The sequence below is a fragment of the Gopherus evgoodei genome, chromosome 24, assembly GCF_007399415.2.
Source record: "Gopherus evgoodei ecotype Sinaloan lineage chromosome 24, rGopEvg1_v1.p, whole genome shotgun sequence".
Lineage (NCBI taxonomy): Eukaryota > Metazoa > Chordata > Testudines > Testudinidae > Gopherus > Gopherus evgoodei.
Window position 1 is genome coordinate 3,494,200 of NC_044345.1, and position 231,704 is coordinate 3,725,903.

A 231,704-nucleotide genomic window follows, 5' to 3' on the forward strand; every position below is an offset into this window, starting at 1 on the left:
TGGGGTGAAACGTGGCAGCGGTTTAACAGCCACAGAACAATGCTGCATAGGGAGCACTCTCCCAGCACCGAAATGCAGCTGCCTCTGGGATGGAACGAGGCAGCTATTTATCATCCTCACAGCAATGCTGCACAGGGATCACTCACCCAGCACTGAAATGCAGCCACCTCTGGGGTGGCTCTCAGCAGCTGTTTGACATCCTCACAGCAATGCTGCACTGGGGTTGGCAACTTTCTAATTGCACAAAACCTGAACACCCCCGCCCCGCCCCTTCTCTGAGACCCCCATTCTCACTCCATCCCCCATCCCTCCTTCACTCGCTCTCCCCCGCCCTCACTCACTTTCACTGGGCTGGGACAGGGTGCTGAGGTGGGGCGGGGGGGATGTGGGCTCCAGCTGGGGGTGCAGGCTCTGGGGTGGGGCAGAGGTTTGGGATGCGAGATGGATTTTGGGGTGCGGGGTCTGGTGGCACTTACCGTGGCTCTCAGGAAGTGGCCACCAGGTCCCTGTGGCCCCTAGCACATGGGTGGCCAGGGAGGCTCCATGTGCTGCCCTCGCACCCACAGGTGCCACCCCGCAACTCCCATTGGTTGCGGTTCCTGGCCAATGGGCGCTGCGGAGCTGGCCTCAGGGTGGGGGCGTTGCGCAGAGCCTCCCTGACTGCCCATATGCCTAGGGGCCACAGGGACCTGGCGGCCGCTTCTGGGAGCCACAGAGGCCCTGGACTTCCCGCTGCACCACCGAGCAGACTTTTAACGGCACAGTCGGCAGTGCCGGGAGCTGCCAGGGTCCCTTTTCAACCGGCTTCCTGGCAACCCTACACTGCACAGGGCTCACTCGCCCAGCACTGAAATGCAGCCACCTCTGGGGTGGAGCATGGCAGCTGTTTAACAGCCATGCAGCAATGCCGTGTAACAGTGGAAGACAGGAAGTCCCCTGGGAGTTGTGGGGAGGCGGAGGGCAGCCATAGCTGGGCTCTGACTATGCTCTCACTTGCTCTGCAGGGCTGGCTTTCCCAGACTGGGCCTACAAGGCAGAATCCAGCCCCGGCTCCCGTCAGATCCAGCTCTGGCACTTCATCCTGGAGCTGCTGCAGAAGGAGGAGTTCCGCCATGTCATCGCCTGGCAGCAGGGCGAGTATGGGGAGTTTGTGATCAAGGATCCTGACGAGGTGGCGCGTCTGTGGGGCAGGAGAAAAAGCAAACCACAAATGAACTACGACAAGCTGAGCCGGGCCCTCAGGTGCGGAGAAGGGGCCGCGTGGGGCGGGGAGCAGGGGAACCCGTCTCAACCCAGGGCAGAGACTGGGGAGCTTATGGATCAAAGGAGGGACTGGGTGTTTGGTGGAGAGGCAGGGAGCAGCGCTTTCCAGCACTGCTTTCATCCATGCCAGGAGCCAGGGACACTAGGTAGCGCAGTCCCCGAGCTAGAGGGAACCACAGGGTCTGTCTGTGTCCAGCAGCCTCATTATAGTCCTCGCTGCCCAGTCCTGCCTCTTCCCACCGCCAGGAATCAGGGCAAACTGGTGCCCGCTAGCCATGGACCTGATCTAGGCCGGGATCTGAGTTCCCCCGCTTTTAGGGGAGTTCAGGCCCCAGGCCTAGCACATGGATGAGAGGTGAACTGCGAAATCTGGAGATGGATTTAGAGGAGGAGGGGAAACGTATTTCAGTCTGGCTGTACCATGGATGGACTAAGAGGGACACCCAGATCCATCGCTGACCCTTTGGAGCAGGAAAAGAAAGGGGATGATGGAAAAGAGCGAGTCAGGATACAGAGACCACGAGAGAAGGGGCCTTTAGCTTTTATTTTTCTAGGAGAAGATAGTCCCTCTTCTCTTCTCTTCTCTTCTCTTCTCTTCTCTTCTCTTCTCTTCTCTTCTCTTCTCTTCTCTTCTCTTCTCTTCTCTTCTCTCTGTTGCCCAGCCTCCACCCAGCGGAGAGCAGCCCAGAGGTGAGGCAGACAGACATGGCCAAGTCCGTTGGAAATTTCTGCTGTCTCTCCTAGCGGGCGGGATCAGGCGTTAATGTCCCAGTGCTTGCTGCTGCTCAGGGCGGAGGAGGAGAGTTTAATTATTTTTTTTAAACAAATGGAAAAGATTCCTGGATTGTCTCTCGGCTTCATGGCGCTTGTCTGTTTAGTGACACGTCCGTCCCCCACTGTTCTAACGTGTCAGGCTCTTTCCTCTCCCCCCGCCCCCAGGTATTATTACAACAAGCGCATCCTGCACAAGACCAAGGGCAAGAGGTTCACCTACAAGTTTAACTTCAGCAAACTCATCTTCGTCAATTACCCAATGTGGGACGTGCGCTACCCTTCCCCGCCCCTGCTGATGGGGGCCACCAGCCTGTACCGCCCGTCCGTGCTCTCCGCCGGCATGCAGAGCGAGGTAACTACAGGGCCCGGGGCTGGGATGGGGTCACAGACTGCCCCGTGCACGGGGCTGGGATGGGGTCACGAACTGCCCCATGCACGGTGCTGGGATAGGGTCACAGACTGCCCCATGGGTGGGGGCAGGTGGGCGTCAGTCCCAGGCTGCCCCAGGGACCCCAGGCTAATTGTTAGGACCCTGAATATGGGAGTCCCCACTGCAAAGCTCATTCCCCCTCCAGCTCCTGCAGAACATGATCTTCACCCGCCAGGCTCTGACCGACCAGCTGGCCTTCCACGGAGGCCTCAGGGACCCGCTGGACATGGCGAGCACAGGGAACAAGAAAGCGACTGCCAGTGGGCCCCGTAAGTGCCGTGGGGGTCGGGGGGGACAGCAGCACAGAGCAGGGTCAGAGAGGAGCCAACAGGGAGGGACTCAGAAAGGGCAAAAGCCTCAAAAAGCCCCTCCCCCACCGCTCAACCCCCTCCCTGCCTGTCTCTGGAAATCTTTGGGCAGCCACAGCCGCCTTGCAGGTGTCACCTGCCTGGTTTTCAAAGGGTTAATCCCCAACAGCCTGGACTGCAGACCCCGCCTGGGACGAAGGTGGGACCCAGGTTCAGTGACCCCTGCGGGGCTTTGCAGAGACACAACAGTCTGGATCTGCCCGGCCCAGGCCCCCTGCCCATCCAGGGCCCCTGGCGGAGCACAGGACACAGGGCCACTCTGAACCAGGGGTGTTGCCGCCCCAGAGCCCCCAGGAAGGGGCAGTAGGGCTGTGATGAGTAGGCAGGAGGCTGAGCTCCAGCTTGATCTGTATTATAACAGCACCTAGTGGCCAGATCCGGCCCTCATTGTTCTGGATGCTGCAGACAGGGGGAAACAGTGCTTGCCCCAAAGAGCTCGCAGTCTGAATAAACAAGGGTAGGAGGGGAAACCGAGGCACACACCAGTGGCATGACTTGCCCAAGGTCACCTGGCAGGGCAGTGGCAGAGCCTGGGAAGAATCCAGGTGTCCTGGTTCCCGACCCAGTGCTCAGTGGACTGATTGTCACCCTCCCCAGCCCCTCCACCCCCACCAGCACACACACAGAAGGCCCAGCCATTGAGGTCTCATTTTCCAGGGAGTTGTGGGGCCTAGAGGCTCGGGCACTGGGTGTGGGACTCAGGACTATTGGGTTCCATCTCCGTGACGTGGGGGCTGCCTGGGGATGCGCGGTGCGGGGCAGCTGGCTGGCGTCAGCTTTGGGCCGGTCTCACTTTGCTCCCTGTCTCTGTTCCTGTCCCCAGAGTTCAGCTTGCTCCCCTCTCCCTGCTGCTGTGGGGGAGTGCAGCACAAGTCCTCCCGCCTGGCCGCCTTCCCATCGACGTTCTCGCACTCCGACCTCAGCCCCCCCTCCAGCCGTCAGCTCTGCCCCCCTCCCCAGTACCCCCAGCCCAGCTCCCCCGACTGGTCATGCTTCCCCAGCCACGTCTTCCAGCGCGGCCGGTCGGTGCTGCCCCTGGAGGAGAGGGCCCAGCCCCACAGCCCGTTGGGACTCCCCAGATCAGAAACCCTCCTGATGGGTGTCGACTTCCCACCCATTAGGCTGCAGGGGAGAGCGTTCCCCGGGCTCCCACTGGGTGCCACACGGGGCCCCGGGAGCGCGATGGCGGGAGGGAGGCTGGGGTTCCCACCGGACCTCTCCCAGCCAGAGGAGGGGGAGGAGGACCAGGAGGCCTCCTCTGCAGAGAGCTGCCTTGGTGTGAAACCAGAGCTGGAGCTTGAGGGCTAGCCTAAGGCCAAGGGCGCTGGCAGTCTGGATCCCGGTGGGGGAGGTGAAGGTCTGCATTATCCCCCCGACTTACAAGGCCTCCACCCCCCCAGCATCCCCTGCTTGTCTGGCTTTAAAGCTGGCAGATGGGCAAGGGGTGGGGGGATGTCAGCTCTTCTCCAGCCCTGATTGCACTGTCCCAGGGGACCCTGCCATTCCAGCTAGCTGACCAGAAGATCCCTCAACCAGCCAGCTCTCCGCACCCCGCCACTCCCCCTGACTCAGGGCTGAGGAAGTTGATTTCCAATGAGGTGCTGGCTGAGCCACCAGAAAACCAGCCACCAGGATCTGCCAGTGACTCATCCTCATTCACTCACAAATAACCCCTCCACCCACAACTCCCCAGGGAGGTAGGTGCCCCAGGTGTGCAGAGCCCTCTGTCTTCCTAGCATGGTCCCAGTGCACCATACCGGTAGCCTGAGACACGCTTCATTCACACCCCAAACAACCCCAGCCTCTGTTCTGCTCCACAACGCGACCTGGGTCCCAGTGTGTGATCAGACACACTCTCTCCGGGACGGCCCATCTAGTACCTGCTCCCAGGTCTTCCTTCGCTTTGAACCTCTCGGCGTCTATCGCGGCGGCGATCGGAGCTGATGTGCACAGGTTTGGAATCCTGGGGGGATAAACCCCGAAGGACTCTACGACGTTTTCATTTTCGTTGCCAAGTTTTTCTTCCAAAGATTTAAGTGGAAAAAAACCCCAAACAAACAGATTGTTCAGTGTTTGGCAACTGGAAAATTTCAGCCAAACAATTTTAAATTTTCAGCAAAACCCCACCCAATTTAGCCCAAAACGTTGCCCCCCGTCGCCCGCGGAAATCTCTGCTTTGACTAAAAACCTGGTTTCTGTCGGAAAAAACCTTGAGAAGGAAAAATGTTGCCTGGCTCCCATGATGCTGCTGCTGGATCATCCGCAGGGATCACACATGGGACGTCTGGATCAAATCACGAGTCGCCCCAGTGTCAGCTGAAGAACAAGGCCTGGGAGCTGGGCCGTATCTGTCTCATCAACTTCTTGCATCCAGCGACTTGAGGGGGAAATGCCCTGCACAGGGTCCATATGGGGAGGCTGAAATTGACCCAATATTTCCCATTAAACACTCAGCTGCCCCCATAGGGTCATTCTACCCCTTTTTTCTTCTGGTTCTTCCCAGCCACCGCCCCCCATGCTGGGCACATGTACTGGATGGCTCAGGCCCCAGTTCCCTTTGCCTGGCGACATTCTGGAGACTGGGGGGTGGGGTAGGGGATTCGTCCCTCTTGACTTTCCTCCCTCTTATTCAAACATTTGTGTGGAGTGTTTGCTAGGGATCTTTTTCCTGGACAGACTGCTCCTTCCAGCATCAGAACAGGTGTGTTCTCTTCGGCTGCGCCTGGAGCCTGGAGGTTCACCACCAGCCCAGCCTGATTTGTCTGTCTATACAAGTCCCAGTGACCAGTCACAATGCCATCTTCCCCACTCCACCCGTCCGGCAATGCCCTCACCGCCCCGCGGCACAGTCTGTCAGTGAAACAAGTGTGCACGGCCTGGCTAGTCTCACCCCGTCTGTATAAAAGATGACACCAAACCTGGTGAATAAAGATTGTTTGTAGACAAGAATCTCTCGGTTGTTGCCCCAAATCCCCATCTGCCGGGGAGGGGAAGGGGGGCACTGCTTGTCCAAATTCTTGATGACCATTTTCCTGATGACCAGAACCACTTATTCCTATGTGCCAGTAGATGGCGCTTTTTATATCACATCGGTCCTAGCTCGACTTTAACCTGGAAGCCACATTCATCCAAAATCAGATGTGCTTTGAAAAGATCCACACTAGGTCCATCACGGCAATTGGACATGAAGCGGGAATTAATTCAGGGAAGCCCTATGGCCCGTGTTAGGCAGGAGGTCCGGTCAGCTGGTCACAATGATGGTGATGCTTGTGCGCAGGCGTGATGGCCGTGCCCAGAAATCCTAGTGCGGCGGGAAAGATGATGCAGCGGTGCAAAGGCTTCGCCGTGCTTGGCAACTGAGCTGGGAAAAATTGCACATAGAGAGCAGGCCACTTCTAAAAAAGCTGGCCCATGGTGGTGGTTCTTATTCTTTGTCGCGCAGGAGCAGCTAGACCATCGTCAGCCAAGATCAGGGTCCCTTGGTGCTGTACATACACCTCAGCAAACCGGTCCCTGCTCCCAAAAGCTTGTGATCCAATAGACCAGGCAGGCCTAGAGAGAATTGTCCAGCTGGGCAAAGATGGAGGGACTTGCTCTGGGTCACGTAGGCTGTGTGAAGGGCCAAGGACCGAATGCAGCTCTCCGGCGTCCTATACCAGTTCCCTCCCCACAACACCAGCCTTCCCCGGGCCCCGGCGTGCTAAACAGCTGGTGGGAGCGGGCGTATGAGACGAGCAAGCACGGCTGGCATGGATCTCGGGCTAGGACGTTTCCCATCGCCTCCATTGCTTCGTCTCTGATTGGCATTCTTTGCCATGCGGGAGGGAAGCCCAATCCACCACGACCCCCGCCAAGTGTGCAAGACGGTGGTGAACGTGCAGCCCCAGGGAGGCCTGGCTTGCAAGGGCCCCTGCCAAAGGTGTTTCTTTCCCATTGCTGCCTCTCAAAGCAGCCTGCTAATGACCGACTCAATGGTCTGTAATGCGCTAGTGACCCCTAGTGACCAGCCTGGGCATCGCCAATTCCCCTCCAGATCACCTGGCATTATTACAGTGGGGTTAATAGACAAGCCCCCCCCCCCCCACCGAACGCTTTGGTGACACCAGGCAGAACACTTGGGGCCTAGGCGATGTGACTTTCCCACATGGAAAATGTGAGGTCTACCCACATATCTGCCAGGCAACCTTGGGTATATCACTGCCCTGCTCCGTGCCTCAGTTTCCCCTTCTACCCTTTCTATAATAATCCCTAGCTCTTACCTAGCACATTTTGTCAGTAGATCTCAAAGCACTGTACAAAGGAGGGGGCAGCCCCATTGTACAGATGGGGAAACCAAGGCACAGGGAGGGGAATTGACTTGCTCGAGGTCACCCCAGCAGGTCAGTGGCTGGGCCAGGACTAGAATCCAAGTCGCTTGAGTGATTTCCAGCCCTGCGCTCTGTCCCCTGGGCAACACTGTCCCGTTTGGTCCATTTAGTCTCTTTGGGGCAGGGAGTGTCTCTTGCCATGTGCACGTGCAGCACCCTGCACAACAAGGCCCAAATCTAAGTGCAGGCGGGGCCAGGAATAGAACCCAGGGCCAGTGCTCTAACGACTGGACCATGCTGCAGCTCCCTTTGGGTGAAAAAGGATTTATTTTCCTTTCACGTTCAGAATGTAACAGCTCATGGACAGTGACCATGGACAGATGGACAGCCGGGCGCCGGTCACTGAAAGGAAAACAGTGAGGGTAATTCCAGAGGAAAGGCCCACCCGCCATTTGCCTGTCCCCATGCAGCCTCTAATGCACTAGAACCCCATTCCGGCTGGGAACCTGCCACGACACCAATCACACGAGGGCAGGTCAGTTCAGACACCACCTGCTGAACACCAGAGTGGGTTTGAGAAGGAGTGATGGGGGGCGCTGGTCTTTGGGGGCCCCCTGCTAGCAGCTGCAGCGTCCTAACACAGCAGAGCCTGGGTTTATTGGAAGCTTCTTGACTCTGCTAAGGATGGAAGTGATAACAACATGCCCCTGTGATCTGGGTGTGTGCAGCGCCCAGCCCCGTGGGCTGATTGAGGCCTGTGGGTGTTACTATATTCGCAGTGGTATTCCAGAGCCCGGGCATGATCCATTGGAAGCTCTGTGGAGCAGGGACCAGCTTTCATCGGTGTTTGTTCCATGCCAAGTGCCATGAGGCTCTGGTCCAGGCCCGGGGCCCCCAGGCACTACCGCAATACAAATAAGAACATTCCTGGAGTTGTAGATCTCAAGCTGGGGGGGTCCGTTCTGCTCAGTTCTCTGATCTCCCGCAGCGCACAGGCCGGAGGATTTCACCCAGTGATCCCTGCATCAAGCCCAGAGCTCCAGCCTGAGAGAGAACGTGTCTCAATAGCAGAGGCTGCGGCCGACGTACATATCTGATTAGACCAAACTGCGCCCGTTCATGTTTCAGAAGAACACACGAATCCTCGGACCGATCAGACTCGGGTCAATGTAGTCATGTCTCTGGCAGGGGCCAGCTTCAGAGGAAGGTGCAAGGACACTAGTAGTACACCCTGACCATAGGGCTTTGTGGCTGGGCATGCTGGCCCTTTAAGGGGAAGGTGGGCTCAACCTCACCTATCCCCAGTTAGGGCTGTGGATGGATCAGCTGACCGGCTTCCTTGCTTCCTGTAAGAGGCAGCCTGCTTGGTCAGCTAGAGGTGCTGAGGCCATGTCTACATCTAAAATTTTGCAGCGCTGGTTGTTACAGCTGTATTAGTACAGCTGTATAGGGCCAGCGCTGCAGAGTGGCCACACTTACAGCAACCAGCGCTGCAAGTGGTGTTAGATGTGGCCACACTGCAGCGCTGTTGGGCGGCTTCAAGGGGGGTTCGGGGAACGCGAGAGCAAACCGGGAAAGGAGACCAGCTTCGCTGCGGTTTGCTCTCGCGTTCCCCGAACGACCCTGCAAACCGCAGGGAAGGAGACCTGCTTGCTCGGGGGTTCGGGGAACGAGAGAGCAAACCGGGAAAGGAGACCAGCTTCGCCGCGGTTTGCTCTCGCGTTCCCCGAACGACCCTGCAAACCGCAGGGAAGGAGACCTGCTTGCTCGGGGGTTCGGGGAACGAGAGAGCAAACCGGGAAAGGAGACCAGCTTCGCCGCGGTTTGCTCTCGCGTTCCCCGAACCCCCCTGCAAACCGCAGGGAAGGAGACCTGCTTGCTCGGGGGTTCGGGGAACGAGAGAGCAAACCGGGGAAGGAGACCAGCTTCGCCGCGGTTTGCTCTCGCGTTCCCCGAACCACCCTGCAAACTGCAGGGAAGGAGACCTGCTTGCTCGGGGGTTCGGGGAATGAGAGAGCAAACCGGGAAAGGAGACCAGCTTCGCCGCGGTTTGCTCTCGCGTTCCCCGAACCACCCTGCAAACCGCAGGGAAGGAGACCTGCTTGCTCGGGGGTTCGGGGAACGAGAGAGCAAACCGGGAAAGGAGACCAGCTTCGCCGTGGTTTGCTCTCGCGTTCCCGGAACCACCCAGCAAACCTCAGGGAAGGAGACCTGCTTGCTCGGGGTTCGGGGAACGCGAGAGCAAGCCGGGGAAGGAGACCAGCTTGATTACCAGAGGCTTCCTCAGGTATGCTGGGATACCTGCTTATTCCACGGAGGTCAAGAAAAGCGCTGGTAAGTGTCTATACTTGATTACCAGCGCTGGATCACCAGCGCTGGATCCTCTACACCCGAGACAAAATGGGAGTACGGCCAGCGCTGCAAACAGGGAGTTGCAGCGCTGGTGGTGCCCTGCAGATGTGTACACCTCCTAAGTTGCAGCGCTGTAACTCCCTCACCAGCGCTGCAACTTTGTGATGTAGACAAGCCCTGAGACAGCTGTAGCAGGGATACAGAAAAGAAGCCCAGGGAGCAGGTGCTCTGTGCTTGCCTGAGAGAAGGGTCTGGGCTGCAGCTGTGTGCAGTGAGGGGCAGCAGGAAAACCCTCTTCCAGAGGGAATCAGGAAGTGCTGTGGGAAGGTATTTCTAGAAGGAAGCAGCCTGGCTAGGACAGTGCAGGCAGGGGGGAGTGTGACAAGGAACTGGCACTTGCTCAAGGATCTTGGCTGGGCCTTTTGGGGAGGACAGGGAGCAGCTTCCCCATCTGCAACTTCTTTTGCCCGATGGTGAAAAGGTCAACAGGCTGCTGAGCTGGGGAGGCAGAGAGAGAGGAGCTGAGGGCTGGTGAATGTGAGACCTCCCCAAGGGCATCCCTGACTGAGGTTCTCCTGTTCACACATAACTCCGGGAGCTGGAGCTTTAAGAAAAGACCAAAAGGTCACGAGCCTTGTAAGGATCCACACATCTCTGACTGAAGCTTGCAGACAAAGGGTGGTCAGGTGCGTAAGGTATTGGCCTGCAAATCAGGAGAACTAGATTCAATTCCTGCCTCCTTGGGTGACCCACTTAATCCCTCTGTGCCCCAGCCCCTCCTCTGACACAACCTTCCTTTATCTTCTCCTCTCTTTGCACTGCTGGCTCTTGGGGGCAGGGATTGTCTTGCTCTGGATATGTACAGCCCTGAGCACCGTGGGGCCTTAGGTGCTATAGTGATGCAGCTGGCACTGATCTAACCCTGAGCCTTGGGCTCTGCCCGTTGCCTGCTGAGCAGAAATAGTGTAACAATTTAAATCTTAATATAAAGCCAATGGAAAACGTAAAGGCCTCCGTAGTCCTTACCTTAGCTCTGTCTTAACTTGTACCTGGGCAAGACAATGGGAGCGAGGGAGGTTGCAGAGAAGGCACCAGGGAAGAATCTCTGGCCTTCTAAGCATCTGCAAGCCTGTGCCACCCCATAGGCAGACTCCCCCTTGCTTGGGGGGCTGCCCTCTGCTGGCTGGATGGGGTGCATGCTCTGGGTATGTACAGCCCCGAGCACCATGGACCGCCATGGATGGAGGTTGGTTGGGGCCATGAACTCCTAGAGTGCAGAACAACTGAGTTGCTCAGAAGATCCTGAAGATCTCCCCCATGTCCACTGGAGATCCCTCTTCTCCCTTTCCCCCCGGGCCTGACTGTATCCTGGTTGCTTCTTGCAGAGTTGCTCAGAAAATGGATTTTCCAGCTTGTGAAAAATTGAGATTTTTTTTAAACTTCCACCCCCAAGCCAAAATGCTGAAATTTTTCACAGAAATGAAATCCTCCCCCAAAAAAGTTTTGAAACAATGAGAATTTTTTTCAGTTCTATTTGAAATGCTTCTTTCAGATTTGTACCCTTTTAATTGTTTTCATTTCAAAATTTTCTCTGATTTATATAGGAAAAGCAAAAGTGGTTCTGAAACAAAAAGATTAAATTTTTTTTTTTTTGGTTCCAGTGTTTAACGTTTTCAAAATGTCCTTTGTCCATTTTGTTTTAAATGACTTCATCGGTTGATAAGAACATAAGAATGGCCGTACCGGGTCAGACCAAAGGTCCATCTAGCCCAGTGTCCTGTCTACCGACAGTGGCCAATGCCAGGTGCCCCAGAGGGAGTGAAGCTAACAGGCAATGATCAAGTGATCTCTCTCCTGCCATCCATCTCCACCCTCTGACAAACAGAGGCTAGGGACACTATTCCTTACCCAGCCTGGCTAATAGCCATTTATGGACTTAATCACCATGAATTTATCCAGTTCTCTTTTAAACACGGTTATAGTCTAGTTTGGGACATTTTTAGCTGTGTTGAAATGGCATTTTCTGACAGAAAATGGTTTAGACATTTTTCCAACTGGCTCTAATCTCTACTTCTTTGTGTCCTGGGATCTCAAAGCAACTTAATGCGTGTTATGGGTTAATACAGGGGTAGGTAACCTATGGCGCGGGTGCCGAAGGCAGCACGTGAGCTGATTTTCAGTGGCACTCACACTGCCCAGGTCCAGGCCACTGGTCGGAGGGGGCTCTGCATTTTAATTTAGTTTTAAATGAATCTTAAACATTTTAAAAACTTTATTTACTTTACATACAACAATAGTTTAGTTATATATTTTAGACTTATAGAAAGAGACCTTCTAAAAATGTTTAAATGTATGACTGGCACATAAAACCTTAAATTATAGTGAATAAATGAAGACTTGGCACAGCACTTCCAAAAGGTTGCTGACCCCTGGGTTAATTCTTCCCACCCCCCAGGCAGAGTTGGGGAGTAGGGGAGGTGTCATAGCAAGGGAGGTAGGTGTGAAGGGGGTCAAACACCTCCCAGATGTTGCAATTAAGGTTTTGCACCTTCCAGCAGTGGATCTGGAAGCCAGTCCAAGTGATTAGTTAAACCCAGGGGATAAGGGGAATTGAACCTGGAATGGCGCCTCTTAGTGGACTAGCTAGGAAGTACAGAGATCTGGGGGTTGGGGGGTGCTGCTTACCGAGGCCAGGGAGAAAAGGGGGAGCTAGAATTAACCCGAAGCCTGGGGAATATGGTCCTCCCGTCCCGTGGAGGGGGAAAACTGAGGCACGGATCATACAAGGCTGGGATTTTTGAAAGCAGCCCCAGATTTTGGCTGCCTCCAATGTTTGGGAACCCAGCTGGAGACCAGGCTCTCCTCTGCCCCACGATTGGAGGCGGGGCGCGCTTACGTCCGTGTAACCGGGAGTGAACAGTGCTAGTTGTGCTTCACGCTCTTTGCACTGGTGTAAACGGGGGCGCTTGATCCAGGGTAAGGAAGAGTCCGCCCCGCTCAGGGTTTCATTCTCACAGGCAAAATCCCAGGTGCTCTTCCCCTGAGTTCCGCAAGGGGCGAAACGGGCTCGTGTGTCCCCAGTGTGCCGTGCCCCCACATGCGGTGTGTCTACACGAGGGGAGCCACACCGGAGCTAGTAATGACCCTGGTGCAAAGTGCCCGAGAGAGCCCAAAAATGGATGTGGAGTAAACAGCTGAGCTCCCCGTCCAGCCAAGAGGAGTGACACCCCCAGAGATTGCGGGGGGGGGGGGGGGAAGTTTCCCAGGGAGAATTGTCCAGATGTCACTTTCATTTTCACTCTCTCCTGCCCACCTTCCCAGCGGCAATCCAGGGGGATCAGGTCAGCCCTTCCCAGCACCCCACCCCTGGGGTAACCCCTCACCCTACCAAGGCAATTTCCTGCTCTCCTCCCCAGCGTCCTCATTAGTAACCCGGAGGCAGTGGGGGTGGGGGAGGAGAGGGAGGTGTGTGAATGTGAACCTCTCTCTGATGCCCCCAAGGCAGAGGGATAGGGGAAGTGGGGGGCTGTGAAGGTGGGGAACCCTCTCTGGCACCCCAAGGACAGGCGGGGTAGGGGACCCCTCTAGCACCCCCAGAGGCAGGAGGGTTGGGGAGCCCCAGGAGAAGGGAGGGGCTGTGAGGGTGGGGATGCTCTCGGGGGCAGGAGGGGTGGAGGGCTGTGAGGGTGGCGATCCCTCTGGCACCCCAGGAACAGGAGGGGTAGGGGGGCTGTGAGGGTGGGGAATCCCTCTGGCACCCCGGGGGCAGGAGGGCTGTGAGGGTCCCTCTGGCACCCCGGGTACAGGAGTGGCGGTGGGTTGTGAGGGTGGGGGATCCCTCTGGCACCCTGGGGGCAGGAGGGCTCTGAGGGTCCCTCTGGCACCCCGGGATACAGGAGTGGTGGTGGGTTGTGAGGGTGGGGGATCCCTCTGGCACCCCGGGGGAAGGGACCCCAAGGAAAGGGGGAGCTGTGCCTGCTCAGTAGCAGCAGGAGGAGGGATTAGCTGGGGGGGGCTGTGAGGGTGGGGGTCCCTCTGGCACCCCAGGGGAAGGGACCCCAGGGGAAGGGGGGGTCTGTGTCCGCTCAGTAGCAGGAGGAGGAGGGATTAGCTGGGGGGGCTGTGAGGGTGGGGGTCCCTTTTGCACCCCGGGGGCAGGAGTGGTGGGGTCTGTGAGAGTGGGGGTCCCTCTGGCACCCCAGGGGAAGGGACCCCAGGAGAAGGGGGGGTCTGTGTCCGCTCAGTAGCAGGAGAAGGAGGGATTAGCTGGGGGGGCTGTGAGGGTGGGGGTCCCTCTGACACCCCAGGGGAAGGGGGGGCTGTGCCTGCTCAGTAGCAGGTGGTGGAGGAGGAGGGAGTAGCTGGGGGGGGCTGTGAGGGGGGTCCCTCTGGCACCCCAGGGGAAGGGGGGGGCTGTGCCCGCTCAGGAGGAGGAGGGATTAGCTGGGGGGGCTGTGAGGGGGGGGTCCCTGTGGCACCCCAGGGGAAGGGGGGGCTGTGCCCGCTCAGGAGGAGGAGGGAGTAGCTGGGGGGCTGTGAGGGTGGGGGTTCCTGTGGCACCCCAGGAGAAGGGGGGGCTGTTCCCGCTCAGGAGGAGGAGGGATTAGCTGGGGGGGCTGTGAGGGTGGGGGTCCCTGTGGCACCCCAGGGGAAGGGGGGAGTAGCTGTGGGGGGCTGTGAGGGGGGGTCCCTGTGGCACCCCAGGGGAAGGGGGGAGTAGCTGTGGGGGCTGTGGGGGTCCCTGTGGCACCCCAGGGGAAGGGGGGCTGTGCCCGCTCAGGAGGAGGGAGTAGCTGGGGGGGCTGTGGGGGGGTCCCTGTGGCACCCCAGGGGAAGGGGGGAGTAGCTGTGGGGAGCTGTGGGGGGGTCCCTGTGGCACCCCAGAGGAAGGGGGGGCTGTGCCCGCTCAGGAGGAGGAGGGAGTAGCTGGGGTGTGTGTGTGGGGGGTCCCTGTGGCACCCCAGGGGAAGGGGGGAGTAGCTGGGGGGGCTGTGGGGGGGTCCCTGTGGCACCCCAGAGGAAGGGGGGGCTGTGCCCGCTCAGGAGGAGGAGGGATTAGCTGGGGGGGCTGTGAGGGGGGGTCCCTGTGGCACCCCAGGGGAAGGGGGGGCTGTGCCCGCTCAGGAGGAGGAGGAGGGAGTAGCTGGGGTGTGTGTGTGGGGGGTCCCTGTGGCACCCCAGGGGAAGGGGGGAGTAGCTGTGGGGGGCTGTGGGGGGGGTCCCTCTGGCACCCCAGGGGAAGGGGGGGCTGTGCCCGCCCAGGAGGAGGAGGGATTAGCTGGGGGGGCTGTGAGGGAGGGTCCCTGTGGCACCCCAGAGGAAGGGGGGGCTGTGCCCGCTCAGGAGGAGGAGGGATTAGCTGGGGGGGCTGTGAGGGTGGGGGTTCCTGTGGCACCCCAGGGGAAGGGGGGGCTGTGCCCGCTCAGGAGGAGGGAGTAGCTGGGGGGGCTGTGGGGGGGTCCCTGTGGCACCCCAGGGGAAGGGGGGAGTAGCTGTGGGGGCTGTGAGAGGGGGTTCCTGTGGCACCCCAGGGGAAGGGGGGGGCTGTGCCCGCTCAGGAGGAGGAGGGAGTAGCTGGGGTGTGTGTGAGGGGGGTCCCTGTGGCACCCCAGGGGAAGGGGGGAGTAGCTGGGGTGTGTGTGAGGGGGGTCCCTGTGGCACCCCAGGGGAAGGGGGGCTGTGGGGGGGTCCCTGTGGCACCCCAGGGGAAGGGGGAGCTGTGCCCGCTCATGAGCAGGAGGAGGGAGTAGCTGGGGGTGTGTGAGGGGGGGTCCCTGTGGCACCCCGGGGGAAGGGGGGAGTAGCTGTGGGGGGCTGTGGGGGGGTCCCTGTGGCACCCCAGGGGAAGGGGGGGCTGTGCCCGCTCAGGAGGAGGGAGTAGCTGGGGGGGCTGTGGGGGGGTCCCTGTGGCACCCCAGGGGAAGGGGGGGCTGTGCCCGCTCAGTAGCAGGAGGAGGGAGTAGCTGGAGGTGTGTGAGGGGGGGTCCCTGTGGCACCCCGGGGGAAGGGGGGAGTAGCTGTGGGGGGCTGTGGGGGGGTCCCTGTGGCACCCCAGGGGAAGGGGGGGCTGTGCCCGCTCAGTAGCAGGAGGAGGGAGTAGCTGGGGGTGTGTGAGGGGGGGTCCCTGTGGCACCCCGGGGGAAGTAGCTGTGGGGGCTGTGGGGGGGTCCCTGTGGCACCCCGGGGGAAGGGCGGAATAGCTGGGGGGGCTGGGGGGGGGTCCCTGTGGCACCCCAGGGGAAGGGGGGAGTAGCTGGGGTGTGTGTGAGGGGGGGTCCCTGTGGCACCCCGGGGGAAGGGGGGAGTAGCTGTGGGGGGCTGTGGGGGGTCCCTGTGGCACCCCAGGGGAAGGGGGGAATAGCTGGGGGGGCTGGGGGGTCCCTGTGGCACCCCAGGGGAAGGGGGGAGTAGCTGGGGTGTGTGTGAAGGGGGGTCCCTGTGGCACCCCGGGGGAAGGGGGGAGTAGCTGTGGGGGGCTGTGGGGGGGGTCCCTGTGGCACCCCAGGGGAAGGGGGGGCTGTGCCCGCTCAGGAGGAGGGAGTAGCTGGGGTGTGTGTGAGGGGGGGTCCCTGTGGCACCCCGGGGGAAGGGGGGAGTGGCTGTGGGGGGGTCCCTGTGGCACCCCAGGGGAAGGGGGGGCTGTGCCCGCTCAGTAGCAGGAGGAGGGAGTAGCTGGGGGGGGCAGGGATACCAGGCAGCTCCTCTCCCTCCTCCCGCAGCAGCCTGAGCTGCCCCCCCCCCGGGGTGCCCCCCCCTTTTCCTCTGGGAGAGGGAGGGCGCCGCTGGAGCTGGAGCTGGGAGCCGGGCTGGGAAAGGCCGGGGATCGCGAGCTGCAGCTAGGCCGCTCCCTGGGCAGGTTCCCGGGCTGGGGCAGCCAGGGGCTGGGGGAGCGGAGCGGAGCGGAGCGGGCAGATCCCTTCCCCCAGCTCCCCTCGCTCAGCCAGGCAGGGACAGGCCGGTGCCTTCGTGCAGGGAGAAAGCAGGAGGCGGGACGCGGAGGGAGACAGGGACCTTGCAAAGCAGATTTGCAGCGAGCTAATAAGAAGAATTGGTGCAGTATTTCCCCCTCTTCTTCCCACTGAAGGACTCAGCCAGAGCAGGAGAGAGAGGCAGGGAAGCGGATGGGAAAAGGGAGGAAGAGAAATAAAGAAGGGAAGAATCTCCATTTCGTGCAGGGGGGGTTTGCAGGGACTGGTGCATTTTACGCTGCAAGGAAAAAGATCTTGGGGTTCAGAGGCAGAGTTCAAGAAAGGGGTCATTAGGCCTGCAAAGGTGGAAACTGGGGAGTCTGTTGAGGAGCCGGACAAGAATTGCTATTTATTTGCAGGGAGCTTGTGGATTTTTTGCTTTCGGAAGCTGGGTTTGCATGGGCTGGTATTTTATTTTCAGGGTTAGTTTGGGGGGTTTTTTTAAAGGAAGAAACTGATTTGTGTCAAGTTTAAGAACCTTAAAATGCAGTTTGGGGGGTTAAAAAACTAGGATTTTTTTTATTTAATTTTTTAAGGGTTGAACTGGACTCAGAAACAGTGTATATATTATTGTATGATTTTTATTGGTTATTTATTTTTCAATGATAGCAAGGAAAGGCCAAACTGTTACTCTAAAAGAAGTGCCAATTTGTGGAAGAATTTGAGCTTCTGGTATTTTTTTTTTCTGCTACAGTTTTTCAAGTATTAGGCTAGGGATTTTTTTTTTTTTGGTCTCTGCCCTGCAAACAGAAGAACAGCTGTTAAAACTGGATTATAAGGATGTTTTTTTATCTGTTTTGCAGTTAAGACGTTAATATTTTGAAGGAAAACTGCTTTGTTTCCTTTTACATTTTTTTGACAGCATCTGTAACCTTGAAAAGACTATTTTGGGGCGTAATAAAAAGACAAGTGTGTTTTTTAGTTTTTTTCAGAAGGAAACAGGAGGGGAAAAATTAAAAAAAAGAAAAGGAAAAAAACGACTATGTTCAGACTCCAGCTCAAGATGGACCTGCAGCTTCCAGGATCTTGATCTGTTTTCCTCTTCTGGAATTTTTTTTTTCCGGGAGGGTGCGATTTTAAAATTATAAAGGCAGTCAAGAAAACAGAGGACCCTGGATTTTTGGATCAGTGAAGAAGACAAGAAGAATCATGAGTGTGAGGCCTCCACAGACTGCACTAGACAGGTATGTGTTTGTTGAGTTATTTATTTGTTTGTCCTCTTAATGCTTGTGATTGAATATCAAATTTAGTGATGCTTCTTCGGGATTTTGGTTCATTTTTCTGGGCAGGGCTTGTTTTGAATTGAGCAAACTGGCTACTTTGCTAGTTTGAGTGGGATGCAAATGGGGGGATTGTTGGGGGCTACTAGTGCTGCTTCACAAATTGTGTATAGGGTGTTTTTTGTGCCTGAATGTGTGTGTGTGTGTATGAGAGAGGCTGTGGTATGTGGGCTGTGAGGATTTGCAGGCTGGGGGAATGCCTTGTTTGTTTGTCCACAGCGGGAATTGTGTGTGTGGTTTTTCTACACAAAAATGCTTCTAAATAATTTCACTCTCAGTACACGAGTTGCTCCCTGGCTGGCTCATTCCCCCCCACCCCCACTGATCCTCCAGCTTCCTCTGTTTCCATCTCCTATGCAGACTGCAGTGGGTTGTGGCTGGGCCTAGTTTAGGATGGGCGTTATTCCATGTATGGTACCCAAGTTCCTCTGCAGACTGTGTGGTCACTTGGTAAATTACCTAGATGCTCCCCTGGAAGAGGAAATGCCCTCCCTCTCTCGTGCAACATGTCAGTACCTGATCCTGCAGTCCTCACGCAGGCAAGGCCCCCACTGGAAGTTAATACGAGTCTTTACTGCAGACGTGACCCCTTTAGCATGGTCTCTGGTGCCTGGAGGAAGGTTGCTGCAATCTGCCAAGTGATGTTGGGGGGTGTAGAGAAGCCAGGTGGCAAGTGGGGTGTAGGCAGTGAGGCTGGCTGCTGCAGTGGGGTGGTGGTAATGGATTGGGACAGTGCCATGCTTGCTGGGGGCTGGGGAAGGCCATTGGATTGAAACAGAGGGGAGAGAAGAGCTGGAAGGTTCCCCCCCCCACCTCTTCCCCAAACAAAAGTCCATGCAGAAAACATTGCACCGATTCTTTCCTGGACTGCAATATTCTCCTTTCACTGCTGTCAATGGTTGAATATCCTCCAGTGTGGAAAGAGATGAGATGCAGCAGGTATTTTAGTGCATGCTGCATGCTTGGGTTGTATTTTTATTTAGCTTTTGGTCCCATCCTTTTCTGTGCTGCTCAGAGGATTTCTGTCAACGCACTCTCAGATTTCTCAGGGCCACACAAGCAGGAGCTGAGTCATGGAGTTTAAATCTCTCACACGTTTTCTGAAAGTTGATAATAATGAATAGTATGGTGCATTTTTAAAAATAACACTTTGCATCCTCTGAGGGACCCCACTGTGCCTGGAAGTTACAGGCTAGGCCTGCATGTTCCTCCTAGCAGGTGTAGTGTTTACTACTGGAAGTAGTCCCACTCAGTAGCAATGCCACTCTCCTACTCCAGCTAGTTAAGGTCACGCCTACACTATAGCTGCTGCAGCTAAACTGCTGTAGTGTAGATGCTTCCTACAAGGGGCCAGAAGGGGTTTTCGGTCGATGCAGGTAATCCACCCCCTTGGTCGGTGGTAGCTAGGTGGAAAGAAGAATTCTTCTGTCAACGTAGCCGCGTCCACACTAGGGGTTAGATCAGCGGTCAGGAACATGAATTTTCTGAACCTGTGACGGCCGTAGCTAGGTTGATCTAACTTCTATGTGTAGACCAGACCTCTGGGTTTGGAGTGTTAGCTTCTTGCTGAAATGCATCCACCTCTAGGGTGGAGGATGTTAACAGCCAACGGTTAGAGGCGAAGAACGAACCTGTTATGAAAAGTGCCACAGAATCTTTGCGGCGCCTACAGCACTGTCCCTGCTAGGATTTGAAGTGGCTTGTATTAAGCACGCTGCGGCACTGGTGTCTCTGACACCTGCCTCTGGTAGCAACTGGCTTTGGGCTGGTAGCTTTACTTTTCCCTGAGGAGTGGTGGCTGTGCAAACAGCAATGGTCTTTCTCTGGCCGTTCGAGCTGAGCTACTCCTGTATTAGAACAAATACAGATTTTGATTAGGCAGGTATTAAATCCTGATAAGTTAGGGCCTGGTGATTCATTTACTTACTGATATTTCTCTTGCTCTCATTGCCATAGTAGCCAAGTTCCTGCAGGCAAATGAAATCGTGGCCAGAGGTGGGGTTCCACCCCCAGGGCAGATAATACTGTGGGCAAGCCAGAGGGGCTGGCTGGGGGCGCTACGCTGACAGTTTGAAGCACCTAAACCACCTAGAAATTAAAACCTTTCTTGGCCGTGGAGGGCCCAGAACTCTGTGTCTGCAGGATTTCTGCTGTCATTGGGGCTTCTAGCACTCCCAGTTGTGATGATACAGCCTTGCAGCCCCGACCCCAGGCAGGGCTGTCTGAGTCTGCACGCAGGCTGCCCCCACGCCTCCTCTGATGCCCAGAGCTTTCCGAAGGAGCTGTGTGATTGGCAGGAAAGCGGTAGGGTGGACAGCTGGGATTGGGACCCATTGAGCAGCGGCCGCATCTCCAAAAGTCCTGCTGGCTTCTTGCTGCTGCTGAGGGGTGTGTGGGAGGCTGTGGGCTGCAGGAAAATACCCTGCAGCTGTTGATGGGGCAGAGGACAAAGGACCCCAAAATGGAGTAGAAATAGTGGGAGCCTCCCTCTCCCTCAATCCCCACCGGAGCCAAGATGCCGAGGAAGTGGGGAATGATAGGAGAAAACAGTGGATGCCTTGCAGACGCCATTCCAGTCCTTTTTATGTGTCCCTGATGGCTTCTGTGCCCATATTCCAGATTCACCTGCGGCCCTTTGCCACAGCAAGCTCTGACATTGGGGCATGCGTCAGGGTTCCTTTTTGTTCCCAACAGCAGGGGACCCAATGGCCAGAGGCTTCTGAGAGAGGAGCACAGACAGCACCCTGGTGGGAATCCCAGAACCCTTCCCAGTAGCTGTGGGTAGCAGGTGGTCTGAGGTTTTCACTCCAGGCCACAGGAGGCTATCAGACATTCCTAGCATTTGTATCGGCCCCTGGGAAGGTAGGTTTGTTTGGTTTGTCCCTGCTGATGTAACGTGCGCTGGCCGGCCAGTTACATTCTTCCTCTGATCGAAAGAAGCTCATCCCAAGCCTCTGGGGCCTGCAGCAGTTTGAATCCTGGAAGAGACCCTGCTTATGTGATGGCCGACGCACCGGGGATTGAACTGGGTGTCTCCAGAGCTGTTACAGCTTGAGCCAAAGAGTGAAGGGACTCTAGGCGGGGCTGTACCAGGCTCCTGTCCCTTGTGGATCAGGCACAGGGTTGCTCTCAGGTTGAGCATCATAGTTTACTCTGTAGGACTCTCTAGCCAGGACCATAAAAGCCTCCGTGCTGTCTGCTTCGCAGGGGGTGTTGCAAACCTTGTTAATGTCTCCTCCTCCAGTTGCGTGGCGGCCTGGACACTGCTGGACTTCCGCCCTGTGACCTGCAAACAGCTCCAGTTCCAGTAGTGTGTAGCTGGTGTGAAAAACGCAACATCAGTGTAGCACCAAGGGCGGCACGCCTACTGAAGTGAGCTAGTGGAGATACCCCTCTAGCTCAGCTGGACGGTCACCTGCCTGAGATGCCGTTTTCTAGTCCTTCCTCTGGCGTCTCCTGCCTGCCCCTGGATAGTGGTGCTTTGTACTGCTGTAGTGCTTGGGAGCCCTAGATGTGGACCAGGACTCCAGCACGCTAGGCGCTGTACAAATAGAACATTGAGAGATGCGTGTTCTGCTCAGCTGGGGTGCACGGGGTGCAGTGTGCCTAGGGAGTTAAAGGAGAGTGGTTACAGAGCAGCTGGCTGCCTGTTGCTCGTACTGGGTCAGACCAATGGTCCAGCTAGCCTGTCTTCCAGCTGCGGCCAATGCCAGGTGCTTCAGACGGAGTGAACAGAACATGCAATTATTGAGTGATTTGTCCCCTGTCATCCACTCCCAGCAAACAGAAGCTAGGGACACTCAGAGCCTGGTGTGGCATCCCTGGCTAATGGCCCATCCTTCTTGGTGCCAGTAGGGCACTGGTGGTGAGGGGGGCATGATGCTGTCTGTGCCCTGCCGGTGTGGGCTGGGGCAGGTGGCAAGTGATGCATTGATAGCACAGGTGTCTGGGGTAAGCCTTCTCCCTCAGAGCTGGGGGTGACCGTATCGCATGGTAATTCTGAGTCCTTGCACAGCGTTCCTCGTCTAGGGATCTCAAAGCACTTTCCAAAGGTCGGTTTGGGTTAACAGTCCTTAGGTGGTGGGGATCAGACAAATGAGGAAACCCCTTGGCTCCACGCCTTATAGTGGGGCTCGCGAACAGAACCCAGATAGAAACAGAAACCTTGATCCATAGCCACTAGGTCGCACTCCCTCTTGGAACTGGAAATAGAACCCAGGAGTCCTAACCCAGCCCCCTGTGCAAACCGCTAGGTAAAGCTGCTGCCTTGAGACTGGAGTTTGTATTGTAGAGTTACAAAATATACTGTCCTAAACAGCGATGGCTCCTTCCTTACAGGGAAAAGAAAGTGTGGCCAAAAATAGAAGAGAGAAATAACAAGGTTTGTTCCTCTGCTGTTCAAATACCTTTTGCTTGCCACATAACGAGCTTGTCAGGAACCTTTATGCCCCGATGAGTTTGCAATTTCTTCACGTCTCAGTTGGGGAGGGATAGGGCTGAAATGCAGCTGTATTGCGTGGCCATGATGATGGGCTGTCAGTGGGGGATAAGGAGGAGGGAAGGTTTCCTGCCCTTTTATCCTTTGCAGGTTTCAGTTCCTCGCAGGCTAATGAAAGCAAAATAATCGGCTGTGATGCCCGCAAAGCACTCTGCAATTTTACTAGTTAAATCTCCACAGGAAGCAGCCCACTTCTGCTCCAGCGCCGCAAATCAGATTAACTGTCTGTATCAGACAAGCGTTGGAGGGGGTGGCTCAGCAAACTACGCATCCGTCTCCATGGAATCATGGGTTCAAATCCGTGCCTGGGTCCTCTCAGCTCTTCATCCTTACAAGGTCGAGGAATTCAGCTCTCAGCTGGCTACAGCCTAGGAGACGTTAATAAAACAAGATCTGGACTCTTCCCCCCCACGCCCAGGTGTGAGAGGGATGCAAAGGTGATTCTTTTGTAGGAGAATGGGATTAGTCCTGCCTACTGCCGCTGTCGCACTCTGTACCAGTGAATTGCTGCCCTCCACCCAAGAGCTGGCTGCATTTTGGTACATACAGGTATTGGTGCTATGCTGAGCTGGCAAAACCCTGTGCAGAATCTCATTAAAGACCAGTAAAGAATAATTGCATGGTGTGTGAATTTGATCAGGAATCCCAGCAGAAGGGCTATTGGGGTGGGATGATATTTCAGTTTTGGACAGGTCAGTGGGGCTTTATTGGGCCCAGAGAGGCCTGCTCAGTGGAAGATCAAGGCCCTATTAAGGTTTTTGCTTGCTAATTAACCTTTCTGGTGGCAGGTAGTTCCTTTGTTTGGCCTTTGATTTGGGCCCTCTATTCTGTGCTCCACGGAACCTCTTACCTTTTAAATACATGAAAGTTTCTGTTTCTTCTCCAGGCCACAGTTAGCACTGGGATGATGACGATATTACCCTAGCTCTTATATAGTGCAGTTCATCAGCAGATCTCTAAGCACTTTGCAAAGGTCAGTATCACCATCCTCATTTAACTGCAGGGGAAGCTGAGGCATGGAGAGAGGCTGTGACTTGCCTAAGGTCACCCAACAGGCCACTGGCAGAGTCGAGAACAGACCCAGGTCTCCTGGGTCCCAGGCCAGTGCTCAGTCCCTTCGGCCACGCTGCCGCTCCATCAGCAAAGTTGTATTTCTCCCCTGTAGATCATCTTATTTCTCTCTCCTGATGTGGCCTAGTGATCCCAGTGCTGCTTGGATCAAAACCCACCTCTAACGTGGTGGCCTCGGGCACTTGTGCCTCTCCTTGGTTTTGGGGAGATCAGTGCCTTGCAGCAGGGTCATGGGGACCAGTTGATAAAGGTCCTTGAATGGAAAGTGGCAGAGTTTGATGCCTTGAGTGTGAGAATTGTCTCTTGTAAGATGTTGGTATTGAAACCATGAGAGACAAGGTACCTTCACCCAAGCTACTAAATGAATCCCGCTCTGCAGCCATATTTAGTGCCTCTGAGGTTGAAGCTGTGCATTGATTATTCTTGTGCTTTGGGTCTAATGGCAGAGACATGGGCCGTGAGTCTTGGTGAGCTGTTTTTTAATTTTACCCCTTTTGGCTTTAATGCATTGGGTCAGATAGATCAGAGTTTGTTCCTGCTGCAGCGGATTGGAGTGCCAGCTTCCGCACCCTGGCATGCAGAGTAGGGAGGACCCCGTATTGGCAGCCCGTTAGAATGAGCCTTCTGTCTCGGCACATTGTGCCCGAAAAATGAAATAACTTCTGTGAGTAATTGAGGGACAGAGGCAGATTGTTCATGGCATGGCATGGAGAGACGCTCGGGATATCAGATTGCAGTGAGTAGTTTCCCTGTTCTGCTGGTGCTGGCCTCGCATCACTCGCTGGAATCCCTAGTTAGCCGGTTCTTTATCGTCTGTGTTACAGAATCGCTTCCCACTTCTTGGCGACAGCCACATGGGTGTGACATTGGCACAGCATTGTCTCGTAAGAATGAGCCTGCTTCATTCATACCAGCAAGTTCTGGGCGTGGAAACTCCTCCTTCTCGGTCGGTGGGCCTTGTTCAGAGAACAAGGTTTCCTTTTCCCTCTCCCATGGAAGAAGCTGAGACCAGGTGTTGTAAATATGGCCTTAGAAGACTTGACACTCACAGGAGCAGCTCTTCGTCTTTTTGTTGTTGTGGTTGGATTCTGTGATGTTGCGCCCATTGGGAAGATCTCTGGCAGGCCTGAACTTCCGTCGAGGGCCGAGGGCCCTGATCTGGACACTTCTAATGTGCCCATCACAGTGGAATCTAGGCACCATCAACTTTGCTTCCACTCTTGGCTTTGGGTGGAGGGCCTTGCCTTCATAGCCTAGGAGATTCAGGCAGAAATGGACCAGCAGGGCAGGAGCTGATTATGCTGCTGTTGGAATCTGGCATTTTTCACAGCAGGTGTACAGTTGATACTGGGGAACACACCTCCCAGTGACCCCGATCCAGCAGTCCAAAGGAGATCTCCGGTAAAAAGTGCACACCTCTTTAAGCCCTGCACCATGTACGTCCCTGTCAGAGGTGGGACTAGAACCCAGGAGTCCTATGTTCTATCCAGGTTTGCTGTTGGTGGTTACTGGGCTATGGGGACTTTAACCTCTAGGTGGCTGATTTGACTGTAGCCCAGGTGAGTGGTGAACATCCCTGCTGTGCAGAATGTTCGGTGGGTCTCTTCCTCCTTCCCAGAAGCCACACAAGCCCGTCGGTACGCTGGCAGTGGCTGGGCATCCTTGTTACTGAGCGAGAAAGATTGCATTTCTGCCTCCAGAGCTGTTGTTCTGGGCCCTTTCATCAACCCTAAATTCTCACTTTTCAAAATAAACAAACCAGACAGATGCTGGTTGCGCTCTCCTGATGCAGGGTTCTTGTTTCCCTGCTGAGAGAGTGTGTATGTGTTGTGGGGGGAGAGCAGGTATTTGCTGGGAAAAAACACTTTCTTTATGTAAATTTCTGATAAACCGAAAAAACCATCCAGAAGGCGAACAATAAATAGAGTACGTCTACACAATGGAGACGATAGCCCCGTCTTGCAGAGACAGCCTGTGCTGACGGAAGTTGGTTTTCTGACGGCATAAGAACACCTCCTCCCCAAGCAGAAGTTCTCTTCCTTCAACATCTGTGTCCATGTTGGGAATTTGGTCAGAATGGCTGCATTAGTCGGGAGTGTGTTTTTTCATACCTCTGACTGATGTAGCTGGGCTGATATAAATTTCAAGCATAGACCTAGTCATAGCTTGGGAATCTAGGCTTTGCTCCGTCTAATTAAAACCGTGGTCCCTGCAGCCTCTGTCGGTAGCCAATATATGATGCTTAGGAGTATGAGGCTGTTGGTTAAGGCACCTGACCAATCCAGGCTTGCTGATTTTTCCCTCTATTGCAGTCAGCTCATGCCCTGAAGCATGAGACGTGGTTACTCTTAACTTGTGCTGCATAAATGCAAACACTGGGCTTCACGTTTTTCAGCTCTTTGTTTTTAATTGCCAGATTGTCTTCCTCTGCTGCCTTTATCTAAACTAAGCTCTTGTCTTGTCTACATGATGGAAACTGACTGGCCTATCTATTCCAGAACAACTTCCTGTGTGGACACACTGTTCCAGAGTGAAAGTGGCTTTTATTCCAGAATAAGTGTGTCCACACAGAGAGATGTTCCAGAATAGCTAAATTATACTGGAATTACGCTGGTTTATTTCCCCATGTAGACGAGGCTTGAGGCGCCGATCACCATAGTATCTGTGTCCAGTGTATCTGCACCTCGGTCTCAGCTGGTCTCTCTAAACACGGGCATTGTAGCAGTGTGGTGTGAACCTGCTCCCATTACCACACTGTCCTGTGGAAACTGATACCTAACTGTGTCTTTGCGAAGTGGGGGAGACAGCACATAATTGCACCAGCATCTTCGAGGTGGAGAGTGAATGGGGATGGGGGTTGATGGCTCTTCTGTGTCATTTCCAGAAGGCTACGAAATCGTGCACCTCCTTTAGGGCTTGATCCTGAGGTGTGCTGTTCCTCTAAAGGGTGTTGCTTCCTTATCGAATTAATATTCCCTAGTCATGGAGCATAAGTGATTATGCTTGTGATAAAAGAAGGAGCATTAGTTTAGGGTCGTGGCGTCGGTTTGGAGTCATGGCATCTTATTTTTGAATAGACCTTCCCTATTTTAAATGCAGAGCACATCAGTAATCAGTGAGAGAGGAGCTGGCTGAACTGAATCAACACAGCTTTTTAATAGCGGTGGCCTCTCTCTGCTGAGGCAATCTGAGAAACGTAGGCCTGGAAGGGACCTCGAGATGTCATCTAGTCCATCCACCTGCTCTGAGGAAGGACCAAGGAAACCTAGGCCAGCCTTAAAAGGGATTTGAGTAACCTGCTCTTATAAACCTCCAATGGTGGAGATTCCACAACCTCCCTTGGAAGCCTGCTCCAGAGCTTAACCACCCTTAGAGCTAGGAACATTTTCTTAATATCTGACTTGCTACAGATGAAGCCCTCTACTTCTTGTCCTACCGCTAATGGCCATGGAGAGCCATTGATCACTGTCCTCTCTATGACAGCCCTGAACATATTTGAAGACTATCAGGTCACCCTTCAGTTTTCTTTTCTCAAGGCTAACCGTGCCCCATTTTTTAAAAACCTTTAAAAGGTTTAGAAAACGTGACCTATCGTTTTTGTTGCTCTCCACCAAACTCTCTTCAGTTTGTCTGCATCTTTCCTAAAGTGTGGCACTTAGAACTAGACACAGTGCTCTAACTGACCTGTCTCTGCCAGTCCTTGTCATCCACAAATGTTATCAGCAGTAACTTTCTGCTTACTTCCAGATCACTGATGACAATGTCGAACAGCATCGGGTCTAGAAGACCCCTCTTGGAAACAACCCATTCCCTGACAGGGCTTTCCTTATGACCGTTAGTAGAATAGGACAGTTACTTCCTGGGTCTTGCATACCGCACTCCCGTTAATTAGCCTTTTTGCAACTGCATCACACTGTTGATTCATATTCAGTTTATCTGCTGCAACTACCAGATCCCTTTTAGCACTGCTGCTGTCTGGTCAGATATTCCCCCTTTTGTAGTTGTGCATTTGATTTTTTCCTTCCTAAGTGTAGTACTTTGCACTTATCTTTATTAAATTTCATGTGTGTGGGAGGGGGAATAATACACACTCACTCACTCTCTCTCTCTCCCCCCCACCCAAGGCCTGTTTTGCCACCGCCCTGCACCATGTGCAGTCTTTTCCACCAGGGCAAAGTGGGTGTGAAATAACTCTGTAATTGACCCCACACAATGCAGGCGGATGGAGAGTTAGACCCTACCATTAGAGGTGGCGTAGTGGAATTGGTGTTGATTAACCCATGATTACTATAAACCCTGGGCTTAACATTTCACCATCAGATACAGAAGCTGAGGTGAAACTAGGTGACTTTTCCACTCCACTTTTTGTCAAAGAGCTTATGCTTCCAATTTCGAGGCGGACTTGTCTAGTGGTTAGAACAGAGGGCGAGGAGTTTGGGCTCCTAGCTAGTAGAGCTAAGGACAATACAAAGGAGTTTTTAAAGTATATTATGAACAAAAGAAATCCTAGCAGTAGTGTAGGCCCATTATCAGGTGCAGATGGTAAAATTGTTTGATGATGATGCAGCAAAGGCAGAAACATTCAGGAAATATTCCTGTTTCGTAACTGGAAAGATGCAGGGTGATGAACTTGTATTGCACGAGGGATGACTAAGCTCTTTCCGGTCCATTAGTAACCAGGGGGGATGTTGAACAACATCTACTAGGGATAAACACATCCAAATCAGCAGGCTGGGATTACTTGCACCCAAGAGTCCTTAAAGAGCTGGTTACGGAGATCTCTGCGCTGCTGATGTTAATTTTTAATAAATCGTGGAATGCCAGGGAAATTCCAGAAGACTGGAAAAGTGCTCGTGTTGTGCCAATATTCAAAAAGGCAAGCGAGAGGACCCAGTTAACTGTAGGCCTATTGACATCACGCAGAATATGGAATAGCTGATAAGGGATTTAATTAATAAAGAATTAACTGATAGGAATGTAATCAGTGTCACTTGACATGTCTTTATGGAAGATAGGTCTTGTCAACCAAACATGATTTCATTCTTTTGAGGAGATTACAAGTTTAATAAAGGAACTTGACAGATATAACATACTTTGATTTAGCATTTCATTCTGATTAAATTAGTGCTCTATAGTACCGATAAAGCACAGGTTAGAAGGATTATGAACTGGCTAACTGAAAGATGTCAAAACGTAACCCTTAGGAGGAAAGCCTCCTTAGGGAATGGGTTGTTTCCAAGAGGGGTCTTCTAGACCCGATGCTGTTCGACATTGTCATCAGTGATCTGGAAGTAAGCAGAAAGTTACTGCTGATATCATTTGTGGATGACAAGGACTGGCAGAGCGGTAAACGATCATGATGACAGGGCAGTCACAGAGCGGTCCGGAGTGCTTGGTGAGCTGGCCTCATTCAAATGAAATGCATTTTAATACAGTCAAATGCAAAGTTATACCTCTAGGAGCAAGGAATGCAGGCCGCCCCTACAGAATGAGAGACTGTGTCCTGGAAAGCAGTGACTCAGAAGAGGATTTTAATGCTCGGAGTGAACAAGCAACTCAACATGAGTTCCCGGTGTGACGTTGTGGCCTACAGGGCTAATGCGATCTTTGGATGTATAGACAGGAGTAGCGAGCAGGAGCAGGGAGGTGATTTTTACCTCTCTGCTGGCATTGGTGAAACCGCTACTGGAATAGTGCATCCAATTCTGATGGCCACTTTTTAAACAGGATATTGAAAATTTGTCAAGGGTGCAGAGAAGAGCCCGCCTCCACCAATGATAGGAGGGTTGGAGAAAATGCCGTACAGTGAGAGACTTAAAGAGCTCAATTTGTTTAGCTTATCCAAAAGCAGACTGAGAGGTGACTTGATTAGGGGATGTAAGTACCTTCGCAGGGAGAAAATCTTGGGTACTGACGGATTCTTTAGTCCAGTGGAGAAAGACAGAACAAGAACTAACAGCTGGAAGCTGAGGCCAGACAAATTCCAATTAGAAGTAAGGCACCAATTTTGAACATGGAGGGTTAGTGAGAATTGGAACAAACTAAGGGAAGTGGTGAATTCTTAGTCCCTTGATGTCTTCATATCAAGGCTGGATGCTCTTCTGGAAGAGATGCTTTCGCCAAACACTCGTGGGCTCAAGATACGAGTAACTAAGTAGAGTTTAAGGGCCGGTGATGTATATCAGCTTGGAAGGATTCGATTTTTCAGTAAATGGCGATTTCACCATGCACGCGCACACACAGGCTGATGAAAAGATATTTCCATCCATAATTGAAAGTTACAGCGAGGCACAGTAAGAAAAATGCGGCTTGAGACATGATTAGAATTTAATTTAAGGATATTTGACATGATGTTGAGAATTTGTGTTTTAATGGTTCTAAAGCTTTAATTTTGTGAATCTCAGCATCTACTGTCTTTAAATAGTTCTCTGACCCCTCACAGTTTCCTGCAACTGTGAACATTTAAAATTGATTTAAAAATGCTTTAAAATAACCATCTAGATTATCGATCAAAATGATTTAAAAAAACAACCGAATTCTGCCACGCCGGGATATAGGGAAGACAGGCTAGAGGATGTAACACAAGGGTTCTCGCAACAAATTTTTTGATGGTGTTAAAGTGCTGCCAGCAATTCTGGCTGGTGGCCATGCTGCCTTTTTTTTCCTAAAATATTTAATTAACTTTTGGAAAAACAAATAAATATGCACATATACAAGTCCAAATCATTATAATTTTGTTTATGTAGGGTTTTTTCAGACTCAATAATAAAAATAATTTACAGTTGTCTCTGTTCTTTACTGGACGTAAACAGAATAGAAGCACAAATAAGGCGATTCACATGTTCTTGTCTTTTTGTTATTGTTTCTTGCTAGCTGGATGGGGGGTTGGGCAAGGAGACAGAGGGGCCCAAAGTGGGAGAGAGAGAGAAGATGGGTGGGTGGTGAGCTGAGGTCTGGAGCCTGAACCAGAACCTGCCACTGCATGGTCAGACCCGGTGCCCGAAGCCTGCTTCCTCTACCCCCGGGAAAGTGGGGAATTCACCAGTTGCCTGCACTTCCAGCCTTTCTGTCTCTGGAGGGGAGCAGACCCACTCCTTTTCGCCCCCTGCCCCCATCACAGCCTGGGAGGCTGTGACCGCAAGAAAAGGCCCTGGTGGCCGCGTTTGAGAAATACCGACAGTGTCCCTTCTGGTCTATGAATATAAAACTACTCTCATCCTTGCTACTGCTCATTGTGTGACTTGGGGCAAGTCATGTCAAATCTCCGTGCCTCCATTTCCCCCACCTAGAGATGAAAAATTCCTTTGTACCAACAAGGACATATATGAAACAAGCCACCGTGTGTTTAATAACAACAGCCCCTTAGAGTGGTATTGTCACCTCCTGGCATGGGTGCTGGAACCCGGGGGTGCTGCAGCACTCCCTGGCTGGAAGTGGTTTCCATGATATCCAGGGTTTACAGTTGGTTCAGTGGCTCTCAGCACCCCAGTGTACACATTGTTCCAGCACTGCTTCTTTGCCATAGGCTGCCCTGTCACTGTTGCATTTTCCAGTGCAATTTAAACTGTGAATTCCTTTGAGGTAGAGGCCTTATTGTTCCGCTTGGCCGGTAAAAGCCTCATGCATGCTTATAGCGCTGTATAGATCCTAATTCTTCTCCTGCTTTTTGTAAAATGCTCTGAAATCCTGCTGAAAGGTGGTATCACAGTGGGGATAAATATTGCTGTAAGTTTGTTCATCTCTTTCTCATGCCTAGATGTAGTCTCTCTAAATAAATTGAGGCATCTCTCTCTCTCTTTCTAGCTCCATTTTTAGTTTTCGAACAGTGAGGTATCAGCGATCGGAGTGGAAGGGTTAGATTCCTTCAGACTTCATAGCGCGCTCGTCTGGTATTGATGCTTCATGCTGAAATACGGTGCCGTGCAAGTAACTTAAGTGAAAGCAAGGTGAAGGCAGACCCCTCTGCCCACCCGCAACCCCCTTGACTGCAGTTCTGCCCTCATGGGTCAAGTTCTAGGAGCAGGTGGGGAGGGGTGTAACTGCAGAGTTGGCAGCTGCTGACGCTCAACCTTAACTGTGTCCTCTTGTGCATATCAATGACAAAATGGGCTGGAGCTTGGTGACGGTTGTAGCAGGAATGAAAAGTCCTGCCATTCGCTGAGCTTTGTCCATTGTCACCGGCATACGTCATAGTATCCTCGTGGAGTCTGCCAGGTGCTAGTACAGTGCTTTATGGACAATAAACCTGGCCTGGTGCCTTCATCCCTTAATGGGTCTTGTGGTCATTGGGCGGTTCGCTCGAGGTCTGCTGTGCCAGCTGTCTCTGCAGAGCTGGGGCACACATAGGGGGAACACACATGCAGCCGAACATCTAACCTCAGCTGTAATGCTTCTTAAATAATGCAGCTTGAAGTATGTATGTTGTGTGACTGCAGTGATGCAGAAGATGCTAAGTTGAAATCTGTATAGGCTGAAATCCTTGATCTAGCCCCAGGACAGAAGCTGGCTGGGTAAATACATCATTAGTGGGAGAGCGGTGGGAAGGATCGGTGGGAGGGGAGATAGGGAGTAAGTGATAATCATTTTTATATGCCTGTTGTAGACACAGCCTGAGGCTTGGCCTACATTTAAAAGTTAAGTTGAAATATCTTTGTTGGTCAGGGGTATGAAAAAAACACACCCTTGACCGATGTAGGAGTGCGGACCTAACCCCCAGTGTAGATACAGTTATGTCAACAGAAGTGTGCTTCCGTCAACATAGCGAGCTTTGTTTGAGGAAGCGGTGTTCCTGCACCGATGGAAAATACCTTCAGTTGGTGTAGGCTGCATTTGTGCAACGGGATAATGTCGGCATCGCTGTGCTTGGATCGTCTCCGGAGTGTGGATATACCCTTGATGTTGAACAGAAAAACGTAAGCAAGGGGTTAACCAACTTGAAGTAATAAATTGTGTAAAGGTAATTGTAAGCTTGCTGGGGCTGGGACCTCTTTCTGTCATTTCATAAGCCCCTCTGCATCGCTCTGGGGCTAGATTTCTCCTCTGGAGCTTGTCTACATGCCAAATTGCTCTAGCTTAACGTAAGCCCATGTCTACACACACATGTTGTACCACAGTGTAACTTCACCTGTACTAGGGCTTGTGCCAGTAACACTGTATCAGTAGAAAAATCACCCCCTTCAATGTATAGTTTTATCAGTATAAAAACTGTGGGTAAACAATACCTCAAGGGAACGTTTTAAACAGATTTAGTGAAACTAGTGCATGGATGCGCTTAGGGCTTGTCTGCGTGAACGTTTAGTTTGCAACAAGCTGGGGTGTGAATCTGCCCGGCACGAGCCTGCTGCAGACAAACTATCCGTGTGGTCCCTGCTGATGGAGTTCAGCCAAGTTGCGCTAGGTTTCTAGGCCGCAGTTTCCCTATCTGTGTCAGCTAACATTTACCCATTTTTTTTGTAACGCGTCCTGAGCGTCGTGGCTGGAAAGTGCTTGGTGTTGCAGTTAATCTTACTTGGCTTCCTTTGGAGTAATAATGATATTTAGCATTTAGGAGGCACCTGTCATGTTCAAAGTGCTTTGCAAACTGTATCTAATTATAGCTTAAATACTTTATTTATGCCTTTATCACCTCCTGCCTTGGCTATTGCAGTTCCTTCTGTTCCTCCTGGGTGCCTGCTCTCTAATCTTTCATGACCTCTGGAAAGCAGAGACTATGCAGCTCTTGATCCAGGGAGCCTCAATTCCGAACCTCACCTACGGCTTTCAACCTGCTCCTCCAGTCTTAGGCTGCAGCAACCTTTTGAGAAACTTACCGGACTAGAACCTGCAACGTATGTGACAGGCCTGCTGGGTGATAACAGAGGCTCTGATCAGGGTCTCCGTGGGCTAGGTACTGCCCATAACATCATAACTCAGTTGGCTTCAAGAGGGAACTTTGTGCAAGGATGCTCTTAAATGGATTTTAAGTCTCATTTACATTGGTTTAGCTTGTGAGATTCACAGGGCACACCCCAAACTTTTTAACCAGCTTTTAACCAATCTGTCTGTCCACCCAGCAGCTTTCAGTGTCTGAACTAAATCAGTTTTTAAACAGATTTTTAGTTGAACTGGTGCAAAGTCTGTGTGTGAACAAGCCCTCAGACGGATGGCGGGGGGAAAGAGGGTGTGCGATTGTTAAATTTCAGATGAAATAATTCTGAACTCCAGGGAAGGTATATGAACTAGCTGTTCTCAGCAACAAATCTCTTTTAAAGTTCGTTACATTCTCTGGGCCCAGTCCTGCCACGTGGTCGACACGTTTTCCAAATGGCTGAAGGGGTTATTAAAAAAGACTAGGAATCAAGCATCCATGACCCCTTGGTGGCTTTGTAAACTTCAGCAACAGAAGGAGGTTTTTCATTTTTTGGGATACTTAAAATTACTAAACAGGTGCTATAAAATATCTCTATCTTTGGTCTTGTCGAAACACAAGTGCGGCTTTCATTATAATGGTATTGTTAAACCAGCTCTAGTGTGCACACAGTTTTGTCAGTTATAAAAGTGCCTTATACCGAAATAGCTCATTCTCATATAGGTATAAAGGACCGTAATACTGCGGTCCTACTGAAGCCAGTGCCCTGCCTCGTTCGCTTCCAACTTCTGCAACATCTGAGGCCGGGGTCTTATAGACAACAGCCTCCTTCACTGCCCAACCCTGATTAACCCCCAGAGCTGGGCCATTGTGTGCAATGAATGAACCGGGTTGCATGGAAAAAATAATATGTGATCATGTAATTAAAGATGTCCAGTCGGGTTTGGGAGCCATGGAGCATGCTCAGTGAAGACGGAATATCCAGATATTGTAGCTGCTAAAATCTCCACAAAATGTCTGCTGAGCATGCGAAAATTGCAGTTTTTATGAAGATTTATAACTTAGCCAAATTTGGGATTTTCAAGGGGATTGAAAAGACACATCCCTGACATAAAGATCCTGCCGCTGCTTCAGAGCATTGAGGTGCTCAACCTGTTCAAAGAAAAAGTTGCCAGAATGTTTAGCCCTGGTGAAAGAAGGGATATTTTTCCCTAGCCTTGTTCTTGGAAACTGCTCAACCATTCTCGCTGAAAATCCACCCCCCACCCCCCAAAAGTCAGCCTGAGGCAGACGCGCAGTACGTAAAGCTGCAGCCTGAGTGGTTGAAGTTTGATAAAGTTATAAGCAACTGAAAACAGGATCTTACAAGGGGAAATGTCTGCCTTGTCAATAGGTGGGGCTGGTGTCAACAATGTTAATATTATAGCCCAGGCTCTGATCTGGGTTGGGACAATACATGATGGGAGCAATGACTCCGTTGTAAGGCGCAATCCCAAAATCACAGCTATTTCTTCTTAAACAGTGGCTTTCATTGTTGTTCCTGTGATCAGTCCTGATCAACCTTCCCATAACTTACAGACGAGAACATTTTACAGGCTGACTTGTTCCTGTGTCCACGCCAGGGATTCTACTGCGGATTACGTTGGTTTAAAAACAAAAAAAGTGCAGCTCTAGCAGAAATAGTTATCCTGGTATAAAATCCATGTGTAGACCAGGGCTTAGTCAAAGGTTTGCAAAAGGGCGTGTGGACACTGCGATGTGGTTTAAAACAGGCTTATTTTGGCCCATTTGTAAAATGCTTTCTCTTCCTAGGAGGTGGTTCTCGGGGGCAGGGACCATTTGGAGACTTCGAAAATCCCAGCTTCTCAAAATGCGTGTTTGCCAAGCCCCGGCTGGGGACTGACCCACTTTGAGGATTTGATCCTGTTTCTCTCTTAATCTTTTAATTGCAGCATTTGTTCCGCTCTGGCTCCTGGGACGGACGCATTTTCTTTGCCTTAAGTGTTTTTTTTCCCCTCTCTTGTTTTTTGAAGTCTGCTCTAACACAAGGTTCTGGGCGTGCTCTGGCTTTGCGGTCGGATGTGATGAGAAGAGGCTGCCCTTCTCTAAGGCAGAGAGCTAGGGAGCTGTTCTGGATGGGCCAAAGGGAAAATAAGGAAGGAGGGTGGAGTTGAGGATTTGTGGTACCGGTGAGAAATCTGTCTCTGTTCTTGTTTTGGCCAATACCTTTCAAGGTGCTGTAGGCCCTTCTTTCCTGCTGTCGTCAAATCCTGCTGACCTCTGCACCTTGCAGAATCCGGCCCTGGTATTAGCAACACTCATTCATAATCTGGAGTCTAGACTGCTGGAGGAAGTCAGGTACCATTTGCTGTGACCCCTCTGATGGGTTATTGCAACAGGCTCTTCTTGGAATATCTGCAAAAGCAGCCTGGAAGCTCTGGCTGATCCAGTTGTGGGTGGTGGGATGCCAGCGTGACTTGAATTTGTGTTTGCGTCGCTGCACTGGTTGGTGCAAATTCAAGGGACGGTTTACTGTACGTAAGGCCTGGAGGGCTCTAGAAATGGGCTGTACTAAGGGTCCTCTTGCCATCTCTGACCCATGGATCAGTGCTTAATTTGTAATGAAAGTGGTGCCGGGGCTCAAGCAGAGATTTACTTTCATAACCGATGCAGCAAACCCACAGCTGCTAGGGCTACGAACCGCCAAGTCCAGAGGTGCCGGGGCTCGGTCTTGGCACAAAGTAAGCACTGCCATGGATGGTAGAACACGGAGCCTGATTCTGCACTCACTCACCTGGGGACAATCCACCGACACCAGTGGGTGGACACGTCCATGCGCGCCCACACATTTCCTTCCTTCCAGTAAGCTCTCTTGGGCATCTCTAGGAAGCTTCAGTAGGTGTTTCTTTGCCAAGTCCTTTCCCAACTGATAAAATCTTTGTTTCCCAGCTGCCTAGTAAATCTGAAGGGCAACCTGAATGTCACTCCTTAAAGCCTTGTAACGCGTCCAGATATCACGGTGATGGACAAATCAGTTAAACGTTTGTAGTAATTTGTAATCTGGGTGACAAACTGTTGGTGAAGGATGTTAGAAACCTGTAGTTCCCTCTTGCTGTATGGGCAGAGTGGGCAATATAGAATGCGTTTATAATTCTGAACCTTTATAACTTGTTTTAATTAAGTAGGTTAATTATCCTTATTTCACAGATATGGAAACTGAGGCTCAGAGAGAGAACATGACTAGCCCAAGGTCACAGTGTGAGTCAGTGGCAGAAATGGAACCCAGGAGTCCTGGCTCTCAGTTCCCTGTTCTAGCATCAGATTCTTTGGAGGGCAGGACGTCAGAGGACTCTAAACACTCTTCATATCATTCAAAGCAAATCATTTTCTTTCTTAAGAATCACTGATGAAAAACATCTTTATTTCTGAAAAAAACTGAACTGTAATTTGCCTAAAAATAACTCTCTAAACCCAGGAAAAATAAAAAACCTCAAACAAGAAGCCCTAATTATATAACTAATAAGGGAAGATCGTATGATGCCCAGATGCAAGTATAACACAGAGATGGCTCGGGCGTGTCCATAAGTGACTTCAGATGACGCCAGTTCGCATTAGGCAGTAAGTTCCCCTCTGGAAACTATGGCCTCACACTTGCGTGATCCAGTCGATCTTGAAGGAATCTCAAACCTCTTGGTGCTCCAGAGTTTCATCTAGCCCTGCCTGCGCTAGAAAGGTTTTGCTGGTGTCGGTATACCAGCAAGCCATCCTAGTGCAGATGCTGGCTGTGCTGGCATAAAAATGCTTCACTTATCATGGTTTATGCCACTGCCCCAAAAACACAAGCTGTCATGGCAGAAGCACTTTTATGTCAATAGAAGTGTGCCTGTGTGAGGGCTTTTATCAGCGTAGCCATGTGGGTTAGGTGGGCTTTTTTTTTTTAAACTGATGCAGCTTTGCCAGAATAAGCCCTAATTTAGACACATTTATCCCATCATAAAAAGACTTTTCCCACTACAGCTAATGTCTTTCAGGGAAATGGTGCAAGCAATTTCATGGTGGGAATGTGGTTGCCAGAGCACCGTTGGCCAGAGATTTCTGCTGGGAACACCCCACTACCTCACTGGTGCGGGGGATGGTAGTGGGTTCAACAATGCAATTTATAAGAAGGATGTCAAAGCAAGGCAATACGTTGACTTTTCAGTGGATTCCATCACACACTGGTTTATAAAGGGGTCTGGTGGCTGAAAAGTTAGAAGATCAGAAACTCCAGAAGGAGTGAGAATGGTTGAGGATTCTGATGCCCTGTCAAGGAGTATCTTAACTGAAATAAACTATTGAAAGATAAAAGATCCACTAGTCGATATCAAAGCATCCTGGGAAAATAACATCCATTATCCATGAGACTGCGGACAGGGCAGTCCGAAGGAATGAAAATGAATAGCGACGGGACCGAAATAGAGCAACGCTGCAAGCTGTGTCAGGAGCAGGCCAGGTGTAATTTTTTCGCCCATGCTTTCGAATGTAATAATGGAAGGAAAGTGATGCTCTTCGGCTGGGATACTTTGGATCGAGCCATTTCAGAGGATTCCGTAAGAGTTGCCAAGTCCCCTTTCACCTTCACAGCCCAGTTTGATTATCGGGACAAGACTGCAACAACCATGTAAGCTATGCAGCACTTTTATGCAGGTATCCGCTGCATCTACACTAGGAAGGTTTGCCAGATACCTAGGCCAGCAAACTCGTCTAGTGTAGACAAGGCCGCACATAGCACCTTAAGGCCTGGTCTGCATTGGTGTTGAGGAAAAAGAATAATCTCTCCTCTAACCTGTGATGCCTGTATGAGTGCTAAGTGTAGAGCACACTGCGTTTTACATTGCTTTAATGACACCTGTATAAAGCTGTACCCCCATATCCCTTATTGCGGATGCAGTCATACAGGTTTAAAGATGTGTGTACTGGTATATTAGTCCTATACAGGAAGAGGAATAAGCCAGACTGGTTTACGTTCCTTTTGTGCTGGTTACACTGTGTCCACAGCAGGGGTTGAATGACCATGTCTATATTGGGTTGAAAAAAAAAAATCACAGCCCTAACCAAAATACGGCAGAGTCCTGGTTCAGCCATCTGCAAATCATTCAGGGATGCCTCAGCTTCTAGGAGAGGTTTCGAGCTACCTGCAACTTACTGTAGTGCCAAACCCAAGGACAGCCTGGGGGATGCATCTTGTTTCCTCTGTGGACTAGTGCATGTTTCCTGAGACGAGCTCTAAGGGACCGAGCTTTGAGAGCTCGGCTCCCATCTGCACCAAACTAAGTGGTCAGAGTGCTGCGCACTTGAATATCTGGCTCTGCCCTTTTTTAAAAGGCCTGTGTCCATGAGTTACAACAAGCCAGACCCTCAGCTGCTGGTGACCAGGCAGGATCAGCCCCAGACTCTGGGCCTGAATAATAGGATAGAAAAGTCAGTGTAAGTTTGCTTGTTTTTAAACCAAGTAGACCGTATGACATGAAATATATTAACGATCCCACCTTGACTTTAATGGGACTCTGCCTATTTCTCTCCTAACTCAATTTGTAGCTGATGTTGTAGGTAAATTGTGAACTCTGGGCTCTGTACACCGGTTTCCTAAAAATAATATAGTATGTGGCACTTGCATTGGGGCTTTTTATCCCAAGATCTCCAAGCACTTCACAAAGGCCAGTCAATATCATTATCCCCATGGAGAGGGATGTAAGGTGGGAGCATCCCTCCTGGCCACACAGCGAGTTGGTGGCATAGCTGAAAATAGAAATCCCCAGGCTGATGGCTCCCAGGTCTCAGCTGTTAACCCCGCCTTTCCCAGTGCTGGGGATAGAACCAGGGGGCCTTTCTGATTCTGTTTAGATTCTTATATTGTGCCCATCACCATGGTATCTGAGTGACTGCTTATCTGCAGCATCTGGCAGGCTCATGTTTTTGCCCTTACGGTGACAGATTGGCTTTAAAGGTCTGGGCTGCACTAAAGACATCCTCCTTGAGCCTTGTTCTGACAGGTGCCTGTGCTTTGGGGACCAAGCTGCTGTCTCTCAAAATTCTGCCATTGTGCCTCTGGCTAGCAAGGGAAGGTGAGACCGTAGAGGGAGGAATTGCTTCTCTTCTCCAGCCTGGAGCAGAGTTCTGTTCAGCTCTGGTAACGCTGCCAGGAGTTAGTCACCCGATACTCTTCAGACATCCCTGATTTCAGTTGCTTATAACTTTGCTATACTTTAACTATTCAGGCTGTAATGTTCCTTGGTGGGCGTCACCTTTTCTGGAAAGGTGAAGCAAAAATCTTTCAGCTTTTTCTGAGAAGGAGGTTGGCCAAAACAACTATGACTCCGTCTATTACTAGTTATTAATTACTCCCTCCATTACATTCCTACCGCCGTTTTGCTGAAAGGTTCTAGTCCCTCGGAGCATTGTAACAGGGACTTGAATTTTGGGAGGACGGTCACCCTAAGATCAGGAGCGTGCCTTCTACCTGTGCGCCCTTAATTCGGCCCTCTTGTGTGTATATACCTAATGTTACAGGCTTTAGTTACGCGAGCCCATATACTACCATTTCCACAGGGTTCCTGCCTCTTTCCTGGCACGAGATAGATGGTGCTCACATCAGAGGTGTGTGGCGAGGAGCTGACAGGTGAAGTGAGTTGCCCATCCTCTAGACTTAAGGTGACCAGATGTCCTGATTTTATAGGGACAGTCCTGATTTTTGGGTATTTCTCTTATATAGACTCCTATTACAACCCACCCCATTTTTCACATTTGCTGTCTGGTCACCTTATCTAGACTAGAGCCAGCGCTGGGAACAGACCCCAGGTGTCCTAGAAGAACATTATTGTTTATTTGCATTGTGGTAGCACTTTAAGCATAAAGCAATAGGGATAGTTTGGGGACCAGGACCCCCTGGCGCCAAGCATGGTACAAACACAGAATAAAAAACCCAGTCCCCGCCCCAAGCAGCTTGCAATAGGCATGTATGATTGGCATTTGCACCAAGGGTGCCGTGCACAGCCAGAATTGCGTAACGGTGCTGCTGTGCGACTGAGGATCACTGCCTATGGGTCATTTGCTTTTTGGATCAAGTGATGTCTCTGCTGCTGCATCCCCCCCCCCCTTTTCTGCAAAGCTCGCACCTTTTGCAGTGCGGACATGAGGCCTGAGAGAAGGCCCTGGGATTCCTTTCCTCCCCCTCTGGGCATTGTCAGAGTGGCACAGACTCGTCCAGAGTCCTCACAGGATCAAATTGCTCTGAACGCATGGGGCAGCTTGGAACCGTGGAGGCCTCGACTATCAGCACCCCTCTCTCAGTGGGCAGCTCTGGCTCCTTCCCGCTGACCCCATCTGCCCCAGGGCCTGGTGCCGGGCGGGCTGTCTTCACTGCTCGCACTGCCAGTGCTATAAGGGGAGGGGAGGATGCTAGCCAGCTGCATGTGCTAGGCAGCGGATAAAAGTTTCAATTAGGAGTACTCACTGCACTCTGACTCGGCCACCAAGGGTGGGGGAGGAGGGCATAGAGAGGGGCAGGGGAATGCTGATCCAATGGAATGGGGATGGAATTACCCTCCCTGCATCGAACTCGCCTATAATTATGGTTTCAAGGAGCCATGTCGTCTTGGAAATCTGCTTCAGCAGCAGAGTTTATGCTTCAGTGGACTATGACTTTCCATCCCTCAGGATGGGGTAGGGGTAAAGAGGGGGTGGAATTATTGTTCAGAGGTTATTGCTAATGTACCTGCTGGATTCTACGTGCACTCCTAGTGCTGGGAGTGAGGGGGATTGAGGAGTTTCTTGATTAGCTATGGGTTTGGAGTTTTTTTGTAATTGACAATATGCAAAGGCACAGAGAGGTGAGAATCGGCTGTTCCTGTGGTTTTGCATTTAGTTTGTGGCTGCTTCCTAAGCCAGCGTTGTGGCTCTCCCCTCCCCACCTCCCGTCCTGATAATATGCCCAATTTGGCTTCCTTCTGGACTTCATGTTTTCGTTTATTTTTTTAAATCTGGAATAAAACCCAAACTATCCCTGTTACTTTATGCTTAATAAGGACATTCGTCCCTAGGGCATCCTGGGACTGCTGCCCCAAAGTTAACTGATCCTCACGATCGCCGTGGGAAAGGGGGATGTCGTACTAGCCTCCTCCTGGTATACAAGGGGAGGAAAGTGCGGGGGATTGGACTGAGGCTCAGAGGAAAAGCATCTTGCCCAAGGCCAAATAGCTCATCTGTCAGAGCCCACTTAGGAACCGAGGACACATTTACACTACAGCGCACAGAGCGTTTCCATTGATGGAGCATGTCTTCAGTACACTTGGACCAGGTCCCGCTTGTGTGCCTTTGTAGTTCTCCTGCCGTACCGTCTGTGCTTGGCATGGGTCTGGTTAGAGATCCCACTCTAGGCATCACGCTGTTTTCCAGTGCTCCGGGGCTTGCACTAGCCTTCTTACCTGCAGCGTGTTCTGTAATTCCAGCTGGAACCAGAGTTTCTCAGCTCTGCACGGATGAGGATAGTTTTGGTTCTGTCATTTGTCTCCCGGTTCTGTCAGTTGCTGTTCGCCTCGTTCTGTGATGCTTGGTGCTCTGGTACGCAAGTGCGACCTTGCGTAATACCGTTAGGTGTGGTTGGTGGCAGGAGGTGCTGGTGGTGGCCACGGCTGATGGCCACGTGGTTTTGTTACGTGGCCCATTTAGTGAACCTGCCTCCGTCTCAAATGGTGCTTGAAGGTGGAATAGTTTGTTGCGGGGGGAGATCCATGACTACTCATGTGGATTTAGATTTAGCCCTCTTTGGTGGACCATTTAGGAATGCAAGAATTGCCAGACTGGATGGGACCCATGGTCCATTTTGCTAGGATAGTGTCTCTGACAGTGGCCAGTACCTGCTGCTTCGGGGGAAGGTGGACAGTCATGTAATAACCTGCCCAAAATGTCTTTCAAACCTCCATCAAATTAGGCCTGGGATACACACGGTTTTTGTACCAGTGTAACCGTGCTGTTTGGCAGTGTGGCTTTTTTTTATTGATATAATTACACTAGTACAATTCTTAGTATGAATACAGTTATATTGGTATAAAGATGCCTCATACTGGCATAATTTATTCTCTTTCCCACATGGGAATAGCTGTACTTGTATAAGGATCTTTACACCAGTATAACTGCATCCACATGAAGAGGGTTGTACTGCTGTAGTTAAACCTGTACAACACTTTTGGTGTGTAGACAAGGTCTCAGTAGTCGACTGATTCCCTGAAACAGAAAAACTTTATCTTGCTGCATAAATATGTATCCTGTCCTTTGGGGCAGACCCATGGTATGTCTGTTCCACTGCCTCTACAGTGCTGCTGTACTGACGTAGCGTAGCCCTGATCTACACTGTGGGGGGGATCGATCTAAGTTACGCAACTTCAGCTATGTGAATAACGTACTTAGATTGACTTATTGTGGTGTCTTCACCACGGTGAGTCAACTGCTGCTGCTCCCCTGTCGACCCCGCCTGCGCCTCTCACGGCGGTGGAGTACAGGAGTCAACGGGAGAGTGCTCAGGGGTCGATTTATCGCATCTAGACTAGACACGATAAATCACTCCCTGCTGGATTGATCGCTGCCCCCGATCCGGTGGGTAGTGTAGACATACCCATAGACACTTCCTGTGTTGACAGAAGGGGTTTTTCCATCAATGTAGATAATCCACCTCTCCAAGAGGCGGTAACTAGGTCGACAAAAGAATCCTTCCATTGAGCTAGCACCAGGGGTTAGGGCAACCTAACTATGGTGCTCAGGGAGTGACCTTTTTTAGCTAGGTCGATCTAAGTTTTAGCTGTAGACTAGATCCAGGGCCCATTTAAATCACTGGAAAGGCTCCGATCGACTTACTACTCTTTGGATCGGGACCTGCATGTTCCTTTTCGGCACACAGTTGAGTGCTCAAGCTTCCCTAGCGTGGATACTCTCACACATTGAACTTTTAGCTCTGGTTTTTGCTGGAAATGAATTTTGAATTGTATTAGATTTGTTAACATTTGACAGTCTTGGTGGTTGGTTGCATAAATCATCCAGTCGAGCGACAGGCACAATACCCTATGACTTGGAAAACTAATCAGCATTGTAGGGATTTTAAATACTTTCGGCAAACTCAAAGCTAGATAGGCTTGGCAAGCCAGTCAATTGACCGGTCCAATAATTTCAGATGACTGGTCAATTAACACCCTATTATTTGACCACAGTCAAATATTCCAGCAAGAATGTCCTGATGTAGGCTGGAGCCTGCGTTTTTGATTGCATCGTGGAGCCATCTGTCATCAAGCCTTCTTAAATGTCTTGATAACGCTGCTACATGCTAATGCCACCTGACCGGGGAAAAAAGGTGAACTAATTGAACGTTGAACGTCCCGAGTGGCTGGAATCTTCAACAACAAACGTATATAAATAAATCTCTTTATTTGTGTCCCTGGCCATCAGCCCCCATGGCGGTTTACAAAGTACATTAAACAACTTAAGGACAAGGTCCCTTCCGCAAAGAGCTTACAGTCTAACCGACTAACAGAAGGGAGTGGAGAGGGGGAGGAGGGTTCAGACATTAAATCTCCTCCCCCAACACAGTGAGAAGAGATGCGCAACCAGTAAGCTGCTTGGAGATCTGTTCTGCTGCCTGCCTCACATGAGTGCATTTCAAAATGACTTTGCGTTTCTAGTTGCTCTGTGTTTGTTTCATTTTGCTTTTCTTTTGTAACATGGATAACATTCACTGTTCAATGCAGACTGAACATTGCTAAAAAGGTAGTAATAATAATTATCCTTTTTTTTTTTTTTTAGAACTTCATTTCAAAATTTTGCATTTTTCTGAGTTGAAATAACTCATTTCAACAACATAGAGACCATAAAATCTTACTCCTTTTTTTTTTTAAGCTGTTGTTGCAGTTCTAATAGTGTTTTAAAATATGTAACCATTTTTGACATTATTTGGCCACTGGATTGACCAGTTATTTTTGGATAGGTCAGATGCCCAACCCTTGACCTGCAGTCTGAGCTGTTTCAGGAAGTAATTTACCAGTTTCCAATCATCAATAAACTGGAGAATTTCGCCACTTCTTGGACAGCCAAAAATGGAACAGATCAAATTATTTGCCATGAATTATTTGCTTGTCTTTATTCTCAGTCAGTGAATGGACAATCTACGGAGTAGAACTGGAGGAGATGAGGGCAGCAGTGAAATGGTAAATTAGAACTTCAGTGTCCTAGAATTCGGGAGGTCTTTGCTTAGATCTGGATCTGTGTTTCATTGGGTCTGTTAAATCCATGTGCACAAATGCGTCAGAGGAATCTCTGGGCTGCTCAGGATACTGCAGTGGCATGGGTCAATGAAAAAGCCTCGCTAGTTGGCTTACACAATTTCATAATACATGGGTCTTATGCAGCTTTTCTTGCACAGCTCTCAGTGTGCTTTATCAAGCAGGTCAGTATCGTTACCCCCACTTTACAGATGGAGAAACTGAGGCCTGGCGGTGAAGCAGCTTGCCCAAGGCAAGACAGTGGCAGACAATACCATTGGCATTCTTTGTTCAGGAGGGGGCCAGGCCTGAAGGGAAGGTCCCATGGGGAGCTGGCGAGGAGATGCCCAAGGTTGGAGGGAGATGAGCTGGGGGAGCTAGTATTGGGGGGTAGGAGCTACTCTAGATGAATCAGAGGAAGGAACTTTGGAAGTGACACTTGCATGAGGCTCTCTGTACTGTGCTTGGCTCTCCCCTTGGTCTCTCTTAAAATCAAACTTGGGCATTTAAATAGGAAATGAAAACCAAGTACAGCTTTGCACCTTTATTCCACCTGCCCTTGCACATGGCGGGCCAGGAGCTGCTTGACGTAGCTAACTTGTCTCGGAAAATACAAGTGTCTCTTCTGCTTCCTATTGCTGCTCCAGTCACTTAGCTTCTTCCCTGTTTCCATTCACTCCCTAGCCTCAACCACCTCTCCAGAGAGCTCGAGCCCAGATGCATAGAGGAGGGGGAAGTTGGCCCACCTGGACCTATGCAGATCTTGCTCTTCTCAGATGCAAGTGGTAGCACTTTTGGCAAAGAGGGAGAGGCTTCTGGCAAGGTGTAGGTAGCGCTGGGGCTGCTTTTGGCGTGCAGGAAAGCCCCAAGTGGATTTTCAGGGTTATGCTACTAAGCCACTAGCTGAACAATTCATAAGAAACAGGGAAGTGAAAAACCTGACCCAGAACTCTCATTAGTAGCTAGAGCAGAGGGCTGAGTTTGGGTCCTGGTTCCGTTTCCAGCCTCACTGCTGACACCGCAAATTTCTTAGCAGTTTGTTTGCATTGAATTTCATCTGCCATCCTGTTGCTCGTTTGCCCACTTTGGTTCGATCCCTCTGAAGTTCCTTGCAATCTTCTCTAGTCTTTTTCTAGTTCGGTAGCAAATTCTGTAAAACAACACTAGAATTAATTGAGTTAAATCAAAGGTGATTTAAAACACCAATTTTAATCATGATATAAATCGGCAAATAGGAAACCTTGGTTTAAATAATTGATTTCAGTCAGGTTTTGTCTTTGTACTTTAGTTATTGTCTTAAAGAAAAGATGATTCTCATGGTTTGGTAACCATTAAAAAACATTGATTGGCAACGAAATAAAGACTCTGCACTAAACCTGGTGGTACTTTTTGCTAACTGGGAGTTTATGCTCTATCTAGACACACTTACTTAAGCAAGTATATTGCTTAACTAGCATTTATTTAGATTCTTAAATGTACATTTTTTTCTTACATTGGAAAATGATGAATGATGCATTTCTGATTTTACTAGATTAATTTTTTACTTGTGATTTGTGTCAAGCTCTATTTGGGTAGAAATTCATTTAAAATGCACAAAAATAGCATTTAAAATGTTTTGTGTTAAATAAAACTACTTTAAATGTGCTGGATACACAAGGGAAAAAGGTTTGTCAAAACATGTTTTGCATTTAAAACTAATTGATTTAAGATTGTTTGTTTATTGTCTATGTAGCTAAACTATCTGCAGTTAATGAACTGAACTGGTCACCATGTCCTTCAAGATTTTAGAGCTCATAGATCTCATCATCTCACACCTAGTTTTTATTCATAGATTGGAAGAGGAAAACAAGCTTTCCTGTCTTTTCAACTCCCAACTGGTTTCTTAACTTTGAATGAACTAGTTGTTCAGGGTGGATTGATTTAAATCATCAAGTGGAAAGCCTTGGTTTAAATAATTGATTTTAATCAACTTTTCCATTTTGTACTTCAGTTATTTGTGATACAAAGGTGTGTTCTCACTGGTTGATATAACCATTAAAACATATTGATTTACGATGAAATCGAGCTTTTCCACTTGATTTGGTACATTGTTTTGCTACCTAAGAGGGCACATTATAACTGTGCATTTATTAAAGCAATTATATGGCTTAATGCTTTAGGTTCTTATTAATTTAATTGTATATTTTTAGTATCTTAGAACATGGTGAATGCTCTATTGCTTATTCACTAGATAATTAATGTTTTGTTCATGGTTTGTGTCAAGCCTGCATTAGGATGGTAACCTGAATTTAATTATACACACAGAACAGCATATAACATTTATTCTTATTATACCAATGAAGCCCTTAGTACAGTATTTGATGCACTGTGCCATAAAGCTTGACGTCAAAAGTTAGATGTTACCCCCCTTAATTTTTTCTTTATATAGAAAAGCAGCCTTTAAATTAAAGTTTTGGATAGAGATTCAGGGATCCATCATATTTATATTTTTACTTAAATGCTTTAAGAGATTCTGAAAAGTTAAGGCCTTAACATATTCGGTATTCTATTCAGATTTTATTTTAAACAGGTTTATTTTTAAAAAGAAAAAACTTCTTATAATTTAAATAACATCAAAAATGCAATTTTAATTTTCAAAAATCTGTTTGTTTTAAAATCCATTTTTATCCTCCCGTAGGCGTTGAACTGAACTAGTTGAATAAACTGAAGTGAAGACAAGCAGAAGTAGCTCCTAGGAGCCCTGACTCTAGTCTACTGGACGTGAAGCCATTCTCATCAGATGGTTGTTTCATTGGTTAAACTGACTGAAGTTCATGTGCATTAGGGTTTGCACCAGTTTAGCTAGATCAGACAGCTTATGGAACCCAGCTGTGCATTGTATGTACCCAGCCCCTGCACCCATGAATTTACAGTCTCAGCCCATGAGACGGACAGAGAGTGGGAGGGGAACCTGAGGCCCAGAGAGAGGAAGTGACTTGCCCAAGGTCACGCAGCAGGTCAGTGGCAGAGCTGGGGTTAGAACCCAGGTCTCTTAGGTCAGTGGTTAGGGCCTCTTGTTTAGTAACTTCTCCAGCGTACACCAGGCCTGTGTGTGTACCGCTTCTTGTGCTGTCTGTGCGTTCTGGATGCACAGCCGACATTGCTTGAGCTGTCAGACCAGCAGCTTTGACCGACCCAGGCACCCTCGCCCCACAGTGTTTCTCTGTACTTGTGCTTTGATCAGTGGGCCCTTCACCTTGACATTCCTGGGAATGTGCCATCTACTCATGCAGGAATGTGGCCGGGTGGCTTTGCTTTCTTATCACTGCCCTGACTCCTCTTAGGCGACGCCAGGTGTAACTTCACATTTGGGAGGTGCAAGCATGTACGGTTTAGATCTACCCCAGTGTTACGCACCATGGGAACAGGCGCCATGGAAATACCGGAGATTGATCTCCGTCCCTTCATCTGTAAGCAGAGGACACTTCTTCCCACTTACTCCATAGCAGTAGGTCACTTTCTCCTCCTCCTTCCCGGTATGAACCTCTCTGTAGTTCTCCTCCCTTTTTCCCCCCATGGAACGTTTTACTGCCTGCAACTGCTGCTGAAGCAGAAATAGTTTTCCCCCAGCATACTTGGTGCCTTCTGCATGCAGTTAGCACGGTCTGCGGACAGCAGCCGGATTCCATCTGCAGCTGATCATGAGCAGAAGTTTAAAGGCTGGGCCTTTGTGTTTTGTCTGGGCCAAAAAAAAAACAAAACGCGTGAGACCTTGCCAAATTGGAAATGGAGTGCAGTGCGAACAGGCTGCAGGGGGATGGATCCTGGGGGTTTACTCCACCAATCTGGCGCAGAACTTGGCAGTGGCTGCTTGTTTTCGTGTATATAAGCACACGTCCCAAAGAGCTAATGCCGGTCCTTGCTTTGGACTTGCAGAGTTCAGAGCCCAAGAGTCAGATCTCCTTGTGTGTGTATTAAAATAGAGAGATGGTGGGCCTGACTTTCAGTTACGTACAGGGGCTTTCAAGTGGGCAGAACTGGCTCCCTGAGAATCCTCCACGTGCAAGGCCCCTGCACAGCTTATGTGGAGCTGGCATAAGAGCTCTGCTCTGGACCTGTGCCTGGTCCCTGGGGGGCCGATCAGGGATGTGGCCAGAGCATGCTGCCCTACCTCTCTCCTCAGCTTCCCAGGGACTGTACTAGAAGTAAAGAGCAAGTTTGCATGGTCCTGAGGCTGCTTTTCATGTTGTGCTCGGCCGCACAGCACCGAGCACAACACGAGCCAGGCAGACCCCTGCATGGTTCCAGAATCCAGGGAGAGCAAAGATGGTTTACAGGCATCTGCATGCCCCTCTCTGCCACTGGCCAAGCACAGGAATTGAGCACCTGAGCATCAGGCCCTGTTGGCTTTACCTAGAAGGTGTTTTTCCTTGGGAGGAGTTGAGAACTCTGCAGCAGCATCCAGACCCACAGACTTTCATTAAGTATCAGAGGGTAGCCGTGTTAGTCTGGATCTGTAAAAGCAGCAAAGAATCCTGTGGCACCTTATAGACTAACAGACGTTTTGGAGCATGAGCTTTCGTGGGTGAATACCCACTTCCTCAGATGCATGCATCTGAGGAAGTGGGTATTCACCCACGAAAGCTCATGCTCCAAAACGTCTGTTAGTCTATAAGGTGCCACAGGATTCTTTGCTGCTTTTACAGACTTTCATTAGTTCTTCCCCAGCTCTCCCCCCTTTTCTGGCTTTCATTTTTAAGTGTGGATTTAGCCTGGCGAGGAAGGAAGGAATTTGCTGTCTGCCTCAGTGAGATGGTTGCCGTCTGACTCATGCGTGATTGTTGATGGTGGTGGTATTGCTTTTTCAAGAAAGAAACGGGCTCGATCCTGCCTCGTGGAGGGCATGCGTGTGGGTGCGTATGCGCCCATCAGTGTGCCGGGCAACGCACGGAGGCGGTGCGGATTTTTAGAAGTGCACCCAAAGGATTTAGGCGCTTAGGGAGGAGAGTCTCAAAAGCATCTAAAACCATTAGTGAGGTGCAGGGGGAAAGCCAGGGCGTGTCCTGATGGGAGCGCTGCAGCCATTCTGTTACCCCTGCTAAGCGGCAGGTGGGCAGCTGGATCGGCAGGGTTAGGCCCTTGTGTTTGCAGGGGTTTAGACTGTAAGCTCTTTGGTGCTCATTGTATGTCCATACAGCACCTAGTGCCATGTCACCTGCTGTTGGGTGCTGACCCAGTAGCAACACCATGACGCTGCCCTCCTGTCCCGTCTTTCTGAGCCAGAGCAGACTGACGTCAGTGGGAGCCTCTCTGTGGGCTTTGGATCATGCCCCAAAGGAGCAGGTGCGCAGGTGGCTCAGTGCCACTTGGAGAGGAGGGATCCACGTAGTGCTGCAGCTTGCGTCTCTGCTCTTGCTCGCACTGGAGGGCAGTCTCTGCCAGCCGTGCCGGCTCTTGGCAGCTGGATCAAGACTGGGGCCATGTGCGTAGCGCTTGGGGAAACCGCCCAAGTTCAGACTGAACCTGTCGTTTGCCTCCTACCCCCGCTGTGCAAACGGGCACTTGTGGAACCTATCACCTCGCCTCCCTGAGGGTGTGTGCTCATGGGACCCATGGTGTCCTCTCCTGCACCATCACCCCGCTATCCCCACCCCACTGCACGGATGTTCTCCCGATGCAGGGTCCGGTTCCAGGGTCACATGTGTTTTCTCATACAGTCCAGTCACATATCGCACCCAAAGAGGAAAGTATTTTGTCCCAGTGAGGACAGCCTGCATTTCCTGCTCCTCCGTGCACAAAGCAGTTGAAGGAATCTGCTCCAGACTTTCTGGTTCTGTTCACACTGAGCCAGACCCCGAGGCTGGAAAACTCCAGCCCAAAGGCAAGGGTCGTAATGGAGACCACACAGCGCCCTTTGCTGGAGCTGTCGCTGCCTGCGTCCACCATAACAGTCTTGCTCCTTTTAAAATGGTCCTGCCCTGGAGTGGACTAGATGCGTTGGGCAAGGGGTGGGAGAAGGGAAGGGGTGTCGCTCTTGGGGCCTGAGAAGGAAGGATCAGCTGCTGGGAAGGTGGTCAGTGCACAGTTGCGTGGGGAAGGGGTCAGAGGGAATTTGGCTCCAATCCTGCAAAGACACAAGCACCTACTTCACTTTCTGCAAGCGATTCTAATGTATAAAATTTAAGCACTTATGTGAGTCTTTGTGGGATGGGGGCCTGGGGGAGGCTCTGAAGGCAGCTGTACTCATCTGGCTGTTGAGTGCCCTGTGGGAAACGATTTTGGTGGGACTTGGTCCCTAGTGGATGCCTGTTGGCATCCCCTTGCCACTGTCCGCCTGAACACAGAGGTCAAGCGCTGAATTGGCTACAGAGGGGGAGCCCCCCTTGCGCTCCTCGAAGGAGCCCTGTTGGGTCACTGAGGGTATGTCTGCAGCCCCTCGTGGCCCGGCTTGGCAAACTGGCTGGTGGGTAGAAAGCGCTTTGAAGCTGCAGCTCTGGCTCTGACGCCGAGGGCTAGCAGCGCATCTCCCCCTTGCTGTCTGTGCGTCCCCTCTCCTGAATGTTGAGTGTGTTTACAGCTGTGTCATCCATTACACATCTGTCTCTTTTATCTATTTGTCTCCTCTTCCCCCTGTTCCCCCTGCACTCCCAATGCTGTCCTCTGGACCATGCGCCATCTTTACCACCGTCCTTGTCTTTGGTGTCAATTTCTGTCTTCCCTCCTGGGCAACAGGCCAGCCAGTAAAAAGCACTCTCACTTGCCCAGGTAAGACGGGGCTGGGGGCGGGCTGACAGAATCACATTCGCACTCGCTTTCTCGAAGCCGCTGTGTTCAAAGTGAAGGTGGATTTGGTGTCAATCAGCTTTCATGTAAACATCCTCTGGGCCTTTCTTCTGCCATTTTATATTGTCCACAAAAAAACCAACAACCCCCCCAACCTGGCCGGCTCAAGGGGGACCAGGGAAGGTCTTTCACCTCTAGGGTCCTGGTACTAATGTGGCATCAGATCGGGAGAACTGGCTGGCCCGGGGATATTGGGGAATGGAATATGGGGCCTTCCCCCTTAGGGTTCTGTAGGGTGCTGTCTCCAGTATGCCACCAGGTTGGAGGGAGTGGCTGGCTCTAGAAGATCGGGGAATCCGATATGGGGCCTTTCCCCTATAGGGTCCTGATTCCAATTTGGCACCAGATCTGGGGGGACTGGCTGGCTTGGGAGGTGGGATATGGGGCCTTTCTCTTATAGGATCCTGGCTCCAGTCTGGCCCCAGGCTGGGGGCAGTAGGTAATAAGGTCTTGTCTTCACTGCAGTTAATTCAGGTGTTGCCCCAGTCTTGAATCCTGTCCACACTCACAACTCCCTCACTCGAGTACTGTGGTGCTATTAATTCAAATTGGCTGGGATGGGTAGGAGGGGCAGGCTACACTCGAGATAGCGCTGCTCCCTGCAGCCTGCCCGTTTTCCGGTGTGGCTGCTCTCCCTCAAGCCTGTTTCGTGAGAGAGGCATCAGCGCCAGGGTAGATAACTCGAGTGAACTCTACCCTTCGCCACGAGTCACGGCTGCAGGTCGCCCCTGTGTGCTGGCTGCCCGGAGGCTTGCGGGGAGAGTTTTTAGGGACTCCAGTTCCGGCTGGTAGGTGTGACCACAGTTTGCCGACCCACCCCAGCAATAGGCATTAGGCAGAGAGAGCTGGCCAGGACTGAGCGGGCTATGGAGTTGGAGCCCCCTTCTCACCCCACGGTCAGCCGGTCCCTCCAGGGCAGGAGAGTTCTGGGAAGCTTGCAAAGCCAGTGCCGCTGTTGTACCTAGGGTGACCATATGTCCCGATTTTATAGGCACAGTCCTGAATTTTGGGTATTTTTCTTATATAGGTTCCTATTACCCCCTGCCCCGTCCTGATTTTTCACACTTGCTGTCTGGTCACCCTGGTTGTACCTCTTCCCGCCTTGGCCCGCAGGACTCTCAATCCAGCCCCCTCCCCCATCACAGAACTGCCGGGAAGAGCAAGAGCACCAAAAATAAAAATAACAAAAGAAAGTAACTGTCCATTGTCTCTCTCATTCATTCCTCACTGCTTCATGTTCTCTTCTTCCATCAGCCCCATTGCAGCCTGGTAAGCTCTGACGCTGACCTCCTGTGCAGTGCGTGTGGTTTGCATGAGCGCATCTCTCTGTTGTTCGTCATGTTCTGTGGAAACCAACCCCTCCCCATCCCTCCGGGGTTAACAGACGCGCGGTTACATGGTGTAGCGTCCTCCCTGGGGCTCTGGCTCTCTCTGCTGGAGGCCGCTTTTGGCGGTGGGGAGAAGGATCCTGCAGCTCCAATTCTGGCCCAGCACCCTGGGGGAAACAGACAGCGATCGCTCGCCGTGAGAGCTGCCCTGGCTACGCTGGGGCTTGCTGCGTCCTGAGAGGGAGGCTTCTTGTAAGTGGAAGGATGAGTCTTGTTCCTCCATGATTGTTTCCATCTCATTCCCTTCAGGTTAAGCAGCCTGTCTTCACTGGGCGATTCGACTACAGGACGCAGGTCTCCCGGGCACCGCCGCCAGCCGTCTGACTGCACTGAAACGACAGGTAGCCTTTACTTCTCTCCTCCCCACTCTGTGCTGCTATGACAGCAGACTTGGGGTTGTACCATCTGGCTGTCGTGGCTACGTCTGCCCCCCACCCCATTGACGTTATCTCTCGGCACCTCCCAGTTGTGACGGTCTTGATCCCCCCGGGAGGTGGGGCAGGACTCCTCTGCCTACTGGGCGCATGAGGAATTCTGAGGCCCACAGACGGGAAGTCACTTGCCCAAGGTCACGGCAGCAGAGCAGGGAACAGAACCAAGGTCGCCCACGTCCCAGGTGAGCGCCCTGGCCACGGGAGCATCGGGCACACAGGTGAAGCTGTGATGATGCAGGTGGCCGGAGGCTTTGGCATGTGTGTCTCTGCACAGCATGAAGTTCCTCTTATCAGACTCAGGGTATGTCTACATCTACAATTTTGCAGCGCTGGTTGTTACAGCTGTATTAGTACAGCTGTATAGGGCCAGCGCTGCAGAGTGGCCACACTTACAGCAACCAGCGCTGCAAGTGGTGTTAGATGTGGCCACACTGCAGCGCTGTTGGGCGGCTTCAAGGGGGGTTCGGGGAACGCGAGAGCAAACCGCAGGGAAGGAGACCTGCTTGCACGGGGGTTCGGGGAACGCGAGAGCAAACCGGGGAAGGAGACCTGCTTGCACGGGGGTTCGGGGAACGCGAGAGCAAACTGGGGAAGGAGACCTGCTTGATTACCAGAGAGGCTTCCTCAGGTATGCTGCGATACCTGCTTATTCCACGGAGGTCAAGAAAAGCGCTGGTAAGTGTCTACACTTGATTACCAGCGCTGGATCACCAGCGCTGGATCCTCTACACCCGAGACAAAACGGGAGTACGGCCAGCGCTGCAAACAGGGAGTTGCAGCGCTGGTGATGCCCTGCAGATGTGTACATCTCCTAAGTTGCAGCGCTGTAACCCCCTCACCAGCGCTGCAACTTTGTGATGTAGACAAGCCCTCAGAGATTATAAGGCCAGAAGGAACATCTGGTCGGGCCTCTTGCAGCACCCATGCCGGACAGTTTCACCTGGTGATTCCTGGATTGAACCTGTAATGGCTGATTGAGCCACAGGGTGTCATTTTCTAGAAAGAGATGTTAGATCCCGAGTAAGCTCTGGAGTTGGGGAAGGGCATGCTGGGAATGACATTGTGGGGTAGGGGCGTCCTCATGAGCCATCAGCTCTTCTGGTCTTTGTGGGTTTGAACGGCTCATCTGCCCTTTACCCTGATTGGGGAAGTCATGGGGGATAAAATGATGTTTTCCAGGCCTGTGATAATTACTCCTCCCATCTAGGCCTTCCTATGGGGCTACTTACACCTTTCGTCTAGGGTAGAATTTGGAACTGAGAGTTGGGACCCCAGGAATCTATTATCTCTGCCACTGATTGCCTGCCAAGTTGCTGTCCTCCCTGTGCCTCAGTTTCCCCATCAGTAAAATGGGGATAAAGACACTCCCCTTCCTTGTGAAGCATTTTGAGATCTGTGGATGAAAAGTGCTAGGTTAGAGCTAACTGAGATGACAGTGATGGTTCCATTTACGATTCCAGTTGCCCAAGCAGTGAAGAGAGAAGAGTGGCCTTGTGGTTAGGTGTGAACGTGGAAAGGGTGTTGCAGCGCCCTCCCTGCTTTGGCATGTGCCACCCCAGTTCCCACTGGAGGGGCAGTCCCCCTCCTGCACTGTGAGTTGCAGTCTAGCCCTCCCTCCTGCTGCATCAAGTTGATCCCTGTACCCTAAAAAGGGGAGAGGAAAATCCTTAGAACAAAGCTGTGCATATGAGAGCAGCAGTGACACGGGGCCAGGCCCTTGCCCTGAAATGCTTCTACAGCGCTGGAGCAAAGCTCACAGGCCGTGATCCTGGATTAGCCCCAGAGCTGGGGTGTAACTGCAGAATGGGCTGCAGAGCATGCCAACATAAAGGCGCGAGGTGATGCAGGACTGTCTGGTGCCAGCGCCAGTTACTGATCTTGGAAAGGGAATGGCTGTCTGCCTAGAGCAGTGGTTCTCAACCGGGGGTGCATGTACCCCTGGGGGTACGCAGAGTTCTTCCAGGGGGTGCATCAGCTCATCTAGATATTTGCCTAGTTTTACAACAGTCTGCAGAAAAAGCCCTCGCGAAGTCAGTTCCAACTAAAATTTCATACAATGACTTGTTTAGACTGCTCTGTGTGCTATGCGCTGAAATGTAAGCACAATATTTATATTCCAGTTGATGTATTCTATAATTAGATGGTAAAAATGAGAGAGCCAGCAATTTGTCCCTAACAATGAGCTGGGACACTGCTGTATTTTTATGGCTAATTTTGTAAGCAAGTCGTTTTTAAGTGAGGTGAAACCTGGGAGTACGCAAGATAAATCAGCCTCCTGAAAGGGGGACAGTCGTCTGGAAAGGTTTAGAGCCACCGGCCTAGAGGAAGGATCACTTGGTGGCTGAGGCGCTGGACTGGGTTTTAGGACTTTAAAATCGGCATTCTCTTTCGGTGCGACTCCAGGCAAGTCACTCAAGCCGCCTCAGTTTCCCTGATCTATTAAATGGCTCTGATGCGTTCCTCTCTAACAGAGTATTAGGGGGCTAAACGCCCAGGAGGCGTTCGGATCCTATAGCAGTTCGGGGGAGGGGATATAATAATCTACCATTGATGAGTGAGGCTCCAAAAGGCTGGATTAATTGAAGGGAACAAAAAGGAGTGTGGTAAAGGGGGGAGAATGTGGGAACAGCGGCTCATTTAATACAGGAACCAAAAGAAAGTGTAGCCAGATGCACTGACCATTCTCTTCATGGGAGACCTATTGTTTGAGTCTGTCACCCTAAGGTCCCTGTCCACCATGCTGGCAGTATAAAGGACCTTAAGGTGAGCGCAGATGAGTTACTCTTTTTACACTGGTTTCCTTTACACTGCCAGAGTCCTGTAAAAAAGGCCTTATAGTGAGAATGAGAATTGGGGGTGTGACTGGGGGGGAATGATGAACATGGCAGGCAGAAATTCCTGTTTGTGGGCTCAACGGCAATGATACTTCTCTGCCATATCAGATTAGGTAAATAGGGCCCGATCCTGCCTCCTTGTTGAACCCCGTGGGTGTCGGATCGAGCCTGTAGTATTGCAGAAAGTGAGTTTATTCACATGCCTCACGTTGGTGTGTTTGCCACTTTGAGACTGCACGTTTGGAAGTTACTGCCCAAAGAGCACCATGAGTACAGATGCTAGGAACTGACAGTATTTACATGCATGCCCACGCGCGTGCACAACACACACATGTGCCCCTTACTTCGTGGTGTGTCTGTCCCTTGTGCAAAACCGGGTCCAATTTCTTACTTCCCCACCCCTCACCTTTGTGTCATTAGTTGCATTTGTGCAAAATTGGGCCTGATTTGTCCCAGGCCCCGACCTCATATTGTCACTTCACCTGTGCAGAGTGAATAACACACTCACTGGTGTGATGTGAGTGGAGAATCCGGAGTCTTTTGTACACTCGCATTGCACAGGCAAAGACACGATGGAAAGGAGAATCAGGCCCTGTTTCTTTTTCTGAACCAGACCTCAGACACTCGAATGATGTCAGCGTTCCATGCGCTGCGATGAACAACAGAAGCTGGGTCACTTGATAGCCACTAACACCATCTGCATTCCTACCAGCGACAATGAGCATAATTGCATCTCTGGCTTTCAGGGCGATGGAAAGGAACTAGAGAAGCCAGAGATAGAAAAGATCCGTTAGGTCCTGGATAGACTGTCTATCCAGGTGTCGTATATACCAGCAGCCAGCATGGTATCTTGGGGCTAAAAGGCAGCTGATATCAGAGCATGGGATTCGAACAAACACCTCCGGGGACACTGCAGCCTTAAAAGGGAATGGAGCCGCTGAAATCTAGAACCCAGGCATCCTGGTGTATTGTGCTTTGCTTTATTATCTGTCTTACTGCCCTTTCCTGGGCTCTCTGCACGGCAAGAACATCTCTGCTTGTCTTCTCCAGCATTGCGTTCAAAAATCTTTTCTCAAGCCCTGCCCCAATCATGAGCTTGACACAAAAAGTCATGGGATTTTGTTAACAAAGAATTAATTTCAGAAGTGCGGGTTTTTTTTGTTTGTTTGCCTTCTGTTTCCTGGGCCTTAGTCTTCCCCTGGCCTTAGGGAACAAACAGTAGCCATGGGCCATCTGGAACTTGCAGCCATAACTAGTCTAGAGCATGGATTTAAACTCTAGCCTCGCATGCCTCGTTTGTTTGTTTCCCCGCCCTGCTGTAGGTTTGGTCCAACGCTGCGTCATCATCCAGAAGGATCAAGATGGCTTTGGCTTCACTGTCAGCGGGGACCGGATCGTCCTGGTGCAGTCTGTCCGGCCAGGTGAGCGGCTCTGTCCCCCCTTCTTGGGGGTCCACGGATGGTGGTGTATGAATGGGAGTCCCCTAGTTCACTTGGCCCCCTGCTCCGCTCTGGCCCCAGGATGGGTTGGGCGAGAGGAAAAGGGGGATCCTTCTTCGCAAAGCCTGTTGGATCAAGGGAGGGCAATTCTGGAGGATGAAGAGGAGCTAAGCTGGGTGAGGGCATGGTTGGAATGGCGGTTGGGGGACCTGGGGTATGTATGTGCCTAGATCGGAGTCTTGATTCTGATCAGCTTGGCCACCCAGAGGTGGGAATTAACCCCAAATTGGCTCCCGAGAGCAACAGCCAGGTTCCCATGTTGCGCCATCTCTGCTGTCCAGGCAGTGCCAGGTTAACCACGTGCTCTACCTGGTTGTTACATAATTGCAGCTGGTGGCTTAGGAGGGGTGCAGGGAATTCCCCTTGTAGCCCTCAGCAAACACAGTCAGCAACTTTCACGCTGGGCTCTAGCTTTTTGCTGTCTGATGGTGTTGAGGGGAGGTAGGGCTTGAATCAGACTAACACTCAGGCTAGGAAAAATTCAGATAGATAAGGGAGGAAAAGTCTTACAGATTTAAAGGGACAGAATCAGATAAAAATCAACCCCCTTATCCTGCAATGGGATCTCATGGGGAGACCCCTGCATCGACCCCAGTGACTTCACCAGGACTTTGGGCCGGCATAGATTCCATTTGCATGAATCCATTGGCAAGTCCCAAATATTTTAATAAAGAACAGTCAATGTGCCTGATTCCCCACTGCCCCGTTCCTCGTGCGGTCCCTTACACTCGTGCAAAGTGAGCCGGATTCTCTAGTGCCCTGTCTCTGGCAGTCGCCCTCTTTGTGCTGGGGTAAAAGACCACCCTGGGTGCAGTGCTGCAGGGAGACATGCCCCTTCCTTCTGGCTTGCGTTGCCTGTAATGAGAGCTCATTAAAGCTGAAAAGACTCTTAATTTACTTTCCTTCTTGGCCTTTTTTTTTTTATTTGCTAGTCTCTCAGTTTGGAATTGAACCTCATGGAAACGTTTCCTCTTCGGCCTGGCTTTAGCAACAGAGAATTTTTCAGTGTATTTAAACTTTTAACAGTTGCATTAAAGAAGGGGAGACTGGCAGGGGAAGAGCTTAAATAATAAAGCTACTTTTACCGATGCTTAGGCCCCAATCCTACAGTTGGATCCGTGTGGACAGACCCTCTTGCCTAGACAGAAGCCCTAAAGGAGAACAACCGCGTGGCAGATGATAGTCCTGTTGCTTAACGCACTGCTGGAAGGAACTTGGATATTAGTGATGAGGTCGATATAAGAACCTACATGGAATAGAATAAAACAGAGCTCCACACAGGAGGAGGGGAAACCTAGATTTTGGACCCTAACGTCTCCATATGCTGGTGCCTTGTGCTAGGTGTGGATGTTTTCATGTTGCTGGGGCTCTGCTGTTCTTTGCTGTAACTGCCTTCCTCTGCCTGTTTCATTGCAGGAGGAGCGGCCATGAAAGCCGGGGTGCAAGAGGGTGACCGGATCGTCAAGGTGAGCGGCAAACCCCGAGCCGAGGCGTCCCCGGGGCATTCCCTAGTGCTGCGCTCTGTGGGCCAGCACTGGGGCTGTGTGTCTGAGGCTGGCTTTCTCTTGCAGGTGAACGGCACAATGGTGACAAACAGCTCCCATCTCGAAGTGGTGAAACTCATCAAATGTGAGTAGGTAGAAGGGGTGAATGGGGCCTTTTCCTGCTTGGTCGCTGGTTGGAGGCCAGCCCCGCAGCGGAGCGTTTTGAGATGGCGTATTGTGGAAAGCGTAAGGGGCCCTGAGGCTAAGAGCGGAGCGGAGAGGCCAGGCGCGCTGAGCTCTCTTCTCCACCCGAGAGGCAGGGGATTCTCCAGGCATGCTGGTGTGAGTAGCTTGCTCTGTCACAGCTGTGCCTGCCCCATGCATAAATAGGGGCGTCTGGTCTCCCGGGTGGAGAACACCAGCAATCCCATGTTTCAGAAATGCTGAATGTGTGAAATGTCCTGCTTGGGGAGCCTCGTTGACTGACGCCACTGGGAAGGGGAGTCATTTGCAAGCTGGAGCGGCCAGATCTCTGCGGCTTCCCGTTCTGGTTGTTACAGGAGGAGCCGTTTGGGAGAACGTCACTTCCCATCCCTTTCCTGAAGCAGTTTCCAAGAGCAGCCTAACCCTTCCCTTGCCGATTTGGTCATTCCGCTTCCCACCCTGCGTTACAATGTTCTGTATCCATCCATCTGTCTGCATCAGGCTGTCACCATAGCGTCTGGGCAAATAGCCAATAGTGAAGTCTCCAGTGGACTTCATGGGATGTCTGGCTCTTCTCCTGTAGGGAGGTAAACGACCTGCCTGGGATGGACTTATGGTCACCAGACAGCAAGTGTGAAAAATAGGGACACGGGGGGGGGTGGGGGTGGGTAATAGGAGCCTATATAAGAAGAAAACCCCAAAATCGGGACTGTTCCTATAAAATTGGGATATCTGGTCACCCTAGGTGGGCTTTTGGTTTTGTTGGCTGGTTTGTTTCAGGTTTTGTGGGTAGAGGGGAGGGCATGGTGGTGTCATTCCCTCTATGGTGAAGAGGAAGGTTTTACAGTGTCTCCTAAAGGCGATCCGACTCTGGATTTGCCCCATCTCCTCTGGTTGCCCATTTCATAGCAAAGTCTCCTTCCCTGGGAATGCTTTGACCCTCGGTCTCATGTCCATCGTCTTGCGTTTTGTGATCTGCATCGTCCCAGAGGAGCACCATTGTCACCGCAGATCATAAAGTGAAGTTCAGTCTTGTAATGTAGATGGGGCTCGACCCAGTTATTGGTTTGACGATTAGGACTGAGGCCTTAAACTGGCATGGAAGCAGCCTGAGGGCCAGTGGAGGGATTGGATCTTGGGTCTGATGTGTTCACAGTGGCTTAAGCCAGAGGGAAGGTGGGCAGCCTTGGGCAAGTCACTTCCCCACTCTGTGCCTCAGTTTCCCCATCTGTCAAATGGCGATAAATGATACTGACCTCCTTTGTACAGCTCTTTGAGGTGTATGGATGAAGAGCATGAGATAAAATCTAGGGATTAGTATGTGTCTTGGCTGATGCAGCCTCTCCTGGGTACGCTTTACAAAGGTTCCTGAGGCCTTACTAACGACTCCTGCTCTGTAGGTGCAGTGAGCTAGCATCTGTGAACTGAATTAAACCCTAATGCTGAGTGTAGTTGGTCTACACTGAAAACCTACATCGGCATAACTGTGTCTCTCAGAGGTGTGGAACCCCCCCCCCCCCCCGAGAGACATAGCCACATTGACCTAACCCCCAGTGTGGACAGCACTAGGTTGATGGAAGAATTCTTCCGGCCCCCTTCGCCTCTGGGAGGGGGGGATTACCTACGCCGAGGGGAGAACCCCTCTTATCGCCGTCGTGAGTGTCTACACTGAAGCGCTACAGCAGTGCAATTGTTGCATTTTCAGTGTAGACGTACCCTTAAGATCAGCTTCGGTTGCAGCTCCATCCATCTCAGACTCCTGCTTCATGGATTTGGGGTTGGGGAGGCAATGATCCGTTCTCTTCTAGATGCTGTGATTCCTCGGGTTTAAATCCTCATCAACTGGCTAGTTATAAAGTGGGTCTCTCTCCACCCGTGCTCCTTTTCTTCTCCAGCCGGCGCCTACGTCGCGCTGACCCTCCTGGGGTCTCCTCCTCCCTCAGTGGTTCTCTCCAGCCCTCAGCAAGACGTGAGCGTATCGGGGGCACCTGGGATTGCACCCCTGTGCCCCCCGCCACCTCCCCCGCCTCCGTTGCCTCCGCCACAACGCATCACAGGACCCAAACCATTGCAGGTAACCGGGCGGCGCGGCGCTCCCATGGGTGGTATGTCCTGGATCTCCCAGGGAGATGGGAAAGTGGCGATCGTCACTCTCCTGCACTGCTCCACTTCCGGGGGGTGAGGGTGAAAGATGGGGAAATGAAAGCAAAGCTCTGTCCGTCCCCTCACTCTGCCCACGTCTGTTCCAAATCGCAGGATCCAGAAGTTCAGAAGCACGCAACTCAGATCCTCCGCAACATGCTGAGACAGGAGGAGGCCGAGTTACAGGTACACTGCATCGCCTGCCTCCTCCCTGTGGTGAGCGACCCTGGAGCAGACCTTTGCCCTGTCTAGCACACTGCTAGGCATCTTTGCTTACAGTGGAGTGGGCTATTGCTCCTTCTAGGCCAATCTTTCCTCCCTACATGATGGATCAGACCAGTGGGCCATCTCCTCTGATATCTTGCCTGTAGCAGAGAAGACAATTGTTCCACCTAATCTCATGGTTCTGCTTCCTGCGCTGCAGATCAGACCTCCCTCCATTCCATGTAATCCAGGCTCCTGCCTCTGTCCGTGACACAACTGGTGTTTCCAAGGAAGAGGAACCCTCTCCACCCCACAGTAAAGTGTGAGGCCCGTTGTACAATGTTTGGGGGAAGAGAGGTGTATTTCCTTCCTCCTCTCCCTGGCCAGCAGCTGATGCCCTGCAGCAGCAGGTGCGGTCACACCGAAGCTGCAGCAGGGTATTGATCAGAGCCATCCATCCCTCACTGCTTTGTCTTTTCTCGTAGCCCCCACTCCGCGCTCTGCACCCCATGCCTGTTCCCCTCCCTGCGTGGCTGGCTGTAACCTCCTTCCCCTTCTTGTCTCCCCGTTCAGCGATTCTGCGAGGTGTACAGCCGGAACCCCGCCACCACACTGGAGGAACGGATCGAGGGGGCGCGCAGAAGGGTCAGCCAGCTGCAGCTCAAGATCCAACAGGAGACGGGCAGCTCAGTGGTACGCAAGAGGAGCCCTTACTTTCTGGTTCTAAATGTCATGTGACTCTCCCCCACGCCCCAGACACTCCACCCTCCTCAGACGTTGGTGCCAGGGGAAGCCTGAAGTGGATTTAGTCCCACTGTGGAGATGGACAAGCTGAGGCGTGCCCCCGTGCAGTGTGAAATCTCCCCGAATGCACTGCCTCCGGGGGCTGAGCCATGAACTGTGGGGATAGGTACCCAAAGGGCACTGAGGCTGAAATGGGTTAGGTGAAGGCTAGTGTGGACACAAAACAAGACTGAAACCAGTTCAGCAGGGCTAGTGAGGATGCGCGGCATTCTTTGTGTATGAACTGTTTGAAACCTCCCTCCCTCGCCCGCCCCCTCCCCCATGTGACCTATTCTGGGGTTCCCTTTCCAGCTCTGCCACAGACTTCATATCCCCAGAGGTGCTGAGAGCCCCTCTTGAAATGGAAGGGTGCTGGTCCTCCCCCTTTATAGATCAGGCTCTTTCTGTGCCTCAGTTTCCCCACCTGTAAAGCAGGGATAACGACACCACCCTCTCTGTATCCATCAATTGCAGGATCTGGGGCGGCCGTGCTGCAATTCCAGCTCAGCCAGTCTCCGGGGGACAGAAGGTGAGTCGTGCTGTCGCTCCCAGGCAGCTGCACATACCCATTGCTACCGTCCACCCGCCCTCACAACCGATGTTTGGTCTGGGCGACTTCAGCTTCTGGCGCTTGTGCAGCTCCTTGTCTCCGGACGCTGTAACCGTCCCAGGCATCTGACGAGCTTTGCTTGCACCAGGTGCGCTGAGGGCTTCAGCTCGAGTCTGGGTCGATCCTTATCGGCTGTGATAGCCTCTCTCCAGTGCAGATGGGAAGCTACAAATACTCTAGCTCTCCCCATTCAGGAGTCCCTCGCATTGGGAAATTGTTCCCAGCCATCACACACTGTGTGCTATAGGACAGGGACTCCAGGTCTCCCAGAATGCACCAGTGCAGGGACACTTTACTTCTGTCCAACAGCATTGCTATATGGGATATGCTGTAAAGAGACATGAGTGTTTGCAGCCAGCATCCCTGTGACCACCACTGGGCTCGGCGTACATAAACGCTGCACATATCTGCTCTCCTCCACCCCAGAGTTACCCCTCCGCTAGGGTCCCTTGTAGAGCCGGGCAGGAAGTTTGCAACGAAACATATTTTCACTGGAAAATGTTTATTTGCTGAAACTGTAACAGTTTGCGGGAAAGGATTGGTTTCAACTGGTTTCCTGTTTTTGGCGGGGGTGTGGGGGGATTCAAAATGAAAGGTTCCTTTCCTGACATTTTCTTTTGATACTTCAGTTAATTTGTCATAAAAGAATTTTTTAGGAGGTTGAAATTGAAATGAGACGTCTCAGAATTATTGAAAGAGAAGGTGTCGACTGACCCGAGCTGAGTTTTATTTTAGTTTTGTTTTGCGGAAATGTTAGAGATTTCAACTTTTTGGCCCCATTTGGAAAGGGCCTTTTTTTTTTTTTATGGCAAATTTTTGCGCGATGGGAAAAGCATCTCCTGCCTTGTTCTAGTCTGCTGCTCTGTGCCTTTTCACGTTCAACACATCCCGTGTGGCTCCTGCTCTTTCTCCTCCTTCGCCGCCCAGGGTTGCTTTCCCATCTTGTGCCAAGCAGAGCTCCGGTCTCGAAGCCTGTAGGACGAGCCGTGTTTGCGTGTGGCTTTCTGGTTTCCTTTGCCTCTGCCCCTTGCCTGGGATTCTAACGAGCCTTAGCCCCCAGTAAAGACCAGAGCTCCTCTTTCCTCGTCAGAGGCCAGAATTGGGGTTGCACAAACCCTCCTTAAACATTCTCAGTTTGATTCTCTTGTGGGGTCTCGGCCAGCCCACAGATCCACCCCTCCTGTCATCAGAGGAGAGGAGATGGCAAAGGAAATGTGGGAGGTGGATCCACAGTCTAGACAGAGGGTGCTTACTGAGGGCTGCTGAGTCCTGCTCTGCCCCATCGCTCGGTTCTCCTTTGCCATGGTTCCTCCTGGAGGGTTTAATTTCACCTCCATCTGCGTGTCTCCTCTGTTTGCAGGTCGCCTCTCTCTGGACTCTCAGGATGGCGACAGCGGTTTGGATTCAGGCACTGAGCGTTTCCCTTCGGTGAGCGAGGTGAGGACTCGTGGCCCCAGGGCTAAGGGCCGGGTCCATGTTGCACATAGAGCAGAGAGTCAACCTCTGTGCTTTGTTGGAAAAACAGCTTCTGCCCCCCAAACGGTCCGGCACTCACTGAGTGTGTGGGGGAGGTGGGGGGGGGGGGTTGGAAAAATCAGATGTCATTTAAAATCAGTCTAATCAAATCTGGGAGTCCCAGACCCTACAGTACCCAAATCAGGATCCTGGAGTTCTTGCAGGAGGGGGTCCCTGCAGGCGGAGTGAAGGTTGCTTGGGTGCCTTAACTCTGTGTTTCGTGTCTTAGCACTTTGGATGTCTTGTAAGTGCAGCCATCACTCTGAATGTCCTGGGGTTTCGAAGGTTTGGGGTTTAGGATCATTGCAACGTCCCTTTGAAGTCTCTTCCTGTTCAGTTATTGATCCATCCTCTCCGCCTTCACCTCCATCATTACAGAGGGTAACGCTTTCCAGAATGTCCAAGGGTGAGAATTTTAAAGGTATTTAGGTGCCTAGAGGGAGTGTCAGTGGGTGTTGGGGGCTTAGATGCTTTTCAAAATCCCCATAGGTGCCGAAACACCTTTAAGAATCTTGTCCGAAGTAGGAAATTTTCCCCCTTAGTCTTTTTGCTCTGGGCCTTTGTGTAGAGCCACAGATTGTCATGGCACGTCCTGCAGCAGGGCTAAGAGGCAATCCCTGGCCCCCGGAGTTTGCAGCATCAATGAGACCAGCCAGACGCAGGGGAGGGAGGTGTCTGCAGGTTACTACTGAGAAGCGCGGAGGTGTCGGGGGCAGCGTGGGAGACGCAGGAAGTTGAGCCTGGGAGCGGGAGCCAGGTGTGCGCACCGATCTAATGTAAACTGGTTTAGAAATTGATTGGTGAATTTGGCACCCCCCTCCCCCGCATTTGGACACGCTGTTGAATCGGTTTAGATGTTGGCCTGGGTCCTGGGAAGCATGTGAGTCAAATCAGGGTCTGGTGCTACTTTTGTCCCTGGGGGTTTCCCTGCTGCCCCCTTCTCGGTTGCTAATGTGAGGTGGTGGTTGTCCTGAGCAGATCTCTCTGAACCGGAACTCCGTTCTGTCCGACCCCGGCCTCGACAGCCCGCGCACTTCCCCGGTCATCACCTCCAAGATGTTCCAGCACCATCGCCGCCAAGGCTCGGACACGCCCTTCCTGCCCATCGCGGAGCAGGTGAGGAGCTGCCACGGGCGAAGTGGCTGGGCCTGGGGCACACTCCCTTGTCCAGCTCTGCGGAGTTGGATCTGATTGATAGCGACAGGCTGTAGCTGATTCTGCCTAGGGCTGTGATCTCATTAGGGGTGGGTCTGAGCACTACCCAAACTGCTGCAGGGGGTGGAGTGTGGGGCTCCTTGGGGGGCAGTCTCTGCTGTGGGTCAGTGCTGACTCCATGGCACAGTGTCCTGCAGGGAGTGGGGTGTGGCGCTCCATGGGGAGGCGCTCCGCCCTCGGGGTCAGTGCTCACCTCATGGCACAGTGTGGTGCAGGGAGTGGGGTGTGGTGCTCCTTGAGGGGCGCTCTCTGCTGGGGGTCAGTGCTTACCCCATAGCACAGTGTCCTGCAGGGAGTGGGGCGTGGGGCTCAGTAGGGGAGCGCTCTCTGCTGAGGGTCAGTCCTGACCCCATGGCACAGCATGCTGCAGGGGGTGGGGTATGGGGCTCCATGGAGGGGCGCGCTGTGCTGGGGGTCTGTGCTCACCCCATGGCACAGTGTCCTACAGGAAGTGGGCTGTGGGGCTCAGTAGGGGGGTGCTCTTCCCTCGGGGTCAGTGCTGACCCCAGAGCGCTACTGCTGGACGTGTCTGTGGGATGAGACACAAACTGAGGTCCCGACTGCTCGTGCCATGAGGTGCCAGCCACGTAGTAGCTGAGAGCGAAGTGGGCTGCAGAGAAGCCCCCCACTGAAGGGGGAGCCTAGAATTATTGAAGGCTGAACCCGGGCTGCTAGCTGTGGCCTTGTCCCAGCCTGGCCTTGTCTCCTCAGGGCGTGGACCGGACGCCGAGGCCTCTCATCATCGGGCCAGAGGAAGATTACGATCCGGGGTATTTCAACAACGAGGTAACAGCTCCCAAGGCATACCTCTGTCCTTGTATTAACCCTGTTGGCGACACCAGCACCGTAGCAGCTGTGCTGGGGAGTAGGGGTTGGGACTCCTAGGAGGGGAGTGGAGTCTAGTGGTCAGAGCAGGGGGGGCTGGGAGTGTGAGCTCTCAGTGCGAGGGCCGCCGAGTGCGTCCCCAGACTCCTGGCTTTACGGAGCAGGCTCCAGTGGCCAGAAGCCTGGGTAGGGCAGTGCGGTTACAGATGTTTGCTCTGGAGCTGGGATGGTGCAAAGACGATATTGGCACATGCTTGGGGCCACGTGCGTTGTTTGCTAGGGGCTTCCCAGCCTCCGCGCCCACCAAACCTTTGCCCCACTGCACGCTGTGTCGTACTCGCTTTGCGCACGGCTCGTGGAGCTGATGACGAGGGCTGGTGGGTCGAAGGCAGCGTAAGGGGAACCCTTGGCTATCTAGGTTTTGCCTACCCTGAGGGTTTGCCCCATGCCGGGTAGCTACACTGGTGCAAACAGGCAGAGCCGCAGTGATGGAGTCCAGCTCCGGGGCTGGAGTGGCTGATGGCTGCTCCCCTGCCTGCCCTGGGGTGTGTCTGCTGCAGCGACCCCAGTGGCCGAAATGAGGCAAATGCCATTTTCACCAAGGCCTTAGCAGAAGGGGGAGCCCGTTCCTCGGGCACACTCTGCCCTTTGCTCTCCCCAGCTTCAATGGCTTGTTTCCCTGCCCTCCCCCAGCAGTGCGACTCCCTCTTCCAGGACCTGGGGAAGCTCAAATCCCGACCGGCTCACCTGGGTGTCTTCCTGCGCTACATCTTCTCCCAGGCAGACCCGAGCCCCCTGGTAAGAGCGAAACACGTCCACGTCTGCAACCGCGGCTACCTCTCTGGGGGGTGGGGTTGTGGAGACCCTGGCTTCCCCGCAGGAGCAGGAGCATCCTGCAGCACTGGGGGTGGCTCCTGACTTGATCTCGGAAGAGTGGATGTGGTGGAGGATTTAGGGCATTTCCCACCCTCTGTCTAACCCTCATCCAAAGCCCACTGAAATCACACGCTGCCGGCAACCGGCTTCGGTCCAGGTGCTATCCTCTCCCTCTTCCCTGGATCCAAGGAGCAGCATGTCTGCGTAGGGCAGTGCATTTCTTACAGGCCCGCTCCTTTTCCTGGGCTCCCTGTTCTTTGCTGCCTGGGCCTATGAAGTGCAGGTTATTTCCTCCTGTGGCTGCTCACCCTCAGGCTAACCGGGAGCCCGAAGGCCCTAGGTGGAGCTAACGCAGTGCTGGGTCTGGCCCCTGCTGTCATGCTGGTGTGTACGGTAGAAGTCAATGGACTTCGGAGGCATGAGAGGTGGAAATGCCGTGCAAGGGCTCCGATTCCTCCCCCCGCACAGGGCACAGCCTACCCTCGTAGGCGTCTCCTACGGTCTGGCCTGTGTCCTGGAGGGAGTCGCTGCTGCTGCTTTTCTAAGTGTTTCTCCTTCCTTCTTCATCTCTCATGCTTTTTCTTTTCTCTCCCCCTCCTTCCAGCTCTTCTATTTGTGCGCAGAAGTTTGTCAGCAAATGAACTCCAAGGATTCCCGGGCGTTGGGGAAGGAGATCTGGAACATCTTTTTGGAGAAGAACGCGGTGAGTGCAGGAGCTTGGCTGCATTGCCAGTGGGTGTGGGGCTTCCCTCCTGCAGGAGAAGGCCGGCAAAGCGTGGCTTCATGGTCTAACATTCCATGTATTCAGCCTCCCAGCGTGGAAACTTTTAACCGAGGCCTTGTGTCCCCTAGGATTTTAGCATCAGCCTAGCTGCACTGAGGCAGACTCCAGAGCAGATGTGCTTTGCACTGCCAACTATGCTGGTGCAAACTGTGCTGCATTGTGGTAAACGGTGTCTGCGCCAGTGTTCACCACCAGTGTAGCTATGCTCCTGAAGGAAACGCCAATATAGACAAGGCCCGGCATCCTGCTTTAATTGGGGCGGGTGGTTTTAGCTGTGGCCTTCTCTGAGAGAAGCGATTTTTCCCCCTTGTTGCTTAATAGGCACGGTGGTAGCAAATATACTGCTTAATAGGGACTCGAGTGGTTAAGATTTAATCAGGTGTTTCAGGGTGAAAGTCTGAGCTCTGATCTTTCGAACGCAGAAGCTGCTGTGCAAAGCGCGTGCAGGCTTTACTAGCACTCCCACAGTGTGTATCCTCTGACCTGGGACACCTGTAGTAATAATTAATGGAGACGTAATCGTGTTTCTTTTTCCCTCCTAGCCTCTGAGAATTAAAGTGTCTGAGCAGTTACTAGCTGACATAGGTAAGTGTGTGCGTGTGTGTGTGCACACGCGTGTGCGTGTGAACTCTGAGGCCGTGTCTATGCCGTTAGGGGTAGTCGCTGGAGCAGTAAGCGTTCTCAGCAGCTCGAGGTCTCTGCATCGGGGACCACTGGCTGTTGCTGGTCCCACCATGCAGTGGTTCTTAACCATGGCTGCGGCCTGCACCCCTTTGGTTCTCAAAACATGTTCTCGCACCCCGTATGGGAAATCATTGAAGTAGATCAGTTCTTTAAACCTAGATATGTTTACAGTAATTGTTAAAAATGTATAATGTTAATAAATACGTAGCTTTGATTAAACAAAGTAGTTGTACTTAGTGCCTGTGCTTCATTTGTGTTTCGGAGGATTGACCTTCTAAACAAATCTGGCCTGTCTCGCCCCCACCAGAAAGGGCAGCTCGCACCCCTAGGGGTGAGTGCACCCCAGGTTAAGAACCACTGTACTAGTGGCTTTGCTTTAAATCAAAGATTCCCATTTATTAGCTTGCAGAACTCTTTACCTCCTCTGAACTTACCTGGGGAAGGTCTGTCTGCATAGGAGAGACCTCGTCCCCGTCCCCCCCCCCCCTTTATATTGCCCTGCGTTAGGGAGGAAACGACATTGTGTGGTTCGAGTTGGAGTCAGGACTCCTGGGTTCTTTTCCTGCCTCACTTGAGGAAGTTGCATCCCTTGCGTGAGCCTCAGTTACACGGGGCTGAGGACGTTACCGTTAATTAGACTCATGGCTGTGCCTAACGGGCCCCAGCTGAGATCAGGGCCCCACTGTGCACGACCAAAGGGAGAGACAGTCCCTGCCCTGAATAGCTTAACATTGAACTAGACAGCGGGCAGGAGGGGAAACTGAGGCACAGCCAGGCAGTGACTTGCCCAAGGTGACCCAGCAGGCCAGTGACAGAGTTGGCAAGAGAAGCCAGGGTTCCCAAGTCCCTTTCCACCGGGCCATGCTGCCTGTCTGTCTTACCATACCTTCCCTGCAGGTGGAGTTGGGTGGCTCAGGCCTGGATTTGCCCCCAACTCCAGCAGCCAGGATAGCTGCCCCAGTTCAAACAAGCAGAGTTGCATTTTGCACTAGGGGGCTTTCTCCTGCCTGGAACCCCGGTGAGCTGTCCTGTTGCTAATCGCGGGGTACAATGGAGCTCCCCTGGCAGCATTCGGAGTGGCAGTGGTGCAGCTACCCTGCGGGCAGGAATCCGGGTGGGAGAGTCCCAGGGTAGACGAAGCCTTAACTTTGAGGCTGCTAGTGGAGGAGCCTGGGACCTGACATTGCTGCTGGGGTGTACACTCCTGAAGAGCAGCTGCTCAACTGGCAGGCATGGCGGGATCCTCAGCTGAAACATGCCGTGTCAGCACCTGATGCTGCTGGTGCCACCGGCCATCCGTGTGCCCCTGCCCACCCCCCAGCCGAGCGCAGCTGGTAACGAGCTTCTTTCCCCTTGTCTCCTGTCAATGGTTCCAGAGTCTCGCCTGCGGAACGGGGAGGATGTCCGAAGCGCCTTCTCCGAGGCTCAGGACGCAGCGATGCCCGAGATCCAGGAGCAGATCCAGGACTACAGGTAAGGCCCTCGCACTGCCTCTGCTCTGTGGCCTCGTCTGGGGCAGCTCCTCAATGGGGTGATTGCCTGCGCCACTCAGGCTCGTGGGGCTGACCGGGGCCCTCTGTCTGTCCGCAGGACGAAGCGCACCATGGGGCTGGGAAGCCTGTATGGAGAAAACGACCTGCTGGATCTGGATGGCGATCCCCAGAAGGAGCGCCAGGTGGCTGAGAAGCAGCTTGCGCAGCTGGGTGACATACTGTGAGTGCCAAGCGGCAGGGCTGGTCCCCGTCCGGCGTGTGATGCAGCCCGAGCCTGGGTCTGGGCTCGCTGACACCAGCGGAGATCGGGAGCGGCTCCGGCAGTGGGGTGTGACCGGTGGGAGTGGGAGCGGGATCAGAACCCAGCTCAGCCTGGCCCGTTGATCCCAGGGCCGCTCCTGCGAGTTTCCAGGCACTATGGCTTTACCACTGACGTCCAGTTAGGACTCTGTAGTGGTCGGGGAGAAGGAGCAGGCTGTGAGTGTGTGTGCGGTGGTGGTGGTGGTGAAGGAAGGAATGGGCTCCTGGCATGCGGGGGCAGGTAGAAGCAGCAGACATGGGGCTGGGGCCAGGGAGGCTGCTCTCTTACACCTTGTCCTGTCCCCTCTTGCCAGGGCTGGTTGGAACATGTCCCCATTGCAGTCAAAGGAGCGCTGCCGATTTACGCCGGCAGAGGGTCCGGTCCCGTGCAGGGCTAGGGCTGAGACATCGTCCCTTGGGCCCCTGGGCTCAGATCAGGCAGATTAAATGGTGTCTTACAGAGGTGGCCTCGTTTCTCACACCCCTTCCCTCTTTCTCCGCTTTAGGTCGAAATATGAAGAGGACAGGAGGTGAGTGTCGGCCTGGTGCCCAGCGGTCGTGTGCATCCAGATGTGATGGTGCCATACAGATGTGGGGGTGGGGTTCTGGAGAGCTCAGGGAGGGGGTGCGGGATAATGCTTGGGGAGGGGGTCCTCTCATTACCAGATCACTCTTTCCCCTCCCAACGCCAGGGCAGCGGTGGGACAAACTTGTCAGCGGCTGGATGAGCAGCCCATGTGTAAGCAGCTGGGTAGCATCTGTCTGAGTTGTAGTGTCCCGCAGAACGGCCCCGTACTATCTCAGAACTCCTGGACTGGCCCCGGCGGTCGCCGCAGGGAGAAGAAACTTGTCCCTCGAGCTGGTTCCCCACCCTAAATCCACACTGAGCCTCCTGTGCATCATCTCCCCGCCCCCCAGCTGTTCTCGTTCTCTGGAAAAACAGACCTTCAGCCCCCAGGGTGCTCTGCAGAGCTAGGGGAACATTGCTGGTATCACACCGGCAATGAGGGTTCATGCTTGGGGTCCTTCTGTGCCCCTTAAGTGAGTTGGCCTCGGAGCTGGGTGGGCATCGGTTCTCTGTTTAATACAGACACTCCCCAAATTACATAAACCTGACATACGCAAATCCGAGCTTACGGAAAAAGTTCCGTAAGCTAGAATAGGAGGGGGTTTTTTTCGTTGTTTTTTTTTGCATAATGGTTGGAGATACATTTCCGACTTTCCAAAATTCGCGTTACGCAAGGTGTTCCGGAACGGAATGCTTGTGTAAGTCGGGGGGCGTCTGTAAAGCCATTCCGCTGCACAATGTCCCGGAAAGCAATTCCAGGAGACAAGGTCCCCAGGCCCAGATCCTGCAGTGCTGGACACAAGGTGGATCTTAGGGTGCTTTGCAAACATTAATGAAACCCTCCTGGGCTGGGGCAGCGGGAAGGTAGGGCAGTGCCACTATCCCCCATTTTATAGATGGGGAAACCGAGGCACAGTGAGGGATTGCTCAGGCTCATGCAGGGCATCCCTGGAAGAACTGGGGATAGAACTTGGGGGCCGGTGCTTTAGCCGCAAGCCCGTCTGTCTGATCCGTGAGCTGCGGTGACTGGGAGGCAGGAGGTCTCCTTCATGTGCTGCTGAGGGCTGTTCGCTGGTGACTGGATCTCTCACCCAGAGCTGGGGCAGGAGAAGCTGGAGCGTGGCAACGGGCTTCGGCTCCAGCTGCCCATCTGAAGGGGCCTTTGGTGCAGTGAGAACCCTCCACGATCCAGCTGTCCCGAGGGTGCTTCTCTTGCAGCAAAGAGCCTTTCTCCTGAGTTGATGGGTCGTGCAGGAATCAAGCTGTAACCTGACTTGCCCCCGACCAAGGAGACTCGAGGGCTGGCCGGCAAGATGCCGAGTATTGTACGAGACGTTGTGACACCCTTTGGGGTGTCTGTCTCCTTTGCGCCTGGTCAGACAGTTCCCTTTGGGCTGCCACTGGTGCAGGGTGTGGCCGTGGGCAAGTCACTGCCCTGTCTCGTGCCTCAGTTCCCCAGCAGTAAAATGAGGACAGGGCAGATGGGGGCTGTCGTGAGGATCGATCAATGTTTGTAAAGCACGTGAGACCGCTCAGGGCCTGACCCTGCAATCTCGACTCTCCCCAGCTCATCCTGTTGATTGCCCATGCTCATCGGAACAAGGATTGCCCAGGCGATGGGCTCTGACATCTGTCTGCAAAGCGCCAGGCCCCTTACGGTGCTGCAGGCACTGCCCTTGTGATGGCACCGGTGCTTTGGTAGCGTTGGACAATGGGAATCCCAGGGCTCCCCGTCCCTCTGTGGAGCACTGCGGGTGGATACTCCCGGCCACGCCTTGCTGAGGCTTTGAGCCTCTCACCGGCTCTTTTCCAGCCGGTTATCCCTGCGGTGGCTGAAGGAGGCCAGTTTCCTGACACGCCGGTGCTGGTGTTGTCCCCTGGATGATCTGCAGCATGTCTGCTTGTGTTTTCCTCTCTTCCAGCTCCCCCATGGCCTTTGCCCTCAGCACCTACATGAGCCACACAGGGATCCGGATGCGGGAGGCCCGGCCAGCCAGCACCAGCGAGAAGTCCCAGGCCTTCCCAGACAAGGACAAGTGGCTTCCCTTTTTCCCCAAGGCCAAGAAGGTGAATGGGGCATTGACCGCGTTCCCTTTTCTGACCAGATTCTTCCCAGTGCTGTCAGCTCCTCAGGCCTGGCCTAGCACAGTTCTTGTCTCCACAGCCTCCCCGAGCCCCAGCTCCCCCGCAGAAATGCGCGTGAGCACCTAATCCCCATCCCTGGGGAGGTGAACTCCAGAAGCTCCTCGTTCAGCTCAGAATTACCCTTCAGCCACTGCCCTTGGGCAGGACGCCTTGTCGCTTGCACTCGGGCAAGGCAGGCACAACATGTGGCCTTTTCTGATCTGGTAGCACTTTGTGCCAGGGTACATGGCAGCACAGAGCCCTGGGTGGGGCAGAATCGGGCCCCTTGTGTCTTCTGGCCTCCTCCCGCCCTGCCTTCCACTCTGTCTCTTTGCACAATCCTCTGCTGCCCGGAGCAGCCTGCCAGTATCTCGTCACCTCCATCACCTTCCCTCCCCCGCCCTTCCCCCCGTCTCTCTCCCTCCCGCAGTTTGATCCCGGTGCCGGGAGTTTCACTCTGGGATGGGAGTGGGGGTGGCTTGTGGAGCAGACCCTGTGCAAAGTCAGGCTGACGCCAGACCAGTGGAACTAACTGAAGTGCCACACACAAGCTCAGTGTGACCGGCAGCTGCTTGCTCTCTCCGACTGGAGGGTGAAGACAAGGCTGAGTGATGTACTGCTGGTGAATTTAAACATGCAGGATTGTGGTGCCCATCGGTATAAACAAAGTGAATTGTAACTTGTGTTTGTACTGTAATAAACTGGCTGGTTTGTTTATTATGGCAGCCCCCTCCTGGTTGGAATCAGAACTGTTCCACTGTGTCATAGGCCCTATACTTCTAACAACTAATGGAGATTCTCCATTCACTCCAGGCTTGGACTTTCAGAGCAGGCGGATCAGAGTTCTGTCCATGCTGCTCCTGGGAAGTTTGGAGTAGCTGCAGGGTGCAGCATCCTGGTAGACATGTAGCGGAAAGGCACCAAGTATTGTACCCTGGACAAAGGTAGCCCAGGGTAATTGACCCTCATTGCACAGATGTGGGGAGAACTGTAGCACCGAGTGACTGGTTCAGGACCCCATGGCAACTCAGTGGGGATTAGAACCCCGTCTCTCAGCCCTGGCCCCTAACCACTGGCCCACCCAGCCTCAGTTTCCTTCCTTGCAAATTAAATGCAGCTGCTACTGCTTCTGCATTAGCTCGTGTTGCCCTGGGAGTTAACGTGCCTCCCTTGCAAAGACGTCTTTCCCAACTCTCATCCTCTGTGTCTCAGCAGAGCAGCAGCACGAAGAAGGACAAAGATGTGATGGAGGATAAGAAACGCAATCCCATCCTGAAATACATTGGGAAGCCCAAAAGCTCCTCCCAGAGTAGTGAGTATTGGCTCGTGCTGGGGGCGCTGTGCGTCACAAGTACCGCAGGAGATGCCCGATGGGGAGCTGGGTCCTTTGAGACTCTTGGGCCTGCCAGTAGGGGGTGCCACTCCTGTATACGATGGAGTAGCCAGTTCCAGTCCTGGAGGCAGTCATCTCTGGCTGGCTGCGTGAGAATCAACATTTTGGGCAGTGTAAGGCATTGTCCGTGCCGGGGCGCAGCCGCACAAGTGTGAACCTCTGGCCTAGACGTGACATGCACCAGGGCAACTTATGCTGCTGTCCAACTAGGCTGCACTTCACTAGTGTAAATCTTTCTTCCACTTGGAATTTGCATCCGGTCCCGATGTAGGGGATGCCTGAGGAGTGTCTCCACCTGCCTTCAACCCTTCTCCCCCTCTCTGCTGCATCCCAGCAGGGACTCTCGCATGAGCTCTCTCTCCTTTGTACTCTCAGGCCTGGTCGACGCTTACAATTTTGTAGCTGTGGTTATACGAGCATAAACGTGCTTTTGCCCCTGTAGCTTATTTTGCTTGGAGAACCAATCTAAGCTGTTCGGCACAAGCCATGCTCTTCTCATTGTGGTGTGCTGGGGGCAGCTCTTACGGCAAAGCTTTGAGGCGTGGATAAGGTCTAAGGGCTTATCCATCACAGAGCTGTTTAGTAACAGCTGTTCCAGACTGACAGGGCCTGCCCAGTGTGGAGTTAGGGATAGCTCCTGGAGTGGACAACCCACAACTCTCTAATTAAATCTCTCGCACACACCTGCCCGTGCTTGAGGGTGCAGTGTCTGCTCATCAAAGCAGCCCCTGCAGAAATCGCACGCTCCCCCAAGTGTGTCTGCCGCTGAAAACCCTCTCTTCAAATGGCTGAGCGCCCACGGGTGGGGTTTTTCAAAAGGGAACTACCCCAGGGGGAGACAGTGAGGGCTTCCAAGGGGACAGAAATCACCTGGCACTGGGTGCGTTTGAAAATCCCACCAGACGTGATTCGATTTTGGCCTGTAGTTATATGGGAAGGGGGGTGCGGCGGGGGGTGGGTTGCACAGAAAGCTGATGTGGTTTGTGGGGGGTGCAAAAAAGGAGGCTGGGCTGAGACCATCCTAAAAATGTCTTCCAAAGGCTGTATGTGCAGTTGTGAGTGTGTGTGTTACTAGCACCATGCACACAGATGCAGCGCTGTCCATACAGTCAGAGCCGTGTGTGTTCCCCGCGGGGAGCGTGGTAGAGGGGTTTGTGTGTCTCTTCACTGCCTTCGCTTTCCATTTCCTCTTTGAGTTCTCATTGTGCAGCTCACATTCCCTTCTAACCTTCTCTGTTGTTGAAATGCAGGATTGATTTGACATCTCATTGTTTTTTCCTTTCAGCATTTCATGTCCCTTTGTCCCCTGTGGAAGGTAAAAGGCCTTTTCTTTTCTTTTATGTTCAGCTTTATTTGTTTAATTTTTTTAAGCGGGACTTTCCCCAAAGGTCTCCCACCTCATTGCACTGTGGCATCAGGGGTGGGCATTGCGGGCGCTTGGGCAGGGTTGGAGAGGGGAGGCTTAGTGGACAGAGCACTGGACTGGGACTCAAAATACCTGGTTTCTAATTCCAGCTTTGCCACTGGCATGTTAGGGGACCTGGGGCAAAGTCACGGCCCCTCTTTGTGCCTCAGTTTCCCCATTAGGCAAATGGGGTGTTAATATACTGACCTGTTTTCTAAAGTTCTTTGAGATCTACTGATAGAAAGGTGGTGATGGGAGTCTTTCCCTTGACTTCACTGGGAGCTGTTCCTCGTACGTCAAAATCCTTCTGCTCTAAGGCCCAGAGTCTTTGTTTCCTTCACTCCTGGGTGATTTGTTTTCCTGTGCCTTTGAGGCTGCTCAGTTTTCTGCCCTCTTCTCCTTTTCCTCTTGTCCGTTCAGGAATTTAATGGACAGTGGTACCTAGTTGGTGCTCTCCTTTCAGAGACAGTGCTGCTTCACGTGCCCCAGGCTCATACTAGGGAGTGCTGTGCTGCAGAGAGTGGGGTGGCTGATCCAGTAGGAGGCGCACTTCCTGACCTAGTACTGATCTCGAGCCCCTGTCCCGGCACTAGGGTGCGCTATGCGTGTGACAGGGGCCCAGCTGCATGCAAGACGAGCAATTGCAGAGCCAGGTTTTTTCACACCGTGACGTAGCCAAGTTCCCGTTGGGCCAGTTAGATCTTAAAATCTCCCTGCGCTTTCCGGTAGACAGGTCGTTCTCCTTTCCTTTCCTGCCCTGCAACCGCTGTGCGGCGTGACTCCGCAGCTGCAAGAGAAACGTAGGCTGAAATGCTTCCCAGGGCGGAAGGTTCCGCTCGAACAGGCCACTGTGTAGGGATCAGTTTCACCTTAGGGCCTGAAATCTCAGTCCCACGCAGCCCATGTAAGCCATTTCTCTGCTGCCCAAGCAGTGGGTGTACTAACTTATCTCCACTTCAAGGCCCCTTTCACTGCCATGGCCATGCAAAGGGGCCGTGGTGCAGGAAGAGTCAGGCCAACGCTTATGTAGTGGGATGGGGCCTTTTGGGGGAAGGCACCAGTCTGGCTAGGGTGTCCAGATGCCCTGGGACGTGAGTACCGTATAAATGCCCCCTGCATTCCTAGAAGGAGGCAGCAGACTGACTGAGGGAAGAAGCTCTCTCCCTCTCATTGGATAACAAGGCTGTTAACCTTTGCACATTGTCAGGATTGGACTCTGGAGAACCCTTTAAGCTTGGGAGGGGAGCAAAGAAGGTCTGCAACGGATAACATCAGGAGCAATGTGGGGCGAAGTGGGTGCCTAAGACACCTCCAGGCTTCTGGGGGAGCCCACCCCATGCTCCCTCCTGCCCTGATATCGTATGCCGTGCATCTCCCACTAGATTGTAGTTCTCTAGGTCGTAGATCTGTTTCCTGTGCGAGCCGCTGCAGGAGTAGCCATCCCCAGGCGACAGTCTGGCCTGCAGGAGACGCCCCGGTGTGACAGCCTGGGTGGATGCTCTTAATTTCGATGGGAAGAAGTTGAAGCTAAACCGAAATAAGAGCGTCCACACACGGATTTGTACCAGGTGGACTAAATTGGTGCAGGTTTCCTGTGTAGATGAGCTGCTCGGCTTCCTCCAGCTGTGGGATTTAATCCGCAGCCTGACTGCTGAGTGAGCTGGTTCTGCAGGGAAACCTAGTTGAACATTGGGAGAAGGATGAGTCTTTTGGGGGACCCTCCTGAACCAGGGGTGTCCTGAAAACTCCCCATAACCATGTCATTGGTTTAGCGCCAGGCCACCTGAGTGTATTGCAGCTTTGTAGCTACTACGCACCATGGGGCTGCACTGATTTTCGGACCCCGCTGCCGAGCACCCTCCAGCTGGCAGTTTTTCATACGCCGTCTGCACGGAGGCATGAGATGGTAGCTGGGGTGGCCTGTGGCAGCAGGGAGGGGGGAAGGCTGGGGAGTACGGGCTCGAAGTAAAGACAGGGAGCTGCCCTGCCTCCCAGAATCCCAAAGCACCCACCCCACACCAGCCATCTCCAGACCATATGAGACCAGCCACACCCGAGGAGAGTCAAACTGCTGGAGCCGGGCCTCACCGCTGCTAGTGTGTATTTAGCCCCTGGGGGGCTACATAATGGGCTGCAGGTTAACGATTTAGCCATCAGCCGTCAATACCTATCTCTTATGTCTGTCCATCTGTCCTGTCCCTGACTCCCCCGTCCTACCAGTCAAACCTGGCAACGTGAGGAACATCATCCAGCACTTTGAAAACAACCAGCATTGCGAGTCCCAGGAGCCTGGCACGCAGCGTCTCTCCACCGGCAGCTTCCCTGAAGAGCTGCTGGACTCAGACAGGTAGGGCTGCTGGGGAGGGGGGTTCTAGATTAATGAGATGAGTTCTAGCTCCCTGCTGGGCCTGGGGTTCTAGATTAATGAGACAGGTTCTAGCTTGCTTCCCCACATGCACATGCATTCCCAGCTCTTTTGGCCTACATGAAATCCAGCAGTTCCTTGCGTCTCGCCAACCCCGCTCCCACCTCGTGCAGTTCCAGGTCAGAGGTCAGCTGGGCCGGTCGGAGAGCCTGAAAGGGCGGAGGAGATGAAGAAATCGCGAAAGGCGGAGAACGTGCCACGGTCCCGGAGCGACGTGGACATGGACGCTGCAGCAGAGGCCACGCGGCTTCAACCAATCGGGCGTCGTCTTCGGCATCCAGCCTGTCCACGAGTCAGAGCCCAAAGCCCTGAGCCCGCAGGCAGGGGGACAAAGGCCTCCGGACGATGCCTCTCGTCTGTTTCTATTGGAGGTTTCAGATGGGCCCGATTTCCAGTCGGATTTGGGAGCTGAACTCTCATGAGCTGCCAGCCAAAAGTGTCCCCACTCGGGTCTGAAAGCAAAGCAGGCTGTTTTAATCGAGCGTGGGGCGAGAGAGCCCAGCCACCTGGCCAAGTGTTGAAGACACCGGTGGGTGGGTGGGCGGGCAGGTGACCCGCCAGGGTTCAGCGTCGCAGAGTTTATCCAGCCATGGAGAGGGGGAAGCTCCCGAAATGGCCGGAGAGATTTAGGGGTCTAGATTCCATTTTCAAAAGTGTCTGTACCCCCACCTCCCGCCTCGCCCCCCCGCACTGTCAGCTGGTCCTGAGGAACCCCCTTCACACACACCCATGAGCTCTTGGGAAAGTTTATCTGGTTGACAGAGGCCAAGTTCCACCCCCAGGGACTCACACTTGAAGGCCCCAATCCTGCAGAAGTTTGCTCCCAGGGCTGTCTTTGAGCCTGTGATTTTCAGAGGAGCCTGGGGAATTGTGCAGCCCCCCTCTCCTCCTCCCGGAAATCCCAAGCAGTCACTCTTGGCAGCCTCGAGGTCGTGCGGTAAATGCGGAGTCCGGAGCTCTGACGCGGCAGGGAGGGAGTGTGAAGGTCACCGGGATACCATTGCTCGGGGATTAAGTGCAGTTTTCAATTGTGTCCCCAGGTCCCTGGAAAACCCCACTCCTCCCTACACACCCAAGATGGGGCGCAGGTGAGTGACCCCGAGCTCTGCATGCTCCAGGGGCGGGGTGGGGGAATTGGGTTTTGTGGTATGGCCAAGCTGCCTGGAATCTCCTGAAATGCCCCAGTTTGAGCCAGTTCTCCCGCCTGTGTCTGACTTCCAAAGGACCCTACACGTTAGGGTTTGGGGGATGAAGGCGAGTCTGTGGCCCCCTCTCTCCTCCCGCCCCCAGTGGCTGGGTCACGTATGAGGTTAATGAGTCTGCTAGGGATGCCCGCTAGGGAGCGTTAGCCTTTTAGCTCAAGCATTAGAGGTTTATGCTCTTTGTGGTGACAGTCCCAGGTTCGAGCTGGCTGCATGTCAGCTGGGTTGGGAGTGGGATAGGGGCCCCGCATGGCATCCATGCACAGCTGCAGGGAGTAAACTCCCTTCCCTCTCCCCCACCCAATATTCTCCCAGGAGCATTGAGTCCCCCAGTCTGGGCTTCGGCACCGACTCCTTCCTCCCCCACCTGCTGGAGGATGACCTGGGCCAGCTGTCGGACCTGGAGCCGGAACCAGACTCTCAGAACTGGCAGCACACTGTCGGCCGGGAGGTCATGGCTGACCTGACCCAAAGGGAGATAGACCGCCAGGAGGTGATCAACGGTGAGGATCCTGCTGCTCCTCTTCCCTGGGTGCCGGGGTGACAGCACCCCCGCGGGAGGGACTGACCCCTGGTGGGAATGGCAGGCCCTGGGCGCAGTTGCCAGGGTAGATCTGGGGGAAGACCGAGTTGGTACTTTTGGTGGCTTTGCTTGAAGTGTGGGGCCCAGGCTACTTTGGCGGGGTGGGGGAGCTGAGTGCCGACCTGTTTCTGAACCCCTCCCTCTCTCCCGCCGGGGGGCAGAGCTCTTTGCCACGGAGGCGTCTCACCTGCGAATCCTCCGAGTCCTGGACGTCCTCTTCTACCAGCGGATGAAGAGGGAGAACTTGCTATCGCGGGAGGAGCTGGGGCTGCTCTTCCCCAACCTCCCGGACCTGATCGACATCCACAGTAAGCCACTGAATTCCCTTCACCCCCTCGGGCTAGAAATCCCCGGTGCCTGTCTCTCTAAGGGCCGGCCCGTGGGCCCACTCAGTGTGGCCCGCTGCCACCCCCTGGAGTTTGTGCCGAGAACAGCGATTTGAATCCCAAGCGTCCCACGTTAAAGTGTGTGCCGCTGCCAGTGGCTGGTCCCACAGGGGATTTAGCGTTGTCTCCCCCCGGGGGCTGGAAGGCCTGGATCTCCGACTGTTTGCTGGCCTGCTGTGCGGTGACTAACGCTCCGCTGGTCTCTTCTGGCCTTGAAGTCTGTGACTCTAGAGTGGCGTCTACACGGCTCTGCGGACTAGGGCTCGCGGAGCTAAAAACAGCCAAGCTGCAGCTCCGGCCCACCCCATGGGCTTCAGAGCCTGACGCCGACGTGGCCAGTTTTAGCACTGGACCACGATCAAGAGTCTGTCGACCTGGCCTCTCAGACTCTCTGCTGCTGGCCGTGTAGACACTCCCTGTTGTCTCTATGGTCACCTGTCCAGTCTAGCTCCAGTACCAGACAATAGTCGGGTGGCATGTGGCTCTCTGGGGCAGACACGTTAAACATACAAGCCAGGGTAGCTGCAGCCTCTTGATGGTAAATGACTGAGACGGGGCTGTGCAGGCCTGTCCATGCCTCTCCGTCATTGGGTGCCTGCTGCTGAGATTGGAGGCAGCTCGTTCCAGGAATGGCCACCTCTCCCAGGGGTATCCACTGCTGGCTGAGCGTAGGAGACATGCACCGGAGGGACTGTTGGAAAGGATTTTGGGGTAAGGCGCTCACAGGGACATGACAAGAGAGGCTGGCCATACGGTGTCGGGTACACGGCAGTGGGTTACATCTGAAATGTAGGAATGTTCTATGTGGAATGTAGGTCGGCAGATCTCCCGGGCAGAGGGATGCTGCTCTTCCTCGTTAGAAGAGGACTATTTAATTTCTTTCTCCTTTCCCTCACTCCTCCTTTACTTATTCCTGTTCCCCCTTCCCTTACTTGTTCAGATTCTCTGTCTGAATCCATGAAGAAGCTCCGAGAAGAAGGCCCAATCATCAAAGAGATCGGGGATCTCATGCTTTCTCGGGTAGGGCCGGGAGAGCTACGGGATGGTGGGTTTGGGGGTCTTCCTGTCTCCTGGCGCAGAAGGCCAAAGAGCTGCGCAGTGAAATGAACAAATGGCACATTCAAAACCAGTAAAAGGAAAGACTTTTTCACTTGCTATGTGATTAGCCTGTGGAACTGCCTGCCACTGGATGGTGCTGAGGCCAAGAACTTAGCAGGGTTCAGAGAGGGACTGGACATTTCTGGGGATAACAAGAATATCCAGAGTTACTACAGGTCATGCAAATAACTTACGCCTTCCTCTGAAGCAGCTAGTGCTGGCCACTGTCAGAGACCAGATCCTAGGCCCCTGGGTCTTTGGGGCGAGGGGGTCCCGGACGGTGCTGAGGGGCTGACAGCTCAGCTCTGGTCCTTTGTCTTTCCCCGCTCCCAGTTCGACGGGCCAGCACGGGAGGAAATCCAGCAGGTGGCAGCTGATTTCTGCTCATACCAGTCCATCGCCCTGGAGCTGATCAAAACCAAGCAGCGCAAGGAGACCCGCTTCCAGATCTTCATGCAGGTACCGCGAGCTCTGCTGACATCTTCTCCCCCAGTCCCCCTGGCTGGAACTCTGCCCAGTCGTGTCCCCTCCCACACGCGGGGGCTGAAGCGCTGTCTCTGCCTCTCTCCCCCCATCCCAGGAAGCCGAGAGCAACCCGCAGTGCCGACGCCTGCAGCTGAAGGACCTGATCATCTCCGAGATGCAGCGCCTGACCAAGTACCCGCTGCTGCTGGAGAATGTCCTCAAGCACACGGACGGTACGGGCGGGGCTGACGGCGCGGCCACATTGCCTCCATGCCCAGCAGAGGGGCCGAGCGTGGGCTGGGCTGCGGCTTTTCTCCCTGCAGGAGGGACTCCATGGGGCAGGGCAGTGAGGGGAGCTTGCCTTGCTGATGGCCGCCAGGTGGGCAGGGGGCTTTAGCCCACGGAGCTCAGCAGCAGCCTTTCCTTGTGGCCAGATGGGCTTCAGCCCAGGGTGGGACTAGGTGGGCACCTGGGAGCCAACATGGCCGTTGCCGTAGCCCTGTCTCCCCCAGAACAGCGAGCCCGACTGGCCTGTGCCCACTCCGTTAGGTGGGTGCCACTGCCCTCGAAATCCAGAGTGTTTCGCCCCAGTGGGAGGGAGAGAGAGACCAGAACCTCCAGCACGGCCTCACCCTCCTGACGCCCTCTGTCCGCCCGCAGGCGGGACCCCGGAGCACAAGAAGCTGTGCCGTGCCCGCGACCAGTGCCGGGAGATCCTCAGGTACGTGAATGAGGCGGTGAAGCGGGCGGAGAACCGGCACCGGCTGGAGGCCTACCAGAAACGCCTGGATGCCACGTCTCTGGAGCGGACCAGCAACCCGCTGGCAGCTGAGTTCAAGGTACCACCCGGCTGGGAGTGAGGTGTGGGGGGGATGGGACTCTGTCCTGATTTCCCCGCATCCCCCGCAGGGGAGAGCCAGCAACTAACCGTGCCTTCCCCGCTGTGCGCAGAACCTCGACCTCACCTCCCGGTGCATGATCCATGAGGGGGCTCTGAGCTGGCGCATCAGCAAGGAGAAGACATTGGGTTCGTACCTCCCTGACACGTCCCTCTGCCTTCTGTCCAAAACCCCCATCCCCAAGAGCCACCCAGGATGCTGGGCTCCAAGGAGCTGCAGGGGGTAACTCCATTAGCTGCTAGCATTAGCAGGCTTTTATCCGCTGGGGATCCTCCACTAGGGGGAGCCCCAATCACACCATTCTTCCCCAGCAGGGGTCAGCTTTCCACCTTCTCAGCTGGCCCCCAGAGAGTCGGGTGGGGGTGGGGCGACGCAGCAGGGCAGGACAGCCTGGGGATCTAAAGTGGGGTGACTTATCTTCAAGCCTGTGTGTTGCTCCCTCCTCATCAGCCCTGCAGAGGCCGCTAATGAGCCGGTTAGTCCCTGTTCTCTGAGGCTGGGCTGGGGAGAGAAGCCCATGGGAGTTAGGCGCCTGAGTTCTTTTGACTTCCAGTGAGAGTCTGGGGCCAAAGAAGGTTTGCAAATCCCTGCCTAGGGGTGGATCTGGCCTGTCCCTAGTGCCCATGGGGCAGCCTGGCTCCCGCTTCACCGTAGAGGGGGAACCAGAGGAGCTGGGTGACCGGGTCTGTGTCTGGCCTGTGCAGATCTGCACGTGCTGCTGCTGGAGGACCTCCTGGTGCTGCTACAGAAACAGGACGAGAAGCTGGTGCTGAAATTCCACAGCAAGACGGCGCCGGGCTCCTCGGACACCAAGCAGACCTTCAGCCCCGTCCTGAAGCTCAACTCCATGCTCATCCGCTCCGTGGCCACAGGTAGTGAGCGGGAGAGGCCCAGGGGTGCTCTGCCCAGGCGGGCGGCTGGTGCGGGCATTGATGGGGAGGGGGAATCTCGTCTCCCCTCAGGGGGACGTGGGCATGGGAACAGCTCTGAAGCAGAGCCCTGTAGGCTGCGGTGCCCGAACGTTCCCTGTAGCGTCCCGTCTCTCCTCTGTGCGCAGACAAACGAGCCCTTTTCATCATCTGCACTTCGGAGCTGGGGCCCCAGATCTACGAGCTGGTGGCACTGACGCCCTCAGAGAAAAACACGTAAGGGTGTAATGATGGGCGGAGAGGGGGGGCTATGGGACGGTCCTTGGGGCATTGGGGGGAGGAGAGGAGACTATGCACCAAGGTAACTAGCATGTCCGGAATGAGGGACACTGGCAGAGCTGTGGGGTGGGAGCCCAGGGATGCGGTAGCAGGGGGCTGCGGGTCAGGAGTGAGGGGCATCAGTGGGGGGGTGAGCCCAGGGCTGGGGTAGCAGGGGCTGCAGGTTGGAAGTGAGAGGCACCAGCCAGGCTGTGGAGGTGGGGTCCAGGGCTGGACTAGCAGGGGCTGCAGGTCAGGAGTGAGGGGCGTTGGCAGAGCTGGGGAGGGGGGCAGGGCTGGACTAGCAGGGGCTGTGAGTCAGGAGTGAGGGGCATTGGCAGAGCTCGGGGGGGTGGGCAGGGCTGGACTAGCAGGGGCTGCAGGTCAGGAGTGAGGGGCGTTGGCAGAGCTGGGGAGGGGGGCAGGGCTGGACTAGCAGGGGCTGTGGGTCAGGAGTGAGGGGCATTGGCAGAGCTGTGGGGGGTGGGCAGGGCTGGACTAGCAGGGGCTGTGGGTCAGGAGTGAGGGGCATTGGCAGAACTCGGGGGGGTGGGCAGGGCTGGACTAGCAGGGGCTGCAGGTCAGGAGTGAGGGGCATTGGCAGAGCTCGGGGGGGTGGGCAGGGCTGGACTAGCAGGGGCTGCAGGTCAGGAGTGAGGGGCATTGGCAGAGCTGGGGAGGGGGGCAGGGCTGGACTAGCAGGGGGCTGCAGATCGTGAGTGAGGGGCACTGGCAGAGCTGGGAGTTAGGGTCCCCCCCCTTGGTGCAGTCCCATCTGTGTGAGGGGATGGAGCTCTGCTGGGGGGCGGAGCCGAAGCCCTGGGGTCTGGTCTCGGAGCAGGCAGCAGCCGGTGGGTGCCGGGGCCGTAACGCCCCCTCTCCTCGGCCTGGCAGGTGGATGGAGCTGCTGGAGGAGGCGGTGCAGAGCTCCATGAGGAACGCCACCTCCCCGCCCAAACGCCGGGCCCGGGAGCTGCCCATCCACAGGCCGGCCCCATCCAGGTGAGCAGCGCCACCCTGGGGGCCTCGCAGCAGCTGCCATGGGGCGGGGCAGGGAGGGAAATGGGGACAGCCTGGCCGTGGGGCTCTGGGGTCTGGCTTAGAAGCTCAGGCTGGGAGGCAGCAGGGACGGGGTGGAGGCGGGGCCAGGTCTCCATTCCTGCTCAGAGCACTTGGGGATCTCTCCAAGGCCTGCCCTGGCTGACCCGGGAACAGATCAGACTCACCCCCAGCCCCAGGCTGGCTCACTGTCCCCCTCCAGCGGCCGGGCCATGAATAGAGCCCTGGGAATCTCACGCTGCCGTTTAGATCTCCAGGGACCCAGGTTTGATTCCCCCTGAGGCTGGGCGGCTGCCACGTGTCTAGGGGCACCGGCCTCTGCAGGGCGAGTCCCTTCCTGCTGCTAGAGCGGCTGGTGGCTCAGGGCCGTCGGTAATTAAGGCCCCGATCCTGTGGGTGAAGTGAAGCTGCCAGCCAAGTCAGCCTTGCTCCGCGGTCCTGCCTAGGCCCTCACTTTAGCCCCCAGCCGCTCGGCTGCCCTGCCGCTGCCTGTCTGACTCGGCTCTTGTCCCCACAGCCTGGTGCTGCAAGACCCTGACGTCTCCCCGATCCTCTCCCAAGCCGACAGCTCCAGGACGGAGGTGGACGATGTCTCTTCAGGTGAGCTCCCCTCCCAGCCGGGGCACCCCCCACTCCCTCTGCCAGGGGACTCTGACAGCCAGCAGCTTCCAGCCGCCCCTGTGGGGCCCAGAGCAGCAGCCCATATGTAGGTGGGGCAAGGGGAGCATGTGGGGTGGTAATGGGAACCTCCTGTGCGAGGATCTAGGTGTCTGACCGGCCCCACGCCAGGACCCCAGTTCCCGCTGCACGGTCGGCTCGCTCTGATCTCCTTGTGATGGGCTGGCCCCCAGCCACTCTCCCCACCCCCCGCCCTTTCTGGCCCTGGCCCTCCAGCACTGCCTAATCCAAACACCCCCTGTGATCTCTCGCCCCTGCCCAGCGGATGACAATCCCCCCGACTTCCTGGGCAAGGGGAAGCATCCGGTGCTGCCAGAGGAGCCGGAGGCCGAAGGCAGCGAGGGGGAGGAGGCGCCAGCTGCCCCTGTGCCGGCACAGAGCTCTGCGGAATTAGATGAAGCTGGAGTGTCAGAGGAACCGGGGCCCAGCATGCACCTGCCCCTCCCGGGGCTTGTGTTGTCCGAGGGACTGGCCGAATCGGCCCTGGAGGACGGTGAGGGAAGGCTGGGTCGTGATGCTGCTAATGGGGGCCCAACCCTGGGGAGAGAGGAGGGCAGCTGCTTCTCTGAGCCGTCCCCGTCTCTCATCGCGCACACAGACACGCTGTGTCTCTCGGCTCCGCCATCTACCCCAGTGCATACAGAGGAGCAGGGGGAGGCTGAGCCGGGTGGGGAGAAGCCCTGAGCTGGGAGCGCAGCGGGTTGTGGGTCAGGATTGAGGGGCACCAGCAGAGCTCTGGATGTGGGGCTTGCCCTGTGTCCGGTTCTAGCGAGTGCTGCCAGCCCCTTCGCTCTCCCAGCTGGATCGATGTTCCCCTCCCACCCTGAAAGCTGTGGTGAGAAGGTTGCTTGGAGCCCGCCCCGCCCAGGCGGGGAGGAGGGTTTCTCGGCCCCGTGGTGCCCTCGTACCCCATCGGGCCAGAAGTGTCCAGACACGCCCCTTCCGCGGGTGCCCCAGGACACCTAGAATCAGACCAGGCGCTTGGTTCCCGTTGGGGGAGCGCCTGGCGTTGCTCTGGCTGAGCGAGGAGGTGTATGCGTAGGCACCGAAGCCAGCCTGCATCCAGCCCTCCGGCTGGGGGCTTCCCTGCCAGGGCCCGGCCCAACCTGCTTGTCTTCTCTCCCACTCCTAGTGGAGAACCTGCGGCATCTGATCCTGCGCAGCCTGCTGCCCTGCCGAGACCCGGAGCCTGAGGACGACCTGACCCCCACGCCCTCGGTGGCTGGAGGAGCCGCGCAGCCCTGGGACTCGGTGCTGTCCAGCCAGGACTCAGGCTGCCAGGAGCAGTCCGTGGAGCACTCGGGGCGGGGCGGCCCCACCACGCACAGGGCTGGTCTCCCAGGCCACTCGCCCAGCGGCAGGCCGGAGCCAGAGCTGGAGTCGGAAAGCCGGCCGAGTGCGGGGGACGTGGAGGAGACGGGCTGGAGTTCAGACGGCGGTCGGGAGGCGTCCCAGGAAGTGGAGAGGCCCCCGGCTGCGGAGGGGCAGGGCGGCTACAAAGTGGTCCGGAAAGGTAGGGGGAAGGTGGGGCCTCCAGGGGGCGGCTCCTCTCCAGGCTTCAAGGGCTGGTCCCTGCTGTTGCCCCCGGACCCTTCTCCGCAGAGTTTGGCTACCAGGACAGCAGCCGCTTTGCATGGCCATGTGCTGGGGCACAGCCACATGGAATCCAGCGGGCTCCTGTCCCCCAGCCGAGGGCAGTGATTCTCCTCCCCTCTATCCAGCTGGGGGTGGGGGAGTGAGAGAGCCATGGGGGGACGCGCCAGCTGGATGCGTCCATCAGTCCTTTGTTACACATGGCTGGGGCCTCAAGGGGTATCAGCTGCGAGCCCAGGGGCGCTGTCCGGCCCCGTCTCCTGGGGCCCAGGGGCGGTCAGACCAGTTGTGTCAGTGACTGGCTCCTAGGGCGGCCGCTCTCCTTCTGTCACTAAATCCCTGCCCGCCTGGCCAGCCTGGTGATTTGCATGAGATCTGCCACCCTTGGGCTGCTGCAAACCCTCTCCTCTCTCTGTCTGGGCGTCTGGCACGAGCTGCTTCGCTGGGCACAGCCGCTGATTGGGTTCTGAGTCCTTCAATCAATCAATTTCTCTCTCCCCCCTCCCCCCCTCGACATTTTCTCTTCTTCCCTCCCTGCTCTTTTCCCTGGTGTCTCTGCACAGCTGAGGTGGAGGGCACTAAGGATGCCACGCCCTTGGCAGACAGCAGCCAATCAGAAACTGAGTTGCATGAAGGAGGCGGAGCTAATGTAGATGGTAAAGAAAAAACCAACCCCCTTTTTCCTCTTGGGCCCCAAGAAAGGCTAGAAAAGGGAATCGCAGAGGGACTGAGAGGAGGCACGGGAGAGGCCGCTGGCCAGGCCAGGGGCAGCTGGGAGGCAGGACTCCTGGGTTCCATCCCCAGCCCTAGGAGGAAGTGTCCTGCTGTGCAGCTGGGCAGGTCCTTGATGGCCTGGACCTGTCCTGGTTTCATCAGGAGTTGTTTGCCTGAGAGGCGACCATAGTAGGTGGCAGGTCAAGGCAGAACGCTGCCCGCCTGTATGAAAATGGCTCCCTGCATGTACTCAGAGCTGGGCCACCAGCTTCCCTGTCTCAGATGAGTCCCTGCTCGAAGTAAGACTTGGCCTCCGGGACGGCATTTAACTTGGATTGAAAAGCTGGGACGATGTTCATTAAATGGATTAAAAACTGGCTCACTGATAGATCTCCAAGTGTAACTGGGGAACTGTCATGGAGCGGTGCCGTTTCCAGTGGGGGCCCATGGGGATCAGTTCCTGCCCCTGCGCTATTTAATCCCTGACGTGGCTCTGTTTGGCTGAACAAAGAGAAGGTTATGGGGAGATGTGATGGCGTCTACAGGCACCTACACTGGGAACGAATATTTCATAGTGGGCTCTGCAGTCTAGCATAGAGGGGTCTGACATGAGCCAGTGGCCGGAAGATGAAGCGAGACAAATTCAGATTGGAAATACGGCGTCAGTTTTTTACCAGCTGGAGCAATTGGCCGAGGGTAGTGGTGGATTCCCCGTCACGGACCGTTTTGGAGTCGGGGATGGGAGGTTCTTCTAAAAGCTCCACTCTGGGGATTATTTGGGGGCGAGTCTCTGGCCTGGCTATGCAGGAGTCGGAGGAGATGGTCACAATGGTCCCCTCTGCCCTGGGACTCCGTGAAGCTGTCTGGATGCAGCTACGGGAGAGGGAGCTGGAGTCGCTACCTGAATCCTGGCTGAATTTTTCAAACCTGGATGCGGAAAGTGACGCACCTAAATCAACAGGGAGGTAGTAACGGATCAGGGGGCTGCTTTTGCAGTGCTGCTGGGCGAGGGGGGGTGAGTACCCCCCCCCCGGCACATCAGGGCACTCGTCGAAGGGTGGAATTTTCAGAAGCGCCTGACTCGGCCTCAGCCCCACTGCCTTTCGAGGCTGGTTAAGGTTCTGAATAACGAATCACCTAAACTAACTGTTGCAATCCTCTTCCCCAGCATTTTTCAGGCATAGATCTCCAAGCGCTTCACTAGGGAGGTCGGTATCTTTATACCCATTTGGCAGATGGGGAAACTGAGGCACATGGCAATGAGGTGACTTGCCCTGGGGTCCCCCAGCAGGCCCATGGCAGAGCTGGGATTAGAACGCTTTAGTTCCAGTCCAGGGCTCTACACACTAGGCCACACTGCCTCCCAGTCTAGGCACCATCTGCTTTGAAACCAGGACTTGGGACTTTTGCAAACGTTCCCGTAAGAACCGAAAGCAGACAGGCTAACGAGGAGGTCTCAGTGATGTCAGCGGCCCTGATTTTGAACATATCGGCCCTGTAGGTTTCTACAGGGAGCTCAGAGTCCCCTGGGTCCTGGACTCACAGGCTAAGCAGCTTTTCTCCCCCTCGCCTGTAACGCAGGGAATTACTTCTACGTCAGCATGCCCGCCGGCCCTGCAGAGTCCTCCACCGAGCCTCCCACCCCCAAGCCATCAGCGAGCCCCGTGGAGCAGCCCCCCAGCCCGCCTTGCCCCGCCCTTGGCTCCCAGCAGCACAACCAGGACAGCACGTTGGGCCCTGGCAGCCTTGATGGGGCCCCACCCCCTGAGCCGCCTGCCCCCAGCCTGGTGATCCAGGACGTTGACATGATCTTCCGGACGATAGAACAGCTCATGCTGAAACTCACCAGGCTAAAGGTGAGGGGGGTTGGTGGGGGGACTAAGGGGGGTTGGTGGGGGGACTAAGGATCCTTTCCATTGAGGGCCGGGCCTGGTTCTGCCAGGTGATGGGAGCAGGGAAGAGAAGCTGCATCTGGTGCCACAGGGTGGGGAACCAGAGCCAGGCAGGGTAACGCCCCGCTGGAGCCCAGACTGGCGAGGGCACCAAGGCCCTGTTACACAGCTCCGGGAGCAGCCTGCGAAGAGCCCGCAGGTGTCACCTTAGCCGGTGGGGGGCCAGGGGAGACAGGGCTGGGGCGCGCCTGGCATGTGCAGAGGTCTGACACCCCCGTTCCCACTGGCTTGTTTCTCCCCCGCTTGGCTCCTTCAGGATGTGGAGCTGGCCCATCGCGAGTTGCTGCGGTCTCTGGGAAGAGGTTCGTCGGCTGAGACCACCCCGGTGGGGGTCACCGCGCTGGAGATGGGCCGGTGGCTGGAATGCCCACCCTGCCCTGCCAGCGATCACTGCCCCTCCCCTGCCCGGCGAGGCTGCAGACCCCAGCAGCCAGCGAGCTTGGTAAGCAGAAGGGACCTCTCAAGCCCCATTGAATGTGCCCTGAACCCCTTGCCCGGACCTGGAGCTGCCCCCACTGTGCCTGGTTCCCACAACCGTGCTTCCCTTGCTTGGTTCTGGGCCACTCACTTTCCTGGGGGCCAGCTGCAGGGCCGGGACCCAGCAAAGCTGGAAGTGTCAATAATAAGACGGGTGAATGAAAGTGCCTCGTGTTCAAGGAGGATATTGATATAAAGGGCATCACGGACACCTGGTGGGATGAGGAAAAGCAATGGGGCACAGTAATACCAGGCTACAAAGCACGTCAGACGGCCAGAGCAGGTCGTGCTGGTGGGGGAGTGGCACTAGTGTGAAAGAAAGCGCAGAATCAAAGAAGTAAAAATCTTAAATGAACCAAACTGTACCACAGAATCTCTCGGACAGTAATTCCGTGCTCGAATAGCAGCAGGGATAGCTCACCGGCCGCCTGGCCAGGGTGGTGACAGTGACTGTGAAATGCTCGGGGAGGTTAGAGAGGCTGTTAAAATAAAAATCTCAGAACTAATGGCGGATTTCAACTCTCCCATATTGACTGGGTCCATGTCACTCAGGAAGGAATGCAGAGGTCAAGTTTCTTGACACCTTAAATGGCTGCTGCTTGGAGCAGCTAGTCTGGAACCCACAAGGGGAGAGGCAATTCTTGATTTAGTCCGAAGTGGAGCCCAGGATCTGGTCCAAGAGGGGAATACAGCTGGACCTCTTGACCATAATATAATTAAATGTAACAAACACCAGGGGGTGGGTTGGCAGCCTGGAGCTTTGCCGACCATCCCTCTCAATCCTGCTCCTCTGCATCTCTTCCAGACGGCCGAGCCCCCTCGGAGGAGCCCCTCTGCACCAGTGCCCTGCCAGGGAGATCTCCCCAAAGATGGCTGGGTAGCTGGAGTGGCAGGGCACCCGCTGGACCCACCCAACCTGGGGAAAGACCCCTGGGAGGTAGGGAAGCCCGAATGTTGAAACAGACCCGTGGAGGCTGTCACTGAAGCTTGGAGCAGAACTGGAATCCTGCAGGGAAGCGCATGTTAGTTTTGGCTGATCTCGGTGTCTCGTCCTAGCCATGGGACTGGGTGGCCCTTTGCCTGGACAGCGAGTGCCCGTCACCCTGCATGCTGCCTGCTGCTGGCAGGCCGGGCCCCCACCGCTGCCTCCACCTCTGTGCCCCCCACGGACAAGCGTCATCCCTGTACACGAGAGCTGGAATATAGTCTGTTGAAATGCACTTTTTGTTTCTCTCCGTGCTGAGGAGCCCACGCGGTGGGTCCCGCCCGCCCTCTCTGCTGATCAGATATAAATATGTATGTATGTGCATTGGGTTCTTGTAAATAACTGGACTGTATCCCATGACCCTGCATTACAACGGCCATTACCACTATCCCGCTCCCTGCCCAGCCTGGGGAAACGAGATGCCAAGCAGCCCAGCCCTCTTACCACTAGATGTTCCCTCTGGGCTTCTCGTTGTGTCTCCCCAGCCCTGTGAAGCCAGAGCACACGCTGTTGGCATTAGCCGGCCTTTCTCCCTCCAGCAGATGCGCTGCCCCCTCCTTCAGGCAGAGGTTTTCGGTAGGGACTGTCTGGAAAACGCACGTTGCTCCACTGGAATGGCTGGATCTCCAGGGCGGGCAGTGGGCTGGGAAAACAGGACACCCCACGCCCGCGTCTGCCGTGGCAAAATCCCAGCGCTGCTTGGAGACAGTCAGCCGGCTGGAGGGGTCAGAGGCTGTGTGGAGATCATCTCTGCTGCACTGCTTGCGGCTGGGTGAGCCCAGCCCATCAGATACGATCACCCCGAACGGGGAGCTCAGCTCAGCACAGCATCAATCATCTGCTCTGGCCGGAGGGAGGAGCTGGGAGGGCTCAGGGTAAGACCCCACTTTGCAATCAGCTTTTGTCTATTTGCAGGCTGCTGTGGCATTGCCAGAGGCCAGGCCCTGGGCCTGCCCCTGCTCATCAGCCCCTGGCCTGGTGTCTCTCTCTCTCTCACGCGCGCGCGCGCACAGGACTGACTGTTTGCTGTTCCATGATGTATAATCGGTTTTATTTTCTTCCCTTTACTGGTAAAGTTTTTTTTAAAAAAAAAAAGAAAAGTGAAATATTCTTCCCTGGCTGGCGTGCATGTGATCCTTCACCAGGGGGTGCCTGCTTTCCCCCGGAGGTGCCTGCTTTCCCCCACTGCAGCATGGGAGACGGGATCATTTGTTCCCAGCCCTCCTCTTCACTGGGCCGTTAGCCCTGCCAGCCAGAGGGGCGTCTGGCCAGAGCCAGGAGCCGTTCTCCCTGTGCTGCCGGGGAGCAGTGTCATGGCTGGAGCAGAGAATGGGGGGCTGGGGGAAGAGAAACCGCCCGCCCTGCCCAATTCTGCTGCTGGGAGTGGAATCAGCCCTGCACCCCCAGCTCTCCCAGTTCCTCGGTGGGGATGTCTCAGGGCTGGTCGACACGACTCTATTGGCCCGGCTCCATCACTTCGGGGGTGAGCGGCTGAGCTCAGGCCCCCTGCAGCCAGCGCCTCTCAGGGAGGGGGAGTCACTGGACAGCGTCTATGCTGAGCTGTAGCTGTGCGAGTGAGGACAAGCCCTGGGAGCCCGTCCGGCTCCCCTGATGTGGGCTCTGCACCGTGCACCTGCAGGGCTTCGGACTGGGAACGTGGAGTGGCCTGGCAGGGAGGAGAGCTCAGCACTCTTGGGACGGGGTGGTTATGAGGTCACTGCCTCTGACCCAGGTAGACCTTTCCTCAGAGCTTCCTCCCCCCTGCCCCAGCCCCCGCGTAGAGGGAGCCCTCCTGTGCGAGGAAGGGGCCCTGGCTGTAGAAAAAGAGCCTGAATTCCAGTGGCTGTAGAGGGCTCCAGCCCCCCACGCCTTGAAGTTAATGCTCCACCCCAGAGCAGGTTGCGTCAAAGCTGTTTAATGGCAGGCGGGAAGGGTTACAGGCTGGGCTGGGCCAGAAATCTCACACAAGGGGCTGCCCTGGCGCTCTCCAGGCCTGTGGGACTCTTCTGCTCTCGAGTGAGCGGACGCTTCACCCCTCCAGCCCCTAGCTGGGCGCAGCCAGCTCCTCGTCCGGCGCCTTGGGCAGCTGTCTGTAGGTGGGGTCGCGCGGCAGCATCAGCCCCTGCAGCTTGGCAAAGGTCTTGCTGTCAGCGGGGAAGCGGTTTTTCTGAACGGGCAGAAAGGGGGGCGAGTGGGCAAAGGGGAGACTCGCTTCTGCTCCCACTCCAGCCCACCCGGGGGCACGGTCGTGAATGAACAAGGGCCCTGGGGCTGGCTACAGCTCCCCCGCCGCATGCAGGAGCGTGGTACTCACCCCCAGAGACAGCCGCAGCAGGCCCATCTGCCACTTGACCCCAGCTGCGGCCTTGCTGGCCTGCTGCTGACTCTCCACGGCTGCCAGGAACGCTTTCAGGCCCTGCTCTGTGATCTGGTTCCCTTGGGGAGGGAAGATGCGGCTCAGTGGCTAGTTTAAACCCCATCGCCTCTGGGGCCCAGGCAGGGAGGAGTTTGCCTGGGACCTCAGCCAGGGCCTACGCCCACTGGCACTGGCACAGCTGCTGTGGGGCAGAGGATTGGCACTTGGCTCTACAAGGACGAGCGTCTCCTGCCTCTGCTGGGGATTGGGCCACCAGAGGGAGCCCACAAGCCACAGGGCACTAAGGTGAGTGACCAGGCTGTGCCACATGGAGGGAAGCCGAGAAGGATGGGTGGCTCTGTGGGTAGGGTCTGGCCCAGCACAGTGACTGCAGGCCCTGCTCAGAAGGAAGGACACACGCAAGCCTGGCAGAGGCTGCTGCATCTCCGGCCCATTGCCACAGCTCCTAGCCCAGGGGACCCAGCGCCACTCGGGGGGCACTTGCCCTGCCAGGCGAGATGTCAGGTTTCCAGCCAGCCCCGGGCCCCACAGCGACGTACAGGTGAGGTTTAAGTTGATGAGCACGCGGTTGCCTTGCAGGAAGACCTTCCCGTCGCGGTGCTCGGCCTGTTCCAGGAGTGGGTTCATGATCTCGGTGGGCTCCAGTACCTGGGCACAGAGAACGTTTCACCTTCAAGCAGGTCCCAGAGCTGCCCTGGGAACAGCTTGGCAGCGGCCCCCCTGTTTTGCCACTGCCCAGGATAGGGATCAGCCCATTGCTGGTTCTGATGTGGGGCAGGAGATGGGACATTTTGGCTGGAATCATCTTAGGTGCCTAAGGGAGTTGGGAGCAGGGATCCCATTGATTTTCCCTGGGCAATGGGCTCCTTTCTCCTCCAAGCCCCTTTGAAAATCCCCAGCTTCATGCTGTGCCAATGGGTCCACATCTCTTCATCCCAAAGCAAGTCAGCCCCCTCTGGAGCAGAACGGGGCAGCTGTTTGCACCAGGCACAGCCGGTTAGTGAAGCCCACTGTATCGCCCCCATGGCAGGGGCAGAATGGAACTGAACCAGGAGCCACCACGGCAGACCTCCGGGGGGGGGGACGAGTGTCAGTGACCCGGCCCAAGTTCTCAGGCTGTAACTGAGACTCCAGCCCCGAAGTGACCAGGAACTCAACTCTGGATCTTAGCCCAGAGCCAGGCTACTGCCCCACTAACCCAGTGCCCTGGGAGCCTGGCACACGGCCCCTCACCACGGGGAACCCGGTGCACAGTGTCCCTGGAGCCTGTACCCCGTGGCTGGCCAGGGCTCCCTCACCTCCAGCTCCGGCGGCAGGCTGCGCTTCTCCTTGGTGCCCAGTTTGGTTCCTTTGCCTCGGACAGCTTTTTGATCCGGGGTGGAAACCACTAAAGAGAGTGAAACACTCACCAACGGGACAGAGCCTCTGCCACGCAGAGCTGTGAGCTGAGCCACAGGGGCCCCTCCATGGGCTGGGCGCCCGGCTCAGAGAGGAGCATCGCCTCCGGCCACCTCCCGCTCTGGCACAGGTCATCATCTAGCTCCGTAGCCCACTCTCTGGGGGCCCCGTGCACACGGGACACGGGGTTAGAATAAGTGGGGAGGGTTAGAATTTCTACTCACTTTTCTTGGCTTGTTTAGCATCCTCCTTCTTGGCGGGTGCAAGGGCTGGGCCGCCCACAACCCCCCCGCCACCTGCAGCGCTGGCCTGAGCTTTCTCCTCTTTCTTCGAAGGCTCCTGTAAGGAGTAGCACAGGCCCGAAGGGGGCGCTGACAGGCAGGCTCGGCTCTTCGGTATCTGTGGCTGTTTGCTAAGTCCCCTCCAGGCTTGACCCCACTTTGCTTTTGGCCCTTCTCTGGCCCAAGCGTGTAAACCACCAGGCTTGCACGCCCCTGCCCCTCCGTGAACCCTGTTTGAAGGATGGAGGCACAGAAAAGCCTAGGGTCACCAAATGAACCCAGTGGCAGAGCTGGGAAAAGAACCCAGGAGTCCTGACCCCTAAGTCTCTGCTCTAGCCATGAGCTCACACTCCCCCTTCAGAAATGAAATGAGAACCCAGGAGTCCTGAGGGTCACTCCCCATAGCAGTGCCACGCGCAAGTCCTAGCCACTGCGATCTCCCGATCCTTCCGAAGACGTGGATCTTTGGGAGCCGCTCGCTGTGGGGTTAACCCCTGACTCCCAGGCCGGCTGGAGCTTAGCGTCCCTGGGAAGGGCTGCGTAGAGCCGTCCTGCTCGGGTCAGCCCACACCCCTCACCTTTTTCTTGGACCCGCTCTTGCTCTGCTTGGCCACCTGCAGCTTGTCGATGGTGGTGTTGCTGACGAGGCTGGAGGGACGCTCGCTGCTCTTGGCATCTGCATGTCTCAGAGGCTGGAACCCAGAGCCAGAGGGATTTTAACAGAGATTCGGACTCCACGGGCTGTCTACATTTTCTACCTTTAGGACCCTAGGCAGCATGGGATTTTGACTGGCTTAGAACCAGGGACTCTCGGATCCTCACCAGTGTGAGCTAAAGGAGTGATGCCACTAGGTGGCAGCAGTAGTAGGCTGTTATCCTTCAGGTAGCTCAGAAAGTAGAAGGGAATACAGCACACACCAGGGTAAATCTTATTACCCTCAGCGACCTGGTTCTACGGAGCTCTGAGTTTATAGCAACGTTTGGCCTCTGCCATTGCAGGAAAGAGGTCAGTCGCTAACACCCCCATCCTCAAAGTCAATTGATCTGTTGCCCTCTGGTGGGTGCACAGGGTCTGGCAGGAGCCTTACCGACCGGGACCGCTCCTGGGATTCCTTCTCCAGTAAAAGTCGCCTCCTCTCCACGACTTCAGGGTGAGTTAAAGCGAAAGGTCCCAGAACCTAACCCAAAACAATGGCAGAGTCAGTGTTGCTCAGTCTCTCGGTCACAATAGCTTAACTCCCCCTCCTCCACTTCCCAGAGGAGGCAGCCTGTGACCTCGGCACCACTTCAATCCCTGTCACTTCTCTGACCACGCCCGAGCTCACAGACATTACAACGGCCTGAGCCAGAGAGGTGCTGGGTGCCTGATGAGTATGCTCAGTCCCTTGGGATTGTGTCCCAATTTCCAAGCTCAGGCCCTGCTCCCTCAAAGGGATGTGCTAGTGCGTCCCGTGGAGCTGATTCTTTCTGGTCATTCGCAGTGCGGGGGAAGGGGCTGGGCAGCAGGGATTAGCCCTGGAACTTCCCGCTGCAGGATTGAGGCCTGGTCTGTGTTAGAGGAGAGCGGGAGACGGGGAGAAGAGCTGCTTCTGCTCTCCTGTGCCGGATGAAGATGTTTTACATGTTAGAAATGCAGCTGGCTTCTCTCCCTCGCTGACTCTATGGGGAGCTGGGAGTACAGGAGACGGGCAGTCCTGGGCCAGGGAGAGGATGGGATTTTGATTCAGACTGATTCAAGCTCTCTATTAATGTGTATTCAACTCAAATGCCTTTTAATGGCTGGGAGAAAAACTCTTTAGTTAAAGAGCTGCCACTAATGTCCCTTTGGTGAGAGAGCTCCAGATCCACAACTCGGAGTCCTCCATTGAGCTCTCCACCCCCACTAGATGTTCCTGATTACAATGGCCACACTGGGTCAGACCAAAGGTCCATCTATCCCGGTATCCTGTCTTCTGACAGTGGCCAGTGCCAGGTGCCCCAGAGGGAATGAACAGAACAGGGAATCATCAAGTGATCCATCCCCTGCCGCCCATTCCCAGCTTCTGGCAAACAGAGGCTATGGACACCATCTCTGCCCTCCCTGGCTAATAGCTGCGAAGGGAGGGAGCAGTGGACACTGGGCCAGGTGAAGAAGTTTTTTAAAGGGTAAATCCATCCCTTGGGCTGAAGAGCAAAGGCCTCTCCCTGAACGCACCTCTGCGAGCTTGCGGGCTCCCTGGTCTCCAATCTGATTGTGTGCCAGAGACAGGCACAGCAGAGAGCGATTCAACCGCAAGCCCTGGACAGGCCCCGGGGGCGGCGGCAGGACACAGACATGCAAGGAAAGGAAAAGAACTGTTAGCCCTAGACGCTGGACCCTCCACCCGGCACCAGCTCCTCCTGCCGATGGCCCAGTTCCTGAGCCGAAGAGGAGTTCAGTCTTTCCACGGCCCAACCCATCCTGCTGAGAGCTCACCACCTGGGCTCAGCCTGAGCTGGGGTCTGGGAACGCCCAGGGCTACGCAGCGGGTGGACTTCGAGTATTGGATCCAGCCAGACGGGATTGGCAGGAGAACACGCAAAGCTCCAGCCTGTGCAGTTCCACCTCTTCGGCTTCCCTCCACAGCCTCAGCCAGTAAGGCTCCCCCAGCTGTCTGTTCCCGTCTACATGAGAGAGCTGGACTTAAACTGGTTTAAAAAATAACCTTGTGGCAAGGCTACGATTTGAAGCCAGGCCTCCATGGCAGGGCCTTAATCACAAGGCCCCTGTCCCTCACTTTGGAGAACAGCTGTCCTCTCTCTAATGCTCCACGGAGGCTAATACCCCAATGCAGCCAGTCGCTCGCTCTCACCCCTCACCTCTGCGATGTAACCTGCCCCCAGGTCCGAGATGTTATTGAAGCTGAGGGTCAGCGAGACCAAGCTCTTGTTGGAAGACTTCAGCGTGGAGAGGGCCTGGCCGATCAGCTTGGCGTCGGCGTCACCGATGTTGTTGTTTCTCAGTGACACATGAGCCACCCTGCAGGGGTGTTGGTGAGAGTTTCTGATCAGGTCTGGCTGGACTGTCCTGCTCTTTGGGAAGGGAAAGAGACGCCCTGGGAGTGGGGAGGGGGCTCCAAGACTGAGCCTTGACGCAGGCGGAAGGATCCCAGCCACGCTCTGCCTGGGGCGTGGAAGGGTTGGAGGGAAGGAATCCGCACCCCATGCGCTGGACTCTGTGTGGGCACCTCGCTGACAGGATGAGGACTTTGGTTATGACAGTCTGAGACAAAGCATCCCATCCTGCCCAGTGATCCTCAGCCCTCCTGCCCACTGGGACCTCCCTCCCAGGAATATCCCCCAGGATCCCGCCCATTGCCCCAGAGCAGATGCAGTGGTCTGGAATTTCCCTTCCCCCCCCCCAAGGCAGTATCTGCCCCAAGCAGGTTAACTAGCACCACTCCCCGGGACCCCTGGGTCTCTGATTCAGAAGGAACTCACGTGCTCTCCTCTCCAATCAGCCTGTAGAAGGACCCCTCAGCTAATGGGTTCCCCTCCAGCGTTAGTGTCCTGCAGGGAGAAGCAGAAACTAACCAAGGTGCTAAAGACATCATTTGGCCTGCAGAAATGCAGCTACCTCTGGAGTGGAACATGGCAGCTGCTTCACAGTGACAAAGAAACACTACACAACAGCTTGGAAGGGAAAGTGGAGAATACTGTACCCCACTGAAAAAGTGAGGGGAATTTGAGGTAGGCAGCAGGCACTGCGCTAGGGCTTTGAGAAGGACAGTGGAGCTGGCAGTTCTGCTCTGGCACGGAGTACCATGGGGTTGTCAATGAGCTTGACAAAACACCACCTTCAGGTCCCATCTCACTGGCTCCTTCAAGGATGGTTAGATTGAATGGGGTCCCCTTTCTGAGCTGGAAGCAGCTGCCTCCAGCACTGTCTCAGCACCCCCATCCCCGCGGCTTAGCTCTCGCTTACTTGAGGGCGGGGCAGTTCGGTAGGATAGCGATCAGAGAGAGGAGCGAGAGATCTGTCAGACCGACCTTCCAGAGGCTGAAAGAAGAGAGACACAGTAGACCTAGCAGCAGCATTAACTCAGTAAGAGAGATTGCAAAGCAGTCTCATCCCCAGATGGGGAAACTGAGGCACAGGGAGGGGAAAGGAGTTGCCCAAGGTCACAACGTGAGTCAAGGGCAGAGCCAGGCCTCAAAGCCAGGCCCCCAGGCCCATGCTCAAACCCCTTCACCAATATCTGCTTTTCAAAAGCTAATGCAGACGTTTCCCAGCACCAGCGTTCTGGAGCCCCCAAACCAACTATTAGTCTTAAAGAGCTAGCAGGGTCCCCAGACTGATTCTAGTTCCAGCGTCCCAATTACCCAACCCACTTGGAGGACACCAAGATCCTGCTCTCAGAAAGGCAAGAGCCAGTGCGCTAGGAGGCGGCAAAACGCCTTAGAAGGAGGCTTGGATACTGAGGGTTTAGAGAGCTGAACTCCCTCTGTATCTTCCTTGCCCGTCTCTGGGCCCTTTCAGCCAAACAGCTCCTGGTACTGCCCAGCCCCTCACTCACTGAACAGCCTGCAGGTTGGCAAGGGCGGGTAGACACTTGCTGAAAACACCCAGCATTTTCTCTTCAATTTTCCAACCTGCCAGAGATAAAACGGATGGAGCTGGTTATACCAAAGAGAAAACCAGTCAGAATGCAATCCCTCACCCCTGCCCTCAACTGCCCCTTGGCTCCCTGGCCAGCTTGGAGGCCAGTTTGAAACGGCACGGCTAGCTGCCGGGTTCCTGTAGGGCCTACATTTCTTTAAAAGGCTCCAGAGGCGATCGTGGCAATTACAGGCCTAACTTCAGTACCAGGCAAATGAGTTACAACTATGGTAACAGAATTAACGCACACGGCTCTTGTGAAGGGCAATCAAGCCTCCCCAATCTATTGGAAGTCTTTGAGGTCAACGAGCATGTGAACACGGGTAATCCAGTGGATAGTTTACTTGGACTTTCAGAAAGCCTTTGACAAGAGAGGAGGCGCGGGCAGTGCCCCCCGATCCCCCTTCCTGTTTTACATTGCTGAGGGGGCTATTCGGAGTGAGCTGAGCCCCTCACCTCGCAGGAAGATCTCACGGACACTCTTGGGGTCATCATGCTCCAGCTCGGTCTGGATGCAGGGCCGGAAGTAGGCGTACTTGCTCTGGATTTGGGTGAGGCTGGCTGGGACCTCCTTCTCGGCCGGCATGTCGCTTTCCTCTGCCAGGTAGAGGGCAATCAGTCACTTGGGGGCAGGGGCACTGAGCCCAAGGGAGACTTCTGCAGTGCCAGGCGAAGGGGCATGGAGGCCGCTGCCCCGCGTTAATCACTCCACACTGCCCCACCGTGGAGAGACCATCCCCTTATAGTTGCACGGCCCTCTCCTCACTACACTCTGCCTTCACTAGGGCTGCAGATGCTGGGAGACACATTAAACCCATCTGGGGCTACATTGCCCTCCCAACCTCTTTAACTAGAGCTTCCTGCCCCTGAAATGGGTAGGACTGAAACGGACACACACACAATCTCCCTGCGACAGTCCTCTGCAGCTCACAGCACAGATGCATCCCCCCCTCTCCCCGCATCCTCTCGGTCAAAGCTGGTTTAGCTGTGATTTCCCCAAGGCCCTGACCCCAACTGGGCCAGCTCCCTCAGCCAGGCCACTCACCCCAACTCTAGCCAGGTCTCCCCAACCCAAACCTAGACTCCACTTGCAAGCTGGGGAACATAAAGAGCTCAGCCTGCACGAACGACGATGCACACGACCCTCTGATAAGCTGAGACACATTTCTTTGCCTTCCGGCATCTGAACTTCTAGAAGTTACGTTTCCCAGCTTTTCTCTGCAACACCAAGGGCTGGAAAGGGCCTTGTTCTTTCCGTGAAAGCGGAGCTTCTCCAGAACGCAGAGAACTCCGGGAGCTGGGCCGTTGAGAAAACACTGAATCCTGCGAGGCTCGAGCGCTGTTCTCGGCACACACTCCTGCCACCTTGCAGAACCATCTAGGAAAGGCTCCTGGGAAACACTCTCGCCTGGACGTCCAAGGCTGCTTGCAGGCAGGGAGGGCCGGGGGCTAGTCTGCAGGCCGGTGAAGATGCACCGAGTGCAGGAAGGAGCTTAGAAGGGGGGCTGCTCTCATCTTCCTCAGGTTGCTAAGGGGCAAATGCCTGAGACTAGCCAGAGCACACCGTGTCCTTGCCATAAGCCAGGCCCATAGAGTGGTTAGAACACACCGTGCTCCGGCTATTTGCTAAACTGACATGATGGGGGCTGGCATACAGCTGGCCTGCCTGTACTAAGGCAGCTGGGGAGCTCCTTACCCAGCAGTATTCATGGGGAGTGGGGTACATTGGCTTCCTTCAAATCTTGTAAAGCCTTCAGTGTAGGGTAAAGGGAGCCACAGAGCGATGTGATGTGGGATGGGGCCCCTTGCTGGTACAAGAACCCTTCCGCCACCCTCCTAAGTGCTGCCTCTTCTCTCCTAGAAGCTCATCTCCAACCTGCTGGAGAGAGAACTGGACACCTCCCCATCCCCTCCCAACTCTCAGTCCCCAACCCCTTCCCTACAAGGAGCAGAGCGCTCAGCACCATGCAGGGCACGAGGCCAGGAGGATAAACTCACCTTGGTGCAACAGCTGGGGCTGCCTGATTCCCATCCCACTTTGCACCAAGCTGTTGATGGCCTCGCCTTGGCATTAGGGTGTGACATTTATTAGCCCCAAAGTTGCCCTCTGGGAGCCTGTGGCAACTGGACCCTTGGTTCTGCTTCTGTAAAGGGGCAACTGAAAATTTGTGCCCAGGAAATGTGCCAGAGAAAGGGACAGAGCCGGGCCTACCCAGAGCAAGGGAAACTTCGAGACATATGGGCCCAGTGGGGGACCACCCCCAACACAGCAGCTTGGTAAATGTCCAGCACGGGAGCGCAACCCAGGCCTGTGATAAGCCCTAGCAGCAGCGAATTCCAGCTGACACTCAGCAAAGACAGAGATGAATTCACAATACTCCCAGTCCCACCCTTTGCCTCACCTGGTGGGAAGAGGTTAAAGGCAGACTGCAGCCTAACTGTGACCTTGGGGATTTTGGTGAGTCCGGCGCGGGAGCACAGTTCATTGAAATCCTGCTCCAGGATGCCTGTGCACTGATACTCCTCTGGGGAAAGAGCAGGCCAGCAGTCACTCCATCCAAACCACAGCCATCCCAGAGCCCCTTCTGCGCTAACAGCATCTTACTCTGCCCACGCGAGCTAGTCACAGAGACTCTTCACCCAGCACAGAAGTGCCGCCACCTCTAGGCTGGATCGTGGCCGTGTTTTAACACACAGCAACACCACAACAGCTCAGGCCAAGTGATGAACATTGCAAGGACAATTCAGCTAGCTTCAATGGGAGGACCCACGTGCCTACAGTCTGAGCATCGCCTAGGCCAGGCGTGGCCAACCCGTGGCTCTTCAGAAGTTAATACGCGGCTCCTTGTCTAGGCACCGACTCCCAGGCTGGAGCTACTGGCGCCAACTTTCCAATGTGCGGGGGGGTTGCTCATTGCTCAACCCCTGGCTCTGCCCTAGGCCCTGCACCCACTCCGCCCCTTCCCTGAGCCGGCCGTGCCCTTGCTCCCTCCCCCCACAAAACAGCTGAGCGGGAGGGGGAGGCGCCGATCGCTGGGGGGCTGCTGACGTATTACTGTGGCCAAAGTCAGCTAGGACCAGCTTTTCCAAAAGGGCCCAGCTCCTAGGTAGCCACCTGCCTACAGGCCAGGTTTCCTGGCCCCTGGCATTATATGAGCAGGACCCGCCGCCTGCCTCGGCCAGTTAACTGAACCTCCTGGTGGCATCCTTGCCAGGGAACAGAGCGATCGGGGGGTCATCACCTTCGCCATGTGGGTCACTCCTTTTAGCCGCGTTCTTTCCTTCCTCCTCAAGGCTCACGCCAGCCCCTTTCTCCTTGGCCCCCCGGTCCCCCTTCTTCCCCATAGCGCCGCTCTTCGGGGCACTGGAGGAAAACAAGACGGGCTCGGCTGGTACCACGTTCAGAGCCAAGAGCGCTGCCCTCTCGCCCCAGGGGCTTTTGTTTCTCCCTCGCAGTTTATATTTTTGGTCCTTGATTCCTTTGCTCCCAGGGGCGAGAAACCCCACCCCACGGCCAGGGGGTTACGCCTGCACATGCCTGTGGGCACTGCACGGGGAAGGGCTGTGGCACGGAGCGGTTGGATGGGCAGAGGAAGGATCTGGGGCACGTCCGGGTGGGGGCATGGCCTGGGCACCTGCATACAGATACAGGGCGAGAGCTGCTGCTGCAGGTGGTGGACGATCCCTGGGCTGTGGGGCGGGGGTGGGGGGGTGTCTCTGATTGGGGAAGCGGTGGGGGGAGCTCCCTGGTTGGGGAGGGTGTTGGGTGGGAATTTCTGGTTAGGGGAGAAGTAGTGGGTTCCCGGTTCGGGGTTCCTGGCCACGGTGTGTGTGTGGGGGGTCCCCTGGCTTGAGGGGGGGTCCCTGGATTCAGTGTGTAGGGGCGTACTGGGGGCTGGCAGGGGTCCCTGGATGCGATGCCTGGGGGGAGGGGGGGAAGGAGCCTGGCTGGGGGGGGTGCTGCAGGAGTGGGGGGCCCCTGACAATAGGGGGGGGGGTCCCTGGATTCAGTGTGTAGGGGCGTACTGGGGGCTGGCAGGGATCCCTGGATACGGTGCCTGGGGGGGGGGCGCCTGGCTGGGGAGGTGCTGCAGGAGTGGGGGGGCCCCTGACCGTGGAGGGGGGGGTCCCTGGATTCAGTGTGTAGGGGCGTACTGGGGGCTGGCAGGGGTCCCTGGATGCGGTGTCGGGGGGGGGTTCCCTGGCCACGGTGTGTGTGGGGGGGGGGGACATCCCTGGCAGGGGGGTGTATGGGGCGGGGGGTCCCTGGATTCGGTGCGGAGGCGGGTCCCGGGTCCCTGGATGGGGTCTCGGGGGGGGGGTCCCTGGCCGCGGAGTGGGGAGGGGAGGGGGGCGGGGCCCACATCGCCCCACCTGAGCCGGGGCGGCGGCGGCGGCTCCGCTTGCGGCCTCCACGGCCGGGCCCAGCGCGCGTCCCCATGGCAACGCGGGACCGCTCGGCGAGGGGGCGGGGCTGTCGGAGAGGGGCGTGTCCCGGGGCGGGGAAGCCCCGCCCCCCGGATCCTCGCTCGCCCCCATCATAGGACGGGGTCACCCTTGCCATGACGTTTGGGGGAGGGGTCCAGGTCACCATGGTAACCCCTGTGTGAATGATGGAGCAGAGGGGTCCCCATGCCCCCCCATCCCCCAAACCTGGGGCCATGGGCACCCACAGCCCCTGGGACCTGGGGGGGGCACCACCCTGTTCCTGTGGGACCGGGGGGTCCTGGCCCCTTAGAACTGGGCTCAGCAGCGGCATGCCCTCCGGCCGGGGCCCGCTGACCCGGGTCGTGGCCTGCAGCAGTCGGCGCTGCGTGCCCACCCCGGGTTACCCAGCCCCTGGAAACAGGACCCCCCCCCACACACACACGTGGCAGCTGTGGAACTCGGGGTGCCCCATGCACACCACGACCCTTTCAGCCTGGGAGCCAGCCCCTGCAGACCAGGCACCGCTGAGAGCAGTCGGCGCTGCGTGCCCACCCCGGGTTATCCAGCCCCTGGAAACCGGACCCCCCACACACACACACACGGGGCAGCTGTGGAACTCGGGGTGCCCCATGCACACCACGACCCTTTCAGCCTGGGAGCCAGCCCCTGCAGACCAGGCACCGCTGAGAGCAGTCGGCACTGCATGCCCACCCCGGGTTACCCAGCCCCTGGAAACAGGACCCCCCCCACACACACACACACGTGGCAGCTGTGGAACTCGGGGTGCCCCATGCACACCACGACCCTTTCAGCCTGGGAGCCAGCCCCTGCAGACCAGGCACCGCTGAGCAGGCCTGCCGGCGGTTAACGCCGGCTTTGCGCTAATGCCCCCCCTTCTTATCAAGCCACTGCCCGGCTCTGTTGGCTCCAGAGATTTCCTGGGTGTGGGACATTCAGTGCGCAGCGCTCCCTGTGTGTGGAAAGGATCAGTGTGTGTAACAATCAGTGCTGGGTGGGGGGCACTACATTGCAGAGATCTTCTGTCCGCCTATGGAACGAGAAAAGGGTAAATTTCATCCCCTTTTCTAGTCAGGTTTAACTGCCCCCTCTCCCCCTGCCCCTCCCACACAGAGCTAGTAAGAAATCCAGAGAGGCTCACAGCATGGACTGCAACTGCAGGGGTGAGCTGGGACAATTCCCTTTGTGTCTTGCCATCAACAGTGGCACCATTTTACAGATAGGGGAACTGAGACCCGGATACCTGAAGAGAACCAGCCAAAGGCACAGATCGCACAGACCCTAGGTGTCCTGGGTCTGTGCTCTACCTGCTAGACGAGACTGTCTCCCTTTTACCACATTAAAGAGCAGTATTGTTCTTAATGCAGGACTTAGAGGCAGTGATGTCACTACAATGAAATATATCCTACCGCCCTTGCTCAGCACAGTGGTTTCAGGATGGGCTTGTGATTAAGGCACTGTATGGGGACTCAGGTGATCTGGGCTCTATTCCTGGGGTGTGTGACCCATGGTAAGCCACTTTGCCACTCAGTGCCTCAGTTTCCCCATTTGTACAGTGGGGATAACAATCTTTGGAGTGTCAGCTCTTCGAGGCAGGGACTGTCTCTCAGTCTGTACAAACAGCACCTAGTGCAACGGGTCTCCACTTTTGGTTGGGGCCTCGAGTTGTTACTGGAACCCCCTCAGCCCATGCAAGAGCATCCCCTCCTCGCCAAAGGGTGACATTTGGGAGTCCAGTGTCTTTGTTCACCCCAGGTCCTGTTTAATCTCATAGTCCAGGGGTTCTCAAACTGGGGGTCTGGACCCCTCAAGGGGCCATGAGGTTATTATATGGCGGAGGGGGGGGGTCACGTGCTGTCAGCCTCCATCCCAAACTTCGCTTTGCCTCCAGCATTTATAATGGTGTTAAATATATGAAAAAGTGTTTTTAAAGTATAAGGGGGTTGCACTCAGAGGCTTGCTGTGTGAAAGGGGTCACTACTACAAAAGTCTGAGAATCCCGGCCACAGCCGAACCCTGACCACAAGCCTGTGGGGTGATGCCAGCAGCTGGGTGGAGGCTGAGACAAAAACTAGACATCTGCACAGTTAAAAACAACACAAACATCTTTATTTACACGCACATTGGAGCTGTATCGACCAGACTACAGATCCCAGCTCTCCCCAGGAGCAGAAAGGGAAGGGAACCCAGCTATGTTCCTTAGACCAAGTTCAGCCTGCTGGGCTAGTCTGTTCCCCTGGGAGGTGTCATAAACCAAGCCCATGTGCAGAGAGACGCTAGCCCTGGCCTCTCCCTCCTGAGCCAAGGAGGAGCTCCCATTGCTGCAGGTAAGTAGCAGGCTGTTACAGTTGCTGGGGCTGGCCCCTAGGGGGAGACACGCTCACACCCATTAGGCCGGTATATATTGCACCAGGTGGGGGGGTATGGTGTGATGGGAAGCGGGGGCTCTGACGCCTCAGAGCTTCACAGCGGTGCTGCCATTGGGGGTTGAATGGTGGGGAAGCTTGGGTTCAGCGCTACCAACTTCCCCTAACAGCGCAAACGTCCGCTACGGCCAATCTCCAGTGGGACTGGGGGCTGGGTGAAATCAGGCAGGTGTTTGGAAGCTGAGTCGAGATGCAAATCAAGGCTGAGCCAAAAGCCCAGATCCAGTCCCCCTCCGCAGGCTGGAATCCAGATTGGGAGCCGAATTCGGTGGCGTCTCACTTCCCAGCCGTGCCTCTTCTGGGGCAGCAGTGGGACCGGTCTTGGGGTGTTTAGTCTGTGTCAGTAGGGTGCAGCGGTCCAGCGTCTGCAGCTGCCCTGCTGGGTTATCAGTCCCTTTGGGGGGGCTCACAGGAACACCTGCCGATCTGCGCCGCCCCCTGAGGTGTCCCGTTCACGTCAGCTCCACCGAGGCAGGCTTCTCCTCCGGATCTGTCCTCCCCTCAGTGCGAAGCCGTGCCCTGGGGACAGAACACGCCTGCCGAGGGCTTGACTGGGGTCCCCACCCCGAAGACAAACACTAATGGAGAGGGACATAGTGGGGCAAGCTGAGGCCACACCACCCCGCCACGATCCACATCCCTGCTGCATGTGGGAGGCTCAGGATCCGGAGGTGAATGTCTCAGACTCTGAACCCTCGCCTGGGGGAAGGTGATGAGCTGTATTCAACCCCAAGCAGCTGGGGCAAAGGGTCCGACTCCCCCTTCCCTAGTCCTTAGCGGCTGTTGCATTGTACAAGCGAAGAAAAAGAGGCTCCAGGTGAATCCAGGGGGGTGCTGGTAAATGGCCATCCACGGTCCCGCCACAGCTCTCCTCTCACTGGGGTTCGGAGCCAGTCCTCCACCTTCCCTTGGGAAGGACCGACAGAGACAGGAGGGGGAGGATGGACGGACAGACAGAGACAGCGCCCCGAGGCTCCTCACCGGTCCTGCCTCCGGAGTGGCGGGGATGGGGGGTAGTGACGGACTGGTGGCATGTCATAGTGACTGGGGATGTGGCTGTTCTTGGGGGAGTCGTAGTGGTTGGGGGGGATGCTGGGGGCTGCTGGAGACACACCTTCTGCCCCCGGTGGGCAAGTCTCTAGAGGGAGGGGAAGAGGAAAGACAAGGGCATTACCAAAGGCACCTGTGAAAGCGTCTCAGGACAGGCTTGTGGTTAAGAACTTGGGAGATCAGTCTGTAAAATGAGGATAAGGACCCTTCCTTTCTCCATGCTGCAGCTATGATCTTTGGGGCAGGGACCACCTCCTACTTTGTGTGTGTCTGTGCAGCGCCTGGCATGAGGGAGCCCTGATCTCAGTCGGGATAGGTGCAGCGCCTGGCACGAGGGAACCCTGAACTCGGTCAGGGTGCATGCAGCACCTGGTAAGAGGGGGCCATGATTTCAATTGCGGTGTGTGCAGAGGGGGCCCTGAACTCAGTCGGCATCTGTGCAGTGCCTGGCACGAGGAAGCCCTGATTTCGGTCGGGGTCTGTGCAGCACCCAGCACTAGCAGGCCCCGATCTCAGTGGGGGTAGCCTCTGAAATGCAAAAGCCTGGCAGTGGACAAGCACCCCCAAGTGGCATGTCACACCCGCCCCCATGTGCCATTCAGTCTCTGGCATCACTCTGAAGTGAACGGGACCGGAGGGGTCCCGCAGCCCGTCACGGTGCTGAACTCTACCTTCTGCCCTGGAGCCGGCGGCTGGCTCCTCGAAGAGCCTGATCTCGGCGTAGGACATTTCTCGCTTCACAGGGGATTTCATCTCCATGTAGCTGCCCTCCGAGGGCTTGGCCATGAGCTCGGGCAGGTCCTTGATGGTGGCGTAGGGGTTCTCACTGTTCAGCGAGCTGTTGCTGGCACGCAGGGCCTCCTCCTTGATGTAGGCTGGAGGGTGGGCGGAAGGATGGCAAAGGGAAGGTGGGTGAACACAGGAAGGGGGAGAAGCCAGGGGGCTGGGACGCCGGTTTAGCTGGGAGGAGACGAGTTTGCTGGGTCTGTCTAGCTCCAGGCACATGGGCTGCAATCAGCGCTAACTGGGTCCCTCGTTGGGGGCCTCAGCAAAGAGATGTAGGGCTGGAGGGGGCCCTGCACACCGAGCTCCCCTCTTCTCCTAGGGCATCCCACCAGGGCAGGGCAGAGGCCCACGGGCAGCGTGTGCAGGGAGCTTGTCCAGGCTGAGCTGCTCTGGGGATACACAAGGCTTCTCCAAAGCCAGCCCAGCTGCCTCGCGCCCTGTTGAGTCCACCACCCCACTCCCACAGCGCCCCCTAGTGCCGCACTGGGCTATGGGGTAGGCACTGAGTGCGAGGGGAGAGCGCCCCCTCCTGAGCCCCTCACCCCACTCCCTGCAGCACAGCGCCCCCTAGTGCTCCACTGGGACATGGGGTCAGCCCTGAGTGCGAGGAGAGAGCGCCCCCTCCTGAGACCCTCGCCCCACTCCCTGCAGCACAGCGCCCCCTAGTGCTCCACTGGGACATGGGGTCAGCACTGAGTGCGAGGAGAGAGTGCCCCCTCCTGAGCCCCTCACCCCACTCCCTGCAGCACAGCACCCCCTAGTGCTCCACTGGACATGGGGTCAGCCCTGAGTGCGAGGAGAGAGCGCCCCCTCCTGAGCCCCTCGCCCCACTCCCTGCAGCACAGCGCCCCCTAGTGCTCCACTGGACATGGGGTCAGCCCTGAGTGCGAGGAGAGAGCGCCCCCTCCTGAGCCCCTCGCCCCACTCCCTGCAGCACAGCGCCCCCTAGTGCTCCACTGGCTATGGGGTCGGCCCTGAGTGCAAGGGGACAGCGCCCCCTCCTGAGCCCCTCGCCCCACTCCCTGCAGCACAGCGCCCCCTAGTGCTCCACTGGCTATGGGGTCAGCCCTGAGTGCGAGGAGAGACCGCCCCCTCCTGAGCCCCTCACCCCACTCCCTGCACCACAGCGCCCCCTAGTGCTCCACTGGACATGGGGTCAGCCCTGAGTGCGAGGAGAGAGCGCCCCCTCCTGAGCCCCTCGCCCCACTCCCTGCAGCACAGCGCCCCCTAGTGCTCCACTGGACATGGGGTCAGCCCTGAGTGCGACGGGACAGCACCCCCTCCTGAGCCCCTCGCCCCACTCCCTGCAGCACAGCACCCCCTAGTGCCGCACTGGGCTATGGGGTCGGCACTGAGTGCGAGGGGAGAGCGCCCCCTCCTGAGCCCCTCACCCCACTCCCTGCAGCACAGCGCCCCCTAGTGCTCCACTGGGACATGGGGTCAGCCCTGAGTGCGAGGAGAGAGCGCCCCCTCCTGAGACCCTCGCCCCACTCCCTGCAGCACAGCGCCCCCTAGTGCTCCACTGGGACATGGGGTCAGCCCTGAGTGCGAGGAGAGAGTGCCCCCTCCTGAGCCCCTCGCCCCACTCCCTGCAACACAGCGCCCCCTAGTGCTCCACTGGCTATGGGGTCAGCCCTGAGTGCGAGGGGACAGCACCCCCTCCTGAGCCCTGAGCCCCACTCCCTGCAGCACAGCGCCCCCTAGTGCTCCACTGAACATGGGGTCAGCCCTGAGTGCGAAGGGACAGCGCCCCCTCCGGAGCCTCTCGCCCCACTCCCTGCAACACAGCGCCCCCTAGTGCTCCACTGGCTATGGGGTCAGCCCTGAGTGCGAGGGGACAGCACCCCCTCCTGAGCCCCTCACCCCACTCCCTGCAGCACAGCGCCCCCTAGTGCTCCACTGGCTATGGGGTCAGCCCTGAGTGCGAAGGGACAGCGCCCCCTCCTGAGCCTCTCGCCCCACTCCCTGCAGCACAGCGCCCCCTAGTGCTCCACTGGCTATGGGGTCAGCCCTGAGTGCGAGGAGAGAGCGCCCCCTCCTGAGCCCCTCGTCCCACTCCCTGCAGCACAGCGCCCCCTAGTGCTCCACTGGCTATGGGGTCAGCCCTGAGTGCGAGGAGAGAGCGCCCCCTCCTGAGCCCCTCGCCCCACTCCCTGCAGCACAGCGCCCCCTAGTGCTCCACTGGGACATGGGGTCAGCCCTGAGTGCGAGGAGAGAGCGCCCCCTCCTGAGCCCCTCACCCCACTCCCTGCAGCACAGCGCCCCCTAGTGCTCCACTGGACATGGGGTCAGCCCTGAGTGCGAGGGGACAGTGCCCTCTCCGGAGCCCCTCGCCCCACTCCCTGCAGCACAGCGCCCCCTAGTGCTCCACTGGCTATGGGGTCGGCCCTGAGTGCGAGGGGACAGCGCCCCCTCCTGAGCCCCTCGCCCCACTCCCTGCAGCACAGCGCCCCCTAGTGCTCCACTGGACATGGGGTCAGCCCTGAGTGCGAGGGAACAGCACCCCCTCCTGAGCCCCTCGCCCCACTCCCTGCAGCACAGCGCCCCCTAGTGCTCCACTGGCTATGGGGTCGGCCCTGAGTGCGAGGAGAGAGCGCCCCCTCCTGAGCCCCTCGCCCCACTCCCTGCAGCACAGCGCCCCCTAGTGCTCCACTGGGACATGGGGTCAGCCCTGAGTGCGAGGAGAGAGCGCCCCCTCCTGAGCCCCTCGCCCCACTCCCTGCAGCACAGCGCCCCCTAGTGCTCCACTGGCTATGGGGTCAGCCCTGAGTGCGAGGGGACAGCGCCCCCTCCGGAGCCTCTCGCCCCACTCCCTGCAGCACAGCGCCCCCTAGTGCTCCACTGGCTATGGGGTCAGCCCTGAGTGCGAGGAGAGAGCGCCCCCTCCTGAGCCCCTCGCCCCACTCCCTGCAGCACAGCGCCCCCTAGTGCTCCACTGGGACATGGGGTCAGCCCTGAGTGCGAGGAGAGAGCGCCCCCTCCTGAGCCCCTCACCCCACTCCCTGCAGCACAGCGCCCCCTAGTGCTCCACTGGCTATGGGGTCAGCCCTGAGTGCGAGGGGACAGCGCCCCCTTCTGAGCCCCTCGCCCCACTCCCTGCAGCACAGCGCCCCCTAGTGCTCCACTGGACATGGGGTCAGCCCTGAGTGCGAAGGGACAGCGCCCCCTCCGGAGCCTCTCGCCCCACTCCCTGCAACACAGCGCCCCCTAGTGCTCCACTGGCTATGGGGTCAGCCCTGAGTGCGAGGGGACAGCACCCCCTCCTGAGCCCCTCGCCCCACTCCCTGCAGCACAGCGCCCCCTAGTGCTCCACTGGCTATGGGGTCAGCCCTGAGTGCGAGGGGACAGCGCCCCTCCTGAGCCTCTCGCCCCACTCCCTGCAGCACAGCGCCCCCTAGTGCTCCACTGGCTATGGGGTCAGCCCTGAGTGCGAGGAGAGAGCGCCCCCTCCTGAGCCCCTCGCCCCACTCCCTGCAGCACAGCGCCCCCTAGTGCCACACTGTGACATGGGGTCAGCCCTGAGTGCGAGGGGACAGTGCCCTCTCCGGAGCCCCTCGCCCCACTCCCTGCAGCACAGCGCCCCCTAGTGCTCCACTGGCTATGGGGTCAGCCCTGAGTGCGAGGAGAGAGCGCCCCCTCCTGAGCCCCTCACCCCACTCCCTGCAGCACAGCGCCCCCTAGTGCTCCACTGGCTATGGGGTCGGCCCTGAGTGCGAGGAGAGAGCGCCCCCTCCTGAGCCCCTTGCCCCACTCCCTGCAGCACAGCGCCCCCTAGTGCTCCACTGGGACATGGGGTCAGCCCTGAGTGCGAGGAGAGAGCGCCCCCTCCTGAGCCCCTCGCCCCACTCCCTGCAGCACAGCGCCCCCTAGTGCTCCACTGGACATGGGGTCAGCCCTGAGTGCGAAGGGACAGCGCCCCCTCCGGAGCCTCTCGCCCCACTCCCTGCAACACAGCGCCCCCTAGTGTTCCACTGGCTATGGGGTCAGCCCTGAGTGCGAGGGGACAGCACCCCCTCCTGAGACCCTCGCCCCACTCCCTGCAGCACAGCGCCCCCTAGTGCTCCACTGGCTATGGGGTCAGCCCTGAGTGCGAGGGGACAGCGCCCCCTCCTGAGCCTCTCGCCCCACTCCCTGCAGCACAGCGCCCCCTAGTGCTCCACTGGCTATGAGGTCAGCCCTGAGTGCGAGGGGACAGCGCCCCCTCCTGAGCCCCTCGCCCCACTCCCTGCAGCACAGCGCCCCCTAGTGCCACACTGTGACATGGTGGTCAGTGCTTCAGTAAGCGCGACTCCTCCCCCTCCCGCTCCTCCCAGACCCCAGCCCAGGAAAACGAGGCCATCGGCCTGAGCTGGGAGCGTCTGGGGGAGACGCCCGCGGGACCCATCACCCCCCTCCATGCGCCGGGGCCCCTGGAAGCCCCCTCCGGAGGGAGGCACTGTGCTCACCGTTGCTGTAGTACTTCCCCAGGCTGTTGCTGTAGCTGTAGCTGCGGTCCATGGGGCCGCCCCCTGCAAACGGAAGGAGCCCCTGAGGCTGCTGGACACAGACAGACCCTGTGGTTTCCCCCCTACAGCCCAGGGTGCCTCCTTTAGCCACAAGGGGGTCCCTTCACGAGGCTGGGGTCTGTGTCGGCCTCCGCAGCCGAGATGCGGGGAGGCCGGTGAGAAATGGGGACCTTGACTAGGAACAGGCAGCGCCCGTCCAAGGAAGAGTCTCCCCTTGCAGCACCTAGGGAAGGCCCCCCAGGGCCCTGGCTGCTTTTCTCCCCACCAGCTTCGGGGTGGGGGCAAGGGGGACAGTTTTGCCCTTGTTTGGGGATGAAATGTATAGGACGCTGACCAAGACCAGCAGTTTGAGCTGAAATGGACCCAGGAGTCCCAGCTCCCCTTCTCCTGCTTTAATCCAGAGAGCTTGCTCTGCTCCCAGAGCCAATAGAACCCAGGAGTCCTGAGATCCATCCCCACCCACCTCCCATCTCCTTCCCTAACTACGAGGCCTCACTCCTCTTCCTGAGCCAAGAACAGAACCCAGGAGTCCTGAGCCCCACCCCTGGCTTCCCAATCTCCTTCTCTAACTACTAAGCATCACTCCCTTCCTAGAGACAGGAAAAGAACCCAGGAGTCCTGCGCTCTCCCATCTCCAACTCCTAACCCTACTCACCTTCCAGCACTGGGAGTAGAACTCATCACCCCACCCTGTTCTGACCCCTAGACCCCCACTTCCTCTCCCCACACCGGCTCCTAAAGCCCAGCCCAGCATATCCCAGCTGAGGCTCCATGCCCGGCTCAGAGCTGATGAGCCTTCCGCCGCCCCCCCCCCTTACCCCGCTCGCGTGGCTTCAGCGCCGGCGCCCCATGGTGCTTCCAGTCGGCAGGCAGCGAGGCGTTGCAGTCTGGCCCGTAGGCCATGCTCTTTGTGTTGGAGAAGTGTTGGTTGCAGGGCACCTGTGGCCGAAATAAGGGGTGGAATCAGCAATGACCTACCGCCCCCTGCCCACGGGGTCCAGCTTGGCAGAGGCAGGCGGTCAGCGGCCCCTTTGCCAGGTCAGGATTTCGGGAACCACAGGGTCTGGCGGTGTCCATGACGAACCCCTTCCTTCTGGAGTAGCTCTTGCCAAACTAGAGTTCAGGTTGAGACAAGTGCCCGCATTAAGAGCGGATGTTTCAAAGCGCTCTAAAATCCACGCACAAATTCAGATCGTCCCAAAACCTGCTGTGCCTCATGGTGTCCTGGGGTTGGGCAACTGGGGCAAATTTGGGGTCATTTGGCCCATGAGTTCCAGACTGGGGGTGTCCAGCATCTGGGGCACTGCTGGGGGACAACTGACCCGATGGCTCAGCGCAGGGGTGGGCAAACTTTTTGGCCCGAGGGCCACATCTGCGTACGGAAATTGTATGGTGGGCCATGAATGCTCACGAAACTGGGGGTTGGGGCATCAGAAGGGATGTGGGCTCTGGGGTGGGGCCAGAAATGAGAAGTTCAGGGTGCGGGATGGGGCTCTGGGCTGGGACATGGGGTTAGGGAGCAGGAAGGGGTGCAGGCTCTGGCTGGGGGTGCAGGCTCCAGGGTGGGGCTGGGGATGAGGGCTCGAGGGTGCTCCGGGCTGGGACCGAGGGATTCGGAGGGCAGGAGGGGGAGCAGGGCTCCGGCAGGGGTTGGGGCATGGGAGGGGGTCAGAGGTGCAGGCTCAAGCAGCTCCTGGAAGCAGCGGCCATGTCTCCCCTCCAGCTCCTACGCGGAGGCGCGGCCAGGCGGCTCTGCACGCTGCCCCGTCCGCATGCTGCCCCTGCAGCTCCCATTGACCATGGTTCCTGGCCAATGGGCACTGTGGGGGCTGCGCTTAGGATGGGGGCAACGTGTGGAACCCCCTGGCTGCCCCTACACATGGGAGCCGGCGTGGGGACATGCTGCTGCTTCCAGGTGCTGTGCGGAGCCACAGCATACAGGGAGCAAGGCAAGCCCCCAATCCCACTCCCCAGCAGGAGCTCGAGCACCGGATTAAAACGTCTGAAGGGCCGGATGCAGCCCCCGGGCCGTCGTTTGCCTACCCCTGCCTTAGCGGCACGACTAGCAGGCCTTGAACTGAGTCCTCCCAGGGCAGGTTTCTGATGGTGGCTGCTGAGCAGAGCCAATACCAGGTTAGCACCCCTCCACCTTATGGGGGCGCAGGGGGCAGGTCTACCTCAATTCCTCACAAACCCAACTATTTTTGCAGCAAATTCTCAGCCCAGCCCAGCCCAGCACCGGAGAGACGCTACAGACAAGCTGTCTCCTCTCTGCCCATCCCCAAGGGGGCTCCGTGCCTCGGGGCTCCGGAGAACGGAAAGGCTGGGAACTTCCCCGGAGCAGTGTCGCCCCGAGGGCTGGGGCATACCTTGAGGGAGCTCGCCCTGTCCTGGCTGCTGGGGGCGGGGGAGGCCGGTGTGCACCGCGACAGGGTGTGGTAGCTTGGATTGGAGTAGTAGTGGGTGTAGCTGGGTGGGACGTCTGGTCAGACAAAGAGAGAGACAGAGTTAGGCCAAAGTCCCTGGGAGTCCTGTCCCCTCGCTGTCCCCAGGGGGTGTGCAGGACCGTGGGCCTCTCCCGCCCCACGGGCCGGGCTCCGGCTGGATTCCCCACGCTAAGCCTAGGGCGGCTGGGATCAGTACTTAGGTGGGAGACTCCCAAGAGTGGGGTGGGAGGACTCTGCCGGGCTTGCTGGAGGTGCCATGCTAATGGGAGCAGGAGGGTGACTTAGAGAGCAGAGGCCCCCCCTCCCCACTGAGCACCCTGTGCCCTCACCTGGCACTGCATACTCCGAGCTGTCCGTCCGCCCCGTAGTGTAGGCCACAGACAGGTGTCTGTTCTCTTTGCCCTTCTGCCAGTGCCGGTAGCACAGGAAAAACACCAGCAGCGCCACAAGCAGGATCACCAGGATGATGATGCCAATGATCGCCCCCAGGGAGCTGTACCCCACCGGCACAGCTGGCACCATGGTGAAGGGGTGATCGGGGCTCCCTGCACGCCCGGAGGAATCATTAGACCTTCTGCCCAGAGCTGGGGACAGAACCCAGGAGTCCTGGCTCCCTGCCCTCCCCCACCCCCCACCCCACTCTAACCACTAGACCCCGCTCCCCTCCCGGAGCTGGGGACAGAACCTAGGAGTCCTGGATCCCTGCCCTCCCCCCCTCTAACCACTAGAACCCGCTCTCCTCTCGGAGCTGGGGACAGAACCCAGGAGTCCTGGCTCCCAGCCCCTGCATCCCTGCTCTAACCACTAGACCTTGCTCCCCTCCCAGAGCTGGGGACAGAACCCAGGAGTCCTGGCTCCCTGCCCCCCCGCTCTAACTCTCTAGGCCCCCATCCCCTCAGAGCTGGGACCAGAACTCAGGAATCCTCGCTGCCAGCCCCCTGCATGGTCTCACTCACATTTCTCACACCGGGCCCCGATCCTGCCCAGCTCGCACTGGCAGCTCCCTGTCACATGGTGGCAGGTGGAGTTGTGGAGGCAGTCACAGACCTGGAGACACCCGGGTCCAAAGGTGCCAGGGGAACACTCTGCCGGGGCGCACAAGGGCCAAGGTTAGAATCCGTGGGGTGAAGGGGGCTGGGAGGCAGGGGAAGGCCTGTCCCAGGGAGCGGCTTGGAGCCATACAGCTCCACATTCCACCTCCTGACTGCCGAGGGAGACTCATGGTCCGTATAACCCTATATTAGAGCTGTCTGGGAAATCATTTGTGTTCCAGCAAAACATTTTGGTGAACGACAAACAAGCAAAATGTTGGAAGAAAAATTTTGACCCAAAGTTTCTGGGTTTTCATCCAAACCCTGAAAACCCCAAAGGGCTGTGACTGAAAAGTTATAATTTTTTGAGTGTCAATGGTCAGAAACAAAAAGGAAAATGTTCAGGTTTTTGGCCAACATTTTCGGGGGAGTTCAATTGCCAAAAACCCAATTTTTTTCCAGATTTCTGTTTTCCAACGAAAACCCGGAAAATTTAACCAAAATCAGCCATTCCCCAGGGAAATTTCGGTTTTAACCCAAAAACCCATTTTTTGTCAAAAACTTGTCAATCAGGTTCCCTCAAAACCGGCCCAGAAGTCCTGTGTGGGTGCAATGCTCCCCTCTGCCAGCAGTGGGTGCTGCCGGTGGCTCCCCTGTGGTCTTGGGACCGTCATGCAGCCCTGTGTCTTCCCTGGGGTGTTCCCCTGGCTTGGCCAGGGCGGGCCCTGCGGCTTACTGGTTTCACAGTGGGCGCCGGTGTACCCAGAGGAGCACAGACATCTCCCGGTCGCCGGATCACACTGAGCCATGTTCTGGCACTGGCACGCCTGGGCACAGTTCTCCCCGTAGCTCCCCGGGGGGCAGCCTACAGAAGAGAAACCAAGTGGGTGAGGTCTGCGTGGGGAAGGAAACGTGTGATGCCCAGGCCCCCGCCTGGCACAGCCTGTACCTTCCGAGCAGCGTCTGCCGGTCAAGCCGGCCGGACAAGAGCAGGTCCCATCCACGGTGCTGCACCAGCCTCCGTTTGGGCACCGGCAGGTGTGGCCGCAGGCCTCTCCCCAAGTGCCAGGCGGGCAGGCTGCGGAGGAGAGGAGACGTCCGTCAGTCCCACTACGCACCCGACTCTGAAAGCTGCTCTCCCCAGACCTCTTCCCTGATGAGCTACCCAGCCTGTGTGTGAGAGATCCCATCGCCCCCTGGTGGCAGCCCATAGAGAGAATAAGAGTCCTACTTCTGCTACCGGCTGAAGGAGATCTCCTTTAGCTCAAATGGCAGAGGCCTATATTTGTGGGGCTGATAGAGCCTCCAGATCCCTCAGATCATAATCCTAGGGACCCTGTTGTGCCCAGATTCCTTATAACCCCTACAAGTGCCTACCCTCCGCAACTTATGCCCTGTTGACCTGTGCTGCCCGTGAGTTGGAACGCCCCCGGCAGTGGATGTGACTCACGCTGTGAACAGTCACTGCCCGTCCACCCAGGGAAGCAGACGCAGGAGCCGTCCACGGGGTGGCAGGTGGAGTGGTTGGAGCATCGGCAGAGCATCGCGCACTTCTTGCCGTAACGCCCAGGCTGGCAGGCTGCGGCAAGGGAAGGAGAAATGGAAAGTGTGTGGCAGGTGGGGGTGAGTCACGTACCAGCCCTAATCCAGCCCCGTCGGACGGCTGCTCGTGTGAAACCAGTTTGCTGGGTCTCAGCCCAGATCCTGACGGGGACCAGCCAAAGCCACTGCCACAAATCGGTGCCGACCGACCCTGTTCATGGGCAGCCTCAGCAGAGAGTCCCAAATGGGCTCATGGAGACAGAACTCCCTGTTACCCCGTAGAGGGGACAGGTCACAGGGACACACGGGCTGCTGTGCTCCCATGTGGATTTCTCATTCCCTCAGGAGAGCAGGGATTGGGATTCGCCCCCTCCCTGAACCCTGGTTGGCTCCTGGGATGCCCGTAAAGTGGCCTCTGACCCTGCCTGCTGCACCCAAACCAGCCCTAGGTGGCGGGGGGGCAGGCTCGAAAGGGCGATGCCAGTCGCAGCTCGCGGTCTGGTCACACATAGGCTTTCTGTGACGGACTTTGCTCTGCTCCGGTACTGGACAGAGCCAGGCGCTCGCCCCGCCAGGACAGGCCAGATCCCCCCAGGCTGAGCAAAGCAGGAGCAGGACCCCCCTCACCCAGCCCCCTGGCTCCGAGCATCATCCTCACTTACGGCGCTGGCAGGCGGGGCCGCGGTACCCGGGCGCGCAGCTGCAGCTCCCATCCTCTGAGGAGCAGGCGGCTCCGTTCTTGCAGGCGCAGGGCTGATTGCAGTTCCGCCCCCAGAAGCCGTCGTCACAGACCAGGTTGCAGCGGGGCCCTGGGGTGGCAAGAAGAGGAACAGGGTGTTCTCTTAGTAGGGACCCCTCTTCACCAGGCAGCTAGGGGGGCAAACAGGTCCCAGCACCAACCCAGTCACCCGCGTGGAGAAATAAAACCTCTCGCATCCCAAGCTGTCAGGGATGCTAGTGTCACTGTCCACACGCAACAGATGGGGAAACTGAGTCATTACACAGCTCCCTGCAGGCCCTACAGTCTCCCAGCCCAGCGTCGACCCAGAAACAGCCATCTTTGAAGCTGCACTCCCATCACTCAGACTCCAGTTAGCGAGGCCCCCGACTCAAGTCTCGTCCACACACACGAGCCCCTCGCTCCAGTGAGGGGAGGTTCTTAACTCGAACTGGCTGGCCCGTCAGCAGGCACCGACTGACACGCTCGAGTGCTGCTATTCCCCCAAAGCCTGCCGGAAATCCCGGTGGGCCACATGTCCCTGCCATCTGGCTGTGAAGGAAACCTTGCGAGCCTGAGCCGAGGGTAACCCGCAGGGAGACCGGGAGGAAGGCTCGGAGAGGTGTGAACCGCCCTCCTTCCCCTCAGGGAGGAGTTATCGCAAGCAGCTTGCTAAGACCGGAGCAGGAGCCAGTCTGGCTCTCTTTGGTGCCATGCATGGGTGGCATCTGGACAAGCGCCATCACTTATTTTGCCCTTGGCCCAGGGGGTACCCTGCCGAGTCCAGCCACGTCCCACGGAGGAGGAACGGAGCTCCGGCCACCCAGAGACCTCACGCCTATATAGCCAGGACCTCTGCACAATTCACAGTGAGCTGTGCCTCCTTCAAGTCCTGTGGGAGGGGCTTATGCTGTGGGTGGAGCCTGGAAGAGTACCGCCCCCTTCTGTCCCTGACCTAGCCATGCCCATAAGAGCTGTGCATTCAGCTGGCAGGGATGCCAAGGGACTTCCTGGATGCCATCATGGACAGAGACAGAGTCCTCCCGCCCCCTCCCCAGATCCCTGCCTCCCACCCGGCCCCCTCACCTGTCCATCCCGGCAGGCAGCGGCACAGTCCTGTGACAGGGGAGCAGCCGTCCGCGTGGCTGCAGTCACATTGACTGCTGCAGCCAGGCCCGTAGGCGCCGTTCTGTTGGCGAGAGGGGGATGCAGCTGGAGTCAGTGGCACAGGGATGGGATTGAGGAGGGTGATTTTAACCCAGAACCCTTCCCGGTCCCATCCCGCTGGTGCACGGTGCATGCAAGCCTCCCCGGTCTGACCCCCACCCTGGCAGTGCATGCAGTCTCTGCCCTGCCAGTGCCCATGGTCTAACCCACGCCTCCCTTGCGCCACAAACCACATGGTCTAGTCCATAACCCCCCTCCCCATTGCCATTAAATCACCCAGCCCCCTGCCCAGGCTGGGCCAGCAAGTGAGTCTCCCAATCAATTTGTTAGCCCCTTGTTGTCATTATTTTGTCCAGTGGGACAATCACAGACAGCCAAGATCCCGGGTAGCACGTGGGCAGCGAGTGGGGAACGGGCACCGTTAGAGGCATCCGGCATCCCATCTTGCCAGCAGTCAGCTGGACCTTGCTCTGCAGGGGCTGCCTGGTAGGGGGGTGGCTGAGGGCTTGATGCAAAGACCACAGAAATGGGCATCAATGAATGTAGGCTCAGGTCCTTCAATGACAGCTGGAACGTCCGTAAAGGGCGCAGAGGCTCCCGGGCATGGGAAGCGGCTGGTCCGAGGGGGGTAGGAACTTACCGTGCACGGCTCCTGGCACCTGCTGCCATGCCAGCCAGCAGCACAGGAGCACGCCCCGCTGACAGGGCTGCAGGCAGCACCGTTGGCGCACCGGCAGGTCTCGTTGCACCCGGGGCCCCAGGTGCCGGTGGGGCAGGGGCTGGAACAATCCCCTCCATGCCAACCTGCAGAGGGGTGGACAGGTCGGCGGGAGGATCGACGGGACATTGTAATTGGAGGGCTTGGGAAATCCAGGCAGCTTAACGGGTGGAGAAGCAGGGCAGTATGGGGGCAATGCTGTGTCCAGTCAATCGCCCCTATGGGGGCTATACTGTCCCACTACTGTCCCATAGCTGGATGTGTCTGGGTATTAGAGGGGAGCGAAGCTTTCAGCGGGTCCCTGGAAGGAGCCTGATCTCAGACACTGCTCCGGCCTGAGGGTGCCTGGCACCACTCACCACTGGGTGCCCCAGCTCGTGGCTCCGCCTGATGGTCCGGGGGGGATGGACCATGCCCACTGGGAGGGGTTGCCCGTGGAAGGAGTGGCATGGGACGTCCCACCAGACCCCGAGCCTGGCGGAGGGTTTGTGCCGGGAACAGAGCTGGGGGAGGGGGAACCTGGGCTGGTTCCAGCTGGCCCCTGCCCACACTCCAGACCCAGGGAGCCGGGGAGGAGAGGGGTATTCACAAGGTCTTTCTGGAGTGAACTTGAAATGGTTCCCACAGCCCTGGCAGGGAACTATCTCCCCTATCCCAGCCCTGTCTGGGGGCACAGCTAGAGCCTCCCGGGGGTGGGGGGCGGGGAGTCGGGGCCGTGCCCTCCCTGTCCGGAGCGATCCCAAGGGCGCTGCCTGCACCCTACCTTCTTTGCAGACGCAGGTGCCATCGATGGGGGAGCAGGCGAAGGCGTTCTTGCAGGCGCACTGCATGGAGCAGTTCACACCGTAGGTGTCGGTGGGACAGTGGCTGGAGCAGTGGTCCCCCTGCAAACACAAGGAGACAATGAGGGGGTGGAGGGGCTAGAGTCGAGGGGGGGCAGTTACTCGCCATCTGCTGACCTGGGGTGGGTCCAAACCTCCCACTCAGAGGCGAGTAGCCGTAATACTTTGTGTTGCTACAAAGCCAACCACCTAAGCATCACAAAGTTATCCCTGCTCTAATCTTAGACCCTCCTTCCCTCCTCAAGCCGGGAATAGAACCCAGGAGTCCTGACACCCAACCCCCACCTGCCCTAACCCACTAGACCCTCCCCTCCCCAAGTCAAGAATAGAACCCAGCAGGAGTCCCGACACCCCGTCCTCTGCTCTAACCACTAGACAATGCTCCCCATCTCAATCCCCATAATTACCAAGACATTAACCGTCTTGTTTCCCGGTGTCCCCGCAGACTGGGCCCCGGACTCACCGTGTACCCTGGGGCGCAGTGGCAGAGCCCCGTGGCCCCATCACACGTCCCTCCATTCAGACAGAGGCAGGGCTCCTGGCAGTTGGCCCCATAGTATCCATGGGGGCAGGTCTCGTTGCAGTGCAGGCCTGCCCAGCCTGGTTTGCAGGTGCATTCTCCGCTCATGGGGTGGCAGCTGGGCCCCGGGGAGGGGGAAGGGAAACACGTGCCCATCAGAGCCCCTCCGCGGAGCAGCTGGAGTGGGTTTGTGCCAATCCCGCAGGGCTGGCCCTCTCTAGGAGAGCAGCAGGATGGCAGGGGCTGCAGGTGTCCCGAGCTGGACACCCCATGTATGTGCCCACTCAGTGGCTCCCGAGGGGAGTATGCATGTTCTGGATCTGGGCCATTCGCCCCCCCCAGAGCCTGGATCCCGGGGGGTGATTCCCCTGCCTGCTGCTCCAAATGGGAATCCTGCCTTCCAGCACTGGGGGGCACAGGACGGATGGTGCCATGTTATTCCCCTTATGCCCCGCAGAGGGCAGCAACCCCACAGGACTGGAAATAGGGACCATATTCCCCCTGCCCTGTACACTGTTAACCCCTAACGCGCTGGCATGTTCCAGGCTCCCACATGCATGATCTGCTGGGGTGAGAGCCTGCTCAGGTGGCTCTCAGAGTCCCTCCCGGCCCCTACCTTTGGCTGTTCTGGGGGTTGCAAAGGCAGGGTAGGTGGCAGGCCAAGCCGTAGAGGCCGTCCAGGCACTTGCGTTCCTCGCAGCGAGGCCCGTAAAAGCCGGCCTCGCACAGGCAGGCCCCGTTGATGTGGAAGCAGCGGCCCCCGTTGGCGCAGTCGCACGGCTGGCCGCAGTCCTGGCCGTACTTGCCGATGGGGCACTCCTCCCGGCACCTGTTCAGGAACGGGCAGAGGGGAGGAGAGGAAGGATGTGCCCCCCAGGGTCAGACCGAGGGCAAGCCAAGGGAGGGAGCCAGGCGGCACTAGGGAGAGTGGACAGAGGTCGCTGTACCTGGTAGCTCTCACCTGCTCAATCTGAAAGTCCGCTGTAGGCTGAGGCCACCAAACTCATTCCATGCAAGACTCTGAGAAATGCTGAGGACCCTCCCGCCAGATGCTCATCAGGGTGCTCCCGGCATGGGGCCTGCTGCACAAGGGGGGGGGAGAGCCCGGGGGGACACCCCTGCACAGCCTCTCAGGTGGCAGCTGGCCATCTTAGCTGCAGTCCCTGCAGGAACTTGTGGGGATCCCGATGGCACAGAATGGCGCAGGGAAGCAAATGGAGCTTGGGAAGGGGCCAGCGAACCTCCAGGGTTCCTCAGCATGACAGGCAGGGCCAGCGGGGCTGCAAACAGTGTGAGAGCACGGAGGGGACGCTGGCTGCAGGTGGAGAGTTCAGCTGCAGAGGTCATGGGGTGGTCAGGAACGGTTGTGTCTCATTGCTCAGCACCTGGATTTAACCCGCAGGGGCCATGTCTGCACCAGGGGTGTGTGCACCATGGTGGCTGCATCGGCGCACATTCCTTGTGCAGGCCAGCTGCACCAGGGTAAACCATGACTTGCACCTGTGCAGCGTGTCCACGAGGGGCTTGCACTGGTGCAAAAATCCACAGGCCTAAGACTTCGAATGAAACCTTCAGTGCAAGCCCAGAGTGCAGGGCAGGGCTGGGATGGGGTTCTACCAGCCAGGCCTGGCTGCTTATTTAGGCAACAACAACACGACTGTCCTAAAGTGCCGCTCAACGGAGGGGCTCAAAGCCTTTGCCAAAGGATCATCATTTTAAAAATGGGGAAACTGAGGAACGGAAGTGCTTTGTCCAGGGTCACACATTAAGTCTATGGGAGAGTCTTGGCTCTGACCACTAGACATCACTCCTTTCCTAAGCAGGGACTAGAACCCAGAAGTCCTGACTCCTAGTCCCCCTTGCTCTAATAGACCACATCCCCTCCCGGGACCAGGAAAAGAACCAGGATCCTGGATTCCCACTCCCCTAATCCAACCCCGAGACCACACGATTCTTTCCCTTAAAATGCCAACAAAACCCCTTCCTAACGATCCAAGTAGTGCTTGCCACTCCTGTTCGATTCTGGGTTTATTTTTTCCTCTCCATTGTTTACGACATGCTCTCAGAAGCTGGAAAAAGCCCTCACTTCCTTCTCCCGCTGGCTGCGTCCCTTCCATGTGGAAAATTCCGACTGAGTTCCCTCCTCTCCCTGACCCAGCTGCTATTTACTTCCCCGCAGCACAGCTGGGGAGATCATCCCTCACTCCAGCTTTAACTGGCGCTCCCTAGGCTGTCAGGGCACTGCCTGTGCTGTAAGCCAGCCAAAAATCGGCACAGCCAGGTAGTCAACGCATTGCCTGGAGTATTATATGCATGCATTACGGTAACAATGGCTATTCATATGGTGCACTACAGTGCCATTATGTGCATTACGGTAGCAGTAAGCACTGTATATACATGTAGCAAGAAACAGTCCCTGTCCCAAACAGCTTCCATCTCAATAGACAGGACAAAGGGTGGGAGGGGAAACTGAGGCACAGAGGGGGGTGAGGACATGCCAAAGTCACATGGCAGAGCTGAGGATAGAAGCCAGAAGCCTCATTCTCAGTAAGGCCCTTTATACCGCTCTGGCAGGACAAAACAGCCTTAAAGCAGAGGACATTTCAGTGACACGCATTTTAAGGCCCCTTTACATTGGCAAAGCCACATAAAGGGGCCTCGGCGTAACTGAGAAGGAGGGTCCAGGTCTCCTAAGTCCCAGTCCAGCACTCGATCCATCAGTCCACACTGCAAAGTGCTAGGATTGCATGCACTCCAGCTTGTAAGCCAACCCCCCTGCAACACACACACGTTAACACAGGGGTTCTCAAACTGGGGGTCGCGACCCCTCGGGGTCGTCAGGTTATTACATGGGGGGGTCGTGAGCTGTCAGCCTCCACCCCAAACCCCGCTTTGCCCCAGCATTTATAATGGTGTTAAATATATAAAATAGTGTTTTTAATTGATAAGGGGGGTCACACTCAGAGGCTTGCTATGTGAAAGAGGTCACCAGTAAAAAAGTTTGAGAACCACTGTGTTAACACAAGAGAGTGCGAGCCCAGGAGCCTGTGCATGGGTGGGTAGACACGGAAGGGTGTGAGGGACAGGGCATTGGTGCACACATGTGTTTGAAAGGCCGTGGGTGTCCCTGAGGGATGCTGCACGGGACAGGGATGGAGGGGAGTGCTCAGTCACAGCTAGGGGGGGAAAGTAAGGGCTGAATGTCAAGTGGCCACAGAGAGAAGTCAGGGGGCTGTCAGACAGGAGTGATGTAGGAAGGGGCCCGCCCCACCCCAAGCTCGCCTATAATTCGAGCACAGAGCATGTGTGAGGGTGAGGCCTTGTCTACACTTAAAAACGTCACTGCTTTAACTAGAACCATATCGTTAACTAGGTACAACAAACTCCCAATATGGACGCAGTTATATCAGCAGCAAGGTGTTTATACTCACAACGCTTATTCTGGTTTGGGAATTAAAATAAGTTACACGGGGGTAAGGCATCTTTATATTGGTATAACTGAGTCCATGGAAGTAGCACAATTTTGGCAAAAAACCCCAAACCCACCTTGCTAACTGACTTCACAGACTATGCAAAACGGACCCCCCTGTGATCCTCCAGTCCGACAACCTGCGTAGCACAAGTCAGAGAAGGGCCCTGAATGAACTCCTGTGTGAACTCCAGCCCATCCTTTAGAAAAACAGCCAATCTAGATTTAGCAACTGCCCGGGATGGAGAATCCCCGCACAGCCCTTGGTAAATTATACCAGTGAAAATGTGAAGTGTAGGCAGGCATGTGTGCGAGGGTTTGTCTACACAGGGAAATTCTGGAATAGCTCCCTGTGTGGACACTCTGTTCTGGAATAAGATCACCTTTTATGGGTTAGTTTGATCCACTTTGGAAACGGATTAAGCTCAACTGGAAAAATCATTCTTACACCTGGTCTGCACTTAAAAGTTAGATAGACATAGCTACACAGCTCAGGGTTGCGCAAAATTCACCCCTCGGAGCGCTGTAGTTACGTTGACCTCACTCTGGGTGTAGACACAGCTAAATTAGTGGCAGAATCATCCGTTGATCCAGCTACCACTGCTTGGAGAGGTGGACCGACTACAGGGATGGAAAACTCCCTTCCATTGTCGCAGGAAGCATCTACACTTCAGTGCTAAGCGCCCTGAGTGGGCACGTGGCCTCATTTAGAGGTGGTTGAAAATTTTGCATCTAACCAGCTTTCTGTCAGAAAACGCCCCTTGACAAAACCCATTTTTTTCACCAAATTTCGTCAATTTTAACAACATTTTGGAAAAATGATTTTGAAAACATTGAAATGTCCCATTTTGATATTTCCAGAATGGAAAGTTTTGATTTTTCATTCTGAAATGACTTTTCCTTTCCAAAGGTGCTTTATTTGCTATGAATTATTTTATATAAAAAATGGTCAAAATGTTTGTGCTGAATTTCGTTTTGTTAAAAATTTCAAAATATTGGCTTCTTGTTGCAATTTTAAATGCTTTTTTTGTTACGATCTTGACTTGTTTTTACAGAACGAAAAACCAGTTTGCCAAGCAGCTCTACTCTTAATCCAGAATAAAAGTGTCCACACAGGGAGCTACTCCAAAATAGTTACAGACAACACTTTAAATTCCCGCCCTAACTTAATCCAGATTAACTCCCCTGTGTAGACAAACCCTAGAACATGTGGGCATGTGTGTGTATCACAGAGGGGCGGCTTTAGGCGAGCCAGGGGCTCAGTAGGAGACCAGCTGACTGAGGTTTCTAGCTAAGCCTCACTGACTGAGGAATGTCCCTCTAAGCCATGCCAGTTGCTAGCTCCAACACAGACACGGTTCTTTCCATGGCTGCAGGGAGTTGCTCTGCCAGACCCCACTCACCGCTCTCCGGTGTAGCCCAGAGCACATTGGCAACGCCCGGTGACCGGGTCGCACAGCCCGTTGTTGTGGCACTGGCACTCCCCCAGGCAGCCTGAGCCGTACTGCCCTTGGGGGCATGGGATGGAGCAGATGGTGCCCTGCAGACAACAGAACAGCAGTGTCAGGGAAATGCCCTCTCTGGGAAAGCCAGGGGAGAGGGTGAGGGCCCCTGCACCACGGAGCCTGATCTCCCCCTTCCCCTGTGATTGGATGAGATGGTTCCTGCTCAGTGCCCCCCAGACCCACCCCAAGCCTGAATGCAGCCACGGGTCAGCTGCGTGCGTGGGAGCAGGAAAGGCTGACAGCCCATTTCTCACCTGGCTGGGGGCATCTCGCAGCCCTGAGGAGGCTGAATGGAGGGCAAGGCTCATGCCGCTGGGGCCGGATCATCCGGAGACCTCACAGCACCACGAAGGTGGCAGAGGCGGCATCGCCCCACGCTGGGCTCGGGCCAGGCCGGCTGGGTCCCAGGGATATGAGGGCCAGGGCATGGGTGGCGCAGTGATCGGGGGAGGAGTTCAAACCAAAGGGGGCAGAACCCCTTTGCCCCCAGCTTGTCCCGCCCTGACTCTTCGCTCTCTGGAGGCCGGATGGGCCTGGGTTTGAATCCTCCCCACTTTCCCCCAGTACATACCATCCACCCTGGAGGACAGACGCAGTGGGTGGTATTTGGGGGGTGGCAGATGCCCCCATTCTGGCAGGGGCAGTAAGCCGGGCAATGGAGCCCGTCGGAGCTGTTGAGGCATAGGAGCTCGCAGCTGGAAGGACAGGGAGAAAGGGGTAAGAAGAATGGACCCAGGCTGTAGAGTCCTCTCTCTCATCCGAGGCTAAAGAAATCCCACCCTGCGGCTGGGTCAGAACCAGCGCCTCCTAGATGGGAAAGGCCCCAGATCCCAGTCCCACCACTGGGCCAGCCAGAATCCCTGCCCGGGGCTGGATCAGAACCAGCGTCCCCTAGAGGGGAGAGGCCCCAGACCCAGTCCCACCCCTGGGCCAGCCAGAATCCCCACCCGGGGCTGGATCGGAACCAGCGTCCCCTAGAGGGGAAAGGCCCCAGACCCCAGTCCCACCCCCAGGGCATCCAGAACCCTGCCCTGAGGCCAGATTGGAACCAGCACCCCCGAGAGGGGAGATGCCCCAGATCCCACTCCCACCACCGGGCCAGCCAACCATTCCCCGCACTCACTAGGTGCCTGTGAATCCCGGCTGGCACAGACATGCCCCAGTCTCTCCATGGCACCTGTCCGTGTTCTTGCAGGGGCAAGCCAGCTGGCAGCCCTTCCCGTAGGTGCCTGGGTCGCAGGGGACTTTACACATGGAGTCCTTGTACCCAGGTGAGCAGACGCAGGCTCCGGTGAGGGGATCACAAGCTCCCCCATCGCCACACTGGCAGGGGTTCTCACAGTGGGGCCCCCAGGACTGGCCATTGCACACTGGAAGAAGGAAGTGACTGTTGTAGCAATGACAACCCCTTTGCCCTTCTGCGGATGATGTCTAAGCACATCCTACGCCCTGGTGAACGAAGCCCTGCAATAGCCCTGGGAAGAAGGGTCAGAGTTTCAGCCCCATTTTACAGGTAGGGAAACTGAGGCACGGAGCTGGGACATGCCAACCCAAGAGCCAGAAATAGAACCCAGGAGTCCTGGCTCCCAGTCACCTGCTCTAAGCACTCTACCCCCCACCCCCCTCAGAGCTGGGAATAGAACCCAGGAGTCCTGATTCCCAGGCCCCACTATTCTAACCACTGGCCTCCTAGAGCTGGGAACAGAACCCAGGTGTCCTGACTACCAGTCCCGCCCACTCTCACCCATTAGACCTGCTGCTTCCCATTAAACAGATTGATCGGTTAACGAGGGCTTAATCATTATTGCGTCTTTCAAACCATTTATTAGTTATCTGTTCGGAAGTTGCCACATGGAAAAGGTTGCTTGATTGTTTTAAGTGGTGACATTATTCAGCGGGAGACAAGGGGAAGTCACTCGGGTTAAAGGGAGGGAATTTAAACAGGGATGGTTTAGGCCGAATCCGGGGAAATCTTCCTACGGGAGACGGATCAGAACAGTCTCACCAAGCGGCGGGGTGAAACCCCCGTGCTTCACAGATTTCAGACTATCCGCCCCCAAATCTAACTGGACAAGCCCTAGGGATCATTTCAGAAGCCCGATGATTTCGGGGGCCACCCAACACAAGACCCTTTAAAGCTATCTGACAGCCAGAGGGCACGGGGCCCTTTCCCCAGATCCAGCTACTTTTAAAGGCTCTGCAAGTTGAGTCCCTCCCCTTAAAAAGCTAGGTGCTTTCTAAACTCTTGGCAAAGGGCCCTGGTCCTGCGCCCCCTCCCACACCCCGTGATGCAGGGGCTCGGGGGCTGCTGTTTGGGGAGCGTGGCATGCATAGCAGGAGGGAAGAAAGAAAGAAAGAAAGAAAGAAAGAAAGAAAGAAAGAAAGAAAGAAAGAAAGAAAGAAAGAAAGAGCGAGTCATGGCAGACAGACAGGGATGCAGTGACTCAGTGGGGGTTTTGCCCACAGCTGGCTGCCCTTCGCTGAGGATACCCTGAGTAACCCCCTCCCCTTCCATCTGGGCCATGGGCTGCAGCCCACTCCCAAGCAGCCAATGACCCCCAGCTCCCAGGAGCCACCCCTGGTGCGTGGGAACCCACTGCCTCAGGCCCCTGGGCCCAGGGGAAGGACATGGAGGCTCAGGAGCCGGAGTCTGGGTTTAATTTGGCTGCAAGTGGAGGGGGGAGTGGAGGTCCCACACGCCCTGGGCCCAGACCAGGATGCCAGGGGGCTGAGGAGGGGCGAGGGCTGGCCAGGCGGGATCCCGCTTTAGCACAAGTACCTACCGTGCCTGGCGTGCTGATGGCTGGCCTCCCCCTTCATGTGTGTCCCCTAAATCTTAGTCCACCCACCACCTTCCCCCTCCCTCCACAAAACCCCCAGTCTCCTCCCCCTCCCTCAGTAGCCTCTCCCCCATAACCCCTCACTCCATAACACCCCCATTCCTCACCCTCCTCATCCCATACCTCTCCCACCACTCTGCCCCTCTCCTTCACAGCATAGTTCTTCTCTGCCTTTCTGCATTGTCAGCTCAAAGCCAGGCCCATCCCCAGACCCCCCGTGGGCTAGCGTCACCCCAACCCCTGCTGCCTCTGGCCCGCCCGCCCACACTCGCTGCCTGGTGTCTGCTAGGGACGACTCCCCCACCCTCAAATCACCGGCCAGGCTCCTGGAGGCAGAGCCACGCCATTCGGCTGCAAGGCAATGGCCCCGGTGTGCCGACCCCAGCCCAGGGTGAAGGGGCTGGGCCTGTGGTACTCACCACTGGAGCAGTCTGTGCCCCTCCATCCCTGTTCACATTGGCACTGATCAGGATCCACGCACCTCCCGTGGACACACTCCTTGGCACATCTGGCTGCAGGGAGGGCAGCAGGCAGAAGGATTCAGTCAGCCTGCTCCAAGATCTCATTTTATTAACGTCTAACCTGGCATTTCCAAGGCACTTTTCACCCCCAAACGCTATAGACTGGTATCACCCAGCCACTTCTGGGGTGGAACACGGCAGCTATATAACAGCACTCAGCAACACTGCCCAGAGATCACTCGGCCAGCATTGAAATGCAACCACCTCCGGGGTGGAACATGGCAGCTATTCAACAGCGCTCAGCACCGCTGCTCAGAGATCACTCAGGAAATGCAGCCCCTTGCAGGGTTCTCAGCAATACTGCACAGCTATCGCTCCCCCAGCACAGAGATGCAGCCCCCGCCCCCCCCCAGGTGGGGGATAACCTGGCAGCTGTTTAATAGCCACTCAGCACCATGGATCACTCACCCAGGTCTCCCTAATCCCTGACCTGGAACAGGGGCCCACACCAGTGAGCTGAATCACCCCTCTAGTGACCAGTCCACAGAGGAACCTTCCACTGCTTTCTCCCAGAGTCAATCAGCCCCCCCCCCCTCGCCCCCGGCTTGGCCGAAGGGATCCAAAGCTGATGAAACACAGCAACAATTTATGGTCTGGTCTGAGTCTGCTGGGGCGAGGGGGTGGGATGAGGGGGCTGTCTGTGGGGATCAAGGGAAAGTTAGGACAGGCAGCCTGGTCTCAATCAGGCCCGGAGCATGCTGGCTTCCCAACATGGAGCCAGCTGGAAGTGGCCAGGAAGGGTCCCATGGTAGCCAGGTGGCCTTAGGCCATGTGTCTGCAGGAGAGCTGGCAACTAAAACTGTGGCATGGAAAGAAATCTGAGAGGGCTGGAAGGATGGGGGAGGATCAAGGAGTGCGAGACAGGACAAACAGCAATGAGCTGTAACGAATGTGCGTCCCCTCTGGGATGGGTCCTGGCAGAAACCACGCTCGCTGGATGAGCCGGGGGCTGCTGGGTCTCTCAAATCCATTACAGAAGTATGATTTCTCAGAGTGCAGCGGAGCCAGGATGTGTTGCAGGGCACACAGTGGGGAGTGAGGATGGCTAGGAGAACTGGGCTAAGCAGACAGGAAAATGAACCATGAGCCCCATTTTAAAGGTAGAGAAACTGAGGCACGGTGCTGGGGGCGGGGGAACGCTGCTCAGGATCACACAGCAAATCAGTTACAGAGCTGGAAATGGAACCCAGGAGTCCTGCGTCCTGGTCTGACAGCAGGCCACCAGGCAGAATAATGCCACCAGAGCCCTTCGATTTCTGCAGGAGCATCACCCCTGGGGCCCATTAATGACTGTCGGGGACAGACTTACGGACACAAACATCTGCACTCTCGTAGTAGCCTTGGCAACAGCGGTACCTCTTCCGGTAGTCAATTTTCACCGCCTGTCGGTATGCTGTTTTGTACACAATCCTGTGCAACATAGAGTAAAAAGCAGAGTGATTCCCACATGCAGAACATGTATAGAGAACAAACCACACCTGGGGAACTCACCGCCCCAGGAGTGTGCTAGGGCTCACCCATGTGTTGAGGTCATGTCCGGGTTACTGCCACCATGCTATATATGGCACTGACTGATATGGACAGAGTGTGGGTTAGCCAGCCACCAGGGCAGAACAGGGTTTCATCAGCGGAGTGCCATGCTATCCAATAATTCTGGCGTTAACCTTTGGAACTCACTGCCACATGTTCCTAACCAGCAGAGCAAACAGCAACCAGATAATATTGGAGTTAATCTGTGAGACTCCCTGCCTCAGACTGGTGCCAGGTGAGCTCACCGAAATGGGAACAGACTAATGTTAACCTCTGAAACTCACTGCGGCTTGTTAGTAGCAGGGTCAAAACAGTGGAATTCACTGCTGCCTGTTAGGAGCGGGGTCAGCTTGTGGGAGCTGTTCTGGGATAAGCTCGTGGGATTCCCAGAGAACTCTTGGGGACAGTGAGTGGTGGGTTAGAGGACATTTGCCCATCCCAGAGGGGCGTTCCTTACTTGTGCTGGGTACACGGCTTGAGAAAACTCCAGGTTCCATCACACGAGTCCTTGGAGGCCTGAGCGTAGGGGTGGGCGTAGGACTCCTTTGTCGCCGTGGTGAAGCTGCCGGGGAAAAGTCGGAGCCACTTCAGTGGCAGCCCAAGGACGGCCAAGGGAAATGGCTGATTCAACTCTCCCCATTGTGGCAGGGCCGTGGCTCAGTGACAGGGGCTGTGTACCTCCCATGCAGGACACCCGGGATGCAGTCCTTCTCCTAGCATCCCCATGGCAGTAGCCGGTGCCTTTGAAGCAGAGACACAAGGTTCCTGCCCTATTCCTGGGGACAGACTACAATGAAGCAAGGTCTGCCAACTCCTGGTGCTTTTCATAAAGCCCCAGCTCCCAGAGTCATGAGATTATGGGGGACATACAGCCTTTTTTTTAAAATAAGGCAAGCTATTTCTAGCCATCATCGTTGTGGAGTAAAGCTTGAAATCGCAACCCCTAAAGGCTGAGACACCAGGAGACAAATTATTATTATTTTAAACAATCTCATGATTATTTTTTGGTTCTTGGGGGTTATGACTGGGGGCTGGCAACACTGGTACCAGTACCTCTAGAGCCACAGAGGGATCATTACAGCCTGGAGCATCTCAGTCCCTGGCAAAGGGCTATTTTCCAAGTAGATACAGAGATAGCCTCAGGTTAACAGCCACACCTCTGGGACCAACAGCTTCTCTGTATGTGATGGTGTAAATGCAGGTCAGGCCAACCCTGCCATGCTCCAGCTATTACCATGTATTGTTGCTACAGAGCGTGCTGAGCCCTTTACAGACATGGACCTAGCCCTGGACAAGGTCCAGTGGCCAGACACCCTCACAGCTGTAACCAAAGCTGACAGGATCACAAGCAAAAGAAGTTAACATGTTAACTGGTTCCTTGTACTCCCAATTTGACTGTCTGTCTCCATCTGTTGTCTCGTGTCTTCTGTTAAGCTCCTTGGGAGAGGGACAATCTTTATGTTCTGTGTCTGTACAGAGCCTAACACCAGGAGGAGTGGGGGGAGTCCTGATCTGCGCCTGGGGCTCCCAAGTGCGACCACAATACAAATAAGACATAAGAAGAAGAAGAAGGATGAGAGAAAGAGATAGGGATGAAAAGACCAAGGGTGAGCAAGGTAAAGCAACACAGAAAGCAAGACTCCATTGCACGGATCGGAGATGAACCCCCACCAAGAGGTCTCAGGGGAGCAGAGCGGAAGGCCTGGAACCACAAATCCATTTCACCTGGGGCTCTCCACCCTCCCCCCCCTCACTCCTTACCTTTCCCAATAGCTGCAAACGTTGGGGTCGCTGGGGTTGAGAGAGGTCGCCAGGTGCATCTGCAGCCCCAGCAGAAGGATCACATGCAGCTTCATTCTGGTGGGAGGAGAGAGAAACGAAGAGGAGTTGACAACGAGGAAGAAAGCCCAAGAAGCTCACTGTCAAGAGGGTCACAGAGGTGGCTGCCCACACTACAGGATTTGTAGTGAGGCCCAAGCACAAAGCTCTGCTCCTTGAGCTAAAGGACGAACTTCGTTAGCTGGTAGCAGTAGTAGGTTGTTATCCACTTTGTGTTAGACCTGCAGATGTTGCCAGAAGCTTTGGGAATCATGCAAGGTTGCTCTGCACCCCTGGAAAGGGGGCACATCCTGTTTTATTCAGGTCCTAAACTGAGCCAGAGAAGGACCCAAACCAACGCTGCCAGTCCAAACAGAACAAGCTGTAATCCAAAGTCCATCTAGACACCTGGCCGACAGCAAGGATCGAACCCAGAGCGAAGGTGCCAAAAGCACAAGCTCCTACCACGTGAGGTAAATCCTGCTGCAGTGAGTCAGCAACAGGCCGTTGAAGTTAACGGGGCAGGCCACTCGTTAGAACCTCATTCACTACAACATCGACTAGATTGCGCATATTGATATACACCACCCCCCACCCGCCCGCCAGCTTTGAGGAGTTCGGATCCGGAAGTGACCTTTGTGGTCAGCCCCTGTGTCTGTGCTGAGGCTAAAATCAAATCCCAAATTTGAGCATCACTGAATATTCAACAGACTTGTGTGCATGGCCACCATCATGCCAACCCCTCCAGAGTATTTACTGACTCCTCCCTCCCAGCTGCCCAGGGATGTTGGACACCTACCAACCTTGACACATCAGCCCTAAATGACTGGCCCAAGATCTTGCACAGGGAATCCATGGCTGAGCTGGGAATGGAGCCCAGAGCCTCAGCCTGCTGCGGTCCTCTGCTCATTGGACCATCCTTGTCCCAGTGCATTGCGTTCAGTCTAGGTAGGTTCTTACAACCCTCTCATCCTGGTCTCTGAGTCCATCTTTCCATTCTAGCCAGACTGACAGTCCTCAAATCGGGAGGGGAAAGCCGCCGGGGCTGATGAAAGCACGAGGCCAAGCCCTTCTCCCCAGCGTGACGGGCGCTTTTCTTAGCTAGCTTTTGGTGTGCGACGCCAGCCTCTTCCCCGCCAGCCAGCTGGGAGCTCCGAGCAGGAAGCGCGGTGTGAAAACAGGAAGCAGGTTGTGTCGAAGATGCTTCCCTCCCGCCCCAGCTGATGGCACCTCCACATGGGCAGGCAGCAACGGCCGCATCAGCCCGAGACTTCTAAGAACACTACGTCCCGGCTGGAAACAAAGCAGGCCTGCTCGGTCCGTGTCGCCAGGCCTGAGCTCACCGTTACGTGCCACCCCGCTCTGTCGGACACCACTCATTGCCTCTTGCCTTAGGGTTTGGCTACGCTGCAGGTGCAATTCCCAGCTTGGGCAGACATGCGTGCGCTTGCTCTGTCCACGCTAGCTCATGAAACAGCCCCGTAGCCTTGGCAGTCTAGGCTAGACACCCAAGTACGTACCGCGGGTCTCAAGTGGGTCTATTGTTAGCACGATCAAAGCTAGCAGGTGTAAATCTACCTGAGCTGAAATTACTGCCCAAGCTGCTGCATGGATATAACCTTGTATGTAGATGCCAAACTCTTTGGGGCAGGAACTGTTGTTTCATTATATACATGTGCAGCACCAGGTGTCACAGGGTCCTGATTCAACCCGGGCAAATCATAGCTCACTGGCTAGTCCGAAAAAGTTTTTTTTTAAATTTGTTTCGGGTTAAGCCGAAATTTGTTTGACATTTTCAGTGAATCAAAAAGCCAGGGGAAAAAATTCACTTTGGGTCACACAAAAAGTTTTGTTTCGATTTGGAGCATTTTCTCCTGGTTTTTTTCCTTCATTTTTAAAAAATTCAAATGAAGGACATTTTCTAAATGACCAGCTGCTTTGAATGGAAAAAAATCAAAATGTTGCCTTGTGAAAACGTCCAAAACGAAAGGTTTGGATTTTTCCAGAATATCTCTTTTTTTTTTCCTGACAAAACAATTCAATGAAACTGATGCAAATTCACAAAACGTTTCAGTGTCACCAAATCTGAGCTTTTCACTGGGAAAAAAGTTGCAGTGAAAAATGTTGCCTAGCTCTAGTCCTGATTTCTGACGGAAACCGCCGAGCACAACTGTACAGCTGTTCCCACCTCCCAGCACAGAAGGGTAAGACACGCATCTCAGCTGGACAGTCTGCGTTTTGGCCTCATTCCCCTCGCACAATTGTGAGGCTACCTCATAGCTGCGCTGAGCCTTGATTTGTTATTTACACCCATGTATCAGGTTGGAACAGAGGCAGGTCACACACAGCCTTGTAGGAGCTGGGAGAAGAACATTCAAAGCAGAGACCCCGCAAGGTACATGGTGATCTGGGAGTCAGGACTCCTGGGTTCTATTCCTGGCTCTGTCACACCAGCAAGTCACATCTGTCCTCTGTGCCTTGGTTTCCCCACCTGCACAAAGGCAGTTATGCTTGGCTAGCACTTGGAGATCCTTGCATAGAAGGCTTTAGGGAAGGGCAAAGGCTTATTCTGAGCAAGCTCTGTTCAGGCTCCCCTTTTCGCTGTGTGAGGGCCAGCTGCAGGGCTCTGCTCCAAAACTGAAGCGTCCCCACAGCAACACAACCCCCCTGGATAAAGTGCAAATTAACAATTCCTCTAGCATCGTCCTCTGCACTGGAGAACCAAGCCAGCCAGGCCAAGAGGCATATCCCCGCCCTGTACTTGGCAAGCGAAGCGGTCCCGATGGAGGGTAACGTGCTGCAGAAATCCAGCTCTAGGCATCGACACTGAGGGTTTTGGGGTGGTGGGGTCAGGCGGAAAATAGGGGGCTGGGCTGAGAATCCCAGGTTCAGTGGCAAGGGAAAATGAGTTTGTTGCAGAGGGACAGATTGAATCATAGGGTAACAAGAGAGTGAACGAATCGTGCATTATAATACATATAATATTATAGTAATAATCAGCCCTGTGCACACTAGGAGTTCAAAGGGTTTTGTAAAACTTAACCAACTGAGCCACACTAGATATCGTTATCCATATTTTTACGAGTGGGAAAAGGAGGCCCGGGGAGGTGATTTGGTGATGAAGGAGGACCCAGGCGTCTGGTCTCCCAGCGCCTTCCTTTCACCACTAGGACCGCTGCCTCTCCATAGCGAAGTGCTCTCAGATGGTATACAGCAGGGCGATGCTCCTGCACAGGCTGAGTCTTTGGCTGCCTGGAGGGTGTGAGACTAGAATAAAAACATAAAGCTTTCTAAAAAGAAAAAAAAAAAAAGCTGGAGTGGGGGCGGGCTCTCAAATCCCCTAATGAGCGTTTGGCTACTCCGTGCAAACACCACACAACTCCGGGCCCACCCGGAGCCCCCAGGGGCAGACTCGCCCCTGGCTGGAATCTAAAATTAGAAAATGATTTGCTTAGATTTTACATCAAGAAGCCATCTGGCTCCGACAGGCCGAGCTCGGACTTTAAGTTGCAAGAGCCGAAAGAAACCCTGTCCCTTCCTCTCGGAGCTGGTCGTGCCTGGCCTGAGGAAAACATGGCTCGGAGAAGAAAGGCTACTCCGGGGCAAGGGCCTTGGATGAGCTCGGCAAGATTACGTTTCTAACTGAGGCTGAGTCAGACAGGAAGGGCTATATAAACTCTCCTACTTCAGGGCCCAAGCCGATGTCTCCCTGATAGGGGTCAGGAAGTAAGTTATTCCATAGCTGCCTCCTGCAAAGTCTCCTCTGAACCAGCTGGTGCTGGCCAGTATGAGGGACAGAATCCTGGACTAGATGGCCCAGAGCAGTGGTTAGGGTGCCATCCTAGGATTTAGGAGCCCTTGGTTCAATTCCCTACTCTGATACTGACTCCCTATGTGACCTTGTGTGAGTCATTTAGCCACTCTGTGCCTCAGTTTCCCCATCTGGACAACAGGACTAAGAGCTCTGCCCTGCCCCACAGGGGTATTGTGATGAAGGGGGGGGCACAGAAGCTCCTCTGACAAACCCTGGGTCTGTTCCCACCTCTCTCTGGTTTCTTACCATAGCCAAGTGATCTTGTTTTACTGCCACGCTGAGCTTGTACTGCAGACACTGTGCCCTCATGTGCGTTACACTGCCCAGTTGGTGCCTGCCAGGAGAGCAGTTTTGTGCTGTGGATACCTGTCAGCTAGGAATCAGGCTGAGGCCCTCTAAACTCACTGCACGTAGGCAGCCCTCAGGTGGGAATGCCTTTTAGTGACCAGTCTATATTGGGACCGATGATGCCAGACAGTGCTCCCCCTGCTGGTGAGCTGACGACTGACAACATCTCCTGCGCCTCCCGATATAGACCAGCACAACCTCTAGTGTGGACGCAGTTAAACCAGTATAAAGCAGCCTTGGACCAGTATGGTTGACTCCCAGTATAAACAGCTTTCTGCCAGTCCTGCTGCCCCCCGCACCAGGGGGCTGCCCCCCGTTAACTCGGCTGGGGTAACCCGGGTGCACAGCCAGGCTTAGGTGTGTGTACAGTGTCCTCACAGGAGGCCCTGCTCGGCTCAACATGCCGACAAAGTCAGAGTCAATTAACTATGGTGGATCTCAGGCATGCTAACGAGCTGCGCATTTCCCTTTAGAGAAAAGCCCTCATCTCCCCCTCACCTTGTAGCAGTGGGAAGGCAAGAAGACCATGCTCGATGGGAGGGGCCGGGCCCACCCCACTGACAGCAGCCCCCCACACCTCCTCCCCCAGAGGGGAGGGGAGGTTAGAAAATTTGGAGCGGGGTCCACTCTGGGTATACGGCCTCCCTGCCCACCCACACCCCACACTCCTGTGCCCAGCCTCCCCACACTTCCCTTTGGCTGGAGCAGGGAAATCGGCACTTTGCTGAGGCAGGCAGTTTTTTTGATCCCCCCTGCCCTCTCCTCTCCTTCCATGGTTCCCCCAGGGCCCCGTCCTGCGCACAGACCTCCAGCAGTGCTTCACCTGCGCCCTTCTCGCTCAGCCACCCCCCCCAACCCCTTGGCCGATCTCTCTGCTCTGCCACGACCCTCGGCCCATGACCCTGGCCGGAGCCGCTGGCTCGCCTGAACCGTTCCCAGAGGACGCAGGGAGTCAGGGCGGGACCCTGCCCCAGGGAACCGCCAATGCCAACCAGCCTCCTCCATCCTGCTCCCTTTGGCCTCGCCACCAGCTCACCCTGAGATGGGGTGTTCAGATTTTGTCCCTATATCAGCCCCTGGAGAGCGGGGAAGGGCGAGTGGGAAGCAGGGGCTGATATAGGGAATAGGGGAGAGGAGGATGAGATGGGAAAAGTGGGAGAGCTCCAGCATGTTTCATTTTCACCCCCGGGATCAAGGAGACCTGCTGGGCCCCGAGCAGCAAAATGCTCTTGATCTGGTGTTTGAAGAGGTTGGATCCAGAGTTCCGATCAGAGGCAGCTGCAAAATTGAGATCCAGCCTGGGTTCAGATTTCAGGCACCCCAAAAATTGAGAAGTGTCTCCATTCAGACTGCCTCGAAGCTGGGTGGGAGTAGGGTTGAATCTGTGGCTTTGACTGGAGATAGCAGAGGCCAGATTGTGAATGCTCCTGATATCTGCAGGGGATGGAAGCAGATCCAGACCAGAGCTCTCTCAAAGTGTGATGGGTGTTTGGATCCAGGGTCAGAAAATAGACCCTCCCAAAGGCAACAGAAATCCACCAGATCAGATTCCACCAGCCATAGGCCCCTCATTACTATCTGCATTACAGCAGCACCTTGGAATCAAGGACCCCTTGTGCCAGACACCGCATTGACACTGTCCTTGCCCCAAAGGGCACGAGACACCAGACAGATGAAGGGTGGGAGGGGAAACTGAGGCAGAGAGCGAGGACATGATTTGCCCAAGGTCACCCAGCAGGTCAGCGACAGAGCCAGGATTAGAACCCAGGTCTCTCATTGGCCAGCGGAATAGTCTAACCACTAGGCAACACTGCCTCCCATAGGTCTATTTGCAGAGTCAGGCGCTGCTTGGTGCCTTTAAAACGGTCCCAACCACTGAAGAAGCAGCCCCTGGAGGCACCTGCAATTGATTAGGGCCAGAGGATGCTACTTCCTGCTTGCTCCCCTCTGCACATGACTCACAATCCCCCCACACACACCCCATCTACGCAGACCACCCCTGTCGTGCGACCCCTCCATAAGAACAACAGCTTGGAATGAGCCAGTTCCCTCCCTCCTGGAGACGGCGAGGCTCCAGGCAGGCAGGTGGGGGAAGGGGGATAAACCGCCCCCGTCTGAGCGCTGACCCCTCGGGCTGGATTGCTGACAGGATGGCTTGGATCAGAACCCACTGCTGGCCTCTCAGGGGTTGGGTTGGACTGCTGAGCGTGCAGCATCTAGGGCTGCCGCCCCCTTGTGTCTTAATAATCACAACCAGATTCGTGCAGTTTAAAACTCCTTCCCTCCCCCCGGCCCCCACACCCCTTTCTTGGCATGGATGGAACATTTTAATTCATCAGAGAGAAGAGGCCTTGCACAATAGCACCAGCAATACCAGCTCTGACCACACTGCCAGCTGGTAGGTACCCCTCCCTTCCCAATCTATGCAACAGATTCCCCATGGAACACCATAAATACATCTTGCCTGGCACCCTACATCCCAAAGGATTTTGTTGTCAATATATCTACAGCGACCACCCAGCACCAAAGTACAGAACGTACCCACTGTTTATCAGTCACAGAGCAACACTGGACGGAATCACTCACCCAGCACTGAAATGCAGCCACCACTGGGGTGGAACACACCTGCTGCTTAGCAGCACCCAGCAACGCTGCACGACAGTGTAGGGCAGGAAGTGAAGAAGAACCCAGGATCTAACTGAAAGCGCGATGGCAAGTGGAATTTGGCCAGGACATCAGGTCTGCCACCTCCACTTATAAAAAGAGAATTGGGATTCTGTGCGGTTCTACATCTCATCCCCCAAACAGCATCCCAGCTGCTACCCGAAACTCAGGGTCAGCCTCAACGGTGGAGGAAGAGCCCCACTTCCTGTACTACCCCAGGGGTCTCCTTAGACACCCCACCACCCACACAGTTAACCCGAGAGAGGACACAAGGCCAGCACAGCTCGCAGCAGAGATTCGAAGCCTCTCCAGGCCACTCCCCTTGCTTTGCCCCAGAGACCCCGTTTTATTCAGCTGACAGCTTCAGGTTAGGAAACCAACTGGCCCACAGCTCCTCTGCCCGAGAGACGGAGTCCCGGTGCAATTAGTACATGATCGGATACCAGCTGGGGGCTGGGGCCAAAGTGGGAGCATAATGGCTGTTAAGGGAAAGGCCCCGGCCTTCTGGAACAGAGCAGAGGCTGGAAACCAGCAGACTGCAGGCACTGTGGTCTGCTCGTGGCCTGGGAGCTGCCTCCAGGATCCTTGGGGAAGCTGTAACTTAAAGGGCAACCAGTCTTGGAGAGAGATCGGGGTGGGGGTGGGCTTGGACCAGCCCGAAACAACCCCTCCCCCACTTCCATTGCATCCTGGAGTAGCACCCTGCAATTTCATGCACTGGGGAATTCGCTGCCTCTGCTCGAGGACTTGCAACACCCTGGCTCTCTGTATCCTCTGGCACCAGCCGGACTGCGGAGGGAGCTGGAGATACCACACTGGGTGGACCATGTGCTCGAACACATCTAAGCCACAGCACCCGAGCCGCATGGGTCTTACTGAGGAGGGCCGGGGGCAATGGAGGATCTCGTTTAGCTAGCCCATTAGGGGGCTCATAAAGGTGGTGTTGGAGCACCGCCAGCCAGGGTGCATGCTGGTCCATGTGCAGCTGTATGCGACATTACCACTGTGGCAGAATGGCCAATAGTGGTATGGTGGGTCCCATGCTTTTCCTGGGGGCTAGATGCCACCCCTTGCCCCTGCTCTTGGGGCCCTGAGGGCCCTGCTAGTGGCCCGGGAAGGTGGTAGAGAAGGGAAGCAAGGGATGGGTCTGGGTTTGCCCCTCACTCCAAGCCCCAGCCCCGCTCAACTCTCTTCCCCTCTTCCCCCTTGGGTAAGATTACCCTTGGTCCTTGACACTGGGGGAGGGAGACCAGGTCTCTGGTCTTTCAATTCTCTGCAGCACCCTTCCCCACTCCAGTCCCCCAGCCCAGATCTGCCTAAAGCGGGGTGGGGGGGATATTAGGCACCTGACAGGGCCTTAATTGACTACAGGTGCTCCAATTAACCTTCCCTAGTCTACAGGGAACCTCGCCTTTAATTAGCCTAGGTCTTATGTATCTCCCCTCAACCACCCTCCCACCGAGCAATGGGTGCTGCCTGGGCGTCTCTTCTCAGTGTCCCCTTCTGGTCCCCTACTTTTGGCCCTTTGACCCCCCACACCCATTCCTGTCATTGCCTTTGTCGTCCCCCGAACTCAGTTGGGTTCTAGGTTTAGTAGCCCTCCCTAGGCTGGAGGAGGGGTTCATAGCAGCAAACCCACGTCGGGGTGCTCAAAAGGACACACTCTCTCACTGCTCCCTGGCCTTGCTGTACCACACCGCCCAGTCGCTGTGTCGGCCGCACGACCTGCGATAACGAACAGAAGAAAGGACATTTCTGGAGTTACTACATGATTGTGCCGGCCAGGTCCTGTCCTTTCTGCTATCATCTGCCCAAAAACTGCACCTATGGAAACAATTTTCTACCTAGCCCCATACATACCCATCTACCTACCTACCTAACCCCATATGTACCCATCTACCTACCTACCTAGCCCCATATGTACCCATCTACCTTCCTACCTAGCCCCATACGTACCCATCTACCCCTATACATACCCATCTACCTACCTACCTAGCCCCATACGTACCCATCCACCTACCTACCTAGCCCCATACGTACCCATCTATCTACCTACCTACCCCCATACACCCCTCAGTCAGTCTACCATATGCCTCCTCTATCAATCTATTCACCCCCGCCATGCACCTTCTATCATGTATCTAATCTATTAGCTTTCCATTTCCAGCATGTGTCTATCCACCTGTCTACCTATCCATAGACTCACCTTTTCCATCAGCAGTATCTATCCATCCACCTATCCCTTCATCAGCCAGATCCACCCTCTGCCATCCTGCCTAGGTAGTTTACTCTGAATGCCTCACCGGGACAGCTGAGCACTGTTATTATTGCAGCATTTATTCCTATGGCTCCTTGAGTCAGCTACGCTGCCTTGATCCACCGTGGCACAGGGTGGGGCTGAGCACAGGGGTCTAATATGGGGCGGCAGGCGGGGATACTGTGGGCTCCACCCCAGCATTGATCTGCTGTGGCAGGTACAAGGTGGACCAGCGGGCTCTAATTCGTGCGACAGGAGGCAGGATGAGATGGATCAAGGCTCCGGTGGGGCACCCCAAGCATTCTGAAGGCTCCATAACGCATGTGGACGTTGGTCCCAGTTCACCCGGCATGCGGAGGGAGCGTTCTCAGGCTCAGCAGCAGAATGGCTCGCTGGCCCTTTAAAGCGTGCATCTGGACTGCATCAGGCAGTGTAATTGAACAGAACGATCCTCCCCATTAATCTCGGCTCGGCAAGGCCTCCACATTGCTGTGGGGTTTTATTTAAACCGGCTGGAAACAGGAAGTGACCCTGGAGCTTCCCCATTACCAGCTGGAGGTAGTGTGGGAAAGTGGTGCCCTTGGACGGGGACACACACACACACACACACACACACACACACACACACACACCCTAGTGCCCTGGTTTTCCCCATCCTGGAGACGCTAAGGGGGTTGGGGAGGAAAAGGAGCTGATCCCCCACCCCTTGCTGAGATCTGCCAACAGCCTGATTCCCAGTTACTGACTCCCTGCGCTTGGGATGGGGTATTGCTTTAAGCCACCATTGGGCTCCCGGTATTCTAGGGCCATGTGGGCCCCAAATTCAGTTAGAGCAACCTCAGGGCTGCTCTAACTTACATTCTGGGAAGCACTAAGTGGCTGCAGTGCGGTGTGCTCCTCCAGCCTCGGCCCTGAACTTTCTCCTACACCAGTGGCCTGGATCAGGTTTCAGCTTCCAAGCTGGGAGCTTCGGGGCACGCAGGGCTCTTATGCCAGCTCCATGCTGGACCCAGGTCCCTGCATGGGGGTGGGATTGTTAGGTGGCTGTTTCCACCCACTTTAAGGCCGCTACACACTACCAGGGTGGCCTAGAGGGCCCTGAACGTCACTGAGAATCAAGCCTAGAGGGTTCAGGGATTAACTCCAGAGAGGGACCCCGAAGCTCCCAGCTTGGATGCTGAAACCGCATCCCCTTGAGTCGCCGATAGCGGGAACGTGGTGTCAAACCAGCTGCCATGTCAGCCCCCATGGGCCACTTCGTCCCATGGTTACTCAGGGTTTCCTGGCAGCCCCAAGAACATTCTCGCCCAGTGGGGAAACTAGAGGTTACAGCCGGTCAGTGGCAATGTAGTGACTCCAGCCCAGCAGGGTGACAATCCACCCAGCAGCCTGGCTCGAATCCTGGGAAGGAAGTGTGCTAGAGGGGTCAGGTGTAAACTGGCACATCTCCATTGACTTCAGTGCAGCTTCACTCATTGACATTGGCCGAGCGAGGATCTGGCCCTCAACGTCAGTTTCCCCCAAGCTGGATTAGCTGCATCACCTCAGCCCACAACTGAATCTCATTTAGTGATTTCCTGGTCATGTTTCCAGATCCCCTTGGCACCGTCCACCTGTCCTGCCTGCTGTTTGCAGCTCCACCCACTTGACTTTCATCTCCTCCAACGCTCTGAACTGCTTCCTCCGGGTGATCAGCATTTTCAATCAGACCTGTCCTCAAATGAGCCTGACGTTTCCCCAGCTAGAGACCCTCAGCTCCCCTCAATCCGCCCAGCTCGAGACCCCCAGCTCCCACCAATCCCAGGGGAACCCTCAGAGATATCTCCCAGCATCCCACCAATCCTTGTGGTAACCCCTGTAGAGACCCCTCAAGTTCCCCTCAATCCCGCGCTCCCTCACTCGAGACCCCCCAGATCCCCATGCTCCCCCTATTAGAGACTCTCCACTAAAGACCCCCCAGCTCACCCTGATCTCCCTACTAGAGACCCCCCCACAGCTGCATACCTTGTCTATGGCTGGCATTTCCAAAGGGCCCAGTGGGAGCGCCAAGCCCAGATCCCATTCACTGGCAGCTGGACGCTACGTCTCTTTTGAGCTGATTGGAAAACTCTTTTCTTGGGGCCTGATTCTCATTACCACTAAGGCCCCTTTATAGCGCCCTTGGCGGCGTCGAGGGGCCTGACAGAGGGTGTCAGTGACCGCTGAACTCGCTGCCCCAGCTGGATTTCAATGGGGGATAATTCCCTGGGGCCTGTTAGAAACTCTTATCATCTCCAGCTATTGTCATATTACAGGAGCACGCCACACTCCCCCTGCTAGAGACGCTCCCGGCTCCCCTTGGACCAGGACCCCTTGGTGCTCCACAAACACAGAACAATGACAGTCCCTGTCCCCAAAGAGCTTAAGGAACCCTAGTTAATATGTGGATTTCAGTACAATCCTGTGGGATCTGGTGATTCCAGCAAAGGATCCATTGGGATGCTGTGTTACTGTAGGACCCCGGGAAAGTCTCTTGAAGTCCATGGACCCCAGTCCCCAGTTTTGGAGAAAAAAAATGTGATCAGAAATAACCAGGAGCCTACTTAAAAAGCATCAGTGGAGACATCCCCGGGGAAAGCGAGTAACATCAGACACAGACTCCGCCGGCCGGCACCTCGGGTTGGAGCCAAGATCTGGGAGGAAAACTAGCGTTTGTCAGTGTGTTCATTTCTTTGGCAGCTCTTTGCAAGGGATGGGAAACCGTTGGGGATCGCGATGCTAACTATGTGGATCTCAGCCGGGCTGGCGTGGGTGGAAAAAGCAATTCCCATAGCTAAGGTTACTATAACACCATAGATAGAGAGATCGAGATGGGGACGGGGATAGAAAGACAGAGGGAGTGTGCAGGGATAGATAGATAGATAGATAGATAGATAGATAGATAGATAGATAGATAGATAGATAGATAGATAGAGGGGGTGTCTGGGAATAGATAGATAGATAGATAGATAGATAGATAGATAGATAGATGGGGTGTCTGGGAATAGATAGATAGATAGATAGATAGATAGATAGATAGATAGATAGATAGATAGATGGGGTGTATGGGGATAGATAAGATAGATTCCACTGCAAGGGCCCAGCTCTACGGAAGTTACTAGGAGTTGAGGGCCCTCAGCACTTTGCATGAGGAGATCTTACTTTCCCCCTGACCAAACCCCACTCTTGTCAGCTGGTGCCTTGCACTCCTTTGCACGCTGCATAGTCTGATGTTCACCCGAGATGTGCTCCGCTCTCTCTACCCATATAGCTTGGGAAACATGTCTCCTTTCCGGTACCTGCAATAGCTCTCACGGACTCCAGAACCCCCAGGATGCTTGGTTCAAACCTCAGCTCTGGTTAAATCTTAATCGGTTGTATCCATTCTAGGCTGGCGGGCACAACAGGCAATAGCCAGTGGGGTGGAGGAAGGAGCTCTTTCAAAAAGAATGAAGCCGTGAATTCCTGTTTGGTGTTCCTGGCCCTCTTCATTGCTAAGCTGTCCTAAGAGGGTTTGCAGCGGTTCTTGGGATGAGAACGCCACCGTGCACTGCTTGTTACTGGATGAAATCATGCGGCAGCAAGTCTCAGAGCCCAGGTCAGCTGACTCGGACTTGTGTGATGGGGCTAGAAATGGCCCTGCAGATGTTCCCGCTCGGGCTCTGAGACCCATCCGCCTCGCCAGGGGCCCTAACCACTGAACCATCCTTCCTCTCTAGCCATGAACTGGAAACTCTGCTCCTTCTTCTGAGCCAGCTGCTGGCAGAGACAGGATGCCAGGCAGGCCTTAGGTCTGATCCAGCCAGATAGTTCCTCCAACTCTGCCACTGCTCATTCTTTAGACTGGGGGAATCTTTCCCAGCAGGGGTGGGACTAGATGAGGGGAAGGATTCAAGCTGGAGAGCGAACGGGAACCGTCAGAGGGCACAAGTACGTGAGCCAAGCGTGGGAATGGACGAGGTCAAGGATCTTTTATTTACTAACTACGAGGGTGATTTCCAGTCCCGTACTGCAGCAGGGATGCCGCGAGCTGCATGGCCAGCTGACCCGTCGCCCTTCAGCCCTCTAATGCTCTTCGCTTCAGACAAACTACATCTCAACACCAGGAAACCGTCCCTGCAAAAGCTGGCTCCCCTGACGTGTATGTGGGTCACAGCGAGCCGAGGCCGTGGGGGTGGGTACGTCACTCCACTGCCTCTCCCTAGCTCGGCCACAGCCACCGGCACTGCTGCTGGAGGGGCAAAGGGACAGCTGGCACAGATCCCCCGCTGGGGTAAAATCAGCTATATGGGGTACCAGTTCAAGTTAGGGTCAGGTTGGTAGGGCCCAAAAGACATGAGCATTTCGTGCCTCTGAGGTATTTAGGGAGCCCGGGAGTTAGGCCTTTGAGTATCTGTTCAGCAGCCCGTGTGAGATGAGTCAAGGGGTCTTGGTCCATTTCCTAGCAGGCCAGATCCTGCCCTGCAAAAATCCCCACCACCCGCCACTGGCCCCCTTCTCGGCAGTGGGACCATTCGGTGTCTCAGTAGCTCCCCCCAGGCTCAGCCTCTCCTTGTGCTGAGCGCTGTTCAGACAGAGAGAGGCACAGTCCCTGCTCCAAAGAGCTCGCAGGCTGAATAGACAATGGGTGGGAGGGGAAACTGAGGCACAGTGTGAGAAAGTGACTTGCCAAAAGTCACATGGCAGAGCTGTGAATAAAACCCAGTTGTCTCATTCTCCTTTACACAGAAAACCCCTTCACACGGCCCTTGGGGCAGAGCCTGTCTTTCTGCCCTGTGTCCATAGAGCACCTAGCACACGACTGGGGCTGCGAGGCGCTACCATTATACCCTAATAAATAAAGACACCAAGACCATCCAGCATCCTGGCAGCACAAAGCAGCCGTAAAGTGTGGGGGGGGGGGATTTCAGCAGAGCAGCTGCAAAGGTACCAACGAAATGGGCTCCTGACCACAGGCCTTTCTGAGCACGCTGAGCACACAGCCCAGCTGTCCAGCGACGGGACAGTGGCCCAGTTCAAAGAAACCTTTGCCACCAAGGACTGTCCATCAGATCCCAGGCTCGCTCGCAGGGGGCGGGAGGGTACAGGGGGTGCTTCTTCCAGGGGCTTATGTTTTGTGCTTTATGGTTTTGTGTCAGTTGCAGCCCTTTTATCTGCGTGTTGATTAATTTCCTGTGTGGAAGTGTGTCTCTCTCGCCCAGCACACCACATGACTCACCCCTACGCACACACTAATATTCACACATTTCCCCCCCACATCAATCCACACACCTCCTCGTGAATGTGCACAGGCTGTAGTGTACACACACATGCTGGAGCACCTGGTGCACACGGAGACACACAACATCCATAAACGTCCTGTACATACACTCTGCCCGCAACACACACACACACACACACACACACACACACACACAGCACACACATGCTGTACGCACACCCGTAACATCGCACACTGACTACACATGTTGTACGCACCATCTGTGTGTTATCCACCGCACATGAACATGTTATCCGCACAACACCCTCACCCCTCCATCTACTGCTCCCATCCATCCAAGCCATGTAGTCACATTCACCACACACCAGGCATATACACAGCCACACATGTGCGCGTATATGACCTATCAGACACACCACAGGCCCTACCACACTTGTAGACACTCGCACAACACTCACATAGACACACCGACACATCAAGCACCCACCACACACACCTGCTCCCACACCTGCCACCCCCCAGCCGCACCCATGTGCACACAGCACTGCCCCCCCAGCCACATACTCACCACGTGTACACCCAGTGTGTACGAACAGACACATCCATTCAGCCCCTTTCACACTCGCCAAAAGCCAGAGGAGGGACTCACAAAACGGAAGCACACCATACCGTGCCCTTGATCTCTCCAGCCGACAAACCCAGTCCAGGGCGAGGCTCCAGCAAAGCACACTCCCTGCTTCCAGGGAATCTCCGTTTACTGTGATTTCTCATTCAATCCTGTGTGCTGAGCCACTCAGCCATTCCTACTGGTCCAGCTTATAGAGGGCCTGATTCAAAACCCACCCCACCTCCGACTTCAGTGGGTTGTTGGATGAGGCTCATAGGGGTTGGACACCAACAGGTCTGACTCCGCATCGGAGTGGAATGCTAACTCAGCCTGATTTAGGACCAATATTCTGAGCACGTGCCCCACATTCCTGGCAACCCCCATTCCTGGGGAAAACCCTTCCCTAGCCCCGACCCTGCATCAGAGCAGCACCTAGGAGTCCCCACCAGGATCGCTGCCCTAGGAAGGGCACATACCGTCTCTGACCCTGAAGACTTTTACAGTCCAGACAGAATTCTTACACCCAGGCACAGAAGTGACGGGCCCAGGGCCACAGGTGGAGTATGTAGCAGAGATGGGACTTGAACTGAGATCTCCCAAGTCCGGGACTGGGGCCAAGCCCTGGCTGGGATGATTTAGTTGGGGATTAGTCCTGCTTTGAGCAGGGGGTTGGACTAGATACCTCCTAAGGGCCCTTCCAACCCTGGTATTCTATTATTCTATGATCAGCTTTCCTCTATTGTTAGCATACCCCACTGCTGAGTGTGTATTCAGGCCCCGATCCCTGCTTGGCCCGATCCACAGAGAATGAGGCTGTTACAGCCCCTTATGGCTTTGGCTGTTCTCCAGCTCGAGCTGAAATGGCTCAGTCGTTTAGCTCTGGAGGGCCCTGGTTCAGTCCCCACTGCATCAGCAGAGACAAAAGCTGCCACGTAAGTGGGGGCTTGCCCACAATTCACTCCATCCCCTGAGGATGCTGCTTTATTCACCTCCACTTAGGCCAATCCTGCCCCTCACTGACCTCGTGCAGGGCTTGCAAACTCTGGGCACGTCCGATCAAGCTAGCGCAAGTACGTCCGCTCGACCCGGAATGACAACTTCCCGCCGCAGAGTGGGCTGTGAAATCGGCCCCGGTGGCAGTGAAAGAAGCAAGCGCTTTCCCAATGCTCTTAACGAGCTCCTAGATATTTCCACAGGTGTTGTTCCTCCGAAGGGAGTCGCCTGGGCCAGGAGCATTTATAATCTCCAAGAGGCTTTTATTGGGATGGCTGGAGGCTGTCAGTTGTCTGGCAAACGTCCCCTTCTCCTGGATCATTCCCACCCAGCCCCACTCCAGCCTATTATGTTCCCAGCGGGCTGTGCCCAACAACACCAGGTTTAGGAGACCCTCACCGGGGACAGGGCAGCACCCAGAAAGGTTTAGCAACCCACCTGCCATTGCTCTATACTGGAGAAGTCAGGACCCGCAGAACGGTGCACGTCACCCCTAGCACAAGCCATCACTGTCCGAACTCTCCTGAAAGGGCAGAAAATGCTCCCTCTGGTCTCATCTATTCACCCCTTCTCCATCTGTCTGTTTATCTATTTTCCTTTCCCTTCTCTGCGCTGCTTGCTAGCTGACAAAAAAGAGAGTGAATCTGTACATACAGCAGAGAAGAACCTTCCTCCTTTACCTATCCATCAGTGTCTGCATATGTATCTATTTATCCATCTACCCTATCTTTGCAACCGCTTCCTTGATTTCTAGTTAAAGAAGAAAGAACAAATATGAATTAGTGGATGGATCAGAAAATATCCTTCTTAGCAATGTGTCTAGCTATCACCAGACACAATCATCCACCCATCCTCAGGGGTACCCATCTATCTACCTATGTATCTCCATACATAGTCATCTATCCATCCATCCCTCTATCTACTCTCTCTCCTCTCTCCCTCCCTACCTCTCTGTTTAAGACGCAAGAGGGAATTTGAGCTGTTGTGAATCTCAGGGGCCTATCGAGAACCCAAGTGCATTTTCCCAGGCTTCCTGACTTTGCTGTGCCAAAATCTCGTGCCACAAGGAAAAACCGCACCATAATTCCTGCTGGCTCCAGCGTCGAGTGACAGCCGAGTGGCTGCTGCTTACCCCACCGACACCCCTGGCACCGGGCGGCGTCTCTCCTCAGTACGGCACTGGGGCTGGGTTTCTGCAGCCTCAGTTTTCATCCCAGCGCTTGACAGGACGAGGAGCTAAACGCGTAGCCCTGTGCAGAAACGGGAGCATCTCAGCAGTCAAGAGCTCAGCCATCCTGGGACAGCAGATCCCGTTGGGTTGAGAAAGGAGCCAGGATCGCCCCAGGCAACATGGGTCAGAGCTCACTGCCGCGGCTCAGGATGCCTGGGCTCTGCTCCCAGCTCTGCACCGACTCCCTAGGTGACCTCTCAGCCCCTCTCCATGTCTCGGTTTCCCTACCCATCAATCTGGAGCGGCAAGGGAAAGGGGGAGTGCTACAATATTGACCCACCTCTGTTCAGTTCTTGGAGACGTAGGACTGAACAGATGCTTTATAAGTGCTACTGCTACTGCTATTCCTTGTGATTTGCAAAAGCACCTCATGATTTTGGGGTGCCCAGTTTCCCACGCCCTAAAAGGGGTGACAAAGACTCCACAGCTGGGGCATCCATCCATCGCCTTGACCCTGCTGCCGCACTCACTTGGGAAGAGCAAAGGCCCTGGTTCTAATCAGGAGCGGGGTCCCGGGCCAGAGCCCCCAGCCACTGCTGCGAGGGTGAGGCAGCTCCTAGGGCCACAGCCTGGCTTCTCGGGGTGCGTGGGGGGTTCGTGTTTGGGTTTTTCTGAATGCACCTGAACACCCGCAGGGCTGACGAGCTGGGGGAGGCTCAGCTGCTGTTTGGTGGGTGGGTAATTGGCCTGGCTAAGGGATCCAGGAGGACTCAGGCTTGCTTACCCCTAACCTGAGAGGGAAACTCCAAGGGATCAGAATCCAGCATTGGGAGCTCTTAGGACAAGGGGATCCCTTTCTCCATAAGGGAGGTCGGAGAGTGGGCTAGTGGCAAAGCCAGGGTAGAACTCAGACATCCTGGCCCCCAAAGCCCTGCCCCAGCCACTTAATCAAACTGCCCGGCCTGCCAGAGCTGGGAATAGAACCCAGGAGTCCTGACGCCCCATTCCCTGCTTTAAAAGCTTTGCGTAGGTCTTCCCTGCAGGGTTAACCCAGGCTCTTGCAGGGGTGTTCCCCTAAACCTTCCTCCGGGCCATGCACTCCCCCTGCCCCGCAGAGTTCCCAGAAGGACAGACAAGTTCTCCCACAAGGGAAATAAAATCAGAGCCCAGCTCAGCAAACCACAGGATGCGCCCCTAGAAGTGCTAGCAACATACACGGGGGAAATGCAGAATCAGGGAGGACACGGTAACTCGGCCACAGGGTTTTGCAGGGTGGCTGTAACCCAGGTGCTAATCACCCAGGCGAACTCTGCAGTAAAGACAAACCCTCTCAGAGCTAGCGACAGAACCCTGGTGTCTGGACACCCAGTTCCCTGCTGTAACCACTACACCGCATTCCCCTTTCAGAGCTGGGGACAGAACCTAAGTACTCGGCTCCAACCACTAGGCCAACACTACCACTCAGAAAACAGGGTTAAAGCACACCCTTAAAGACTCAGAAACCAGAAGGAAAAAAATATACCAGATGTGAATTCGGTAGGGCCCTAGTCATGAAGAAAGAGAGGTGCTAAAATCAGGGGAGAGGTAACATAGGTTCCATTTATACAGAGGAAACCTGAATTTGTAAGCTCTTTGGGGCAGGGCCTGGGTTTTTATCTTGGGTTTGTACAGCACCTGGCGTGGGGGGGCCTGGTCCAGGACGGAGGCTGCTGGGCAAAACCTCAATATAAATAAGAAATGATAGTAATGCAGGGAAGCATTTAAAGCATGTGATTAACTTTAGGCCCATTTGGTCATTTGCACTAATGAACTAAAATCAATGACATCTGCACCCACTTTATGACCCCCTTTACACTGCCAGAGGGGTGTAAAGATGTAGTCTAGAGGCAAACCATATCCATTGACTTCAGGGTGTCTGAAGCACAATCTTATCGTTAAATGCCTGCAGTATGGTGACGCTGTGCGTGGATCCCAGGGGGCTAGGTGCTGTACAAATGCACAGCAAATAAAAAGGCTCCTTCCCCCAAGAGCTTTAGTGCTTCCCCAAACCGGAGCCTAGGTCACAGGCCAGGCCTCACTACCGCAATGTCTGCACCCTGCGTCCCACACCAGCCTCGATTAATTCAGCGTCAAGCGACAAGCTCCAAACCACAGGATTAAACATGGGACTTAAGTCTGAGCGTGAAGATGGTTTTCATTAGCCCCCCTCATCTCCGCTCAGCCAAAGCCTTGGGTTATGAGAAACCCAATTAGACTTGTACAGACTGTCAGGGATGGATTCTGGTCTCCACCCGTGTAAAACCGTTCAGTCAGTCTGGATTTACCCTGGTGTAACTGAGCTCAGAAGCTGGCCGTTACTGTATATTCAAAAAGCACAAACCCTACGGATATTAACTGGCACACACTGAGCATTCTTCTAAATAGGGCGATTCATTTCTTCTGCTGCCTAGTATTTTGCAAGTCTAGCACCTTCCACCCAAGCCGCTCCATGTTAATTGGCTGAGCCTCCTGACTCCCTTGGATTATCAACCCAGTTCCACAAAGAGGCAAACTGAGTCAGCAGCAGCCCTGAAGAACCCAGGCATCCTGGCTCCCAAGGCATCTGCCCTCGCCATTAGACTGCACTTCGTTCCTTTCATTCACGTAAAGTGATGTGTTTTCCATGCCTTGTGATGCTGGTTCCCAGAACAAAGGATGGGGAGAGAGAGGATAGAACACATGTTGCTCCTGCTCAGAAAGGCTGTTATGCCTCAGACAAAGCCATGCCCCAGCTACATTAAATTGGTGTGTGGCTTGCTTTCCAGCATGAGCTCACTCATATATTTGTCACTATGGTTTAATTGCAGGAAAACATCATTTTCAGGACAGTCCATAACTGAAGAGACAGCCAGGAAGTGAGTATGTGTAAGACAGAGATCAACATGTTTGTCAAATGTACTTGTTGGAATGGACTATGCGAGATACATCTAGGTAGGAGACACCTGTGGAGCTGGATGTTCTAGGTACAACCGGTGTAAGGCACCTGTGGGGCTGGATGTTCTAGATACACCTAGGTAGAAGGCACCTTTGGAGCTGGATGTTCTAGATACATCTAGGCACAAGGCACCCATGGAACTGGATGTTCTAGGTACATCTAGGTGTAAGGCACCTGTGGAACAGATGTTCTAGGTATTATTAATAGGTAGCAGGTTTAAAACAAACACAAGAAAGTATTTTTTCATGCAACACACTGTAAACCTCTGGAACTCCTTGTTGGAGTGTTCTGTGAAGGCCAATACTATAACGAGGTTCAAAAGGGAGCTAGATAGATTCATGGAGGGTAGGTCCATCAATGGCTATTTGCCAGGATGGGTAGGAATGGTGTCCCTAGTCTCTGTTTCCCAGAAACTGGGATTGGGTGACAGGGCATGAGTCACCTGTCTGTTCATTCCCTTTGGGGCACCAGCCATTGGCCACTGTCAGAGGACAGGATACTGGGCTTGATGGACCTTTGGTCTGCCCCAGTGTGGCCATTCTTATGTTCTTATGTACATCCAAGAAAAGGCACCCGTTGAGCTTCTGAAAATATCAGGTGTGTCCAGGATGAACATGTCTACTGCGATATTGAACATTGCAGGTGCCAAGGAGCACACATCTGCCCTTCTGCTTGGTGTCACAGGTACGTCCTAATATGGCTTTGATGGTACGTTAACTGTGTGCTGCCGAAGAAGAACCAGGAGAGAAGGAGTTAAGCAAAGAAGACCTCAGTTTTTTTCTGAAGTGTCTGGCAGACTCTTAATGGGACCAAGTTGAAAGGGCTTTAAAACATACGGCAGTTCTGTGTCTTGGGGCTGCCATTTTTCTGTTTAGTTTAGTGATGCACAACATGTTTCTCGCGGTGAGATGATTTTTAAAGGGGCTACCAGAATGCAGGGTAATCAAAGGGATCTGATGCCTAGGGAGGGTGTTCCATACGCACACGCAGAGGGTCTGGGAATCAGGAGTCCTGGGTTCTGTCCCTGGATTTGGGAAGGATGTGGCCTAGAGATAAGATGAGATGGGAGAGGGGGTCAGGAGATGTAGATTCTACTCTGAGCTCTTAGCAGGAGTGTGGGCTAGTGGATAGAGCAACCGAGAGTCTCTTGGGTTCTATTCTCAGCTCTCAGTCAAAGGAGCTATGCTGATTGGCAGCACTTGGGAATCTAGGTTGCTGGGTCCAACACATCCCTGTTATAATTTTAATGTGGACCATCCAGTGTGGTTGTGCTGCTGTTCTTTGCCTAATGCTTTCAGTTACCCGCAGCCTCGTGTTTACAGGGTTGTGTGTTTTATGGCCCTCAGATAAACACGTGTTAGGTAGGAGGAAACAGAGATTTCCTGACCCATGCAGCTGGATTTAAGGTCACGTCCTCCTGCCCACATTCACAGTTCCATTCCCAAGCCGCTGTCCTCTGCCTAGCGGCGAGTTCTCTTCTCTAGTGCCACAAGCGAATCTTGGCAGCTCTCAGCCGGGCTGTGAAACCAAAGCCCCGAGAACACTTTCCCAGTCAGAATGAAATCAAAATGTTTTGACATTTCCAGCAAAACAGTATTTTCGTGGGGGCGTTTTGTGTCAGTTGAAATATCCCCTTTTGATTCAGTTGCAATGTTTGTCCCAGTTTTGACAGCTTTGATTTTATAATATCAAATAAAATAAATTTCACAAGGCTCCATTCCAACAAGTTCGCTTCATTTCCTTTTTTCCCCCAAAACCTAAATTTCACTGAAATTGACATGTTTTGATTTTCAACAAAATGGTATTCGCCAATGGGAAATATCTTTTGTCCGAAATTTTTTTGACCAGTTCTACATACACCTCTAAGGCTAATTCCTTTCTACCTTCCTAAATTCCCCCAGAATTGGAAATGATTCTCTAGTCTAATACCCCGCCCCCCAAGAACTGTTGTGTAACATCCCTGAGTATAAACACCAGGATGGAAAGATGCATTACCCTGGCTCCCATCAGTCATAAATGCAGCCTGTCGCCTATAAACTGTCGGCCTCGTTCGTGATGAAAGGCCCTGCATACAAAAACATGTTAGTTATATTTGATGTTCCTTTACTGTATTGTTCTTTAGGAAAATCAGACATCACACCCTTCAGCCAAAAACAACTGGACGAGAAACTGCAGAATTTTTTTTTCTTTTCTTGTAACACAAGGGAGAAAAGAAACCAAATTCTTGTCAAATTCCACCCCCTCTGAAAAGCACAGTTGGAATGAATGGGAGAGTGTAGAATTTTTGGAGCCAGAGGAAATAATAAGAAACAAAAGTATCATCTGGAATTATTGGCAGCGAAATATGAAGAGTCATCAAAATGTCTCAGGCGATGGATCCGTATGTTAATAATAACAACCCTGCTCGCCCTGCCCCGGGAGGAAAGTAATGCGGAGGAGCCCTGTCATGGACCAAGACCCCGTGGTGGGGGCTGCACAAACACAGAATAAAGAGACGGGCCACCCCCCAAAAGCACTTGCAATCTGTCTCTTTTCTTATCTCGCCTGATCAACTTTAGCAATAATAAAATGAGACAGATTCTATTGCATTAACTTCTAGTTTCTTTTTTAGTTCTCAGGGCGTCAGGTGGGGACCTTGAAAAGGACAGAGATTCATATCAGAAGAGGAATCATGCGTGCCGCTATAATGACATCTTATCGCGTGTGTGTGTGTGTGTGTGTGTGTGTGTGTGTGTGTGTGTGTGTGTGTGTGTGTGTGTGTGTGTGTGTGGCCTCTATTACTTTAGTATCTGGCTGTCTCAGTCTTTAATAGATTTATTCTCATGACACCCCTGTGAAGCAGGCAGTGCCATTATCCCCATTGTACGGGAGGGGAGGGCAAACTGAGGCACACATCCTCTACGTGGCTCTTATGCCCACTTCATGGATTTGTGGAGGTATTAAACCCTGCTTTGGCTAGCTGGCCTATCCAGACAGTGAGCAATTTGGGACCGGGGCTGTCTTTTGCTCTGCGTCTGTCTAGCCCCGGGCACCCGATCTCAGTTGGTGCCCTGTAGCTGCTGCCATAGATTACTCCTATCAAGAGAAGGAGCCTTGTTTTCTGAGGTGCCTGGCCCAGCGCCCTAGAAGTGAGTGATGCCAGCCAGCTGGCAGTCGGCATGTAATGTCCCGTGCTGCAGGCTTTCCCTGGCGCTCTCAGCCTCCTGCACGGCTCCATCTCTCCAGAAACGAGCCGGCCAGGTGCCAGCAGAGCTGCTGTTTATTGCGCAGACAGGGAGGGAGTTTGGAAGCTTGAGGCGAGCTTCCTCTGGGTGAGGGACAGGAAAAGAGCCGAAGCAAGCAGGGAAACGCTCTCCTCCTTGCAGCCAAGGGGCAGGGGCGCTCCCCTCCCCTTCCTCTCCTGCCCCCCCACACTTTGCAGATGCATTAGGCACACCATAACCACAACACCATCACACACACAACAGCCCACAACCCCCAGGCAGACCCCTGCGTGCCCCCCTCCCAGACACACCACCACACACAGGAAGGAAGGACCTCACCGTGCTAACAGAATCACACCAGGACAAACCTCAGACCCAACACACTCACCCGTCAGACACACTCTCAACAGACGCCCTACGGAGAAAGAGTCCAGCCAGGCACTCGCCAACAGGCACATGCACACATGCTCCCAGCCACTGGTGGAGCAAGGGGCACGTTTCCTGCATTGGGGTCCGACCCGGAGGGCTCTTGGCCAAAGAAAGACAGGAAGAGTCGGCCTCAGTCGAGCGGAGAGGGGGGCGCATGGCCGGGGAAGAGCCATGGGAGAAGCAGACGCCCACACCAGACACATTGCAACACACTCCATCACACAATGCCCTTTCACACATCACACACCCACCAGAGACATTACACAACCACCACACACACATCACACAACACCCTGACGTCATATAACATCCTTACACTGTCACACACACACCCCAGAGACATCACACAACACCCTGACATCACACAATGCCCTGACACACATCACACACTCACCAGAGACATCACACAACCACCACACACATTTACACACACAAACACACACATCACACTCCACCCTTAAATACATCACATATCCACCAAAAACATCATACAACACCCTGACATCACACAACCACCACATGCATCACACAACACCCTTACACATCACACACCCATCAGAGACACCACACATACACTCATCCCAAAACATCAGTCACACCGAAACCAAACACATCACACATACACCAAACATATCCCATAACCCTCCTGACACACACACACACACACCACCAAGTCCATCACACATCACCCTGATGTGCACACACCAAACACACCATCTCAGGGGGCTAAGGGAAGCAGGCAGGTACTGGTCCAGACCCCCACTAAATTAGCATTCCCAAAATGATGGACTCTACCACCCCACCGCCAAGCACATGGGAATCAGATCTCCCCTAGCAGTGGGCCAGCACTTGTGGAACTCACTGCCTAAGGAAACAAGAACCACCATGGGCCTCACTCAGCAACTTCAGGGTGAGACATGAAAATTGCATGGTCACCTTATGCTTCCCAATGGCAAAGGCAGCTAAACTCCAACAGGGACAGCGATCAATGGGCCTTATCACTATATTGGAGAGGACACGCGAGGTGCCTCGAAACAATGAAAAGAGTAGGATAAATGCAGGATAGATAGATGAGGTGACAAAGCAACCACTCCATAGCTGACAGTCCAGGGTCCCGCTACACTGCAAAAAAAGAAAACCGTGCAGCCAGGAGTCTCAGTACCTGGGTCAAATGGCTCAGGTCCGCACCGTGGGGCTAACATTAGGAGTGTAGATGTCGTGCTTGGGCTCTGACTGCTGGCGAGGGGGGAGGATCGCCATGCCCAGCCTCAGCGGGAATGTCTACGCTGCTATTTGTAGCCCGGTCATGTGAGCCCGAGTCAGCTGACCTTTGCTGCAGGGGGGGGTTTGCCGTGTAGACGTACCCTCGGTCCTCATCCTCAAAGGAAACCTGCATGAGAGGTGCCCGGAGGCTTAAATTCATAACTACTGGAGACTAAAACCCAGGATGGTTTCCTAGCTCATCACAACAATTTGCAATTTACCCTACTACAGGTTAATCCTTAATTTGCCAACTGTGTTTCTAGTGTCTCCTTACCGCATGTGTGAAACTGTTATGCTTAACAATCTGTCCCACTTTGTATTTAGCTCATACACTCCGGATCCTTGCTCCAGGCCTGAAGAAGGGCTCTGTGAGCTCGAAAGCGTGTCCCTTCCACCCACAGAAGTTGGTCCAAGAAAAGATACGACCTCCCCCACCTGGTCTCTCTAATATCCTGGGACCCACACAACCACCACAACACTAGGAAGAAGCGAGAAAGACAGACAGGCAGGCTGGCAACCAAGAGGAGCCAGGAAAGTCATAAAAGGCAAATGGGAACCACAAGTGAGATTCCTGAACCGGGCCCGTCTGGCTTTGCTCCCCACTCATGGTGACACTTTGAAACCACCAGGCACGACCCCCCTCCTGGGAAATCCGCTCCCCGGGCCCCAGACGAGTAACTGGAGAGAGGCCTGTCACGCCCCAGAGCCAGAGCACAGCACTCGAAATCCGATCGTGTGTAAAACAGAACATTAAAAAAACGGGGTGGAAACTGACACCCAGACCCAGCTGATTCTGCTGCATGGTCTGCAGCCGACTGGGATGCACCCGGGGTTGCAGGAGGCTTTTGCCAGGTCTGGAATAGCAGAGACTGGGCTGAGAACTATTGGTAGAGCTGGGTGTGTGGGGAGCCCAGCACTGGAATGACAGGGGGGGCATGGAGTGGGACTGACGGACACCAGCAGAGCTGCATGGGGAGGGGAGCTCAGGGGTCGTTTAACAGTGGGGGGTGGCACGGGAGGGCTATAGCAGAGCCGCGTGTGTGGAGAACTCAGGGTAGGAGTAGCTGTGGGGTTGTGGATTGGGACTGAGTGGGGGGTGCTCAGGACCTGAATAAGGGGTGCTGCCGTTCAGGAAGGAGTTCCATCCCCTGAGCCGTGGGGGGAGGGGGGAGTTGAGGAGCCTGCCCAGTGCCTGTTTCCCTATAGCATGAGTGCAGCAATATCCATCTGTCAAGTCCAGCACTAAATTCACTTACCAAAAAAAAGCATCTATTGATTGTCTAGCGTGTTCCCAGAGCACTAGACGAATGTTATCACCACTGCGTTTACTGGCGTGATGAATAGATTTCTATTTCCCATTATAAAGAACATCACTAGAACACATTTCATTAGTATTGACGGGACCTAAAAAGGAAAATCTCTGAATCCTTTGTCATTCCTGTTTCAGGCAGAGCAGCTGCTAAGAAAGCCAACTGCAACAGGACCCCGTCATGCTGCGCACTGCAGCCACACAGCGAGAGACAGGCCCTGCCCCAGCTGAAATCAGGGCCTCGTTGTGCCAGGTGCTGCACAGACACAGCGAGAGACAGGCCCTGCCCCAGCTGAGATCAGGGCCCCGTTGTGCCAGGTGCTGCACAAACACATGGAGATAGACAGTCTCTGTTGAGATCAGGACCCCATCATGTGTCAGGCCCTGCACAGTGAGAGACAGTCCCTGCCCCAGTTGAGATCAGGGCCCCTTTGTGCTGGGCGCTGCACAGTCACAGAGCAAGACAGAGCCCCTACCCAAAGAGCTCACAGTGTAAACAGACGAGGTGGGAGGAAGCAGGATCACTGTGTTATCTCCGTTGTCCAGATGGGGAACAGGACTGAAGCAACAGATTTGACCCAGGTCAATAGAATCATAGAATCGTAGAACTGGAAGGGACCTCGAGAGGTATCTAGTCCAGTCCCCTGTGCTCATGGCAGGACCAAGTACTATCTAGATCATCCCTGAGAGGGGTTTGTCCAACCTGCTCTTAAAAGTCCCCAGTGATGTAGATTCCACAACCTCCCTGGGCAATTTATTCCAGTACTTAACCACCCTGACAGTTAGGGAGTTTTTCCTAATGTCCAACCTAAACCTCCCTTGCTGCAACTTAAGCCCATTGCTCCTTGTCCTGTCCTCACAGGTTAAGGAGAATAATTTACCTCCCTCCTCCTTGTAACAATCTTGTATGTACGTGAAAACTGTTATCATGGCCCCCTCTCAGTCTTCTCTTCTCCAAACTAAACAAACCAGTTTTTTTCACTCTTCCCTCGTAGCTCGTGTTTTCTAGCCCATTGATCACTTTTGTTACCATTTTCTGGACTTTCTCCAATTTGTCCACATCTTTCCTGAAATGTGGCGCCCAGAACTGGACACAATACTCCAGGCCTAATAAGCCCGGAGCAGAGCGGAAGAATCATTTCTTGTGTCTTGCTTACAACACTCCTGCTAATACAGCCCAGAACGGTGTTTGCTTTTTTTTGCAAGAGTGTTACACTGTTGACTTGTATTTAGCTTGTGATCCACTCTGAGCCCGAGATCCCTTTCTGCAGTACTTTTCCTAGGCAGTCATGGCCCATTTTGTATGTGTGAAACTGACTGTTCCTTCCCCAGTGGAGCACTTTGCATTTGTCCTTATTGAATTTCATCTATTTACTTCAGAGCATTTCTCCAGATCGTTCTGAATTTTAATCCTGTCCTCCAAAGCACTTGCAACCCCATCCAGCTTGGTATCATCCGCAAACTTTATAAGCGTGATCTCTACGCTGTTATCTAAATCACTGATGAAGATATTGAACAGAACCGGACCCAGAACCGATCCCTGCGGCATCCCACTCGTTCTGCCCTTCCAGCATGACTGTGAACCACTGATAACTCCCCTCTGGGAACAGTTTTCCAACCAGTTATGCACCCACCTTATAGTAGCTCCATCTCGGTTGTATTTCCCTAGTTTGTCTATAGGTAATGTGAGAGCCAGCATCAAAAGCCTTACTAAAGCCAAGATATACCACAGACATATCACAAATACGGGCTGGGGGATAGACGCTATCTCCCAAACCAGGTCCTTGCCTGCCCAACCTCCCAAGGCTCTGGTCATGGAAGAGACACTATGGGCCAGTAATAACAATGTGTGATGAAGGAAAAGCCCCGGCTGAGGGGTTTCGCCATGTGGGTCACAGGCACCAGGCGAAGCATCAGTTGCGCTGCCAGGAGGGGTGTCTCCCTCGAGCAGTGAACAATGCGCCGCATTCCTCCGGGGTGAGTCCAGGGTGATGTCAGCGCCTCTCCGCACACGCTGGGGAGGCCGCAGTGAGTCACCCGGCCCCGCCCCGCGCTCATTTCCCCTTCCCCCCCCACCCGCCGCTTGACCTTGCTTCCTCCATTGCAGGAGGAGAGTGCAGATGAGCCCGGAGGCGAGACTGACTCCCAAGGCCTCTAGGAGGGGAGCCACAGGGTGGCCCTATAGGGGCCAGTACATGTGGGGAAGCGACGTGGCTGAGGTCACACCAGTCACACAAGGATTGCAGGAGTGCGGACGCCATGTCCCTCTCTGGCCCTACCCTGTGTTCACCTCTCGCCCCGGGGATCCTCACGCTAAGTCCTCTGCGCTAGTAACCAGCTCGCTGTGCACCCCAGAGCTGGGTGTAGAACCCAGGTGTCCTGCTCGGAGTCCACTGCCCTAGCACCATATTCCTTTCAGTCCAGCTTCCCGGGCCTCTTCTGCGCTAGCCACTGGGCCCCACTCCCCTCCCAGCACTGGGCACAGAAACCAGGTGCCCTGCCTCCCAGCCCCCTTCTGCTCTAGCCACTGGGCCCCACTCCCCTCCCAGCACTGGGCACAGAAACCAGGTGCCCTGCCTCCCAGCCCCCTTCTGCTCTAGCCACTGGGCCCCACTCCCCTCCAGCGCTGGGCACAGGACCCAAGTGTCCTGCCTCCCAGACCCCTTCTGCTCACTCCCCTCCCAACACTGGGCACAGAACCCAAGTGTCCCGCCTCCCAGCCCCCTTGTGCTCTAGCCACTGGGCCCCACTCCCCTCCCAGCACTGGGCACAGGACCCAATGTCCTGCCTCCCAGACCCCTTCTGCTCACTCCCCTCCTAGCACTGGGCACAGAACCCTGGTGTCCCGCCTACCAGTCCCCTTCTGCTCTAGCCACTGGGCCCCACTCGCCTCCCAGCGCTGGGAGAAGGAGACAGCCCTAGCCCTTGAGGCAATGTGGGGCTGGGCTGGGCCACAGAGGGGTTCAAAGCCTCTGGAGCTATTTTAAGCCACGCTCCAATCAGCAGAGCAGTCACATGCCTGCCCAGCTGGGTCTGCACCCCTCTAGCCCCGGGCTGCCGCCCCTTCCATTGACATCCGGGCAGGCTGAGTCACAGGGCAGAGTGGTGCCTAGTGGTTAGAGCAAGGGGCTGGGTGCTGGATGCTCCAGGTGGCGTCGAGGCTCCGGCCTGCTGGTGCGGCAATGGGCAGGGGGATCTTAGCTTACATCACTGCTGCATCTCAGCTTCCCCAAAGGCGGGCTCAGAGCAGTGGACTGGGAGTCAGGACACCTGAGTTCTATGAATGGCTTTGGGAAGGGAGAGGGGTCTAGTGGTCACAGCAGGGGCAGGGGAATCAGGACTCCTGGGTTCTATTCCCAGCTCTGGGTGGGAAGTGAGGATTATAGCCTCAACATGATCCCCTTGGTGGGAAGGGGTCAGTTCTGCTCTGATGGAGAAACTGAGGCACAGAGCCAGGGAAGTGACTGGCTCAAGGTCAAAGAGCAGAGCTGGGAATCGAACCCAGAAGTCCTGAATCACAATTCCCCTGCTCTAACCACTAGACACCACTTCCCTCTCCGAACTGGAGCAAGAACCCAGAAGTCCTGGATCCCAGTCCCCCCCTGCTCTAACCACTAGACTCTACTCCCTTCCCAAAGCCATTCAGAACCCAGGCTGCCTGTCTTGGTCACCCACTCTAACCGCCAGCCCATCTCTGAGTGTAGAGAAGGACACTAGGAGCCACTGCTCTTGGGTTCTGTTCCCAGCTACTGGAGGAAGTGTGGTCTAATGATGAGAGCAGATGACTGGGCAGCAGGGCTCCTAGATTCCATTCCTGGCTTGGGGAAGGAGTTTAATGGAGCGATGAAAGCAGGACTCCTGAGTTCTGTTCTGCCACTGAGTCTCTGGGCAAAATCACCTCCCTGCGCTGTGCCTCAGTTTCCCCATCTGTAAAATGAGGGTAAAAGGTAATGCCTGCATCTCCTGAGCAGGTTTGCAGGATTAGCTCATACATAAAATTCTTTGAGATCCAAGAAGGGGACCCCCACCCCGACTTTGTCCCAGTGCACAGGGGCGGACGTTGAGTGTCTGGAACCTGCTGGGATGACATGTCCGCTGAGCATCCGGGACACAGCATGTTCCCTTCTACGGGCTCCAGAAGGAGGCAGGATGATGGCCGTGGTGGCCTTTCCCCCCACATGCAATGTGAGCCACAGATATCATCCCTCACCGCATCACAGGCGCCTTTCCTCGGGTATCGCACTGCCTTGGTCAGGGTGAAATACCACAAGGACCAGGCTGTCCTCTCGCCTGCAAAGTTAAACGTCACCCTTTGCGAAGGAGAGGGATGTGGTTAGTGAAGGGAACTGGGAGTCCAGACTCTAGGGGTTAAGCCCAGCCCTGGGAGGGGAGTGGGGTCTAGTGGTTAGAGCAGGGAGGGCTGAGAGCCAGGACTCCTGGGTTCTATTCTCATTTTTCATGCTGACTCTCTGTATGACCTTGTGCAAGTCCCTTCTGGTTTGATGGGAAGGGGGCTGTCCTGAGACCCAGTGTCTCTCTCCAGCCCTTCGCGAAGTCCCTTTAATGGCTATCTGTCCCGGGAAGGTGCAGGGACCCGGCAAGGAGCCATTATCGCTGCCCCTCCAGTTTCCCCTGCAGTGTCACAGGCAGTGACGTGCTTCCTCCCAGGGCTGAGCGAATGGCAAGTTGGCCAGGAGACCGCTGGCCCAGCCAGGCCCCTGGGAGGCTACAGCCCCAGCCAGAGCCCTCTTAGGGGCTGGCCAACTCGGGACCCAAGCTGTTCAGGGCAGGACAAGTGAAGCCTGTGCTGTGATGGGGTTAGATGGGATCATACCTGGCCTGCCCCATCCCTGCCCTGCCCTGATCCCAGCCCAGCCCCTGCTCCAGATCCACTTAGTCCTCAGGTCCACACAGCCCCCAGACCCTGCTCCAGATCCACCCAGGCCCCAGATCTACTCTAGACCCTCCTCAAGATCCACCCCAGACTCCAGATCTGTCCCCAGATCCACCAAAGCCCCAGATCCACCCAGGCCCCAGATCTGTTCTAAACCCTTCCGCAGATCCACCCCAGACTCCAGATCCACCCCAGATCCTTTACCATATCCACGCAGCACCTACCTCAGATCCACTCCAGCCCCAGACCCTTCCCCAGATCCACCCAGTGCCCAGATACACTCTAGACTCTCCCCGATATCCACCCCAGACTCCAGACTCACTCCAGATCTGTCCCCAGATCGACCCAGGCCCCAGATCTGCTCTAAACTCTTCCGCAGATCCATCCCAGATTCCAGATCCACCCCAGACCGACCCCAGCCAGCCTGCCCAGCCCCCATACCCTACTCCAGCCCCTAGTCTTTACCCCAGATCCCCCCGTTCACCTTTCCAGCCCAGCCCCCAGGCCCTACTCCAGATAAGCCCAGGCCACTGTCCCCCACAAACCCCATTCCCTCCATCCTAGCCCACCCTACTATGTCCCATCCAACTTTCACTCCGTCCCAACCCCCACCCGCTCTGCTCTAATCCTGCCCTCCCCCACCCCTCTCTCCCCAGACGGGCCACTCACAGGAACAGGTACCATGGCCAGGTTGGGGGCTCGTCCAGCTGTTCCCAGGACTTGGGTCAGGGAGGAGGAAATCTGGGGGAGCAGGACACGGAGGGTGAGGGAGTCCCTCCCTTTGAACCCCATGCTGGACTCGCCTGACCCCCCTTCTCCGCACAGAGGCCAGCCACCTGCCCCGGCTCCAGGCCCCCACGCCAGGTCCATCCGAACCGAAACCAGCCTCTGCCAATCCCTTGCCAGCCGGGTCTCAGCTCCAGCACCACAGGGCTGATCCTGCCCTGTCTGGCGTGGTGTCAGTCCAGCAGCCCTACCAGACTCCAGCACAGTGACTCTGCCTTTACACCCGCAGCGCTGACAGCTGAACGTGGACCAACCTCCTTTGCCCCCTCCCGCCCCTCGGCTTTACTTTGGATTCACATCACAGTAACGGAGAACAGAATCTGAACCAATGTCCATTGACACCTGCAGAATGACTCCAGATTTGCACCGATTTAACTGAGAGCAGAATCTGGCCCCAACTCTTGACGCCCCCCGCAGATTTACACCGGTGTCACAGAGACCAGAATCGAGCCTCAGACCTCTTGGGAAGACAGAGCTACCTAGACGCTGGATCCTGGATGCTCAGAGGAGCCCTGTGGGGAGGTATCAGCCAATACTGGGTTGTAACATCAGAGGCAACACAGAGCCCCTGCCCCTAGCCCCTCGCAGAAAGCAGGCTGCTCTAGGATGCCCCTAGAAATCTCTCGTAAACTACCTCTGTAACTGGGGCACCTGGCTCGGCTTTTGGTGCTCAGGTTCCAGCGATCAGCACTCTGACTGTCACCGATCTGTATCCATCCAACAATCAGCTGTGGGCGAACCCCACAGTACTCACCTTTCTTCTGTCCCGGGCAAGGTATCTCCAGCAGCCGCCCAAGAAATCCGCTAGCAGGGAGCAGACGGGCCAGGCATGCGAAGCAGCTGAAGGAATTTGAGGGAGAGGGGATAAAGAGATCAGGAAGGGAGAATGTATTTCCCTCTCCAGGGAAAAAAGAACCAAAGAGCCCTCTTTTGGGTTTGGGTCTCGTCTCCTGCTCGGGGCAGAGTGGGCGCTGAGGCTGTGGGTCAGAGGAGGCTATGGCGGGGAGGGGCCATTCAGTGTGAGGGGGAGGGAGCAGGAAGGGGGCTGGGAACCAACTCAGGAAGTTTTGACAAGGAAACTAGTAAGGGCGCTGGACTTGGAGGAAGAAGGAAAAAAAAAACACGCATACACATCACTTTTTCTTTGGCAAGAAATCCGCCTGTGCAAACTAGAAGCTGCAAAACAAGCGTGAAACCAGACCCCATCACACAGAGCTCTGTGGCCGGGATCCAGCCCCCGGGGGCTGTGTCCTCACTAGGGAACAGGGTAGGTCAGCTCCCACGTGGTGAAACCCGAATGGAGATGAGGCAGTTTACAGCTTTCACATGAGCTAAAGACTCGGGCTTCCGTCGACCTCACTCATGTTAAAGCCACGATGGCAACTGCCTTATCTTCCCCAGGCAGTGCAGCTGTAGTCGTATGGGTCCCAGGATTTTAGAGAGACAGGATGGGTGAGTCCCACTCTGGGTCTCTTCCAGAAAAACAGATACGAAACCTGCAGCCAGCTCTCTGCTGCTACATTGATCAACATCCCCCTTCAAGATCTATGGGCCCTACCCACGCCTCTCACAACATGTGGGTTACCTCAGGCAGCACACGAAATGGCCCGATAACAACTGTGTGGGTGAAACCAGGCAATCACTAGGCTTCCCAGTGAACTCACATAGGAAAGGGATAAAAGGCAAACTCACCCTGTCCCCCGGATGAACATTTTTCATGGAGTGATCACTCCACGTCTGACCTCTCAGTCCTCAGCCTTGAAGGAAACCTGCACAACACCTTCAAAAGCCAAGCCTGCAAGCATAAATCATCTCTCTCCCCAACAGAAGTTGGTCCCCTAAAAGATATTGCAGGCCCTGCTTTGTCTCTCTTGGCTTCACTGGGCTTTTACCTTGGGTTATGAACACAGAAGTGAATGCAAGGCCTGGGGGAGCCCAGGGGCCAAGACCTATGCCCACCCTCCCCCCCTGCTGCACTCTAAGCCCATCATCCAGATGCACTGGCCTGGAATGGGGAGGTGGTTTCAGGTGCTTTATGGTAATGAAGGGCCAGATTTTTTTTTAAGGCATAGCCCTGGTGGGTGCTGGCCCCATTACCCAAGCAGAGTCTCGGAAAACTCGGCACAAAGGTATTTAGCTGCCTAACGCCCAACAGAACCCAATGGAAGTTAGGCGCTGAGATGGGCCTACACAATTAGCCCATCATACGCGGAGCAAGTGGCAAAGGTCTCGGATCCCTTTTGTGGCTCTTCTCTGCACTCTCAGCAATTTTCCAACATCCTTTTTACCCTGTGGCCACCAGCCCTGGACACAGTATTCCAGGATCGCTCTCACCAACGGCATATACAGAGGTCAAATCAGCACCCTGCTCCTCCTCACCGTGCCCCTAAGCTTGTTTGCTACGACCCCAAACTCCCTTTCTGAGTCCCTGCTTTCCAGGATCCAGTCCCCCAGGCTGTACCTCTAGGAGCAAAGACACTGCATTTAGCTGCATTAAAACGCAGTGCGTTGGAAGGGGTCCGTCTGACTGAGCGATACAGATGACCGTCCCGACCCCATTGCTATTATCCACTCTGCCAGCGCATCATCTGCATGTGTCAGCAGCAGCGACGTCCGACTTACCTCCAGATCGCTGAGGAAAGTGCAGAACAGTCTGGATCCTGGGTGGAACTCCACTCTGAACACGTCCGCTCAGGGATTCCCCGCTGGCATTTCAGATGCTCTTTAGCCCTCCGCTCCCTGCCCGGCTTCCCCGTCCGTTTGCACGCTGGACCTATTGCCCAAAGAAATGTTTTTTTTATGCTGAGGCACAAGCGTTTGGATCCTCTTGTTCTCCAACCCAGCAGAACTGCTTCCGCTCCAGGTCAAAGACAGGCTGAAAAACACATAGGGCCCGATGCACCTTGTAAAATCATGCACGCCAGGGCAAAGCGGGCCCGATTCTCCACGGCCCTGCACCTGATTTGAGTTTACTCCCTAGTGACAGCAACAAGGGGGCACAAAACTGGTGAAAATGAGGATTAGACCCTCGTGATGTGGCTGTTGTATGCTCCCAAGCCAGACGGGGGGAGCTGTGCGCCCCCCCTTTGCATGAATGTAAAATGACTGTGCAGGGTGGTGGATAAAGGGGGAACAAGCCAGGGGCTTTTCCTCCACCCTGCGAGGGTCGGGGGTCCACATCCTGAGAGGTCTCTGTCCACGGAAGACAGGCACCTCAATACCAATGAGGGTCTGGGCTGAGGATACTCTGGGCTCTGATTCTGCCCTGACACTGGTGTAACTTGGGAGCAGCTCTGCTGAAGCGGTGTCAGCGAGAGCAGGGTGTGGAGAGCTTGTCCAGAGAGTGGGATAATCCGGGTTTGCTTGGTGCAAAGCAGGGCAGCTTGCAAGGGGCAGCGTTCCCAGCAGATATTTCTCTCTGCTGAATAGCAACATCTGGTGGCCCAGGCAGCAAACTGCAAAGCAGTGCAAGGGATGCAGTCAGGACTGCCGGACAGACAGAGGGGTGGTCTGAGCATAGGCCTGGAGCCAGGACTCCTGGGAGCAAACACTGACTCAATGCGTGCGCCAAGGCAAGTTACTTCCCCCACTGGGCCTCAGTTTCCCCAGCTGTCAAGCAGCGGTGATGATGCTGAGCGCATAGAGGGAGGACAGTATAGAAAGTCTCAATAAGATGAAAACTCTCGGAAGACTCTAAAGAAACCCATTTCAGGACAGATCTGTCGGCTCCAAGCTCTCCGGCAGGCTGGGAATTCGAAAGGGGGCAGATACATTAAAGATCGAGAGGCACTCACATACTATGGTGACGGGAGCCATATAAGAACCCATGACAGGTAGCCACCCAGCTGAAGCCATAAAGCTTGGCTGGGGCCTCTGGGTGCGACCATATTCGTAATAAGAACGGTCCAGCCACTGGACAAGAAGTTCTTTGGGGCAGGGACCATCCTTTTGTTCTGTGTTTGTACAGAACCTAGCGCCACTGAGGTGCTGCAGCGCTATCCCCCTGCAAATCAAAATGGATTGTGTGTCGCCGTATGTGTACCCCCGGGGGCAGGGCTGACAAGAGGGGGGGAAGCCGGTACAAATTACCGGGGTCTGGAGGTCCAGAAGGAGGCCCTGGGCCTGACTTTCCCAGCTTCGTCAGCCCTGTTTAGCTGGCCCACCCTTGCTGGGGGACCCAAAAAAAAATTTTCACCTGGGCCCGAACCTGTTCTCGGCGGCCCTGCCTGGTGGTACGCAGAGCTCTTCCAAGGGGGACGTCAACTCATCTAGATATTTGCCGAGTTTACAACAAGCTACATAAAAAGCTCTAGAGAAATCGGTGCAAACTAAAATGTCACACAGACAATGGGTCTGACAAAGTGGGTGTTCATCCACGAAAGCTCATGCTCCATTACGTCTGTTAGTCTTTCAGCTGCCACAGGACTCTCTGTCGCTTTTTACAGACAAAGATTTGTTTATACTGCTCTATAAGTACAATATTTATATCCCAATTGATTTATTTTATGATTTTATGGTAAAAATAAAAAAGTCGGCAACTTTTCACTGTCAGAGTCCTGCAACCATTTTGTGTTTTTATGTCTGATTTTGTAAGAAAGTCACTTTTAAGGGAGGTGGAACTTGAGGGTACACAAGACAAATCAGCCTCCTGAAAGGGGGACACTCGGCTGGAAAGGTTGAGAGCCGCTGGCCCAGGGGCTGCCTCGGTTCTCTGTGAAATTACAAAGTGCCCCACCAGGGGGCGGTCAGGGTCTGTGATGCACCGATCAGCACCGGCTGGTGATAAAGAGTCGCTTGCTGAACGGAATAACAACAATTAGCTCTCGCCCAGCCCTTTTCAGCCGTACATCTCCAAGCACTTTACAAAGGTGCTCAGGGTCGTTATCCCCGTTTTACAGATGGGGAAACTGAGGCCCGGCCCGGGGAAGTGACTTGCCCAAGGTCACCCAGCTGGCTAGTGGCTGAGCTGGAAACAGAACTGAGGTCCCACTCAGCTGCTCTATCCACTAGGACACACTGTGAGATGAGTCCCATGCCGTTACCCCATCCTTCAGGTGTGGGTAGCTGAGGGAGGCATCTGGCCGTGAAGCTACTCCTGTGAACTGACCCTCACATCCCACCTAGATCTTGTGCCTTGGGAAGATTGTGCGTGCATCTCACCTTCCTAGAAACAACTACAGGTAAATAGCGGGAGGGCCCAATCCTGACCCCAGATGCACCCACTGCAGTCCAGAAGGCCTAGGGTGACCAGACAGCAAGTGTGAAAAATCAGGATGGGGTGGGAGGCAGGGGGAGGTAATAGGAACCTATATAAGAAAAAGACCCAAAAATCAGGACTGTCCCTATAAAATTGGGACATCTGGTCCCTTCTAAGAAGGCCTGATTCTCACATAGCCTGAGACCCCTTTACGCCACTCTGGCTGCACAAAGCAGCCTTAAAAGTGGGTGCAACTGCTCCACCCACCCATGCTAAGGCACCTCAGGCACTCCGAGCCACACCACGGGGCCGCAATATAAGTGACAATCAGGACCAAGGTGTCTCCATTGCAATGAGCAGCATCACCCCAGATTCACTCTAGCCGTGCAACCGAGCTCAGACCCGCCCAGAAATTCACGTGGGCTGCTCCTCCCCTGCTGTGCAATGTGTGTGGCACAAAGCAAGTGTGAAACATGAGGCTGAGAGCAGAAAATGCTGATCAGGCCACCTTTGACACCCAGGTAGAACCGTGGCCATTTCAAGGCACAGGGCAGAGAAAAGCAAAGCCCAGCAAAGACACGCCCCGGCACGGGCACTGACTACACTCTTATCCCGCCTCTGGAGCGCCACAAGTGGGTGGGCTCTAGGCTGTGATGGGCAGAGTACGCCTCTCACTCCACCATCTCTATAACAGGCAGGCCCTCCTGGGATCCCCAGAATTCCTTTGTTCCCAATGCCAAGCTGGGGGCGGGTTTGTGATCCAGTGTGTGGCTGGACTGTGGGCCAGCCTGGGCGACGCTCCTGCCAGATCCCAATCCAGCCATGCAGAAAACACGTTGCTACAAATGATGTGAATCTGTTTGCTGACCAGTCTGCAAGAGGGGCTTGTGGGCTGCATCCATCAGCAAACTGGTCTGTCTGATGGAGAACAAGGGATGTGTGTAGAAAGGGGGTTGTTTCTATTGCAAACCAGCCCCGCTCTGTTGAATTCAGTGCAGCTCTGGCGCCTTCCACCAGCTCAGGGTTTGGTCTCAGATCCGTGGCTGCTCCCCAGTTCTCCGTGGCCTTGCAGCCAATGCAGTCACTTCCCCCTGTGCACAGCGGATGCAACAGGCTGTCCCTGGGATGAGCAGGGGGTGAGGGGGATGCATGGAGGTGAGTGGCAGCATCCAATGCGAAGCCAGGGGGACCAGGCTCTGCGTCTCTGCCAGCTTCCTCGCCGATCCCCCATTAGGGTGTATTTCTCCAGAGCAAGAGCTGGGTAGAATCTCTACCCAGCGGGTAGGAACGGCCTCCCAGCAGCCAGACGTTGGGGGGCTTGGATCCAGGTTTTGCTTTGGCCCATTTCAGACGAGGGATCCGGAGCTGAATCTCATGGTTCTGGTCCCGCTGAGCCCAGACGCGCCCTCACCTCCAAACTCTTGAGCTCTGAAGGACGTGGGGGAGCTGAATTCCGAGCACCCGTGGGCCAGCATTGATGGAGTGAAGCCGACGGATCTTGCTCTGATATTGCCCCGTGGTGCAGGGGGCCTTGTGTTTGTGCCACCTTTCCACGGTGCAGAGAAAGGGGCCATCACCTGCCCTAAGCCCCAATTCCCCTCCTGCTCCCGCCACCAGGAACCGTACTGGCCCAGAGCCCCACTGGTGGAAACAGGCATCGCTCCGGTTACGCCAAGGGGCTGGGGTTACTCCCTGGCGTGATGGAGGCGAGAGCAGGCCTCACTCAGCAGCAGCGGCCCTGCTAAGCTCTCAGCTATTCATAGCTAGTAAGTACATTAGCCAGCCTCAATTGATGTCAAGCTACCGTTAATTGCATCTCCTCTTTACGCTAATAACTCTAATCACTCATAATGATTTTCACATTCCAGCGGGGCGCACCATCCCCCCTCCCTGGCCTGAGCTCCATTAGAAAAGCATCCACCGCCCCCAGTCCCCAGCACGCCTTAAATCAGGCCCAATTACCCACCAGCCCGGCTAAATAGCTCTTTGGAGAGCCCTGTGATGAATGGGCTCCTGTGGGGGGCTTCCTGGCCCTGGCCTGGCGGGGAGGGGGTTCCGGCTAAGCTCCCAGGGGTGCTGGGGCAGCAAAGGTTTGGTTTGATCACTTTGGCTCATCGTCCTTTGGCCTTTATTAAATGGTGGAAATTAACTGGGGGAGTGGAGTCTTGGAGTCTTTGGGGAGCTGTTTAAAGAGACCCACCCCCCCTCCTCCTCTTCCTCCGCCCAGTCAGTTCCTGTCCATTTCCACACCATTTCCTCACGCGGCCAAAGGCTCCTCCGTCAAGTGAAGGAAGCTGGCTCACCCTGGTGCAACGGATGAGCGAAGGGGCCCACGACCTGCCCCCGTCGCCCCGCTGAGGGTGCCTGCGGGTTGCCCAGGCAGAGGCGTATGCTCCGTCACCTCCCTGGTCCAGCATGGGTGCATCCAGACATGGGCAGGGCTGGCATTAGGCCCTGGGAGGCAGGTGCCCGCTGGGAGGGAAGCAGTGGACACCTGGTGCGCAATGGTGCCCCAGAGCCATACTCCCCCCACCTGCCCATTCCTAGTCCAGCAGCTGGGGGCTGCGACTCTGCCTGGGCCCCCTGCAAACCGAGGGCACCTGTTTTGCCCTCTTCCCATGCTCCTTTCTCTGACGGCCTCCTCCCTAGGACCAGGGCCGCCCAGAGGGTTCAGGGGGCCTAGGGCAAAGCGGGGGAGCTGCGGCGCTTGTACTCCCCCGACGGTGGTCCAGGTCTTCAGCGTTGTTTCGGCGGTGGAGGGCTCTTCAGTCGCTCTGTGACTTCGGCAGCACCGAAGGGCCCCCCGCCGCCGAAATGCTGGCTGAAGACCCAGACCGCCGCCGGGCCAGAGCTCATGGGGATCCTGTGGGGCCTGGGACAACTTGCCCCACTTGCCCCCACAACCTCTGAGTGGCCCTGGGCATGACTCCCCTGCAGATCTGGGGCAGCTCTCAGTCTCTCCCTTTCTTGGGGCAGGAATAAGGTGGCTGGAAGCCACCTTTGTCCTTCCAATACTTTGGGGCAGTGCCCAGCCCCTGCTGCGAGAGCAGCCTCTGGGCTGCTCTAACTGACACGCTACCTCCTGGGATGCAGAGAATATCTATAATGCCATGTGATTCGGTCATGCCGCCCTAAGATCTGACTCCTGCACTAGAGGCTGGGACTTATGCCAGTTTCACACCATCTGAGACCCCCGCTTGGGGATGGGGGGGAATTCTCAGGGGCTGTTTCCACCCACTTGAAGGCCCATTTATGAGTGGCCTACACAGCCCTGGGTGTGGCTGAAGATCAGGCCCTGGATTGGGGCCCACATCTAGCCTCCCAGGTCCTTTCCAGCAGCAGCCAGAGGGCCCAGCAGAGTAAATAAGCTGCCACAGAAGCTGCTGCGTTGTTCCAGCCCTGTGTTTCCTGCATGCTTGCCAATAACCGCATTAGCCAAATGCTGGCCGGCTCCGGCTCGGGGGGAGGCAGCAACTGCTTTGCCACGCTCCTTCCTGAGCGCGAGGTGCTTGAGGGACTGCGGGAAAGCAGGCGAGGGCCCAGCTAAGCATGGAGCTGCTTCTCCTGGGAAGGCAGCGTCCCATGATACCACCCCTCCGGGACAGCAGTTCAAATCCAGCCCTGTGCCGGCAATGAGTTCAGCCCAAACCCACCGGGGCCAGGCCGAAGGAGCCTATGGTTTTGCAGACGGCTCCCCTGGACGTAACCAGCCCAGAGGAAGGACCTGACAGCTGAACGGTCCCGAGGCCTCCAGGGAGGGTCCGAATCCAAACTTGGCTTCTTGCTGGGAATCGCCCAGCCGCAGCACCTCCAGACGTCTGGAAAGCTCCCCTCTGGACTCCGCAGCCGGTGCTCGCCTTCAGTCTCTGCTGCCCCTGGCATGGCCCGCGTGCCAGAAGGGGACGCCGGGTCCTGTCTCACGGGCGCCGTCGTCTCCATGGCACTGTGTCTCTCCAAGCCCCTTCCCCTCCAGGGTAGACCACAACACGGGGGCTTTGGTGGACAGTAGCTGTGGGAACCAGCTACCAAGCAGTCCTCATAGCCCGCTTTCCAGCCTCTTCTCCCCCCAAACTCGGCCACAGCAGGAGGTGCTGACCCAGCTGCACAAAGCCCACAGATCGAGGTACCCAGGGCAGCATCTCTGGCTAGGGGCACGCATCCTCAGAGCCTTCCCGAGGAGCTGCTACCGCCCAGCAGTGGGGCACCCATCAACCTCCCTAAGCTCCCTGGCACCCATCAGCTCTTCTGGGGAATGCCGGGGTCTGGTACAGCTGTGCCGAGGAGACAGGGAGATGGCCACATGGCGGGTGCCCCCGGGTGGAGGGGATTGCTGCCTTTCTACCCAGAAAGGCCTTTAGCAGCTGCGGAGCGGTGGAGGTTCCTGGCTTGGATTTTGCCCTCTGGAGCACCTGCCCTGTTCTACAGCTGGATAAGAGGGCCCGGCTGGGTGCCGTTTGCCCCAAGATAGGCAGGATTCATCACCAATCCTTTACTGAAGCTCATTTATTCATCTCATACCTGCTTCTCTACCCCTCCGCCCCGGGAGAGATGATTTGGAGAAACCAGCAAGAATGAGCAAATCTATTGATCTGGGGCCAGTGCGGCTGGGTTTCTCAGACTGGTGCTATCCTCAGCCTCAGAGCGGCAGGAGCTGATGTCAGGCAGAGGAGCCCTCGGCTTCCTGCCTCCAGCGGGCAGAGCCCGAGAGCCACCGAGCGGGATTCAGCCAGAATCTGAGGGGACGGAGGCTGTGGACGGCTCTTGCCACAGAAACGTGCTGCCTGTGGTTCGTCCTCGTGCCCAGATGACCAGCAGGGGCTTGGCATGACCTTTGACCCACGGCACCCAGCTCCCTTGCCATCAAAGGGGTTCTGTGTGGCCCCTCTGGCAGCAGAAAGACCCCCAAGAAACCCCCTCAGCCAGCGCAGAGGGCTCTTGGTAATGGGACCTGCTACTCCAAGCAGGAGGCTAATGAGCAAGGAGCTCAGAACGAGGTGGCGGAGGGGAGCGGCCACACAGCTGCATCCAAATGCTGCATGAATGCTCAGGGGAGACGCCTGAGGGGTGCTGGGCCCAGACATATTCCAGGGACTCTTATGGTTGCACCGAGAGACCACGACTGAGCTCCAGGCCCTGCCCTGACACAGAGACCCTGCCCCAAAGAGCTCCCGTGCAGACAGACACAGATCATCTCCGTGTTCCATGGTGGAGAAACTGAGGCTCCAAGGGATGAAAAGACTTGCCCAGGCGACACAGGAAGGCTGTGGCAGAGCCTGGAGCCCAGATCTCCCAAGTCCCAACCCATCCACCACACCAGAAAGTCACCCTTCCATCCAGGCCCCAAGGCAAGGGACAGATGGCCGCCCGCCTGCATTCCCCATGCAATGGCAGCTGGCGGTTTCATATCTGAGGGCAGCCCTGCTCCCGAGGCCGGCTGCGTCCACCTTCCTTGTGCAACGGGAACTCCCCCTGCAGCCAGCGGCAGCCAGCGGGGAGTATCCTGCCTTCAGACATTGGTACCCCTTTGCTCTCCTCTGCTGGGGGCCAGAGCTGGAGGAAAAAGCCCAGTGGAAACTTTAAATAAGGACCATGCGGTTTGTACTGGAGCCCAGCTGAGAGGCCTTAGAGAAACTCAGCTCTCCCCCTTCCCATCCCCCAAAGCCAGGAATGAAATATTGTTCAGGGACAGTTAAGCACCACTTAAGTTGTGTCTCATTAGAGCAGAGAGGCCTCTCCAGCCCCCCTGAGCTACTTAGCGCAACGAGAACCGGGTGGGGAAGCAGGGAGGGAGATAATTGGCCAAGTGCATTTGTAGCATCAGCCCGGCTCTGGGCTTCCAGCCGCGCAGCAGCATTTACAGCTAGGGCTCTGTTCTCAGAGCTGGTTAGAAAATGGGGGGTGAGGTTTGGGGTTCTTTTTCCCTCACCCCAGTGAAAAATTGTCAGGGGGGGGTCATTTGAAAAAGCAAACACATTTTTGGCAATTAGAAACCAAACAATTTGGGGGCCTCAGAACTGACGAAATCTTTTTTGAAGTGTTCAGCTGAAAACCTTCGGGCTTCTGACCCAAAGAATTCCAACTTTCCTCGAATGCTCTTTCAGCTGGAAGCCCAGCTTTCTGCAGGGGGCAGGGCAGGGGAGTGTGGTGGGTGGAGGTTATAAATAAGAGTTGAGAGTCCAGGCCTTGTCAAAACACCAATTTTTTAAAAAATGCTTAAAATGTTAGCCAATTTAAACCCTTGCCTCAATTATTAAAATCCCCCAATTTAACTTGTTTTTTCTTCTTGTGCCTTGGCTCAGGGACAGAGGAACTGACTAGGGCCCCGATCCTGGGACAGTTGATGAACATGGGCCAGCTGTGTACATGGCTAGCAGCTTGGCCCTCCTGTAACCCCACTTCATTTAGGTGTTGGCCTAGGCACAGAGGTCTCAAAGATCAGGCCCAGTTTGTGCACTGTGGGGCCCTCGTCCTGCTGTGGGGTTGCTGGCTATTATCGTAGTACTGATGACACAACAGCATGTGAGACGCAGACTTTAAGCTCAGAAGGGACCGTCGGGTTCATCTAGTCTGACCTCCAGCCCATCTCAGGCCACGGATCCTCACCCACCCACTCCTGTAACAAACACCTAACCTCAGGCTGAGTCACTGAACTCCTCAAATCATGGTTTAAAGACTTCACATTACAGAGAACCACCATTTACACTAATTTAAATCTACAAATGACCCATGCCCCATGCTGCAGAGGAAGGGGAAAACCCTGCAGGGTCTCTGCCAATCTGACCAGGGAGGGGAACTCTCTGATCCCAAATATGTTGATCAGTGAGACCCTAAGCATGTGGGTGAGACTCACCAGCCAGACACCTGGGAAAGGATTCTTGGCAGTAACTCAGATCCCATCTAGTGTCCCATCTCCGGCCGTTGGAGATATTTGCCTCTAGCAGTCGCAGATCAGCTACATGCCATTGTGGGCTATTCCATCATCCCACCCCCTTCCTAAACTTCTCAAGCTCAGTCTTGAAGTCAGGTCAGTTTTTTGCCCCCCGCCTGCTCCCCTTGGGAGGCTGTTCCAGAGCCTCACTCCCCCGACTGTTAGAAATCTTCATCTCATTTCAAGCCTAAACTTGTTGATGGCCAGTTTACAGCCATTTGTTCTCGTGCCAACATTGCCCCTTAACTTAAACACCAGGGAGGGAATTGACTTATCTCCTCTCAGTCTTCTTTTGGTCAGGCCCAACAACCCCCACTCTTGGAGTCTCCTCTCTTAAGGCAGGTTTTCCATTCCTCGGATCATCCTAGTTGTCCTTCTCTGCACCTGCCCCACTTTGAATTCATCTTTCTGAAATGCAGGAGACTGGAACTGCACCCAGTCTCCCAGATGAGATCTCTCTCATCAGAGCCTTGGACAATGGTAGTAACTTTTCCTTCTCTACTGGAAATAGAGTAGATGCAGCCTACAACTGCATTAGCCTTTTTCGCAGCTGCTTCACATTGGTGGCTCATAGTTATCCTGTGATCAACCAACACCCCCAGGTCTTTCTGCTCATCTGTCATTTCCAGCTGATTCCTCCCCAGCTTATAGCAAAACTTCGCTGTGTTAGTCCCTACACATAGGATTCTGCACTATTAAATTTCATCCCATTTCTATTACTCCCGTTTTCAAGGTCATCCAAATGTTGTGGGGTATTCCAGTCCTCCTCGGTACTGGCCACACCTCCCAACTTTGTGTCATTCACAGATTTTATTAGCACACTCCCACTTTCTGAGCCAAGGTCATTAATGAAAACGTTAATAAGACTGGTCCCAAGACCAATCCCTAAGGAACTCCACTAGTAACCTACCTCCAGCCTGACAGTTCACCATTCAGCATGACCCGCCATAGTCTCCCATTAACCAGCTCCTTGCCCACTTTTGATTCTTGTATAAATTCTCTCATCTTCTCCAGTTTAACTACTAAAAATGATCTGGACAAATTGGAGAAATGGTCTGAGGTAAACTGGATGAAGTTCAATAAAGACAAATGCAAAGTGCTCCACTTAGGAAGGAACAATCAGTTTCACACATACAGAATGGGAAGAGACTGTTTAGGAAGGAGTATGGCAGAAAGGGATCTAGGAGTCATAGTGGACCACAAGCTAAATATGAGTCAACAGTGTGATACTGTTGCAAAAAAAGCAAACGTGATTCTGGGATGCATTAACAGGTGTGTTGTAAACAAGACACGAGAAGTCATTCTTCCGCTCTACTCTGCGCTGGTTAGGCCTCAGCTGGAGTATTGTGTCCAGTTCTGGGCACCGCATTTCAAGAAAGATGTGGAGAAACTGGAAAGAAGAGCAACAAGAATGATTAAAGGTCTTGAGAACATGACCTATGAAGGAAGGCTGAAAGAATTGGGTTTATTTAGTTTGGAAAAGAGAAGACTGAGAGGGGACATGATAGCAGTTTTCAGGCATCTAAAAGGGTGTCATCAGGAGGAGGGAGAAAACTTGTTCACCTTAGCCTCTAATGATACAACAAGAAGCAATGGACTTAAACTGCAGCAAGGGAGATTTAGGTTGGACATTAGGAAAAAGTTCCTAACTGTCAGGGTAGTTAAACACTGGAATAAATTGCCTAGGGAGGTTGTGGAATCTCCATCTCCGGAGATATTTAAGAGTAGGTTAGATAAATGTCTAACAGGGATGGTCTAGACAGTATTTGGTCCTGCCGTGAGGGCAGGGGACTGGACTCGAAGACCTCTCGAGGTCCCTTCCAGTCCTAGAGTCTATGAATCTATGAATTCCTCATGTGCAACTGTATCAAATGCTTTATTGAAATCCAGGGAGATTAGATCTACTGAATTGCCTTTATCGAGAAAATCGGTATCTTCTCAAAGCAAGAGATCGGGTTATTGGAACCATGTTGGACTTTATCTCAGTTACCCATTACCTCTAGGTCTTTAATTACTCTCTCTTTCAAAATTTGATCTAAGATCTTGCATAAAACTGAGGTCAAACCAATGGGTTTGTAGTTTCCTGGATGACTTTTTTTGCTTCCTAAAAACAGATGCTTTTCTTGCAATTCTCCCATCATAGGGTACGGTCCCCAGATTTACAGATTCATTAAAAATCCTCACGACTGGGCTTGCAATTTCATGCACCTGTTCCTTTCATACTCTGGGATGGAGATTCTGCAAATGAGTTTGCAGCTTAAAAAGATGTAAAAACCATTCTCCCCCCATGTCTGCAGATAAAAGCAAATCGCTGGGGTCAGTTTTTGAGAACATTGGTGACTGCTATTTCAGGATACGTGTCCAGCTCTGGCTGGACATCCCTGGATGGGTCATCTGTGGAGACAAGAACCCAGGCCCTCTGGATCTAAAGGCACAAGCCTCTGTGACTGAAGGTAAAGGAGCATTAGCTGGGAACCGCCACTCGATTTTGACAGGGTCTGGCCAGTAGAAAGGGACAAAAATCAGCACTGCCAGCTCTTGCAAACTTTATGAGTCTCTCATAAATCCCCATCTCCTGGAGTCATGTGGTGAGGTGTCAGCTGTTTAAATAGACTGGTTTGTAGCACTCACGGTCATGGAGAAAAATCTTAAACCCACAACTTCTAATGGCTCAAAACTCAGCAGTTAAACCCTCCTCTGCAATTTTTTAAAACCTGGGGGGTTTGGATGCTTGGGGTGGGCAAAGCCAATAGACGCCCTCTGCCACTGCGTTACAACAAGCCCTCTAGCTACTCTGCGTAACAGCCAGTAGGCGCGCTATGAACACACTTCTCCAGCCCACTACCCATCCCAGCCTCAATTCCAGCAGGGACACTGTCAGTTCTGTGCCCCTCGGCGTAGCAGATGCCAATGCAGGGTAGCTTTGTCCCCCTCCACGGGTTGCACAGAGGTTTGACTGCCTCCATATCAGTGGAGCTGGTCCTTTAACTCCCTCTCCATAGGTGCCTGCTTTTCAGAGGCCGAGCAGAAGGTTCAGTTCCCGCAGAGAACCCGTCAGGAGCAACTGACACAGACCCAGCGGAGGATTGTTTAGAGCAACGCCCCTTTACACTTGGCTTTAACCTACAGGCCTCTCCTCTCGGTGCAGCCCTCTGTTTGCTTTGGGTTCTCAATTAGCCCCTTGTATCTTTTTTTTTGGTGGGTCCTGGAATAGTGGCTGCTATGGAAACAGAAATAGACATGAATGGGGAGGGGCAGGCGTGTTAATAACTGGCCCCATTGCTCTGTGAACTATATTGAATTCTTTGACATGCCGATCAATATTCCCCCCTCAAATTCAGAGACATTAATAATTTTATTCCTCTCTTGGCCTGCACGCCAAGTGCATTAGCCCAGACCACAGGGCACATGGCTGCGATGAGCCACATGGAGAGTATCGATGCGATGCGGACACACATGGGCAAGTGGAACCAGCTGGGTAGGCAGAGGGAATTAACCCCTTGTGCCTGGGCCCATCTCGCCAGGGAAAGGAGAACTGGTTCAGATACAAGGAAAATCCTTTGGCTCGGATGAAATCAAAGCAGGGGGCAGGGGAAAGTTTCATCTGAAAAAACTTTTCCATCTATTTTTCAGTGGAAAGAAGCATTTCCTCTCCCCCGCCAAACAATATATTGTTTAAAAAATCTTTTTAACTGAAGACATTTGAAATGCAATAAGAATTCGCCTCCCTTTTTGAATTCAAGTTTGCTTCATTTTGAAAAACATTTCGTTTAGAGATTGGTTGGTCTGGGGATTTTTTTGGTTTCTCGCTCTTTAAAAAAAAAACAAAAACAACACCACACAGCTTCTCCACCTCTTTCTCCAGTGGGAAAGGGGACGGTTAAAAAAAAAATTGGGGGGAGGAGGGGATGGATTGCTCTCTCCTCATTGTGTGTCCCCTTTCTATGCCCCTTCCAGTGGAGACAAGGTAAGGTGGGGGGTAGATTTCAAATATCTGAAAATAATCCCCCCTCCCTCCCATTTTAAAAACCGAAAGGAAATGTTTTTCATTTTTAATCTTTGCATCCAAAGTATTTTATTCAATTGGGGCTGGTTGAAAATTCTCCTTCCAAACTTTTTTTGGTGGAAGAATTGGATTTTCACTAAGTTGAAGTGCGTGACAATATCAGCTTCCTCTAGAAACCTCAAAACATTTGGTTTTCAACTGCTGCAATCTGGTAGTTACAGCAGGCAGGGGCTGGGAGCCAGGACTCCTGGGTTCTGTTTGTAGTCCTGACATACTCACGGGACTGCTTTGGACAAGAGCCTGCCTGTCTGTGCCTCAGTTTCTCCATCTACAAAACAGGTATAATACTCCCTCATGGCACTTTGAAGAAGCCCAACTCATCATCATGGTGCTTCAGTTCCCTGGAAAAAGTTATTCCGCTTTCGTTACACTACAGCAGAAGGGCCAGTAAGCCATTGGGGCACCCTCTCCATCCCTGGCTGTGTGGCTAGCAGTAGCCCAGAGAGGTGTGAAAAGAAACAAACAGGCTGTGGAGCTCCGGACAGCTCCCATTCTTTATCAGCTCTTTAGCAGAGGTTGCAGCCACTAAGCAGAGGAGCGTTGACTGGCCTGAAGCTGTGGTTGGTGGAACAATCCAGGCCAGAACTGGCTGTGTAAATACTCTGAACATAGCAGGAGGGGAATCCAGGAGTCAGGCTGGCCGGAGGCCACCATTAGCAAGGAGGCTAAGCGTTGTGTAGGCTTCCCCGAAGGAAACATGGCCCTCGCTGATTAGACAAAGGATAACTTTGTGCTTGAAGCATACGAGCAGGAGCCAGGATCTGGGTTCTATTCCCGGGTCTGTCGCTTGCGTGTTCTGTGATCTTCAAAAAAAAAAATCAAGCCTCCCCTCCCCTGTGCCTCAGTTTCCCCTCTGTGACATGTGGGGAGGAGAATATCCCCCAGTAGGGCTTTGGAGGCTTCATGAATTAATGCTTGTAAAGTGCTCGGAGACTCCGGAAGCACAAAGTAGTAGTCGCTGGTGGGATAAATGGTCTCAGAGCAAATGGGCCGGGTGTAGTGATAAATCTTACTCTCAATCCAGAAGGATCCTATGAGCTGCCCATTAGCACTCGGCAGCCCTAGATCAATAGCACTAGCTCCTGCATTACAGATGGGGAAACTGAGGCACAGAGCTGGGCAGGGACTGGTCCAATGCAGGGATAAGAACATTGGTCCCTTGAGTGCCTTAGCTAGCAGCTCACCCTAGACAGGGGTCCTGTCCTGTCCTGTGCTACTGAAATGCAGCCCCCTCTGGGGTGGAGACCAGCACACATTACATTTCCCAGCAATGGTGGGAGTTTTGACCAGTGACAATGGACCAAACTTTTATTGAAAGTGCCCCAGGATCTTTACTGCACATTCAGGGGCCTCCAGCTACAGCCGGCTGGGAATATTTCCAGTGAAACTTTCTTTTTGGTGGTTTGGGAGTGATTAGAAAAATGCTGACTCCTCAAAATGGGATTAGTGGTTGTGACAAATCAGAAAGATTTCTCGGGTCCAGGTGGGAGAAAGGGTGATCCCTTCCCTGAACACCAGGATAGCTTGGTGAGAAAGGCACCCGGCCTGATTCAGAGCCGGCTCTGGAGTACCCTAACCAGCCAGGCCATGCCAGGCTCTGGGTCTCTCTCAAGAAATCCCAGAGACTCCAGTTTGTCGCTCTTGGATTCAATGGGGGAGAATCCAAGCTCTGAGGCAGCGTGGCTGGGAAAGGAGGTTTCCAGCTCAGGACAGATTTTGCGGTTTCTGAATTTCTCTTCTCTGGTGCAGAACAAAACCAAGACCTTGCAACATTGTTCGTGAAGCAGAAAAAGTCTTTTCCTGACCACCACTCTTAGATCTTGCTGCCTCCCCCCCCCCCCCCCCCCCCCCCGAGGGCTAATCTCTCCCCTCCTTCCCCCAACCCAAGCAAATGGCAGCTCAGGTCTAGCCTTCCAAAGCAGGGAAACGGAGCCACCTGCTGGGATTTGAACCCTCGGGACTAATGATGTACAGTACGTTTGACCATGTGCGTAGCCTCATCCTCTGAGGGTGGCCAGCCTCCTTCCAACCCTTATCAATACAGGGGGATTTCCACAGCTCGCCCCATGCTCCAGCTGCCTCGCCCCTTCTGTCCTGTCCTCCGCAATGCGATGGTAGCAAACTTGGGGAAAAGGAAATCGTCCCCCACGCCTCCCCCCCGTGTCTCCCGGGAGAGGCCCAGGGAAGCAATAATGGTGTCCGCTGGGTTTGAAAGCCCCTGCCTGTATCCGCTGGGAGCACTCACCGGGAACTGTGGAAGTCAGGCCGTAATGGGAAAGGCACCGACCTCATCCAGCACAGAAGAGGAAACGGGGGCTTTGACCTGCAGGACAGAGAGTCCGACAAAGCCCCAGGAGGGGAGGGAGGGAGGGAGAAGCTGCCTGCGATTCTGGTTTATCAGCCCCACAGTAAACCACCTGGACCATCCACAGCCACGGGTTCCTCCCATCCTCCCCACCTTCGGCGCTAGTACTCAGCCCAGCTTTGAGCAGAGCACGCTAGCTAGGGAGAGGCAAACATACTGCCCTGTGGACTCTGAAGAGGGTTTGTGGCCCAGCTCCAGGAGGGAAGTGGGGATTAATGGCTAGAGTGGGGGCAGAACCAGGACTCCTTGGCTCCCTTCTCAGCTCTGCCACTGACTCACTCTACTACCCTGACACCAGGTTGTTTCCCTGCCCCTTGCCTCAGTTTCCCCACCGTGGCAAAGCATGGAAGTAGGCAACGCAAACCATGTTCTCCATTGGCTAACCTCACTGGAGGAGGGGGGAATCTCTGGCAAAGGAACAGCTCCTCCCAAAAGAGCCAGGCCAGAAGGCTGGGGGCTCCCCACCCTGCCCCAGATCCCATGCCCACCTGCGTATGTGCCAACCAGCTCCCAAGCTCGGGCTGTTCAAGGCCAGAAGGGCCTGTTACAATCTAGTCGGACCCAGGCAGTGCAGGCCAGAGCCCCGCATCCAGCCCAGACCCTCCGTTTTAACAGGGGTGCTGCCATTCAGGTCAGTAATGGCGCCTGTCCAAGCAACGCAGCTGTTAAGAGTAAGCGAGGCAGATGTAATGGGGACGGACAGGCCGCTCGCTATGCGCATTACGGAGCATCTGCAACAGACGCGGTTATTGCTCCTATGAATATTACATGAATTACAGCCAGGCCTTTATTTATGGGCAGAACCTCCACCAGGAGCGAGCCCAAGGGGCCGGCGGGGACGATTCCCAGCAGCGCCAGGCTCTTCCTAGGCAGCAAGAGACTCCGGAGCGCTGGGGAAGAGGCCGGGGCTATGGGGAATGCCCGGTGCCGAAGGAAGGATTCACCTCCGGGGGGTGTGGGGAGAAAGGAGCCAACTGCCCTGGAATATCCCAGCCCTGTCCCCTCTCTCTAGGCTGGACCGTGTGGGGAGAGCAGGAGGGGCTGGGGCATCGGAACAGCTGGCTCCAGCTCCCTTGAAACCAGGCTTTAAATGGGGGGCAGCTTTGCCCCCTAAGGCAGCACTTGGGTATGGACTCACCCTGCTGTGCCCCCTTGCAGCTGGGCACAGCCCCTAGCACCCCCTGCTGACATCTGCTCGAACAGCCGCTCAGCAAGCCCTTGACTCAGGCCAGCTTCACTGGTCCTGCCACCCCGAGTCTCCGATCACCTTCCTCAGAGGCTGGGGGCAGAAAACCCAGCCCCCCCACTCCTCTGGGGCCAGCCCAGGGACTCTGTAGTGAGGAGGGGGGCAACATCTGTCCGTGCCATCTGCATGCTCCCTCTCTGGGCTGCTTCCTACCCCGCCTGTCTGCGCAGCCCCCTTCCCAGGGCCATTGTGCCCCCGTCTGCCTGCCAGGCTTCATGGCCTCCCTGGGACATCCTTCTTTCAGCTCCCAGCATTCCCCCAGAGCCCCCCTGCAAAAAACCCAGCAGCAGCCTCTGCCCTTCCTGAGAGTGAGCCCTTCACCCTGGGGATCCCCAGCACTTCCCCCACCTCCCCGCAGCTCTGCCCCTATTTCAAGGCCCACCACAGGAGCCCACTCCCCTGTCTTTCCCAAGCTCTCCTTCTGCCTGACTCTGATCCGGCCCTTGCTCTAGAGAGGGCCCCCCCCCCACTCCTCTCCTGGGCCCCCCGTTGCCTTCACTTCCTCCCTTCACCAAGGCAGCCCCCGGCTTCTACCCTGCTGGGCCTTATAGTAAATCAAGCCCGACTCACCCTCTGGGGGCAGCAGGGTGAGCTCATAGAGCTCTCTGACTCCTATATCCCCTGGATTCCCCCAGGTGGGGTTTATACCCCATCACAGGATGGGAGGAGGGGGCTAGCAAGGTGTGTGTCGGGCAGGGTGAGGAGCAGAGAAGCCCCATAAGGAGCTTAGGGGCAGGGGACAGGAGCAGAGAGAGATCAGAAAGGGATCACTGATGTAAGGAACTGATCCGCCTCCCCCATGCCTGGGGTCAGCAGCCTGTGGAACTCCTTGCCACTAGATACCACTGAGGCCAAGAGCTTCACAAAATTAATTTTAAAAAGGACTGGCCATTTAGCTGGTTACCAGGCCCCCTCCGAGGGGGGTTAAAAAGGCCTAGAAGTCTACTGCTTTCAGGCACGAACCAATCGCTACTGGGGGGTCAGGCGGGAACATTCCCTGGGGTCAGGTTATCCCATTACCACCTGCGGCAGGGGTTACAGCACCGTTCTCTGAAGCAACTGGTGGAGACAGACCGGTCTTGTTTCATCTCGGCCAAGAGATGCCCCTATCACCAAGCAAGACCCCATGGTAAAAGTGCTCAGTAGCGGGCTAGGCACACCCAGGTTCTGATCCCGTCTGGCGAGCCCCGGGTGTGTCCGTGAAATGCCGCCAGGTATTTCACAGCTGAGCTCCACACACTGGCCCCCTCGCTCGCTCGCTTTCTCCAGAAGTCTCTGCTTTAATCAGCATTGATCCATATTCACCGGGGGGGGCTGTAAATCTGGCTCCTTTGCAGAGGCAGTGACAAGGGCTGTCTCTCGGGGGCAGCCTAATCATTGCAGCCAGAATGTCAACACGTTTAAAAATTAAACAGGGAGGCAGCTGAGTTTGGGAGGGGGTAGGATGGGCGGCTTAGTAAACAAAGGGGGCCCGCAGGTGGGGAGAGGAACCGGGGCAAGGAGAGCAGGACATGAGACAGACCAGGAGGGCAGGGTTCTATAACTGGTGGGAGATCGGAGAAATGCCCCAATACTTACGGACAGACTTTCAGCTCTGTACGCTGCTCTAGCGTTGCATAAGAGCGGCCAGACTGGGTCAGACCAAAAGGTCCATCTAGCCCAGTATCCTGTCTGCCGACAGTGACCAATGCCAGGTGCCCCAGAGAGAATGAACAGAACAGGTGATCATCAAGTGATCCATCCCCTGTTGTCCATTCCCAGCTTCTGGCAAACGGAGGTGGGGACACCATCTCTGCCCATCCTGGCTAATAGCCATTAATGCAGCTATCCTCCACGGACTTATCTAGTTCTTTTTAGAGCCCTGTTCTAGTCTTGGCCTTCACAACATCCTCTGGCAAGGAGTTCCACAGGTTGCCTGTGCGTTGTGTGAAGAAACACTTCATTTTGTTTGTTTCTTTTAAACCTGCTGCCTATTCATCTTTAAATGACAGTCATTTCCCTTTAAACAGCTGCCAGAACGCTGAGAGCCACCCAGCATCAAAGAGCATCAGACCCTGTCAGCTGCACCTTTCACTCATTCTGCTTTTCATCTAGGGAAGCAGCATGGACTAGTGGTTAGAGCACTGGACTGGGATTCAGGAGACCGCTGCAGACCAGTAGCTTCCCCATGGGTCTCATGGGGAGAATGATGCCGAGTTCCTTGGTCAGGCATGTTGAGCTAGTGCTAGATAAGAGCTGGAGAGGATTATTATCTGGTGATGCAGCAGGGTGAGTCACACACACCGCGCTCTCTCTCCTTTTGGAAGATGATTGTTATTCCTTGCTTTGTCACCCTCCCCATAAAGCTAAAATCAGAGTCAGCCCCATTGAACTGCAGGAGAGGAAGGGATCTCAAAGGTCCCCTTCTCCACCCAGCTCACCAAGTCAGGATACCAAGCTTCTAGCTGCTCCCTGCATAAGGCGGGGGGGTGGGGGGGAATCCCACCAGCCCAAGGCTTTTCCATTACCCTCCTGGCATTTCTGTTCTGATCCCTGCACTGGGACACGCAGTCATTAGCACCCCATCTCTGCTGTGCCAATCAACGGGGTTGCATTTAGTCCTGCAAAGGCTTCTGACCTCTGGTAGGAAATTGCTAGCACGAGAGAGAAAAAAAAATATTTCCACTGATCTCAGCTCAGCTTAATGCGTCGCCCCAGGTTTGTTATCTGAGTGGAACATGTTTTGGTTTTGATGGAATAATAGAAGTTGTCAGACTTCAGACTGCCCAGCTGCACTGCGCTGGAACAAGCTGGCTACATGCAGCATTACCCTCTAATAGAGAGAATAAGAGCCACTCAACAGCATGTGTCATAGGCCATGTACTGCTAACAGGGAGTGAGGAGTCTCCTCTAGCTCAGGGACGTGGCAGGAGGCTTTGAGTTCTAGCCCCACTCCTGTTGTGACGTCCCAAGGGGTTGCAGATTTGACAGAATACTTTCTTTAATTTTGCAAGACCAAAATGGCTGTGAAGTGCTGCCATTCTGATCAGGCAGCATCGCACACTGGCCTGGAATGACTGGATGAGGGGCAGAGAGGCCAGCCCAGAGAATTGGGGGGGCAGGGAGGGTCATTAGAGGCTCATTACCCCACTGTGCTAAAACTTCATCTCCTCTTCCCAGCTCAGCTCTCCTGCCCCCCTCTTCCCACCCAGCCACACCGGGCCCAGGCCTTTGGCTGGCAGCAGCAGCGCTGGAGAGAGCGTTTTCCAGGGAGCAGAACCGTTAATTACCTCATTGTCAGAGTCCATTACTGCTCCCCCCGGAGCCCCTTGCTCTGTGGCTCAGGAGAAGGAGATGAAATGGAGAAACTGCTGCGGGGGGCGGGGGAAATAAATCAATCGGTTCTAAATGCTTCAGGGAACATGGCACTCCTGGTCTCTTAACCCTTCAGGGGACAGCGTGTGTCACAGCCTGGGGAGCCAGCAGCCGGGCACGAGGAGCTGGAAATCTGCAACCCGTTTTTAGAGCCAAGTAGAAAATTCTGCATCTAGCCCAGGAGCCCATCTCCAACAGCAGCCAGCACCAGAGGAAGGTGAAAGACACTCCCCAGACTGCAGCTCTGGGGTCACCTGCAGTCAAGGATTATGTCTCAAGGTCACCCCCGGCCTTGGGGGTGAAGTCAGGCACCTCACTTACCTCATGCATCATTCCCTGGCTGACAGCAGCCCCAGGCTCCAGTCCTGGGGTGTAGCCCTCCAGCCACACCGCGTAGCAAGACCACCTCCTTCAGGGGTACAGCCTAGTCCAGTGGTTCCAGGGCCTCAAGGAGGTGTGAGTGTGAGTGTGAGTCACCAGCCCATCACTCGCACACTCTCTCCAGCACCAGGCTCCAGCTCTGCTTCTTTCTGAGTGTCCCCTCAGCTGGGCTGGGCATTTATCACCCCCCTCCCCCCAAGCCTCACAGGTGTGGAAGGTTGGGGCTGGTTGGGGCCACGGGGAGTTCTTTAACTCCTTCCTGACTGGTGGTGGGGTCATCTGCCTCAGCACAGCGCCCACAGGGGAGGTTCCTTCCTGCCCCCAGTAATTAGAGCTAGGCTGATGCCCTGAAGCCCGAGAGTTTCTATCCCTTTCAAGCCTCTTGGCTAGTCTTTAAATCCTCCCTGTCACAGCTCTGGATGTTCTCATTATCCAACTCAATGCCCAGGCCTGGGTTTGAAGCCTCCTATGTTCTCAGCCCCAGTGGCACCTTGTGGCAAGGAGTTTCACAGGCAAAACAAAAAAAATAGCATTTCCTTTTACCTATTATAATTTTGCTGTTTCTTCCTGGTGCCTGAAGCTAAGGAAATCAGGGGAGAATACTATGGGGTGCCACCGTTACCCAGAATCCCCAGCACCCTATACACATGTTCCCCAAAGCAATAGCTCACTTAGGCAAGAGACTTCCCCTAATTAAAAAATACGCCACCAGTTTGACCCTAGAAACATTTCTCCTGTGATCTCTGGGGGAGCTGAACTGCTGGTGGGGTATTAACAGGTGCTCTTCAACAGGCTACTGTGACCCACCCCAGAGGTAGCCGCACTGAGGGGGGAGCGTTTGCTCTCTTGCATGCCATAATACCCAAGGTGCTGCAGACTCAGCAGGGCTGAATCTTCCCGTCACAGGAGAGGCTGTGCTTCTGCATTCAGCCCTCCGAGCTGCACCCAGCATGGCATTGGATCAAACCTGCGGCTGCTGAGTGGCTGCCATCATGAGATGGTGTGTGCCAGGGGGGTCAATGGGGTCCTGTGAAGCCAGGCAGTGATTATGGCACCTCTGCTTCCAGAGCTGTGGCTCCTGGCCTGGCCGCGCATTCTCGGGGGAATGTGTTATTTAAGCAATAAACCACAAGCAGCATATGGATCGCGGGGCGGGCGCGGTGGCGGGGGCAAAGCCATGCACGTCACACTGTGGAAGGAAGCACACAGCCCGCGCCCTGGCGGGGTCATTACTGCTGCAGGAAAAGCTTGGAAAGATCCAGCAAACAGCTTGCAATGAGCTTTATGTGGCCTGCTTCTCAGTGCAGACAAGGGCTCAAAGGCAGGACAGAGACTCGGATGGCTCTGATCCCGTCTGGCAGTTCTGGTCCAGCACAGATGTGGTCGGGGAGGTGGGGCGGGATGGAGGGCTATCGGCAGAGCTGCACGGGGTTAGCCCGGGAATCGAAAAGCCGGGAAGGGGCAGCAGGGGCTGTGGTTTTGGATTGAGGGGGAATGGCATAGCCCGGGGGAAAGTTTGCAATGCCCGCAGTCTGCATGACTGACCAAGTGCTGTGGAAGGCTGTGTCCTGTCCTCTCTCTGCTGTGCACAACGGCCAGAAACGGCAAGCACCCAGAAGCTCTTGTATTGGCCGAAGAGCTGGGGTGAAAGTAACTTACAGGATTTATGGGTACTGCCCGAGTCCTGAGGGGGCGTGGCCTCGTTCAGAAGGGGCGTGGCCTCTCAAGATTTAAAGGCCCTGAGGAACCAGCTGTGGCTGGGAGACCCAGAGCCTTCAAATCAACCAGGGGCTCCCAGCTGCAGAGGTAGCTGGGAGCCCCCTGGGGCTCAGGGGCAAATTGAAGGGCCCAGGGCACTGGCCGTCAGGGGGAACCCCGAGCTTTGTGGGGCTGGGGCAGGGATTTAAAGGGCCCAGAGCTCCTGCCGCTGAGGGAAGCTCGGAGCCTTTTAAATCCTGGCCCCAGCCCGGCTGCTAGAGCTGAGGCCAGGATTCAAAGAGCTCTGGGCTGCCCGCAGCCGTGGGGAGTTTTGAGCCCTTTAAATCCCAGCCCCAGCCCAGCCACCGGAGCTGCGGCCGGGATTTAAAGAGCTCTGGGCTGCCCGCAGCCAGGGGGAGCTCTGAGCCCTTTCAATCCCCGCCGTGGAAGTCGATGCAGTCCAGCACGGTGTACTGGCTCTTGCCGGTACGCTGTACCGGACCACACCGGCTTACTTTCACCTCTGCCGAAGAGGCAATTTCCTGACAAACATGATGGCGCAGGGCTGGGGGAATGCAACGTTTTAATCTCCTTCCCTCCTCCAGTTAAATAAAGAGAATCCCGTAAATCAGCAAAGAGATGATGAAACCCAGCGAACTGAGAACAAGGAGACAATAGCGGGCAGCCTGGTGTGCAGGGGGCAAGTTTTTGATGGCATCCTGGAAAAGGACAGGTTGCAGGAGGGATCTGAAGGAGGCAGCTTTGTGGCCAGTTCTGGGGAGCCACGCAGGAGCAGCCAGGGAAAAAGCACCAAAGTTGTTTGAAAATGGGGGAGGGAGGCTGGGATCCTGAACCAACGGGAGGCAGGAGCCCACGCCTCGCTAGTGTCCGCGAGATGCTAGGCCGGATGAAGGGCCTTGAGCATGAAGATGCATAGCTGATGCTGGCTGCTCTGGGGAAGAGGCAGCCGGCGGAGGGCTTCAGAGAGAGGGGATGATGTGGGCAAAACGCAGGGCTAGGAACATGCTCTCTGCAGCAGCATTCGGAACAGAGACCAGGAGGGCCAGATCGCGTTCGCCGGAGACAGAGAAGAGGCTGTTGCAGTCTCATTCGGATTCACTCCAGCAATGGGGCTCCCACTCCACCCCCGCCAGATATGTCCTGCCTCATATTCAGCCTCCATTTCCTTTGGCTTATTCTTGGGAGATGGGGGGAGCAGCATGGGACAGATCATTGGGGCAGGGCCCTACTCTTTGGTCTGTGTCTGTACGCCCCTAGCACCCGGGGTGCCGGAAATGGGCCTCCTAGGACAAGCCCACAACTGAAACCCTGATAGATTAATAAATAGCACATGGTGCACTGCTTCGGGACTTGGGAGACCTATCCCCAGCTCTACCATTGCCCTGCTGGGTGACTTTGGGCAAGTTGCTGCCCCTCTCTGTGCCTGTTTCCCCTCCCAGGCTTTGTCAATTTGGATGGTACGTGGCTCAAAGCAAGGACTGCCCTTGTCCGTGCAGCACCAGCCCCATGGAGCCCTGATCTCAGGTTTCCAGGCATCTCCAGAATAAAAACCACCATCTCAGGCTGTGTCGCCATGTTACTAACTCTTGTAGCAACGCGATGGGTCCATCTCCCTCCTCAATGTCTGTGATGCACATGGGCCTCCATCCCCGGCCAGCCAGTGTGCCACGGCATCGCCCAGCCAGGCAGACATCCCCCTTTCCCTGTGTGCTCACAAGGCAGCTCATCTCGCCCATGCTAGCCCAGCCATTTCTGTCCCGCCTCTCTGCTTTTGCTCTGCGCCTGAATCTCAGCCTGCCTGGCCACAGCCAAGGCATCACATCAGTTTCATCTCCCATCTCTCTGTCTCCCATGGCAGATCCCTGTGCTATATCGTCCCCCCCACCCACCTCCAGTGATGCATCAGCTCCCACTTCCCCGGGGGGGGATCTCCGTTTTTTTATTTCTTGCCTAACTTCTCTTCATTCCCCTCCCACACACACACCCAATCCTCTCTGTCTCCTCTCATTCAACGTCAGCTGTCCATTTCAAGGGCATGCTTGAGCATCTGACTCCGAACGAGGCCTGGATGGGGAGTCTTTTCCGCACGGCTTCCCGGTGACTATTTGCCAAGCAGGGCAGGGTGGGGGCTAATGGAGAAAAGATTGATTTCAGCACCACGAGCCTGGGGGAGACCAGCCGAGAGCAGCTGACGTGGCGAAGGGCACTTGGGACCGGTCTAGTTTCCTGGATGTTCTCTCCAGGCAGTAAAACCGGGTATGGACAGCTGGGCTAAGGGAGCGAACTGGATTCAGCACCATCACCACCCTCCTGTGCACGGACACACAGAGCACAGGGGCACAAGGGGGCTGGCTGGTTCAGAGGGTCATGGAGGACCCTTCCGCTCAAAGGGGCACTGGTTCCAACCCACTGCCATTAAGCATCCTCTGTCAGGTTACACAAGGTTAGGTCGCCTGGATTTCAGGGTGTTATACCACAAATGCCCCTGGAGACGCAGGGCAGAACTGGCTCCTCCAGCAGAGCAAGGCACTGAGCAGCGATAAATCAAGACTCTTTCCAGCTCACTGGTTGGGAACACTTGCGGCTCTGAGAACTGGAACTGAAATGCTCAGGCTTGGAGCCCAGGCCTGCTGTAAACTGGCCCAGCTCACTTGGTGACAGTGGAACGGAGCCGATTTATAGCAGATGAAGATCTGATCCTGGCAACAGAAATGCAGCTTCCCCTGGGGTGGAACATGGCTGCTGTTTGACAGCACACAGCAACACTGCGCAGGGAACATTTATCCGACACAGAAATGCACTCACTGCAGGGCAGCACATGGCAGCTGTTTAATGGCACGCAGCAACACTGCACAGGGATCGCTCACTCAGCACTGAAATGCAGCCAGTTCTGGGGTGGAGCGCAGCAGCTATTTCACAGCCAGGCAGCAACAATCCAGCTGGGAGACGCACTTGCGCCAGTCCAAACTGCAGAAGGGGACATTTATAAAGACAGGCAGCAGGGCATTATCCACAGCTGGAATTTGGGCAGCCTGCTGGGCCTGGCTTTAATGCCCCCTCCCCCCCACCTGCCTTTATTGACCAGAAGTGGCCAGGCCTGAGCTGATTTTTATGGCGCAGCTGCAGCTGAGAGGTCGTAATTAAACACAGGGGATTCCTCCTGTGACAAAGTTCAACGCAAGCAGATTAACTCTTTCCTTGCTGGGCAGCGCATGCTAGCTGCCCCAGCGAGCTGGAAAGCTCTGCTCCCACACTGGGAGGGGAGGTGATAAGTGTTGCTCTGTTCGCATGCCAAAGGAGCTCATAGGCCTGCCAGAGTGGCTCAGATCCCAGGCCCAGCTAGCCAAAGATCCCAGCTCTGACAGTGGCCAGCACCAGCTGCTCCCAGGGACGGCGTAAGACTATTCCACCGGCACCACTAGGTCTCAATCTGGTTGCTAACAGTCAGGGAGCAGTTAAACACTGAAATAGGGGGTTTAATATCCCCGTTGATTTTTTTGTTACCACCTACAGTTTCAATGCTGGCTACTCTTGTGAGCCACAGAAATGGCCAAGCCACTCTTTGGATCTTGCTAAGCTTTGATGCCTTCCAGTGGCTGGGAGTTCCACAGGCTAAACAAGTCTGGTGTGAAAAAGGTATTTCCTTTTAGCAGCTTTGAATTGGCCACTTTTAATTGCATTGCATGGCCTCTTGTTCTTGTGCCCCGGGACAAGGCTCAGACAGGGTGGCTTAGTGGGCCAGGCACTGGGTTTGGTGTCAGGAGACCAGGAGTTTAGTCCTGCCTCAGTACTGTATAAGCTTTGCCCTATATACATTCACTGCTGGCTCATGGTAACACCAAAAGGGATGTGTACCACCTGCCCTAGGGCCAATTCTTGGCTTTGCTGGGCCAAACCCCTGCTCCTGGCTCTGTGCCTCAGTTTCCCCACCTGTAAACCCCCAGATCTGGAAAAGTTCAACTCCTGGTTCAGTGCCCAAAGCTACCGTCCTGATCCTGTCAAGGCTGCAGTCCCCATTTCTTATCTTAGGTTGCAGTGGGTAACAAAGTACCTGCAGTGACGAAGCCTGCAGTCACTAATTGCCCAGATGAAATCAATTCACCTCCATTACAGTCAGATCCAGGGCCCGAACATTAGCAAGGCAGCAGGCTAGCGCCAGCATTACCCCGCAGATGTGATTATGGGGATGCTGCCGGGGATACGATAAGGCGTTTGATTCGATGAAGGTGCACGTGTTCTTTGCTGGCTAGGCCTCCTTTCAGGTTGCAGAGTAAAGTAAAACCAAATGGCGCTGACAGCTGGCCCCTGGCCCTGGGCCCCTCTGCAAGAGGGCTCTGCGAGGTGACTGGGGCCTGCGTAAAGAGGCCAGGCTGCAAAATGGCGTGACGCGTGTCAGTTGCGAGTAAGAACATTAGCCGCCTCGTGAGGTGAAGGCGTTTTAACTGGAAGCGAAGGGAGGGGAGCGGGGCTGGAAGCCAAGGGAACCCGTCACAAGCGTTTATGATCACACGCGCTGGAGGTAGTTCTGAGTCACCGCTGGTGGGGTTGTTACTGGCTTTTGCCACATAGCTGCGGTCGGGGGGCCCATTGTGCCGCACGCTGCATAAACACCTAGTGAAAGAGATTCCCTGGGCTGGAGAATTCACAATCTCAACAGACAAGACAGAGGAAATGGAGAATCAAGGCCCAGAGAAATAAGTGACTTGCCCAAGTTCATCCAAGAAGTCAGTGGCAGAGCTGTCCATTGAGCCTGTGAACGCTTCAGGGCAGTGACCATCTCTCACTGCGTCCAGCCTGGGGAGGGGCACTGCAAACACCCCCTGCTAACAGCCCTGCAGTTACATCCAACGTGCAGTTGCCAAAGGAGATACATTCATTGTGTCTTCTGGACGGGTGCCTGTGTGACAACCACCCCCTTGGCCAACACACCAGGGACTGCTGGAGCAAACGGCGTGCGCTGAATACCCAGCCCAGGGGATGTCCATCCTCCGTGGTTCAGGGTCACAATGGGGCCTGTCACACACACGCTCCCCAGGGGTGACCCCCGCCTGTCCCAGGGCAGAGCAGGCCATGGATGATCAGCTTTGCCTGCAGCCTTGGAGAACCAGCCCAGATGGATGTTGGTGCGGCGACCCCGGTCACTGGAACCCCCTGGGGGCTGGGCCCCCCAGGGGTAGAAGGAACCTCTGAGCCCAAGGCTGGCTCAGCAGTTGTCTTGAGATTAATGTCTCACCAGGTTTTCCCCCGCAGTTCTCAACAGCTCTTGCTGCTCCGGTGGAACAGGGCGGCCCACGTTCCAGATACAGCCAATGCCGTGGTAACACCCTGTTGTGGGGTGATGCCCAGCCAGGGGGAGGGCTGGGGCAATCATATGTGCAGCTGGCAGGCTGTTCAAGGGGCAGATCTGAGCCTGACCCCCCCCCAACACCAGTTATGCTCAGCACATTATAAACGAACGTGTCATTATCCTGCTTTGCAGATGGGGAAACTGAGGCACAGAGTGGGGAAATGACTTGCCCAAGGTGAGTGGCAGGAGCTGGGAACCCTGGAGCCCCCATTCCTGCAGCTAGCACCCCACTGGAAGGATCCCTTCTCCTTTAGTTGGCTGTTGGCAGGCAGCAGCGGAGTTTCCTCCTTCCAAATGGCAACGTTCAAGCTATGGAAAAGCAGCCTGAGATGTCAGCTCTCTGGGGCAAACCCAGTGTTGGTGCTTTATGCGGCTGTGATGCTCAGCCTGCCCGCGGCCCAAGCTGCGAACAGATCCTTTACATCCAGCCGGAACAGCAGTCATTGATCCAATTCCCCTACAAGAGAGCGAAGTGCCTGTCTATCTACACCCCACCCCAGGCCTGGGCAGCAGAGCACCTCACAGTCTTGGATGTAGTTTGTCTGCTCACATCCCCCCCTCCCCCCCGGTGTGAAACTGCTGCCCAGAGAGAGCCAGACCGTGGCTTCTGCGCATCAAAAGGCCGTGTTTTCCGAGGGCGCTAGCTCTCTCTCTGCAAAACCCTGGTGGTGCCACAGCTCTGTAGCTTTTACGGCGACGAAGTGAGTTCCCGGCCGGGCCGGGGAGGTATAGCATTGCTACATTGCAGTAAAAACGACCTGGCCTTGCCTCCACTAACATTTTATAGCAAGATTTAAAAAAAAACCCCACAACCCGGCATAGGCAGAGGATTTGTCTATGCATGAAAGTTAGTACAGGGTAAGCCAGGGCGTGAATTTAAAATGGATTAACTCTCCCTGGTTAACAGTGCCCTTATTCTGATTGCGCTTAATTCACTTCCAAGAGGGATTACGCTAATTCAGAACAAGCCACTCACATTCTGGCATACGAGCGCTCCCCCCTCACCACCACTGCCCCAGTGCAGTTAATCAGGACTAGCTGCTCCAGAACAGCTCCCCATGTAGACATGCCCCCGCTCACACCAAGAACCAGGAACTGAGCCCCACTCTACCCTCTCGGTTGGGGGTGGCCAACCTGTGGCTCCGGCGCCACTGCAGCTCTTCAGAAGTTAATACACGGCTCCTTGTCTAGGCACCGACTCCGGGGCTGGAGCTACCGGCGCCAACTTTCCAACGTGCCGGGGGGGGCTCACTGCTCAACCTGTGGCTCTGGCGCCACTGCAGCTCTTCAGAAGTTAATACACGGCTCCTTGTCTAGGCACCGACTCCGGGGCTGGAGCTACCGGCGCCAACTTTCCAACGTGCCGGGGGGGGCTCACTGCTCAACCCCTGGCTCTGCCACAGGCCCTGCGCCCACTCCACCCCTTCCTGCCCCCTCCCCTGAGCCTGCCGTGCCCTCACTCCTCCCCCCTTCCCCCAGAGCCTCCTGCACACCACGAAACAGCTGATCGGGAGGTGTGGGGAGGCGCTGATCAGAGGGGCTGCCCCGGGAGGGAAGCGCTGGGAACACGGGGGAGCTGATGGGGGGCTGCTGACACAGATGCATTGATAAATTCTGGCTGTTTCTCAGGCTCAGGTTGGCCACCCCTGGCCTAGGCATTCCTTCCTCTCTTAGCACACGGGCATTTTCCCTTCTTCCTGCGTGTCCCAAGATGCTCTGATTTCTCCTTAAACCCATCTCTCCTCCTGAAGGCACTGCATAGCAGACAGGGCCTGGCTGTGTGCGGCAACATGGCCTGACGTGACCCACCCCTAGTAGATCTGCGCCAGGTGCAGGGGCGAGGTGCTACATCAATGGACCTGTCGCTGGTCACGGCGCTGGCTGACTGGGAAGCCGTGGCCGAGGGTGAAGGAGAGAGCAGAGGAGGAGAGGGGCAGGGGAATAATCCTGTTAGGGAGGAAAAAGAATAATTTCCCAGTGAAGCGAGGCACTGGGCTAGCCCGTGGTAAAGAAACAGCAGACATAATAACTCCCACTCCATCCATTGCCTGGAGTTTGAGTGAAATAGACAGGAGACTTTATTCCTTATTATTTTCCTTCACAGAGTTGAGTTAGTGCTCAGAAAGATACGTCTGCGATCCAGAGCCCTGCCAAGGGCAGAAACAGCGCTATAGAGATAGGAACACCAAGAAAGCCAGAGATCCAGAAGGCAGCTTCTAGATTTGTAGGATCCTGTTCTAACACACAGCAGCATCAATTCCCTTGTGACAAAGGCTTGGGCTCCAGGGAAAAGTTCCACCTGTGTAACGTAAGGGTTTGCCTCTTTGGGGACAGATGGGCAAGTTAAGTGGAATTGACTACAGGTGTGAATTTAAAGTGGATTAGTTAAACTGCATTAAGTCCCTATGTGGACACGCTCATTCAGAATGAAAGTGGCCTTAATTTGGTTTAATTTAATTCATTTCCAAACTGAATTAAGGAAAAACCATAAATTAAGGTGAAACTTTTATTCCGAATAAGGAATTTAATGTGGTTTAACTAACCCACGTTAAACGTTAATATGGATTAATTTTCCTGAGTGTCCCCAGGGAGACAAGCCCTTAAAGTGTGAATTAAAACTGATTTAGTTAAACGGGTGCAACGCTCTTTCCCCCTCCCTCCATTTTGGTTTAAATCAGGTTTATTGCACTTTAGTCAATTTGGCAACAGGCTTAAACTAAAGCAGAATAAGCTGCCTTCACATCTGAATAAGCATCCACACAGCGGTTTGCACCACTTTTAACTAAACTGGTGTCAGGCTGTCTACACTGGGGGGTGGGAGAGAGAGTCGCCCTAAGATATACAACTTCAGCTACATGAATAGCATAGCTGAAGTCGGCGCATCTTAGGTCGATTTACCAGGCCGTGAGGACGGCAGCGAGTCGACCACTGCCACTTCCTCATCGACTCCGCTTCCGCCTCTCGCACGCGGTGAAGTTCTGGAGTCCATAGCAGAGCAATCAGGGATCGATTTTATCGCGTCTACACTAGACGTGATAAATCGATTCCCGATAGATCGATCCACTACCTGCCAATCCAGCGGGTAGTGTAGACATACCCTCAGTCTGGGTGTAGGCCCTTATGCTGCTCTGGCAATGTAAAGGGGCCATAAAGCGGATGAAACTGTGATGGGCTTGTCTATACCCAGAGTTATTCCAGAATTGTGACAGCACTTTCAGTTCACACCTTGCCTTAATCTGAATTAATTTTCGAGTGTAGACAAGCCCTCTCAGCAGTGGTCTAACATAGTGGGGTCCTAACCCATGACTGGGGTCTTGGGTGCTATCACAATACAAATACAGAATAATAATTTATGCCAAAGCTAAAGCCCCTTTAAGCTGCCAGAGCAGCAAAAAGGGGCCTCGGTGCAAATGAGAATCAGGCCCAGCAACTTCAGTGGAGTCACTCCAGATTCCCTGGGAGTGAGGGAACAGAATCAGGCCCCATCGGTTTCAGAGAACCATAGTGACCCCGGGTCAGGAGGGGATGACTGACTGCCTGGACAGTCGCATGCTAGCTCCCTGACTCACCTTTCCATCTCAGACGGCTCCTCCCATTAGCAGCTGGCCAGGTGGACTTCCTAGCCCCAGCCCACAATCACCAAGCAGGGCCTGAGACCTCGAGAGTCGTGGGGCCAGATCCTCAGCTGGTGCAAATCAGCATCACCTGGAGCAATGCAGATTTACACCAGGGGAGGATCTGCTCCCAAGGGCCAGGCAACAGCGGGTCTGACGCTTGGGGTGTGGCTACACACTGCAGTCATGGGATGCGATGTAATCTAGCTAGTGTGGGTACCAGAGCTGTGAAATCAGGACAGCTCAGGCGTCAGCAAGAGCCTGCCCCCCTGAGTAACCACCCAGGGTCCCAGGCAGGCCGGTACAGCCCATGCTCAAGCCGGTGCTGCTGCGGCTTCGCTGCTATCTGTCCTGGAGCCAGCTAGATCCCAGCGAGCTGCAATCACAACCCAGGACTGCAGCGTGGACGTCTGGACGCTGCTCTGGACGCTCAGAGGTGGGTGTCAGTAATGCAGCCTCAACAAACGAGTTCCAGGCCCAAAGGGATTTCACAGTCAGCCCTGCGGCGGACAAACGTCCCATTACTTACGATCAACTAGCCCTAAGACTTGGCAATATCTCCCCACCCCACCCCAGATAAGCCACTACAGTAAAGAGATAGCGTGTATAATGATAAATAGAGTTAAACACGTTCATACCATTCAACAGCAGTCCCCTCACCCCAGGCCTGCGCTGGCCTTTCCCCAGACCTTGGGGGTCTGGGCTCACGAAGCATCCTCCCCCTGAAATACACACAGCTGGCATCAGTCCTTCAGCCAGTGGGTAACTAATAACTGGTGCATCCGTGTCACCTAGCAGGGGGCAGAAGAAGGGTTGCAGTGCCAGGGTGGAGTCTGCTGTAGGAAGAGACACAGGGCAGGGGTCCCCCACCCACTGAGGTGGAGGGTGTCCTCCATCTGGCCCTTTAGCATCCGTCTGTCCATCTGTCTTTGGTGGGTGAGGAGGCTGAGTCTGAATTGAGGGCAGCACGCGCCCTCCCGCCACTGCTCTTGGGGGGAAAGGGCAGCAGCCTGGGCTGCCAGCCAGAGCTGGAAAGAGGCCGAAGGGGGCGACTTTCGTGTGAGGTTGACAGGATCTTGGGGAATCCGGTCCCATCCCGAAGCCCCTGGCTGAGGGAACCATCCCGCCGAGGCCAGAGACGGGGAACCTGTCTGTGGTCCAGGATGGGGGTGGGATCTTGTCCATTGCATTGATGGGGCGAGGGGCAGGCGTAGAGGTAGGAGGAGGATCCCGGTGGGGTTGTCCCGAAGGAAGAGCTGGTTTCCTTCCCCGTCTCCATCCCTGTCCTTAGCCCAGGACGTCCAGGTAGACGGGAGGGGTCTTGACCAGGGCCTGAAGCCGGCTGTGAATCTCCTTAATGTTCTGCCTCTGCTGGGGTTCCCGCTGCCAGCAGCCCTGCATGATGTCGTACACCTCTGAGGGGCAGGTTCGGGGCCGCTCCAGCTCCCGGCCCTGCGTGATGCACTCGATGGCCTGCGGAGATGCAGAAGAGGAGATGAAGTGTCTGGGTTTCAACCCCACAATGACTAGCCCTGAGCCGAGGACACAGCCGACGCGCTCTCTCTGCCCAGGACTGAGCTTAGCTACACCCTTCCGGCTGGAGGCAAGGGATGGTGCTGGGGGTAAGACACAGGAAGGGGAGTCAGAACTCCCGGGTCCTTTCCCAGCTCTGCTGCTGAGTCCCTTGTCACTTTGCCACTCTGTGCCTCAGTTTCCCCATCTATAAATTGGTAATGACCCCCTCCCTGCCAAATTCCAAGTGGCCCTTAGCTGTTCTGATCTGGGGGCCATGGGAGGGGGTCATCGACAAGACACCAAGAGACACCCCAACAATCTCCCTTGCACACCGGGCTCCCGCCCGCAGAATCCTCCTGGGCTCAGCAGAAGGGAGGGAAAGAGCCATCAATCTGCTCCAGGGGACTCCCTGTCTGCTCTGGGGAACATTCGACCAAGGAATGGGCAAGGAAGCTCTTAGGCCACGCAGTGAGTTTGTTAGGGGCAGGTCAGGTTTCACCCCGGGCCGGCAAATTGAATCAGATCTTTCATGCTTTGGAGAACTGAAATATCTTCCATCCCCACGAGCCCTAGAGCCAGGCTGGCCCCTCTCTGCTCAGCCCTAGCCATCCCAGAGAGCGGGACCGGCTGGGCCACGTTAGAGGCACAGAGTGTTTTGCCCATCCCTGGTTTCTCGTCGTGTGAAGATCCTGCAAACTGATCCTCACCCAGCGAGTGTTCTTAGTCCCGATGGACGCAGGGGACAGATGCTGAGAACACATGAGCCAGTGGAAGAGCTGGGGAGAAGACCCTGGAGTCCTGATTCCCACTCCCTTCCTCGGGCCTCCAGACTACACAAAGGAACCCAGGTGTCCTGACTCCTGTTCCGCCTCCTCCCAGAGCTGTCGACAGAACCCAGGAGTCATAACTCCCAGTTCCCGGCTGTAACCTCTAGACCGCACTGCCACACGAGGGACAGCATGCTACGGGCATCCTGCTTCAAGCCATGGGGGATGGGGTCCCCCCTTATTTCTTAGCCCATCTCCTTTCCCCTTAGCTGACTTCTTGGCCATCAGAGAACCAGCAGCTCAAAGACCCTGCTCCCTGGAACTAACCCAACCGTTCTCCCTGACCCCAGTCCCGGCACTGCCACCCATCCCGCGCTCGCCGAGCCACTCTTCACCTCAGTGTTGGACAGCTGGTACCAGGGCTGCTTCCCATAGGTGAAGATCTCCCAGAGAACCACCCCAAAGCTCCAGATGTCGCTTTCAGCTGTGAACTTCCTGTAGAGGATGCTCTCCGGGGGCATCCAGCGGATGGGCAACATGGTGCGTCCGCCCACCTGCCAGAGAGACCCGGCGAGGATGGGTTAGCCAGAGGGGTGGGGAGGAGGGCAGAGCCAAAATATTGTAGCAGAGAGGGAAAAAGAAAAGAAAAGAAAGAAAGAAAGAGACACTGAGATGAGATAAAAAGAAAAAATTAGAAAAGAAAGAGAAGAAAGTAGTCTGAAAAAGCCAAAGGAAGATGAGAGAGAATGAGATGAGAAAGAAAAAGGTTTGAGAGAAAATTAAAAAGAAAAGAAAAAGTCAGGAAAGAAAAGAGGAGAGAAAGAATGAAAAAGAGAAGGAAGAATGTAAAAGTGGGAGAAGGAAGAAAAGAAAAAACCAAGAAGGAAAAAAGACAGAGGGAAGGAGCAGGATGGAATGAAAAAAGATAGAGAAGAGAGATGAAAGGGGCGGGGCTGGATTCTCCATTTGCTCACACCAGCATGAGACCAGAGTCACTCCTGATTTACACCAGCAGAACAGAATTGGGACCAGAAAGGGGCTCATTTTGTACCCTCTCTCTCTCTCTCTCTCTCCCCTTTATTTAACCCTTTCACAGCAGCCTGTCGGGGGCCCCTCCCCCCTCCTGGCAGCGCTTCCTTTCCACTCGCTAAGTGCTCTGCGCTCCCTTTTCCATCGCAGGCCCCATTAAATATGCATAGGGGGCTGAGGTGGGGCAGGAGCTAAAAGGGAAAATTGGAAAGAGGCCCCTCGGAGCCCCCTGCCCATCACAGAGGCTGATCCCAGCAGAGCTCTCAAGGAGATGGAGATGGATGGGTCTTCGCAGCCAGCAGAGCCCTCTGGCCGGCCGGCTGGCCATGTGGCTTGCGATGCGTCTGATCCGAGAAGTGTCACTCTTCCAGTGCATTGGTTTCCCCGGGGCAGCCAACGACTGACGCTGCGCTTTCGAGCAATGGGGGAGAGTGGGCTGGGGTCTTCGAGGGAAGCGTTGTCTCTACATAGCAGGAGCAATCCCTCCACTAGCACTGCATGCAGCCTCACGGACCTGGGCAGAAGGTGCTTGGGAAACAGGGGGCAAAGAATTGGCTGATGGGATCCCTAATGGGATTCAGACATGGGACCTCCAAAGCACAGATTTCTACCAGAGTAACTCTGATAGCTGGCAGCAATAGTCCTTTATATGGCCCAGCCATTGAATTCCATTAGCTGGCAGCATTAGGCTGCCATCTATACAGATCAGCCACTGAACTCCATTAGCTGGCAGTAACTGTAGGCTGTTATCCTCTATATGAACCAGCCCCTGAGCTCCACTAGCTGGCAGCAGAAGTAGGCTGTTATCCTCTAAGTGTCAGTGGAGGGATGAGACATGTTGACAGTGAGTTATGAGGCAATTTGCATTTTCTCCCCAGTGTTGAGGCCTGAGCCTTCACCCCAAACCTGATGGGGCCTAATCAGAAGGGAGACAGGCACTGAGGAGGGGAGGCAGAGGAGGTGCTGGGAGGCTACAACGGGGGTAGGCGTTTGGAGACCAGGGACATGGCCACCTTAGTCAAGGGAGGGACAGACACAGCATGAGTTGAGAGCACCGTGCCGGCCCAGGCCAGTAGCATCCGCTCCTGCTGCGCCCACGCTGGTGCTGATGGAAAGGCCTTGATTGACTCCGCCAGGCTATGGGTCGGGCCCTGGGCAGGTGTGGCAGCAGAATCAGGTCCTTTCCCTACCCAGTTTGCTCACCCGGTAGTAGTCTGTGCTGTAGATGTCCCGGGACATGCCAAAGTCCCCGATCTTCACCACCAGGCTGCGGCCCACCAGGCAGTTGCGCGTGGCCAGGTCGCGGTGGACGAAGTGGAGAGAGGCCAGGTAGACCATGCCGGAGGCGATTTGAGTGGCGATCTGCAACATCTGGCTCAGAGTCAGCTGCCCAAACGACTGGCCGTTCCCATTATCCAGGATCTTGGCATCTGGCCCGTGGGACCTGGGCAGGGCAAGGGCAGGCTGCAGTGAGGCCGGGCTCAGAGCGGACCCGAACCAACCCGATTCTTCAGAGTCTGACTCCGGATTGTTCCAGGCCGCGGCAGAAGTGCAAGTGGGCCTGGGTGCAGCCAGACCAATGTGCCACCAATGCCCGAGGCCCGGGCACCAGCAGGCCACTGACTAGGAGGGACATGCCCAGGTGATCCCAGCAGGTGATCCACGCCCTACGCAGCAGAGGAAGGGGAACCCCCCCAAGAGTCCTGCCAATATGACCTGGGGGGAAAATTCCTTCCTGAGGGCAGATGTGAGAGTGTGTACGCTTGATGGCGTGTACGTGTGTTGATGTGCACATTGGTGTTTCTATGAATGTCTCCATGTGAGTGTATGTAAAGGAGAGGGGATTATGGGGGTGTGTTTGGCCGAGGGGGATGTGGGGCTAGCCCAACTCCCTGCGTCCTCCCAACCCTGCGGGGCTGGGGTTTGAGGTGCAGACCCGGCTGGCGGGCAGGGAGATGCTTTCCTCCTCACCCAGCCAGGTGCCTGCACTCACGGGGCTCATTTGATGCCAAGTGCAGCTGACAACCTGGGCGTGGAGGCCGGGGACAGGCCCGCGCGGCTCCGGGGAAGCAAAACCATTAATGCCAAGTCCCATAACAATAATCATCAAAGGCAGGTCTCAGAGCTCATCCCGAGGACACTAAGCAATGCCGCTGGCAGCGCCCCGTCTAGTGCCAATACCTCGGGGGCCAATCGAAAAGTCTCTGCTTATTTCAGCTGATGGCCAATCTCCCTCTATTTCAGCCTCTCAGACAGCTAATCTAATCAATATTGCAAGGAGGCCGCATTAGCAGGGCCGGCTGTCTGAGCTGCCGTGATAATGGAGAAGTGGGGGGGTGGAGGGGGAATCCAAGGCAGGGACCGCCATAACGGGGCAAATAATCCCAAGTCACGGCCGGGCAGGGGCTGAGGGGGAGCCTGGAGAAGTGCGTGCTAGTGTCGGTGTGGCACTCGGCGTGTCACTGAGTGTCGAGTGTGTGTGGTGCAGGCCGACGTGCGTGGGTGTGATGCCGTACTTGGGACCCCAGCCCTTGGATGGCCCTGTCACCCCTGAGGCTCCCGGCTGGAGGTCACCAAACAGCCCCCGAACGGGGAGCTGGGCTCCGAGGGGAGACCACAAAGCGCTCTTGTGAGGATCAAGGTGGGGGTGACAGTGTATTATTTAAAGGGTTGGTGGGGCACGTGTCCCCCACCCCATGGCGGGCCGTCAGGGATGTCCCTCCACTTTGACCTGTGTCACCCCCAGCAACCAGGCCTAGCAAGGGGATTGAAGCAGGGGTGTATTTAGCTGCCATCCACCCCACTCTCATCTCTGCGGGGGGCCCCCATTCTCCCCAGGGCTGTCTCTGGGACCACCGCTCACCCTGGCCCTCTGGATGGCACCCCTCCTTCCATCCTATGGCAACAGCTTCCCCCCCCCAATCCCCGAAAATGCTTTGGTGAGGCCTGGTGCCTGGGCAGGGGCCTGCCACGCTGCAGCCAGTTGGGAGAAGGACCCTCGCAGTTATCAGTGGTTCCTTCATGCCGCAAAGGAGGCAGAGCTGGCCCAGGAGGGCATCGCAGAGGGGGCCAGTCTGCGTTTGCCATGGCCTCTGCTCCCCGCCCCTCCCTGGCTTCTGCCTCCCGTCACATTGCCCCCCCCATTCTCCACGGCCGCCCCACATCCAGGCTTCCCCCACAGCTTCATCCACCCTCCCGCATCTTGAGACCCACCGTCTCACTTGAGGCCCCATTTATCCCCCATCTTCATCTCATCACGTCTCTCCGTGCTCCATCAGCCGGCTCCACCCTTGCCCCTGCTTCTCTCCCCAGCCTGGGCGCAAGCCCCTTCCCCCTCGCAGCCTGGGTCGCCCCCCTGGTGCTACCCCAGCAATTCCTGAATCCTGGGTGAAAACCACCTCTCACAACTGACCCTTCGTTCATCTGCCTCCCTCTGGCATTGGAGCCCCACAGGGCACCTCATTCACCACGTGTGGGGCTGGCACAACGGCCTTTTGGGGCACCACCCTGCATGCAGGAGCCGTGCCAGAGGGGGGCCAAAGCGGGGAGGGGTGTGCTGGGGGAGCAGCTGAAGGACACTGTACTCTCGCTATTTTGGGCTGCTGGATGGTACCTCAGGCCGGAGGTAAGTTAGAGCAGCCCCGCTGGCTGCTCTAATCTATGCTGGGGGCCAAAGCAGCACAGAGCCACCCCATCCCATCTGCCGCCCCACGTGCTGGCTGCTGGCTGGACCCCACCTGAGGAAGCGGTTGAGGTCTCCGTGCTTCATGTACTCAAAGACCATGACGAGGGGCTCGCCGTCCGTGCACACCCCATAGAACCGGACGATGTGCTCGTGCTGCAGCACCGTCAGCAGCTCCGCTTCCCGCTGGAAATCCAGCCGGGCACTCTCCGTCGCCTCCTTCAGGGCCTGCAGGGAGGGAGACAGGCCCAGAGAGGGCAGGGTGAGCTCCGGGGCTGGGGTCCCCAGGGGCATGGCAGTGGCCGGGCTTCCAGCTTCTGCTCATGCTAGGCAAGTCATTTAAACTTTCTGGGCCCCAATCTCCACGTGTGATGCGGAAAACAAATCCACCCAGTTAGACTGATAACAATTTGGGGCAGGGACTCTCTCTCCCCTGGCGTCCTCACAGTGCCTGGCACAACAGGACCCTGATCTCAGCGGGGCAGGGACTCTCTCTCCCCTGGCGTCCTCACAGTGCCTGGCACAACAGGGCCCTGATCTCAGCGGGGCAGGGACTTCCTCTTCCTTAGTGTCCGTGCAGCACCTTACACAACGGGGCCCTGATTTCAGCCCTGTGCTGCGGTACTGCCGCACTCACAGAGCTGCCTCTGGCTCCGTCCCCTCTAACTGCCAGGAGGATTTAGTGGGCCAGTTGCCATTCATGTGGGACTGTGTCCCCATCACAGCTGGGAAAGAACCCGGGCCTGTTTGGGTCTCACCCAGAGCTAGAACCATAAGGGCGAGTTTGGATCTGATCTCCAAAGGGCCTCCATTCAATACATTGGTGTGCGTCTATACACTCACCAGTGCCCCCTACTGAATGGAATCAGAACTCCTCAAAAGTGTGTCATATGGTCTATACTGCTCCCATAGCTCAGGTGGATCTGGGTTAAGTCCCATCCTGCCTGTTGCGAGTGGCTGCCACTTGCAGCACATTTCAGTCACGAAGCTCCCAGGTGGGTTCTGGCATCCTCCCACCCCAGTGGAGGCTTCCCGTGGACAAGGGGACGGGGTTACCTTGACGGCCACAAGCATCTTCTCCTGCTCGGGGATGAGATTGTAGCACTCGGCCAGGAAGACCTTCCCAAAGGCCCCTTCCCCCAGCTCCCACTTCAGCACGATGTCCCTGCGTTTGATGTGGTGGACGCCTGCAAGGAACAAGGACTGTGCAAAGTGCCCGGCGTCACCCCCCATGCACCCCGGAGGGGAGGTGCAGAGCTGGGCGGGGAGCGGCTGTCTCTCAGGGGCGGGGATCTGGATGGGAAAGAGGCCAGGGAGACAGGGCAGGCTGGGGTGGGGGCTGAATTTGGAGAAAGGGGTAGCTGGGGGCTCCAGTCAGGAGAAGGAGGAGAGAAGCCAGAGGGATCTGGTTGCTTGAGAGGTGGGGTGGGGTCTGGGGCTCTTCCGGGGAGAGGAGTGAGGGATTCTGGAGGCGCCAATGAGGTCCAGGTGGGAGGGGCCAAGGGATCCAGGTGGGAGGGGCCAGCTCTGAACCCCCAGTTCCCTCTGCCCCCTTTCTTTGCTTTTGCTCCCGCACAGCCAGTCCAGGACTCCCTGTCAACACCCCGACCCATGGCCAACCAGGGCTGGACGTGCGTGGGCGCGGGTGCACCTTTCCCCTGCTAAGAACCCAGATGGGCCCCAGGCACGGGGCAGGGAGTGCCAGCGAGTCACTGCACCCACTTACACCCCTGTGTACCACATCCTTTCCAGCCCCTCCTCCCCGAGACCCACCCTGCCCCTCCCTAACCCTCTGGGAGTCCCCCCTTAACCCTCCCCAGAACCCACCTGCCCCTCCGGACCCGCCCTGCGCCCCTCCAGGGCCCTTACACGAGTCGCAGAAGTACTGCGGGTTCTCAATGAAGTTGGTTTTCAGCCCCTCCAGCTTACTCTCCGCTGAGGACTGGGGGCTGCTGCCCAGGTTCATGAAGTGCAAGGACATGGCGATGTCATCGTCCTGGGCCAGCACAGCCGCCCCTGCATGGGATGGGGGAGAGATGTCAGGCTCCACCAGCCCTCTGGTCTATCTGCCCCCTCCCCCGCCACCACTGGGGGGCCAACAGCGGGGGCCAGTGAGCAGAGCAGGTAGCCTTGCAGTAATTACCGAGGGGGCTGTCCGTGCTCCCGCCCCCAGGCATCTTCATCAAAGATCCTGCAGCGGGGCTGGGAGATCTGACAGCTCCAAGCCCAACAGGGCACAGACAGGTGGGGAGGACCAGGCACTGGGGTACTAAAATCCTGTTCCTCCTGAACAGCTGAAAGCAGATGCCCATCAATGCCCGGGTGCCCTGGGACCGCAGGTGGGGGGGCCACCTGGCTCCAGCCCAGGGGAAGGTGAAAACCCTCCCAGCCGGCCTCTCTTCGGCTCCCCCGAGTCTACCTTTGGGGAGACCTCTGCAAAGTGAGTGAGGGTCACTCTGTGGCAGCATCTGACCCCATTTTAGCCCCTGCAGGAGAATTTATCCCAGCCCTGGTGCAGGGAGTGACAGGGGAAGGCAAAGCTCCCAGCGCTGTTTGGGGCACGGGTTAGAGCAGTCTGGGCTGTTGCAACACCTAGTATAGATGGGGATCCCCTGGGTTTGCTCTTGATTACCCCAGTTGAGGACCTGGCCCCACTCATGCTAAGACGAACAGGACCAAATCCGTGCTGTGGGGCCTGAGCTGCACAGAGGGGCCCGTGGGAAGGGATCTCGCCTCACCTAGCGTATAGTGCAGGAACTTGCATTCGGTCTGAGAATCCAACATGCACCACACAACCCTGTGGCCGATCCACTTCGGGGATAACAGCCTACTTCTGCTACCACTTAGCAGAGTTACTCCTTCAGCTCAGGTGGCAGAGGCCCATGCTGCCAGCACTGACATTCGCAGCGTCGGTGAGCCAGGAGAAAGGGGTTGCAGCGGCGACAGGGACTTACGGTTAATGCCAAACTTGGAATGTCGCCCACATTTGTTGAGCACGATCAGCATGATGGAGAGGAAGAGGCATGCGAAGACAGCCAGCGCCACTGCCACGGAGACCTGGAGAGAGGGAGGAGACGCAGTTCGGTCCACAGGGCCGGAGGGCAATCGGGGCTTGGCTTTGGATCCAGCATCCCGGTGCCTGAGGGCTGGGATCCCGGGGCACGATCTGGCCCATTGCAGGGGTGAAGACCCAGCTGCCGTTTATGCCCCCCTCCCCGCTCATCAACTTCGGGGGAGGTTGGATCCAGGGCTTTGGCAGAGGCTCTTCTCTGATGCAAAATCATTATGGCCATCAGCGGGTTAGAGAACAACCCACTGAAGTCCTCTGCCCTGCCCAGCAGCTGCCACCTGAGGGCCTCAGAGCCCTTGATATTTATTAACTAAGCCTCGCAAGCCACCTGGAAGGTGAGTCAATGTCACAACTCCCATTTCTCAGAATGGGAAACTGAGGCACGGAGAGGGGAAGTGACTTGCCTAAGCTCATCAAGGGTACTGATAGCCAAGGTCACAAGAGAACCCAGGAGAGCCAACGTCATGTAGAGGTCACAGCGCAGGCCCGGGCATCAGGACTCCTAGGTTCTGCTCCCAGCTCAGGGATCTAGTGGTGCGAGCAGAGGGCTGGGAGTCAAGATCCCAAGCTCTGCCTCTGACCTGCTGTGAGTCACGTCATAGCTCTGTGCCTCAGTTTCCCCATCTGTGAAGGAGGTTAGTGATACTGACCCACCTCACAGTGGGCTTTATTGGTTCATGTTTGCCGAGTGCAGTGAGCTCCTTCCAGAAAGGTGCAATAGACCCTGTGGTTATGTTGTGTGCCCCAGCCTCATGCTGCAACAAAGGCAGGAATATTCTTGGTGACCTCTGTCCCTCCCCCGTCCCCCAATCCGCTTTCCCAGGGCTCACCCCAAATGTGTGCTCCTCTGACGTTTCCACCGGCCCATCCAGCGTGCTGTTCCCTTTGCCTGCCTCAGGGAGAAAAGCAGCGTTAGCTCAGCCTGAGAGACAGGGTTTTATTCTGGGGGGGATCAGTGATGAGTCTGGGTTTGGAGTGGGGCTAGTAGCAAAATCTGGGAGTTCAGCTGTTAAGCACCACTTTTGGGGGCAGGGATATGGGGTATGGGCTCCACAGAACACCCTAAAGACCCATCCTCTCTCCTGTGCAATGCTGGAGGATGCTCTGCACGATTCCTGCTTCCACTGGAACCATAGAGCCAGATCACAGGGCCAGCCAGTGCCCTGGCCACACATCCCTCAGTGCACCTGGCTGCTGCAGAACCTCCCAGGTGCATCCAGGTAAGACCCCCATGGTTATGCCCTGAAGATCCTGTCAGTTTCACCGGAAGGCAGTCCTAGCATGGAGGACAAGCTACGCAAGGCCCTGGTTGCATTAATCCAGCCTCTCACACCACCGATCCTCTGGCTTCCCCTACCAAAGGAGGGGTTGGTAACGGGGCAAGGGGAAGGGTCTGGAGCAGAGAGGTGGGACACATTCCTGCGGGATGTGTAAGGTTCAGGGTGCTCCCACCACCCAGGGTAGACAGAGCCACTCAGGCACCTCCCGAAGTTCAAGCAGGGGGCAAAGAGAAGCAGCCGCCACCTAGGAAATACTCACCCACGGGAGGCAGGGACACTGCAGCAGCAAGGCAAATGGGGAGGAAAAGCATCATTACTCTCCGTACAGCATCAGTACCAGCTCCCTGGACCCCGGCCCTGGCCACCCCTCCCTCTGCCCTAAGCGGGCCAAACCCAGCGCCAGCAGCTCCTGAGCCTCGATCCAATCCGGATCAAAGGACCCCTCTGCTGACTTTTTGCTTAGCCCAAATCCAGGGCCTGAATGTCCTTCCACTCCAGTGTAAATCCGGAGTGATGCCCAATGGAGCAACGCTGGTGCAAAACTGGTGTGAGCAGGAGACTCAGACACGGACTCATTGGTGCAAAGTGAGTGCCAGGTGGAGCAGTGGCATTTCACACCCACGTGGCACCGGTGCAACTAGCTGCTTCAGGGATGTCCCAGATTTGGCCCCTCTAGCTTCAGTCTCAACCCATCTCGACGAATAACCTTCAAGATCTTTTATGGAGCCGTGTGGAGGGCAAGAGTAACCCCGTAATCGATTATTATTATTAGGGTCATTACTAGAGCGTGGAGGAGATCAGGGCCCCGTTGTGCTGGTCACGGCACAGACACGGTTTAAAATGGGTGGGAGTGGAAACTGAGGCACCTCTACCCACCCTAAGCAATTCCTCCCCAACCTTAGTGTTGGTCCCATCAGGGGGAAGGCTCTGTTCCCAGCCCAGCAGGGTTATTAGGACCTGGAGGAGGGGAGAGGAGCCGTACCAACAATCGGCTCCTCAGGGTTGAAGCTGAAGGGATTGTCCATGAAGCGTCCCAGGACAGTGCGGGCGTCGGCACCCAGTGGGTTGTGGGCCAGCAACGTGTAGTTCCCGTTGTTGACGTGCGTGGGCCCGTTGAGGTACAGGCAGCCGTGGACCACGGTGGAGTTGTGCTCGTACTCCACGATCTTGGTGCGGATGTACTTCCCTTGCACCAGGGCTGAGCCGTTGAACAGCCACCGAAGGGCCGGGGGTGGGTTGCCATCCACCGAGAAGGGGATGCACCAGTCGTGCTGGCGAATGGCTTCCTGCAGGTCCAGGATCACGGCGGGGACTGCGGGGAGAGATGACAAAGAGGGGCTCAGGCCGGTGCATTGCCCCAGGGTGGGGCAGGTTGCAGAGCCAGGGCCCCGAGGCAGCAGGCACAGTCACTAAGCCACCCCCACGCCCGCCGGGCAGCCAGGGTTAGGGATTCCCCCTGAGAGTTCATCTACACTGCTGCTGGGAACAAGCCTCTCAGATTGGTGCTAGAGGGGCTCCAGCTAGCAGCAGGGATATTCCAGCTAGGGCTTCCAAGCCCCCCTGAGCCGGGACTAGACCAACCAACCTGCTAATTTCCATGCACTAGCCTGAGCCTTGCTAGCACAAGGGAAGCTCACGTGCAGCTGCAACGTAGCCAGACGCAAAGCCTCTGCGGGTAGCAACCAGATGGCCCCCCAACCATGCAGGATTAGAACCTGTGATCTGTATCAAACCACTAGCACTTAAGCTAAAGGAGCCCTCTCCTGCCCCCTGATCTCTTACATCCACTGTAGGTAACCACAGAAGTGTAGCGTGTGTGTGTGTGTGTGTGTGTGTGTGTGTGTGTGTACGTACACACACACACACACTTTCTCTCTTGCTCTCTGAGATTTTCAAAGCTGCCTAAGGGATTAAGACACATCCCAATCCCAGAGGTGATGCTGAAAACCTTAGCCGGAGTTTACAGCCTCTGCCTTGCAGTCTACACGCGCCTCGTGCGGTGGTGTGGAGGCTTGGAAGGAAACAGCTGCTGGGTCCAAGCCCCACTGGCCCTGTTGCTCTCGGCACGGAGCCTCAGAAACTGACCTGGCTGCCGGGAAAACTGGCTTCTCAGCTGAGAACAGAGCAAATGTTTCGTTCTTAGCTCCAACTGTTATTGTCACATCTGAGCCTGCCCTGATCTGGGTTGTACTTTCCTCACAGCACCCCTGCGAGGCAGAGCTATCAGCTCCATGTCAAACATGGGAAACTGAGGCACAGAGTGATGAAGGGGTGATGGCAGCCCACACGGACGAAGCTTTGATTTAGCCACATTGAACAGCGACAGTTGGGGAGCCACAGCAGCATCATAGCCAATGTTCCTGGAGCTAACTAGATCCAAACAACCTCAGTGCAGACAGACCCTGAGTGACTCGTCCAAGGTCGCTCTGGGAGTCTGTGGCAGAGTGAAGACTCAAACCCAGGTCTCCCTCGCGACCAGGCCATCCTCGCTCTCATAAACCCTGCCTTCAGCTGCCCAGCCAGATGCACCTGCCGCTTACAAGTGACATTCAGCTGCACCGCTTCCTCGCTGTGGCCTGCCTCGTTCTCAGCCCAGCAGGTGACGTCTTTTCGGTTAAAGCTGGAGGAGACGTTGAAGATCTGCAGGGTGATTTCTGAGTCCGACCTCTGCGGGGACAGAGAGAGAGAGCGCGGTCAGCCTGCTATGACACCAGCACCGTGACACACTCTGATATGTAGCTCCCTGCCCAGAGGGGCCATTCAAAAGCTCATGCCCCAGAAGGGAAAAGCCTGAACTATGGGAGAATCTCCACTTGCTGCTGCCATTGTAGGGACTTGGACGTGCTGCCATGTTATTCGGACGCCAGCCTGCAGAGGGCAAGGGCAGCACAAGGGAACTGCCTGCAAATATCCCTCTTTCTGCAGGATTTAGGCCAATTGCTTGTACTAAACACCCCGTGGCCTGGCCTAGCTCATAAAAAGGACAAGGCAGCAGGGTCAAGTGGTTGGAAGATCAGCCTGGGGCTCAGGGCACTTGGAGTCTGATCACTGCCTGCTGCATGGCCATGAGCAAATGACTCCCCTGCTCTGTGCCACTGAGATTCGTCTCCCACCCCGTGTCTAGTCTGCAACCTCTACAGGACTGGTGCTCTCCTTCACAACATGTATGTACAGCACCTGGCGCAACAGGGCCCTGATCTCGATCAGTGAGTGCTACTGCTATCCTAACACCACGACTGTGATTTGTGGTGTGCTAGCACCCAAAGGCATAGAGTCAGACTCTGGTGTGTTAAGTGCTCAGCACCCTTATAAGTAGAAATGTACGACGGGATCTCACCTCAGCATGATCCCTGCTGTTCAGTATTTGCGGAGAGGCAGTTTGGGGGGGTGGGGGTGGTTGGCATACAAAATACTGAGGTCTACAGTACTTAGCAGGCACCCCACAGCTAAGGAATCCTTCATTAACAAAGGATAACAATCTCCCCTGAGGGAAACTGAGGCACAGAGCAGTCATATAGTCCGTCACTGGCAGGGCCAAGATTAGAAGTCAATCAGTGCAAGGCTCTTCAACCCATGCTCCTGCCACTACACCTCCCTGGTTTGCTGGGTACGGGGCTTCTAGCCGTTGGATCGTGCTGCTGCAGCGAAGGGGCACGTCCCTCCTGCAACACAGGGAGCTGGCGAGCAGGGAGCTCAGTTTAAATGGGGCTTGGCTTCAGGCCTCCTGCAGGGGCTCTGGGGGGTGCCCCAGGTCTCTGGGGCCATGAGTGGTGGATATTTTTTAAGTGCAACTTTCTGCTTTGAAAAATGTAGATTTTTTTTCCTTTTTAAAAACTCCCCTAAAATTGGAAATTTTAGATGGAAAAAAAAAAATCACATTTTTCCCTGGGCCATGGACAGAGTTTTCAACCAGCCCCAGCAGGGACCCGGGGCCGGTCTCCGTCCCTCTGAGCCCCAAACCATAGCGACCGCATTGTCTTTGCCTTGGTGATGACGGCGGGCTCTGGTCCCACGTCGGGTACGATCCAGCGCCCGTGTGCCCGCGGCTCGCCCGTGAAGTGGCATGTGAGGTTCACGCTCTGGCCCTGCTGCACCGGCACGTCCTGGTAGTCGATCCAGATCTTTGGCGGGTCTGCCAGAAAGAGGGGAGGAGAACAAGACGTTGGCTCTGCTCTGAACCCCAGGAGCTGCCTTTCAGGGGAGAGGGGCCAGGGACAGACAACGGCCAGGGACTGGAAGGACCTGGGAACCGACCCCAGCCAGGCCCTTGGAGAATCCAGCCTGAGTGTCACTGAGCCTGGTGCCTGCTGGGACAGAGCTCTGCGTGTTTGGCCAGCGCTGTGGGGGTGCTCGTGTGGTGCTCATGGGTGCCCTTAATTAACAAACCCCAAAGCACCACACTGGGCTCCAGAGGGAACCCTGGGGCCTGGCCCTTGCAGAAGCTCGACTCGCTCTCCATGACCCCAGGAAGTCGTTTGATTTCCCCTCACTTCTGGGACCCCTGACGGGATCAGGGCCCCAGGTAGGGAGAGGAAGCGCCATTAGCAGCCAGCTAGCAGGGCAAGAAGGGAGAGCAGGCCAGTTCCTCGGCCGGAGTCAGCTGGCAGCACATGGGGGCCAGGCTGAGACACATCCTGGCCACGATGCCCATGCCTCTGCTCCCTGGGCATCATCAGGAGACAGCGCCCAGCCACACCAGGAGCCTGTGGGGGGGGATCCTAAGTCAGGCCCTCCCACACTCTCCTTCGGCTTCCTCTTTCTCTGCTCTCCCTGTCACCCATCCAAGCCAATACCAAACCCACATGGATTCTGCCTGCTGCCTCCCCCAGTACTACCCTATGGGAATACCCCACTTCCCCCCATACCACCCTATGGGAACGCCCCACTGAAACCCCAGTACTGCCCCACCAAAATGCCCTGTTGCCCCCCCCACACACACACACACACCTGTGCCCTAATATCGCCCCGTTGTCTCCAGATTTACCCTGGTGCAACCAGGGTACAGAATCGGCGTGAGGCACAGCAGACCCCAAGTCCCTGTGGGGTGCGTGTGGGGCGCAGTCGGTGCACAAGAGGCTGCGGGTTCCCCTGCACAGCAGCCTGCCCCGCTCACACGCCCAGCCCCACCCTGCTCCACTTCTCCAGAGCCCTACCACAGCGCTCGATGGTTTCGTCTTTCAGGGACATTTCCTCTCTCTCCTTCCAGCAGCTCAGGGACTGGTTCCCCAAGTCGGCCCGGCCGCTCTCCTGCCACAGCTGCAGCCAGCGGATCTCACATGAGCACAGGAAGGGGTTCCCCACGAGCACCCTGGGTGGGGGAGAGGGATGGGAGGCAGGTCAGGTGGAATAAGGGAGGGGAAAAAGGGCTCTGTGTCAGAGCTGGGGGAAATTTGGCTCTTGCTGGAGCTTGGCGGGGCGACAAAGCTCTCACCCCTGAGCCGACCCCATCCCTGGACTCCGCGTCCCAGGCAGTCTGGGATCCAGAAAGTACAATGGGAACAGAGATCATTTGCCTCCAGAACATGCAGAGTCAGAAAAGGACAGGGACCCTCAAGACATTCAGCTAATGGGCCAACGCGGGGCTGTCAAACCCAGGAAGAGACTCCTGGTCTAGAGTGAGTGGAACGGTTTGAGGGGCAAGAGAGTTCACTTCACCTAACACAGAACCCGATCATGGCCTTCTAGAGCAGATCTGGAAACTGGCTCCTAGAACATGAGTCTAGAACTGAACTGGAAAGAGGGTCCTAGAAGAGGTCTAGAACCGATCGGGAAACGGGCTACTGGAACAACAGGCTAGGACTGAATTAGGAAAGGGTTTCTAGTCAAGCTCTAGAACAGGCATGGAAACCTAGAACATGTGTCTAGAACTGAACTGGAATGAGGGTCCTAGAAGAGTTCTGGAGCAGGTTCAGAAGAGCACAGCACCCCAGGATTTAAACAGAAACTGGTCTGTGGACTCAGAGTGTTGGACAGAGACCCGGCGCAGTCACTAACTCGCAGTCACACCCAGATCCCCCTGTCCCTCGGCTTGGGAAGGAAGGACGGCTCCAGGGCAGTTATTAGCAGGTGGCACCCGCATACACCAGTTCTGGGGTTGGCCCACCCACGACAATGGCCCCACCTTTGGGGAGGGACTCGATCCGGAGTGACTCCAGTGCAGTGACCCTGGGGCACCAGGCTCTGAGTGGTGCCCTGGCAGGCGATGGTTTGGGAAAAGGCCCCCGTCCAGGTTCACTTACAGTTCCTGGAGGGCCAGGTGGTGGAACGTCCGCCAGGAGAGCGACTGCAGGTTGTTAGAGGAGAGGTTCCTGCCGGCAGGAAGAGAGACCCCCCACTGAGCTGGGGTGCCGGGTCCCCCCACTGCGATACGGAGAAAGCCACGTCCCTCCCCGGGGTGCAGTGAACTGACCCAAGCCTGCCTGGTTCAGAGCATTCTCCAGCTCCCACTGAGCACATGGCAGCCCATGGAAAGACCCCGTCCATCCTGACTGGGCTGTTCCCCTCCCCCAGCCTGGTTAGAAATAAACACACACCCCGCCGCCCTCCGCGAAGACAATTCCACAACCTCCGGGCACTCAGCCCTACCCATCTATCAGGCACCGCCAGGGCCCTATAACCACAGTGGCTGCGCTCCGCACAATTGCTATGGTGTTTATCCCCTTCAAGCGCAGGAGGGAAACTGAGGCCCAGAGACACTAAATGACCTTGGCCAAGGTCACCCAGGGAATTAGGGTGCGGACCTGCCTCATTCTCTCTGCCCTGATTGGCCTGGGTTGCCTTTGAGCCCAACTGCTCCAAATGATCACCTCTGGTGCCCCCCAGCTTTTTGGGGCAGGGCCTGCGGGAGCACCAGAGAGCCCCAGTCCTGGAGCAGAGCCCCATGGCGCAAGGTGCTGTACAGACACACAGTGAAGACAGGGCCCCTGATTCAAAGGGTTGATAAGAGACAAGAGAAGGTGGTGGGGAGAGACAGAGCACAAGGAAAGCAGCCGCCAAGGCCGGGCACCATGACAGGCTGTAAGCAGCGCCAGCTCACCAGCTGCCTAACTGCTGTGGCGCCTTTTGTGGCTTTCACACCAAAAAGCCGTTTGAAGAAGGTGTCTAACTCACTTAGGCACATTTGTAAATCCCCCCCAAGTTGCCCCTCTGCGTTCCTAAGCACCTAAATACCTTGGCCACCCCAGGCCCCTGTACTGGGCACAGTCATTTTCACTAGGGAGCAGAAAGCGCTGCCGTTCAGAACTGGGGGCACCGGAGAGGTGCATTATGGGAGCAAAGCATTGGCTGTCCCCCAAAGCAGGGCCTTGTGGGCGGAGGGGGTGAATCCAGGCCCCTCCATCAAGCGTTGGGGAGAGAATGTGTTCATTCTCCCCGCCAAGTTACCCCCCCTTGGGATCCAGGGGAGCCCCCCACACTGCGGCCGACACCCCCACTCTGCCCCAGGGTCGTGCTATTGATCCGAACCCTTCAATCCAAGGGGAGGATCACCCGGAGGGAGGGGAGAGGACGCCTTCGTGGGGAAGGTGGGAAGGGATGAGGGGGGTTGAGAAGTGATGCCAATCCCTGGAGAGCAAGCGAGAGAGACACCTGTCCCGGAAATGGGGGCCGGCAGGGGGTTTGCTGCATGCACATGAACAAGAGACAGGGACTCCTACCCCAATGCAGTCGCTTGGGGGCACAGCAGCTTCCCCGTGGGGTGGGCTGGGAAAAGGCCTCCCTCCTGCTCAGATCGATGATTTCTCACTCAGCAGCAAGGCCCTGCAGCCCATGTCACCCCCCTCTCCAGGGCTCCACTCCCCCCATCCATGCGCCCCAGCTGCCAGGCGATTGAGTTCGGCTGCTCACCTCGATTTCAGTCGGAGAGACAGCTGTGCCCGATCAATCCCCCTGGCCTCTAGGCAGGGGAAACAAAGCCACCCAGCAGGGGGAGGAGTTAGCCGGTGCCTGAAACTGATGGATGGATGGATAGATAGACAGACGTGTATCAGCTGGTGAAGCCAGGGGCTGGCTAACGCAGCATCCTGGCCCATTCAGGAGGGCCCAATCCAAGATTTAGGAGACCCAAGTTCTAGTCCCGCCACTAGCCTGCTGGGTGACCTTGGGCAAATCACATCCCCCCTTTGTGCCTCAGTTTCCCCTCTCACCTTTTGTCTGTTTTGACTGCAAGCACTTCAGTGTGGGGACTGTCTCTCACGATGAATATGTACAGCACCTGGCGCAGCAGGGACCCATCTCAATATGGCTACAGGTTGCCCATTGCCCTGAAAAGACGGGGTCCCCTTTCATTTGGGAAAAGGCTGGCCCCGCGGGGAAGCACTGGCATGGAACGACACGATAAGGGCCCTGCAGGGGGCGCTACTCACAAATGGGTCAGCTTGGGGTTGGCGCGGAAAGCATCGGTGGCGATGTACTGCAGCCCGGAGGCGGCGATGGTGCTGGAAGGGAAGTGCAAAGAGACATGGCGAATTTCCAGGTGCCGAGGGCCGATGCCACGGCAACCCTCACGCCCATGGAGTTACGCCATGGCTGAACTTGGCCCAGCTGCTTTTCTTCTGAGCCGCAGCCCAACTCCCCCACCCCTTCACAATGCCTTGTGTGAATGGCCCTCCACCCCCACCGGACATCCCCTGCCTGGTTCTCTGATTCCCCCAGACAGCCCAGCACAGATTAGAGCAGCCGTCAGGTTGCTCTAAGTGACACCAAAGTCTGGGAAGAGCAAAGGGGAGAGTTAAAGCTACCTGAAGTCCACATATCCCTGCCCCCCTTATACACCCCTCACATGCCCCCCCATTCCGCCCCCTACACCATGCACATGCAAGGTTGGGGCTACTCACAGGTTCTTCAGCTCCCGCAGGGACTTGGTGTCGGCCTGAGTCAAGCTCGTCACGTCCTTCTGGTTCTCAATGATGCTGCAGGAGAGACACAGCCCAGCGCGGGGCCCGTCAGTCCCACAGGGCCTTTCCCCTGCCCCGCAGAGCCAGGCTCTCTCCCCGCACCGGGTTGAGCATCAGCCGGCTCCAATCCTGCCCTGTCCTGAGCCTGTGCCAGTGCTGTGGCGTGGCGTTGGCAGAGAGCCCGAGGGAGGCAGCCAGGAAGAGATGCTATCGACAGAGCCGTGGCTGCACGGCGAAAGCCAACATCTCAGGGACTCCTGCGTCGAGCGGCCCCATCCCAGAGTCACGGCTGCCAAAAGCCACTGAGCCCTCTCCCCTGTCTAGTGGCCTACGCAGCCCCCCTGCTTTCATGGCAGCCCCGGGGCCTTGGGGCAGCGTTGCCTACTGGATAGTGCACACTACTGGGACTCAAAAGACTTCAGTTAGTTCCCAGCTCTTTTCCTGGGTGACCCTGGGCAAGTCATGTCCCTCTTCTGTGCCTCAGTTTCCCCACCTGTACAATGGTGATAATGACCCTGACTTCCTTTGCAAAGAACTAGGGATTGTCATTAAAGGGGCAAAATGAATGTATCTGGAGGCCGGGAAGGATCATTAGCCCAACTTTATAGATGGGGAAACTGAGCCACACCATGATTACAGGCCAGATAGACAGGTGCTCTCAGAGCCCATGATCAGGGCTTAATTTCCCAGGGCTCAGCTCCCCTTCAGGCCAGATTGTACGATATCCTGGAGTCAAGATCAGGGCCCTGCACTGGTAGATGCTGCTCAGACATGGTGAAATGCTTGGAGCCTCCCCAGCTGGGACGAGCACAGCAGGATTTTCAGGCTGTGCCCCGTGGACAATCAGCCCAAGGTCACACAGGGAGCAGTGTCAGAGCCAGGCCTGCAGCCCAGGTCTCCTGAGTCCAAACGCGGCTGGACGCACCAGCCAAGCCATGGCACGTGGCGGCAGGGCGGGAGCGGACACGTTTCCAATTAACCCCAAAGTGGCTCCCGTGGGACAGCCGGGGATGGGCACAGCTGGGCATCAGCCCCAGGCTGTGCAAGCAAGCCAGAGCCGGAGGCCCCTGGCTGACGCCAGATGCTACCTAAATTTCCCCAGCTCCTTTAGCCAACGCTGCGGTCCTGGCCCATAGAACACCCTGCTGCTCCAGCTGGGGCTCCCCCCACCCCGCCCCCTGGACTGCAGGGCTAATGACACCCCTCAATCCTGACCCCTGCAGCTCTGCCCAAGCCCCTCAACCCCCAGCTGCAGCCCCCCAGCTGCTCCAGCCCTGGACCCCTCCACTCAATCCCCTAAAGCAAATTCCAGGAGCCCTCTGGAGGCTGCTTTTATTACTGCACCTCCTTGACCTCCCCCCCCACCACTTCCCACTCGTGTTCAGGACCAAAGTGGCCTTTAATTTTGGGGGTGGCTGTTTCTGGGGAGCCCCGTGGGGCCTGACCCACAGAGGGGGCTCAGCTGCAGGGCCCGGCCCCCGTGGGAATCAGCTGGAGACAGTGGAGGGGTGGGGATGGCCCCCCCACGGCAATTTCTAGGGGTGTCAGGGGAGGAAAGAGAGTTGATTCACAGGGGGAAGGAGATGAGTTTCCAAGGTATTTTAGGGTCCCGATCCTGCCCCGGTTGAAATTAATGGCCAAGTGTCCGACTGGGCTCAGAGCACAGACTGCCCCCCCCATACAGAACCCACCATACCCCCTGCAGAGTCCATGGGGCATTTCACCAGCTCTGGCCCCAATCCCACAAGCTGCATCCTGCTTGCAGGTAGAGACCCCAGCACAAACCCCCATCACAGACCCATAGAATCTCAGGGTTGGAAGGGACCCCAGGAGGTATCTAGCCCAATCCCCTGCTCAAAGCAGGGTCAATTCCCATCAAAACCAGTCCCATACCCCTGGGCCAGCCTGCCAGATCCCCCATCTCCTGGCCGCGCCCCTCATGCGATCACGTCCCCGCCTCGCAGCGACCAGCCTAGGCAACGGTGGATCAGGCCAAGCACACCTGGTCGGATCGGGGCCCCTTGCACCAGTGATGAAGGGGAAGGGGGGATGTCCAGAGAGTGACCGAGACGGGACAATGCGATGGATCCCTAGGGGCAGGGTCCCTTTAATCCCATCGGCCCCAGCCAGGATCTGAAGGATGGGTGTCAGGGCAGGGGATGGATGGTGAGACACGTCTCGCCTGCGGTGCTTTATGATCTTGGGCTAATTCGGGGTCAAACCCAGCCGTTCCCCCCATTCCCAAACAGAGCAGCCAGTGGCCTGCACAGCTCCCCCTTCAGCATTTCGAGGGGACAGACAACAGTGCCACGCACCTCGGGGTATCCACAAGCAGGGAGAGCACCCCTCCTTCCTCCTCTGTCTATGGGGCTCCTCTGCTGGAGGGGCCCCCCCCACTCCATGGTGTGTCACTTTCCCTAGTCTGGGGAATCCGATTGTGGCTGAGACCTGCCCCCCTAAGCCTCACTGCATGTGGGCACTGATCATTGAGCAGCCGGTAACAAGGTCAGGTTCGCTCAGAACCCCCTTCCCCCCGCAGCCGTAGCTGGGTCTTGGATCAGGGGCTCAAGTGTTACGCGGATGAAAAGAGAGGTTTGCTCTCCATAGCACCTATCACTGGCACTGAACCCCCATCAATCCCACCCCCCATGACCCATCAGCCCACATTCCAGCAATCCACTTCCCTGTACCGCACCCTGGGGGGCTGGAAGCCCAGCAACCAGCCAGCCGTGCAGCGCAGGCAAACAGCCACTGGCACGCTGCAGCAAATCCCAGCCAGCCAGCTGCACATCACACCTGCAGCGTGGGCTGGGCTTCCATCCCCAGCTCCAAAAGTCCATGCTTGAGCTGAAGGAGAATCCCCACCAGCTCTTAGCATTACAGAGACAATGACACACAGGGGAACAGTGCTGATTCTAGCCAGCAGGGGGCAGTGGCGTATGCACAGACAGGCAGACCCCAGCCAGCGCACCATCACATCAGCACGAGGGCTACAGAATATCCTGCTTGCCTGTCTGCACCCCATGCCAGCCCCCCATGAATCGAAGGAGCACGGACCAGCAATCGCCACTGCCACCAGAGGGGTAATGTCAGTCCCCGTCGCTCTGCCGGGACCCCTTCCCGTTGGCACAAGGGAGAACCAACAGGCCCTGCTCTCCTGTTCCCATCAAGCGGGCAGAGGCTGAACACATGTGCCTGTTAAGAGGGGCACCAGAGGAAGGGCAGTCTAGGGGATGGGCAGATTGGCCAGGGGGCAATGCTGTGTACTCCTCGTGAACCCCACCCCAGGGCACCAGGGCAGGCCCACAGGCTGACACATGGTGTTACTTTACACACGCTACATCCATGGAACGCAGGGAATGGCTGAGAGCGTCGGCTAGAGCCAGGCACAATGGGGCAGGGGCCAAGCTCTGCTGGTGCCCCTCGATCCTGACCCACAGCCCCTTGCTACCCCAGCCCTGGGCTCCTCCAACACACACTTACAAAGCTCAAATTGCAGGTAGAGCAGGAAACGGGCTTGACCTACTTTTGTGCGCCACGTATTCTGGGCCCTGCCAAGCCTCTGGGGTCACTCGGAGCAACCTCTAGGCTACTCTAACTCTCACTCTGCTCCTCATGGCCCCTGGGGGGCAGAGAATACCCACAATGCAGTATGCTGCAGCCATGGTCCCGATCCTGGCAGGGGGGTGCAGGGCCCTTATACCAGGTTCACCCCAGCTGGGAGGCCCCTTGTGCACAGGGGGGATTCCCAGGGGACTGTTTTCCCCTTCTTTTAAGGGCCCTTTATGCTGCCAGAGCACCCTAGGGAGAACCAGGCCCCCATCCCCAGCTCCTGCCCCACCTCTGGGGTCCCAGCACCCAGCCACTCCAGCCCTAAATTCAGCCTCCTACAGCAGCGCAGTCCCTATGGCCAGGCTGCGGCAGGGTCGTTAGCGCGGGGCAATGGCCCTCCCCCGCCTTCCCCCCAGCAGCAGGATCTGAGAGCCGCTGGGCCTGATTCACAGCCCCAGCTCCCTTTGGCCATCAAGGGGCCTTATTTCATCATTATCACCCGCGTGCCTGCTGCTTGATGTCACCATCTCCACAGCGACCCGTGCAAAGCTCCCGGCATCTTTGCCCAGCCACAGAGCTACCAGACCTCGGCACTCAGCTGTTTCCCCACCGGGGCGGGCCAGAGGGTGCTGGCGTGGGGCTCAGCATGCCTGGGTCCTATTCCTGAGTGTTCCCCTCTCCGTGCCTCAGTTTCCCCAGCTGTTAAATAGGGGGGTCATGACACAACCTTTCGTGTGCTTTGAGATCGGTGGGTGGAAGCCACTGAAGGCTGTTCCCGGGGCTGGATTCTACTCCCCACGGGAGCTTTGCCTTCAAGAGCGACTCTAGTTACTGACTCGTGATTTCCATTTCCTGACCAACGCGTTTCCCCTGCACCCCGAGTCAGGGGGCGTCGCTGGGTGGGCTGAGCTCCCATGCTGGGCTCATTCCACTCTCCAGGGCCTGGTATAGCCAAGGGGGACGGAAAACTATTGACCACGAGAGCCTGGCACAGGGATCCAAGGGAGGGGAGAATTTCTCGTGTCTTACACATTGGGGAGATGAAGCAAGAGAAATAGTTTCAAACATTGTCAAAACCTCTGACGACTGCCCCCCTTTCAGGAGGCTGATCTGTCTGGCGGACCGCCAGGTTTCACCTCGCTTCAGAACGACTTGCTCGGGTCTGGCTACACTTGCAGCTGTACGGCGCTGGGAGTTAAACCCATCTTCGCACAGCTGAGCAGGGAAAGCGCTGCAGTCTGTCCACATTGACAGCTGCCGGTGCACTGGCGTGGCCACATCTGCAGCATCTGCAGCAGCATTGGGAGCGGTGCATTGTGGGCAGCTATCCCAGCATTCAAGTGGCTGCACCGTGCTTTTCAAAGGGGGGTGGGTGTGACAGGGAGTGTGTGGGGTGGGAGAGAGTGGGGTTTTGGAGCCCACACTGTGTCAGCACCCGGCCTTGCAAGTTCCAACCCCCCCACTCCACCCCTCTCCCACTCACTGAAAGCAAACAGCAGCTGTTTGTTTTTTTCTCACAGACCAGATAAGCAGTGGAAGGGACCCCCCCCCCCCTTCAAGCAAACACTTGCTGTGGGCCTTCCAAAGGGATCCCCCCGCCTGCCTCCACTCAGTCCCAGCAAACAGGAGCTGGGTTTGTTTTTTTGATAAGCAGCATCCGGAGCCCGGAGTTCACAACAAACCTTCCCTTAAAAGGATTATGGGGAGTTTCCGGAGGTCAGTCACTGCTTGCTACGGTTACTCCCCGTCTACACTGGCGCCCCAGCGCAGCAGCAGCAGCGCACTACTCTATTCCTCTCAGGGAGGTGGAGTACAAGCAGCGCTGCAGCTGCAGAGATACAGCGAGGCATGTGCCTTGCCAGTGTGGACGGGGAGGGAGTTACAGCGCTGTGGGCGGCTTTACTGCGCTGTAACTCGCAAGGGTAGCCGAGGCCAAAAACTCCAGAAGCGTCACAGCTCACTGTGACTGACAAATTGCTGACTTTCTTCTTTTCCCCGTGGAACTGCAAACTAAATCCATTGGAATATAAATATTGTGCTTACATTTCAGGGCATAGCACACAGAGCAGTCTAAACAAGTCATTGTATGAAATTTTAGTTGGTACTGACTTCGCAAGGGCTTTTTCTGTAGCCTGCCGCAAACTCGGCAAATATCTAGATGAATTGATGCACTCTGCATACCCCTGGGGTACATGTCCCCCCTGGTTGAGAACCTCTGGTGTAGACACAGCTTTGAAGATCCAGGCCTTTGAAACATGGGGTTTAGGCTCCTAAGTCACTTAGCTAAGGTGCCCCTTGCATCGCCGTAACAATTAGCGTTGGTTATTATGGGAGTTTGTTTCTGATTGATAAATGATTCATAAAAGGATCAAGGTTTATTCTGACCACCCAATGGTCAGAACTTAAATGCCACCCCCACCCCCCGCCCACAGCCCTTGCTAGCCCCACTCCCATATTGCACCCCACAGCTGATCGGCACTAAACCTTCACTCAGCTGGCGCCCAAGGTGCCCCATCGCTGGCACTGCCAGGAACTGCTGCCCACCGCAGCAGCAGGTGAATCTCTCCTCCGTGCAGTGCCCAGCACTCTGGCTTAGCTGCCAGCCCAGGGAGAGGCCACTTGATTTCCATGGGGGCTTCTTCCCAAGGGCTTAAATTGAAGCAGGTGCTGAAGTGCTCTGCAGGATGGGGGCCGGGGCCCTTCACCCTGTGCAGGAGCAGGGCTGGCGCCCAGGACAGGATCAGAGCCAAATGGGACCAGGGGTGCGCTGGGGGACGGGAGGGTCCACCACAAATGGGCTGGGAGCAGGAACAGCTGGGGGAGGCTCCCTGGCCTGCGCTGTGCCGGAGGTCAGACTGGCTGACCCGCATGGACCCTTCTAGGACAAGCCAGAACCGGGGTGGGGGGACGTTGGGGGGGGATTTGCAGGCAGGATTCCCCCCTGAAACCGATCCCCAGTGCAGGGCCCCAGGGGTGCGACACTGCGCGGCTTCAGCCAGGCTCTCTGTGAAGGGGAACACAAAGGAAATGCCCAGAGAGTCACCAGCTGCAAACTAGATGATCCACAAACCGGGTTTCTCAACCCCCCCATCACCACTACCACAGCCCCGGGGAGCGAGGCAGCTTTGCTCTGGCCCCCTAGGCACATGGCATTGCAGGCCCAACTGCTGACATATGCCCTCTGTGGCAGGATCGGACAAGGCGCAGGTAAATGTAGGGTCCGCGGCTCTCCTGGGGGCTGGAAGGGTCCGGCAGAGCACAGATAGGGGGACCAGAGTCCCAATTTTATAGGGATAGTCCTGATTTTTGGGTCTTTTTCTTATATAGGCTCCTATTACCCCCCACCCCGTCCCAATTTTTCACACTTGCTGTCTGGTCCTGCTAAGCGCAGAGCTCAGCTGGGGAGGGGAGGGATGCTAGAGCCGCCCGGGGGATATGGCTGCATTGGCCGAACGCCCATGGATGTGCACGAGCAGGGTGAAAAAAAGGGCCTGGCTCCCAGCTGGGTCTGAGAACTGGAAATGAACCAGCATGTTCTCCGTGCCGCACTGTGGAACAAGCTTGTGTCCCGGCTGCAGTGAGTTTGGTGGGTCCTCGTCCAACTCCCCACCCCAAAGCTGCACCCAATGCAGACGTTAACCCATTCACACCAGCAGCATGCCACCTCCAGCTAGGGTTAGCATCCTGCCCAATGTACAGACTGGGAAACTCAGGCAGGAGAAGGGCAGGACCTTCTGCAAGGCAGGCCCCACCTGGCTCTTTTGATGCCTAGTCATGGGCTTTAAGCACAAGGGAATTCCGCATCCCGCCTCGTCCCATGCTGCTCAGGACAAACTGAGAGCAGCCTCAGCAGAGCCACCATGTAGACAGAGCACCGGGGCTGCCTGCCAGGCCCGTGGCAAATGCCCAGCGGGGGAGGGTCTGGTCGCCCAGCTCCGTGCACCGGGCTGGTCAGTGCTAAGGGGGTTTGGGGCGAGTAACAGTTGGCCCCAAAGCCAGGAATCCCGCCCAGATACAGCAGCAGGAGCTGCCCTGATCCTCAGCAGGGCGCAGGGACAGACCCTGGCTAAGGATCTGGCCGTGCAACTCTCCTGGAGCGAGACCCATTTACACCCGATGGGGATCAGGCCTGGTGCCTCCTGTTCATGCAGGGCTGGGGGGGGGGCTCCCAGGAGCACAGCCCCCACCCTGCCATGGGGGGGGAAGCAGACACAGGGGAGGGAAGAGGATGACACAGTCAGTGCTACAGCATCAGCATGAGGTGGCAGGGGCATCTCACAGAGACCATCAGTGTCTGGAGGCCACAGGATCAGGCCCCCTCCTTCACAGGCAGGGACCAGAGGGGCGGGCAGGGGAGCGGCCCGAGATGACACAGTGAGGGAGGTTCAGAGCCGGGAACCAAACCCAGGAGTCCTGCTGCCCCATCGTCTACACTAACCACCAGCCCCCACTCCTTCCTCGCTCCAGGAATGGAGCCCAGGCCTCTCAACGCCCTCCTGTGACTAGACCCTGCTCCCCTCCCAGAGCCAGGAACAGGACCCAGGAGTCCTGGCTCCCAGCCCCTCTCCCCCATCCACTAGACCCTGCTCCCCTCCCAGAGCCAGACACAGGACCCAGGAGTCCTGGCTCCTAGCCCCTCCCGACCCCAACCTGCTAGACCCTGCTCCCCTCCCAGAGCCAGGCATAGGACCCAGGAGTCCTGGCTCCTAGCCCCTTCCAACCCCAACCCGCTAGACCCTGCTCCCCTCCCAGAGCCAGGCACAGGACCCAGGAGTCCTGGTACCCAGCCCCCTCAACCCTAACCCACTAGACCCTGCCTAGTACAGCCAACACGTTTCTCCCAGAGAGCAGCTTCTCCTTATGAGCCTCCCTGGAGGGAAATGGGGGTGGGGAGGGGTCTTGCGAGCCCCCAATAGGGTCGGAAGGAGCTGGGGGCAACCGATAAGGCCCAGGGGGTGTCATGGAGAAGGGGGACCACAGGGATGGGACAATCCCCACTGTAACAGCCAGACTAGCTGGGCAGAAACCAGCCCCACCCCATGCTCCAGGGGCAGATCTAAACTCGAGAACACCCTGCTCCCCACTTCGAAATACCAGTGGCCAGCGCTCACCCTGCCCCCCCCCAGCCCTCCACCCCATGCTCTGGTGTCGCTGGCTGCAAAGCACGGCCGGCCTGAGCCAGTGGCATTCCCACACCCGAGGGAGGATCAGGCCCATGGCCCTTGGCTCGGACCCCCCCAAAGCGAGCTGGGCAGGGAGAGCCCGATGCAAAGCCCACGCTGGGCTCCTGTCTCCCTGTAATGCCCCTGCAAGGAGCACCTGGGGCCAGGGCAGGACCCCTGCCCCCCAGCCTCTGCTTCTCCTTTCGATGGGGCAGCCTGTGTAGGGGGCATCGCCACACCCACAGAGCCAGCCAGGGCATTGTCCTACCCAGCCAGAGCTCTGCTGTCTCCCCCGCCCAGCCCCCTCTGGGCTGTGCCAGGCTGTGGGGCTGCCTGCCCCATGCCCCCACACAGGGGCTGTGCTAAATCCACCCCTGCACCCAGGGGGGGTGGGGGGCAGGGGGGCTGAGCCTGCAGGGCATGGGCGCAGCGAGGGGACCTGAGAAGGGGAGCGGTTCCCCGCCTGGTCCAAGTGGGTCAGGTCTCCCCTGCCTGCTCCCATCCTAGCCGGGGCAGGCACAGGTGGCACACAGGGTCTGTCGCCCATCCGTCCCCCCAGCACCCAGCCTGGAGCCGGGGCATGGGACAGGGCCATTCAAAACCCTGGGCACCTACTTATGGCCAGTGTGGGGGAGCCCTGGGGGTTGGATTGGGGGTCTCCACACTTTACATCTCAGAGCCTCTCCCACATAACACCCCCCATGTCCCCTCTCCAAAAACATCCCTGCTCCCCCCACCCCGATCTCCTGGGTCCCTCACCCTGATACTCCCTCCCCCCCCCCAATTCCCAATGGCTGCCCGCCCCACGGCCACCTGCCACGGTGCCCACCACGAGTTATGGCTCCCCCACCCCGGCCCCACCCCAGTCACTTGGGGGGGCGCTGGTATCTTCCACCCCCCTTTGCTCAATCACTGGGGGGCATGGCCTGCTCCTGCCCTTTCCCCACTGCGCTCATTGGGGGGCGCTGCCAGCTCCCGCCCCCCCCAGCCCCACTGCGCTCAATGGGGGGCGCTGCCAGCTCCAGCCCCCCCAGCCCCACTGCGCTCATTGGGGGGCGCTGCCAGCTCCAGCCCCCCCCCCAGCCCCACTGCGCTCAATGGGGGGCGCTGCCAGCTCCCGCCCCCAGCGCCACTGCGCTCAATGGGGGGCGCTGCCAGCTCCCGCCCCCCCCAGCCCCACTGCGCTCATTGGGGGGCGCTGCCAGCTCCCGCCCCCCCAGCCCCACTCACACTTCGGTGAAGTTCTCCGTCCCCACCAGCTGGCCCAGCCCGCGGAGGCGGTTGGGCTCCAGGCACTGGAGCGAGGTGGCCCCGTAACACCTGCACGGCCCGGGGCAGGGGGCGGCCCAGCCCGGGGCCAGGAGCAGCCAGGCCAGCAGCAGCCAGGCGGGGCAGCAGCCCGGGGCCGGGGGCATCCCGCGGGCACCAGGCATCGCGCTCCCCGCCGCGCCCGCCACCGGCTCGGAGCGTGTGCGCGGGGAGGCGCCCGGCTTAAAGGCAGAGGCAGGACCGGGCGGGGCGGGGCGGAGCCCGCGTCCCCCCAACACGCCCCCCAGCGCCGCCGGGCGGTGGAGGCTGCGGGCTGGGGCTGGGGCTGGCTCCGGCTCCGGCTCCGAGTCCAAACCCCCCGGGGCGCAGCGGGGATGGAGCAGAGGAGACGGGATCGGCCAGGAGCCAGCGTCAAACAGCCCGATCTGCAGCCCGGCCGGACAGCCAAGGGTGGGCTCGGCGGGGGCTGCGGGTCGGGAGTGAGGGGCACCGGCAGAGCTGGAGGGGGGGTCCCGGGGCAGGGCTGGGATAGCAGGGGGCTGCGGATCGGGAGTGAGGGGCACCGGCAGAGCTGGAGGGGAGGGTCCCTGGGCAGGGCTGGGATAGCAGGGGGCTGCGGGTCGGGAGTGAGGAGCATCACTGGGGGCGGAGGCAGGGCTGGGATAGCAGGGGGCTGCGGGTCGGGAGTGAGGGGCACCGGCAGAGCTGGAGGGTCGGGTCCCGGGGCAGGGCTGGGATAGCAGGGGGCTGCGGATCGGGAGTGAGGAGCATCATTGGGGGCGGAGGCAGGGCTGGGATAGCAGGGGGCTGCGGGTCGGGAGTGAGGGGCACCGGCAGAGCTGGGAAGGGGGGGATCCCCAGGGCAGGGGTGGAATAGCAGGGGGCTGCGGATCGGGAGTGAGGAGCATCATCTGGGGCAGGGGCAGGGCTGGGATAGCAGGGGGCTGCTGGTCGGGAGTGCGGAGCACCATCAGAGTTGGCGGGGGCAGGGCTGGGCTAGGAAGGGGCTGTGGGTGGGGAGTGATGGGCACT

General features: G+C 55.7%; 5 protein-coding genes across 14 annotated transcripts in view; 2 read left to right on the forward strand and 3 right to left on the reverse strand.

Annotated features, from left to right (window-relative positions):
- Window positions 1-4,143, forward strand: part of LOC115639614 (ETS translocation variant 3-like protein) — a 14,400-nt gene extending 10,257 nt beyond the window's left edge. The window contains exons 3-6 of the mRNA XM_030542598.1: window positions 1,005-1,242; window positions 2,203-2,389; window positions 2,613-2,736; window positions 3,659-4,143. Of these exons, the coding sequence (XP_030398458.1) occupies window positions 1,005-1,242; window positions 2,203-2,389; window positions 2,613-2,736; window positions 3,659-4,143 (1,034 nt within the window). The remainder of the gene's footprint in view (window positions 1-1,004; window positions 1,243-2,202; window positions 2,390-2,612; window positions 2,737-3,658) is intronic.
- Window positions 4,144-47,253: 43,110 nt separating this feature from the next.
- ARHGEF11 (Rho guanine nucleotide exchange factor 11) lies at window positions 47,254-92,840 on the forward strand. Its single transcript, XM_030542599.1, is given in 46 exon segments — window positions 47,254-47,275; window positions 47,403-47,436; window positions 51,152-51,184; window positions 52,900-52,991; window positions 57,241-57,339; window positions 58,834-58,883; window positions 58,989-59,046; window positions 61,001-61,179; window positions 61,362-61,433; window positions 62,025-62,144; window positions 62,709-62,763; window positions 64,205-64,281; window positions 65,338-65,475; window positions 66,286-66,360; window positions 67,093-67,197; window positions 67,880-67,978; window positions 68,602-68,644; window positions 70,120-70,216; window positions 70,334-70,456; window positions 71,043-71,066; window positions 73,027-73,171; window positions 74,444-74,540; window positions 75,907-75,936; window positions 78,247-78,373; window positions 78,565-78,578; window positions 78,581-78,607; window positions 78,610-78,704; window positions 78,707-78,743; window positions 79,473-79,539; window positions 79,969-80,156; window positions 80,398-80,544; window positions 81,563-81,642; window positions 82,054-82,179; window positions 82,301-82,418; window positions 82,846-83,024; window positions 83,137-83,212; window positions 83,789-83,956; window positions 84,142-84,229; window positions 85,166-85,273; window positions 85,848-85,930; window positions 86,271-86,501; window positions 87,141-87,521; window positions 88,165-88,257; window positions 89,897-90,171; window positions 90,524-90,709; window positions 91,550-92,840. Coding segments are annotated over 46 exon segments (4,914 nt in total). The 3' UTR covers window positions 91,703-92,840.
- A 798-nt stretch (window positions 92,841-93,638) lies between these two features.
- Window positions 93,639-104,829, reverse strand: LRRC71 (leucine rich repeat containing 71). Of its 6 annotated transcripts, none has more exons than XM_030542036.1 (16): window positions 104,778-104,829; window positions 103,646-103,767; window positions 102,806-102,928; window positions 100,860-101,000; window positions 100,321-100,396; window positions 99,729-99,803; window positions 99,245-99,313; window positions 98,624-98,783; window positions 97,980-98,063; window positions 96,874-96,963; window positions 96,364-96,477; window positions 95,729-95,843; window positions 95,405-95,469; window positions 94,591-94,754; window positions 94,044-94,165; window positions 93,639-93,851 (listed from the first exon to the last, which is right to left on the reverse strand). In XM_030542036.1, exons 2-16 carry the CDS (start codon window positions 103,746-103,748, stop codon window positions 93,664-93,666), a joined length of 1,689 nt encoding a protein of 562 aa, XP_030397896.1. In that variant the 5' UTR covers window positions 103,749-103,767; window positions 104,778-104,829; the 3' UTR covers window positions 93,639-93,663. The 6 variants fall into 6 exon arrangements, with proteins under 6 accessions (XP_030397896.1, XP_030397895.1, XP_030397899.1 ...); XM_030542035.1 differs by having other exon boundaries at window positions 95,405-95,493; XM_030542039.1 differs by having other exon boundaries at window positions 93,682-93,851; window positions 94,646-94,754; window positions 95,405-95,493.
- Window positions 104,830-106,936: 2,107 nt separating this feature from the next.
- PEAR1 (platelet endothelial aggregation receptor 1) lies at window positions 106,937-167,222 on the reverse strand. Of its 5 annotated transcripts, XM_030542195.1 has the most exons (25): window positions 166,990-167,222; window positions 166,119-166,190; window positions 134,228-134,323; window positions 132,924-133,028; window positions 132,246-132,346; window positions 130,835-130,927; window positions 128,699-128,945; window positions 128,147-128,270; window positions 127,474-127,610; window positions 123,218-123,430; window positions 122,545-122,719; window positions 122,003-122,123; window positions 121,162-121,325; window positions 120,441-120,543; window positions 119,299-119,445; window positions 118,545-118,673; window positions 118,044-118,172; window positions 117,831-117,959; window positions 117,020-117,148; window positions 116,393-116,608; window positions 115,986-116,098; window positions 114,435-114,555; window positions 113,557-113,619; window positions 108,997-109,200; window positions 106,937-108,413 (listed from the first exon to the last, which is right to left on the reverse strand). In XM_030542195.1, the coding sequence occupies exons 3-25, from the start codon at window positions 134,320-134,322 to the stop codon at window positions 108,253-108,255; spliced, it is 3,219 nt and encodes a 1,072-aa protein (XP_030398055.1). In that variant the 5' UTR covers window position 134,323; window positions 166,119-166,190; window positions 166,990-167,222; the 3' UTR covers window positions 106,937-108,252. The 5 variants fall into 5 exon arrangements, with proteins under 5 accessions (XP_030398055.1, XP_030398054.1, XP_030398051.1 ...); XM_030542194.1 differs by lacking the exon at window positions 166,119-166,190; XM_030542191.1 differs by lacking the exons at window positions 166,119-166,190; window positions 166,990-167,222 and adding an exon at window positions 135,088-135,407.
- Window positions 167,223-201,739: 34,517 nt separating this feature from the next.
- NTRK1 (neurotrophic receptor tyrosine kinase 1) lies at window positions 201,740-230,818 on the reverse strand. The gene is made up of 17 exons (XM_030542072.1): window positions 230,634-230,818; window positions 220,630-220,704; window positions 220,159-220,230; window positions 218,035-218,103; window positions 216,949-217,103; window positions 215,779-215,927; window positions 214,336-214,462; window positions 212,778-213,107; window positions 212,055-212,072; window positions 211,346-211,404; window positions 210,400-210,502; window positions 209,315-209,461; window positions 208,502-208,632; window positions 207,501-207,673; window positions 204,967-205,207; window positions 203,130-203,288; window positions 201,740-201,925 (listed from the first exon to the last, which is right to left on the reverse strand). Exons 1-17 carry the CDS (start codon window positions 230,816-230,818, stop codon window positions 201,740-201,742), a joined length of 2,379 nt encoding a protein of 792 aa, XP_030397932.1.
- Between the last annotated feature and the right edge of the window lie 886 nt (window positions 230,819-231,704).

Bases quoted from the DNA above. Each gene is read 5' to 3' on its own strand.
- LRRC71 (XM_030542035.1), bottom strand. From the start codon at position 103,748: ATGGGGAAGAAGGGGGACCGGGGGGCCAAGGAGAAAGGGGCTGGCGTG. The intron at 98,064-98,623 runs GTGAGGGGTGAG...GGGCCTGTCCAG, and splicing joins GGGCAGGTTACATCGCAGAG to GGCTTGCGGTTGAATCGCTC. The intron at 96,478-96,873 runs GTAAGGCTCCTG...TCTGGGTTCCAG, and splicing joins CCCAGGAGCGGTCCCGGTCG to CCTCTGAGACATGCAGATGC.
- PEAR1 (XM_030542191.1), bottom strand. From the start codon at position 135,218: ATGCACTGGGACAAGGATGGTCCAATGAGCAGAGGACCGCAGCAGGCT. The intron at 133,029-134,227 runs GTAAGGAGTGAG...TTTCCCCGGCAG, and splicing joins GTTTGCAGCTATTGGGAAAG to CTTCACCACGGCGACAAAGG. The intron at 119,446-120,440 runs GTGAGGGGGCCG...TTGCCACCCCAG, and splicing joins CTGCCTGCCGGGATGGACAG to GGCCCCGCTGCAACCTGGTC.
- NTRK1 (XM_030542072.1), bottom strand. From the start codon at position 230,818: ATGCCCCCGGCCCCGGGCTGCTGCCCCGCCTGGCTGCTGCTGGCCTGG. The intron at 218,104-220,158 runs GTGAGTAGCGCC...TCCTGCCGGCAG, and splicing joins AACCCCAAGCTGACCCATTT to GAACCTCTCCTCTAACAACC. The intron at 214,463-215,778 runs GCAAAGACAATG...CTGTCCCCGCAG, and splicing joins AGCCCGCCGTCATCACCAAG to AGGTCGGACTCAGAAATCAC.